The sequence below is a fragment of the Mobula hypostoma genome, chromosome 7 (assembly GCF_963921235.1).
Source record: "Mobula hypostoma chromosome 7, sMobHyp1.1, whole genome shotgun sequence".
Lineage (NCBI taxonomy): Eukaryota > Metazoa > Chordata > Chondrichthyes > Myliobatiformes > Myliobatidae > Mobula > Mobula hypostoma.
Window position 1 is genome coordinate 95,087,738 of NC_086103.1, and position 288,358 is coordinate 95,376,095.

Here is a 288,358-nt window from a genome sequence, read left to right on the forward strand (position 1 = left end):
ATGAAGCCACACTCAGGATGGAGGAACAACACCTTATATTCCGTCTGATGGCATGAATATTGACTTCTCTAACTTCCGTTAATGCCCCTCCTCCCCTTCACACCCCATCTCTTATTTATTTATTTAATATTTTTTCATATTTTTTTATTTTTCCCCTGTTTTTTCTCTCTCTTTTTTCTCCCTCTGTCCCTCTCACTATAACTTCTTGCCTGCTCTTCACCCTCTGGGCTCCCCTCCCCCCTTCTCTTTCTCCCCAGGCTCCCTGTCCCATGATCCTCTCCCTTCTCCAGCCTGGTATCCCTTTTGCCAATCAACTTTCCAGCTCTTAGATCCACCCCTCCCCTCCTGTCTTCTCCTATCATTTCTGATCTCCCCCTCCCACTTTCAAATCTCTTACTATCTATTCTTTCAGTTAGTCCTGACGAAGGGTCCTGGCCCGAAACGTCAACTGTACCTCTTCCTATAGATGCTGCCTGGCCTGCTGTGTTCACCAGCATTTTTTCTGTGTGTTGCTCTCTCCTTCTCTCTCTCAGAGACACACACTCATTCTCTCTCTCAGAAACACACACTCTCTCTCTCTCAGAGGCACACTCTCGCTCTGTCAGAGACTCTCTCTCTCTCTCCCAGAGACACCTCTGCCTCTCCACCTCTGAAACACACATAGTTTCTCTCTGACACAATCTCTCTCTCTCACTGAGACAGACACACTCTCTCTCTCAGATACACACACACTCTCTCAGATAGACTCTCTCTCTCTCAGAGACACACACTCACTCTCTCAGAGACACACACACTCTCTCTCTGTCTCTCTAAGAGATTGTGGTAAACCATATATATGTTGTAACTGGTTTAACTGTCTGGACATGCCCCTCTGCTGACTGCCTCTGTGGCTCCTCCCACAGAATCCTGTATAAAGGTATTTCGCCTTGCTCCTCCCCCTCAGTCCAGGGGCAGACACTCACCATGGAGGTCGTATTGTACAGCGAATAAAAGCCTTCCAGTATTTTACCCAACCTCAGTCTTTTGGAGTTATTTAAGGTGCTTCAGAGATATACACATTCTCTCCCTCTCAGAGTCACACACTGTCTCGCTCTCTCAGAAACATACTCTCTCTCTCAGAGACACACACTCGCTCTCTCATAGACACACTCTCTCTCTCTCTCAGAGTCACACACTCACTCTCTCTCTGAGACACTCTCTCTGAGAAAGAGAGAAGTTTGTGTCTCTGAGAGAGAGAAAGATTGTCTGTCTCAGAGAGAGAGAGACAGATTGTGTCAGAGAGACAGAATGTGTGTCTCAGAGAAAGAGAGGCAGAGAGGGTGTGTGTCTCTGAGAGAGTGAGAGAGAGGGTGTGTCTCTGAGAGAGATTGTGTGTCTCGGAGAGAGAGTGTGTGTCTCTGAGAGAGAGCGAAAGAAAGAGAGAGTGTTTCAGAGAGAGATAGTGTGTCTCTGAGAGAGCGTTTGTCTCAGAGAGAGAGTGAGAGTGCGTATCTCTGAGAGAGACAGAGAGTGTGTGTCTTTGAGAGCGAAAGAGAGTATGTATCAGAGAGTGAGTGTGTGTCAAAGAGAGAGAGAAAGTGTGTGTGTTTCTGCAAGACAGAGTGTATCTGAGAGAGAGAGAGACAGTGTGTCTCTGAGAGAGTGACTGTGTGTCTCAGAGAGAGAGAGAGAGAGAGACAGTGTGTGTTTCTGCAAGAGAGAGAGTGTGTGTCTCTGAGAGCAACAGAGAGAGTGTGTATCTGAGAGAGTGCCTGTCTCAGAGAGAGAGAGAAAAGAGAGTGTTTCAGAGAGAGAGAGAGATAGTGTGATAGAGATACTTCTTTACTCAGAGAGTGGTAGCTGTGTGGAACGAGCTTCCAGCAGAAGTGGTTGAGGCAGGTTTGATGTTGTCATTTAAAGTTAAATTGGATAGATATATGGACAGGAAAAGAATGGAGGGTAATGGGCTGAGTGCAGGTTGGTGGGACTAGGTGAGAGTAAGAGTTTGGCATCGACTAGAAAGGCCGAGATGGCCTGTTTCCGTGCTGTAATGTATGGTTATATATATATATATATATGGTTTTATGTGTGTGTCTCTGAGAGCGAGAGATAGTGTCTCTCAAAGAGAGAGAGAGAGAGAGAGAGAGAGAGTGTGTGTAACTGAGAGAGTGTGTGATGCACTATCAATTACTCCAAAAGACTGGAAGTAGAGTAAATACTGAAAGGCTTTTATTAACAGTAAAATGGATCCATGTCCACACTGTATGTCTGTCCTGGACTGTGGGAAGAGCAGTGGCACAATCGCCTTTATTCATGGTTCTGTGGGAGGAGCCACAGGAGCAGTCAGCAAAGGGGCGTGTCCAGGCATGTCCAGACAAGTAACCCAGTTACAACCTATATACATGGTTTACCACATTCACCCCTCCTTTTTTTTTTAAAAAAAGAGTCCCGCAGGGTGAAGTGACTGCCAATATTCAAAAAACAAGTGTATTTACAGGTCAAGTCAATCAGGCGGTCGGGTCCGTCGCTGTGATCTATGTAGCACCAGTGGTGATTGCACCAGCGACGGCGGTTGTGCTGGCTCCGGCCTGCACAATCACCGGCTCCACACATCTTGGTGCCGCCGACCAAGATGGCCGCCCCCATGTCTCGCACATGGTGGCGGCGTACAGGCAAGATATGGGGACCCCCATGCCTCGCACGCAGCGCTGTTCGATCCCGCTCGCGGTTTGGACTTACAGGCCTTGGCGAAGTGGCCCTTCTTTCCGCAGCTGGAGCAGGTAGCTTCTCGGGCCGGGCAGCATTTCCGGGGATGCTTCTCAAATCCGCAGAAAAACTTCATGGACTCGCGACTGGCAGCAGCCGTGGTCGATTTGCCGGTGGGTTGTGGGGTCTGCGGCGTCCACGAGGTCGTCAGGAGATCCCGTACCTGGAGAGTGTCCGAGTTGTGCAGAGCAGCCTCCAGCGTGTCGGCCAGCTCAGTCGTCGAACATAAGGTAAGATCGGCGTGTTTCAACAGCCGCTGGCGCACATACACTGACCTGGTCCCTGTGACGAAGGCGTCTCTAACCAGGAGCTCCGCATGCTGTTCAGCCGTCAGCCCCCGGGAATCACAGGCCTGCACGAGTGTCTGTAGGGCCCAGACGAACTCAACGCTCGACTCTCTGGGCCGCTGCTGCCCCGTCGCTAAGCGATGTTGCGCATAGACGGTGTTTACCGGCCGCAGGTATTGTCTTCTGAGGGCGCTCATCGCTCCGTTGTAGCTCAGCTGGTCTCTAATCATTGAGTAGTTCCGTACTGACCCTGGAGAGGAGAACTTCGCGTTTCGCGGAGGACTCGGTCACTTCAATCTCCTCCAGGTATGATTCAAAGCAGGCTAGCCAGAGTCAGTGGGCTTGTAGAAGACGTCAGTGGAGAGTCTGTCTCCAGAGATGGAGACCGAGACATCGAGAAAGTCAGTGGACAGACTATCTCCATCTCTGGAGACAGACTACCCACTGGCATCTTCTACAAGCCCACTGACTCTCATAACTACCTCGACTATACCTTTTCCCACCCCACCACATGCAAAAATGCCATTCCCTATTCCTAGTTCCTCCGTCTCTGCCGCATCTGCTCCGAGGATAAGGCTTTCCGTTCCAGGACAACCAAATGTCCTCTTTCTTTAAGGATCGTAGTTTCCCTTCTACCGTCATCCATGATGCCCTCACCCGCATCTCCTCCATTTCCCGCACTTCGGCCCTCTCCCCATCCTCCCACAACCACAACAAGGATAGAGTTCCCCTTGTCCTCACCTACCACCCCACCAGCCTCCGGATCCAGCACATTATCCTCCGCAACTTCCGCCACCTTCAACAGGACCCCACCACTAAGCACATCTTTCCCTCTCCACCCCTCTCCACTTTCCGCAGGGATCGGTCCCTCCACGACTCCCTTATCAGCACGTCCATCCCCACTGATCTCCCACCCGGCACTTATCCCTGTAAGCGTAAGTGCTACACCTGTCCCTACACCTCATCTCTTGCAACCATTCAGGACCCCAAACAGTACTGCCAGGTGAGACAAAACTTCACTTGTGAGTCTGTTGGGGTCATGTATTGCATCTGGTGCTCCTGGTGCGGCCTTCTCTACATCAGTGAAGCCCGACGCAGATTGGGGGACTGCTTTGGCGAGCACCTCCACTCTGTCCGCCACAACAGACAGGATCTCCCGGTAGCCACCCACTTCAACTCTGCTTCCCATTCCCATTCAGATATGTCCATAGATGGCCTCCTCTACTGCCATGATGAGGCTAAACTCAGGTTGGAGGAGCAACACCTCATATACTGTCTAGGTAGTCTCCAGCCCCTTGGTATGAACATAGAATTCTCCAACTTCCGGTAATTCCCTCCCCCTCCCTTCCTCTATCCCTATTTCACTCTACCCCCTCCCCCAGCTCCCTCATGGTTCTGCCTCCTTCTTCTACTACCCATTGTTTTCAGGGCTATGAGGTCAATGCTTCCCATCCCCCACCCCTTTGTCTTTCAAATTACTGGTCTTTCAACTGAAGCTACAAGCATTCTTCAAATCCCTCCTCATAAAACATGCCCTCTAGTTCAGGCAGCATCTTGGTAAATCTCCTCTGCACCCTCTCTAAAGGCTTCACATCCTTCCCATAATGAGGCATTCAGAACTGAAAGCAATACTCGAAGTGTGATCTAACCAGAGTTTTATAGAGCTATAATATTACCTTGTGGCTCTCAAACTCAATACAACTAATGAAGTCAACACACTGCAGAAGGCAGAGGGTCGTAGTGGAGGCAGTACATTCGGATTGGAAGGTTGTGACTAGTGGTGTCCCACAAGGATTGGTTCTGGGACCTCTACTTTTCGTGATTTTTATTAACGACCTGGATGTGGGGGTCGAAGGGTGGGTTGGCAAGTTTGCAGATGACACAAAGGTTGGTGGTGTTGTAGATAGTGTAGAGGATTGTCAAAGATTGCAGAGAGACATTGATAGAATGCAGAAGTGGGCTGAGAAGTGGCAGATGGAGTTCAACCCGGAGAAGTGTGAGGTGGTACACTTTGGAAGGACAAACTCCAAGGCAGAGTACAAAATAAGTGGCAAGATATTTGGTAGTGTGGAGGAGCAGAGGGATCTGGGGGTACATATCCACAGTTCCCTGCAAGTTGCCTCATAGGTAGATAGGGTAGGTAAGAAAGCTTATGGGGTGTTAGCTTTCATAAGTCGAGGGATAGAGTTTAAGAGTCGCGATGTAATGATGCAGCTCTATAAAACTCTGGTTAGGCCACACTTGGAGTACTGTGTCCAGTTCTGGTTGCCTCACGATAGGAAGGACGTGGAAGCATTGGAAAGGGTACAGAGGAGGTTTACCAGGATGCTGCCTGGTTTAGAAAGTATGCATTATGATCAGAGATTAAGGGAGCTAGGGCTTTACTCTTTGGAGAGAAGGAGGATGAGAGGAGACATGATAGAGGTGTACAAGATAATAAGAGGAATAGATAGAGTGGACAGCCAGTGCCTCTTCCCCAGGGCACCACTGCTCAATACAAGAGGACATGGCTTTATGGTAAGGGGTGGGAAGTTCAAGGGGGATATTAGAGGAAGGTTTTTTACTCAGAGAGTGGTTGGTGCGTGGAATGCACTGCCTGAGTCAGTGGTGGAGGCAGATAGACTAGTGAAATTTAAAAGACTACTAGACAGGTATATGGAGGAATTTAAGGTGGGGGGTTACATGGGAGGCAGGGTTTGAGGGTCGGCACAACATTGTGGGCTGAAGGGCCTGTACTGTGCTGTACTATTCTATGTTCTATGTTCTATGTTCTATACACTTTCTACACCACTCTGTCGGCGTGCACTGCAACTTTGAGGGTTTCTCTGGAGCCCATGCCTCTTAACTTTCTGTATGAGCATGAGAAACCTTGTCAAGTTCCCAAATAAACTCTAATACACCATGTCTAATGCTCTACCTTCATCAATTTGTTTTCTCGCTTCTGCCAAGAATTCAATTAGGCTCATGAGGCCCCTGACAAAGCCAGATTGACTTACCACAATCAGACTATGCTTCTCCAAATGCTTGTAAATCCTTTTTCCAAGAATCTTCTCCAATAGTTTGCCCACCACTAACATAAGAATCGCAGGTCTATAATTCCCTGGATTACCCATGTTATCTTTCTTGAACAAAAGAATAACATTTCCACCCCCCAATCTTCTAGTAATACTCTTTTGGACAGTGAGGAAGCAAAGATAATCACCAAAGGCACAGCAATCTCTTCCCCCACTTCCTGCCTCCCTACTGGCCCCAGGGACTTGTCTATCTTAATGCATTTCGAAAGTTCCACCACATTCTCCTCCTTCACACAACATGCTGCAGCATATTAGCTTATTCTATGCTGTCCTCATAGTCGTCAAGGTCTGTCTTACTGTGAATACAGAAACAAAGTTCTTATTAAAGACTTCATCTAATTCCTCTGACTCCCGGTACATTCCTAATTGGTCCTACCCTCACTGTTGTCATCCTCCTGCTGTTCATCTACATTGAACACATTGAAGTTTTCCTTATTTCTAACCATCAAGGCAATTTAATGCCCCCCTCCCTTACTTCCTGCCCATTACAGTGCTTTGTTTAGGGCAGCAATGAAGGTCATCCATCTCTCCCTGTCTTTAGCCATCTTCCCTATTGTTCCCAGATGTGGTTCAGGGTCTTCATTTCTGCCTCTGTGGTACGGTGCCAAGTTATATTGCTCATTGATGTCCCCCTCTAGCTCTCATGTCCCTTCCTGGCTGCCTTAATTCTCTAGAGCCCTGTCTGATTCTTGCTCCCAAAGCCATGTTTAAATGAGATCAATGAATCTCCAAGGGGGTTTGGAGAAAGAAGTAGTGCTGGGTTTCTTAATGTCCCAGTTGCCTGCATTTCGTCCATCCATCAAGGGTCCGATGAAGTACTGTCTTGATGATGGAAACAACAGGAATTCTGCAGATGCTGGAAATTCAAGCAACACACATAAAAGTTGCTGGTGAACACAGCAGGCCAGGCAGCATCTCTAGGAAGAGGTGCAGTCGACGTTTCAGGCCGAGACTCTTCATCAGGACTAACTGAAGGAAGAGTGAGTAAGGGATTTGAAAGTGGGAGGGGGAGGGGGAGATCCAAAATGATAGGAGAAGACAGGAGGGGGAGGGATGGAGCCAAGAGCTGGACAGGTGATGGGCAAAAGGGATACGAGAGGATCATGGGGCAGGAGGTCCGGGAAGAAAGACAAGGGGGGGGGAACCCAGAGGATGGGCAAGGGTTATATTCAGAGGGACAGAGGGAGAAAAAGGAGAGTGAGAGAAAGAATGTGTGTATAAAAATAAGTAACAGATGGGGTACAAGGGGGAGGTGGGGCATTAGCGGAAGTTAGAGAAGTGGATGTTCATGCCATCAGGTTGGAGGCTACCCAGACGGAATATAAGGTGTTGTTCCTCCAACCTGAGTGTGGCTTCATCTTTACAGTAGAGGAGGCCGTGGATAGACATGTCAGAATGGGAATGGGATGTGGAATTAAAATGTGTGGCCACTGGGAGATCCTGCTTTCTCTGGCGGACAGAGCATAGGTGTTCAGCAAAGTGGTCTCCCAGTCTACGTCAGGTCTCGCCAATATATAAAAGGCCACATCAGGAGCACCGGACGCAGTATATCACCCCAGCCAACTCACAGGTGAAGTGTTGCCTCACCTGGAAGGACTGTTTGGGGCCCTGAATGGTGGTAAGGGAGGCAGTGTAAGGGCATGTGTAGCACTTGTTCCGCTTACACGGATAAGAGCCAGGAGGGAGATCAGTGGGGAGGGATGGGGGGGACGAATGGACAAGGGAGTCGCGTAGGGAGTGATCCCTGCGGAATGCAGAGAGAGGCGGGGAGGGAAAGATGTGCTTAGTGGTGGGATCCCGTTGGAGGTGGCGGAAGTTATGGAGAATAATATGTTGGACCCGGAGGCTGGTGGGGTGGTAGGTGAGGACCAGGGGAACCCTATTCCTAGTGGGGTGGCAGGAGGATGGAGTGAGAGCAGATGTACGTGAAATGGGGGAGATGCGTTTAAGAGCAGAGTTGATAGTGGAGGAAGGGAAGCCCCTTTCTTTAAAAAAGGAAGACATCTCCCTCGTCCTAGAATGAAAAGCCTCATCCTGAGAGCAGATGTGGCGGAGACGGAGGAATTGCGAGAAGGGGATGGCGTTTTTGCAAGAGACAGGGTGAGAAGAGGAATAGTCCAAATAGCTGTGAGAGTCAGTAGGCTTATAGTAGACATCAGTGGATAAGCTGTCTCCAGAGACAGAGACAGAAAGATCTAGAAAGGGGAGGGAGGTGTCGGAAATGGACCAGGTAAACTTGAGGGCAGGGTGAAAGTTGGAGGCAAAGTTAATAAAGTCAACGAACTCTGCATGCGTGCAGGAAGCAGCGTCAATGCAGTCGTCGATGTAGCGAAGGAAAAGTGGGGGACAGATACCAGAATAGGCACGGAACATAGATTGTTCCACAAAGCCAACAAAAAGGCAGGCATAGCTAGGACCCAGACTCCAGTTTGGAGGAAATGGGAGGAGCCAAAGGAGAAATTATTAAGAGTAAGGACTAATTCCGCTAGACGGAGCAGAGTGGTGGTAGAGGGGAACTGATTAGGTCTGGAATCCAAAAAGCGTAGAGCTTTGAGACCTTCCTGATGGGAGATGGAAGTATATAGGGATTGGATATCCATGGTGAAAATAAAGCGGTGGGGGCCAGGGAACTTAAAATCATCGATAAGTTTAAGAGCATGAGAAGTGTCACGAACATAGGTAGGAAGGAATTGAACAAGGGGGGATAAAACCGTGTCGAGGTATGCAGAAACGAGTTCGGTGGGGCAGGAGCAAGCTGAGACAATAGGTCGGCCAGGACAGGCAGGTTTGTGGATCTTGGGTAGGAGGTAGAAACGGGAAGTGCGAGGTGTGGGAACTATAAGGTTGGTAGCAGTGGATGGGAGATCCCCTGAGCGGATAAAGTTGGTGATGGTGTGGGAGACAATGGCCTGGTGCTCCTTAGTGGGGTCACGATTGAGGGGTAAATAAGAGGAGGTATCCGCGAGTTGTCATTGTGCCGCGGCAAGGTAGAGGTCAGTACGCCAGACTACAACAGCACCCCCCTTATCGGCGGGTTTAATAATAAGGTTAGGATTAGTGCGGAGGGAGTGGAGAGCAGAGCGTTCCAAAGGAGTGAGGTTGGAATGGGGACAAGGTGCGGTGAAGTCGAGACGATTGATGTCCCATCGGCAGTTAACGATAAAGAGATCCAGAGCAGGCAGAAGACCAGAGCGGGGTGTCCATGAAGAAGAGGAGGGTTGAAGACGGGAGAAGGGGTCGTCGGTGGGGGTGGAAGAGTCCTTGCCGAAGAAGTAGGCTCAGAGACTGAGACGGCGGAAGAAAAGTTCCGCATCATGGCGAACACGGAACTCGCTGAGGTGTGGGCGAAGGGGAGCAAAGGTGAGGCCCTTACTGAGAACAGAGCGTTCTGCCTCCGACAGTTGAAGGTCGGAGGGGATGGTAAAGACCCAGCACGGATGAGAGCTGGGATCGGTGGGGGGGGGCGGGGGAGTTGATGATGGAGTTGTCCTTTCTTCTCATCACGTGCCCAATCCATCTCCAGTCTTTCCTCATGATGATTGTGGCCATGTCCTCTTGGTGACACTGAAGGAGTATGGCATGGATTGCAATTTTTCTTGGCCAGAAAATACAGAGGATCATCTGGAGGCTCATAGTGTGGCCTGACAAAAGCTTGGCGTGGTCTCTTACTGCCACACAGTGGCATTTTCACCTGTACAAATGTGTGTACAGAACATCACTCTCGTACAGCTTCACCTTGGTGTGGACGCTGTACTTGGTTGATCCCTTTATCAGGGATCCCCTTCCTTTCTAATCCTGATGAAGGGTCTCTGCCTGAAATGTCAACTGTTTACTCTTTCCCAAAGATATTGCTTGGCCTGCAGAATTCCTCCAACATTTTGTGTGTAGCAACACACATCAAAGTTGCTGGTGAACGCAGCAGGCCAGGCAGCATCTATGGGAAGAGGCGCAGTCGACGTTTCAGGCCGAGACCCTTCGTCAGGACTAACTGAAGGAAGAGCTCACTCTTCCTTCAGTTAGTCCTGACGAAGGGTCTCGGCCTGAAACGTCGACTGCGCCTCTTCCCATAGATGCTGCCTGGCCTGCTGCGTTCACCAGCAACTTTGATGTGTGTTGCTTGAATTTCCAGCATCTGCAGAATTCCTGTTGTTAACATTTTGTGTGTATTGCTTTGATTTGCAGCATCTGCAGATTTTCTTGTTTGTGAGATAACTGGGACCTTGACCAAGATTTTTGTGCCCTCTGAAACCACAGGTAATGTCCTAGAATACTGGTTGGTAGCTAATACTATTCCATTACTCAAAAAGGGAAAATGGGTTAATCCTGAAATTTACAAGCCAGAAGCTATTGGAAAGGATTCTTACGGTTAGGATTTATGTGCATTTTCAAAACCAGTCAGCATGACTTTGCGCAGGGCAAGTCATGTTTTACCATGATTGAGTTTTTGAAACAGAAAGTGAAGGTGATTGATGAATATACATCTATCAATGTTGCAAACATGGATTTTGGTAAGACATTTGACATGATCCTTCACTGTAGGCTCATCGGAGGATTAAGATGCATGGGATCCACAGTGTCTTGGCCATTTGGATTCAGAATATGTGTCCATAGAAAACAGCGGGGAGTGATCAATAGGACATTCTAGCTGGGGATCTGTGGCTTGTGGTGTTCTGCAAGGATCCATACTGATAACTTTGCTGTTTGTGATACATATGAAAATGCAACGTGTGTTATTAGGTTCACAGAAAATACAGTACAAAGATTGGTGACATTGTGGATTGATAGAAGATTGCCAAAGGATACAGTGGGATATAGAACAACAAGATTGCTAATTTTACCTGCACAGGACCAGATCCAAAATAGCACGTTCCCTTGTAGGTTCAATAACATGCTGTTCAAGAAAGCTATGAGGTATGCATTAAATGAAGTCCTCCTCAAGACTACCTCGACCAACTTGATTCACTCAATCTATGTGTAAGTTAAAGTTCGCTGTGATAACCGCTGTTCCATTCTTACATCCCTCAGATATTTCTCTGCTTATTGCCTGTGCCACTGCAATGTTATTATTCGATGGCCGATAGACAACTCCTACCAGTGATTTTTTCCCCTTTACTCTTTCTAATCTCTACCCAGATGGATTCAACATTCTGCTCCTTAGATCCTATTGCCCTGGTCTCATCTTTAACTAAGAGTGCTACCCCACCTCCCTTATCTTCCTGCCTGTCCTTCGTATTACCTGATATCCATGGATATTTAATTCCCAATCCTCTCTACCCTGCAGCCATCTTTCTGTAATGGCCACTAAATCATAATCCTTTGTAGTGATTTGTGCCACAAGTTCACTGATCTTGTTACGAGTGTAAGGACACTTTATCTTGTTCAAATAAAGTGCCCTTACATTCATTGTGCCTTTAAAATCTAGTAATTTTTGTCTGTTATGCACATGATTTTTCTGTGCTCCACCCTGTTCTCTTTTTTAACTTTTGCTTTTACTTTATCTTTATCCACACTTTTCTCTTTCACTTTATCCACATTTCTCCAATCTGTTGAACTCAACCCCCTGCTATTTAGTTTAAATCCCTATCCACAACCCTATGTATGTGATTCACCAGGATCTGGGTCCAGGTGGGGCCTGTCCCGATGGACTGGCGCCCTCCTTCCCCAGTACTGGTCCCAGTTTCTCATGAATTCAAATCACAAACAAGAGAAATCTGCAGATGCTGGAAATCTGAGCAACACACACAAAATGCTGGAAGAACTCAGCTGGTCGTGCAGCATCTATGGAAAAAAGTGCAGTCCACATTTCAGACTGATACCCTTTGGCAGGACTGGCGAAAAAAAGCTGAGGAGTAGATTTAAAAGGTGGGGGGAGGGGAGAGAGAAACACCAGCTGATAGATAAAACCTGGATGGGGAGGGATGAAGTAAAGAGCTGGGAAGTTGATTGGTGAAAGAGACAGGCCATGGAAGAAAGAAAAAGGTGGGGGAGGAGCACCAGAGGGAGGCGATGGGTAGACAAGGAGATAATGTAAGAGAGGGAAAAGGCGATGGGAAGTGGTGAATGTTATCCACCAATGTCTATTACAAACCCATGGACTCTCACAGCTACCTGGACTACACCTCGTCCCACCCTACTACTTGTAAAAATGCCATCCCCTTCTCTCAATTCTTCCGCCTCTGCAGCATCTGCTCTCAGGAAGAGGCTTTTCATTCTAGAACGAAGCAGATGTCCATCTTTTTCAAAGAAGGGGGCTTCCCTTCCACACTCCACAACCCCCCTCCACTTTCTGCTTTCCGCAGAGATCGCTCCCCACGCGACTCCCTTGTCCATTTGTCCCTCCCCATTGATCTCCCTCCTGGCACTTATCCTTGCAAGCAGAATAAGTGCTATACCTGCCCCTACACCTCCCCCCTCACTACCATTCAGGGCTACAAACAGTCAGGCAACACTTCACCTGTGAGTCAGATGGGGTCATATACTGTTTTTGGTGCTCCCAGTGTGGCCTCCTATATATTGCTGAGACCCAAATTAGATTGGGAGACTGCTTTCCGGAGCATCTACAATCCGTCCACCAGAACAAGCGGGATCTTCCAGTGGCCCTCCATTTTAATTCCACTTCACATTCCAATATGTCCATCCATGGCCTCCTCCACTGTCAGGATAAGGCCACACTTAGGTTGGAGGAACAACACCTTATATTCTGTTTGGGTAGCCTCCAACCTGATGGTATGAACATTGATTTCTCAAACTTCCGGTAATGCCCCCCAAACTCCTTCACCACCCCCCCCACAATTTTCCATCTCCTTTTCCCTCTCTCACCTTATCTCCTTGCCTACCCATCACCACCCTCTGGTGCTCCTCCCCCCTTTTCTTTCTTCCATGGCCTACTGTCTCTTTTACCAATCAACTTCCCAGCTCTTTATCTCATTCCTTCCCTCCCCTCTCCAGGTTTCATCTATCACCTGGTGTTTCTCTCTCCCCTGTCGCCACTTTATAAATCTACTCCTCAGCTTTTTATTCTCAGTCCTGCTGAAGGGTTTCAGCCCAAAACGTCAACTGTACTTTTTTTCCCATAGCTTCTGCCTGGCCTGCTGAGTTCCTCCAGCATTTTGTGTGTGTTGCTCCCATGAATTCAAACCCACTTCTTCAACACCAATCCTTGAGCCACGCATTTAACTCTCTAATCTTCTTAATCCTGTGCAAATTTGCATGCGGCTCAAGTAATAATCCAGAGATTACCACCTTTTAGGTTCTGCTTTTTAATTTAGTCCCTAGCTGTTCGTTGGTACCCACATGGACCATGACAACTGGATCTTTCTCCTCCCACTGCAAATTGCTCTGCAGATCAGATAAGATGTCCCGAAGGCTAACATTGCATTTGCCTTCCACATTCTTCAGGAATCCTGCATGATGGCTCCCAAGTCCCTTTGCACCTCTGATTTTATTCTTTTCTCCATTTAGAAAATAGTCTACACTTATATTTCTTTTACAAAAGTGCATGACCATACCCATTCTCCTAATCTGTCTAGGTCTTTCTGCAGCCTCTCTGCCTCCTCAACACCACCTGTCCTTCCACCCATCTTCATATTGTCCACAAACTTGGCCAAAAAGCCATCCATTCTGTCATCCAAGTTATTAACATATAATGTAAATAAAAGTGGTCCCAACACAGACCCCTCTGGAACATCACTAGTCACCGGTTGTCAACCAGAAAAGGCTCATTTTATTCCCACTCTTTGCCTCCTGTCATTCAGCCAATGCTCTGTCCATGTTAATATCTTTTCTGTAATGCCATGGGCTCTTAACTTGCTCAGCAGCCTTATGTGTGGCACCTTTTCAATGGCTTCTGAAGATCCAAGTACACAATATCCATCAATTCTTCTTTGTCTATCCTGTTTCATATCTCTTCAAAGAGATCTAACAGATCTGTCAGGCAAGGTTTTTCCTTAAGGAATAGGACTTCAGCCCACTTTGGCATGTACCTCCAAGTACCCAGAAACCATATCCTTAACAATCAACTCCAACACCTTCACAACCACTGAGGTCAAATTAACTGGCCTATAATTTCCCTTCCCCCACCTCCCTCCTTTCTTGAAGAGTGGAGCGATATTTGCAATTTTTCAGTCCTCCAGAGCTATGCCAGAATCTAGGGATCCTAGAAAAATCATTACTACTGTCTCCACAATCTCTTCAGCCACCTCTTTTAGAACCCTGGTGCATAGACCATCTGGTCCAGGTGATTTATCTTCAGAGCTTTCAGTTTCTCAAGCACCATCTGCCCCCTGACACCCTCAAACTTCCAGCCTACTGCTAGTGTCTTCCACAGTGAAGACCAATGCAAAATACTTACTCAGTTCACCCGCCATTTCCTTGTCCCCCATTACTACCTCCCCAGCATCATTTTCCAGCAGTCCAATATCCACTCTTGCCTCTCTTTACACTTCATGTATCTGAAGAAATTATTGGCTAGCTGACTTTTGTATTCATCTTTACTTTCTTATTTGTTGTCTTCTGTTGGTTTTTAAAAAAGCTTCCCAATCCTCTAACTTCCCACTAATAGGCTATCTCTTTAGCTTTTCTATTGGCCTTGATTTCCCTTGTCAGCCACAGTTGCATCATCCTACCTTTAGAGAACTTTTTCTTCTTTGGAACGTATCTTTCTTGTGCCTTCCAAATTGCTTCCAGAATCTACAGCCGTTGCTGCTCTGCCATCAACCCTGCTAGTGTCCCCTTCCAATCAACTTTGGCCAGCTCTTCTCTCAGGCCTTTACTTCACTGTAACAATGATACATCTGACTTTTGTTTCTCCCACTCAAATTGCAGGTTGACTTTTATCATACTATGATCACTGTTCCCTAAGGGTTCCTCTACCTTAAGCTCTCTGATCAATTCCAGTTCATTGCACAACACCCAGTCCAGAACAGTTGATTCCCCAGTAGGCTCAACCATGAGTTGCTTGAAAAAGCCATCTTGTAGGTATTCCACAAATGCCCTCTCTTGGGATCAAGTACCAACCTGATTTTCCTAATCTACCCGCATATTGACATCTCCCATGACTATCATAGGATTGCCCTTTTGACATGCATTTTCTATCTCCTTTTGCAATTTGTAGACCACATTCTTACTACAGTTTGGGGATCTGTATACAACTCCCATCACAGACTTTTCACCCTTGCAGTTCCTTACATCCATCCACAACAATTCAATACCTTCCAACCCTTTCACTTTCTAAGCATTTGATTTCATTTTTTACCAACAGATCCATACTTGCCTGTTCTTTTGATACAATGTGTATCCTTGGATGTTAAGCTTCCAGCTTTCTCTTTCAGCCAGATTCAGTGATGCCCACATTATACATTCCAATCTGTAACTGTGCTACACGTTCATTTGCCTCATTCCATATACTGTGTGAATTGAAAAATTAGAACTTCAGTCATGTATTCATCAGCTTTTTTTTATTTTGTCCCCCTTTTACATTACAACTCATCCCACTGACTGCAATTTTGCCCTATCATCAGCCTGCCCATGCTAACAGTCCCACTACACACTGCCTCTGTTTGTAAACCAACTGCCCCATCCTCACTCTGGTTACATACTATATAATCAGTATTACAGCAAAGAAACAGGCACTTCAGCCTAGCCATGCATAACAAAATGCCCATCTGATACTATATAAAAAAAAACAATTTATTGCCACATGCACAAGTACAGGTATGTTCAAAGTTCAAAATAAATTTATTATCAAAGTACATATATGCCTCCATATACAACCCTGAGAGTAATTTTCTTTTGGGCATACTCAACAAAGCTATAGAATAAAATCTATAGTTGTTGTTGTTCAGTCATTAAGTCAAGTCCGACTCTTCATGACCTCATTGATTATAGGGGACATTGCCAGGCATCGTGGCAAGATACTGCTGCCCAGGTTGGGACCCGGCCGGGTTCGAACTCAGGACTACCTGCCTTGAAGTCCAGTGCTGATGCCACTACACCACCAGCCGGCTCAAATCAATGAAAGACCACCCAACTAGGGTGTTCAACCAGAGTGCAGAAGACAACAAGCTGTGCAAATACAAAAAGAAGAAACAATAATAATAAATAAATAAGCAATAAGTGTTGAGAACATGAGATGAAGAGTCTTTGAAAGTGAGTCCATTGGTTGTGGGAACATTTCAATGACTGGGCAAGTGAAGTTGATTGAGGTTATCGCCTCTGGTTCAAGAGCCTATTAGTTGAGGGGTGGTAACTGTTCCTAAACATGGTGGTGTGCATGCTGAGGTTCTTGGGCCTTCTTCCTGATGGCGGCAGCAAGAAGAAAGCATGTACCAGGTGGTGGGGGTCTCTGATGATGTTGCTGCTTTCCTGTGACAGCATTTCATGTAGATAAGCTCAATGGTGGTCAGGGCTTCACTTGTGATGGACAGGGCAATATCCACTACTTTTTGAGAGGATCTTCCATTCAAGAGCATTGGTGTTTCCGTACCAGGCTGTGATGCAGCCTATCAGTATACTCTCCACTACACATCTATAAAAGTTTGTCAGCGTTTTAGATATCCTGCAGAATGTCCACAAACTCCTAAGGATGTAGAGGCGCTGCTGTGCTTTCTTCGTAATTACACTTGCGTGCTGGGCCCAGGGTTGATCCTCTGAAATAATAGCACCTAAAAATTTAAAATTGCTAACCTTCTGTGTCCGATCCTCCAATGAAGACTGATACATTGACCTTTGGTTTTCTTCTCCAGAAGTCCATAATCAGCTCCTTGGTCTTGCTGACATTGAGTAAGAGGTTGTTGTTATGGAACCACTCAGCAAGATTTTCAATCTCTCTCCTTTATGTGCAGGTGCAATGCAAACTTCGTTCGCAGTAACATCACAGGCACATAAACCCCTCTTATCAATTTACTTATCCAAATGTCTTTAAAAGTTGCTACTGTACTTGCTCCAATCACTTCCTCTGGTAGCCCATTCCATATGTGCACCACCCTTTGCATTAAGTGGACCGTCAGGTTCTTTTAAATCTTTCTCCTCTCACCTTTAACCTATACCCCCAAGGTTTTACTTTTGTTTCCCTGAAAGTAAGACCATACACTTTCACCCTATCTGTATCTCTCACAATTTCATATACCTCTGTAAGGTCAACTCTTAATCTCCTACTTTCCAAGGAATCTAGTCCTATCCTGACAACCTCCTTCTGTAACTGAGGCTTTCGATTTCTGGCAGCATCCTCGTAAATCACCCCTTCACTCTTCCCCATCCCCTTTTCTCTCTCTTTATCTCCTTGCTTTCCCATTGCCTCCCTCTGATGCTCCTGTCCCCTTTTCTTTCTTTCATGGCCTTCGGTCCTCTCCTATTCAATTTCCCCTTCTCTCGCCCTATGTCTCTTTAACTTCCCAGCTCTTTACTTCACCCCTCTCCTTCCTGGTTTCACCTATAACCCTGTTTCTCCCTCCACTTCCACCACCTATCTTTTAAACCTACTCCTCTTTATTTCTTCAGTCCTACTGAAGGGTCTTGGCCCAAAACATTGAGTGTACTCTTTTCCATACATGCTGCCTGGCCTGCTGAGTTCCTCCAGCACTTTGTGTGTATTGCTTGGATTTCCAGCATCTGCAGATGTTCTGTTGTTTGTCCTGGTAAATCTTCTCTGCACTCTTCCAGTTTACTTTGTATATGCTTGCTTATGTAGCCCCCTGGTACTCCTCAGGCTCGCTCAACTTGCTTTCATCTAGAGGGAGCAGCCTTCGGCCCCGCTAAACTGGGTAATCAAGTTTGTGTGGATGCTGTGTGATGTATCCCAACCCGCCAAATAACAAACCATATGCAATTAAATGATTACACTTTATAGATCTTACTGAAACTATGTAATTAATAGAGATAAAATATAAAAGGAAAATAAAAGGCGCCAAACTTATCGAAGTTCAACTACTCCATGCACACTAGTTGGAGCTCAATTAATGGAGTCCTCTTTCCACCATTTAATCCCCTCTGACCCCCTCGACCCACCGCCTGGGACCAACCACGGTGGTCGACCAGACGCTCCATGCGAGTCTGTCTTCGTCTCCTCTCTTTCTTTTCAAATCTTTTTATTGTTATACTATACAGAAAAAATAACATGTACATTGAAGTAACAACACTTACAATGTCTCAAAAAAGACATTATCTTAAAGATTGAAAAAAATCTTGTGATAACAAAAAAAACCTACTGAGCAGAAAAGTGAGAAAAAAAAAGAACCCATTCGGTGTACAACCCCGGAGTCATGTGTCATACAAAAAGCTTCTAAAAATAAACATCAAACCACTAGCAAGAAAATAAAATATACTAAAAAATTTACAATTAGATCATGGAAAAATTGTATCAATGAGCTCAAATGATAATAACAAGCAAATGAGCCCCATCTTTTCTCAAAATCAAATAAAGGTTCAAAGATTGGACTTCTAATTTTCTCCAAACTAAGACACAGCATCACTTGAGAGAAGCATTGTGACAAAGTGGGAGCTGATGTATCCTTCCACTTAACAAAATGGCCCTCCTAGCTATCAATGTAACAAAATCCAATAACATGTTGGTCAGACACAGAAATACCATGAATATTTTGAGGAATTATTCCAAAAAGCACAGTTAATTTATTAGGTTGTAGATTAATTTTAAGTGCTTTAGGAATTGTTGAAAAAACCGACTTCCAGAACTGTTCCAATATAGAACAAGACCAAAACATATGTGTCAGTGTAGCTATCTCAGTTTTACATCTATCACAATGACTATCAACATTGGAAAGTCTCTCCTTCGTCAAATGATAATGATGTACAATTTTAAATTGAGTCAATGAATGGCTAGCATAAATTGAAGAAAAATTAACCAACTTCAAAATCCACATCCAATCCTTCGTCATAAAAACCAAATTAATTTCCTTTTCCCAATCCTGTTTAATCTTAGATAAAGGACACTTATCCCATTGTAAAAATAAATCATAAATCCTTCCAATAGAACCCTTGATCGAAGGATTCTTACTCATAATACTATCCAACAGGGGTCAGCCTCCAATATGTAAGGAAAATTACTTAAATATTTTTGTAAAAAATGTCTAACTTGAAGGTATTGCTGAAAGTGTGAGTATGAAAGAGAATATTTATCAATTAATTGTTCAAAAGACATCAATCTATCTTCTTTAAATAAATCCAAAAAAGAATTAATACCTTTATTTTCCAAAGTAAAAAAATTGGATCACTCAAAGAAGGCTTAAAAAAGTAATTTCGATAAATTAAACTACAAAGTTTAAATTTTTTAAGATTAAAAAAATTGCAGAACTGGAGCCAAATTTGTAAAGAATACTTAATCACAGGATATAGGTTTAAATTAACAACTTTAACTAATTGCATAGGTAAAGCAGCTCCCAATAACGAGGTTAAATAAAACTGTTTTACAACTTTCAGTTCCAGGTCTACCCAAATTGGCCGATCACTCTTATCAACCCAGTATAACCAAAAAGACATGTATCGCACATTAACAGCCCAAATAATACATTCTTAGATTAGGCAAAAGAAGACCTCCATCCTTTTTCAATTTTTGTAAGTGACATTTACTAATTCTTGGTCTTTTATCATTCCAAATAAAAGATAAAATAATAGAATCAATCCGATCAAAAAACTTCCTAGTCAAAAAAAATAGAATATTCTGAAATAAATATAAAAATTTTGGTAAAATCATCATTTTAACTATATGAATACGACCAACAAGTGAAAATGTAAGTGGACTCCATCTACTAAATAAATACTTCATAGAGTCTACTAAAGGAACAAAATTGGCTTTATAAAGATCCTTATATTTTTTAGTAATTATAATACCTAAATATCTAAAAGAGTCTGTGACTTTAAAAGGAGTATTATCATACACAGAGACAGAATCATTTAAAGGAAACAATTCACTTTTACTAAAATTTGTTTTATATCCTGAAAAACCTTCAAATTCATTAAATAATTTTAGCAAGGCAGGAATGGATTCGTCAGGGTTAGATATATAAACCAATAAATCATCAGCATAAAGAGGGATCTTATGCATGGTCTCATTCACAAAAATCCCATGGATATTTTTAGCCTCACGAAGAGCAATAGCAAGTGGTTCTAATATAAAATTAAACAACAAAGGACTTAATGGACAGTCTTGGCTTGTCCCCAGTGAAAGCTGAAAAAAAGGAGACCTACAATTGTTAGTGACAATGGTAGCAATAGGGGCTTTATATTTCATTTTAATCCAATTATTAAAATTAGCGCCAAAGGCAAATTTCTCTAAAACATTAAATAAGTATTTCCATTCGACTCAATCGAACGCTTTTTCAGCATCCAAAGATACAACACATTGTGGAGTTTTAAAAAAGGACGAATATATAATGTTAAATAGTGTCCGAACATTTGAAAAAGAATAGCGACTCTTTATAAGGCCTGTTTGATCTTTAAAAATAATTTTACCCAAAATATTCTCCAACCGATTAGCCATTATCTTTGACAAAATCTTAGCGTCGACATTCAGTAATGAAATAGGTTTATATGAAGCACAGTCAGTGGGATCTTTATCTTTTTTAAGAATTAAAGAAATAGAAGCCTCATAAAAAGTAGAGGGCAAGTCACCTTTCACAAAAGAATCCTTAAACATTTCCAACATATACGGAGAAAGCAACTTTCTAAATTTTTTATAAAATTCTACAGGATAGCCCAGGGACTTAGCAGATTGCATTGAAAAAATAGCTTTTTGAATTTCGGCTTCAGTGATTTGAGCATCAAGAGTTTTTTGATCCTCAACCGAGATTTCAGGAAAAACAATCTTTCGTAAAAAAAGCATTCATTTCAGAGGAATCTAATGGACGTTGAGATTTATAAAGTTCAGCATAAAAATCTTGAAAAATCTTATTAATTTCCATACTCCTGAGCCAAGGTACCACCTTTCCTACGAATTTTCATGATTTGCCTTTTGGCTGCAGCCATTTTTAATCGAGATGTGAGCAGTTTATTATTTTTATCTCCAAACATAACTTAAGAAAATATCCTTCAATGGGATGAGTTAATAACAGGTAATATTCTGATTGAAGTTCCACCCTTTGTTTAAGTAAATCAGTATTGGGGGAAATTGCATAGATATTATCTAAATCTTTAATTTGTTTTGAAATTCTATCTAATTCTGCTTTAGTCTGTTTTTTAAGTTTAGCTGAATAAGAAATAATCTGACCAAGTAAAAATGCTTTAAATGTATCCCATATAATTAATTTAGACATACCCCCTATATCATTAAAAAGAAAAAATTCTTTTATCTGGGTTTCAATGAAACTGACAAAGTCAGAGTTTTGCAATAATGTCTGAGACATGTGCCAAGGTGGGCGGACAAGAATGACATCATCAAATTCAAAAGACAAACTCAGAGGCGCATGATCAGATATAACAATATAATATAATCGATCCTCGAGTATTTTTTATAAACGTGAGAAACAAGAATATTCTCTAATATAGGGATGGAGATACCTCCACAAATCAATCAACCCAAAATCAATCAAAAAGGAATTAATAAATGGCACGGATTGATTTGGAAGTCGCTGATTGGTTGAGCTCTTATCAATCATAGGATTTAAGCAGCAGTTAAAATCCCTGCCCATTATCAGCATATATTCATTTAAATCAGGTAGTAAAGCAAATACCTTTTTAAAAAAAGAAGGATCATCTAAGTTAGGACCATACAAATTAACCAAAACAACTTTTCTTTTACAGATTGTTCCTTTAACAATTAAAAATCTACCATTAGAATCTGATTCAATATCCTCTTGAATAAATACATTAGGTTTAATAAAAATAGACACGCCTTTTGTTTTACTCTGAGGAGTAGAGTGGAATTGCAACCATTCCACCATCCAAAAAATCTATTTTGATCTCCCGCCCCGATATGTGTCTCTTGAGCAAAAATTATATCAGGTTGGAATCGGTTAATAATTTTAAAAGTCTTTTTTCGTTTAATAGGATGATTCCAACCACGTACATTCCAGCTTATTATATTAATCCGTTTAAATACCATGCTATAATTTTATTCTACTTTATACATGCGCAGAGCACATACCAATACGGGATGATCAAAAATGGTGGTGATGAAGAATACAACCACATAAAAGACACGCATGCTCCGGAACCACCCAATGGAAAAAATTCCTAACTCCAAACCCACCCACCCACACCCAGAAGCCCGAAAAAGGCAAGCAATCTACGATAGAGTTCAAAGCTACTGACTGCCCTGTCTGTGTTTTCTTTCCCTCCCCCCAGTTAGTAAAAAAGTAGAGTGACCATGTAAAAACAAGAACGTCTCAGCAAAAAAAGGTATTTACATTCCATCAACTAATAAACAAGAAAGAACCAAAATAATGTTATCTCTTAGAGAGAAAAACCAGCGCCATCTTTAAGTTTAATATTAATTCCCTAAAATTCAATTATAAAATGTTATAATAGAACAGAAAAAATATATAAAAAGCCCTGTTAGTAGGAAAAAACTACCAATTAGCTGATTAAAAAAAAGAAACAAACCAAGTTTTAAATTAAAGGAACAAATCCCCTTATCTTCTTCTCTCAGTCGAATGTTCAGATGATCATTGAGACAGTCATACTTGAGCCATAAATCTTTCCAAAGGAAAACCAACAATATGCAATAATGAACAACTCTCCTTGTCTTCTTTAATCAGTCTCTCCATGAAATGTACAAATGACCTTCATAAATCTTCTTTCCAAAATGCGAATAATATAAGATAGCCAAACAGTCTTTCAGATAGTTCATTCAGCAGTGACATCACTAAGAGCAACAGGTATAGCCTGAACAAAGTCCAGTGCAACTTTTGGATCAAAAAAAGTACGAGGAGGAGAATTAGCAGAAAAACTTCAATTCTTGTCGGATACCTCAAAGAGGGAAAGAGTTTTTTATCACATGCTTGTTTCATTACCAGGGCAAATTTTCATCTTTGTTCCATTATCTCTCTTGGATAATCTTCGTAAAACCGGAGCTCAGATTCCATAAATCTAAAAACTCTCTGTTTTCTTGCCTGTCGCATGATTTGATCTTTAGTTTTAAAGTGATGAAAGCAAACCAGAACAGATCTGGTTTACTAGAATCCTTCAATTTCGAGATAAACGCCCTGTGTGCCCTTTCTATAGCAGGTGGTTTTGATAGAATGATAGGAAATAAAGTGTGGAAAAGCTTACCAAAGCAGTTAAATCTCCATCTTCAGCTCCTTCTTGCAGCCCAACAATCCGTATATTCTTTCGTCGAGACCTAGTTTCCAGGTCTATAATCTTATTTTGTTATCCTTCCAAACGAGTTGTAGCTTCAGACAACTTTTGCTTAGTTATCTTCAATTCCTCTTCATGTGTAATAACTTGAGTTTCCAGGTCTTTAAGTTTTCCCAGAAATGACTTCATTTCATTACTATTCTTTTCCAGTTGGTCTTTAATTGATCCATTCTGATCCTTAATTGAATTCAGTGTCCGAACAATGTCTTCAGCTCACGATGGCATTTTATCAGATCTTTCCTTTTGCACCTTTCCTTTCCCATTAACTTTATCACTGTGTTTAGGTAAATTCTTCCCATTTCTCGTAGACATAGACATATAGTTCCCCCTCAAGAATCAGCAAGTAAAAATTTTAAATTCAAAGTTTAAACTAGGGGGAGAGAAAGAAAACTAAGAGCAGCGCAAAAATACTGCTACTCCATTTGCAGACGGGGCAGTCCTCCTTCGTCTCCTCTCTTCGCCAAAGACCCTGGGCCTCGGACTCCTGCTCGGGGTCAGCCCCGCCACCCACGGTCACAGCATCGCGTCTCCTCTCTCTGTCCCCATCGTGCCTTCTCCCCAAAAGTCCGTGAACAATACCTTACAGACACATAAGAAAGAATAACATCTATCCCAATTGGTTAGCAAATGAATACAATTCTCTGTATAACCCAAACAAGCTGCTAGGGGGAGAACTTTCTCAGCAGTTAACATAACAAAGAAGCCATTTTATTCTAACATAACAGAAGCCATTTTGATTAGCCTCAACAGTAACATAAAAGAAGAAACCCCTTACACTTATGTTTGTATAATCACTGGCTGTAAATGCAGTAGGTTTCCTGTAGCTCTCTACTTCTGTTGTTACTTTGTAAGCCTGCGATATCATGACTGTCCTTGTTTCAGATACTGGTTTTGTCAGAGAAAACTACTACTAGTTCGTAATATAGAGGGACCAAGTTTTTTCATAACACCATTGAGTCTTTTAAAATAATGGGGTTATATTATAGACCACCCAATAGTCCGCAGGATTTAAAGAAAATTTGTGGAGATACTGTTGCAAGAAACACAGGGTGGTGATAGTAGGTGATTTTAACTTTCCACATAATGACTGGGATTCCCACACTGTAAAAGGACTGGATGGGATGCTGGCAGTCTGTCATGTCTGATGATGATGGGAAACCTGTGCAGGAGTTTTTAAAGTCATTGCCTTGGGGCAGTTCCACTCTCTTGACCTCAAAGTCCAGGTCCAATGGAACGAACAAGCGTCGCAGACTGGAATCTTCTTTGGTTGCTGTGTATGACCATGGTGTTTTCTGTGTCTTTTCATTCCCTTCACTCTCCATGGAGCATTGCAGTACCACCTTCCTGGCCATTGCATCTGATCCACCCAGTCTGCTGGGAGCTGGCTTCGCATGCTGGGCAGGTCATGTCCCTAATTCACCAGGATATGAGGCCGCCGGCTACCCTTGACTGGATTATCCCGCCTGTCGACGCAATGTCCCGGGGTGTGGCTGCTGTCACGTGCAAACAGTTACTTGGAGCCACAGGTGAGTGCTGAGTGTTCAGTGGGGACCGAAGGTGTGTGAGCTGTCCCAGAGTGGCATGACAATTCCCTTCACCAGAGGTGTTACGACTTTTTGGACACCCTATACACCCCTCTTGATGGGAGAGAGGGAGAAAGGTTGTCAAATGTGTTCACAAAAGTTTCCTTAATCAGTACATAAAATCCCAGCGAGAGAGCATACAATACTTGATCTCCTATTAGGGAATGAGACAGGGCAGGTGACAGAAGTTTGTGTAGGGAAACACTTTGCATCTAGTGATCATAATGCCATTAGTTTCAAGGTAATTAAGTAAAAGGTTAGGTCTGGTCCTTGCATTCAGATTCTAATTTGGAGAAAGGACAATTTTGATGGTATCAGAAAGGATCTAGCAAGCGTAGATTGGGACAGGTTGTTCCCTGGCAAATGTGTACTTGGTAAATGAGATAGTTTCAGAATTTGAGATTACAGTGTTTGTATATTCCTGTCTGAATAAAAGGCAAGAATAACAGTTTTAGGGAACCTTGGTTTTCAAGAGGTATTGAGGCCCTGGTTAAGAAAGAGAAGGAGGTGCATAACACGCATAGGCAGGCAGGAACAAATAGATTACTTTGAGAGTATAAGATATGCAAGAGAACACCAAAGAAATAAATCAGGAGGGCTAAAAGAAGGAATGAGGTTAGCAGATAAGGAGAAGGAGATTCCCAAGGGATTCGACAGATATTTTGAGAGCAAAAGGATTACAAGGGACAAAATTGGTCCTCTGGAAAGTTAGAATAGTAAGCAATGCCTGGAGCCAAAATTGACTGGGGAGATCTTAAATAGATTTTTGGTATCAGTATTTACTCAGGAGACTGACAGGGAGTCTATAGATGTGAGGCAAAGCAGTGGCGAGGTCATGGATCCTATACAGATTACAGAGGAGGTGGTATTTGGTGTCTAGAGGCAAATTAGGGTGGATAAATCCCCAAGGCCTGACAAGGTATTCCCTTAGACCCTGTAGGAGGCAAGTGCAGAAACTGCTGGGGGCCGAGTATTCTTAGCGACAGCTTAGGTACCAAAAGATAGCTAATGTTATTCCACTGTTTAAAAGGCTTTAAGAATAAACCATGAAATTACAGGCTGGTGAGCCTGCTATCAGTAGTGGGAAAGTTATTGAAAGGTATTAATTAAGGTATTGTAGCAATGTGCTACACACAGAGCTAGAAATAATGACACGCAGTCTGTAAGCTGCACTCGAGACTAGTTTATTCAAACTTTGCGGCACTGACTTTTACGCAGTTCCGTTCCCGCCATCTCTGGGCGGAATTGACGTCAGAGGTGCATTACAGAAGTCTCTTCCCACGCGCCGGCTTTCTCCCCTTGCTGGTGAAGAAGAAGGCCCAGTGCCATTTTGGGGTAGGCCTCTCTGTGCGCCATTTTGTGAGCCGGTTCGCCTGCGTAGAAAGTGGGTCGCCACAGTATATGTGTATTACATACACAGGGACCAATTAGGGATAGTCAGCATGGTTTTGTGCGTATTAGATCATGGTTTATCGAGCAAGTTACCAGGAAAGTTGACGAAGGCAAAGCAAGGCCTTTGACAAGGTTCTGTGTGGCAAGTTGGTCAAGAAGGTTGGCATTCAGATGAGTAGAAAATTAGATTAGACATTGGCTTTTCAGGAGAAGCCAGGATGTGGTTGTAGATGGTTGCCTCTCTGAATTGAGGTCTCTGACTAGTGGAGTGCCACGGTGACTGGTGCTGGGTCCATTGTTGTGTAATGCCCTGGCTCATATTTTTACTGCTATGCTGTATGTATTTCATTCAGCAGTTCTGTAAGAGCAGTCTGTTCTGTTTTCAGCCTGCTTGGGTTATTGTTGAAGATAAGCGATGAGGAGAAATGTGTGCCATCCAATTAGGATGGTCGAATTAAGGGGAGGTTTGTTTGGTGAGGGATACCAAGGTTGGACTTGGGGCCTTTGTTTGAAAAGAGATGAAGAGGGAAGATGCAGGAGAGAAGAAGTTATAGGATTCAATCTGGAGTGGGACCGTGATTCGACGAAGCCAGGGGCGAGATCGATTGAGGATCGGTGACTATGGAGAAACTTTGAGCTCCAACTTGTGCACATTTGACTGTTTTGTTAAAATGGGCCCTTTTTTTGTTCTTTTCTTAACTAACCCTTTAGTCAAATTAAGAACCATAAAGATAATCTTTTTATCCATAGAACCATAGAACCATAGAAACTACAGCACAGAAACAGGCCCTTTGGCCCTTCTTGGCTGTGCCGAACCATTTTCTGCCTAGTCCCACTGACCTGCACACGGACCATATCCCTCCATACACTTCCCATCCATGTATCTGTCCAATTTATTCTTAAATGTTAAAAAAGAACCCGCATTTACCACCTCGTCTGGCAGCTCATTCCATACTCCCACCACTCTCTGTGTGAAGAAGCCCCCCCTAATGTTCCGTTTAAACTTTTCCCCCCTCATCCTTAACCCATGTCCTCTGGTTTTTTTCTCTCCTTGCCTCAGTGGAAAAAGCCTGCTTGCATTCACTCTATCTATACCCATCATAATTTTATATACCTCTATCAAATCTCCCCTCATTCTTCTACGCTCCAGGGAATAAAGTTCTAATCTATTCAACCTTTCTCTGTAACTGAGTTTCTCAAGTCCCGGCAACATCCTTGTAAACCTTCTCTGCACTCTTTCAACCTTATTTATATCCTTCCTGTAATTTGGTGACCAAAACTGAACACAATACTCCAGATTCGGCCTCACCAATGCCTTATACAACCTCATCATAACATTCCAGCTCTTATACTCAATACTTTGATTAATAAAGGCCAATGTACCAAAAGCTCTCTTTACGACCTATTGTATGCGGTGTACTGTCTGTTATTTCGTGGCACTAATTTGTAACAGGGTAGCAAATTACACAACATCCACACAAACCGGGGTTATTTTGTGGCACTAATTTGTAACAGGGTAGCAAATTACACAACATCCACACAAACCAGGGTTATTCCGTGGCACTAATTTGTAACAGGGTAGCAAATTACACAACATCCACACAAACCGGGGTTATTCCGTGGCACTGATTTGTAACAGGTTAGCAAATTACACAACATCCACACAAACCGGGAGTATTCCGTGGCACTAATTTGTAACAGGATAGCAAATTACACAACATCCACACAAACCGGGGTTATTTTGTGGCACTAATTTGTAACAGGGTAGCAAATTACACAACATCCACACAAACCGGGGTTATTCCGTGGCACTGATTTGTAACAAGGTAGCAAATTACACAACATCCACACAAACCGGGGTTATTCCGTGGCACTAATTTGTAACAGGGTAGCAAATTACACAACATCCACACAAACCGGGGTTATTCCGTGGCACTAATTTGTAACAGGGTAGCAAATTACACAACATCCACACAAACCGGGGTTATTTTGTGGCACTGATTTGTAACAGGGTAGCAAATTACACAACATCCACACAAACCGGGGTTATTTTGTGGCACTGATTTGTAACAGGGTAGCAAATTACACAACATCCACACAAACCGGGATTATTTTGTGGCACTGATTTGTAACAGGGTAGCAAATTACACAACATCCACGCAAACCAGGGTTATTCCGTGGCACTGATTTGTAACAGGGTAGCAAATTACACAACATCCACGCAAACCGGGGTTATTTTGTGGCACTGATTTGTAACAGGGTAGCAAATGACACAACATCCACACAAACCGGGGTTATTTTGTGGCACTGATTTGTAACAGGGTAGCAAATGACACAACATCCACACAAACCGGGGTTATTCCGTGGCACTGATTTGTAACAGGGTAGCAAATGACACAACATCCACACAAACTGGGGTTATTCCGTGGCACTGATTTGTAACAGGGTAGCAAATGACACAACATCCACACAAACCGGGGTTATTCCGTGGCACTGATTTGTAACAGGGTAGCAAATGACACAACATCCACACAAACCGAGGTTATTTTGTGGCACTGATTTGTAACAGGGTAGCAAATGACACAACATCCACACAAACCGGGGTTATTTTGTGGCACTAATTTGTAACAGGGTAGCAAATTACACAACATCCACACAAACCGGGGTTATTTTGTGGCACTAATTTGTAACAGGGTAGCAAATTACACAACATCCACACAAACCGGGGTTATTTTGTGGCACTAATTTGTAACAGGGTAGCAAATTACACAACATCCACACAAACTGGGGTTATTCCGTGGCACTAATTTGTAACAGGGTAGCAAATTACACAACATCCACACAAACCGGGGTTATTTCGTGGCACTAATTTGTAACAGGGTAGCAAATTACACAACATCCACACAGACCGGGGTTTGGGGTGGGACAGCACCTCAATCTCACGAGTTTAGTGGGCCAGGGGTTGTCTTCCCTAGACTTACAGCCAAGTAAACTGGGGGTTTCAGTTGTTTGTCATGTACATTGATAATGTGGTTAACTGGATCAGCAAATTTGTGGATGACACCAGGATTGGGGGAGCACGAAAGACCATCAAAACTAGCAATGAATTCTAGACCGGCTGGAAAAATGGACTAAAAAGTGACAGATGGAATTTAATACAGACAAGTGTGTGGTGCTGCATTTTGGGAGGACCAACCAGAGTTCATTGAAAGTGGCATCCCAGGTAGATAAGGTTGTAAAGAAAGCTTTTGGCACATTCTTCTTCATGTGCCTTGTGCATTACATGCTTGGGCGATCATGGCTTTCCACATCGAACGATCCATGCAGCGTCAATGATATCTTGCACACTTAAATCTGTTAGTTCTTTCGCAGTGTCAATGATGTCTCACACACTTAGATCTCTTAGTTCTTTCACAGTGTCAATATATTTTCTTCTTTGCCTTCCTCTTCCACGTTTCCCAGGCATACAGCCTTGTAATGTAAGGCACTCTATTTCTCCCTTTCTGATGACATGGCTCAGGAATTTAAGTTTCCTCTCATTTAATGTTCTCATTAAAGATCTTTTTGTATGGGTACATTGGAGTACTGTCTTATTAGTTACCCTATCTCTATATGATATTTTCAGCATTCTTCTAAGAAACCACATTTCTGTTGCTTCTAAGTTTCTTTGGAGTTCTGGTGTTATAGTCGGAAGCATACAGCAAGATTGACCAGATATAACATTTTAGTAGCCTAAGCCTTGTTGTCATAGAAATGTGTCTGTTGGTAAAAATGGGTTTCATTTTTTGGAAGTTGGTTTTGGCAATGGCAATTCTTTTCATTTCTACTTTACTTCTAGCATCTTGTGATATAAAGCTACCAAGGTAATTAAAGCTGGTCTTTTGTTCAATCTCTTGGTTACTGATGTACAATTGGCAGTTGGGAGTATCCTGCTGTTTTGATATTACTATACATGTTTTTTTACAGTTGATAATTAGACCAAAATCTGCACTTGTTTGTACCAGCAGCACACATGAAAGTTGCTGGTGAACGCAGCAGGCCAGGCAGCATCTATAGGAAAAGGTACAGTCGACGTTTCGGGCTGAGACCCTGGGAACGTCGACTGTACCGTTTCCTATAGATGCTGCCTGGCCTGCTGCGTTCACCAGCAATTTTTATGTATTTTGCTTGAAATTCCAGCATCTGCAGATTTCCTCGTGTTTGCTTGTTTGTACTACTTTGTCTAGGAGGATTTGTAGGTCTTCTGCAGCACTTGCTATTAGGGTGGTATCATCTGCATATCTTATATTCCTGTTGTTAACACCTCCAATTTTTATCCCATCTAGGTCTTCTATTTCTCTGAGAATCATTTCACTATAGATATTAAACAATTCCAGTGAGGCAATGCATCCTTGTCCAACTCCCCTTTGGGAGTTTTTAGTCCAACTGCTTATAATATCATTAATTTTTACCGCTGCCATTTGATTCCATTATAAATTTTGAAGCAGTTGTTGGTCTCTTCTGTCAATGTTTAGTTTAGTGAGAATTTGAAATAATTTTTCATGTTGCACTTAGTCGAATGCGTTAGTGAAATCAATAAAACAAAAAAAGACATCATTTTGATATTCAATTGCCCTTTCTGAAAGCATTCGTAGTATGAAAACTGCGTTCCTAGTTCCTCTATCCTCAATAAACCCATATTGCAGTTTAGAAGTTTCTGGCCTTAAAACTTGTTTTTAGTCTGACTCAGAACAATACTCACCAAAATCTTTATTATGTGACTCATAAGACTGATTGTTCTATAATTTTCGTAGTCAATAGTTCCAGAAATTTTTGGAGAGTTATAAATACTGATTTCAAGAGATCGTCAGGCAATACACCAGACTCATATATGCCATTAAACAGTTCAAAAAAGAATATCTATGCCCAGATCTTCTAGGGCTTGGATCATTTCCACTGAAATTTCATCAGGTCCAGTGGCTTTACCATGTTTTATGCTTTTCATTGCTTTAGTTATTTCTTCCTTGGTAATAGGTGGGCCAGAATTAAGGTGTTTAATATCTGGGGGTTCTCCTTTATTATCCTCAAACAGCTGCTCTATATACTGAATCTACCTCTCGCATACTTTATCTGGATCTGTTAGTATGGATCCGTCTGCTGATCTTATGCATCCTGTCAAGGAGGTTTTCTTAATTCCAGTAATTTCCTTAATTTTCTTGTGCATTTCTTTGCTGTTGTTAATATGGCCTTCTACTTCATTGCATTTTTAATTCAGCCATTCTTCCTTTGCAATTTTTTTTGCAAAGTCTAGCTCTCTGTGTTACAATTCATTATTCTTCAGTAACCTTCTTTGTTCCATCAGATCTAGAATTTCTTGGGTTACCCACCCCTTGTTGGATTTCTTATACTGGGATTATCTTCTCTGCTGATTGCTGTATAGCATATTTAAATCTGTCCCAAATAGGTGTTATGTTTTTATTGAGGTGTTCTTCTACAGCTGTCTTGAATTGTTGCTTAAGTATGCTATCTTTTTTAAGTTCTCCCAACATAAACTTCTTTCTCTTTTTTCCACGTTTCAGTTTCCTTAATTTTGTTTTAATGGCACATTAGGCTCCATAAATCAATGTATTAAGTACAGGAGTTGGGTTGTTATGTTGAAGATGTACAAGATGTTGCTGAGGCCTAATTTGGAGTTTTGTGTGCAGTTTTGGTCACCTACCTACAGGAAAAATTTAAATAAATTGGAAAGAATACAGAGAAAATTTACAAGGATGTTGCTGGGACTGGAGGACCTGAGTTATAAGGAAAGATTGAATAGGTTAGATTATTAGATTAGATTAGATTATGAGGACACACAGTCCTCTTTTATTGTCATTTAGTAATGCATGCATTAAAAACTGATACAATATTCTTCCGGTGTGATATCACAAAAACACAGGACAGACCAAGACTGAAAAACGAACAAAAACCACATAATTATAACATATAGTTACAACAGTGCAACAATACCATAACTTGATGAAGCACAGGCCATGGCACAGTAAAAGAGTTCAAAGTCTCTTGAATGTCCCAAATCTCACGCAGACGGGAGAAGGAAGAAAACTCTTCCTGCCATGCCTGACCACAGTCCAACTCTGAGCCATCCGAAAACTTCGAGCTCCGATCAGTCCTCCGACACAGAGTACTGAGCACCATCTCTATCTGAACGATTCGACCTCAGCCTCGGTCGCCAGCAGCAGGCAAAGCCAAAGATTTTGGGGCCTTCCCTCCAGAAGATTCTTGATCGCCCAGTAACAGCGGCAGCGAACCGGCGTTTCAGAAATTTCTCCAGATGTTCCTCTGTGCTTTCACGTCTGTCTCCGTCAAGGACTTCATTCCTTGAAACATAGAAGATTGAGGAGGGATTTGACAGAGGTATGGAAAATTTTCAGGGGTATAGATAGGGAAAATGCAAGAAGGCTTTTTCCACTGACGTTGGGTGAGAATACAACTAGAGGTCCTGGGTTAAGGGTGAAAGGAGAGAAGTCTAAGGCAGGGGTCCCCAACCTTTCTTGCACTGCGGACCGGTTTAATATTGACAATATTCTTGTGGACCGGCCGACCCGGGGGGTGGGGGGGGGTAGGGTTGCCAACGGACAAGAGTAGCAGTCAAATATGTTGTGTTTACCCTGAGAAAGACTACAATGACCATGAAGCCTTGTGTGGGCACCAGTGCGCATGAGTGTACGTGCCAATATTTCTTTCTACAAATTGTTTTTGGCGATTCTGTTCCGGGGGTGGGTGTTAATCACGACCGGAATTATTTGATAATTAGCTAATACACTCAATTTTGTTTCTAAAAGGATTTATCTAACGAATTTAATATTAAACACACAGCGCATATTTTCCTCGCATGAATATAGTGATAAGTCAATTATCAGGGGAGCTTGAAGTAAGTGTTGAACGAACTTCCAGTAGAAGTGGTATAGGCAGGTTCGATATTATCATTTAAAGAAAAATTGGATAGGTATATGGACAGGAAAGGAATGCAGGGTTATGGGCTGAGTGCAGGTCGGTGGGACTAGGTGAGAGTAGCGTTTGGCACGGACTAGAAGGGCAGAGATGGCCTGTTTCCGTGCTGTAATTGTTATATGGTTATATAAGTAAGTCAACAGCATCATAACATTTTAAGTAACGTTTGGATATTAAACACATAGCACATATTTTCCCCGGATGAACATATAAAATCATTGCAACGCACCAATATCGCTGAATCAGTGGGAGCCCTGGGCTTGTTTTCCTGCAACAAGACGGTCCTATCGAGGGGCGTTGGGAGACAGCGATACCGAAGGAGGTTCCTTATGTCCAGTCTACTCCACAGTTTAGTTTTCGTTGCATTCATTGCAGAGATATGTTGGAAGTGGAAGTAACATTTTCAGTGCTTTCGTGGCTATCTCAGGATATTTAGCCTCGACTTTTATCCCAAATGCTGGCAGAGATGTTATGTCAGACATTTTCAGCCCGCCGTCATCTGCAAGCTCCAGGAGTTGATCTCCTTCCTGCACTGACATGGATGATGTGTGGCTCATGACCTCGCGTGCGTTCAAGCACCACAGAGGGCGTGACAGGTGTGACAAAATAACAAGTTATCAGAAGATTGAGGCCGATAAGAAAGACAATGGGGGAACATTCAGAAATGTTAACGGGAGACGAGAGAGATTAACGAAAGGAGACACAGTTCCGAGTATTGTCAGACGGGTTGCTTTGAACCCGAACTGTTTGAAGTTTGATGGACAGGCGATACCCCAGCAGGGGGATAAAAGGAACAGGTTCGCTAAGGCAACAGACATCACGACACCACGAAATAACGAGACCCTGGAAAAGCGGTGTGCCCCCACAAGTTGGTAGGAGTTTTGGAGGGTCGCGGGACCAACCATAGACGCACAGGGTGAGAAGGTACGATTGGCGGGAACCTGGTGTGTGTGTCCACCCTTGCCTGGGTGCCGGGTTCACCGCAGAAGAATGATTGTATCCGGAACGGAGGGGTCACAGTCAGTAACCTCATAAGACATTAAAAAGGGCTCACGCCGAAAGCTAACTGCGAAGAACAAAGGTCGGTCTGAATCTGATTTGCATATTCATTCTCTCTCCCCAACGGCACAACAGTGATTACTGGGAACTGAACTAAACTGAACTGAACTCTGTGTCACTTGAGACTGATCATTTTACCCCTAGACTGCGATAGAGCTTGATTGATCCTATTATCTTAGTTCTGTGTACATGTGTGTTTTACCATTGCTAACCTGTTGCATTTATATCCTTATGATTAGAGTACTGTGTTGCTTATTTCTTTAATAAAACTTTCTTAGTTCCAGTAATCCAGACTCCAACCAAGTGGTCCATTTCTGCTGGTTTGGCAACCCAGTTATGGGGTATGTAACACAGGGAATGAGGAAAGCTGCAGCTGACTCTCATATTGTTTCCTCGCAGCCCGGTAGTACATGCTTTGCAGCCCAGTCCCGGTCCGCGGCCCGGTGGTTGGGGACCGCTGGTCTAAGGGGACCATGAGGGGAAACTTCTTCACTCAGAGGGTAGTGAGAACGTGGATTGATCTGCCAGCATAAGTGGTGGGTGCGACTTCGATTTCAACTTTTAAGAGAAGTTTGGATACAGTGCCTATAAAAAGTATTTAGCTCCCTTGGCAGTTTTCATGTCTTATTGTTTTGCAACATAAAATCACAGTGGGTTTAATTTGGCATTTTTTGACACTGATCAACAGAAAGAGACTCCTTCACTTTGACAGGAAAACAGGTCTCTACAAAGTGATCCAATCACAAATATAAAACACAAAATGATTGATTGAATAAGTATTCACCCCCCTTCAATTCAGTATTTAGTAGATGCCCCCATGGCAGCAATTACCTTGAGTTTGTGTGGATAGGTCTCTATCAGCTTTGCACATCTGGACACAGCAGTTTTTCCCACATTCTTCTTTACAAGAAAATACTCAAGCTCTGTCAAATTGCACAAGGATCATGTGGGAGCAGCCCTATTCAAGCCACAAATTCTGAATTGGATTGAGGTCTGGATTCTGACTTGGCCACTCCAGAACATTAACCTTGTTGTTTTTAAGCCATTCCTTGGAGTCATTGTCTTGCTGGAAAAGAAATCTTCTCCCAAGTCACACACATCAAAGTTGCTGGTGAACGCAGCAGGCCAGTCAGCATCTCTAGGAAGAGGTACAGTCGACGTTTCAGGCCGAGACCCTTCGTCAGGACTAACTGAAGGAAGAGTTAGTAAGAGATTTGAAAGTGGGAGGGGGAGGGGGAGATCCAAAATGATAGGAGAAGACAGGAGGGGGAGGGATGGAGCCAAGAGCTGGACAGGTGATTGGCAAAGGGGATATGAGAGGATCATGGGACAGGAGGTCAGGAGAGAAAGACAAGGGGGGGGGAACCCAGAGGATGGGCGAGGGGTATAGTCAGAGGGAGAGAAAGAATGTGTGTATAAAAATAAATAACGGATGGGGTACGAGGGGGAGGTGGGGCATTAGCGCAAGTTAGAGAAGTCGATGTTCATGCTATCAGGTTGGAGGCTACCCAGACGGAATATAAGGTGTTATTCCTCCAACCTGTGTGTGACTTCATCCTTACAGCAGAGGAGGCCGTGGATAGACATGTCAGAATGGGAATAGGATGTGGAATTAAATGTGTGGCCACTGGGAGATCCTGCTTCCTCTGGCGGACAGAGCGTAGGTCTCCCAAGTCACAGTTCTTTTGCAAATTGCATCAGGTTTTCCTCCAGGATTTCCTTGTACTTTGCTGAATTCATTTTACCCTCTCCCTTCACAAGCCTCCAGGGTCTGCTGCAGTGAAACATTCTCACAGCATGATGCAGCCACCACCATGCTTCATGGTAGGGATGGTGTGTTTTTGACGATGTGTGGTGTTTGGCTTACTCCAAACATAGCGTTTAGTATAATGGCCAAAAAGCTCAATTTTGGTTTCATCAGACTGTAGAACCTTCTTCCAGCTGACTTCAGAGTCTCTCACATGCCTTCTGGTAAGCTTTAGTTGAGATCTCATGTGAGCTGTTTTCAACAGTGGCTTTCTCTTTGCCACTCTCTCATAAAGCTGCAACTGGTGAAGTCTATAGTTGTATGTGCAGTCTCTTCAATCTCAGCCACTGAAGCCTGTAACTCCTCCACAGTTGTCATGGATCTCTTGGTGGCCCCTTTTACTAATTCCCTTCTCGCACAATGGCCTGCTTTAGGCAGATTTACAGCTGTGCCATATTCTTTACATTTTTTGATGATTGACTTAACTGTACTCCAAGGTATTTGCCAGGATACTGATTCACCAGCAGTTGAACCTTCCAGGTACAGAAGTATTTTTACTACAATCAATTGAAACACCTTGACTGCACAGATGTTTACAAAATCAGATAAGACCATAAGAAAATAAAACATGGGAGCAAAATTAGGCCATTCAGCCCATCTAGTCTGCTCTGCCATTCCATCAAGGCTGATCCCAGTTCCTACTCAACCCAATACTGCCTTCTTGCCATATCCTTTGATGCCCTGACCAATCAGGAAACTATCAACTTCTGCTTTAAATATACCCACAGACCTGGCCTCCACTGCAGTCTGTGGCAGAGCATTCCACAAATTCAGTACTCTCTTGCAAAAATAATTGCTCCTTACCTCTATTCTAAAAGGTTGCCCCTCAAATCTGAGGTTATGCCCTCTAGTTCTGGATACCCCCACCATGGGAAACATACTCACCACTTACATCTTATCTAGTCCTTTCAACAGTTGGTAGGTTTCAATGTGATCCCTCCCCGTATTCTTCTAAATTCCAGTGAGTACTGGCCCAAAGCTGCTAAATGCTCCTCATATGTTAACCCCTTCATTCCAGGAATCATCCTTGTCAACCTCCTCTGGACTCTCTCCAATGACAACACATCCTTTCTGAGATATGGGGCCCAAAACTGTTGACGATACTCAAGTGCAGCCTGACTAGTGCCTTACAAAGCCTTAGTATTATCTCCTTGCTTTTATATTATATTCCCCTTGAAATAAATGCCAATTTGCATTTGCCATCTTCACCACAGACTCGACCTGCAAATTCTGGGAGTCTTGCAGCACGAGAACTCCCAAGTCCCACTTACCTCTGATGTTTGAACATTCTCCCCAATTATGTTTCTCCCCATCTATTGTTTCTTTTACCAAAATGCATTATCCTACATTTCCCAACACTGTATTCCACCTGCCACTTTTTTGTCCATTCTTCCAAATTGTCAAAGTCTTGCTGCAACCGTATTGCTTCCTCAGCACTACCGACCCCTCCACCTATCCTCGTATCATCCGCAAACCTTGCCACAAAGCCATCAATTCCATTTTCCAAATCATTGAGAAAAAATGTGAAAAGCAGTCCCAATACTGACCCAGGAAGAACACCACAAGTCACTGACATCCAACCACAAAAAGGCCCCTTCATTCCCACTCGCTGCCTCTGCCTGTCAGCCATTCCACTGTCTGTGACAGTATCTTTCCTGTAATGCCATAGGATTTTAGATCGATCCATCTTCGCAATCAGGCCAGTTGTATGGGCATCAAATCTCCTCTGCTCAGGCCCTGACTTCTCCTTTCAGGGCCCAGAGCAATCCAACCTCGCTCCCAGGCCTGCTGTATGGGCACTGAAATTCCATCTGCAATGATTCTGCAACACATCATCTCAACTCATCCCCGCAACTTGCCTCCCCATTGCTCACTCCTCCACTGTTTGCAGTGATAATTTAACACAGTTTACCTCAGAAAAGGTATTTTTAGTGATGTTCTGGGTGTCAGATGTGGGATTTCCAGGAGATTACCTGATGGCCACATCAAGATGCAGCTCCTTAGAGACAGTGTTAAGAAAATGGAGCTGCAGCTCGATAACCTTCAGCTTGTTAGGGAAGGTGAAGAGGTGGTACATTGGAGCTACAGGGAGGTAGTCACCCCAAGCTGTCATCCCCCTCAACAATAAATACTCCATTTTAAGTACTTTTGGGGTGGGGGGGAGGAGCGTAGAAAAATGACATACTTGGGGGAAAGCAACAGCGGCCGTGCTTCTAGCACTGTGTCTGAACATAGAACACAGAATAGTACCCCACATTGTTGTGCCGACCCTCAAACCCTGCCTCCCATGTAACCCCCCAGCTTAAGTTCCTCCATATACCTGTCTAGTCGTCTCTTAAATTTCACTAGTGTACCTGTCTCCACCACTGACTCAGGCAGTGGATTCTATGCACCAACCACTCTCTGAGTAAAATAACTTCCTCTAATATCCCCCTTGAACTCCCCTCTCCTTATCTTAAAGCCATATCCCCTTGTACTGAGCAGTGGTGCCCTGGGGAAGAGGCACTGGCTGTCCACTCCATCTATTCCTCTTAATATCTTGTATACCTCTATCACGTCTCCTCTCATCCTCATTCTCTCCAAAGAGTAAAGCCCTAGCTCCCTTAATCTCTGCATACTTTCTAAACCAGGCAGCATCCTGGTAAACCTCCTCTGTACCCTTTCCAATGCTTCTACATTCTTTCTATAGTGAGGCGACCAGAAATGGACACAGACACGAGGAATTCTGCAGATGCTAGAAATTCAAGCAGCAGACATCAAAGTTGCTGGTGAATGCAGCAGGCCAGGCAGCATCTCTAAGAAGAGGTACAGTTGACATTTCGGGCCGAGACCCTTCGTCTGGGTAGCCTCCAACCTGATGGCACGAACATTGACTTCTCTAACTTCCGCTAATACTGCACCTCCCCCTTGTACCCTATCCGTTATTTATTTATATACACACATTCCTTCTCTCTCCTTTTTCTCCCTCTGTCCCTCTGACTATACCCCTTGCCCATCCTCTGGGTTCCCCCCCCCGCCTTTCCTTCTCCCTGGGCCTCCTGTCCCATGATCCTCTCGTATCCCAGCTCTTGGCTCCATCCCTCCCCCTCCTGTCTTCTCCTATCATTTTGGATCTCCATCTCCCCCTCCCACTTTCAAATCTCTTACTAGCTCTTCTTTCAGTTAGTCCTGATGAAAGGTCTCGGCCCGAAACATCGACTGTACCTCTTCCTAGAGAACTGGACACAGTACAGGTACTCCAAGTGTGGCTTAACCAGAGTTTAATATTGCTGCATCATTACCTCGCAACACTTAAACTCTATCCTTTAACTTATGAAAGCTAACACCCTATAAACTTCCTTAACTACCTATCTACCTGTGAGGCAACTTTCAGGGATCTGTGGATATGTACCCCCAGATCCTTCTGCTCCTCCACACTACCAAGTATCCTGCCATTTACTTTGTAATCTGCCTTGGAGTTTGTTCTTCCAAAATGTACCACCTCACACTTCTCCAGGTTGAACTCCATCTGCCACTTCTCAGCCCACTTCTGCAACCTATCATTGTCTCTCTGCAATCTTCGACAATCCTCTACACTATCTACAACACCACCAACCTTTGTGTCATCTGCAAACTTGCCAACCCACCCTTCTACCCCCACATCCAGGTCGTTAATTAAAATCACAAAAAGTAGAGGTCCCAGAACAGATCCTTGTGGGACACCACTAGTCACAACCCTCCATTTCGAATGTACTCCCTCCACCATGACCCTCTGCCTTCTGCAGGCAAGCCAATTCTGAATCCACCTGGCCAAACTTCCCTGGATCCCATGCCTTCTGACTTTCTGAATAAGCCTACCATGTGGAACCTTGTCAAATGCCTTACTAAAATCCATATAAATCACATCCACTGCACTACCCTCATCTATATGCCTGGTCACCTCCTCAAAGAACTCTATCAGGCTTGTTAGACACGATCTGCCCTTCACAAAGCCATGCTGACTGTCCATGATCAGACCATGATTCTCTAAATGCCCATAGATCCTATCTCTAGGAATCTTTTCCAACAGCTTTCCCACCACAGACATAAGGCTCACCGGTCTATAATTACCCGGTCTATCCCTAGTACCTTTTTTGAACAAGGGGACAATATTCGCCTCCCTCCAATCCTCTGGTACCATTCCTGTAGACAACGGGGACATAAAGATCCTAGCCAGAGGCTCAGCAATCTCTTCCCTCGCCTCATGGAGCAGCCTGGGGAATATTCCGTAAGGCCTCGGGGACTTATCCGTCCTAATGTATTTTAATAACTCCAACACCTCCTCTCCATTAATATCAACATGCTTCAGAACATCAGCCTCACTCATATTGTCCTCACCGTCATCAAGTTCCCTCTCATTGGTGAATACCGAAGCAAAGTATTTATTGAGGACCTCGCTCACTTCCACAGCCTCCAGGTACATCTTCCCACCTTTATCTCTAATCGGTCCTACCTTCACTCCTGTCATCCTTTTGTTCTTCACATAATTGAAGAATGCCTTGGGGTTTTCCTTTACCCTACTCACCAAGGCCTTTTCATGCCCCCTTCTTACTCTCCTCAGCCCCTTCTTAAGCTCCTTTTTTGCTTCCCTATATTCCTCAATAGACCCATCTGATCCCTGCTTCCTAAACCTCATGTATGCTGCCTTCTTCCACCAGACTAGAATCTCCACCTCACTTGTCACCCATGGTTCCTTCACCCTACCATTCTTTATCTTCCTCACCGGGACAAATTTATCCCTAATATCCTGCAAGAGATCCCTAAACATCGACCACATGTCCATAGTATATTTTCCCTGCAAAAACATCATCCCAATTCACACCTGCAAGTTCTAGCCTTATAGCCTCATAATTTGCCCTTCCCCAATTAAAAATTTTCTGGTCCTCTCTGATTCTATCCTTTTCCATGATAATGCTGAAGGCCAGGGAGCGGTGGTCACTGTCCCCCAGGTACTCACCCACAGAGAGATCTGTGACCTGACCCGGTTCGTTACCTAATACTAGATCTAGTATGGCATTCCCCCTAGTCGGCCTGTCAACATACAGGAATCTGTCCTGGACACACTTAACAAACTCTGCCCCATCCAAACCATTGGAACTAATCAGGTGCCAATCAATATTAGGGAAGTTAAAGACACCTACAATAACAGCCCTGTTATTTTTGCACGTTTCCAAAATCTGCCTCCCAATCTGCTGCTACCAGTGGGCCTATAGAATACTCCCAATAGAGCAACTGCTCCCTTCCTGTTCCTGACTTCCACCCATACTGACTCAAAAGAGGATCCTGCTACATTACCCACCCTTTCTGTAGCTGTAATAGTATCCTTCACCAGTAATGCCACCTCTCCTCCCCTCCCCCCCCATTTCTTTTAAAGCACTGAAATCCAGGAATATTGAGAATCCATTCCTGCCCTGGTGTCAGTCAAGTCTCTGTAATAGCTACTACATCATAATTCCATGTATGTATCCAAGCTCTCAGTTCATCACCTTTGTTCTTGATGCTTCTTGCATTGAAGTACACGCACTTTAGCCCTCCTACCTTCCTACCTTTACACCCTTTATTCTGCTTCTCTTTCCTCAAAGCCTCTCTGCATGTTAGATCTGGCTTTACTCCATGCACTTCTTTCACTGCTCTATTGCTCTGGATCCCATCCCCCTTGAAAATGAGTTTAAACCCTCTGCAACCATGCTAGCAAACCTACCTGCAAGGATTTTGCTCCCCCTCGAGTTCAGGTGCAACCCATCTAATCTGTACAGGTCCCACCTTCCCCAGAGGAGATTCCAATGATCCAAAAATCCTATGGCTCAGAAGGAGAGGGAACTCGAGAGCAGCAACAGAGAACTTAATAGTTAGAGTGACAGATAGGCGATCTGTGGATGCAAAAAAAGATACTGATCGTAGTTTGCCTCCCAGGTGCCAGGGTCCGAGTTGTTTCTGAACACATCCACAATATCCTGAAAAGGAAGGGTGAGAGCCAGAAGTTGTGGTACATATTGGCACCAACAACATAGAAAGAAAAGTGAGGAGGTCCTGAAACAGAATACAGGGAGTTAGATAGGAAGCTAAGAAGCAGGACCTCAAGGGTAGTAATCTCGGGATTACTGCTTGTGCCATGTGATAGTGAGGATAGGAATAGAATGAGGTGGCAGATAAATGTGCGGCTGAAAAATTGGAGCAGGGTCCAGGGATTCGGATTTCTGGATAATTGGAACCTCTTCTTGGCAGGTGTGACCTGTACAAAAAGGGATGGGTTGCACTTGAATCTGAGGGGGGACCAATATTCTTGCAGGCAGGTTTGCTAGAGCTGTTGGGAGTGGTTTAAACTAATAAGGCAGGGGGATGGGAACCAGTATGACAGAGCTGAGGATGAGCCAGCAGGTTTACAAGTAGATGATGGGTGTAACATGAATGTAAGGAAGGATAAGCCAATGATTGGGTACAAAAGCAGCCAGAGCAAAGAGTTAAATTGTACCACAGAGGCAAAATTCAAAATAACATATAATACAGGATTGAAGGTGCTGTATTTAAATGTTGACTAATTCATGGTGCAATTAGAGATTTGTCAGTATTACGTGGGCACCTCTGAGTGCTGGCTGAAAGGAGGCCATAGTTGGAAGCATAACACCAAAGCATATACTTTGTATCTAAAGGACAGGCAGGAAGGCATAGGCAGTGGTGTAGCCCTGATGGTAAAAGATGGAATTACATCTTTATAAAGAGGTGACATAGTGTCAGAGAATGTTGACTCTTTGTGGGTGGAGTTAAGAAAGTGCAGGGTTAAAAAACCATCACAGGAATCATACAGAGGCCTCCAAATAGTAGCCAAGACGTGAGGTTGAAATTGCAATGGGAGCTGAAAAAATGCATAAAATAAGGGTAATGTCATAATTGTAATGGGGCTCTTCAATATGTAAGGGAATTGGGGAAATCAGGTGGATATCAGATCGCAAGGGAGAGAATTTTATGAGCCTACTAGATAGCTTTTTAGATTATCTTGTGCTTGAGCCTACCAGGGGAAAGGCTATTGTAGATTGGGTGTTGTGTAATATCCCAGTTCTTATTGGGGAGCTTAACATAAAGGAACCCTTAGGAGGCAGTGATGATAATATGACTGAATTCATACTGCAATTTGAGAAGGAGAAGCATAAGGCACATGTATCAGTATCACAATGGAATAATGGGCATTACAGAAGCATGAGAGAAGAGTTTGCCCAGGTGGATTGAAGCAGTATACTGGTGAAGATGACGGCAGAGTAGAGGTGGCTGAAGTTTCTGGGAACAGTTCACAAGGCACAGGACAGATATGTTCCATAGAAGAAGTTTTTCTCACATAGCAGCTGTAGGATCCATGAGCCAAGGAAAGGGCATATAAGTTGGCAAAAGTGAGTGAGAAGTTGGATGATTGGGAAGCTTTTAAAATCCAAAAAAAAGGCAACTAAAAAAGCTAGAAAAAGGGAAAAGCTGACATATGAGGGCAAACTTGCTGATAATATAAAGCAGGATACTGCAAGTTTTTTTTCAGTTATATAAAGAATAAAAGGGAGGTGAGAGTTAATATTGGACCACTGGAAAATGATGGGGACAAAGAAATGGCAGATGAGCTTAATGAGTACTTTGCATCAGTCTTCACTGTGGAAGACACTAGCAGTGTGCCAGAGGCCCAGGAGTGAGTGTCATTGCTATTACAAAGGAAAAACTCAAAGGGCTTAAGGTGGATAAATCACAACATCCAGATGGACTACATCCCAGAGTCCTGAGAGAGGTTGTTGTAGAGATAACAGATGCAATGGTCATGATCTTTCAAGAATCACTTGATTCTAGCATGGCCCCAGAGGACAGAAAAATTGCAGGTGTCACTCCACTCTTTAAGAAGGGAGGAAGGCAGAAGAAAGGAAATTATAGGCTACTTGGCCTAACCTCAGTGGCTGGGGAAGTGTTGGAGTCTATCATTAAGGATGAGGTGTCGAGGTACTTGGATACTAATGACAAGTCAAAGTCAGCACGGTTTCTGTGAAGGGAAGTCTTGCCTGACGAATCTGTTAAGAGTTCTACATGGAAGTAGAACTTCACATCTGCGCCAGGTGCACCAAGATGCAGCTCCTCAGAGACTGTGTTAGGGATCTGGAGCTGCAGCTTGATGACCTACTGCTTATCAGGGAAAGTGAAGAGGTGATGGACAGGAGCTACAGGGAGGTAGTCATCCCTAGGCTACAGGGGTCAGAAAACTGGGTCACTGTCAAGAGAGGGAAGGGAAATGCCCGGATAGTGGAGAGCACACCTGTGGCTGTCCCCCTCAGCAACAAATATCTTGTTTTGGATGCTGTTGAGGGGGATGACCTGACGGGGGATGACCTGACAGGGGATGCCCACGGTGACCAGGTCTCTGGTACTGAGCCTGGCGCTATTGTGCAGGAGAGAAAGAGGGAGAAGAGGAATGCGGTAGTCATAAGGGATTCCATAGTCAGGGGAACGGACAGGAGATTCTGTGAGCCTGATAGTGATACCAGCATGGTGTGTTGCCTCCCAGGTGCCAGGGTACGGGATGTCTCGGATCGGGTCCTGAATATTCTGAAGGGGGAGGGTGAGCAGCCAGTTGTTTTGGTACATGTTGGTACCAATGACGTAGATAGGACAAAGGAGGAGAGATTTCTGGGAGTTAGGAAGGAAGCTGAGAAGCAGGACCTCCAGGGTAGTAATCTTGGGATTGCTACCTGTGCCACGTGCTAGCAAGGGCAAGAATAGTAGGATCAGGCAGATGAATGCGTGGCTGAGAGACTGGTGCAGGGGACAGGGCTTCAGATTCTTGGATAATTGGGATCTCTTCTGGGGGAAGTATGACCTGTTCAAAAAGGACTGGTTACACCTGAACCCGAAGGGGACCAATATCCTGGCGGGAAAGTTTAATAGAGCTGTTAGAGAGGGTTTAAACTAATTTGGCAGGGGGATGGGAACCGGAATGACAGAGCGGAGGAAGGGGAAAACAGAAATAAATCTACGATAGTGAGCAGTAAAGATGTCAGGAAAGACAGGCAGGTGATGGGGCAAATTTGTAGCCATTGGGATGAGTTGCAGTGCAATAAAGTTGCAGTGAAATCAAAGCAAAAGGTACTAAATAATGGTCTTAAGATGTTATACTTAAATGCATAAGAGATAAGGTAGATGATCTTGTCGTACAGCTACAGATTGGCAGGTATGATATTGTGGCCATCACTGAGACATGGCTAAAGGAGGCATGTCTCTGGTAGCTGAACGTCCAAGGATACACGGTGTATTGGAAAGATAGGAAGGTAGGCAGAGGGGGAGGCGTGGCTTCATTGGTAAGAAATGATATTAAATCATTAGAAAGAGGTGATATAGGATCGGAAGGTGCAGAATCTTTATGGGTTGAGCTAAGAAATCGCAGGGGTAAAAGGACCCTGATGGCAGTTATTTATAGGCCTCCAAACAGCTGCAGTGATGTGGACTACAAATTACAACAAGAAATAGAAAAGGCTTGTCAGAAGGGCGGTGTTATGATAATTGTGGAGGATTTTAACATGCGAGTGGATTGGGAAAATCAGGTTGGCACTGGATCTCAAGAGAGAGAATTTGTAGAATGTCTGCGAGATGGCTTTTTAGAACAGCTTGTTGTTGAGCCTACTAGGGGATCGGCTGTACTGGACTGGGTATTGTGTAATGAACCGGAGGTGATTAGAGTGATTGAGGTAAAGGAACCCTTTGGAGGCAGTGATCATAACATGATTGAGTTCACTGTGAAATTTGAAAAAGAGAAGCTGAAATCTGATGTGTTGGTATTTCAGTGGAGTAAAGGAAATTACAGTGGCATGAGAGAGGAACTGGCCAAAGTTGACTGGAAAGGGACACTGGCGAGAAAGGCGGCAGAACAGCAGTGGCTGGAGTTTATGCCAGAAGTGAGGAAGGTGCAAGACATATATATTCCAAAAAATAAATTTTCGAATGGAAAAAGGATGCAACCATGGTTGACAAGAGAAGTCAAAGCCAAAGTTAAAGCAAAGGAGAGGGCATACAAGGAAGCAAAAATTAGTGGGAAGACAGAGGATTGGGAAGTTTTTAAAACCTTACAAAAGGAAACTAAGAAGGTCATTAAGAGGGAAAAGATTAACTATGAAAGGAAGCTAGCAAATAATATCAAAGAGGATACTAAGAACTTTTTCAAGTATATAAAGAGTAAAAGACAGGTGAGAGTAGATATAGGACCAATAGAAAATGATGTTGGAGAAATTGTAATGGGAGATGAGGAGATGGCAGAGGAACTGAACTAGTATTTTGCATCAGTCTTCACTGAGGAAGACATGAGCAGTATACCGGACACTCAAGAGTGTCAGGGAAGAGAAGTGTGCGCAGTCACAATTACGACAGAGAAAGTACTCAGGAGGCTTAATAGTCTAAAGGTAGATAAATCTCCCGGACCAGATGGAATGCACCCACGTGTTCTGAAGGAAGTAGCTGTGGAGATTGTGGAGACATTAGCGATGATCTTTCAAAAGTCGATAGATTCTGGCATGATTCTGGAGGACTGGAAGATTGCAAATGTCACTCTACTATTTAAGAAGGGGGCAAGGAAGCAGAAAGGAAATTATAGACCTGTTAGCTTGACATCGGTGGTTGGGAAGTTGTTGGAGTCGATTGTCAAGGATGAGGTTACAGAGTACCTGGAGGCATACGACAAGATAGGCAGAACTCAGCATGGATTCCTTAAAGGAAAATCCTGCCAGACAAACCTATTACAATTTTTGGAGGAAATTACCAGTAGGCTAGACAAGGGAAATGCAGTAGATGTTGTATATTTGGATTTTCAGAAGGCCTTTGACAAGGTGCCACACGTGAGGCTACTTAACAAGATAAGAGCCCATGGAATTACGGGAAAGTTACATACGTGGATAGAGCATTGGCTGATTGGCAGGAAACAGAGTGGGAATAAAGGGATCCTATTCTGGTTGGCTGCCAGTTACCAGTGGTGTTCCACAGGGATCAGTGTTGGGGCCGCTTCTTTTTACATTGTACATCAACGATTTGGATTATGGAATAGATGGCTTTGTGGCTAAGTTTGCTGACGGTACGAAGATAGGTGGAGCGACCGGTAGTGCAGAGGAAACAGAGAGTCTGCAGAGAGGTGTGGATAGATTGGGAGAATGGGCAAAGAAGTGGCAAATGAAATACAATGTTGGAAAGTGTATGGTTATGCACTTTGGCAGAAGAAATAAACAGGCAGACTATTATTTAAATGGGGAAAGAATTCAAAGTTCTGAGATGCAACGGGACTTGGGAGTCCTCGCACAGGATACTCTTAAGGTTAACCTCCAGGTTGAGTTGGTAGTGAAGAAGGCGAATGCAATGTTGGCATTCATTTCTAGAGGAATAGAGTATAGGAGCAGGAATGTGATGTGCTCTATAAGGCACTGGTGAGACCTCACTTGGGCAGTTTTGGTCTCCTTATTTAAGAAAGGATGTGCTGACGTTGCAGAGGGTACAGAGAAGATTCATAAGACTAAGGAGCAGAAGTAGGCCATTCAGCCCATCGAGTCTTCTCCGCCATTTTATAATGAGCTGATCCATTCTCCTATTTAGTCCCACTCTCCCACCTTCTCACCATAACCTTTGATGCCCTGGCTACACAGATACCTGTCAATCTCTGCCTTAAATACACCCAATGACTTGGCCTCCACTGCTGCCCATGACAACAAATTCCATAGATTCACTACCCTCTGACTAAAAAAATTTCTTCACATTTCTGTTCTGAATGGGCGCCCTTCAATCCTTTAGTCATGCCCTCTCGTACTGGACTCCCCAATCATGGGAAACAACTTTGCCACATCCACTCTGTCCATGCCTTTCAAAAATCGAAATGTTTCTATGAGGTCTCCCCTCATTCTTCTAAACTCCAAGGAATACAGTCCAAGAGCGGACAAACGTTCCTCATATGTTAACCCCCTCATTCCCGGAATCATTCTAGTGAATCTTCTCTGTACCCTCTCCAATGTCAGAACATCCTTTCTTAAATAAGGAGACCACAACTGCCCACAGTACTCCAAGTGAGGTCTCACCATCGCCTTATAGAGCCTCAACATCACATCCCTGCTCCTATACTCTATTCCTCTAGAAATGAATGCCAACATTGCATTCGCCTTCTTCACTACTGACTCAACCTGGAGGTCAACTCTAAGGGTATCCTGTACGAGGACTCCCAAGTCCCATTGCATCTCAGAACTTGAATTCTTTCCCCATTTAAATAATAGTCTGCCCGTTTATTTTTTCTGCCAAAGTGCAGAACCATACACTTTCCAACATTGTACTTCATTTGCCACTTCTCTGCCCATTCTTCCAATCTATCTAAGTCTCTCTGCAGACTCTCTGTTTCCTCAGCACTACCGACTCCTCCACCTATCTTCGTATCGTCAGCAAACTTAGCCACAAAGCCATGTATTCCATAATCCAAATCGTTGATGTACAATGTAAAAAGAAGCGGCCCCAACACGGACCCCTGTGGAACACCACTGGTAACTGGCAGCCAACCAGAATAGGATCCCTTTATTCCCACTCTCTGTTTCCTGCCAATCAGCCAATGCTCTATCCACGTATGTAACTTTACCGTAATTCCATGGGCTCTTATCTTGTAAAGTAGCCTCATGTGTGGCACCTTGTCAAAGGCCTTCTGAAAATCCAAATATACAACATCCACTGCATCTCCCTTGTCTAGCCTACTGGTAATTTCCTCAAAATTTCACTAGAATGATTCTGGGAATGAGAGGGTAACATATGAGGAACGTTCATCCGCTCTTGGGGTGTATTCCTTGGAGTTTAGAAGAATGAGGGGAGACCTCGTAGAAACATTTCGAATGTTGAAAGGCATGGACAGAGTGGATGTGGCAAAGTTGTTTCCCATGATGGGGGAGTCTAATACGAGAGGGCATAACTTAAGGATTGAAGGGCGCCCATCAGAACAGAAATGCGAAGAAATTTTTTTAGTCAGAGGGTGGTGAATCTATGGAATTTGTTGCCACGGGCAGCAGTGGAGGCCAAATCATTGGGTGTATTTAAGACAGGGACTGATAGGAATCTGAGTAGCCAGGGCATCAAAGGTTATGGTGAGAAGGCGGGGGAGTGGGACTAAATGGGAGAATGGATCAGCTCATGATAAAATGGCGGAGCAGACTCCTTGGGCCGAATGGCCGACTTCTGCTTCTTTGTCTTGTGGTCTAAGTAACAAGCAGAATGGACATAGGAGAGGCAATAGATGTCATTTACTTGGATTTTCAGAAGTCATTTGATAAAGTGAGGCTGCTTAACAAAATATGGCCTTACAAGAAAGTTACTAGCATGGATCAAGGAATGGATGATAGGCAGGAGGCAGCAAGTGGGAATATAGGGAGCCTTTTTTGGTTGGCTTCATGACTAGAGGTGTTCCTTAGGGGGTCAGTATTGGGACCGCTATTTTTCACATTGTCAATGATTTAGATAATGGAATTGATGGCTTTATGGCAAAGTTTATGGATGATATAAAGACAGGTGGAGGGGTAGCTGGTGCTGAGGATGCAATGTGATTGCAGCAGGACTTAAGACAAATTGGAAGAATGGGCAAAAAAGTGGCAGATGGAATACAGTGTTGGGAAATGTATGATAATACATTTTCGTAATACATTTTGGACTATTATCAAAATGGAGAGAAAGTAAAAACATCAGAGGTGTAGAAGGACTTAGGAGTCTTCATGCATGACTCCCAGAAGATTCATTTACAGGTTAAGTCTGTGGTAAGAGCAGCAAATGCAACATTGGCATTTATTTCAAGGGGAATAGAATATAAAAGCAAGGAGACAATGCTGAGCCTTTATAAGACACTTGTCAGCCCACACTTGGAATATTGTCAACAGTTTTGGACCCAATATCTCAGAAAGGATGTGTCATCATTGCAGAGGTTCTGACGATGATTCCAGGAATGAAGGTGCTAACATATGAGGAGCATGTGGCAGCTTTGGGCCTGTACTTACTAGAATTTAGAAGCGTGGGGATCTCATTGAAACCTACTGAATGTCCAAAGGACTAGATAAGGTGTATGTGGATAGGATGTTTCCTATGGCGTTGGTATCCTGAACTTGTGGGTACAGCCTCAAAATTGAAGGGTGACCTTTTTGGAACAGGGGTAGGAGGATTTTTTTCAGCCAGAAAGCAGTGAATCTATGGAATTCTCTGCCATAGACTATGGTGGAGGCCAAGTCCATGGGTATTTTTAAAGTGGAAGTTAATAAATTCCTGATTGGTGAGGGCATCAAAGGATATGGCAAGAAGGCAGGTGTATGGGATTGAGTGAGATCCAGGATTAGCTATGATGGGATGATGGAGCAGACTCGATGGGCTTAATGGTCTAATTCTGCTCCCATGTCTTGTGCTCATACCACCTTGAACCAAGATAATTTTGCATCCAGTTAGTTGGGTCAGCCTGCTTCCGACATGATCTCTGTGCCAGCCAACTATGTTGGACTTCGTAAGAGGCCTTGCCAAAGCTTGTGATGATATTCATCACCCTGCCATTGACAATCCTCTTTATCATCTCTTCAAAAAAACTTAAAACAAATTCATTAGACATGATAGCTCATGCTCAAAACTATGCTATCCCCAATCAGTCCTGGCAGTGACTCCCATCCTGATATTAGGCTCACCTGTATGGTTCCCTGGATTGTCCTTGCAGTTCTTAAATAAAGGCACAACATTAGCCATCCTTATCTTCTGGTATGTCACCAATAGCTAATAGAACAGCACAGGAACCAACCCATCAGTCAACAATGACAATACAAAAGTCTCTGCCGGAATGCAGCAATTTCTTTCTTAGTTTCTGCAATATCCCAAGATAAACATGGTCAGGCCCAAGAGATTTACCCATCTTTATGTTCTTTAATACTTCCAGCACCCCCTCTGTTATAAAATGGATATTTCAAGACTACACTAATCTTTTTTCCAAATTCCTTAGCTTCCATGGTTTTCTGTACAGTAAATACTGCTCTTAATAGACTGTCATATGTCCTTCCCAATTTTCCTCTTAAGTACATCCCTCAAACTCCTGAAGGGATTGCTTGATCCCTAGCTGACATATTCCACATCAGAACTTCAAAGGTCCCCAAGAACATGAGTTCTGTGATCTTGCTAGACTTGTGCTTTGCTAACAGGAACATGCATGCCCTGAAATCTTCCCATCTCACTTTTAAAATTCACCCACTTACCATGTCCCTTTACTTGCAAAACCCCTCTCCCAATTCACTTTCACGTTGTGGTGGTTACATGCACCTACTGGCCCAGTCCTTCTTGATGAAACAAACTGTGGACTATAGACAAATAACTACATTTTGTTCTGTAGTTGTTTGATGGCACACCTTCAGCTACTGTCTCTGGTGGTAGGGACATCAATAATTCTAAGTGTTAATATTGCGCCAAGAGTATTGCTTTGATCTGTATAGTGTTGTGCTATTGTACATCATACATCCAGCAAGTCATAAGGTATTCTGGCATGTTTATGGCCTATAGAAAACACTTGGAGTGTCAGAAGACAAGACCTGTTCTTGGAGCAACAATTATGAGCTGATCATGTTCAGCATTTGGTCACTGCTGACCACGAGGATGTCAAAGGCATAGGGCTTGATGATAATAGCATTTAATGTCAACATCAAGTGGGTTATTAAACACTCACCTTGCTGTTAAAGGTCATTGCCTGGCACTTCAGCAGAACAAATATTACTAACCCAATCTTGAATGTTGTCTCAGTCTTGCTGTATACTATAATGGCTGTTGCATTTGAGTTGTGAAGGGAATTGAACATCATGTTACACTGGTGAACATTCCCATCCTGTCCTCCTGATGGAAGGATGACCACTGATGAACCAGCTAGACTATGCACTGAATAATTCCCATAATGTCATATGGCTAGGATATTTGATCTTTGATAATCATAATCATCTTCATTCTTACTAGGATCCCTGGTACCACACTTGTTCAAATACAGCCTTGATACTGCACATCAGCCAGGTGATACCATCTATGGTGGAGGTAGCATCATGCTTACAGGGATGCTTTTCCTGTAGGGAAAGCAGGGACTGCAAATCTGGTTAGGATTGATGGGAAGATCAATGCTGCTAAATACAGATATCCTGGAGAAAAACGCTCCAGCCTCTACCAGAAAGAAACTCAAGAGCAAGTTCATCTTTCAGCAGGCAACTACCCAAAGCACACTGCCACTGCAAACATGGAGTGACTTCAATTGAAGAAAATTGATGTGCTTGAGTGGCTCAGTCAGAGTCCTGACCTTAACCCAACTGAACAACTCTGGCAAGGCCTCAAGATTGCAGTCCACCACCACACCCGAACTAACCTGGCACAGCTTAAGCAACTTTACAAGGAGGAATGGGCAAATCCTTCTCCATCACATCGTGCAAAACTAATAGAGACACACACACAAGATTACTGGCTGTAATAGCTGCAAGAGATGGTTCAACTAAGTACTGAGCAAAGGGAGATAAATACTTTTGAACTGACATTTCTGTTTTTGATTTTTTAGTTTTTCATGCTTTAACATTTTGCTCGTTTTTCTGGGCTCTACTGTGAAAAAAAAAGGAGTATGTCATTCACAAATAAAAATTCTCAGTTAACTTGATCAAAATCCCTGGTTGTAATACTTATTTATGTGAACCAAGGGTTGAGGGCTGAATACTTTAACAAGGCATGGTTTACCAAGATGCTACTTGATTTAGAGAGCATGTCTTTTGAGGGTGGGGTGATCAAGCTCAGTCTTTTAAGAGTGTTGAGAGAGATAACTTGATAGAACTGTGCAAGACAATAAAAGGCATTGATAGAGTAGACAGCTAGAGACTTCTACCCCCAGGGCAGAAATGGCTAATACAAAGGGACATAATTTTAGAGTAATTGGAGGAAAGTTTAAAAGGGATGTCAGAGGTTTCTTTACACAGAGATACTGGGGCATATGGTAGCATAGGCAGATATGGACAGTTAGGAAACTCTTAAACATGGATGAAAGAAAATAAAGGGCTACGTGGGAAAGAAGGGTTACATTGAACTCAGAATAGGTTAAAAGGTCAGAACATTGTGGGCTTGTTCCCAAAGATTTTTAATTTTGCCTATAGGAACATTTTTCATCCATAAATATTGGATATTGAACCATCATAAAAAGGTTTCAGATTAAAAATTACATCTAATAAGTCCCTTATTGGAACTTAAATAAAAGTATATAATTGAGAACATAGAAAGACTTCCATCTCTGAGGAAACTTGGAATGAAATTTTTAAATTGGTGAACACTTCATCGTTATGTGTCCGTCATTCCCTCTTACAATTTAAAATGGTTCATAGGGCTCACATGTCTAAAGATTAGCTATCTCATTTTTATTCGGATATATCTCCTTTCTGTGATATATGTAATAATGGAGAAACTTCATTAATTCACATGTCTTAACATGTCCGAGCCTTGAAAGATATTGGAAGTATTCCAAACTTTCTCAGTGCTTTTCAAGGTAAATTTTAAAGCCTAACCCTTTGACTGCATTATTTGGTATTGTTGGAGGAAAAGACTTTATTTTGGAGATACCTGATATGCATATTTTGACTTTTATTTCTCTTATAGCTGGGAGGGCGCTCTTGCTTAAATGGAAGGATGCTGCTCTGCCCACTCATGCTCAATGGTTACTTGATGTTATGTCATGCTTAAATTTAGAGAAGATCCGTTGTTCAGTTTTTGAATCTAGCCAAGACTTTTATACATTGTGGGGACCATTTTTGAGTTATTTTCAAAACTTTTGATTTGTTGTAAAAGTACAGATGGTGGCTAATATACATTGTACTATGTGGTAAGGTTCCCCCCCTCCTTTTTTTTCTTGCTTTTCCTAACAGCTCTGACTTTGGTAGTGGGTTTAGATTTTTTTTTTCTGTATAACAAAATAATATTTCAATATTACAATTTAATCTATTTTTTATGAATACAGTTTTGTGATTGTAACTGTATGTTTAATATATTTGGTACTATTTTATTTTTTTCTTTTGTCTTATTATATCTTCTTGGACTCTGTATTCCTTTATGCAGTAACTAATAAAAATATCGAAAGAGAACATCGTGGGCTGAAGTGTCTGTAACGGGCTCAACTGGTCTACTCAGGGCCAGTCCGGTTTATAGAAATTTGCCTTGCAGAATTAACAAATCATAACACAAAGATCTGTGATACAGAAAGTTTATTTTTGTGGGATTTGTGACTCACTGCCTCCTGCCTGTCAGCCATTCCTTGATGCATGCCAATATCTTTCCTGTAACACCAGAGGATTTTACGTTAAGCAGCCTCACGTGTGGCATCTTATCAAATGCCTTTTGAAAATCCAAGCAAATAACATCCACTGCCTCTCCGTTGTTCACTCTGCTTGTAAATTCGTTGAAGAACTCTTAACAGATTTGCCAGGCAAGTTTTCCCTTTATAGAGACTTATTTTATCATTAGTCTCCAAGTACCGTGAAACCTCACCCTTAGTAATAGACTCCAACACTTTCCCAACCACTGAAGTTAGGCTAACTGGCTTATAATTTCGTTTCTTTTCCCTTCCTCCCTTCTTAAAGACTGAAGTGACATTTGCAATCTTCCAGTCCTCCGGGCCCATGCCAGAATCAAGTGATTCTTGAAAGATCATGACCCATCTAATCCATTATCTCTTTAGCAACCTCTCTCAGGTCTCTGGAATATAGTCCATCTGGCTCAGATGACTTAACCACCTTAAGACCTTTGGAGTTTGCCTAGCATTTTTTCTCCTTTCTAATAGCAATGGCACTCACTCCTGCTCCTTGACACTCGTGGACCTCTAGTACACTGCTAGTGTCTTGCACAATGAAGACTGATACAAAGTACCCATTAAGTTCATCTCCCATTTCTTTGTCCCCCATTACTAACTCACCAGCAACATTTTCCAGTGGTCCAATATCAGCTCTCAACTCCCTTTTACCCTTTGTATAACTGAAAAAGCTTTTGGTATCCTGCTTTATTGGCTAGTTTGCCTTTATATTTCATCTTTTCCCTTCTTATAGCTATTTTAGTTGCTTTTTGTTGGATTTTAAAAGCTTCCCAATCATCCAAGTTCCCACTCACGTTTGTTACATTATATGCCCTTTCCTTGGTTTTTATGCAGTCCTTAATTTACCCTGCCATATGAGAACAATTTATTCTGTGGAACATATCTACCTTGTGCCTTGTGCTCAAATATTGTGCCTCTGGTCAACAACAAAATGCATCATTATTGTTAATTATCCATTTGAAATATAACTGATGTTACCCTTTTCAATGCCCAAAAAAATTGTTGGAGTAAACTGGAGTGAAGGGACTCAGCACAGGACAGATGGTGAAAAGGCAAAGACAGTGTGCAGTCAGACAGTCAGGAAAGGCAGGCAGATGATAGGACATAATTGCAGCCAACAGTGCAAGTATCAGTACATTACAGATGCAGAATCAAAGGGGTAGCAAATACAGTACTGAGAATGTTATATCTCAATGCATGGAGTGTAAGAAATAAGGTGGATGATCTTGCTGCAATATTACAGATTGCCCGGTATGATGTAGTGACCATCACTGAACCATGGCTGAAGGATAGTTGTAGTTGGGAGCAGAATATCCAAGGTTACATGTTGTATCGGAGGGATAGGAAGGTAGGCAGAGGGGATGGCACGGCAGGGGGTAGGAAGATGTGACATAGTTTTGGAAAATGTTGAATCCTTGTGGGTTGAGTTAAAAAACTGCAAGGATAAAAGGACACCGATGGCAATTATATGTAGGACTCTCAACAGTAGCTGGGATTGGACGACAGACTACAAAAGGAAATAGAAAAGGTGTGCCAGAAGGGCAACGTGATGATAGTCATGGGAGATTTCAACATGCAGTTTGATTGGGAAAATCAGGCTGGTAACGAATCTTAAGAAACTGAGTTCGTTGAATGCCTACGAGGTGGCTTCTTAAAGCAGTTTTTTTGTTGCGTCTACTAGGGGATCCGCTATACTGGACTGGATGTTATGTAATGGAATGGAGGTGAAAAGGAACTCTTAGGAGCCAGTCATCACCATATGATTGAGTTCAACTTGAAATTAAATAGGAAGACATAGTGTGACGAAAGACCAAGTTATCAGAAGATTGAAGCTGATGAGAGAGATAAGAAAGACAAAAGGGAAAAAAACATTCAAAATGTTAATGAGAGAGCAGAGAGATTAATGAAAAGCGACACAGTTCCGAGTATTGACAGACCGGTTGCTTTGAACCTGAACTGTTTGAAGTTTGATGGACAGGCAATACCCCAGCAGGGGGATAAAAGGAACAGGTTCGCTAAGGCAAGACAGACACCACGAGATCACGAGATAACGAGACCCTGGAAGAGCGGTGTGCCCCCACAAGTTGGTGGGAGTTTTGGAGGTCTGGTCACGGGACTGACCATAGACGCACAGGGTGAAAAGGTACGATCGGCAGGAACCTGGTGTGCGTGTTCGCCCTTGCCTGGGTGCCGGGTTCACCGCGGAAGAACGATCGTATCCGGAACAGAGGGGTCACAGTCGGTGACCTCAGAAGACATTAAAAGGGCTCACGCCGAAAGCTAACTGCGAGGAACATCAAAGGTCTGTGAATCCAAATTTGCATTCGCTCTCTCTCTCTCCGACGGCACAACAGCGATTACTGCAAACTGTACTCAGCTGAACTGAACTCTGCGTCACTTGAGACTGATCATTTTACCCCTGGACTGCGATAGAGCTTGATTGATTCCTATTATCCTAGTTCTGTGTACATGCATGTTTTATCATTGCTAACCTGTTGCATTTATAACCTTATGATTAGAGTACTGTGTTACTTATTTCTTTAATAAAACTTCCTTAGTTCCAGTAATCCAGACTCCAACTAAGTGGTCCATTTCTGCTGGTTTGGCAACCCAGTTACGGGGTACGTAACAATAGTTTAAAATAGCAGTATTTCAGTGGAGTAAAGGAAATTACAGTGGTATGAGAGAGAAGTTGGCTAAAGTAAAATGGAAGGAAATGCTGGCAAGGATGACAGCAGAGCACCAATGGCATGAGTTTCTGGGAAAATAAGGAAGCTGCAGGATAGATGTATTCCAAAAATGAAGAAACACTCAAATAGCAAAATAGTACAACCATGGCTGACAAGAAAAGTCAAAGCAAAAGGGAGGGCATACAATACAGCAAAAATTAGTGGGAATTTGAGGATTAGGAAGCTTTTAAAAACCTACAGAGAGTAACTAATAGAATCATTAGGAGGGAAGAGACAAAGTATGAAAGCAACCTAGCAAAAAAGATCAAAGTGGAGAGTGAATATAGGACCGCTAGAAAATGAGGCTGGGTAATTAATAATGGAGGACAAGGAGAGATGGCAGATGAACTAAATGAATATTTTGCATCAGTCTTCACTGTGGAAGACACTAGCAGTGCGCCATGTTTTGAAGAGTGTGAGGGAAGAGAAGTGAGTGCAGTTACTGTTACAAGGAAGGTGGTGCTCAAAAAGCTGAAAGACCCAAGGGTACATAAAGTAACGTGGACCAGATGAACTGCACCCTGGTGTTCTGAAAGAGGTAGCAGTAGAGATTATGGAGGCATTAGTAGTGATCTTTCAAAAATCATTAGACTCTGAAAATTGCAGATGTGACTCCATTCTTTAAAAACGTGGGAAGGCAGCAGAAAGGAAATTATAAACGAATTAGTCTGACAATGGTTAGGAAGATGTTGGAGTCAACGGTTAAGGATGAGGTTATGAAGTAGCTGGTGACACAGGACAAGATAGGAAAAAGTCAGCATGGTTTCCTCAAGTGAAAATCTCGCCTGACAAACCTGTTGCAACTCTTTGAGGAGATACAGGTACAATAGATAAAGGGGATGCAGTGGATGTTGTTTATTTAGACTTTCAGAAGGCCTTTGACAATGTTCCACACACGAGGCTTCTTACCAAGTTAAGAGTCCATAGTATTACAGGAAAGTTACTGGCATGTTTAGAGGATTAGCTGATTGGTAGAAGGCAGTGAGTGGGAATAAAAGTATCCTTGTCTGCCAGTGACTAGTGGTGCTCTGCAGGGGTTGGTGTTGGGCCGTTTCTTTTTATGTTGTATATCAATGATGTAGATGATGGAATGGATGGCTTTGCGGCCAACTTTGCAGATGATACGAAGATTGGTGAGGGGCAGGTAGTGTTGAGGGAACAGGTAGGATGCAGAAGGACTTAGATTAGGAGAATGGGCAAGAGAATGGCAAATGAAACACAATGTTCGAAAATGCATGGTCATGCACTTTGGCAGAGAAATAAATGTGAAGACTATTTTCTAAACAGGGAGAAAATCCAAAAATCTGAGATGCAAAGGGACTTGTGAGTCTTTGTGCCAAACACACTAAAGATTAACTTGCAGGTTGAGTCAGCGGTGAGGAAGGCAAATGCAATGTTAGCATTCATTTCAAGAAGTCTAGAATACAAGAACAGGGATGTGATGCTCAGGCTTTATGAGGCACTGGTGAGGCCTCACCTTGAGTAATTGTGAACAGTTTTGGGCTCCTCATGTGAGAAAAGATGTAGCGACATGGGAAGGATTCAGGGGAGGTTCACAAGAATGATTCTGGGAATGACAGGATTATCATATGAGGAACATTTGATGGCTCTGGGTCTGTACTCACTGGGATTTAGAAGAATAGTGGGGGGGGGGGAATCTCATTGATGCCTTTCCAATGTTGAAAGGCCAAGACAGAATGGATGTGGAAAGGGTGTTTCCCATGGGGGGGAGGGAGTCTAGGACAAGAGGGCACAGGCTCAGGATAAAGGGGTACCCATTTAAAACAGAGAAGCTGAGAAATTTCTTTAGACAGAGAGTGGCGAATTTTGTGGAATTTGTTACTACAGGCAGCTGTGGAGGCCAGGTCGTTGGGTGTATTTAAGACAGAGATTGAGAGGTTCTTGATTGGACATGGTATGGTTATGGGGTAGAAGGCCAGGGAGTGGGGCTGAGGAGGGGAGAAAAGGATCAGACATGATTGAATGGCGAAGTAGACTTGACGGGCCAAATGGCTTAATTCTGCTCTTATGTCTTAAGTGCATTAGCCTTGCTTAATCCTGCGTCCTTCTCTATCCTAATTACAAAGGCAATTTATTCTTGCTAGATTGTATGTATGTTGTGAATGCTGTTTACTATTTTGTTCTTGAGTCTTCCAGGGATAGGAAAACACACTCAATAGAACTGCAAATTAAAAATGTTACTGATATGTGATGTAAACAATTCAATAAAAGCAAATTTCCTTATATCCTTTAACATTGCTGCAAAATACACCACATAGCCAGAGTTGCTAAATACCATGAGTAATTTTAGCACTTAATATTTGTTCTCAAATATCGCTGATAAACAAATCAATGAATTAAAAAAATCCAGCTGGGAAATTATTCTGCAGCAAACAAAAAGTGAATGAATATTTTATTATATCTCCACATCCCAAAGATGACAGTTCAGTCTGCATAGCTTACGTGACAAAAAAGGGCTTGAATTTTTCTCTTAGAAACAAGAGAAAACCTGCAGATGTTGGAAATCCGAGCAACACACACAAAACACTCAGCAGGCCATGCAGCATCTATGGAAAAAAGTACAGTCGACGTTTTAGAGCGAAACCCTTCGGCAGGACTGGAGAAAAAAGATGAGAAGTAGATTCAAAAGATGGGGGGGGGGAGATAGAAACACCAGGTGATAGGTGAAACTTGGAGGGGGAGGAATTAAGTAAGGAGCTGGGAAGTTGATTGGTTAAAGAAACAGAAGGCCATGTAAGAAAGAAAAAGGGGGAGGAGCAACAGAGGGAGGTGAAGGGCAGGCAAGGAGATAACATGAGAAAGGGACAAGCGGATGGGAAATGATGGGGGTGGGGGTTATTACCAGAAGTTTAAGAAATCTATGTTCATACCATCAGGTTAGAGGCTACCCAAACGGAATATACGGTGTTGTTCCTCCAACCTAACTGTGGCCTCATCATGACAGTGGAGGAGGTCATGGATGGATGTATCCAAATGTCAATGGGAAGTGGAATTAATATGGGTGGCCACTGGGAATTCCCACTTGTTCTGGCAGACAAGGTGTAGATGCTCGGCAAAGTGGTCTTCCAATCTATGTCGGGTCTCACCAGTATACAGGAGGCCACACCGGGAGCCACAGACACAACTGACTCCAACAGACTCATAGGAGCACAAACATGAGGAAATCTGCAGATGCTGGAAATTCAAGCAACACACATTAAAGTTGCTGGTGAACGCAGCAGGCCAGGCAGCATTTCTAGGAAGAGGTACAGTCAACATTTCGGGCCGAGACCCTTTGTCAGGACTAACTGAAAGAAGAGCTAGTAAGAGATTTGAAAGTGGGAGGGGGAGGGGAAGATCCAAAATGACAGGAGAAGACAGGAGGGGGAGGGATGGAGCCAAGAGCTGGACAGATGATTGGCAAAAGGGATATGAGAGGATCATGGGACGGGAGGCCCAGGGAGAAAGAAAAGGGGGAGGAGGGGAACTCAGAGGATGGGCAAGGGGTATAGTGACAGGACAGAGGAAGAAAAAGAATGTGTGTATATAAATAAATACCGGATGGGTACCCCACCAGCAACTTTGATGTGTGAGACTCATAGGAGAAGTGTCACCTCACCTGGAAAGACTGTTCAGGGCCCTGAATAATAGTGAGGGAGGAGGTGTAGGGGCAGATGTAGCACTTGTCCTGGTTTGCAAGGATATTTGCATACCTCAACTCCGTTTTATCCCCACTAGCTCAGTCCCTTCCTATCTACATCCATGACACCTCACACACTCTTGATCTTTTCAAGGATTTCAAGTTCCCTGGCCCCCATTATCTAATTTTCACTATGGATGTCCAGTCCTTATACACCTCCATCCCCCTCGAAGCTCTCCATTTTTTCTGGACACCACACCTAACCAGTTCCCCTCTACCATCACTCTCCTCTGTCTAGTGGAACTTGTCCTTACTCTAAATAATTTATCCTTTGGCTCCTCCCACTTCCTTCAAACAGAAGGGGTAGCTATGGGCACTCACATGGGTCCCAGGTATGCCTGCCTGTTTGTCAGTTACTTGGAACAGTCTATGTTCAAAGCCTACACTGGTGACCGCACCACACTTTTCATATGCTACATCGATGACTGCTTTGGTGCTGCTTCCTGCACCCATGCTGAATGCATCGACTTCATCCACTTTGCCTCCAATTTCCACTCTGCCCTCAAGTTCACCTGGTCCATTTCCAACACCACCCTCCCTTTTCTCAATCTGTCTCTATCTCTGGAGACAGTTTATCTACTCTTATCTATATAAGCACACTGAGTCTCACAGCTACCTGAACTATATCTCGTCCCACTCTTCTACTTATCCCCTTTTCTCAATTCCTCCGTCTCCACCACATCTACTCTCAGGATGAAGCTTTTCATTCTAGAACGAAGGAGGTGTACTCCTTCTTCAAAGCAAGGGGCTTCCCTTCTTCAACCATCAACTGCATCTCTTACATTTCACATATATCTGCTTTTAACCCACCTTCCTGCCACCCTATCAGGGATAGGGTTCCTCTTGTCTTCACCAACCACCCCACCAGCCTCCATGTCCAGCACTTAATTCTCCGAAATGTCCACCACCTCCAAATGGATCCCAGCAACAAGCTCCTCACATGACTCCCTTGTCCATTTGTTCCTCCCCAATGACGTTCCTCCTGGCACTTACACTTGCAAGCTGAACAAGTGCTTCACCTGCCCCTACACCTCCTCCCTCACTACCAGTCAGGGCCCTAAAGAGTCGTTCCAGGTGAGCTGACACTTCACCTGTAGTCTGTTGGGTCATTTACTGTGTTTGGTGCTTCCAATGTGGCCTCCTGTATATCGGTGAGATCCAATGTAGAATGGGAGGTCACTTCACTGAGTATCTACTCTCCGTCTGCCAGAACAAGTGGGATCTCCTGGTGGCTACTGATTCCGATAGGTCCATCCATGGACTCCTCCACTGTTGTGATGAGGCCACACTCAGGTTGGAGGAACAACACGTTATATTCTGTTTGGGTAGCCTCCAACCTGATGGCATGAACATTGATTTCTCAAACTTCCAGTAATGACCCCACTCACCACCATTTCCCATCCCCTTTTCCCTCTCTCATGTTATTTCCTTGCCTGCCCATTGCCTCCCTCTGGTGATCCTCTCCCCCCTTTTTTCCCCTACTCTGGCCTTCTGTCTTTTTCATCAATCAAGTTCCCAGCTCTTTACTTCATCCCTCCCCTTACAGGTTTCACCAATCACCTGGTGTTTCTCTCTTCCCTCCACCTTCCTTTTTAATCTACAGTTCGGGCCGAGGGTCAAAGAGTCGGAGGGCCTCAGAGATCACAGAGGGAGAGCAATGAGAGGGTTTCACTGAACTCCTGTTGAAGGGAAGATTTAAACTTCTTCAGGGTAGGCATCCCTGGAAGAGATTTCACAGTGTAGTAATCAAATCACAAGAGAAAATCTGCAGATGCTGGAAATCAAAGCAAAACACACAAAATGTGAGGAACTCATCAGGCCAGGCAGCATCTACGGGAAGAGTACAGTCGACATTTTGGGCCGAGCATTTCTTTATCCATTTAAAAATAAGAATGGATAAAATAAATAGCACATTACAGAAATCTGTGGCTTCATACAGTAAGAAAACCCCACCTTTTGAATAGCATTTTTAAAATTTTGCAGTATTGCAACTGGTAACTGAAGTTAAAATGAGCCAATCTGTTTCTTCCAACAAAATGTATATTTAACAAACAGCACATCAAGTCAACATTGTATTAACTTTATAAAACAGATAAGGTACAAAAAGTACTGTACAGTAAATCTCTTTAGTATTTATATACATCAACATAATGATCAGAACATTTTTGCCCAGTTGAAGCTGTACACCATAGACACAGCCCATTTCACAAACTGGTTTGTTTCTGTTCACATGCAGATGAAAAAAGTAACTCCACAAACATGCCTGCATCTTTAAACAAGTGATGATCAGCAATTCAGAACCCAAGTATGTTCCAGAGAAAAGGGAAAAGTTCAAGACTGTACATTGAAGCTTTTTCAATCACAAAATTCACCTTTAATTTTCAAGGGATATAGTTTACTTAAAATTTATTTTTGGCTATTGTGGCTTAAGTGAACTACAGTGTCATTACTCAAACTTTAATATATATATTGTTAGAAGAAACAAAATTATTTCAAGATCTGAAAAACCTGTAAAGACAACTAAAGCACAATGTTGGAGATTGGGGAACCTACGAACATTTGAACAGATTATATAAAATCAGTAGTCTCCAATGTACAGTCAAGAAAACAAAAAGCACTTCCTGGAAAAAATGTAACGTGGTTAAAAAAAAGAGGATGGGACACTGTAAACATTTAAGACTTAAAGTGAAAAATCTGATCAAAAGTGATACTTCTACAGTCACCTTTACATCATTGAAGCAGCTTCTTTTTCAACCAACTTCATTTAGGCAAAATTTATTATGTTTTTTTATATATACAAACTAATCAACACCAGTCTTATTTGGGATTACCGGTATCTCATTTGGATGGAGTAGTGAAATCAGTAGTCAACAGAAAGGCAGTAACTGCTTCGTCACTTCGAAAGCCTCAACTCAAATTAAATGAACTGTAAACAGTTACAATATCTTAACAGCACAGTACTAAGTGGTCAAAACGTTTAAATATTTTCTGTTCATATTTCCAACCCAAGCCACACCACAGAACTGTGCAGTTAAAAGATTTTACCTTACTCTGGGTGCAAATTTAGTTCAAAATCATATTTCATTTTCATGACAAAAATCTTATTTTGTTCTTCCTTTAGGAAAACAGGAATCCTATCAAAATATTGTGGAAAAATACACACACAAGAAATGACAATCTAGAATACCTAACTGAATTGAAGACCCTCTTCTACTCCAATATCCATCACTACTAGACATACCATTCCCGGCGAGAAATTATCGAACCATCCAAATGTGAGACAAGGTCATCTTCATTTTCATCATAGTAATCACACTGAGATGCATTGCAAATTTTTTGGTCTTCGTAGTAGTCAATGGGTATTTCCACACCTTCAGAATACCTGCTTTTTATACTATCCTCATTTTGCCATTCACTTTTCTGTATTGCAACGGGATAATTTTGGAACACATTGTTTGGTTTGAGATTCCGTTCAATTTTATCATAATCCGTGTATGGCTCAATTTGACATGATGGTAAGACACTCATCTGTGAATCCTTCTGAACATCTGCAGTTCCAGCATACTGCTTTGTGTAATAGTCCCCTCGAAATGTACGCCGGCGTCTCAAGCAGATCATTACAATGATAACGACAACCAACATGAGAAGCAGTGTACCACCAACCACACCTCCAATCGTTGTTCCTAAGTTATCGATCTTCAGAGATGCCAGGGTTGATGGCGGAATCTGAATCTTTGGTGTAAAACCATCCAAAGCCGTTACGCTTGCCAATGAATAAATAAGTGGTGCAGTTGTACACAATGGAGTAGTAGTAGGTGGATCTAATTATAAATAGGAAAGGGATAGGTGGAGATGGAAAAGCAATAAAAACATGTAGAGCAACATGTTATAGTTTCTCATCTTCAATCAAGTAAACGCTTACATTAGTACAGTTGAAAGCTACAAAACACTTTGTAAAATTAATTCTGTTTACTTAACAGTTTAAATTACATATACACTTTTCAGGAACAGCACTTAATGTAATGAATTGCAGGAATACCTCTTTCATATTGGTAAGTTAAAGAGCAGCTGCAGTGGACTGTTCGTATTTCATCAGTAACAATTCTTGAAAAGGCAAAGAACATTATTCATTGCAAACTTCATAAAAACACTGGAGAATTGAGTGAATGTATGGTTTGTTCCCAAAACACCTTTCAATATTTTTCCAATTAATTCTCAAAACGTTGAACACAACATACAGTAGCAAGCAAAAGTTTGGACACCCTGGTCAAAATTTCTGTTACTGTGAATAGCTAAACGAGTAAAAGATGAACTGATTTCAAAAAGGCATAAAGTTAAAGATGACACATTTCTTTAATATTTTAGGCAAGGAAACTTTTTTATTTCCATCTTTTACAGTTTCAAAATAACAAAAAAGGAAAAGGGCCGGAAGCAAAAGTTTGGGCACCCTGCATGGCAGTTCTATTTTAACTTCATCAGTCCACAGGACTTGTTTCCAAAATGCATCAGGCTTGTTTAGAACTTTTTGAATAGAACCTTTTGGCCGCAATGAGCAAAGGTGTGTTTGGAGAAAAAAGGGTGCAGAATTTCATGAAAAGAACACCTCTCCAACTATTAAGCACGGGGGTGGATTGATCATGCTTTGGGCTTGTGTTGCAGCCAGTGGCACAGGGAACACTTACTGGTAGAGGGAAGAATGAATTCAATTAAATACCAGCAAATTCAGAAGCAAACATCACACCGTCTGTAAAAAAAAGCCGAAGATGAAAAGAGGATGGCTTCTACAACAGGATAATAATTCTAAGCACACCTCAAAATCAATGATGGACTACCTCGAGGGACAAGGTGAAGGTTTTGCCATGGCCCTCACAGCCCCCCGACCTAAACATCATTGAGAATCTGTGGATAGACCCCAAAAGAGCAGTGCATGCAAGACGGCCCAAGAATCTCAAAAAACTAGAAGCCTTTTGCAAGGAAGAATGGGCGAAAATCCCCCAAACAAGAATTAAAAGACTCTTAGCTGGCTACAAAAGCACTTACAAGCTGTGATACTTGCCAAGGGGGGTGTTACTAAGTACAGCCATGCAGGGTGCCCGAACTTTTGCTTCGGGCCCTTTTCCTTTTTTATTATTTTGAATCTGTAAAAGACGGAAATAAAAAAGTTTTCTTGCTTAAAATATTAAAGAAATGTGTCATCTTTAACTTTATGCCTTTTGGAAATCAGTTCATCTTTTATTCGCTTAGCTATTCAAGGTAACAAAAATTTTGACTGGGGTGCCCAAACTTTTGCATGCCTCTGTAGATGCTCAGTGCTGAGAATAATAAGATGTGCAAAAAAGACTACTGATATAATTTAGTGCCAATTGTGGCAAATCGAATAGTTGAATTTTAATGAAAGGTTCCATGCACAAATCCATCAAGACCACCAAAGTAGCAAAGTGATGAAGCAAACTAAGAACATTTCAACCAATTGCTATAGCAAATATGAAAACCAAAATATTGAAAAGGCAGTGTCTGTTTTTCCTAGATTTAAGAAACAAATCAATAGATGCTGAAATTTGAAACAAAATACACCCAAGAAAGTAAGTCAACAATAAGGAGGCAGAAGCAGAGTTAACATTTACAGTGGACAACCTTTCATCAGAACTCAGAAAAGTTCTCAACCCCACTCTCCTGCCTTCTTCCCGTAACCTTTGACACCCTGTGTAATCATGAACCCCTTAACCTCAGTTTTAAAATACTTAATGACTTGGACTTCACAGCTGCTGGAGGCAAAAAATTCCACAGATACAGTACCTTATGGCTAAGGAAATTTCTCTTCAAAGTTATTCTAAATGGATGTGCCCTTTCTTCAGAGGCTGTGAATAACCAGTTCATAGATCTGGACTTTTTAAGTTTGAAGAATTTTGCCCTTGGTTTGATTATACTCGTACTTTGTTTTGGAGTATGGATGTTTACTATGCTTTTATGTTAAAGTTCCTTTTTTCCCCCTTTATTATTTTATTATTTTCAATTGTTCGTTTTTGAAAATAATTAAGAATCTGATTTGGTGATCGATTGTTTTTTTTCCTGAAATATCAATAAAATTGTATTCTTTCACTTTCCAAGATCTCACCTTTCAAAATATTTTGCAAATGGCTGTTTTTTTAACATCTGTTTGGTGTTTTTTATGGCATTCTTTTCTCAATGTTTTGACTGTGGGTTGTATTTTGCATTCTTTTCAATTTTGGAGATTTGCCTTAAGAAAGATGGCGTTAGGAGAGTTTCTAGATAGGCTGTCTATTGGCCAGTTTTTGGGTTTTTGTGGGTGGTGGGTGGTGGGGCTATTTTTAGTTTAGTTTTCTTTCATCTGGGCTGATCAGAAACTACAAATATGTCTGAATTGTCGTAACTTCCGGTTCCCCTTTAAACCTTTTTCCCTCTTCCTGATTCATGAGTATCCTATGCAGCAAAGTTAACCCTTTACATTCCGTATGGCTTATTCAAGTAAAATGGATAATATTATTAACTTTGTTTCATGGAATACGAAGGGTTTGAATCATCCCATTAAATGGAAGAAGATATTTAAAGTTTTTCATAGATTGAATGCTCAGATTATCTTTGCCCAGGAAACTCATGTGAGGAAGGAGGATAATCAGCGTTTTATTTTAGGTTTTGGAAAGATCAACAATTTCACTCCAACTTACAGGCTAAGGTGAAAGGACTCTCTACTTTTATAGACTCCTCGATTTCATTTGTTCACTATGAAACAATCTCAGACCCATATGGTAGATTTCTGTTAATTACTGGTTTACTTTATAACCAAAAAGTCATTATGGTTAATATCTATGCACCAAATACCAACTATCGTGAATTCTTTAAGCATTTATTTGCATCTCTTCCTAATTTAAATGAATATACGTTGATAATGGGCGAAAATTTTAACTGTTGCCTGAATCCCTCGATGGTCAGGTCTGTGCCCAATCAGGTACTTCCAAACAACTCTGCTATTTTTATTAATTCCTTTTTAGTTGACTCTGGAATTTTAGAAGTTTGGACGTTTTTACATCCTAACGATAAAGAATTCTCATTCTTTTCTCATGTATATCATAATTACTGTAGAATTGATCACTTTTTTATTGACTCTTGATTAGTTTCATCTGTTACTGCCTGTGAGTACGTTGCAATCGCTGTCTCTGACCATGCACCCTTGAAACTACCAATCAAATTAACTGATGTAACTTTCAGTGCTAGACAATGGCGGTTCAATTCTACTCTGTTTCGGGACGTGAACTTTGTTAACTTTATTAAAGAACAGATTGCCTTTTCAACTAACTTTACAGAAGAAATTTCCAGTGGGATTTTATGGGATACTTTTAAAGTATATATCCGTGGGCAAATTATTTCATATTCTGCTGGATTGAAAAAATGAATTAATAATGAAATAGGTACATTGGTTGATAAGATTAAAGAAATTGATAAAAATATTCTGCTGCTCTTCATCTGGAGCTTTATAAAAAGAGAGTTGAACTTCAGATGCAACACAGTTTGTTATTAACATCCCTGACTGAAATTCAATCACTTAAAACTAAAAGTCAATTTTATAAACATGGTGATAAATCGGGTAAATTACTGCCCAACCAATTGAAAGCTGCTTTGGTTAAATGTCAGATTATTAAAGTCCTATACGGGATGGTATTTTGACAGCTGACCATGACGAAATTAATAAATCTTTTCAAGAATTCTATACCTCTTTATACCAATCAGAATTTCCTGACGATTCTACCATAATGCATGAATTTTTAAGGAAATTGAATATTCCGAAATTACCACTTAATGAACGTTTAGCACTAGATGTACCCATTATGGAAGGAGAAATAAAGAAAGCAATTTCTTCAATGAATTCTGGTCAAGCACCCCGTCTGGATGGGTATACAGTAGAATTTTAAAATTCTTTTTCAAATCTACTTTCTCCTTAGTTATGTAGAATCTTTAAGGATGCCTTATTTGTAGGTAAATTACCACAATCTTTTTATGAAGCATCCATTTCTTTAATTCCTAAAAAAGATAAAGACCCCACTGAATGTACATCATATAGACCTATATCATTGTTGAATGTGGACTCCAAAATCTTTTCCAAAATATTAGCAATTAGATTGGAAAACGTATTAATAAGAGTGAGCTTTTCCCATTAAATATGCAAGTTACAATCTATAGACAACCATCATTTAGACCGGTTTCTGTCCAAGTTGCATGCCATCTTGGACAATGTCTCCCATCCAATACATAATGTTGGGCACAGGAGTACATTCAGCCAGAGACTCATTCCACCGAAATGCAACACAGAGCGTCATAGGAAGTCATTCCTGCCTGTGGCCATCAAACTTTACAACTCCTCCCTTGGAGGCTCAGACACCCTGAGCCAATAGGCTGGTCCTGGACTTATTTCCTGGCATAATTTACATATTACTATTTAACTATTTATGGTTTTATTACTACTTAATTACTTATGGTGCAACTGTAACGAAAAGCAATTTCCCCCGGGATCAATAAAGTATGACTATTTCACTTATTTGGGTGTTAAAATTACTAAGAAGCATAAGGATCTATTTAAAGTTAACTTTTTACCCTTAATTGATCATGTTAAACGACTGCTTACTAAATGGTCCCCACTGTCCTTATCATTGATTGACTGAATTAATGCTATTAAGATGATTATTTTACCTAAATTTCTATATCTATTTCAGGCAGTACCAATCTTCATCTCTAAATCCTTTTTTGATCTTAATGATTCTAAAATTTCTTCATATATATGGCAGAATAAAAATCCTAGGTTAAGTAAAAAAAAATTTACAGAAATCAAAAAAAGGATAGAGGTTTGGCATTGCCGAACTTTAGATTCTATTATTGGGCAATTAATATTCGATATCTAACATTCTGGACACAAGATTTGGATGAAATTCAATGTCCACGATGGGTGAACCTCGACTGCGAGTCTGTACAAGGGTTCTCATTGGCTTCTATTTTAGGGGCTTCACTTCACTCTGTACTTACTAAACTGAATAAACAAATGATTAATCCAATAACTAAACATACAATACAAATATGGTTTCAATTTCGTAAATTTTTTGGATTGAATAAATTTATCCTACCAAGTCCTATTATATCCAACTTTTTCTTCCAACCATCCAGAACTGATCAAGCTTTTCTTTTATGGAAAACGAAGGGAATAACATGTTTTCGTGATTTATTCATGGATAATTGTCTCATGTCTTTTGAACAGTTGTCTAACAAATATAATTTGCCTAGATCACATTTTTTCAGATACTTACAGATTAGAAACTTTTTGAATGTTATTTTACCTACCACATCAAACTGACGTTACAGAAAAAATTATAGGTTTAAATCCCTATCAGAAGAGTTTAATAGCAATTATTTATGATTTAATTACGAAAATACGTCTAGGTACATCTGATAAAATTCAGAATGAATGGGAAAGAGAACTTCAGGTATCTTTACCTATAGAGAAATGGGAGAAAATTCTCCAACTAGTTAACACTTCTTCAATGTGTGCTAGACACGCTTTGATACAATTTAAGGTGGTTCATAGGGCCCATATGTCCAAGGATAAGTTAGCTCGTTTTTATTGCCATATAAATCCTGTCTGTGACAGATATAATTTTGAGGTAGCCTCCTTGACACATACGTTCTGGTCCTGCCCTCTTTTGGAAAAATATTGGAAAGACATTTTTGATATTATTTCAGTAGTTTTGCATATTGATTTACAACCTCATCCTATTACTGCAAGTTTTGGATTACCAGTGATGGACTCAATTATTTATCCCCTTCAGCTTGCTGTTTGATTGCATTTGTTACATTAATAGCCAGAAGATCCATTTTATTTGAATGGAAAGATTCTAAACCCCTACTACATTTCAATAGTTTCTCCAAACTACAACATGTATAAACTTGGAAAGAATTAGGAGTGGTACTATCAATCCTTCAGTTAAATTTGAAGGAACTTGGAGACCATTTATTCAACATTTTCATATGATGTCAGATGACCTTTTCAGAATCCTTTTCAATAACTTTTTGTTTGTGTATCGAGAAGTGGAGTTAATGACAAATAATGATTTTAACTGATGAAACATGCCAGCCCAGCCTTTGTTTTGTTTTGTTTTTTTTAAGTGTAGGGGGACTTTTTCTTTGTATAATATTTTTTTGAATCTTTTTCATGTTCAGTTATTAAGAGATTGGGAGGCTTAAATTACATACATTAGTCCGAGTCTGTGTCTGTATATGTTAACCGTTATTAATGTAATCTTGATCTCTTTGTATCATTATTATTATGTTTATCAATTCAAAACTTAATAAAAAAAGATTTGAGAAAAAAAATTAGGAGGCAGAAACAGAGTTAACATTTACAGTGGACAACCTTTCATCAGAACTCCGAAAAGTTCTCAACCCCACTCTCCTGCCTTCTTCCCATAACCTTTGAGACCCTGTGTAATCATGAACCTATCAACGGGGGAACGTCGACTCAGACCTTGAGGCCTGCGTCGGGCATTTTCATGCCTTACAAGGCGCAGATTGGAAGCCTGTGTGGGGCGCCACTCCTCCCACAGACACTAGAGCAATGTGTGGTTAGGTGCCTTGCTCAAGGACACAAACACGCTGCCACAGCTGAGGCTCGAACTAGTGACCTTGAGATCACTAGACGAACGCCTTAACCACTTGGCCACGTGCCCACAACCGATCAACCTCAGTTTTAAAATACTTAATGACTTGGACTTCACAGCCGCTGGTGGCAAAAAATTCCACTGATTCACTACCCTATGGCTAAGGAAATTTCTCTTCAAGCCTATTCTAAATGGATGTGCCCTTTGTTCCGAGGCTGTGCCATCTGGACCTAGACTCACTCACTATAGGAAACATTCTCTCCACATCTACTGTGTCTCAGCCTTTCACTATTGCATAGGTGTCAATGTGTTCCCTCCTCATTCTAAACTCCAGCGAGTACAGGTCCAGATCATCCTCATGCATTAACCTTTCATTTCCAGAATCATTCTGGTGAAACTCCTCTGGACCCTCTCCAATACACATCTTTTCTTAGATAAGGCACCCAAGACTGCTCACAATACTCAAAGAGCAGTCTGACCACTGCCTTATAAAGCTTCAGCATTACATCCTTGCTATATATTCTACTCCTTTCCAAATGAATGCTAACATTGCATTTGCCTTCCTTACCACCGACTTGACTTGCAAGTTTACCTGAAGGGAATCCTGAACACGGACTCCCAAGTCCCTTTGCACCTCTCAGTTTTGAATTTTCACCATTTAGAAAATCATCTATGTCTTTATTCCTTCTACCAAAGTGCATGACCATTCACTTCCTTACACTACATCCCATCTGCCCTTCTTTGTCCATTCTCCCAATTTGTCCAAGCCAATTTAGCCACAAATCCATCAATCCTGCCATCCAAATCATTCACGTATAACGTGAAAAGAAGCTGTGCCAAAGCCATCCCCTGTGAAACACCACAAGTTATCAATAGCCAACCACAAAAGGCCCCCTTTATTCTCACCATTTGCCTCCTGCCAGTCAGCCAATTTTCTATCCATGCTAGAATCTTTCCTGTAATACCATGGGCTCCTGTCTTGTTAAGGAGCCTTACATGTAGCATCTTGTCAATGGCCTTCCGAAAGTCATATAAACGTCCACCAACTCTCCCTTGTCTATCTTGCTCATTACTTCTTAAGTAGTTCCAACAGATTTGTCAGGCAAGATTTCTCCTTAAGGAAATGATGCTAATTTTGGCGTATTTTATCATGTGTCTCCAAGCACTCAAAACCTCAGCCTTAATTAATGGATTCCAACAGCTTTCCAATCACTGAAGTCAGGCTAATGTGTGAGTGAGTGAAAAAGAGGAGCAAAGTGTGATAAGAAATCTGAAACAAAACAGAAAGCCAGAAATACTCAGAAGGCATTCTGTTTTTTCAGATTTTAAATTTCATAGGTACAACCTTGCTGGTTCTTTCTCTGAACCATTGGCTCCCAACCCCTCGGTTCATGGCAGGGGGCTAAGGCGTACAAAATGTTGGGAACCCCTGCTATGATCAGAGGTGTTCATCAGTAGAGGAGAAAACTGAATTATTGTTAGAGATTGATGATCTTGCATGACAACTCCAGGCTCTCTGATTTCCAGAAAATCATGAACATCTGAGGAGAAATCCCTCTTCAATTATATCTTAAACAGCGCAACCCTTATCTCTGAACTGAAGTTGAATTGTTCACTCCAACCTACCATTGGTGCAGATAAAGTTTTTACTTGCTGACCAATCAAAATTATAATCAGAAACAAAGCTTATACAAAAATGCAGCTTAACTGCATCTCAACTGCATCTGAGATTGTGAGGTACCGAAGGATTGGAGGATAGTAAATATTGTTCCCTTGTGGTGCATGTGAGCTCAAATTCAACGTTTAAGGTAAGTATGAATAGGTACATGGATGCTAGGGGCATGGAGGGCTATGGTTCGGCTGCAGCTCAATGGGATGAGGCAGTTTTATTGGTTTGCCACAGATTAGATTGGCCTTTTTCTGTCCTTTTTAGGACTCTATAATATTGCACCCGTCTCAAATGCAAGCAGCTCACTCATATATTCACCTCCCACTGTGTGAAAAATTTTACCCTTTAGGCCCCTTTTATTTACCTTCCCTCCCTAAGTCTGTGTCACCTCATTCTGGACTCCCTTGTCCTGGGAAAATTTCCATCTTAATTATGCCTTCTGTTATTTTAAAAACTTCTATATTACCACTCATTCTATATTCCAAGAAATAATGACCTAGCCTCACCAACCTCTCCCTATAACTTAAGCCTCCTAGACCTGGCAATACCCTCTGCATGCATTCCACTTTAATTGCATCTTTCCTATAGCAGAGTGACCAAAACTGCGCATAGTATTCCCAGGGTGGTTTCACCAACTCTCATACCAATGCCCTGACTCTAGATCATTCTATTCTATTACACTTCCTAGTGTTCTACCAGACCGAACAGGCTGAATAGTCTAATTCTGCTCCTATGTCTTATGTCTTTCCAAAATACAAACCCCATTTCCAGAAAAGTTGGTATATTTTCCAAAATGCAACAAAAACAAAAATCTGTAATATGTTAATTCAGGGGTCCCCAACCTTTTTTGCACTGCAGACCAGTTTCATATTGACAATATTCTTGCGGACCGGCCGACCCGGGGGGGGGGGGGTGGGTAGGGTTGCCAATGGACAAGAGTAGAGCCAAATACGTTGTTTACACAGAGAGACTACAATGACCATGAAGCCTTGTGCGGGCACCAGTGCGCATGCGTGCTTTGCGCATGTGTGTACGTGCCGACTTTTTCTACAAATCATTTTTGGTGATTCTGTGGGGGGGAGGGGGTGTTAATCACAACTGGAATATAGGTGATATTCTCAATTTCGTTTCTAAAAGGGTTTATCTAACAAATTTAATATTAAGCACACAGCGCATATTTTCCTCGCATGAATATAGCGATAAGTCAATTATCAGGGAAGGACAGGGGAGCTTGAAGTAAGTGTTGAACGAACTTCCAGTAGAAGTGGTAGAGGCAGGTTCGATATTATCATTTAAAGAAAATTGGATAGGTATATGGACAGGAAAGGAATGGAGGGTTATGGGCTGAGTGTAGGTCGGTGGGACTAGGTGAGAGTAGAGTTCGGCACAGACTAGGAGGGCAGAGATGGCCTGTTTCTGCGCTGTAATTGTTATATGGTTATATAAGTAAGTCAATAGCATCATAACATTTTAAGTAACCTTTGGATATTAAACACGCAGCACATATTTTCCCCGTATGAACATATAAAATCATTGCAACGCACCAATATCACTGTATCAGTGGGAGCCCTGGGCTGAATGCTTGTTTCCCTGCAACCAGATGGTCCTATCGAGGGGTGATGGGAGACAGTGATACTCCCACGGGTTTCCTTATGTCCAGTCCATTACGCAATTCGGTTTTCGTTGCATTCATTGCAGAGATATGTTGGAAATGGAAGCAACGTTTTCAGTGCTTTCGTGGCTATCTCAGGATATTTAGCCTTGACTTTGATCCAGAATGCTGGCAGAGATGTTATGTCAAACATACTTTTCAGCCCGCCGTCATTTGCAAGCTCGAGGAGTTGATCTTCTTCTCGCGCTGACATGGATGACGCGCGGGTAATGACCTTGCATGCGTAATGGCTCAACAGTGGGCATGACAAGGAATGAGGAAAGGTGCAGCTGACTCCTATCGCCAAATCATATTGTTTCCTCGCATGCTTTGCGGCCCGGTACCGGTCCGTGGCCCAGTGGTTGGGGACCGCTGTGTTAATTCATGTGAACCTTTATTTAACTGACAAAAGTACAAAGAAAAGATTTTCAATAGTTTTACAGACCAACTTAATTGTATTTTGTAAATATACACAAATTTAGAACTTGATGGCTGCAACATACTCAACAAAAGTTGGGACAGAGTTAAAATAAGATTGAAAAGTGCTCAGAATATTCAAGTAACACCGGTTTGGAAGACTCCACATTAAGCAGGCTAATTGGTAGCAGGTGAGGTATCATGACTAGGTACAAAAGTAGCGTCCATCAAAGGTTCAGTCTTTGCAAGCAAGGATGGGTTGTGGCTCACCCTTTTGTGCCAAAATTCATGAGAGAATTGTTAGTCAGTTCAAAAGGAACATTTCTCAACGCAAGATTGCAGTGAATTTAGGTCTTTCAACATCTATAGTACAAAATATTGTGAAAAGATTCAGAGGATTCAGAGACATCTCAGTGCGTAAAGGGCAAGGTTGGAAACCACTGTTGAATGCGCGTGATCTTCGAGCTCTCAGGTAGCACTGCCTAAGAAATCGTCATGCTACTCTGACAATTATAGCCACATGGGCTCGGGAGTACTTCGGAAAACCATTGTCACTCAACACAGTCCGTCGCTGCATCCAGAAACTGTATTACGCAAGGAGTAAGCTATACATCAACTCTATGCAGAAATGCCGGCAAGTTCTCTGGGTCCGAGCTCATCTCAGATGGACCAAAAGACCGTGGAACCGTGTGCTGTGGTCAGATGAGTCCACATTTCAGCTAGTTTTCAGAAAAAACGGGCCTCGAGTTCTCCGTGCCAAAGATGAAAACGACCATCCAGATTGTTATCAGCGAAAGGTGCAAAAGCCAGCACCTGTGATGGTATGGGGGTGCATCAGTGCCCACGGCATGGGTGAGTTGCATGTATGTGAAGGTACCATTGACTCTGAGGTGTATATTAGGATTTTAGAGAGACATATGTTGCCATCAAGGCGACGTCTCTTCCCGGGACGTCCATGCTTATTTCAGCAGGACAATGTTAGACCACATTCTGCATGGGCTACAACAGCGTGGCTTTGTAGACACACAGTGCGTGTGCTTGACTGGCCTGCTGCCAGTCCAGATCTATCTCCTATTGAAAATGTATGGCGCATCATGAAGAGGAGAATCAGACAACGAAGACCACAGACTGTTAAGCAGCTGAAGTGTTATACCAAGCAAGAATGGACAAAATTTCCAATTGCAAATCTACTACAATTAGTATCCTCAGTTCCAAAACGATTAAAAAGTGTTATTAAAAGGAAAAGTGATGTAACACAATGGTAAACATGCCTCTGTCCCAACTTTTGTTGAGTGTGTTGCAGCCATCAAATTCTAGATTTGTGTATGTTTACAAAATACAATTAAGTTGGTCAGTAAAACTATTGAAAATCTTTTCTTTGTACTTTTGTCAGTTAAATAAGGGTTCACGTGAATTAACATATCACAGATTTTTGTTTTTATTGCATTTTGGAAAATATCTCAACTTTTCTGGAAATGGGGTTTGTACATCATCTTACATTTATATGTTTTAAACTCCACTTTCCACTTAATGGCCCACTTCCCTAACTGTTCAAGATACCAGTAATACAGGTTTCCCCCGCCATCCGAAGGTACAGCGTTCCTATGAAACGGTTTGTAAGCCGGAATGTCATAAAGCGAAGAAGCAATTACCATTAATTTATATGGGAAAATTTTGTGAGTGTTCACAGACCCAAAAATAACCTACCAAATCATGCCAAATAACACATAAAACCTAAAATAACAGTAACATATAGTAAAAGCAGGAATGATATGATAAATACACAGCTTATATAAAGTAGAAATACTTTTCCACAATCATTGCCTGAACTGTTCTCCGTAGTGAAAATCTCACACAAGCGCCGTCGGCAAAAACACGGCGCAAGCGCTCTCCAGTAACCTTTAAGCTATGAAGCTGCCAAATCATACCAAATAACACGTAAAAATACACAGCCGACGTACAGTGTAGTATCACTTACCGGAATTGGGAAAGCACGGAGCTCTTCGGAGTTTGGGTGGTGCAGTGGCCCCCACCCTCTAGGCAGCGAAACAATACCGATCCGCGAAGCATGCAGTGGTAGCCGGGAGGCACACAGCACACCTTTAAGAAAAAAGCCAAAATAAACATGCTAATTAATTAGGTGCTGCCCAGCACGTAATTGTCGGGCGGCACCTAATTAATTAGCATGCTTACTTCGGCTTTTTTCTTAAAGATGTGTTGTGTGTCTCATGGCTACTGCTGCATTCTCCGCGAATCGGTATCTGTCCGCGGCCTGGGTGTTGGGGTGGTGGGACACTGGGGTGTCATCTCGTCGTTTATTTCCATTAGAGCAGGCAGCTCATCTTCTCCTATGGCTGCCCGCCTTGATGTCGAAGGTCGAGATTTGTCGTCTGCTGTGGAAGGCTTGCTTGACTGCTGAGCCTCACACAGTTTTCTATCACACAGTTCTTTGTAAGCACTCAAACCATCCTGTAAATATCCCCTAAACCAACGTACCTTTTCAAAATTAAAGTTGTACTTTATCATTACTCATTCGGTTTTGATTGTTATTCTTTCCTCTTCCAATTGCATCAGCTCTTCATCTATCAGTTCTTGGTCATGGGATGCCAAAACTTCTTCAACATCATCTTCGTCAACTTCCACAAGCCAAACTCACTTTGTCCTTACTTCATTCACCACGATCAAAACACTTAATTATGTCTAGTTTTACACTAAATGTCACACCCTTACGAGCTCTTTCGGGCTTTTCCGATACCATAGAACTTATCTTGCAAACGGCTGCTCACAGGCACGTGTTTAAGCAATGGTGCATAGAATGCAGTTCCGTATCCGGGGGAGAGCGGCTGCTTGGGGCGCGCGCTATCTTTTATCGTGCGCTGCTTTTTTTTGTAACAGTGAAAACACCTTCTGTTAGCGAAAACAGGGTACTAATGTAGGTCTTTCGTAACAGTGAGGTTTTGTAAAGCGAACGCTTGAAAATCGGGGGACACCTGTATACGATAATCATAATCAAAACCACCTCATAATTTCCTGTAATCTGCAACCTTCCCGATCAGGCATAGCACATCACATCCAAACTATTAACATAAATAATGAATAACAAGGTTCCCAACACCTACCTTTATAGCACATCAACACTCACTACAAGCTGAAGGAACTCAGCAGGTCGGGCCACATCCATGGAAACGATCAGTCAATGTTTTGGGCCGGAACCCTTCATCAGCATTCGTTTCCACGGATGCTGCACGACCTGCTGAATTCCTCCAGCTTGTAGTGAGTGTTGCTTTGACCCCAGCATCTGCAGATAATTTTGTGTTTACTTACGGCACATCACTAGTTATTGGTCTCCATTCTAAGATATAATCTTCAGCCACCATCCAGCCTCTGTTTCCTACCCTGGGACAATTCTAAATCCACCCATCTAGCTCTCTATGGATTCCATGGGAGTGATTCTTCTAGCCTAACATTGGAACCTTGAAGTCAATACAGTGTAGGGAAGTGTCTGGTCATGCACATTGGTAGAAGGAATAAAGATGTAGGCTATTTTCTAAATGGGGTACAAATTCAGAAATCAGAGTTGCAAAGAGACTTGGAAGCTCTCATGCAGGTTAACTTGCAGGTTGAGTCGGTGGAAAGGAAGTCAAGTGCAATGTTAGCATTCATTTCGAAAGGACTAGAATATAAATTCTGCTATTGGGTGCTGGCCTATAAGGAGCTTATAATATAATCCCATTAACATGGTCATCCCTTGCTTCAGTTCCAGCCATATAGCCTTTCAGAACTTTCCAGTCTGAGCACTGCAGTGATATTTTCACCGAGTAGGCATGCCAGCAATCCCCCATTAATTCCTCCTGCCCTATCGTGTCTAAGACAATAGAGTTACTGAAATTGAGCCGTCAGTCCTGGCCCTCCTGTAACCAAGTCTCACTGATGGCCACAATTATTCCATGTGCTGATCCATGATCTAAGCTCAGCAACATAGGAACATAGAAAAATAGAAAACCTACAGCACAATACAGGCCCTTTGGCCCACAAACTTGTGCCGAACATGTCCCTATCTTAGAAATTACTAGGCTTACCTATAGCCCTCTATTTTTCTAAGCTCCATATACCTATCCAAAAGTCTCTTAAAAGGCCCTATCATATCCGCCTCCACCACCATTGCTGGCAGCCCATTCCACGCACTCACCACTCTGAGTAAAAAACTTACCCCTGACATCTCCTCTGTACCTACTCCCCAGCACCTTAAACCTGTGTCCTCTTGTGGCAACCATTTCAGCCCTGGGAAAAAGCCTCGGACTATCCACACCATCAATGCCTCTCACCATTTTATACACCTCTATCAGGTCACCTCTCATCCTCCGTCGCTCCAAGGAGAAAAGGCCGAGTTCACTCAACCTATTCTCATAAGGCATGCTCCCCAATCCAGGCAACATCCTTGTAATTCTCCTCTGTGATGCGACCTTGCATTGCATCAAAATATTATCTCACTATGCTCTAAGTTTCAATTCCTGTCTTTGTACATACTTACATAATATACAAAGTACATATATAAATGTACTTTGAACTTCGAAATACTTCAATATGCACTTAAATCGCCTAAGCATACTAGGTTATGGGGCAAGTGCTGGAAGGTGGGATTAATACAGCAGGTTCACAATCGTGACACGGAGGTTGTAGATTGTAATGCATGTTTTCACACGGTATGACTCTGCAACTGTAACTCCATATTCCTGCATTATCCTCAATGTTTGATTTTCTTCATGCTAGAAATTTATCAGTGTTTTGAATGAACACAGTGACAAGAGCTTCCACAGTGAAAAAAATTCTCCTTATTGCAATCTTAAATGTCCTATCCCTTATTGACCCTTACAGTGTCTATAAAAAGTATTAACCTCCCCCCACCATAAGTTTTCATATTTTATTGTTTTACAACATTGAATCACAGTGGATTTTACTTCTCTTTTTTGACACTAATCAACAGAAAAAGACTCTTGCTTGTCAATGTGAAAACAGATCTCTACGAAGTGATCTAAATTAATTATAAATATAAAACACTAAATAATTGATTGCATAAGAATTTACTGCCATTCAGTATGATCATGGCTGATCATCCAACTCAGAACCCTGCACCAGCCTTCCCTCCATACCCCCTGATCCCTTTAGCCACAAGGGCCATACCTAACTCCCTCTTAAATATAGCCAATGAACTGGCCTCAACTGTTTCCTGTGGCAGAGAATTCCACAGATTCACCACCCTCTGTGTGAAGAAGTTTTTCCTAATCTCGGTCCTAAAAGGCTTCCCCTTTATCCTCGAACTATGACCCCTCGTTCTGGACTTCCCCAACATCGGGAACAATCTTCCTGCATCCAGCCTGTCCAATCCCTTTAGGATTTTATACGTTTCAATCAGATCCCCCTTCAATCTTCTAAATTCCAACAAATATAAGCCTAGTTCATCCAGATTTTCATCATATGAAAGTCCTGCCATCCCAGGAATCAATCTGGTGAACCTTCTTTGTACTCCCTCTATGGCAAGGATGTCTTTCCTCAGATTAGGGGACCAAAACTACACACAATACTCCAGGTGTGGTCTCACCAAGGCCTTGTACAACGGCAGTAGTACCTCCCTGCTGCTGTACTCGAATCCTCTTGCTATAAATGCCAGCATGCCATTCGCCTTTTTCAACGTCTGCTGTACCTGCATGCCCACTTTCAATGACTGGTGTATAATGACACCCAGGTCTCGTTGCACCTCCCCTTTTCCTAATCGGCCACCATTCAGATAATAATGTTTTCCTGTTTTTGCCACCAAAGTGGATAACTTCACATTTATCCACATTAAATTGCATCTGCCATGAATTTGCCCACTCACCTAACCTATCCAAGTCACCCTGCATCCTCTTAGCATCCTCCTCACAGCTAACACTGCCGCCCAGCTTCGTGTCATCCGCAAACTTGGAGATGCTGCATTTAATTCCCTCATCCAAGTCATAATATATATTGTAAACAACTGGGGTCCCAGCACTGAGCCTTGCGGTACGCCACTAGTCACCGCCTGCCATTCTGAAAAGGTCCCGTTTATTCCCACTCTTTGCTTCCTGTCTGCTAACCAATTCTCTATCCACATCAATACCTTACCCCCAATACCGTGTGCTTTAAGTTTGCACACTAATCTCCTGTGTGGGACCTTGTCAAAAGCCTTTTGAAAATCCAAATATACCACATCCACTGGTTCTCCCCTATCCACTCTACTAGTTACATCCTCAAAAAATTCTATGAGATTCGTCAGACATGATTTTCCTTTCACAAATCCATGCTGACTTTGTCCGATGATTTCACCGCTTTCCAAATGTACTGTTATCACATCTTTGATAACTGACTCTGGCAGTTTCCCCACCACTGATGTTAGGCTAACCAGTCTATAATTCCCTAGTTTCTCTCTCCCTCCTTTTTTAAAAAGTGGGGTTACATTAGCCACCCTCCAATCCTCAGGAACTAGTCCAAAATCTAAAGAGTTTTGAAAAATTATCACTAATGCATCCACTATTTCTTGGGCTACTTCCTTAAGCACTCTGGGATGCAGACCATCTGGCCCTGGGAATTTATCCGCCTTTAATCCCTTCAATTTACCTAACACCACTTCCCTACTAACATGTATTTCCCTCAGTTCCTCCATCTCACTGGACCCTCTGTCTCCTACTATTTCTGGAAGATTATTTATGTCCTCCTTAGTGAAGACAGAACCAAAGTAATTATTCAATTGGTCTGCCATGTCCTTGCTCCCCATAATCAATTCACCTGTTTCTGTCTGTAGGGGACCTACATTTGTCTTAACCAATCTTTTTCTTTTCACATATCTATAAAAGCTTTTATAGTCAGTTTTTATGTTCCCTGCCAGTTTTTTCTCATAATCTTTTTCCCCCTTCCTAATTAAGCCCTTTGTCCTCCTCTGCTGAACTCTGAATTTCTCCCAGTCCTCAGGTGAGCCACTTTTTCTGGCTAATTTGTATGCTTCTTCTTTGGAATTGATACTATCCCTAATTTCCCTTGTCAGCCACGGGTGCACTACCTTATAATGTTAAATAACGTTAGCTATGCTAATGAACAAATGACACCTGTTAAACTCACCTCAACATGTCTTTTCCAGTCTTAACTCACCATGGGCAATAGAAAAGTCACTGTTGCAACAGTGCAGCATAGTGAGCAACACTGTCATTATTTTTGACCCCTATTAGGCAGGGGTACACTTTAGGGTAGTCTGGGGTGACATACGTTTTATATTTTCTTTTTTTGGAACACTGCCATGGCGTTCATTCTCTCTCTCTCTCTCGCTTGCTTTCTCTTGCTCGGTCTCAAAAAAAATTGATTTCCGTGATATTGTATATAATTTGCGGGCATCAGGGAGCCACTATTAATATGCGGGAGACTCCCAGAACTTCCGGGAAAGGTGGGATGTCTGGGGACTAGTAAGGTAGGTCACCAAGAGACCTAGAAACAGTTCTGGAGGAGTTACACACTTTAGTGGCTAAGATGGGAGAGAATGCACATACAATTGTTGCCCAGGCGCTTTACCAGTTGCAGCTTTATGGGAGAGTGGCAGAGAGAAAGCCATTGTTGGAAGCAACTCACATGAAATCTCAGAGGTTGCTAGAAGGCATGTGGGAGACTCTGAAGACAGCTGGAAGAAGGTGCTATGCTCTGATGAAACCCAAATTGAGCTTTTTGACCATCAGACTCAATGCTACTTTTGGCATAAGCTAAACACCACACATCATCAAGAACATACCATCTCTACTGTGAAGCATGGTAGTGGCTGCATCATGCTGTGGGGATCCTTCACTACAGCAGGTTCTGGAAGGCTTGTGAAAGTAGAGGGTTAAATGAATGCAGCAAAATACAGGTCAACAAGTACTGGCTTTAAAATAAAACAAAAGACCAAATTTAGCTAAATTATAGGCTGAGTAATTTCAATGCCATAGTTCAGAAAGTATAGCCTGCCCTATTAATCACTCCAGTCTTTGCATATTGATTTGATTCTGTGAAATGATGACTGTACTTTCATGTACTGTACATATCAAGTGGAACTTTTAAAAATAAATGTCTATTGTGATGTACAACTAACAAATGGGTCAAGGTGTATATATAAATAAAAAATAAAATATACCTTTTATCTGGACAAGTTTTTGATTTTTTCTATGTCCATGGATGTTCACAACCTCACAAATGTAAATACCAGAATCGTTGTGGTTAAGTGGTCTATTGAAAGTTAGAGTATCATTTTCAATTTGCAAATCCTCTGGTAGCTGTTCTTCGAATCTAGACAATTCAAAGAACATTAATTAGAATTGCAATAATCTTTATAACCATTAAAATTGCAGATCTTGCATCAACATGCTTCATAAAAAGGCAATATTGTATTGATTACCATTACCAACAAAAGGATGGAAAAATACATTAAACACCAGCTTTGATCCCCTCCCTTACACAGTATGTTAAATATCCCTTCAACTTCCCAGATTAAACCTGAATTATCTGCTTTAGAACATAGAACACTGCAGCAGAATACAGTCCATAATGTTTTACTAATCTTTCAACCTACTGTAAACCAATCTAACCTTTTCCTCCAACAAAGCCCTCCATTTTCCTATCATCTTTGTGCCTATCTAAGAGTTTCTTAAAATCCTCTATTGTATCTGCCTCGACCACCAACCCTGGCAGTGTGTTCCACACACTCACCGCTCTCTGTAAAATAAAACTTGCCTCTGACATCCTCCCTCCATACTTTCATCCAATGACCTGAAAAATTTGCCCTATGTATTAGCCATTCCCACCTTTCTTTAATTCTTTCTTATCTTGTCTATATAATGACCTTGGGGCATGATGTTACTTGATTCTGTTCCAAGCAAATTGGTGAACCTTGGCAAGTCAAACAGCATCCGTGGAGAGGAATAAATTGTTAACATTACAAGCCAAGACACTGAGTTCCTCCAGTGTTTTATGTGTGTGTTCCTCAGCATCTGCAGAAAATAGAAACAACATCTCCGGATGCTGGAAATCTGAGCAACACACACAAAATGCTGGAGGACCTCAGCAGGCCAGGCAGTATCTATGAAAAAGTGTAAACAGTCAATGTTTCAGGCTGTGACCCTTTAATCAGGACTGGGAAAAAATATGAGGTCAGAAAAAGAAGTTGGGGAGAAGAGAGGAAGTAGTACAAGGTGGCAAGTGATAATTGAAACCAGGAGAGGAGGAGGGGTGAAGTAATGAGTTGGGAGGTTGATTGGTGAAATAAATAAAAGGTTAGAGAAGGGGGAATATTAAAGGAGAGAGTCATAACAGACTTTATTAGAACAATTGTGGATGAGTGTATCCCCACAAAATCATTCAGGGTTTACCCAATCAGAAGCTCTGGATGAACAATGAAATCCAGGCTTTGCTGAGAGCCAGATCAGTAGCATTTAAGTCTGGAGATCAAGAATGCTACAAGAGATGTAGGTATGATTCCTGAAAAGCCATCTCACAGGTGAAGTGGAGATTCCGGACTAAACTGGAATCTACGAGAGATGCTCAACAGCTGCGGCAGGGTCTGAAAGCTGTAACCTCCAAAAAAGTTAAATCTTAAACAGAGGGGACAGCAGAGCTTCGCTTCCAGATGAACTCAATGCCTTCTATGCTCACTTTGACAATCAGAACAGAGAAGAACCATCGTACACCTCCAAGTCTCCCAATAATCCTTTGGTCCAGGAATCCGAAGATGATTGTGGGCTGCCTTCAAGACAGTGAATTCAAGAGAGTGCATCTGGTCTGATGGAACACCTGGCTGAGTACTGAAGACCTGTTTAGAATGGTGATTAAGAAGAGCATGGTAACCTATTTCAATGATTATCGCTCAGTGGCACCATAATGATGAAGAGTTTTGAGAGGCTGGTGTTGAAGCATATCAGCTGCCGTCCAAGTGGCAACTTGGATCTGCTCCAATTCACCTACCAAAGCAACAGGTCTACAGTAGATGCCATCTCACTGGCTTTTCACACAAACCTGGAACATTTTGGACAGCAAAGGTGTATCCATCAGGAGGCTCTTTATAGATTACAGCTCAGCATTTAATACCATCATCCCCTCAAAACTAATCAGTAAACTCAAGACCTGGGCCTCAATACCCCCTTGTGCAACTGGATCTTGGAATTCCTCACTTGTCAGTTCGGATTGACAGAAGCATCTTCTGCACAATCTCCATCATCACAGGAGATCACAGAGAGCAGATGCAGCAAAGACGGAGGAACTGAGAGAAGAGGATGGCATTTTTACAAGTGACAGGGTGGGAAGAGGTATAGTCTAGGTAGCTATGAGAGTCAGTGTGCTTATATATCAGTGGATAAACTGTCTTCAGAGGAAGGTATCGGAAATAGACTAAGTAAATTTGAGGGCAGGGTGGAAGTCGGAGGCAAAGTTAATGAATTCGACCAGCTCAGCATAGGAACAGGAAGCAGCAACAATGCAGTCGTCGATGTAGCGTAGGGAAAGTTGGGAAGTAATAACAGTGTAGGCTTGGAACACAGACTGTTTCACGTAGTTGACAAAAAGGGAGGCCTAGCTGGGACCGATGCGATTGCCCATGGGTACACCTTTGGTTTGAAGGAAGTGGGAGGAGCCGAAGGAGAAATTATTAGGAGTGTGGGCCAAAGGAGAAATTAAGAGTGAGAGCTGAAAGAAAACCCATGATCCCATCTTACAAATGACTGCCCTGTCTTTAACCTTTCCTTTCCAAAGTCCTTGTACATACTGCTATCTTCCAGATCCAGATACTAGTCATAGAATCAGGGAGATATCGCATTCAGTCCAGAATCTGCACCACCCATTTGACAGTAACGTTATGTTAATCACATTCTTTTTCAATCTTCCTATCATTCTCATCAGCTCTCTCCAGATTCTATCACTCACCTAGAGACGTGGGGCAATTTATAGTGGTCAACTGATGCAGCAATCTGCACATCTTTAAAATATGGGTTGGGAGGGGGGAAGAGAAGGAAAAATGTTTGAAATATCTCAAAGAAATTCCTGTGGTCACAGGAAGCACCAGCAAACTCCATTCAGACTTCAAAGAATGAACCATGGTCTTTAGCACTGTGAGGCAGTGGTGGAATTATTAGCTGTGCAACTATACCACTTTCTCTCCTGTAATTCCCTGCATGATTGCTTACAACAGGTGTTGCCATTTGTTAAGAATCTTTATCAGAGCTGCAATTTACAAGCGGCTGTGACCTTGGTGAACTACCCCTCCTAATCTAATCTACCACATCCAATAGATCCACCTTCCACCAAAATATTTCCTATCCTTCGTGTGGATAGTCAGAGGCTTTTCCCAGGGCTGAAATGGCTAGCACGAGAGGGCACAGTTTTAAGGTGCTTGGAAGTAGGTACAGAGGAGATATCAGGGGTAAATTGTTTTTTTTATATATACGCAGAGAGTGGTGAGTGCGTGGAATGGGCTGCTGGCGACAGTGGTGGAGGTGGATATTATAGGGTCTTTTAAAATCTCCTGGATAGGTAAGACGATAAGACCATAAGACAAAGGAGCAGAAGTCGGCCATTCTGCCCATCTAGTCTGCTCTGACATTTTATCATGAGCTGATCCATTCTCCTATTTAGTCCCACTCCCCCGCCTTCTCACCATAACCTTTGATGCCCTGGCTACTCAGATACCTATCAATCTCTGCCTTAAATACACCCAATGACTTGGCCTCCACTGCTGCCCATGGCAACAAATTCCATAGATTCACCACCCTCTGACTAAAAAAGTTTCTTCCCATTTCTGTTCTGAATGGGCGCCCTTCAATCCTTAAGTCATGCCCTCTCGTATTAGACTCCCCCATCATGGGAAACAACTTTGCCACATCCACTCTGTCCATGCCTTTCAACATTCGAAATGTCTCTGTAAGGTCTCCCCTCATTCTTCTAAACTCCAAGGAATACAGTCCAAGAGCGGACAAACGTTCCTCATATGTTAACCCTCTCATTCCTGGAATCATTCTAGTGAATCTTCTCTGTACCCCGTCCAATGTCAGCACATCCTTCCTTAAATAAGGAGACCAAAACTGCCCACAGTACTCCAAGTGAGGTCTCACCAGTGCCTTATAGAGCCTCAATATCACATCCCTGCTCCTATACTCTATTCCTCTAGAAATGAATGTCAACATTGCATTCCCCTTCTTCACCACCGACTCAACCTGGAGGTTAACCTTAAGGGTATCCTGTACGAGGACTCCCAAGTCCCGTTGCATCCCAGAACTTTGAATTCTTTCCCCATTTAAATAATAGTCTGCCCGTTTATTTCTTCTGCCAAAGTGCATAACCATACATTTTCCAACATTGTATTTCATTTGCCACTTCTTCGCCCATTCTTCCAAGTCTCTCTGCAGACTCTTCGGTTCTTCAGCACTACCGGCCCCTCCACCTATCTTCGTATCATCAGCAAACTTAGCCACAAAGCCATCTATTCCATAATCCAAATCGTTGATGTACAATGTAAAAAGAAGCGGCCCCAACACTGATCCCTGTGGAACACCACTGGTAACCGGCAGCCAATCAGAATAGGATCCCTTTATTCCCACTCTCTGTTTCCTGCCAATCAGCCAACGCCCTATCCACGCACATATCCAGGTACTTGGAGCTTAGAAAAATATGGGTAACCCTAGGTAATTTCTAAGGTAAGGACACGTTCAGCACAGCTTTGTGGGTCGAAGGGCCCGTATTGTGCTGTAGGTTTTCTATGTTTCTTGTTTCAACTGGACAGGACAAGCCTTGGTTGGTCTGATTCTTCTATTTCCGTATTTCCCAAAACATTAAAGAGCATTCAGCTTATCAAGCAACACACGCAAAAAATGCCGGTGAACGCAGCAGGCCAGGCAGCGTCTATAGGAAGAGGTACAGTTGATGTTTCGGGCAGAGACCCTATATCAGCACTAACTGAAAGAAGAGATAGTAAGATATTTGAAAGTGGGAGGGGGAGGGGGAGATCTGAAATGATAGGAGAAGACAGGAGGGGGAGGGATGGAGCTAAGAGCTGGAAAGTTGATTGGCAAAAGGGATATGAGGCTGGAGAAGGGAGCAGATCATGGGACGGGAGGCCTAGGGAGAAAGAAGGTTGCGGGGGGAGAAAGCCCAGAGGTTGGGCAAGGAGTTATAGTGAGAGGGACAGAGGGAGAAAAAAGAGAAGGAAAAAAGGGAAAAGGAAAGAAATAAATAAATAAGGGATAGGGTACGAATGGGAGGTGGGGCATTAACAGAAGTTAGAGAAGTCAATGTTCATGCCATCAGGTTGGAGGCTACCCAGACGGAATATAATGTGTTGTTCCAGATTTCCAGCATCTGCAGATTTCCTTGTGTCAGCTTATCAAGTACTAGTTCACAGAGCAATCTTTTCCCCGCTGACTTTCCCTGAAATCTATTCTCCCCACATTGTCATCAAACCCTCTGTATTGTAACACCCTACTATACCAGGGGCAATTTCCTTCAACCTGATTTGTCACATTACTCGTCTGATATTCAATACTAGGTCAGTGGAAATTCCTCCACCTAGGTAATAGGAAGAACATTCACAGTTCTAGTTTTCTATATGACAGATGTGCCCCGAACTACAAAACCACTCATCACCGAGATTAACTAGTTGCACTGCTTTACACTGCCCAAGCACATCTGCTGCTAGATCCTTTATCCTGCTTCTTTGTTATCCCAATGGTCTCCCATTTAGCCTCTTATTTTCTTCTTTACACAAACTTGAACTCAACAAAATTCTGTTGTTCACATACTAATTTGCACAAAAGCTAATCCCATCCACTATTTCTGAGTCTGGTAATTTAAGACCATAAAACAGTCCCATACAGGAACAGGCCTTTCGGTCCATAGTGACTGTGCTGATCATCATGCTGATTTATAAAACCTTTTGCTGCACAAATGCACATTTTAGATTTTTTTCTTAAATTTATGTAAACCTTCACCAGAATGTATTTTGAAATTCTTGAACTACTCGAATGAGCCTGGACTTTAATTGCACTATCACTGGAGTCAGGTCATCAGCTGTCAGGTCCAAAGCTCAAATGTTTCATCCCTTAGCCTCTGTCTTATTACCTCTATCACCAATGAAGCCATCAAAAAGCAAGGATTGACCATATGGAATGATAGTTACTTGTTTTCCCATCAACCAATAAAACTTTGCTGAAAGCAGAATCTTGCACTGGAATATTAATTTTTACTGTTGCGTAAATACAATATTTAAAATTTTTCACAGCAGGTGGAAAAATATCCTCATCTCCTCCTGTAACAACTGTGCACAATCTGGGGTAGCTTAACACATTCATGTAAAATAACTGAGAAAAAGCTGATATAAACATATTGGTTTTCAGAGCTTTAACAATGTGGTAATGTAACATCCTCTTCTAACGTGGCAAAGCAAAAGAGAAATGTTCTTGTGAATATGCCAAATCCTTCAGATTTGTGAAAGCACACAATTAAATAAATAGTGGAGTTAACTTCAAGCCCCTCTGAGACTTGCTATGTATGATATCTTGATGTACCTAAAATGTATATATGTTGTTAAATGCACTTACTTTATTACATTACTTACATCACAGTTAAGTAGTATCAAAAGCAACAACTGAAAACATGCAGTTTATCAAGGGGAGTTGCTGGATAGATATAACAACAGTATTTTTATTGCATGAGGAAGTTTAGACCCTTTGAGGTTTATAGAGGATATTGGACAAAACCCAAGTAGGATCAAGGAAGATCCTATCTTTATGAGTTACTAAGGAAAATGGGTGATCTTTGCATGGAGGCTGAGGAAATAAGTGGGATACTAAATAAATACATAATCGTATTCACGACGGAGAAGGAAATAAGAGGCTGTCCTCTATTTTAAAACAGTAGTATAAATAAGACTGGAAATACAGGCCAGTGAGCCTCTACATCAGTGGGAGAAGATGGACAGGATTTATGTTTGCTTGGAAAGGTAGAGAAAGATTAGGAGTCAGTCATCTGGGGATAATCTAATTTGAAAGTTTCTGGGTCCATAGCTGACTTGGACAGAGTCCAGAGGACTTTCACAAGAATTATCCCAGGAATGAAAGGATTAACATACAGGGAGTTAGATATGGCCCTCGTGGCTAAAGGGATCAGGGGGTATGGAAGGAAGGCTGGTACAGGGTTCTGAGTTGGATGATCAGCTATGATCATACTGAATGGCGGTGCAGGCTCGAAGGGCCAAATGGCCTACTCCTGCACCTATTTTCTATGTTTCTATGTCTATGTTTCCATGAATATTTGATGTCTCTGGGTTTAGAAGAATGAGGACAGGATTTCACTGAAAGATATCAAATATTGAAAGGCCTAGAGAGAGTGGATGTGGAGATGACGTTTCCTATACTAGGGGAGTCTAGGACCAAAGAGTGCAGCTTCAGAATTGAAAGATGTCCCTTTGGAACACAAATGACGAGGAATTTCTTTAGCCAGAGGGTGGTAAATCTGTGGAATTCATTGCCAAAGACAGCTGTCGAGGCCAGGTCTTTGGGTATATTGAAGCGGAGATTGATAGGATCTTGATTAATCAGGTGGTCAAAGCTTAAGCTTAAAGGAAGAAGGCAGGAGAATGGGGTTGAAAGGGATAATATTTCAGGCAGATAGAATAGCAAAGCAGACCTGATGTGCAAAATGGCCTAATTCTGCTCCTATGTCTTATGGTCTTGGAGATGGGAGACAGTGGGCAGCAGTCGATGAAAGATTTTCAGACAGGAAGTCTGTACCAAGTGCTATACTGCAGTGATCAGTACCCTAGGGCCAGGTACGGCATCATCTGGTTTGAAGCTTTTTATGGCAAATTTGAAGAATTTTATATTTCTAGAATTTCATATAAAAATTCCAAACTAAATTATTATAGACAGACAATGAGAAAGAAGAAAGCCAATTATATTTTGTCATATACTTGAGAATGATAGGAAAGAAACATACTTCCAATATCCTCCCTATCCATACTTAATGAAGTAAGAAAGATTCATAAGTTCAGCACAGTGGTATAAACTCATAGTACCTACTAGCCTCAAGTCTCCAGCAACCATAGAACCATAGAACATCACAGCACAGAAACAGGCTTTTCGGCCCTTTTTGGCAGAGCCGAGTCAGTTTTCTGCCTAGTCCCACTAACCTGCACCTGGACCATATCCCTCCATACACCTCTCATCCATGTACCTGTCCAAGTTTTTCTTAAATGTTAAAACCAGGTTCAATTCTGGACACTGGTGCTCTGTATGGAGTTAGTTTGTATGCTCTCCCTGTGATTCTGTGGATTTGCCCTAGTACTTCAGTTTCCTTCTAGTTTGCTAACACATGCTGGTTGCTAGGTTAACAGGCTATTGTAACTTATCTACAGTGTAGACAAATGTTAGAATTAGGATGGCAGAGTAAACTAATTGGTATTGCACCCAGTTGAACTACTCCAAGAGCCAGTATTGATGAAGCAAATTGCAAGGAACAGGAAAGGTACCTGGAAGAACTTGCTATCATCCCATTTCAGCACAAATTGCCATTATAATAATATTTTAAACCAGAGAAGTTACATGTGAACTGATTCGTTAACTGTCTGGAAGATTCAGAGGCTGTGTTAGTTTATGATTTCAGCAGAATCCAAAGTACTCATTCCCAAATTTATGCAATTTAAAAAAAAATTGTTAGTACAGAAGTGTCTAATGTTGTCACAGCAAAGGCATCTTGGCTGGCAGTTTTCCTATACCGTCAGTAACTGTACTTCATTAGCTTTAAAGTTCTACACACATCATCTTTGATTATTACTACATATTTATTCAGATCTGGCCTTTTTTAATTTATCAGTAAACTTCATATCCTAACTATAGAAATGTGTGTTTTTGTTTCTAATTCATAAATCCAATTTGTTGCCGTTACGAAGCTACAAGCTATCAGGATGTTAACATGGTGACAGAAAGAAAGCATGCTCTTTCATCACAGTGAGGAAAACATTAAAAATGCTAAGGCATGAATTCTAACTCACTGATCAAGGTCACCCATAAGTTACAGGCATCTATTAGACATAAATCTCTAGTTACTATTCAGTTACATTTGCACCCAATGTTTCATATCATTTGAAAATTAGTCACATATACCTGCTCCATATGTATGCAGAAGGTGATGGGTTTGCATCAGCTTTACATTTAAGTTGCACATTTTTCCTTCCAACAAACCAGTTTCCATCGTACCCCATCATAGTTACTTCAGGAGCATCTGGAACAAATCATAGTATGTTGACTGTTGCAATTAACACGCCTGCATTATTTACTCAACAGTTAAAATTAATGGGCCTTATCTGGATTCATAATTACAATTTCACTCAAATTATAGCAGGAGTTGGCATTTCACTGTTTCAGAGAACATTGCCATTAAATGTACAGGCAGACACAAGGAATTCTACAGATGCTGGAAATTCAAGCAACACACAAAGTTGCTGGTGAATGCAGCAGGCCAGGCAGCATCTCTAGGAAGAGGTACAGTCATCGTTTTGGGCCGAGACCCTTCGTCAGGACTCAGGACCCTCCTGACGAAGGGTCTTGGCCCGAAACGTTGACTGTACCTCTTCCTAGAGATGCTGCCTGGCCTGCTGCATTCACCAGCAACTTTGATGTGTGTTGCTTAAATGTACAGGCAGTCCCAGTTTACACGGTGGTTCCACTCCTGAGAACAGTTCACTAGCCAATTGCCCCGCAAGTCAAAAACATCTGTTTTTCAATAGCTACCCTCAATGTAATCACTCTATATACAATAATAAAATACTTATTTTATCAAATATTCACTTCAATTTGTTTTCCACCAATTACTTCAAATCAATTTCTGCAGATTTTTAAAACATCTGTTAAAAAAAAAAGACATTTACTCTATCTGGACCCCAAACAATTCTACACACCTTAAATAAATTTCTTGTCAGTCTACTCTATCGTAAAGAAAACTCCAGTTTATATCACCTTTCCTGCTAATATTTACCAAAACTGATGAAGTCCTCATAAATCTCTGAATCTTTACATCTATCTTCAAGGGTAATGCCCAGAATTGTATTCAGCACTCAACAGTGATCCTTGTGTAATTATTTATACTTTTAATTTAACCTTCTCACACCTCTCATATTCTAAGCCGCAGTAAATAAAGAACATTAGATTAACCTGTCCCACAATACTAAAGGATCTTTAAACACATATTCCAAGGTCCTTCTGCCACACACCAGCTGATATCCTCTCATTGCTGTGCAATTCCTTTGCTTTGTTACACTTCCCTCAAACCAATACCTCAACTTCTCAATTTAATTATATTGCTACTTTGCTGTCCAAACTATGAGATCAATACCATTTTGCTATCTAAAGTTTTATTCCTCAGTCAACCATATTGTCATATCTGCAAATTCCTTTTCTGTCATCGTTAATACATATTCCAAAAGCAAGAAACCCAAATTCTGGAGGATAGCGTATGCTGTCTCTTTATTTTACTTATCATGCCTTAGTTACATGAGGATGCTGCCAAAACCTAGGAGCTTGAGTTATAAGGAGACGCTAAATAGGTTAAGACTGTTTTCCTTGATGGATAACCTTAGAGTTTTTTTTAAAAATTATGGAAGGCATAGCTAAGATAGGTGGTCATATTCTTTTCTCAGCATAGAGAACTCTAAAACTAGAGGACATAAGTTAATCGAAGGGTCTTAGCCCGACACATCGACTGTACCTCTTCCTAGAGATGCTGCCTGGCCTGCTGCGTTCACCAGCAACTTTGATGGGCATAATTTAAGATGGGATGAGGCAGTTTTAAACAGACTATTGGAGGCAAATTTTTCCGCACAGAGGGCAAAGGGTAATATGGAACAAGCTGCCAGAAGATGGATATAATTACAATATTTCAAGTTCATTGATTACAAGAATTTACAGTCATGTGGTGCAAATGCAGGCAAATTGAAATATCACAGGAAGGCACCTTGCCTGGCAGGGAAGGGCCCGTTTCCACATTGTACAACTCCATGACCATATTTAAGAAGGGCTCTAAGAACAAGCCATTAACATCTGTAGTTTGACAAGTCACTGAAGCGAATTCTGAGAGAGAGGATTTCATGGAATAGTCATAGGGATAGTCATGGAAAATCATGACTCACAAATTTGATTTAGTATTTTTCAAGAAGTGACCGACAAGGGCAGGGTAGTAGACATTGTCACATGAACTTTAGCAAGACCTTTGACAAAATCCACAGGACATGCTGATCCAGAAGGTGAGAACACATGGAATCCAGTGTGAACTTGGTAACTGGCTACAAAATTGACTTAGGGTTAGAAGCAAAGAACAATAGTGCATGGTTGCTTTTCATTTTGGAGGTCCATGACCAAGAGCATGCTTTAGGGATTGGTGTCCTGTTGTTTGTCACATATGTATGCTTTATATCAGAATATAGGCAGTGTAATTATCAACTTTGCAGATTATAACTTTGACATGGACAAAGAAGAAGATTGGTTAAGCTTATAACATAATATTTAACCATTGGGAAAGTGTGTAAAGGAATGGCAGATGGAATTTAACTCAAACATTAGGACAGGTACATGGACAAAAAAAAGATATGAGCAACTGCAGTCAAACGGGTTTAAAGTAAATTTTATTATCAAAGTACATAAACATCACCATATACAACCCTGAGATTCATTTTCTTGTAGGCATACTCAATAAACCTATAGAATAATAACAATATCAGAATTAATGGAAGACTGTCCAACTTAGGGCATTCAACCAGACGACTTGCAAATGCAAAAAAAGAAATAAAAAATTATTTATATTTGTACAAGATGATGAGGGGCACTGATTGTGTGGCTAGCCAGAGGCTTTTTCCTAGGGCTGAAATGGCTAACACAAGGGGATTTAGTTTTAAGGTGCTTGGAAATAGGTACAAAGAGGATGTCAGAGGTAAGTTTTTCCACACAGAGTGGTGGGTGTGTGGAATGCACTGCCGGCAGCGGTGGTGGAAGTGGATACAACAGGGTCTTTTAAGAGCCTCTTAGATAGGTACCTGGAGATTAGAAAAATTCAAGATTCAAATTCAAGATTCAAAAAACTTTATTGTCAATCTAACCAGACATCAGCTCTGCAGGGCAGAATGAAACAGCGTTTCTCAGGGGCAGTGCAATCATAACATAACAAACACAACACTAAATAATAAACATAACAATAAGTAGTAAAACACAACAGCCACATGTCAGTTAAAATCAGTTATAAGTGTCCAGTGCAAGTTAAAAGTGTCCAAAGCAGAGTCAGGTGGAGCAGCTAGTTAGCAGTCTGACTGCCTGTAGGAGGAAGCTGTTTAGTAGCCTTGTGGTTTCAGTTTTGATGCTCCTGTAACGTTTGCCTGATGGCAGAAGAACAAACAGTTCATGGAGAGGGTGTGAGGGGTCTTTAATGATGTACCGTGTCTTCTGGAGGCATCGACTCTGAAAGAGGTCCTGGACAGAAGGTAGGGAGACCCCAATAACCTTCTCTGCTCCCCTAACCACCCTCTGCAAGGCTTTTTTGTCGACAGCACTGCAGCTGGAGTACCAGGTTGTGATGCAAAAGGTCAACACACTCTCAACCACGCCTCTGTAGAATGTAGTTAAGATGTTAGTGGGGAGGGATGCTTGTTTAAGCTTCCTCAGAAAGTGCAGTCTCTGCTGGGCCCGTTTCACAATCCCGGTGGTGTTCCTGGACCGGGTGAGATTGTCCGAGATCTGCACCCCAAGGAACTTGATGTTTTCCACTCTCTCCACTGTGGAGCTGCTGATGCTGAGGGGTGTGTGCTCAGGCTGAGACCGTCTGAAATCGACGATCATCTCCTTGGTTTTGGTGACATTAAGCATCAAGTTGTTATCCCTGCACCAGCTCTCTAGGTGTTTGACCTCCTCCCTGTACATAGTTTCATCATTTTTTCTGATGATCCCCACCACTGTGGTATCATCTGCAAATTTAATGATCAGGTTCTCCTTGAATCTAGCTGCACAGTCATGTGTTAGTAATATAAACAGCAATGGGCTAAGCACACAGCCTTGTGGGGATCCAGTGCTCAGTGTGATGGAGTCAGAGATGTTCCTGCCAACACGGACTGACTGTGGTCTCTCAGTCAAGAAATCCAGAATCCAGCAACACATGGCAGTGCTAAGGCCAAGCAGCGACAGTTTCACCACTAGTCTCTGCGGGATGATGGAGGGCTATGTGCTGGGGAAATTCTAGGCAGTCTCTAGAATAGGCTACATGATCGGCACAACATTTTGGGCCAAAGGGCCTGTAGATTTCTATGTTCTATAAATAACAAATATAATAGTACAATAACATAAATACAGTTTTCATGTAGATGTGCTCAATGGTTGGGAGGATTTACCCATGATGGACTGGGCCGTATCCACTTTTGTAGAATTTTCCACAAAATTTAGAAATTATAAGAGGTCCAGTTCCAGGTAACACTAATGCTCAACAAATGTGCCAGCGCTTGATACCAATACTTCTTATATAAATCAAACAATATGGGAGACAGCAGGACTTGTTGCAATGTTGGCATTTATTTCAAGGGGAATAGAATATAAAAGCAAGGAGATAATGCTGAGACACTAATAATAAGACACTTGTCAGGCCACACTTGGAGTATTGTCAACAGTTTTAGGCCCCATATCTCAGGAAGGATGTGTTGTCATTGGAGAGAGTCCAGAGGAGGTTCACAAGGATGATTCGGGGAATGAAGGGGTTAACATATGAGAAGCGTTTCGCAGCTTTGGGCCAGTACTCTCTGAAATTAGAAGAATGTGGAGAGATATCATTGAAACCTACTGAATGTTGAAAGGATTAGATAAAGTGGATGTCTCCTATGGTGGGGGTATCCAGAATTAGAGGGCATAGCCTCAAATTTGTGGGACAACCTTTTAGAACAGAGGTAAGGAGGAATTCAGAGGGTGAATCTGTGGAATGCTCTGCCACAGAATGCAGTGGAGGCAAAGTCCGTGGGTGTGTTTAAGGCAGAAGTTGATAGCTTCCTGATCGGTCAGGGCATCAAGGGATATGGTGACAAGGCAGATGGATGGGGTTGAGTGGGATCCGGGATCAGTCATGATGGAATGGTGGAGCAGACTCAATGGGCTGAATATGTCTTATGGTCTTAAGGACTTTGCTTCCAGATGGCCCTTCTATGTACACTTTGACCGTCAAAACATGGAGGAACCATCACAGAGTCCCACATCCTCGAAGAACCTATGATTTCAGTCTCTGAAGCTGAAGTACAAGCTACCTTTAGGAGGGTGAACCCACGAAAAACATCTGGCCTGGACAAGGTACCCAGCCAACTACTAAAGACCTGTGCTGATCAACAAGCTAGTGTGTTCACTGAGATCTTTAACCTCTCGCTTCAGCATGTGTGGCACCCACCTACTTCAAGTAGGTTTCAATTATACTAGTGCCCATGAAGAACGTGGTGATCTGCCTCAGGTGCTTTGAGAGGTTGGTAATGAAACATATAAACTCCTCCCTGAGAAGCAACCGGGGTGTTGTTATGACACCACTCAGACAGGCTGTTAATCTCCCTCCTAAATGCTAATTTATCACCACCTTTTGATTTGGTGTATCACAGTAGTGTCATCAGCAAACTTGAATATGGCATTGGAGCTATGGATGGTCACACAGTGATAAGTGTAAAGCCAGTAGAGCAGGGGATTAACCTTGTGGTTCACCTGTGCTGATGGAGATCATGGAGGAGATGCTGCCAATCTGAACGGATCAGCACAAGTCTTAGGTACTTGGCCAAAGTTCCTTCTAGGTGTGCACACACAACATCTTTTGCTACTAGTGCACAAAGGAATTTAAATTGCACACAAAAGGTTGTCACCCTCCAACTCATTGGCATGTCAAGTATATTTCATGATTGTACACAATCACATTTCCTTTTCCGGTTTCTGATGTCAACGGTGCCGACAACGCTGAATTTGTGATGATTTGTCTGCAGATTTTAAAACTGGCTTATTTATACTATCTCAAATTCCAAAGCAGCAAATAGCATGAAGCGCAAAAGAACCGTTAGTTTATTTAAACCGGATGGCTAAATGAAACGTAGAAACAGCTACACCGAAAGCTCACAAGGTCAGGAACGTGCAGCCATAAGAAATGTTAATGTACAATACAGAAAATTGTGTTACTGTGTGTATTGTCGCGATGCAAAAGTTGCTGGAGAATTTGCAAGTAGGAAGAAGTGAAGTGATACTTGGAAACTTGACTTTTTAAAGTGTCATTTAGCAAGCAAATCACATATAGACGGTGTGCAAAAGCTGCAATGAGAAAATCCTTCATTACGCGCTACAGACCTGCTACGTACATGTTCTGTGAGAGTGCAGATGAATGAGAGCGAAACGATCAAACCCAGAGGAGATTAAAGTTCTTATTGACAGTGTTTTGTTAGCTGTTCAAATTAATAACTACATATAAAATTCAGTCTGCACATGTTGTCACCGGGCAAAAAAAACACACAGCACAAGAATTTTGCATACACTGGTCATTACAAATTAGAGGGAACATTATTGGCTAGGTACCCCACCTGGGCTGGATGCTTTCCATGGGTTCACCCTCATGAAGGCTCACCACCAGCGGAGACTGAAATCATAGAGTCATCAGGTCTGTGGAAGTTGTGATGATTCCTCCATGTTTTGAAGATTCCTCCATGTTTTGAAGGTCAAAGTGAGCATAGAAGGTATGCTTCCAGCTTATCTGGAAGCCAAGCCCTGCTGTCTCCCATGTTGCTTGGTTTAACTTGATAAGAGGTGGTAGTATTCAAGCCCTACCACAAATGTCAAGCATCCTTTAGTTTAGATAGGCATGGATGAGTTGAGCTGAAGAGTTTATGTCTGTGGTCTTCCCGTAATTTAGAAGAAAACTAGAGACTATGAAACAATGTAGAACAAAAGGCTTCGATTGGCTGAAAAGCTTAAAGAAATTAGCATTGGTATAAAAGTAGAGACGTTAATGGGGCCAAAAATCTACACTAACCCCAGAGAAACCAAGTTAATATTTCATGTTTGAGACCCTTCATCAGAACTGAGAAACGTTTTACATTGTGCAGAGGATGAGAACGTGATGGACAGGAAACAGGGATCTCTGATGGGCTGAGTTGATAAATTATCAATGATGCCACCTTGTTTAAGAAAATTAAAAGAAGGTATAAAATGCAGAAGTGCAGGAAATAGCCATGCTAGTGAAGAGAGAAAAATGATCAATATTATAGATGGATGACTTGCAGTAAAACTGCTTTGCTCTGGTTCAGAGAAGGAGGTTCACCTGAAACTGTCCATTATTAAAGGACCTCCAACCCTTTTCTCACTGTTACCATCAGGTAGGGGGTATAGAAGCCTGAAGCCACACACTCAGTGATTAAGGAACAGCTTCTTCCCCTCTGCCATCCGATTCCTAAATGGACATTGAACCCTCGGACTCTACCTCAATTTTTAAAATATATATTATTTGTTTTTTGCACGATTTTTAATCTATTCAATATATGTATACTGTAATTGATTTATTTATTATATTTTTTCTTCTATATTATGTATTGCAACTTTCTGCTACTGCTAAGTTAACAAATTTCATGACACATGCCGGTGATAACAAACTTGATTCTGATCCTGAACTGTTAAATTTGCTATCTATTCCAGAATGCTGCAAATATACCCAAGAGGCAGAGGAGGTGTTATTTCCCATATTAAGAGTGTAGAAGACCACAAAAAAATAGCTCAGATTGGGAACAGAAAACAATTAACTGATGTCTTCCATAAAACAGTTGCCCAATGCGTCCAATGTAGAAGAGTACATATTTTGAGGACCACATTTATAGCATCATGCTAGGTTAGAAGTGTAAGTGAATTGTTACTTCACCTAGAAGGAATGTTTGGGTCTCTAGATAATGGGCAGTGAACAGGTGAAAGGACAACCATTGCAAGCCCTGCATGTGAAATGCATTTCAACATTTTAAATGGGCGCCATTTCATTTAAGATGATGCCAAACACAGCATATCATTGTTTTATAAGGCATTCCTGTAAATTGGAAGGCAGCAAGTAGAAGTCCAATATGGCAAAACAAAGGAGAATGAAATATGGTAACTCTATCATAGTTAGCCCAAATTTAATAGCAGATAAAAAAAAATGGTGCAATGTATTAAGAGGTACTTAGAAGGGTATTTAGATAACAATTGCAGGATTAGGCAGATTTAACATGGTTCTATGAAAGTAAAATAATGTTTGATAGATCTGTTAAATGTTATTTTGAGACTGTAACTAGAAAAATTAGTGAGGGCCAAACAATGGATTCAGTATAGTTGGACCTTCAGTAAGGCCCTTCAATAGGACGTCACATAGTAAGTCACACAACATATGGGTTTGAAGATAATTAGGAGTAGACTGCTTATTGGAAAACTAAAATTGTGAAGGCTGTGACTTGAGATACCTCAAGGAACACAGCCATCTGTTAACAACCAGTATGAATGATTTGGATGAGATGATGAGGTGTAATATATCTAAGTTTAAAAACAAGTGGAAGAGAGTTGGGGGAGGATGCAGAAGCACCCAAGATATGGACAAAAACAAGACAGGTAGAATATAATGAAGAAAATATGAAAGGTGAATTTGGCCTGAAATGCCAGAAGGGTACATCATCTCTTTTCAATCTCTCATCATTACAAAATACAGTTTATTTTGTACCAAGAAAGCATATATTTATAATTCGAAAAGAGCCCAGCAAATTTCGAAACATAAGACATTTTGCAGATGCTGGAAGTTTGCAATGGCTGCATCTAGAGTACTGTGTGCAGTTCTGATCTTACTTGAGGAAGGATAAACTAGCTTTGAAGGTGGCACAGGGGAGATTCACCAGGTTGATTCCAGAGATGAGGGGGGTTAGGCTATGAGGAAAAATTGAGTTGCCTGGGACTGTACTCACTCGAATTCAGAAGAATGAAAAGAGATCTTATAGAAACATATAAAATTATGAAAGGAAATTATGAATATTTAAGAAAATTACGTAAGATAAAGGCAGGAAAGTTGTTTCCACTGGTAAGAACTAGGTGAGACTAGAACTAGGGGACATAGCATCAAGATTCAGGGGAGTAAATTTAAGACAGATGAGGAGCAACTGCTTTTCCCAAAGAGTGGTGAATCTGTGGAATTCTCTGCCCAATGAAGCAGTGAAAGCGACCTTAGTAAATATATTTAGGACAAGGTTGAATAGATATTTGAATAGGAGAGGATCAAGGATTATGCGGAAAAGCCAGGACAAGTCCATGATCAGATCAGACATGATCATACTGATGGCTGTAGGTATTTCATTTAGCAGCTCTGTTCTGCTTTCAGCCTGTTTGGGTTATCGTTGAAGATAAGGGGTGATGTGGAATGTGTACCATTCAATTAGCGGGAGGTTTTCTTGGTGAGGGACAATAAGGTTGGTCTTGGGCTTTTGTTTGGCAGGAGATGGAGAGAGAAGATGCTGGGGAGAACCGGTTGTAGCATACAATCCGGTGGGAGACCCTTTTGTTTGAGATGGATTGAGAGCAATGTTTGGAAGGTGGTGTGGGCGTTCACGCTGACTGAGGGCCCAGCAGGTGAGTGACAGAGAAGTTCAAGATGAGCTCCAACTTGTGCACATTTGACTGTTTAATTAGAATGGGCCTATTTCTTTTTGTTATCCTTTACTAACCCTTTAGTTAAGATTTATAAATATAATTCCTTTAATCGTATGCAGTGTACTGTCTGTTATTTCGTGGCACTGATTTGTAGCAGGGTGGCAACTTACACAACATCCACACAAACCGGGATTTGGGGTGGGATGAGCCGTCTCAATCTCATGAGTTTGGCGGGACGTGAGAGTGTCTTCCATAGACTTACGCAACCAAGGAAACAAGGGTGTTTCATTATGAATTATAAAATCTCATAATCATGCCTTTCGGAACCCATAAGGTATATATTAAGAATATATTAAGAACAATCACAAGTCTAAACTATAGACACATTGAATATATTACACATGATATGCTCTTTACAAAGATAAAGGCATTTGTTGAAACAAATTAACAGAAATGGGCAAGAAAACGGGAGATTAAGGAAATGCATCACATTAATAGAATGAAGCCCACTTTCATATTAATGCTGACAATATTTTACTAACTGACCAGCTTGCAAGCAACATATACAAAGCTGGAGGAATTCAGTAAGCTAGACAGCATCTATGGAGAGAAATAGATAGTTAGCATTTAACTGGACTAAAATCAGGTACAAAAAAATGCAAATTAGGTTTTGTTTCCAATTCATGTCTATTTCCTCCATTCAAAATCTTCCGATCCTATGTCACATCTTTCTAATGACTTGATGCCATTCTTTACCAGCACAGCCATCTCACCCCACCCCCCGCTACCTTCCAATATAACGTGTAACCTTGGATATTTGGCTCCCAACTACAACCACCTTCAGATATGATTCAGTGATAGCCACAACATCATACCAAACAATCTGTAATAGAGCAACAAGATCATCCACTTTGTTTCTTGTACTCCATGCATTTAGATATAGCACTTTGAGTCCCTACTCGCTACCCTTTCTAATTCTACATCCCCTAATGCACTGATATTCACCCTGTTGGCTGCAATTAAGTCCTATCATCTGCCTGCCTTTCCTGACAGTCTGACTGCATGGTATCTTTGCTTTTTTCCATCCGTCCTATCATGAGTCCCTTCACTCTGGTTCCCATCTTCGTCAAATTAGTTCAAACCCACCCCAACAGCTCTAACAAACCTACTCATGAGAATATGGGTTCCCCTCGGGTTCAGGTGCAACCCGTCACTTTTCAGCAGGTCATACCTCCCCCAGGAGAGATCTTAATGATCCAAGAACCTGAAACCCTGCCCCCTGCACCAGCTTCTCAGCCACGTATTAATTTGCCAAATCATCCTGTTTCTACTCTCACTTGCACGTGGCATAGTCAGCAATCCAGAAATTACTACCCAGGAGGTTCTGCTTCTCAGCTTTCTACCTAGCTCTCTGAATTCTCTTTTCAGGTCCTCTTTGCTTTTCCTTCCTATGTCATTGTATCAATATGTACCAAGATATCTGGCAGCTCTCTCTCTCTTTCCAAAATGTTGTGGACATGATCCAAGGTGTCCCTGACCCTTGCACCTGGGAGGAAACATAACATCCGGGTGTCCCACTCACGTCCACAGAATCTCCTGTCTGTTCCCCTTACTGTTGAGTCCCTTATCACTATCGCTCCCCTCTTCTCCCTCTTTCCCTTCTGCACCATGGACCTATGCTCAATGCCAGTAACCTGGTCTCCACGGCATTCCCCTGGGAGGTCATCCCCCACAGCAGTTTCCAAAGCAGTATAACTATTTTTGAGGGGAATGGCCACAGGGGTGTTCTGTGCTAACTGTGACAAACTCAATCTGCCTAAAAACACCCAAACAATTGTACTACTTCTTGTCAATATTGAGCACACCATTTAAACAATCACAGTCTAGGTTCAAAAAAGTATGTGAATCTCTGGTGTACTGCCTTCTAGAAAAGCCACTTGGAGTCAGGTGTCTCAATCAATGAGATGAGATTGGAGGTGTGGGTTGTAGAGGTGTCCTGCCCTATAAAAAGGACACACAAAGTCTTACTGACAGAGCCTGCTCTTCTCAAAAAAAGTCTGTTCATGTGCACCATGCCTAGATCAAAACAACTTTCAGAGTACCTTAGAAGAATTGTAGAGAGTTGCAAACAACTGCCAGGTCCTGGGAGATGAGGGTCGATGTGGGAAGGAGGTTGCAGTTCCCGGATGTGGTGCACACAACCCTGCGCCCAAACATTGTACTGTGGTCAACCGAAGACAAGAAAATAATTCTAGTTGAGCCGACTGTGCCGTGGGAAGAGGGATGGGAAGAGGCCCACGAGAGAAAGGCCTTGAAGTACCAGCCCTTAGTGCAGGAGTGTAAAGACAAGGGATGTCAGGCATGGTTGTTCCCTGTAGAGACTGGCTGCAGAGGTTTCCCAGCCAAATTAGCATGGCGGTTGTTGTCAGATCTGGGCCTGGACGAAAGAAGCTAAACAACAAGCAGCTCATAGGATGAGGGAAGAGGCAGAACGAGCCTCTTGTTGGATTTGGAGTAGGCGAGAGGAGGGGAGCTGGAAGCCAGGAGCAGATGGGCAGTGATTTGGCCACCACTGCCAGCCCACCAACTGGAGAGTGTCATGGTTAAGGGTCGAACACTCTGTGAAGGTTGGGAACCACCTGATGACATCTGCTCCTGGATGAAGGCTATGGTTACCCTATAAGGTAACTGGAGAAAGCACCCTAACAGGTCTATGTAACAAGTAACTAAAGACCTGAGTGTTCATCAGTCTACAGTGAGAGAAATTGTCTACAAATGGAGGAAACTCAGTACTGTTGCTACTCTCCCTATGAATGGGCATCCGGCAAAGGTCACACCAAGAGCATAATGTGCAAGGCTGAAGGAAGTGAAAAAGAAACCAAAGGTAACAGCAACAAACACATAGAAACCTCTGGAACTTGCTAAAGTCTCTTTTCATGTGTCCACTATCAGAAAAATACTGAAGAATGGTGTTCATGGTAGGGCACCATGGAGGAAACCACTGCTCTCCAAGAAAAAGACAACTTTGCTGCATGTCTCAAGTTTGCAAAAGACCATGTGGATGTTCCACAATGCTTCTGGGACAATGTTCTGTGGACAGATGAGATAAATGTTGAACATTTTGGCAGAAATCTATATTACTGTGTTTGGAGAAAAAAGGGCACTGCACATCAACACCAAAACTCATCCCAACTGTGAAGCATGGTGGAAGGAACATCATGCTTTGGGGCAGCTTTGCTGCCTCAGTGCCTGGACAGCTTGCAATGGATGAGGGAACAATGAATTCAAGACATTTTACAGGAGAATGTCAAGGCAGCAGTCCCTCACCTGAAGCTTAATAGAAGTTGGATGATGCAACAAGGTAATGATCCGAAACACAAGAGAAAATCAACAACAGAATGGTTCATAAAAAAAGAAAATTTGCATTTTGGAATGGCCAAGTAATAGTCCAGAGCTTAACCCAATTGAGGTGCTGTGGCATGACCTGAAAAGGGCTGTTAATACAAGGTATCCTAGAAATATTGATGAACTGAAACAATTTTGTATGGAGGAGGGGTCTAAAATTCCTCCTCACCATTGTGCAAGTCAGATCAGCAGCTACAGGAAACATCTGGTGGAGATTATTGCTGCTAAAAGGGGTTCTACCAGTTATTAAATACAAGGAGTCACATACCTTTTCTCGCCTGGACTGTGAATGATTAAACAACGTGTTTAATAAAGACATAAAAAGTACAATTGTTATGTGTGTTATTAGTTCAGACCAACTGTGTTTGTCAATTATTGCGACTTTGATGAAGATACTTTATACTTTATTGTCACCAAACAATTGGTACTAGAATGTATAATCATCACAGCGATATTTGATTCTGCGCTTCACACTCCCTGGATTACAAATATTAAATATTAAAAATAGTTAAAATTAGTAAATATTAAAAAATTTAAATTATACATCATAAATAGAAAATAGAAAAATGGGAAGTAAGGTCGTGCAAAAAAAACCGAGAGGCAGGTCTGGATATTTGCAGGGTACGGCCCAGATCCGGGTCAGGATCCGTTCACCAGTCTTATCACAGTTGGAAAGAAGCTCTTCCCAAATCTGGCCGTACAAGTCTTCAAGCTCCTGAACCTTCTCCCGGAGGGAATAGGGATGAAAAGTCTGTTGGCTGGGTGGGTTGTGTCCTTGATTATCCTGGCAGCGCTGCTCCAATAGCGTGTGGTGTAAAGTGAGTCCATGGACGGAAGACTGGCTTGTGTGATGTGCTGCGCCGTGTTCACGATCTTCTGCAGCTTCTTTCGGTCTTGGACAGGACAACTTCCATACCAGGTTGTGATGCACCCTAGAAGAATGCTTTCTACGGTGCATCTATAAAAATTAGTGAGGGTTTTAGGGGACAGGCCAAATTTCTTTAGTTTTCTCACGAAGAAAAGGCGCTGGTGGGCCTTCTTGGCAGTGAACTCTGCTTGGTTGGACCAGGTCAGGTCATTTGTGATATTGACCCCGAGGAACTTAAAGCTTTTGACCTGTTCCACTTGCACACCACCGATGTAAATTGGGTCGTGCGGTCCGCTACCCCTGCTGAAGACAACAACCAATTCCTTCGTCTTGCTGATGTTGAGGGATAGGTTATTGTCTTCACACCACACCACCAGGTTCTTAATTTCCTCTCTGTACTCAAACTCATCATTACCCGAGATACGGCCTACAATTGTTGTGTCATCAGCAAACTTATATATTGAGTTTGATGGAAACTTGGCTGCACAATCATGATCACCCATTTATGAATAACTATTGCAGAAAACCAGGTAATTGCAAACGGTTCACAAACTTTTTCTTGCAACTGTATGTAAATACACATTGCTGAACAGTGTAAACTTTACTCTGACTAGCTGTGTTGTACTAAAGCAGCTTACAAATTTATCTGACTTTCATGTTGATGGAAAGATTGTTCTACGGACCTCACCCTGAGCCGATAGGCTGGTCCTGGACTTATTTCATAATTTACTGGCATAATTTACATATTACTATTTTCTATTACTATTCTATTACTATTTATTATTTGAATGACAATTACTATTTACTATTTACTAATAGTAATATTACTATTTATTATTTATGGTGCAACTGTAACGAAAACCAATTTCCTCCGGAATCAATAAAGTATGACTATGACTATGACATTCAAAACTGTCCTTTCCATGATCCACCGTTTGCATATGGACCAGATAATTGCATCAAGGCAATAACAAAACTGGACATACTCAACATGTCAAGGCAGACAGGGAAACAGTTAATATTTCAGGCAGATGACCTTTGAAAGTTAGAGAACATGAATGCTTTAGGTTGTAGAAAAGAAAGTAATGTAGAAAGCAAAAGGGAAAGCCTATGGGAGGGTAGAAAACCAAGAGAAACAGAATGCCACAGAAGGTGCTGGCACTGGCTGTGACACAGTGGTGAAGGTTGTTAAATGCAGTTGACTTGTTGAAAGAGATGTAAATAAAGGAGGACAAAGGGAGAGATGCAGAAGATAGCATTTGTGGAAACTGGAATAAAAGAGTAAGTTTGAGGCTCAATTAATTCAAAATTTTTGGTCTATAATTCATAATCCTGCCATGTTACCAAGATGACCTCATTCAAATGCACTGGGAAGAGTACAGCAGACAGCCTTTTTGTTCTGTAACATTCTATGATATATGTGTGTGTGTACACTTACTTGCCTTGCAACATGGTCCATATCTAAAAATTGTAATTGATCTTGCCTCCACTGTGCCATTGCCTTCGAGGATTCTACTGCCAGATGATTCAGCTTGGTAACAAGATTATTCTCTAACCATGCTTCTCTTCAACTTTATTTGCTATTTCTTTTCTGCTTATTGTTAGCCCTACCCATTTTTCTTTGCTGCTGAAAAAAGCAAGCTGGAAAATATCAGTCCCTCAAAAACCAATATAAAATTCTACTATTTAAGTTTAATACATTTTACCATACATTTAAAATAAACCTACTTACAGCAATCACGAGGAAATCTGCAGATGCCGGAATTTCGAGCAACGCACATAAAAGTTGCTGGTGAACGCAGCAGGCCAGGCAGCATCTCTAGGAAGAGGTACTGTCGACATTTCGTCAGGACTAACTGAAAGAAGAGCTAGTAAGAGATCTTACTAGCTCTTCTTTCAGTTAGTCCTGACAAAGGGTCTCGGCCCGAAACGTCGACTGTACCTCTTCCTAGAGATGCTGCCTGGCCTGCTGCGTTCACCAGCAACTTTTATGTGTGCTACTTACAGCAATCATGTGTAAACAGTAATGTTATTTCTTAAATCAAATTTACAGTTTAGATTCATAGAGTTTTAAATATACAATTTAGATATCCAAGTACTTACACTGTACATCCAAGGCATATGGCACCCGAACAGTGGTATTCAATGGCGGATGGCTCACTATGCAGGTAATTGGTCTCTTCCTCACAAATCGGGATGGAATGATCTTGAACTGATTGATAACAGTGACAGTTTCATTTGGAGCAGAAATTTTTGTCAGCTCCTGTTCTCCAATAAGATCACTTTCCCAGGAAACAATTGCTTCAGGTTTTCCATTAGCTGCTGTGCATACTGCTGCAACTGTCGCATTGGCGCCATCTATAAGTGGTTCAGGGCCAGCCCCCACAGTTATTGTGGGTTCCACTACAAAATTAATAAATCAGTCTGTAGAATAGGGCAATTTGTTACAACATTGTTCTACCTACATTTACAGATACATTGCACAATTACGCAAATTGATAGCAGTTATACCTATTGAGTAGACATTTTAACCATCGAGTCTTACTTCAGTGGTAGACAAATTTTTGAAGATCTTAGTGAAAGGATTTACGAGCATTTGGAGAGCATAGTCTGATTAGGGCCATTCCCCTCAATAATAAATATACCATTTCTGAGACTGTTGGGATGGGGTGGGTGGGGGGAGAGAAATAACGTATCAGCAGAAAGCAACTCCAAGCAGATCTCTGGCATCCAGTCTGTCTCTGTGGCTCAGAAGAAAAGGGGGGAGAAAAGGAGTGCCGAAGTGATAGAGGATTCCAAAAACAGAGGCGCAGAAAGCAGAGTCTGTAGTTGTAAAAGAGACACCCGGATGGTATATTGCTTCCCACGTGCCAGGATCAGGGATGCCTCAGATTGGGTCCACTGCATTGGGAGGGTTAACAGCTGGAAGTCGAGGAACATATTGGTACTAATAGCAAAGCTAGGAAAAGGGAGGAGGTCCTGAAGAAAGAGTATAAGGAATTAGGCAGAAAGTTCAAAAGCAGGACCTCCAGGGTAGCAATGTCTGTGTCATGTGGCAATGAGGGTAAGAATAGGATGATTTGGCAGATGAATGTGTGACTGAGGAATTGACGCAGGGGGCAGCATTTCAGATTTCTGGATCATTGGGATTTCTTCTGGGGAAGTTATAACCTGTACAAAAAGGACATATTACCTCTGAATCAGAAGGGGGCCAATCTTCTTGTGGACAGATCTGCTAGAGCTGTTGGGGAGGATCCAAACTAATTTGACAGGAGCATAGGAACAAGATTGAAAGGACTGAGGATGGGGCAGTTGGTGTACAACTATAATACAGTATGCAGTGAGACTGTGAGGAACAACAGGCAGATGATGGGGCAAAATTGCAGCCAATGGGATGAGATAAAAGTGTCACAGGAGGGCAACTTCAAAAAGGGTAATGAATACAGGACTGAAGGTGTTAAATTTGAATGCATGCAGTAAACAGAATAAGGGAGATGACCTTACAGCGCAGTTAGAAATCGGCAGGTATGTTGTTGTGGGCATCTCTAAGTTGTGGCTGAAAGAAGTTCATAGTTGAAAACTTAACATCCAAGGATATCGGATGGACAGGCAGGTAGGCAGAGAGAGTGAGTGGCTCTGTTGGTAAAAAATGCAATCAAATTTTTAGAAAGAGGTGACTTAAGATCTGAAGATGTAGAATCCTTGTGGGTAGAGTTAAGAAACTGCAACGGTAAAAAGACCTTGATGAGAGTTATATGCAGGCCTCCAAACATTAGTCAGGATGTGGACTGCAAATTACAATGGAAATAGAAAAGGCCTGTAAAAAGGGAAATGTTGTGATAATCATGGAGATTCCAGTATGCAGATAAATTAGGAAAATCAGGTTGATGCTGGACAACAAGAAAGGGAAACTGTAGAATGCCCATGAGACGGCTTTTTAGAGTAGTTTGTACTTGCGCCCACTAGGGGAATGGCAATTCTAGATTGGTGTTATGTAATGATCCAGATTTGATTAGGGAGCTAAAGGTAAAGGAACCCTTGGGAAGAGGTGATCCTAATTTACCCCACAGTTTGAGAAGGAGAAGCTAATAATCCAATGTATCAGCGTTAACAGTGGAGTAAAGAGAATTACAGAGGCATGAGTGAGGAGCTGGCTTAAGTTGATTGGAAGGGGACTCAATGGCAAAACAGCAATAGCTGGAATTTCTGGGGAAATTCTGGAGGTGCAGGAAAGATACATCCCAAAAGATGAAGTAGTATCCTAAAGGCAACCTTGGCTGACAAGGGAAGTCAAAGACAGCATAAAAGCTAAAAAGAGGAGATATAAATTCACAAAAATTAGTGGGAAGGTAGAGGATTGGGAAGCTTCTAAAAATAACAGAAGGCAACTAAAAATATAGATACTTCATTGATCCCAAAGGAAATTACAGTGTCACAGTAGCATTACAAGTGCACAGACATACACGTTAGAAAAGAAGTAGAGAGAATAAAAAATAAGTTACCACAAACAGTCGAACAGGAGGGAAGTCATCACTTCCCTGGTTATAGGTTGACTCATTATAGAGCCTAAAGGCTGCCTTCAAGAATGACCTCATATAGCACTTTTTACAGCAGCGCAGTTGTCTTAGGTTATTTCTAAAAGTGCTCCTCTGTTCAGCCAAGGTGGCATGCAGAGCATGAGAAACATTGTCTAGAATTGTCAGGATTTTCCGTAGGGTCCTTTGTTCTACCACAGCCTCCAGTGTGTCCAGTTTGACTCCTATAACAGAGCCAGCCTTTCTAATCAGTTTATTGAGCCTGTTGGCATCATCCGTGTTAATGCCATTACATCAGCACACCACCGCATAGAAGACTGTAACGGTGACAACAGACTGGTAGAACATGTGAAGATGAGGCCTGCATATGCCAAAGGATCTCAGACTCCCCAAGAAGTAGATGCAACTCTAGCCCTTCTTGTACACAGCCTCTGTATTGGTTCTCCACTCAAATCTGTCATCCAGGTGCACCCACAAGTACTTGCAGGTCATCACCACATCCACATCCTCACCATCAATAGTAGCAGGGAGCAATGCAGGTTTAGTCTTCCTAAAATCTATCACCATCTCCTTTGTCTTACTGATGTTCAGCTGCAAATGACACAGCTTGAACCATTTGACAAAGTCTTCCACCAGGTCCCTGTATTCATCCTCCTGCCCTCCCTTCATGCACCCAACTATCGCTGAGTCATCAGAGAATTTCTGCAGATGAAACGACTCAGTGTTGTATCTAAAGTCCGAGGTACACAGGGTAAACGAGAAGGGAACCAACACAGTCCTCTCTGGGGCCATAAAGATAAAAAAATGAAATATAAAAGGTATGCTAGCCAAAAATATAAAAGATACAAAAAGAATTTTCAGACATACTGGGGAGGCTTTAAACTAGATTTGCAGGGGGATGGGAACCAGACTGCTAGAGCTGACAGTGTGGCTGGGGTGAAAATAAATGATGTCAAAAGTTCAAGCAAAGCCACAAATAGAAAGGTTGTGGGTGGTGGTAAAAATCTTCTGAAGTGTATATATTTCAATGCTAGGAGTATTGTGGGGAAGGCGGCCGAGTTGAGGGCGTGGACTGACACGTGGAATTATGACGTTATAGCAAGTAGTGAAACTTGGTTACAGGAGGGGCAGGACTGGCAGCTCAATATTCCAGGGTTCCGATGTTTCAGATGTGATCGAGGCAGAGGAATGAAAGGTGGGGGAGTAGCATTGCTTGTTAGGGAAAATATTACAGCAGTGCTCAGGCAGGACAGATTAGAGGGCTTGTCTACTGAGTCCTTATGGGTGGAGCTGAGAAACAGGAAAGGTATGGCCACATTAGTGGGATTGTATTACAGACCACCCAATAGTCAATGAGACTTGGAAGAGCAAATCTGCAGAGAGATAGCAGACAACTGCAGGAAACATAAAGTTGTGGTGGTAGGGGATTTTAATTTTCCATACATTGATTGGGACTCCCATACTGTTAGGGGTCTAGATGGTTTAGAGTTTGTAAAATGTGTTCAGGAAAGTTTTCTAAATCAGTATATAGAGGGACCAACTAGAGGGGATGCAATATTGGATCTCCTGTTAGGAAACGAGTTAGGACAAGTGACGGAAGTGTGTGTAGGGGAGCACTTTGGTTCCAGTGATCATAACACCATTAGTTTCTTCAACTTGATCATGGACAAGGATAGATCTGGTCCTAGGGTTGAGGTTCTGAACTGGAAGAAGGCAGAATTTGAAGAAATGAGAAAGGATCTAAAAAGCGTGGATTGGGATAGGTTGTTCTCTGGCAAGGATGTGATCAGTAAGTGGGAAGCCTTCAAAGGAGAAATTTTGAGAGTGCAGAGCTTGTATGTTCCTGTCAGGATTAAAGGCAAAGTGATTAGGAATAAGGAAACTTGGTTCTCAAGGGATATTGCAACTCTGATAAAGAAGAAGAGAGAGTTGTATGACATGTATAGAAAATAGGGAGCAAATAAGGTGCTTGAGGAGTATAAAAAGTGCAAGAAAATACTTAAGGAAGAAATCAGGCGGGCTAAAATAAGATATGAGGTTGCCTTGGCAGTCAAAGTGAAGGATAATCCAAAGAGCTTTTACAGATATATTAAGAGTTAAAGGATTGTAGGGGATAAAATTGGTCCTCTTGAAAATCAGAGTGGTTGGCTATGTGCAGAACCAAAAGAAACGGGGGAGATCTTAAATAGGTTTTTTGCATCTGTATTTACTAAGGAAACTGGCATGAAGTCTATGGAATTAAGGGAAACAAGTAGCGAGTTCATGGAAACTGTACAGACTGAAAAGGAGGAGGTGCTTGCCATCTTGAGGCAAATTAAAGTGGATAAATCCCCAGGACCTGACAGGGTATTCCCTCAGACTTTGAAGGAGACTAGTGTTGAAATTGCAGGGGCCCTGGCAGATATATTTAAAATGTTGGTGTCTACGGGTGAGGTGCCGGAGGATTGGAGAGTGGCTCATGTTGTTCCATTGTTTAGAAAAAGGATCGAAAAATAATCCGGGAAATTATAGGCCAGTAAATTTGACGTCAGCAGTGGGTAACTTATTGGAGGGAGTACTAAGAGACAGAATCTACAAGCATTTGGATAGACAGGGACTTATTAGGGAGAGTCAACATGGCTTTGTGTGTGGTAGGTCATGTTTGACCAATCTATTGGAGTTTTTCGAGGAGGTTACCAGGAAAGTGGATGAAGGGAAGGCAGTAGATGTTGTCTACATGGACTTCAGTAAGGCCTTTGACAAGGTCCCGCATGGGAGGTTAGTTAGGAAAATTCAGTCGCTAGGTATACATGGAGATATCAATGATCTGGATGATAATGTGGTAAATTGGATCAACAAATTTGCTGATGATACAAAGATTGGAGGTGTAATTCCCTAAAAGTGGCGTCACAGGTAGATAGGGTTGTAAAGAGAGCTTTTGGTACTTTGGCCTTTATTAATCAAAGTATTGAGTACAAGAGCTGGAATGTTATGATGAGGTTGTATAAGGCATTGGTGAGGCCGAATCTGGAGTATTGTGTTCAGTTTTGGTCACCAAATTACAGGAAGGATATTAATAAGGTTGAAAGAGTGCAGAGAAGGTTTACAAGGATGTTGCCGGGACTTGAGAAATTCAGTTACAGAGGAAGTTTGAATAGGTTAGGACTTTATTGCCTGGAGCGTAGAAGAATGAGGGGAGATTTGGTAGAGGTATATAAAATTATGATGGGTATAGATAGAGTGAATGCAAGCAGGCTTTTTCCACTGAGGCAAGGGAAGAAAAAAACCAGAGGACATGGGTTAAGGGTGAGGGGGGAAAAGTTTAAAGGGAACATTGGGAGGGGGGGGGCTTCTTCACACAGAGAGTGGTGGGAGTATGGAATGAGCTGCCAGACGAGGTGGTAAATGTGGGTTCTTTTTTAACATTTAAGAATAAATTGGACAGATACATGGATGGGAAGTGTATGGAGGGATATGGTCCGTGTGCTGGTCAGTGGGACTAGGCAGAAAATAGTTCGGCATAGCCAAGAAGGGCCAAAAGGCCTGTTTCTGTGCTGTAGTTTTTTCTATGGTTTCTATACTGTATAAAGAGGAAAAGAGAGATGAGTGTGGATATCAGACTGCTGGCAAAATGATGCTGGATAGGTAGCAATAGAGGACAAAGAAATGGTAAATGAGCTGAACAAGCATTTTGCTTCAGTCTTCACTGTGGAAGACACGAACACAATACCAGAAATTCGAGGATGTCAGGTGGCAGAAGTAAGTGCTGTTGCTATTACTAAGGAGAAGGTGTTTGGGAACCTAAAAAGTCTAAAGGCAGGCAAATCACCTGGACCAGATGGACTAAACCCCCTAGAGTTCTGAAAGAGTAGCTGAAGAGACTGCAGTGGTATAAGCAATGATCTTAAAAGAATTACTAAGATTCTGGAATGGTTCCTGAGGACTGGAATATTGCAAATAGCACTCCATTCTTTAAAAAGCGAACAAGGCAGAAGAAAGGAAATAATAGGCCAGTCAGCCTGGCTTCAGTGGCTGGAAAGATGTTGGATTCTATTATTAAAGATGAAGTTTCAAACTAATTGGAGAAGCATGATAAAATAGGCCAAAGTCGGCATGGTTTTCTGAAGGAGAAATTTTGTCTGCCAGATCTGTTGGAATTCTTTTAGGGAAATAACAAGTAAGATAGACAAAGTGGAGTCAGTGGATGTACCTTATTTGGATTTTCAGAATGCCTTTGACAAGGTGCTGCACATGAGGCTGCTTAACCAGATAACATCCCATTTTATTACAGGAAAGGTACAATGGCTTGGATAGAAGATCGGCTGACTGGCAGGAGGCAAAGAGTAGGTATCTAGGGGTCTTTACTGATCAGCTGCTGATGACCAGTGGTGTGCCATGGCGATGGCTTTATGGCAAAGTTTGTAGACGATACAAAGTTAGGTGGAGGGGCAGGTAGTGTTAAGGAAGCAAAGTGCCTGCAGGACATGGATTGGGGGAATGAGGAAAGAGGTGGCAGATATAATATGGTGTAGTTAAGTACAAGATCATGCACTTTGGAAGAAGGAATAAAGATGTGGACTATTTTCTAAATGAGGAGAAAATTCAAAAATCGGAGTGCAAAGGAATTTGAGAGTCCACGTGCAGGATTTACTAAATGTTAACTTGCAGGTTGAGTCAGTGGTAAGGAAGGCAAATACAATGTTAGCATTCATTTCAAGAGGATTAGAATTAAAACTAAACTGGACAACTAAATATTCCTGGATTTTGTTGCTTCAGGTGTAATAAAATCGGAGGGGCAAGAGGGGAAGCTGTTGCATTGCTTGTCAAAGAAAATATAACAGCAGTGCTTTGGCAGGATAGATTAGAGGACTCGTCTAGGGAGGCTATTTGGGTGGAATTGAGGAATGGAAAAGGTGTAGTGACGCTTACAGGGGTGTATTATAGACCACCTAATGGGGAGCGAGAACTGGAGGAGCAAATTTGTAAGGAGATAGCAGATATTTGTAGTAAGCACAAGGTTGTGATTGTGGGAGATTTTAGTTTTCCACACATAGACTGGGAAGCCCATTCTGTAAAACGGCTGGATGGTTTGGAGTTTGTCAAATATGTGTAAGATAGTTTTCTGCAGCAGTACATAGAGGTACCAACTAGAGAAGGGGCAGTGTTGGATCTTCTGTTAGGGAATGCAATAGGGCAGGTGACGGAGGTATGTGTTGGGGAGCACTCCAGGTCCAGTGATCACAATACCATTAGTTTCAATATAATTATGGAGAAGGATAGGACTGGACCCGGAGTTGAGATTTTTGATTGGAGAAAGGCTAACTTTGAGGAGATGCGAAAGGATTTAGGAGGAGTGGATTGGGACAATGTGTTTTATGGGAAGGATGTAGCAGAGAAATGGAGGTCATTTAAAGGTGAAATTTTGAGGGTACAGGATCTTTATGTTCCTGTTAGGTTGAAAGGAAAGGTTAAAAGATTGAGAGAGCCATGGTTTTCAAGGGATATTGGAAACTTGGTTTGGAAAAAGAGAGGGGTCTACAATAAATAGAGGCAGCTTGGAGTAAATGAGGTGCTCGAGGAAAATAAAGAATGTAAAAAGAATCTTAAGAAACAAATTAGAAAAGCTAAGATATGAGGCTGCTTTGACAAGTAAGGTGAAAATAAATCCAAAGGGTTTCTACAGTTATATTAATAGCAAAAGGATAGTGAGGGATAAAATTGGTCCCTTAGAGAATCACAGTGGATGGCTATGTGCGGAGCCAAAAGAGATGGGGGAGATTTTGAACAATTTCTTTTCTTCGGTATTCACTAAGGAGAAGGATATTGAATTGTGTAAGGTAAGGGAAACAAGAAGGGTAGTTATAGAAAGTATGATGATTAAAGAAGAGAAGTACTGGCACTTTTAAGGAATATAAAAGTGGATAAGTCTCCGGATCCGGACAGGATATCCCCTAGGACATTGAGGGAAGTTAGTGTGAAAATAGCAGGGGCTCTGGCAGAAATATTTCAAATGTTATTAGAAATGGGGATGGTGCCAGAGGATTGGCGTATTGCTCATGTTGTTCCATAGTTTAAAAAGGGTTCTTAGAGTAAACCTAGCAATTACTGGCCTGTGAGTTTGACGTCAGTGGTGGGTGAATTGATGGAAAGTATTCTTAGAGATGGCATATATAACTATCTGGATAGACAGGGCCTGATTAGGAACAGTCAACATGGATTTGTGCGTGGAAGGTCATGTTTGACAAATCTTATTTAATTTTTTGATGAGGTTACTAGGAAAGTTGATGAGGGTAAAGTGGTGGATGTTATCCATACGGACTTCAGTAAGGCCTTTGACAAGATTCTACACGGAAGGTTGGTTAGGAAGGTTCAATCATTAGGTATTAATATCTAAGTAGTGAAATGGATTCAGTAGTGGCTGGATGGGAGGCTCCAGAGAGTAGTGGTGGATAACTGTGTGTCAGATTGCAGGACGGCGTCTAGTGGTATGCCTCAGGGATCTGTACTGGGTCCAATGTTGCTTGTCACATATATTAATGATCTGGATGATGGAGTGGTAAATTGGATTAGTAAGTATGCAGATGATACTAAGATAGGTGGAGTTGTGGATAATGAAGTAGGTTTTCAAAGCTTGCAGAGAGATTTAGACCACTTAGAAGAATGGGCTGAAAGATGGCAGATGGAATTTAATGCTGAAAAATGTGAGCTGCTACATTTTGGTAGGACTAATCAAAATAGGACATACATGGTAAATGGTAGGACATTGAAGAATGCAGTAGAACAGAGGGATCTAGGAATAATGGTGCATTGTTCCCTGAAGGTGGAATCTCATGTGAATAGGGTGGTGAAGAAAGCTTTTGGTACACTGGCCTTTATTAATTAGAGCGGTGAGCATAGGAGTTGGGATGTAATGTTAAAATTGTACAAGGCCTTGGTAAGGCCAAATTTGGAGTATTGTGTACAGTTCTGGTCACCGAATTATATGAAAGATGTTAACAAAATGGAGAGAGAACAGAAGAGATTTACTAGAATGTTGTCTGGGTTTCATCTCCTAAGTTACAGAAAAAGGTTGAACAAGTTGGGTCTTTATTCTTTGGAGCATAGAAGGTTGAGGGGGGACTTGATAGAGGTATTTAAAATTATGAGGGGGATAGATAGAGTTGACATGGATAGGCTTTTTCCATTGAGAGTGGGGGAGATTCAAACAAGAGGACATGAGTTGAGAGTTAAAGGGCAAAAGTTTAGGGGTAACATGAGGGGGAACTTCTTTACTCAGAGGGTGGTAGCTGTGTGGAACGAGCTTGCAGCAGAAGTGGCCGAGGCAGGTTCGATGTTGTCCTTTAAAGTTAAATTGGATAGATATATGGACAGGAAAGGAATGGAAGGTTATGGGCTGAGTGCAGGTCGGTGGGACTAGGTGAGAGTAAGAGTTCGGCACGGACTAGAAGGGCCGAGATGGCCTGTTTCTGTGCTGTAATTGTTATATGGTTATATAATACAAAAGTAAGTATGTAATGCTGAGGCTTTATAAGGCATTGGTCAGAGCAGATCTGAGTGCGTTATCTAAGAAAAGATGTGCTGACATTGGTGAGGGTCCAAAGGAGGTTCATGAGAGAATGAACCCAGAAATGAAGGGGTTAACAAATGAGGAGCACTTAATAGCTCTTGGGTCTGTAGTCACTGGATTTTAGAAGAATGACAGGGGAACTCATTGAAACCTATGAAATAATTTATTAATTAGGGCAAGGAATCAGCACTCCCCAGCACTAAACTTAAGACCAACTTATCTACTACACGTTCCATGGACGGGAAATAAATAATCAATGTTTCAGGCAGAAACCCTTCATCAGGACTGGGTAACCATTCTGCAGAATGGAAAAAGAGAAGGAGGGAGCGTGAAGAAATGACCATAAGTTGATAAATCAATGTTCATGCCATCAGGTTGGAGGCTACCCAGGTGAAATGAGGTGCTGCATCTGCAACAGTAGAGAAGGCTATGGCCAGATATGTTAGAATGGGAATGGGAAACTTAATTGAAGTAGGTAGCCACTAGGAAACAGCCATTCTGCTCTATAGATTCTCCCTGACTTCCTGGATTTCCTCCAGCATTTTGCGTGTACTGCTCAGCATCTGCAGAATATCTTGCTTTTATCTACATGTCATTACTATGTAGCTTTGTTACTACAGACCCAAATAAAGCATCTTAGAGAAGAGCCACCTTGGTGTTCAACACTTTTCGTGGTCAAGCTGAAAAAGAAGATTTTGACCTGTTAATCAAGAGATGTACTTCAGAAGTGCACACAAGCCAATGTTATGCTTTATGGCATTTTCAAAACACATTGAGAGAATTTTAAACAGTATGCCGCAAATGCTAACAAGAGAGGGATCAGTTTAAAAAATACAACAAATCTGGAAAGGCTGGCAAAGTACACAGAAGTAGACAAGAATCCATGATTGTTTTGAAGGATGGGTTCAAGGAAGGAAGGGCTGAAGACCATAAGCCCATAGACTATAAGACAGAGCAGAATGTGCCATGTGGATTTGAGGGTAAGAATAGGGCCTAATCCTGCTCCCAAGTTTCTATGTTTATAGAGTCATTCAAAGCAGAAACAGGTCACCAATTCATCGTCTGCCAACCATCAAATACCTTTTGATACTGATACAATTTACCAGCAGATAGCACATAGTCAACTCTGCCTTGGTGATTCAAATGCTTATCCAATGCTTCTTAAATATTGCAAGAGTGTTCTACTGTCCTCTCAGTTAATACTTCCGAAAGTATAACCACCAGCTGGGAGAAAATTCTTCAGATCTCCTCGAAGCCACTTCCTTCTCACCTTTGATCTTTGCCCTCTGGTCTTAAACACTACTATGGAGAAATTTATTTTTACCAATTACCCAACAAATGTCTTTTATAATTGTGTATCTCTCTATCTTCCCTCAATTCTCTGCTTCAAGGAATGCAAACCTAGCCATATCATTCTCTCATCACAGAAACATTCCACCCCAGGCAACTTCCTGGTAAGTTCCCTCTTTTCCATATATGCTGCCTGACTACTAGTTCCTCCTGCGTTTTGTGTGTGTTGCGTGGATTTGTTGGTTGTTAGTGCGAGTCCTTGTTATGGTTTGGCAACTAGAATTGCAAGACAATATTCCATTTGTTGCTGAACTAAAATTTTATAATGTTCTACTCTAGGCCCAGCCAAGAGAAACATCCTACATGTGGTCTTCACTAAATTGACTGGCCCTGTTATCTATATACTACTAAAACTCTCATGCTCTGTTTGTGACCTCCAATTAGCACAAACAGTGCATTACAGCGGCACTATTTTTGGCTAAATCGACTTAAAATGCACTAACTTACAGAATGCAGGCAAAATTCTGGGTTATATATTCGATTAAAATTGCTCACTTGCGAAAATCAACAGCCCTGCTTTCACCTGAGAGCCGATGTCAGCCATGATGGAAACCATGACACCACATGACGCATGCGCACGGCCAGCCTCAGAAGTGACTCACGGTGCTCACAGCAGTGACACCAACCGGAGCAAAAGGGCAGGGCAGCTCTCTTTCAAGCGGTCACTTTCTGCTAATCACCATCAGCATGTGCAGGATTGGGACAGATCAAACTGAGACCCATCAATAAGAGATAATTAACTCTTATTGTAATGACGTACTTCAAGACACCTATCAAACCCTTTGCTGCAGTCAAAGGACAGCGGTGACTATATCACGTCCATTTAGGAGAGCGCCAACCACATCATCAAGAATAATCAGCATCCTGGAGGCTGCGATCTTACTATCCCAGCATTAGGGTAAAGAAAATATGGTCAGCCTAATTATGCCACGTGGAAAGAGAAGGGGGATATTATGACGCCAAACATCGTCAGGAAGCGGCAAGGAGAGGAAGAAAACAAGAGTTGGATGAGGCCAGGGCCGCAAGACCCTATGATCAAAGAGTCAGGACAAAAAAGGTGAGAGAAGAAGAGACAGAGGAGAAGAGGCAGGCATGTCTCAAAAATGACATCATCTGGCATATAAGGAGGAGAGAGGAAGAGACAAAGGAGCTGAGAAATGCATGTCTCCAGGACCAGAGACAAAGAACAAACAGCAGAAGAGATGAAGAGATGGCGGATGAAAGGACTGCACATCTCCAGAATGACAATGACAGGCACAAGGGTGGCAGATCAACCGGAAATGATGCCATCAAAAGTGTCCTTCGTTAAGGAGCTATATTTGCCTTGCTACTCATCATTCTTCTTCAAAAACTGAGGTTTTCTTCTTCAATTTCCAAAGCAAAGCGATACCAATAGCATTCAGGAAAATTTAATGTTCATTCTGGTCACATCAGACTGCACTACCCTTCTCTCAAAGGGTGCCCCAACGGGCCTAGTTACTCCTTATTTCTCACAGGTCTGTTGGTATACATTGGACAATTATTAGAAGCCTTCACACCTTAAATGAATTACACTTATGAGGATTAAATTTCATCTGCCATTGTTCTGCTCAACTTAACTGCGAATCAATATTGTTCTATAATACAAGACTACATTCACTATCCACGTACTAATTTTTGTTTTATTTGTATGCCTACCAATCATACAATTCGCAAATTCACATGCCTACATTTACATCCAAATCGCTAATGCATACAAGTACTAAACTTTGTGGGACATCCCAGTGCAGTCTACCAGTTACAAATGCAACCCTCACTGTCACACCCTGTCGACAGTTTTGGATCCAATTTTCAATATTTGCTATAGCAAATATTATATAGGGTTTTGGAACGGACTTCCATGTGGGACCCTATCAAAGGTCTCACTGAAACCCATGTAAACTTCTCTGCCCTCGTCAATATAATTAACTGACTCTTCATAAAGCATAACATTCATTAGACAGATCTTCAACCAACAAATCCAAGCAACACACACAAAATGCTGGAGGAACTCAGCAGCCAGGCAGCAGATATGGAAAAGAAGATAGTTTGATGCTTTGGGCCCAAGATCCTTCATCAGGACTGGAGAAAAAAATGATGAAGAGTTAGAGTAAAAGGGTGGGGGAGGGGAAGAAGAAACACAAGGTGATATGTGAAACCGAGAAGGGAAGAGGGGTGGAGTAAAGGGCTGGGAAGTTCACTGGTGAAAGAGGTACATGACTGGAGAAGGGGGCTTCAGGGAGGAGAGGACAGAAGATCACTGAAGAAAGAAAAAGGGAGAGGAGCACTGTGGAAGATGTTGGAGTTAATTGTTAAGAATGTGTTTTAGGGGTACTTGGAGGCACATGATGAAATAGGCCATAATCAGCATGGTTTCCTCAAGGGAAAATTTGCCTGACAAACCTGTTGGAATTCTTTGAACAAATAACAAGTACGATAGACAAACGAGAATCCGTTGATATTGTGTACTTGGATTTTCAGAAGGCCTTTAACAAGGTGCCACATGCCCAGGCTGTTTAACATGTTGTATCAAAGGGATAGGAAGGCAGGCAAAGGGGGTGGTGTGGCTGTGCTGGTAAAGAATGGCATCAAATCAGTACAAAGATGTGACATAGGATCAGAAGACGTTGAATCCTTGTGGGTTCAGTTAAGAACTTGCAAGGGTAAAAGGGCCGTGATGGCCATTATATAGAGGCCTCCCAACAGTAGCTGGGATGTGGACCACAGATTACAACAGGAAATAGAAAAGGTGGGTCAAAAGGGTAACGTTATGATAGTCATGGGAGATTTTAACAAGTAGGTCAATTGGCAAAATCAGGTTGGTAATGGATCTCAAGAGAGTGAGGTCATTGAATGCCTATGAGATAGAAGTATTTCAGTGGAGTAAAGGAAATTACAGTGGTATGAGAGAGGAGTTGGCTGAAGTAAATTGGAAGGAGTTGCTGGCAGGGATGACAGCAGAGTAGCAATGGTATGTGTTTCTGGGAAAAATGAGAAAGATGCAGGACAGAGATATTCCAAAAACAAAGAAATACTCAACTGGCAAAATAGTATAACTATGGCTGACAAGGAAAGCCAAAGCTAACGTTAAAAACCAAAGAGAGGGCATACAATAAAGCAAAAATTAGTGGGAAGATAGAGTATTGGGAAGCTCTTAAAAACCTACATAGAGCAACTAAAATAATCATCAGAAGGGAAAAGATGAAATATGAAAGCAAGCTAGCAAGCAATATCGAAGTGGATAGTAAAAGCTTTTTCAAGTATGTTTAATACAGACAAGTGTGAGGTATTGCATGTTGGAAGGACAATCCAAGGTAGAACATACAGGGTTAACGGTAAGGCACTGAGGAGTGCAGTAGAACAGAGGGATCTGGGAATACAGATACAAAATTCCCTAAAAGTGGCGTCACAGGTAGATAGGGTCGTAAAGAGAGCTTTTGATACATTGGCCTTTATTAATCAAAGTATTGAGTACAAGAGCTGGAATGTTATGATGAGGTTGTATAAGGCATTAGTGAGGCCGAATCTGGAGTATTGTGTTCAGTTTTGGTCACCAAATTACAGGAAGGATATAAATAAGGTTGAAAGAGTGCAGAGAAGGTTTACAAGGATGTTGCCGGGACTTGAGAAATTCAGTTACAGAGAAAGGTTGAATAGGTTAGGTTTATTCCCTGGAGCGTAGAAGAATGAGGGGAGATTTGATTGAGGTATATAAAATTATGATGGGTATAGATAGAGTGAATGCAAGCAGGCTTTTTCCACTGAGGCAAGGGGAGAAAAAAACCAGAGGACATGGGTTAAGGGTGAGGGGGGAAAAGTTTGAAGGGAACATTAGGGGGGGGCTTCTTCATACAGAGAGTGGTGGGAGTATGGAATGAGCTGCCAGACGAGGTGGTAAATGCGGGTTCTTTTTTAACATTTAAGAATAAGTTGGACAGATACATGGCTGGGAGGTGTATGGAGGGATATGGCCCGTGTGCAGGTCAGTGGGACTAGGCAGAAATGGTTCCGCACAGCCAAGAAGGGCCAAAAGGCCTGTTTCTGTGCTGTAGTTTTTCTACGGTTTTCTATGTAAAAAAATAAGAAAGATGAGAGTTGGTGTAGGACCGCTAGAAAATGAGGCTGGAGAAATAATAACGGGGGACAAGGAGATGGCAGATGGGCTAAATGAGTATTTTGCATCAGCTTTCACTGTGGAAGACACTAGCAGTATGCCAGTTGTTGAAGGGAGTGAGGGAAGAGAAGTGACTGCAGTGACTATGACAAGGGAGAAGGTGGTCAAAAAGCTGAAAGAACTAAGGGTGCATAAGTTACCTGGACCAGATGAACTCTACCTTAGAGTTTTGAAAGAGGTAGCAATAGAGACTGTGGAGGCATCGTTCAGAACACAATGGACTGGCATGCTGCCAGAAGACAGCATGGAATGGGGTTGAGGAGAGGAAAAAAGGATCAGCCATGATTGAATGGCAGAGCAGACCTGATGGGCCAAACAGCCTAATACTGCTCCTATGTCTTATGGTCCCAAGCTACAAGCCCATAGTATTAGAGGAAAGATTCTACAATGGATAAAGCAGTGGCTGATTATCAGGAGGCTGCCAGAAGACGGGAAAATTATAAATGCCACTCCACTCTTTAAGAAAGAAGGAAGGCAACAGAAATGAAATTATAGACCAGTTAACCTGACCTCAGTGGGAAGATGTTGGAGTCAATTGTTAAGGATGAGGTTATGGCGTACTTGGTGCCACAGGATAAGATAGGGCAAAGTCAGCATGGTTTCCTTAAGGGAAAATCTTGCCTGCCAAACCTGTTGGAATTCTTTGAAGAAATAACAAGTAGGAGTCCATGGTATTACAGGAAAGTTACTAACATGGTTTGAGCATTGGCTGATTGGTTGGAGGCAGCAAGTGGGAATAAAAGGATCCCGGTAGTGACTAGCGGTGTTCCGCATTGGTCAGTGTTGAGACCACTTCTTTTTATACTGTATATTAATTATTTAGATGACGGAATAGGTAGTGTTGTTGCCAACTTTGCAGACTATTTTCTAAAAGGGGAGAAAATCCAAAATTCTTGGGGTGCAAAGGAACTTGAGGGTCCTTGTGCAGAACACCCTAAAGGGTAACTTGCAGGTTGAGTCGGTGGTGACGACGGCAAATGCAATGTTCGCATCCATTTCAAGAGGTTTTGATTACAAGAGCAGGGATGTGATGCTGAGGCTTTATAAGGCATTGGTGAGGCCGCACCTTGAGTATTGTGAACAGTTTTGGGCTCCTCATCTACGAAAAGACGTGCTGGCATTGGAGAGGGTCCAGAGGCAGTTCACAAGGATGATTACAGAATTGAAAGGGTTATCATACGAGGAACGTTTGATGGCTCTGGGTCTGTACTCGCTGGAATTCAGAAGGATGAGGGGGAAATCTCATTGAAACCTTTTAAATGTTGGAAGGCCTGGACAGATGTGGAAAGGATCGTTCCCAAGGACAAGAGGGCACAATCTCAGGATAGAGGAGCACCCATTTAAAACAGAGATGCAAAGAAATTCCTTTAGCCAGAGGGTGGTGAATTTGTGGGATTTGTTACCACATGCAGCTGTGGAGGCCAAGTCGTTGGGTGTATTTAAGGCAGAGACTGATCGGTTCCCGATTAAACATGGCATCAAAGGGTATGAGGAGAAGAACGTGGAATGGGGTTGAGGAGAGGAAAAAAGGATCAGCCATGATTGAATGGCAGAGCAGACCTGATGGGCCAAACAGCCTAATACTGCTCCTATGTCTTATGGTCCCAAGCTACAAGCCCATAGTATTAGAGGAAAGATTCTACAATGGATAAAGCAGTGGCTGATTATCAGGAGGCAAAGAGTGGGAATAAAGGGAGCCTTTTCTAGTTCGCTGCTAGTGACTAGTGGCATTTCACAAGGGTCTGTATTGTGACCAATTCTTTTTACGTTATATGTCAATGATTTGGATGATAGAATTGATGGCTTTGTTGCAAAGTTTGCAGACAATACGAAGATGGAAGGACAGGTAGCTTTGAGGAAGTAGAGGCTACAGAATGAGTTAGACAAATTAGGAGAATGGGCAAAGAAGCGGCAGATGGGAAGTGTCGGAAAGTGTATGGTTATGCACTTAGGTAGAAGAAACGAAAGGGTTGACTATTTTCTAGATGGAGAGAAAACACAAAAGTGAGGCACAAAGGGAGCTGGGAGTCCTTGTGCAAGATTCCCTAAGGTTACTTTGCAGGTTGAGTTTGTGGTGAGGAAGGCAAATGCAATGTTAGTATTTATTTCAAGAGCGCTGGAATATAGAAGCAAGGATGTAATGTTGCGGCTTTATAAAGCACTGGCGAGGCCTCGCTTGGAATACTGTGAGCTGTTTTTGGCTCCTTATCTTAGAAAGGATGTGCTGAAACTGGAAAAGGTTCAAAGAAGGTTTACGAAAATGATTCCAGGATTGAACGGGTAATCTAATTGAAACCTATCAAATGGTGAAAGACTTCGACAGAGTGGATATGGAGAGGATGTTTCCTATGGTGGGAGAGTCTCAGTCCAGAGCAGACAACCTCAGAATAGAGGGGCATCCTTTTAGAACAGAGACGAGGAGTCAGAGAGTGGTGAATCTATGGAATTTAATGCCACAAGCAGCTGTGAAGGCCAAGTCTTTATGTATATTTAAGGCAGTTTGATAGATTCTTGATTGGTCAAGGCATGAAGGTATACAGGGTGGGGTGGGGGGAACACAGGAGATTGGGGCTGAGAGGAAAATTGATCAGCCATGATGAAATGGAGGAGCAAAATGATAGGCCATAATCTGCTCCTATTTCTTATGATCTTATTATCCAATAAACTGACTGAGGAGGCTGGAAAATGTGGGATTAAGGGTGAATGAACCAAATGGATACAAAATTGACTTGGTAAGAGGTAGAGGTGGTAGTGAAATGTTGGTTTTTCAGTTGGAGGCCTGTGACCATAGATGTTCCACAGGGACCCTAATTGTTCGCCATATATACTGATGATTTGCAGAACAATGTAGGTAGTGTAATCAATTTGCATTACTGAAGGTAACAACAGGATCTAAAATCTAAGGTTACCACAAAATACTGATCAAGACAGAGCACTAATCAACAGGGAAAGTGGGTGGAGAAATAACAGATGGAATTTAACTCAAACATTTAAACCAAGCCAGGAAGTTCACTGTGAATGGCAAGGCCTTGGGGAGTGTTGTTGAACAGAGAGATTTATGGGTACAAGCACACGATTTGCTAAAACTGATGACACAGGTAGACAGGGTAGTGACGGCAGTGTTAGGCACATTTACCTTCAGCATTTGTGGTACTGAGTGTAAGAATTGAAATGACATGCTACAGTTATACAGTGTGTTGTTTAGGACATATTTAGAATATTGTGTGCAGTTTTGTTCACCACACTAAAGGCAGATGTGATTAAGTTAAAGAATACAGAAAAGATTCATAGGGATGCTGTCCAGAGGACACAGTTTTAAGGCTGAGAGAGGGAAAAAGCTTAAAAGGGATCTGATCTGAGGGACAAAATATGGAACAAATAGCTAAGGGAAGTAGACTAAATGACTGATCCCTACTGTCTCCCCTCTGGAATAAAGGTGCACCATTTGTTGCCATCTAGTCATCTGGCACTTCAATTAAAAGCAATGGAGGAAACAGCAAATAAGCAGTTATTTTTTAAGAATTCTCTTTGGTCACAGGCATGCCACAGGAGGAGTATCTGATGCAGTATCATTATTGAAGAAAGGGAAAATGGGAATAAATAACTCTGGATCAGTCAATTTCACACCAGATTTTGCAAAATTGACTGGCTTCAAACATCAAACCTAGTAGCCCTGCCTTTTATTCTAATAGGAACATGGTATAGGAGTACCAGTCAATATATGGATAGTTTAAAAAATAAATAAATAAATCATCTATTATCACAACCTTATGTTTCTTGCAACTGTCTGTTATCTCCTTGCAAATTGCTCCCCTAAACACCGCTGATCATTGGGTGGACTATAACACAATCCCATTACATATTCATAGTCAGTCATACTTTATTAATCACGGGGGAAATTGGTTTTCGTTACAGTTGCTCCATAAATAATAAATAGTAATAGAACCATAAATAGTAATATGTAAATTATGCCAGGAAATAAGTCCAGGACCAGCCTATTGGCTCAGGTGTCTGACCCTCCAAGGGAGGAGTTGTAAAGTTTGATAGCCACAGGCAGGAATGACTTCCTATGACGCTCAGTGCTGCATCTCGGTGGAATGCGTCTCTGGCTGAATGTATTCCTGTGCCCACCCAGTACATTATGTAGTGAATGGGAGACATTGACCAAGATGGCATGCAACTTAGACAGCATCCTCTTTTCAGACACCACTGTAAGAGAGTCCAGTTCCATCCCCACAACATCACTGGCCTTAACGAATGAGTTTGTTGATTCTGTTGGTGTCTGCCACCCTCAGCCTCTGCCCCAGCACACAACAGCAAACGTGATAGCACTGGCCACCACAGACTCATAGAACATCCTCAGCATTGTCCGGCAGATGTTAAAGGACCTCAGTCTCCTCAGGAAATAGAGACAACACTGACCCTTCTTGTAGACAGCCTCAGTGTTCTTTGACCAGTCAATTCGTATCCCCAGGTATTTGTAATCCTCCACCATGTCCACACTGACCCCCTGGATGGAAACAGGGGTCACCAGTACCTTAGCTCTCCTCAGGTCTACCACCAGCTCCTTAGTCTTTTTCACATTAAGCTGCAGATAATTCTGCTCACACCATGTGACAAAGTTTCCTACCGTAGCCCTGTACTCAGCCTCATCTCCCTTGCTGATGCATCCAACTATGGCAGAGTCATCCGAAAACTTCTGAAGATGACAAGACTCTGTGCAGTAGTTGAAGTCCGAGGTGTAAATGGTGAAGAGAAAGGGACTGTGGTCTGCCAGTCAGGTAATCAAGAATCCATGATACCAGGGAAGCATCCACATGCATCGCTGTCAGCTCCTCCCCCAGCAGAGCAGGGCAGATGGTGTTGAATGCACTGGAGAAGTCAAAAAACATGACCCTCACAGTGCTCGCTGGCTTGTCCCGGTGGGCGTAGACATGGTTCAGCAGGCATCCTCAACTCTTAGTCGGGGCTGGTAGGCAAACTGGAGGGGATCCAAGTATGGCCTGACCATAGGCCGGAGCAGCTCCAGAACAAGTCTCTCCAGGGTCTTCATGATGTGGGAGGTCAATGCCACCGGCCTGTAGTCATTGAGGCCGCTGGGGTGCGGCGTCTTCGGCACAGGGACGAGGCAGGATGTCTTCCACAATACAGGATCCCTCTGGAGCCTCAGGCTCAGGCTGAATACATGGTGAAGTACTCCACATAGCTGAGGGGCACAGGCTTTGAGCACCCTGGTACTGACACCATCCGGTCCTGCAGCCTTGCTTGAGTTGAGATGTTTCAGCTGTCTTCTCACCTGTAGAGCTGTGAAGTCCACTGTGGTGGTTTCGTGTGGGGAAGGGATATAGTCATGACAGCAGGGTGGGGGACTGTGAGGAGGGGTAGGAAGGGAGAGTGGAATATGTGTTGGTTGGGCGCCGACAACAGATGGCTCATGTGAGGGATGGGCAGGGGCCACACTGTCAAATCTGTTAAAGAACAGGTTAAGTTCATTGGTCCTGGCCACACTGCCCTTCCGCTCCTCTGCTACTAGTTTGCCGGAACCCAGTGATGGTCCTCATCCCCCTCCAGACCTCTCTCATGTTGCCTCTGCTGGAGTTTCCACTCAAGCTTCCTCCTGTACCTGTCTTTAGCCTCCCTGATCCTGGTTTTCAGGTCACTCTGTATTGCCCTCAGCTCCTCCCTATTTCCAACTCTAAACACCCTCTTTTTAGCATTCAGGATGTCCTTAATGTCCTTTGTCACCCATGGCTTGTTATTTGAATAACAAAGGACAGTTCTTGTCAGAACATTGCAGTCCACACAGAAGTTGATGTAATCAGTGATGCACTCTGTGAGCCCATCAATATCCTCTCCATGTGGCCCACAGAGTGCCTGCCAGTCTGTCACCTCAAAACAACCCTGGAGCAGCTCATGGTTATCCCTTTGTTATTCCTCAGTTTCCCCCCCATCACCCCCAATCAGCTCCAGTCTGAGCACTGCCCTGACATATTCCCCGACTAGTAAAGCCAACCCTCTCCCTTTAACACACACAAAATGCTGGAGGAACTCAGCAGGCAAGGCAGCATCTATGGAAAATACACCCAATGACTTGGCCTCCACAGACACTGGTTGCAACAAATTCCACAGATTTATACCATCCTCTGACTAAGTAATTTCTCTGTATTTCTGTTCTAACTGGATGTCCTTCAATCCTGAACTTGTGCCCTCTTGTCCTAGACTCCCCTACCATGGGAAATAACTTTGCCATATCTAATCTGTTCCGGCTTTTTAACATTCGGAATATTTCTATGAGATTCCCACAACCACTCCTCTATATGCCCTGGCATCTGGTTCTTATCCCCCTACAACTCTAGTTTGGGGGATAAATCACCAGAAGCAGCACTATCAAACCTTCCTGCAAGGATATTAGTCCCTCTCCAGTTCAGGTACAAAGCGGCCCATCTGTACAGGTCCCACCTTTCCTGGAAGAGAGGCCAATGATCTAAAAATCTGAATTCCTTTCCCCCCTGCACTATTTTCTAGTACCCAGTCAATTTTGCAAAATCTGGTGTGAAACTGACTGGTCCAGAGTTATTTATTCCCATTTTCCCTTTCTTTAAAAGGATGTAGAATACAATACTGGGTCCGATGTTGTTTGTTATGTACATTAATGATCTGGATGATGGGGTGGTAAATTGGATTAGTAAGTACGCAGGTGATACCAAGATAGGTGGCGTTGTGGATAATGAAGTAAGGTTTCAAAGCTTGCAGAGAGATTTAGGCCAGTTAGAAGACTGGGCTGAAAGATGGCAGATGGAGTTTAATGCTGATAAATGCGAGGTGCTACATTTTGGTAGGACTAATCAACATACATGGTAAATGGTAGGGCATTGAAGAATGCAGTAGAACAGAGGGATCTAGGAATAATGGTGCATAGTTCCCTGAAGGTGGAATCTCATGTGGATAGGGTGGTGAAGAAAGCTTTTGGTATGCTGGCCTTTATAAATCAGAGCATTGAGTATAGGAGTTGGGATGTAATGTTAAAATTGTACAAGGCACTGGTAAGGCCAAATTTGGAGTATTGTGTACAGTTCTGTCACCGAATTATAGAAAAGATGTTAACAAAATAGAGAGAGTACAGAGGAGATTTACTAGAATGTTACCTGGGTTTCAGCACTTAAGTTGCAGAGAAAGGTTGAACAAGTTACGTCTTCACTCTTTGGAGCATAGAAGGTTGAGGGGGGACCTAATAGAGGTATTTAAAATGATGAGGGGGATAGATAGAGTTGACGTGGATAGGCTTTTTCCATTGAGAGTGGGGGAGATTCAAACAAGAGGACATGAGGTGAGAGTTAGGGGGCAAAAGTTTAGGGGTAACATGAGGGGGAACTTCTTTACTCAGAGAGTGGTAGCTGTGTGGAACGAGCTTCCAGCAGAAGTGGTAGGCGCAGGTTCGATACAGGTTTCCCCGCCATACGAAGGTAGAGCGTTCCTATGAAATGGTTCATAAGCCGGAATGTCTTAAAGCGAAGAAGCAATTACATTTATATGGGAAAAATCTGTGAGCGTTCGCAGACCCAAAAATATTACCTACCAAATCATGCCAAATAACACAAAACCTAAAATAACAGTAACATATAGTAAAAGCAGGAATGACATGATAAATATACAGCCTATATAAAGTAGAAATACTTCTCTACAATCATTGCCTGCACTGTTCTCCGTAGCGAAAATCTCACGCAAGCGCTCTCGACAGAATCACGATGCAAGCACTCTCGGTAAAAACAATCTCCTGGCCACCAACCGATACCGATCATCGATACCGATGCATGCAAGGGTACAGCGGTGGCCGGGACGCACCCAGCACATCTTTAAGAAAAAAGCTGAAATAAACAAGCTAATTAATTAGGTGCCACCCGGCACGTAAATGTCAGCCCAGATCAGAAGCGACGCAATCAGCAATCGAGTACAGGAGCAGGGAGGTACTACTGCAGTTGTACAAGGCCTTGGTGAGACCACACCTGGAGTATTGTGTGCAGTTTTGGTCCCCTAATCTGAGGAAAGACATCCTTGCCATAGAGGGAGTACAAAGAAGGTTCACCAGATTGATTCCTGGGATGGCAGGACTTCCATATGATGAAAGACTGGATCAACGAGGCTTATACTCATTGGAATTCAGAAGATTGAGGGGGAATCTTATTGAAACATATAAAATCCTAAAGGGATTGGACAGGCTAGATGCAGGAAGATTGTTCCCAATGTTGGGGAAGTCCAGAACGAGGGGTCACAGTTTGAGGATAAAGGGGAAGCCTTTTAGGACCAAGATTAGGAAAACCTTCTCCACACAGAGAGTGGTGAATCTGTGGAATTCTCTGCCACAGGAATCAGTTGAGGCCAGTTCATTGGCTATATTTAAGAGGGAGTTAGATATGGCCCTTGTGGCTAAAGGGATCGGAGGTATGGGGGGGAAGGCTGGTACAGGGTTCTGAGTTGGATGATCAGCCATGATCATACTGAATGGCGGTGCAGGCTCAAAGGGGCGAATGGCCTACTCCTGCTCCTATTTTCTATTTTTCTATGATGGCTTTGTGGCCAAGTCTGCAGATGATACAAAGAGAGGTAGGGGGGGCAGGCAATGTCGAGGAAGCTGACAGTCTGCAAAAGGACCCTGATAGATTGAGAGAATGGGCAAACAAACGGCAGATGGAATATAGTATAGGGAAGTATATAGTTATGCACTTTGGTAGAAGGAACAAAGGCATAGACTATTTTCAAAACGGAGTGAAAATTCAAAAAGAAAGGTAGAAAGGGAACTGCAAGTCCTTGTGCAGGATTCCCTAAAGGTTACCTTGCAGGTTGAGTTGGTGGTAATTGTTGTTTTTCTCCGCACCTTGTGACGCATTGGGTGGCAATCTTGTGTTACGAGGCAGAATTGCTAGTTGACACTTAACTGAGCATTGATAGAAAGCTTGCCAAGGAGTCAACCAGATTCAAACCCGAAACCAATCGACTCGAAGTCCGATGCGAATGCCACTATACCACCGTTTTTCAGCCCCTTATCTAAGAAAGAAGTGCTAGCATCAGAGGGTCCAGAGGAGGTTCACAAAAATGATTCTAGGAATGAAAGGGTTACCAAATGGGAAGCTTCTCAGCACGTACTTAATGGACTTTTAAAAATTGGGGGGGGGGGCGGAATTTCATTGAAACTTTTTGAATACTGAAAGGCCTAGATAGAGTGGATGAAGCAGTAAATTGGATTCAACATTGGCTTTGTGGTAGAAGCAAGAGTATGGTTGTAGATGATTTTCCCTATGGAGGCCAGTGACTAGTGGTGTGCCACAGGGATGTGTGTGTTCCATGTCAAAAATCTGAATAATAATGCGGTAAACTGGATCAGCAGTTTTGCAGATGACACCAAGATTATCAGGAATATCACCAGGAAGGCTATCGAAGCTTGCAGTTGGCAAAAATGGGCTGAATAATGGCAGATGCAATTTAATGCAGTCAAGTGGAGGTTGGACCAACCAGAGTCAAACCTACGCAGTGAAAGGTAGGGCACTGTGAAGTGTGATAGAACAGAAGGAATACAGATCCACAATTCCTTGATAGCGGTCTCAGAAGCAGATCTAGTAAAGAGTGCTTTAGGCACATGGCCTTCATAAATCAGAATTTTGAGTTCACAAATTGGAATGTTATGCTGAAGTTGTAGAAGATGTTGGACTATTGTGTATAGTTCTGGTTGCCTACCGAGAGGAAAGGTATCAAAATTTAGAAGAATGTAACTTAAATTTAAAGATATTTACAATATTAATGGGAATAATTACATGGATATTGCCAGGACCTGAGAACCTCAGTTTAAGGAAAGGTTGATTAGGTTAGGACTCTATTCCCTGGAGCACAGGAGAATGAGGTGAGATCTTAGGAGAAGTACAGGCGTCCCTCGCTTTTCGAACGTTCGCTTTACGAAACCTCACTGTTATGAAAGACCTACATTAGTTACCTGTTTTCGCTAACAGAAGGTGTTTCACTATTACGAAAAAAGGCAGCCAAGCTCCTCTGCCGGAACTGCATTTTAGCCGGTATTGCTTAAACACGTGCTTGTGAGCAGCCGTTAGCAAGATGAGTTCTAAGGTATTGGAAGAGCCTAAAAGAGCTCGTAAGGGTGTTACACTTAGCGTAAAACTAGACATAATTATGCGTTTCGATCGTGGTGAACTGCATGAGATTTTCGCTGCAATGATCGCAGAAAAGTACAACTTTAATTTTGAAAGGGTACATAGGTTTAGGGCATATTTGCAGGATGATTTGAGTGCTTACAAAGAACTGTATGATAGAAAAATGCGCGAGGCTAAGCAGTGAAGCATACTGCCGTTTTTTAAGCATTCCACATCAGCCACAGCAGATGACGAACCTCGATCTTCGACATTGAGGCAGGCAGACATAGAAGAAGATGACCTGCCTGCCCTGATGGAAACAGACGACGATGAGATGACACCCCAGTATCCCACCACCCCAACCCCCAGGCCGTGGACCGATACATGCCGCGAAGAATGCAGTGGTGCAGCGATTGCCAATTGCGTCGCCTCGGATCTGGGCCAACATTTACGTGCCAGGCGGTACCTAATTAATTAGCTTGTTTATTTCAGCTTTTTTCTTAAAGATGTGCTAGGTGCGTCCCGGCTACTGCTGCATTCTCTGCAGATCTGTATTGGTTCGCTGCCCGGGGGTTGGGGACCACTGCACCACCCCAACCTCCGACAACTCAGCCTAACACACCATCATCAGTGTGCTCGGTACTGTCTTCTCGATTCCGGTAAGTGATACTATACTGTACATACATTATTTCTACTTTATATAGGCTGTGTATTTTTGTGTTATTTGGTATGATTTGGCAGCTTCATAGCTTAAAGGTTACTGGAGAGAGTATTTCTGTCAAAAGCGCTTGCGTGAGATTTTTGCTACGGAGAACAGTGCAGCAATGATTGTAGAAAAGTATTTCTACCTTATATAGGCTGTGTATTTATCATATCATTCCTGCTTTTACCATATGTTACTGTTATTTTAGGTTTTATGTGTTATTTGGCATGATTTGGTAGGTTATTTTTGGGGTCTGCGAATGCTCACAAACTTTTCCCATATAAATAAATGGCAATTGCTTCTTCACTCTATGACATTCCGGCTTACGAACCATTTCATAGGAACGCTCTACCTTCGGATGGCAGGGGAAACCTGTATATAAAATTATGAGTGGTATGAATGGAGTTACAGCAAGCAGATTTGTCTTCACTGAAGTTGGTAAGACTAGAAATAGAGGTTAAAGGTGAAAGGTGAAATACTTGAGGAACCTGAGGAGAAACTTCTGCACTCAGAGGGTGGTGCGAGATTATGCAGTCGAGGCAGATTAGAAACAGAAAACCTGGAGGACAATACAGGCCCTACGGCCGACAAAGCTGAGCCGAACATGTACTTACTTAGAATTTAGCCATAGCCCTCTATTTTTCTAAGCTCCATGTACCTATCCAGGAGTCTCTAAAAAGACCCTATTGTATCTGCCTCCGCCACTGTCACCAGCAGCCCATTCCATACACTCACACCTGTCTGCGTAAAAAAACTACCTCAACATCTCCTCTGTACCTACTTCTAAGCACCTTAAAACAGAGCCATTCGTGCTAGCCATTTTAGCCCTGGGTAAAAGCCTCTGACTATCCACATGATCAATGACTCTCATCGTTTTATACACCTCTATCAGGTCACCTCTCATCCTCTGCCACTCCAAGGAGAAAAGGCTGAGTTTACTCAACCTATTCTCATAAGGCATGCTCTTCAATCTAGGCAACATTCTTGTAAATCTCCTCTGCACCCCTTCTATAGTTTCCACATCCTTCCTGTAGTGAGGTGACCAGAATTGAGCACAGTACTCCATGTGGGACCTGACTAGGGTCCTATGTAGCTGTAACATTACCTCTGAGCTCTTAAACTCAATCCAACGGCTGATGAAGGACAATGCACCGTATGCCTTCTTAACCACAGAGTCAACCTGCACAGATGCTTTGAGTGTCCTACGGACTTGGACCCCAAGGTCCCTCTGATCCTTCACACTGCCAAGTGCCTTGCCATTAATACTATATTCTGCCATCATATTTCACCTACCAAAATGAACCACCTCACACTTATCTGGGTTGAACTCCATCTGCCACTTCTCAGCTCAGTTTTGCATCCTATTTATGTCATGCTGCAACCTCTGACAGCTCTCTACACTATCTACAACACCCCTAACCTTTGTGTCATCAGTAACTTTACTAACCTTTCCTTCCACTTCCTCATCGAGGTCATTTATAAAAAAACCACAAAGAGAGGGAGTTCCAGAACAGATCCCTTAGGCACACCACTGGTCACCGACCTCCATGCAGAATATGACCTGTCTACAACCACTCTTTGCCTTCTGTGGGCAAGCCATTTCTGGATCCACAAAGCAATGTCCCCTTGGATCACATGCTTCGTCTTTCTTTTTTTTATGTTAAATTTAAAATGGCTTCTTTGTTATGCTATACTGGGGAATGCTTCTTTGTTATGTTAAATGCTGAGAAAGTCTCCAGCTAGACAGTTGCTTGGGTTAACACAGATAGCAGGGTGGTCATGTATCGTTTTGTTTTCGGATGATAATGCTGTATCATATGACTGGGGACGGGGTTTTGGCGGGGAGTCGGAGGAGAGACGGGGAGGATGGCGGACGTGCGGAAAGGTTCCGGTCGATCACTTCGGGTGGTCCCGAGCCGTGAGTCGACAGGTTTCGGGTGGTCGTCAGGAATCGATTGAGCTCCAACGGTTGCGCCCGAAGAACTTGGACTTTGATAAGTCTTGGCGCCTTTTTTTTTCATTACTTCCTTTTCTGTATTGAATTTATATTAATGTCATAGAATTAGTAATATCTATAAAGTGTACTTGGTAAAACGTACTGGGTGTGCTGGCTGATGATTAATGTTTGGGATTGATTCGGACGGCAACCGACTCCATGGGAAGCGTTGAGGCAGGTGCTGGGTGGGATTTCCCCTAGACATATACGAGCCAATATAACAGCGTTGCATTGGTTAAGGCAGTCAGTTCAATAGTCAGCAATTTAAGAGGGAGAAGCACAAGTCAGATGTGTCAGTATTGCAATGGAATAAAGGGAATTACAGAGGCAGGAGAAAGGAGCTGGCCCAGGTGGATTGGAGTGGGATACTGGCAGGGCTGACGGCAGAGCAGAGGTGGTTGAAGTCTTTGGGAATAGATCACAAGGATAGCATAGATATGCCCCACAGTAGTTCCCAAATGGCAGGGGTAGGCAAATATGACTGACAAGGGCAGTTAAGGACTGCACAAAAGACAAGGAAAAGGGCATATAAGATTGCAAAACTGATTGCGAAGTTGGATGATTGGGAAGCTTTTAAAATCCAACAAAAGACAACTAAAAAATTGTAAGGCAAAAGATGAAATATGAGGGCAAACTAACAAATAATATAAAGCAGGATAGTAAGTTTTTTTCAATTTTATAAAGAGTAAAAGGGAGGTGAGAGTTGATATTGGACCACTGGAAAGTGATGCTGGTGAGGTAGTAATGGGGGACAGAGAAATGGCAGATGAACTTAATGAGTACTTTGCATCAGTCTTCACTGTGGAAGACACCGTGTGCCAGAGGTCTGACAATGTCAGGGAACAGGAGTGCCATTGTTATTTCAAAGGAAAAATGCAAACTCAAAGGTCACCTGGACTAGATGGACTACATCCCAGAGTCCTGAGAGAGGTTGCTGAAGAGATAATGGATGCATTGGACATGATCATTCAAAAAAAAATCACTTGATTCTGGAGGAGTGGAAGATTGTAATTGTCACTCCACTCTTTAAAAAGGGAGGAGGGCAAAAGAAAGGAAATTATAGGTTAGCTAGCCCAACCTCAGTGTTAGAAAGTGTTGGAGTCCATTATTAAAGATGAGGTTTCGAGGTACTTGGAGACTAATGATAAAATAATCGAAGTCAGCATGGTTTCCGAAAAGGGAAATCTTGCCTGACAAACCTGTTGAGTTCTTCGAGGAAGTAACAAGCAGGGTGGACAAAGGAGAGGCAGTGGATATCATTTACTTGGATTTTCAGAAGGCATTTGATAAAGTGATGTACATGAGGCGATTTAACAAGATAAAATCCCATGGCATTACAGGAAAGATACTGGGATGGATAAAGGAATGGCTGACAAGCGGGAGGCAGCCTTGGCTGCCACTGACTAGTGGTGTTCCTCAGGGTCAGTATTGGGACTGCTACTTTTCACATTGTTTGTCAATGATTTAGATAATGGAACTGATGGCTTTGTGGCAAAGTCTGCAGATGATACAAAGATATGAGACGGGTAAGCTAGTGCTGAGGAAGCAATACAATTGCAGAAGGACTTAAGATTTATTGGAAGAATGGGCAAAAAAGTGCCAGATGGAATACAGTGTTGGTAAATGTATGATCATGCATTTTGGTAAAAGGAACAATAGTGCAGACTATTATCTAAATGGAGCGAAAATTCAAAACAGCAGAAGTGCAAAGGGACTTAGGAAACCTCGTGCAAGACTCCCAGAGGTTAATTTACAGGTTGAGTGTGATAAAGAAGGCAAATGTAATGTTGCCATTTATTTCAAGGGGAATAGAATATAAAAAGGTATAATGCTGAGGCTTTATAAGGCTGTAGTCAGGTCACACTTGGAGTACTGTCAACAGTTTTGGGCCCCATATCTCAGAAAGGATGTGTTGTCATTGGAAAGAGTCCAGAGAAGATTCACAGGGATGGTTCCAGGAATGAAGGGGTTAACATATGAGGAGCATTTAGCAGCTTTGAGCCTGTACTCACTGGAATTTAGAAGAATGCTGGGGGATCTATTTGAAACCTACCGTATGTTGAAAGGACTAGACAAGTTGGATTTGGAAAGGATGTTTCCTATGGTGGGGGTGTCCAGAACTAGAGGGGTGACCTTTTAAAACAGATAGAGAGAAATATTTTTTAAAAGCCAGAGAGTAGTGAATCTGTGGAATGCTCTGCCACAGACAGCTGTGGAGGCCAGGACCATGGGTATATTTAAAGCAAAATTTAATAGTTTACCAAATAGTCAGGGCATCAAAGGTTATAGCGAGAAGGCAGGTGTAATGGGTTGACTGGGTTCCATGATGAAATGGCAGAGCAGACTCGGGCTGAATGGCCTAATTTTGTTCCTATTCCTAATGGTCTAAGTTATGTTACAGCCTAATAAAACTCTGGTTGGATTACATTTAGAGAAATGCAATCAATTCTTGATATGTTATTACAAGAATGATATGGAGGCTGTGAGAAAGGTGGTTTACCAGGATGCTGCCTCTTTCGGAGAATATGCTTGAGGAAAGGTTAGAAAAGCTGGGGAGGCTTCTTTAGAATAATGAAGGGCAAAGGAAGACGATAGAAATTTACAAAATAATGTGAATATAGATGGAATAGACAGCAAGTAATCTTTTTTCCAGGACTGAGATGTCTAGTATTAGAATACAGGTGACCCCCGCTTTTTGAACATTCGCTTTACGAAACCTCGCTGTTACAAAAAGACCTACATTAGTTACCTGTTTTCGCTAATAGAAGGTGTTTTCACTGTTAAAAAAAAAGAAGCGCGTGAAATAAGCAGCGCACGAGAAAAGGCAGCGTGCGCCCTGAACAGCTAAGCTCCTCCCCCAGAACTGTATTCCAGCCGGCATTGCTTAAACACGTGCCTGTGAGCATCCGTTTGCAAGATGAGTTCTAAGGTATCAGAAAAGCCTAAAAGAGCTCGTAAGGGTGTTACACTTAGCATAAAACTAGACATAATTAAGCGTTTCAATCATGGTGAACGAAGCAAGGACAAAGTGAATTTGGCTTGTGGAAGCTGACGAAGATGATATTGAAGAGGTTTTGGCATCCCATGACCAAGAAGGGATAGATGAAGAGCTGATGCAATTGGAAGAGGAAAGGATAACAATCGAAACCGAATGCAGTAGCGAATGGACTGAAAGTGAAGTCGTCCAGGACCTACCAGGGTACGTAGGTTTAGGGTATATTTGCAAGATGGTTTGAGTGCTCACAAAGAACTGTATGACTGAAAAACCTGCGAGGCTAATCAGTCAAGCATACTGTCGTTTTTCAAGCCTTCCACATCAGCCACAGCAGACGACGAACCTCGACCTTCGACATCGAGGCAGGCAGACATAGAAGAAGATGACCTGCCTGCCCTGATGGAAACAGACAATGATGAGATGACACCCCAGTGTCCCATCACCCCAACCCCTGGGCCGCAGACCGATACATTGCCGCGGAAAATGCAGCGATAGCGGGGACGTACCCAACACATCTTTAAGAAAAAAAAGCCGAAATAAACAAGCTAATTAATTAGGTGCCACCCGTCACGTAAATGTCAGCTCAGATCAGAGGCGACGCAATTGGCAATTTACGTGCTGGGCGACACCTAATTAATTAGCTTGTTTATCTCGGCTTTTTTCTAAATGATATGCTGGGTGCGTCCCAGCTACCACTGTACTCATGCATGCTTCGCGGATTGGTATCAGTCGGCAGCCTGGAGGTTGGGACCACTGTACCACCCCAACCTCCGACGACTCAGCCTAACACACCATCATCAGTGTGCTCGGCGCTGTCTTCCTAATTCCGGTAAGTGATACTACACTGTACATACGTTATTTCTACTTTATACAGGCTGTGTTTTTATGCGTTATTTGGTATGATTTGGCAGCTTCATAGCTTAAAGGTTACTGGAGAGAGTGTTTCTGCCGAGAGCGCTTGTGTGAGATTTTTGCTACAGTGAACAGTGCAGCAATGATTGTGGAAAAGTATTTCTACTTTATATAGGCTGTGTATTTATCATACCATTCCTGCTTTTACTATATGTTACTATTATTTTAAGTTTTATGTGTTATTTGGCATGATTTGGTAGGTTATTTTTGGGTCTGCGAATGCTCACAAATTTTCCCCATTTAAATAAATGGTAATTGCTTCTTCGCTTTACGACATTTCGGCTTACGAACCATTTCACAGGAACGCACTACCTTCAGTTGGCAGGGGAAACCTGTATATGCACTTCATACAAAAGGGGGAAGTACAAAGGAGGTATGCAAGGCAAGTTATTTTTAAAGCAGAGTGTGGGGACCTGGAATGCACAATCATGAGTGGCGGTAGAAGCAATTAGCAGAGGAGCTTTAAGTGACTCTTAGATAGGCACATTAGTACGCAGAACAGGGAGAGATATGTTTGAATCATTAGCTTAATAAGTTCAGCACAACATCATGGGCTGAAGTACCAGCAATGTTGTCCTGTAATGTACGGTCCTAAACTCTATGTATTGCACTTTGAGACAAATTTCAAGATCTGAGGGGTAAATTTCTGAGGGATAATCATCATCTGAGGACGGTGATCATCTCCAGTGGCTGCCATAGGAAGTGATAGGAGCAGATAAAAATACAATGCTTAAAAGGAGTTTGGATAGGTACTTGGATAGTTGTGGAGTGATAATGGGTCTAATGTGGGCAAATAGAATTCATTGCCATAGACAGCTGTGGAAGCTAAGTCTATGGCTATATCTAAAGCAGAGATTGATAGGTTCTTGAATAGTAACAGCATTAAAAATAATGGGGAAAAGGCAGAAGGATTGGGTTAAGAGGGAAAATAAATCAATCATGATTGAAAGGTAGAGCAGACTTGATGGGCTAAATGGCCTAATTCTTATAGTCTTATTCCCAGTCAGACAACTTTGCTCTGGGCCTTCGACATTGTTCAATGAATACTAATGCAAGCTCAAAAGAAGAGTATTCATCATATCGCCCTCAGAACTTCGATGATGTAAACCATTTCAGATCATTAGCCTTCCAATACAATCAGAACTGTCCAGTTAAAGAAAGGACATCTGGAGATGTTACCTGGCCTACTGAATATTCCTAGCAAGATTTTCATTTCAGATTTCCAGTATTGTTAATGATTTGCTTCTCTTCAATGTATTGTACAATTTCAGTGTTTGCCTCTTCAATATACATCATTCCATTTCAGTACTTTTTTTTTTAAGATAAGTTCCATTCCCTTCATCTACTTCTCCCCAAAACCCCTTCAAGAATATTTGTGATTAGCAAGCTCTCACCACCCTCTCTCAACTCGTTCCATCTCCCCTCTTGGCTCTCTTGCTATCACACATACTCCCTTAATCCCTTCGTTCTCTCCATCCTTTGCAATAATTAAAACAAAATTTCCAGCATCTAGTTTGTTTTTAAACTTTTGGTTTAAGAGTAGGTTGACAAAGCTAGAGGAATGTAATCTTGGAAGATATGTCTATCTGCAGGGCACTTTCTCGGGAAGTTTGTGCTGAGATGTACAAAATTATAGAAGCAAATGCGATATAAAAATAAAGGGCACATTTCCCTTAGGCGGTAGAAAAATGATGGTGGGGTGGGGAAAGATGTTGCAAATAATCAAGAATGCTAAAAGATATGCTGGCTCTAAGCTTTGTAATTATAGCCATACTGCAAAAGAAATTGTGCTAAACTTTATAAAGCCAAACATTGGAAAAAGAAAATCATGGTCTTGAATGGGCTGCAGAGGAGAACATAGTGGAAGGTGTTTAATGGTAGTTTAGCTGCAAGGAGAATCACAAACAGGAGAAAATCTGCAGATGCTGGAAATCAAGGTAATGCACACAAAATGCTGGAGAAACTCAGCAGGCCACAGCTACATGAGTTTATTTTGTGTAAAGATATCTGAGAATTTTGCTCAACATTATACATGGAATAGCTCCGATGAATGGTTTAAGGTAAATCCAAAGAAATAAAGGCCAAATTTCGTATTGACAACTTCTCCATTTTCAGAAATTAGTTATTTAAATATCATTGACTACTCTATTTGTACCACAAATTAGAAATGCAGGTTACTGCTTTCCCAACACCACACCCCAAATAACAGATCAGATGTCTGTTTCTTTGAATTCCTTTAGTGGCAAATTGATCAGCAGGAAATTTGCCCAATTTAACCAAATTAATCCTTAATTCTCCTTGCACAGTATAGCAAAATGTTAAATATACATACCAATCACAGTCACCGTGCTTGTTTCTTGATAATTTCCCAATGGAAAAGTAACCACTTTGCAGATGTAGTTTCCAGAGTCTGAAAATCTGACTTTGGTAATAACAATGGTTGCATCTTTTGAAGATGGATTTGTGAACTCAGCTCTTCCTGAATAATCTCCTTGGATTGAAATTCCATATTTAGGATGAAACACTGCAACAGTGTCTGTAGTTCCACGTTCTTGCTTCTCCCAGGAGATCTGAGTTACATTTTCCTTCACAGTTACAAAACACTTTAAGGTGACATTTTTCCCCAAGATTGCAGATATTTTCTGATCGACTGCAACAGGACTAGCCAAAGCCCCTGTTAAGATATAAAAATAATAATTCAATAGCAAAAGTTCACTTTTCCACACACTATAAAGAAAAATACTGTAAGCTCTCCTTTCAGCATATAGTAGAAGTGTATTGTAGTCCTGATGAAAAATCTCAGTCCGAAATGTCAACTGGTTACTTTTTTCCATAGATACTGCCTGGCCTGCAGAGTTCCTCCAGCATCTTGTGTGTGTTGCTCAGATTTCCAGCATCTGCAGATTTTCTCTTCGTTGTTTGTTATTATGCTTCAAAGTTGAAATTCAAGTTCTGATCTTTACTCAGGAATGTGATCTCCACCAGGACAGTGATGAGGATTGTATTACTAAAAGCTAAATGATGGTGTGAAAGAAAGAAAATCAAGCAGGTCCTCCTTCCTGAGGCAAGAACTGAATACATTGAAAATGTACATATGCAAATTAACTCCAGCCATACATGATTTCAAATCACACAAAAATATGGATTTGCTTTCAACTATCTCATACTGTGAAAGTAATAAGAGTAACAAAAGGAACATAGCCTGCAATACTTTTGCAATAAAGCATAAAACATAAGGTGGTGCACTAAGCTTTGGAAAAAAAAGTTTTGACAAAAGACAGTAAAATCTACAGGAAACATCATTCGAGTTTACCATTGTAAATATGTAATTCTGCAAAGTTAATATTTTGAATATAGACAGGCAAAGTTGATGATTATAACCACTGAAACATTAATCATTTTGTCTTTGTGTTTAAAAAGTGTAACACCCTGAGGAGAGAACTCAATTCTCTGCAAAAGATCTGCTGTTTTGAATAAAACTTCTACATCTTCCAGTTACATCTTATGTATGGCTCAGTTTATTCAATCACAACATTCAAAGTAGATAGCCACACATTTTCCCATATTATATTCCATCTGTTACGTACCCCGTAACTGGGTTGCCAAACCAGCAGAAATGGACCACTTAGTTGGAGTCTGAATTACTGGAACTAAGAAAGTTTTATTAAAGAAATAAGTAACACAGTACTCTAATCGTAAGGATATGAATGCAACAGATTAGCAATGATAAAACACACACGTACACAGAACTAGGGTAATAGGATCAACCAAGCTCTATCGCAGTCTAGGGGTAAAATGATCAGTCTCAAGTGACGCAGAGTTCAGTGCAGTTTAGGACAGTTCGCAGTAATCGCTGTTGGGAGGAGGGAGAGGGGAGAGGGAGAGGGAGAGGGAGAGGGAGAGGGAGAGGGAGAGGGAGAGGGAGAGGGAGAGGGAGAGGGAGAGGGAGAGGGAGAGGGAGAGGGAGAGGGAGAGGGAGAGGGAGAGGGAGAGGGAGAGGGAGAGGGAGAGGGAGAGGGAGAGGGAGAGGGAGAGGGAGAGGGAGAGGGAGAGGGAGAGGGAGAGGGAGAGGGAGAGGGAGAGGGAGAGGGAGAGGGAGAGGGAGAGGGAGAGGGAGAGGGAGAGGGAGAGGGAGAGGGAGAGGGAGAGGGGAGAGGGAGAGGGAGAGGGAGAGGGAGAGGGAGAGGGAGAGGGAGAGGGAGAGGGAGAGGGAGAGGGAGAGGGAGAGGGAGAGGGAGAGGGAGAGGGAGAGGGAGAGGGAGAGGGAGAGGGAGAGGGAGAGGGAGAGGGAGAGGGAGAGGGAGAGGGAGAGGGAGAGGGAGAGGGAGAGGGAGAGGGAGAGGGAGAGGGAGAGGGAGAGGGAGAGGGAGAGGGAGAGGGAGAGGGAGAGGGAGAGGGAGAGGGAGAGGGAGAGGGAGAGGGAGAGGGAGAGGGAGAGGGAGAGGGAGAGGGAGAGGGAGAGGGAGAGGGAGAGGGAGAGGGAGAGGGAGAGGGAGAGGGAGAGGGAGAGGGAGAGGGAGAGGGAGAGAGAGAATGAATGCAAATCTCGGGCGAACCCTTTTATGTCTTCTGTGGTTACCGACTGTGACCCCTCCGTTCCGGATATGACCGTTCTTCCGCGGTGAACCCGGCACCCAGGCAAGGGCGGACACACACACCACGTTCCCGCCGATCGTACCTCTTCACTCTGTGCGTCTATGGTCGGTTCCCACGACCAGATCTCCAAACTCCTACCAACTTGTGGGGGCACACCGCTTTTCCAGGGTCTCGGTATCTCGTGATCTCGTGTCTTAGCAAACCTGTTCTTTTTATCCCTCTGCTGGGGTATCGCCTGTCCACCAAACTTCAAACAGTTCAGGTTCAAAGCAACCGGTCTGTCAATACTCGGAACTGTGTCTCTTTTCGTTATCTCTCTCCTCTCTCATTAACATTTTGAACATTTCTCCATTTGTCTCTCTTACCTCTCTCATCAGCATCAATCTTCTGATAACCTGGTTTTTCGTCACCGTGTTCCCACTCACTCACCCAACTTTGTCCAGAACCCAGAAGCAAGTTGCCGTTCTCCTCTGTATTCACAATCCCACCAGGTTTAGCATCATGAAATTTGGTAAATGACATTTGGTCCCATACACAGATTGCAATGAACAAGGACCCAAGCATAGATCCCTTTTGCACTCCACTAATCACAGGCGAACAATCTGAAAAAGTGTTTCTTTCCAGTCTTTCCTTTTTTACCATTATCTAATTCCCAATCCCTATCAAAATATTCTTGAATTCATATTTTCCAACCTAACTAACTTTATCAAAATCCTTATTAAAACCCATATAGATCAGCTTTGCTGGATCACCTTTATATAGTCTATTAATTAAATTCTTAAAGAACTCCAAGAGTTCGAAAGTTATTTACTTTCCATAAATCTACATTGACAGTCCTCAATGCTATATCCCCCAAAAGATGATCCATTATTCCATATTTCTTTATGAATTTCACATTTTCACTTCCATACAACTTGGTAATTCTCTTCCTTCCTGCACCACCCCCTTCAGCTTTTCATAATGGATTAGGTCTGCTACCTTTCAACCGACATGAATAATTCCATAATCTGCAGAATTCTGGAAGATAACAAGATGGTGATACAGTATCTGTCATCTCCAAAAACAACGCTCTTTAAAGCAACACTCACAACATGCTGGAGGAACTCAGGTCCTCAGGAACTGTAGAAACTATGAGTCGACATTTCGGGCCGGAACCCTTCATCAGGTCCTCCAGCGTGTTGTGATGTTGCTTTGACCCCAGCATCTGCAGATTATTTTGTGACAATATTCTTTAAAATTCTGGAATGTAGAGCACTGAGTCAGAGTACTGCAGCAGAGAAACAAGCTCTTGGCCTACCTAGTCCATATTAACCTGATCACCCACCTTGATCCATCTACTTGCACTCAGACAATATCCCTGATCCATGCAGCTATCCAAATTTCTCTTAAGATTTTGCAATTGAAAATTCATTACCACTTCTACTTGCATCACCCACTGAGTAAAACTGTTCTCCCTCAGGTTCCCCTTAAATATTTAATCATTTGCCTATAATCTATGACCTGTTGTCTCACACAGTCTACGGGGAAATAGCCTGCTTGTAGTTACCCAATCAATACCCTCAATTTTGTAAACCCCCAAGAACTCCCCTCAAGTTCTCCTACGCTCCAGGGAATAACGTCCCAACCTATTGCAATGGTTCTTTTAACTCAGATCCACAAGTCCCTGCACCATCCCTGTAAATCTTCTCTACACTTCTTCAAGCTTTTGATATTGTTCCTATAGGTAGCTGATCAAAATTGCATACAATGCTCCAAATTTGGCCTCACCAACATTTACAACACAAATCCTAACTTCTATACAGGCGTCCCCTGCTTTTCGAACGTTCGCTTTACGAAACCTCACTGTTACAAAAGACCTACATTAGTTACCTGTTTTCGCTAACAGAAGGTGTTTTCACTGTTACAAAAAAAGACAGCACGCGTGGAAAATCAGCGCGGTGAAAAAAAATCAGCGCATGGAAAATAAAATCAGCGCGTGCCCTGAGCAGCCGCTTTTCCCGGATTTGAAACGGTATTCTCGCTGGCATTGCTTAAACACGTGCCTGTGAGCAGCCATTAGCAAGATGAGTTCTAAGGTATTGGAAAAGCCTAAAAGAGCTCGTAAGGGTGTTACACTTAGCATAAAACTAGACATAATTAAGCGTTTCGATCGTGGTGAACGAAGTAAGGACCACACATAAAAGTTGCTGGTGAACGCAGCAGGCCAGGCAGCATCTCGAGGAAGAGGTGCAGTCGACGTTTCAGGCCGAGACCCTTCGTCAGGACTAACTGAAGGAAGAGTGAGTAAGGGATTTGAAAGTTGGAGGGGGAGGGGGAGGGGGAGATCCAAAATGATAGGAGAAGACAGGAGGGGGAGGGATAGAGCCAAGAGCTGGACAGGTGATAGGCAAAAGGGATACCAGAGGATCATGGGACAGGAGGTCCGGGAAGAAAGACGGGGGGCGGGATCCCAGAGGATGGGCAAGGGGTATATTCAGAGGGACAGAGGAAGAAAAAGGAGAGCGAGAGAAAGAATGTGTGTATAAAAATAAGTAACAGATGGGGTACGAGGGGGAGGTGGGGCATTAGCGGAAGTTAACCCCATCTATTACTTATTTTTATACACACATTCTTTCTCTCGCTCTCCTTTTTCTCCCTCTGTCCCTCTGAATATACCCCTTGCCCATCCTCTGGGATCCCGCCCCCCCCCCCGTCTTTCTTCCCGGACCTCCTGTCCCATGATGCTCTCGTATCCCATGACCAAGAACTGATAGGTGAAGAGCTGATGCAATTGCAAGAAGAAAGGATAACAATTGAAACCGAATACAGTAGCAAACGGACCGTAGGTGAAGTCGTCCAGGAACAGAACGTGAGGCAACTACGTGAGATTTTCGCTGCAATGATAAAGTACGACTTTAATTTTGAAAGGGTACATCGGTTTAGGGCATATTTGCAGGATGGTTTGAGGCTTACAAAGAACTGTATGATAGAAAAATGTGCGAGAGTAAGCAGTCAAGCAAGCCTTCCACATCAGCCACAGCAGACAATGAACCTCAACCTTCAACATCGAGGCGGGCAGTCATAGGAGAAGATGAGCTGCCTGCCCTAATGGAAACAGACGACGATGAGATGACACCCCAGTCTCCCACCACCCCAATCCCCAGGCCCCAGACAGATACCGATTCGCGGAGAATGCAGCAGTAGCCGGGACGCACACAACACATCTTTAAGAAAAAGCCGAAATAAACATGCTAATTAATTAGGTGCCGCCCGGCATGTAATAGTCAGCCCAGATCAGAGGTGATTGCCGACTGCATCACCTCTGATCTGGGCTGACATTTACGTGCCAGGCAGCACCTAACTAATTAGCATGTTTATTTCGGCTTTTTTCTTAAAGATGTGCTGTGTGCCTCCCGGCTACCGCTGTACCCCTGCATGCTTCATGGATCGGTATCGGGTTGTTGCCCGGAGGGTGGGGGCCACTGCACCACCCAAACTCCGACCACTCAGCCTAACACACCACCATCAGTGTGCTTGCTGTCTTCCCGATTCCAGTAAGTGGTACTACACTGTACATACATTATTTCTACTTTATATCGGCTGTGTATTTTTACGTGTTATTTGGTATGATTTGGCAGCTTCATAGCCTAAAAGTTACTGGAGAGAGTGTTTTGCCAAGAGCGCTTGCGTGAGATTTTAGCTACAGAGAACAGTGCAGGCATTCGTTGTAGAGAAGTATTTCTAATTTATATAGGTATATTTATTTATTAATTTATATAGGTATAATTTATATGATATTTATCATATCATTCCTGCTTTTACTATATGTTATTGCTATTTTAGGTTTTATGTGTTATTCGGCATGATTTGGTAGGTTATTTTTGGGTCTGCGAACGCTCACAAATTTTTCCCATATAAATAAATGGTAATTGCTTCTTCACTTTACAACATTCTGGCTTACGAACCGTTTCATGGGAACGTTCTACCTTCAGATGGCGGGGGAAATCTGTACTCAATACTTACTCTGATTTATGAAGGTCAATGTGCCAAAAGTTCTCGTTACGACTATCTACCTGTCATGCCACTTTCAAGGAGTTATGGATATATATTCCCAGGTCACTTTTCTACTGCATGCATCAGTGCCCTGTTGTGCAAGTCTACCCTGATTGAAGTGTCTGCTGTTGCCATTCTCTGCCTCATAAGCATAAAGGCCAGGAATCACTGTCAGGTAGACCACAATGTCTGTGTGGGTTTGAAGTCTTGAACTTGAAAACATTTTCTCTGACAGCCAGTGCAGGCTCACTCACGACATCAATGAACTTCATCACTGATGTCTCAGTTCAGCACGACCAATATATGGGAAATGATCTGATTCTTCCTCTGTCTCATAAGGCTCTTACTGGCAGAGATTATGCAGTGGTGGCGATTAGAAACATAGAAAACAGGTTCTTTGGCCAACAATGCTGTGCCGAACATGTACTTATTTAGAATTTACCTAAGGTTACCTATAGCCCTCCACTTTCCCAAGCTCCATGTACCTAACCCGGAGTCTCTTAAAAGACCCTATTGTATCCATCTCCACCACCATTGCCGGAAGCACATTCCACGCACTCATCACTCCCCATGTAAAAAACGTACCCCTGACATCTCCTCTATACCTACTTCCAAGCACCTTAAAACTGTGCCCTCTTGTGCTAGCCATTTCAGCCCTGGGAAAAAGCCTCTGACTATCCACATGACCATTGACTCTCATCATTTTATACATCTTTATCAAGTCACCTCTCATCTGCCCCAGCTCCAAGGAGAAAAGACAGAGTTCACTCAAACTATTCTCATTAATCATGCTCCCCAATCCAGGCAACATCTTTGTAAATATCCTCTGCACCCTTTCTATAGCTTCCACATCCTTCCTGTATTGAGGAGACCAGAATTGAGCACAGCACTCCACGTGGGGTCTGACCAGGGTCCTATATGGCTGCAACATGACCTCTCAGCTCTTAAACTCAATCCCACAGTTCATGAACGCCAATGCACTGTATGCCTTCTTAACCACAGAGTCAACCTGTACAGCAGCTTTGAGTGTCCCATGGACTTGGCCACCATGATCCCTCTGATCCTCCACACTGCCAAGAGTCTTACCAATAATACTATAATCTGCCATCATATTTGACCTACCAAAATGAACCACCTCACACTTAAAAGCACAAACACGAGGAATTCTGCAGATGCTGGAAATTGAAGCAACATACATAAAAGTTGCTGGTGCAGGCAGCATCTCTAGGAAGAGGTACAGTCGACGTTTCGGGCCGAGACCCTTCGTCAGGACTAACTGAAAGAACAGCTAGTAAGAGATTTGAAAGTGGGAGGGGGAGGGATGGAGCCAAAAGCTGGACAGGTGATTGGCAAAAGGGATATGAGAGGATCATGGGACAGGAGGCCCAGGGATCAGGAAAAGTGGGCGAGGGAACCCAGAGGATGGGCAAGGGGTATAGTCAGAGGGGCAGAGGGAGAATAAGGAGAGAGAAAGAATGTGTGTATATAAATAAATAACGGATGGGGTACGAGGGGGAGGTGGGGCATTAGCGGAAGTTAGAGAAGTCAATGTTCGTGCCACCAGGTTGGAGGCTACCCAGACGGAATACAAGGTGTTGTTCCTCCAACCTGAGTGTGGCTTCATCTTGACAGTAGAGGAGGCCATGGATAGACATATCAGAATGGGAATGGGATGTGGAATTAAAATGTATGGCCACTGGGAGATCCTGCTTTCTCTGGCGGACAGAGCGTAGGTGTTCAGCAAAACGATCTCCCAGTCTGCGTTGGGTCTCGCCAATATATAGAAGGCCACATGGGGAGCACTGGAGGAAGTGTAAGGGCATATGTAGCACTTGTTCCACTTGCAAGGATAAGTGCCAGGAGGGAGATCAGTGGGGAGGGCTGGGGGGGGGTACGAATGGACATGGGAGTCACGTAGGGAGCCATCCCTGCGTAAGGCGGGGCAGGGGGGAGGGAAGATGTGCTTAGTGGTGGAATCCCGTTGGAGGTGGCGGAAGTTATGGAGAATAATATGTTGGATCCGGAGGCTGGTAGGGTGGTAGGTGAGGACCAGGGGAACTCGATTCCCAGTGGGGTGGCAGGAGGATGGAGTGAGAGCAGATGGGCGTGAAATGGGGGAGATGCGTTTGAGAGCAGAGTTGATGGTGGAGGAAGGGAAGCCCCTTTCTTTAAAAAAGGAGGACATCTCTCTCGTCTTGGAACAAAAAGCCTCATCCTGAGAGCAGTTGCGGCGGAGATGGGGGAATTGCGAGAAGGAGATGGCATTTTTGCAAGAGACAGGGTGAGAAGAGGAATAGTCCAGATAGCTGTGAAAGTCAGTAGGCTTATAGTAGACATCAGTAGATAAGCTGTCTCCAGAGATAGAGACAGAAAGATCTAGAAAGGGGAGAGAGGTGTCGGAAATGGACCAGGTAAACTTGAGGGCAGGGTGAAAGTCGGAGGCAAAGTTAATAGAAACATAGAAAACATAGAAAATAGGTGCAGGAGTAGGCCATTCAACCCTTCGAGCCTGCACCGCCATGGCTGATCATCCAACTCAGAACCCTGCACCAGCCTTCCCTCCATACCCTCTGATCCCCCTAGCCACAAGGGCCATATCTAACTCCCTCTTAAATATAGCCAATGAACTGGCCTCAACTGTTTCCTGTGGCAGAGAATTCCACAGATTCACCACTCTCGGTGTGAAGAAGTTTTTCCTAATCTCAGTCCTAAAAGGCTTCGCCTTTATCCTCAAACCGTGACCCCTCGTTCTGGACTTCCCCAACATCGGGAACAATCTTCCTGCATCTAGCCTGTCCAATCCCTTTAGGATTTTATACGTTTCAATCAGATCCCCCCTCAATCTTCTAAATTCCAACGAGTACAAGACTAGTTCATCCAGTCTTTCTTCATATGAAAGTCCTGCCATCCCAGGAATCAATCTTGTGAACCTTCTTTGTACTCCCTCTATGGCAAGGATGTCTTTCCTCAGATTAGGGGACCAAAACTGCACACAATACTCCAGGTGTGGTCTCACCAAGGCCTTGTACAACTGCAGTAGTACCTCCCTGCTCCTGTACTCGAATCCTCTTGCTATAAATGCCAGCATACCATTCCCCTTTTTCACCGCCTGCTGTACCTGCATGCCCACTTTCAATGACTGGTGTATAATGACACCACCCAGGTCTCGTTGCACCTCCCCTTTTCCTAATCGGCCACCATTCAGATAATAATCTGTTTTCCTATTTTTGCTACCAAAGTGGATAACTTCATATTTCTCCACATTAAATTGCATCTACCATAAATTTGCCCACTCACCTAACCTATCCAAATCACCCTGCATCCTCTTAGCATCCTCCTCACAGCTAACACTGCCGCCCAGCTTCGTGTCATCCGCAAACTTGGAGATGCTGCATTTAATTCCCTCATCCAAGTCATTAATATATATTGTAAACAGCTGGGGTCCCAGCACTGAGCCTTGCGGTACCCCACTAATCACTGCCTGTCATTCTGAAAAGGTCCCGTTTATTCCCACTCTTTGCTTCCTGTCTGCTAACCAATTCTCTATCCACATCAATACCTTACCCCCAATACCGTGTGCTTTAAGTTTGCACACTAATCTCCTGTGTGGGACCTTGTCAAAAGCCTTTTGAAAATCCAAATATACCACATCCACTGGTTCTCCCCTATCCACTCTTCTAGTTACATCCTCAAAAAAATTCTATGAGATTCATCAGACATGATTTTCCTTTCACAAATCCATGCTGACTTTGTCCGATGATTTCACCGCTTTCCAAATGTGCTGTTATCACATCTTTGATAACTGACTCCAGCAGTTTTCCCACCACCGACGTTAGGCTAACTGGTCTATAATTCCCCGGTTTCTCTCTCCCTCCTTTTTTAAAAAGAGGGGTTACATTAGCCACCCTCCAATCCTCAGGAACTAGTCCAGAATCTAATGAGTTTTGAAAAATTATCACGAGTGCATCACTATTTCTTGGGCTACTTCCTTAAGCACTCTGGGATGCAGACCATCTGGCCCTGGGGATTTATCTGCCTTTAAACCCTGCAATTTACCTAACACCACTTCCCTACTAACATGCATTTCGCTCGGTTCCTCCATCTCACTGGACCCTCTGTCCCCTACTATTTCTGGAAGATTATTTATGTCCTCCTTAGTGAAGACAGAACCAAAGTAATTATTCAATTGGTCTGCCATGTCCTTGCTCCCCATAATCAATTCACCTGTTTCTGTCTGTAGGGGACCTACATTTATCTTTACCAGTCTTTTCCTTTTCACATATCTATAAAAGCTTTTACAGTCAGTTTTTATGTTCCCTGCCAGTTTTCTCTCATAATCTTTTTTCCCCTTCCTAATTAAGCCCTTTGTCCTCCTCTGCTGAACTCTGAATTTCTCCCAGTCCTCAGGTGAGCCACTTTTTCTAGCTAATTTGTATGCTTCTTCTTTGGAATTGATACTATCCCTAGTGTCAGCCACGGGTGCACTACCTTCCTTGATTTATTCTTTTGCCAAACTGGGATGAACAATTGTTGTAGTTCATCCATGCAATCTTTGAATGCTTGCCATTGCATATCCACCGTCAATCCTTTAAGTGTCATTTGCCAGTCTATCTTAGCTAATTCACGACTCATACCTTCAAAGTTACCCCTCTTTAAGTTCAGAACCTTTGTTTCTTAATTAACTATGTCACTCTCCATCTTAATGAAGAATTCCACCATATTATGGTTACTCTTACCCAAGGGGCCTCTCACGACAAGATTGCTAATTAACCCTTCCTCATTGCTCAAAACCCAGTCCAGAATAGCCTGCTCTCTAGTTGGTTCCTCGACATGTTGGTTCAAAAAACCATCCCGCATACATTCCAAGAAATCCTCTTCCTCAGCACCTTTACCAATTTGGTTCACCCAATCTACATGTAGATTGAAGTCACCCATTATAACTGCTGTTCCTTTATTGCACACATTTCTAATTTCCCGTTTAATACCATCTCCGACCTCACTACTACTGTTAGGTGGCCTGTACACAACTCCCACCAGCGTTTTCTGCCCCTTAGTGTTATGCAGCTCTACCCATATCGATTCCACATCTTCCCGGCTTATGTCCTTCCTTCTATCTCCTCTTTAACCAGCAACGCCACCCCACCTCCTTTTCTTTCATGCCAATCCCTCCTGAATATTGAATATCCCTGAACGTTGAGCTCCCATCCCTTGGTCACCCTGGAGCCATGTCTCTGTGATCCCAACTATATCATAATCATTAATAGCAATCTGCACTTTCAATTCATCCACCTTGTTACGAATGCTCCTGGCATTGACACACAAAGCCATCAGGCGCTCTTTTACAACTCTCTTAGCCCTTATACAATTATGTTGAAAAGTGGCCCTTTTTGATGCTTGCCCTGGATTTGTCGGCCTGCCACTTTTACTTTTCTCCTTACTACTTTTTGCTTCTACCCTCACTTTACACCCCTCTGTCTCTCTGCACTGGTTCCCATCCCTCTGTTGTGAACTAACCTCCTCTCGCCTAGCCTCTTTAATTTGATTCCCACCCTGCAACCATTCTAGTTTAAAGTCACCTCAGTAGCCCTCGCTAATCTCCCTGCCAGGATATTGGTCCCCCTAGGATTCAAGCGTAACCCGTCCTTTTTGTACAGGTCACGCCTGCGCCAAAAGAGGTCCCAATGATCCAAAAACTTGAATCCCTGCCTCCTGCTCCAATCCCTCAGCCACGCATTTATCCTCAAACTCATCGCATTCCTACTCTCACTGTCACGTGAAGTCAACAAGCTCAGCATGCATGCAGAAGCAGCACCAATGCAGTCGTCGATGCAGCGAAGGAAAAGTAGGGGACAGATACCAGAATAGGTTTGGAACATAGATTGTTCCACAAAGCCAACAAAAAGGCAGGCATAGCTAGGACCCATACGGGTGCCCATAGCTACACCTTTAGTTTGGAGGAAGTGGGAGGAGCCAAAGGAGAAATTATTAAGAGTAAGGGCTAATTCCGCTAGACGGAGCAGAGTGGTGGTAGAGGGGAACTGATTAGGTCTGGAATCTAAAAAGAAGCGGAGAGCTTTGAGACCTTCCTGATGGGGGATGGAAGTATATAGGGACTGGACATCCATGGTGAAAATAAAGCGCTGGGGGCAAGTGAACTTAAAATCATCGAAAAGTTTAAGAGCGTGAGAAGTGTCACGAACATATAAACCTATTCTGGTATCTGTCCGCCACTTTTCCTTCGCTACATCGCCGACTGCATTGGTGATGCTTCCTGCACGCATGCTCAGCTCGTTGACTTCATTAACTTTGCCTCCAACTTTCACCCTGCACTCAAGTTTACCTGGTCCATTTCCGACACCTCCCTCCCCTTTCTGGATCTTTCTGTCTCTATCTCTGGAGACAGCTTATCTACTGATGTCTACTATAAGCCTACCAACTCTCACAGCTATCTGGACTATTCCTCTTCTCACTGTGTCTCTTGCAAAAATGCCATCCCCTTCTCGCAATTCCCCCGTCTCCACCGCATCTGCTCTCAGGATGAGGCTTTTCATTCCAGGACGAGGGAGATGTCCTCCTTTTTTAAAGAAAGGGGCTTCCTTTCCTCCACCATCAACTCTGCTCTCAAACGCATCTCCCCCATTTCACGCCCATCTGCTCTCACTCCATCCTCCTGCCACCCCACTAGGAATAGAGTTCCCCTGGTCCTCACCTACCACCCCACCAGCCTCCTGGTCCAACATATTATTCTCCGTAACTTCCGCTACCTCCAACGGGATCCCACCACTAGGCACATCTTCCCCCCCCGCCCGCTTTCCACAGGGATCGCGCCCTACGTGACTCCCTTGTCCATTCGTTCCCCCCGCCATCCCTCCCCACTGATCTCTCTCCTGGCACTTATCCTTGTAAGCAGAACAAGTGCTACACACGCCCTTACACTTCCTCCCTTACCACCATTTAGGGCCCCAGACAGTTCTTCCAGGTGAGGCGACACTTCACCTGTGAGTCGGCTGGGGTGATATACCGCGTCCAGTGCTCCCGCTGTGGCCTTCTATATATTGGCGAGACCCGACGCAGACTGGCAGATCGTTTTGCTGAACACCTATGCTCTGTCCGCCAGAGAAAGCAGGATCTCCCAGTGGCCACACATTTTAATTCCACATCCTATTCCCAGTCTGATATGTCTATCCATGGCCTCCTCTACTGTAAAGATGAAGCCACACTCAGGTTGGAGGAACAACACCTTATATTCCGTCTGAGTAGCCTCCAACCTGATGGCATGAACATTGACTTCTCTAAATTCCGCTAATGCCCCACCTTCCTCTCGTACCTCATCCGTTATTTATTCAGATACACACATTCTTTCTCTCCCTTTCCTTTTTCTCCCTCTGACTGTACCCCTTGCCCATCCTCTGTGTTTCTCCCCCCTCTCTCTTTTCCTTCTCCCTGGGCCTCCTGTCCCATGATCCTTTCATATCCCTTTTGCCAATCACCTGTCCAGCTCTTGGCTCCATCCCTCCCCCTCCTGTCTTCTCCTATCATTTTGGATCTCCCCCTCCCCCTCTCAAATCTCTTACTGGTTCTTCTTTCAGTTAGTTCTGATGAAGGGTCTCGGCCTGAAACGTCGACTGTACCTCTTCCTAGAGATGCTGCCTGGTCTGCTGCATTCACCAGCAACTTTGATGTGTGTCACCTCACACTTATCTGGGTTGAACTCCATCTGCCACTTCTCAGCCCAGTATTGCATCCTATTGATGTCCCGCTGTTACCTCTGACAGGTTTCCACACTACTCTTTGTACATACGGAATGGGGGACAGAATAATGAGTGTAATCCCCTCTGTCGGGGAAAAGATCCCTCCATATATCAATTGGACCAACATCCTCAAAAAGAGTGTTAACTTTCTTATGTAAGGACTTTGTTTCATAAGTTTTTCTATTGGAAGAGTCTAACTTTGGTTGTAATTGTAAATTTAAGTCTCCACCACCTTCTGTTTCCATTACCATAACATTAGTAATTTTCTGGAAGAAACTAATATCACTTCCTGGGGGTGCGTATATATTCAATAAAGTAACTGGATTTCCATCTATATTCCCCCTACACCAGAATACATCTGCCCTCCTTATCTCCCATTTCGAATACGTTTTCAAAATTTAGCTTGCTTGAGATGAGAATAGCAACCCCTCTTCTATGTCCTCATTTGTAGGAGGAGAAAAATAAACTAGTGAAGCCCATTCTCTTTAATTTTCCATGCTCATTATCACTTAAGTGAGTTTCCTGTAAATATACCACATGGGCTTGTTCTTTTCTCATTTTTGATAGAATTTTACTGCGCTTGACTGGATTCAACAGCCCATTAACATTAAAAGAAATGAATTTTACTTTGTCCTTAGCTATGCTGTGTATTCATCTGTTAGTGTATCACTCAAATTTGCAGAATATAACTTAATTGATCCACTCCCTGAACAAATAAGAGCCAAGAAACGTGAATAATTTAAAAAAAGGTAACGAAGGTGTGATTCCAAGGCTGGGGTCTCTAGATGACCCTGGGTTGAGCTGGAAGAAACGTCTAGCCGTGGGGGATAGCCCCTCCTACCTGTGAGATGAGGGCCCCCGCTGCAGTACCTATAAAAGCAAGTAAAAAAATCTATATGCATTACACAGAAATGATTTCACTGTGTATTCCTCCCATGTATATATTCTCATTTAGATGGGGAAAAAGGAATGAATGAATGAATTTTTAAAAATTGAGTAATATAAAATCCACATTATAATACGTATTTATCGAGACAGATATATTACCATCTAATTTTGCTTCTGTTTAGTTTATCAGCACTTTTAAGGTTAGCCAAACCTTATAGCTCTTCTAGAGGAGGTGAGGGCTGTCCTCGGAGAACTGACAGCCTCTTCCTAATATCCTCTCTTGTCCTGCTCCCATCCCCTACTTTCTCGGTTCTCTTACTATTTCCCAAGCAGACCGGGATAACTGCTCAACCAGACTTCCTCTTGGTTTGACCACACGAATGGGCAGTCCTCTGTTGTCATGTCTGTAGTTGCCCCTTCCACCGTCTGGTATAGCTGTATCCCCTCTTGGTAAAAACATAACATAGAAACATAGAATACTACAGCACATTACGGGCCCTTCGGCCCACAATGTTGTGCCGACCCTCAAACCCTGCCTCCCATATAACCCCCCACCTTAAATTCCTCCATATACCTGTCTAGTAGTCTCTTAAACTTCACTAGTGTATCTGCCTCCTCCACTGACTCAGACAGTGCATTCTACGCACCAACCACTCCCTTGAGTAAAACACTTTCCTCTAATATCCCCCTTGAACTTCCCACCCCTTACCTTAAAGCCATGTCCTCTTGTATTGAGCAGTGGTGCCCTGGGGAAGAGGTGCTGGCTATCCACTCTATCTATTCCTCTTATTATCTTGTATACCTCTATCATGTCTCCTCTCGTCCTCCTTCTCTCCAAACAGTAAAGCGCTAGCTCCTTTAATCTCTGATCATAATGCATACTCTCTAAACCAGGCAGCATCCTGGTAAATCTCCTTTGTATCCTATCCAATGCTTCCACATCCTTCCTATAGTGAGGCGACCAGAAATGGACAGAGTACTCCAAGTGTGGCATAACCAGAGTTTTATAGATCTGCATCGTTACATCGCGACTCTTAAACTCTATCCCTTGACTTATGAAAGCTAACACCCCATAAGCTTTCTTAACTATCCTATCTACCTGGCAGGCAACTTTCAGGGATCTTTAGTGATAACTTTTCAAAACTCTTTAGATTCTGGACTAGTTCCTGAGGATTGGAGAGTGGCTAATGTAACCCCACTTTTTAAAAAAGGAGGGAGGGAGAAACCAGGGAATTATGGACCGGTTAGCCTGACATCGGTGGTGGGAAAAATGCTAGAGTCAGTTATCAAAGATGTGATAACAGCACATTTGGAAAGCGGTGAAATCATCGGACAAAGTCAGCATGGATTTGTGAAAGGAAAATCATGTCTGATGAATCTCAGAATTTTTTGAGGATGTAACTAGTAGAGTGGATAGGGGAGAACCAGTGGATGTGGTATATTTGGATTTTCAAAAGGCTTTTGACAAACTCACACACAGGAGATTAGCATGCAAACTTAAAGCATACAGTATTGGGGGTACGGTATTGATGTGGATAGAGAATTGGTTGGCAGGCATGAAGCAAAGGGTGGGAATAAATGGGACCTTTTCAGAATGGTAGGCAGTGACTAGTGGGATACCGCAAGGCTCAGTGCTGGGACCCCAGTTGTTTACAATATATATTAATGACTTGGATGAGGGAATTAAATGCAGCATCTCCAAGTTTGCGGATGACACGAAGCTGGGTGGCAGTGTTAGCTGTGAGGACGATGCTAAGAGGATGCAGGGTGACTTGGATAGGTTAGGTTAGTGGGCAAATTCATGGCAGATGCAATTTAATGTGGATAAATGTGAGGTTATCCACTTTGGTGGCAAAAACAGGAAAACAGATTATTATCTGAATGGTGGCCGATTAGGAAAAGGAGAGGTGCAACAAGACCTGGGTGTCATCACACGCCAGTCATTGAAAGTGGGCATGCAGGTACAGCAGGCGATGAAAAAGGCAAATGGTATGCTGGCATTCATAGCAAGAGGATTCAAGTACAGGAGCAGGGAGGTACCACTGCAGTTGTACAAGGTCTTGGTGAGACCACACCTGGAGTATTGTGTGCAGTTTTGGTCCCCTAATCTGAGGAAAGACATTCTTGCCATAGAGGGAGTACAAAGAAGGTTCACCAGATTGATTCCTGGGATGGCAGGACTTTCATATGATGAAAGTCTAGATCGACTAGGCTTATACTCATTGGAATTTAGAAGATTGAGGGAGAATCTTATTGAAACGTATAAAATCCTAAAGGGATTGGACAGGCTAGATGCAGGAAGGTTGTTCCCAATGTTGGGGAAGTCCAGAACGAGGGGTCACAGTTTAAGGATAAAGGGAAGCCTTTGAGGACCAAGATTAGGAAAAACTTCTTCACACAGAGAGTGGTGAATCTGTGGAATTCTCTGCCACAGGAATCAGTTGAGGCCAGTTCATTGGCTATATTTAAGAGGGAGTTAGATATGGCCCTTGTGGCTAAAGGAATCGGGGGTATGGAGAGAAGGCTGGTACAGGGTTCTGAGTTGGATGATCAGCCATGATCATACTGAATGGCGGTGCAGGCTCGAAGGGCCGAATGGCCTACTCCTGCACCTATTTTCTATGTTTCTATGATCCCTCTGCTCCTCCACACTAGCAAGTATCTTGCCATTTACTTTGTACTCTGCCTTGGAGTTTGTCCTTCCAAACTGTACCACCTCACACTCTCTGGGTTGAACTCCATCTGCCACTTCTCAGTCCATTTCTGCATTCTATCAATGTCTCTCTGCAATCTTCGACAATCCTCTACACCATCTACAACACCACCAACCTTTGTGTCATCTGCAAACTTGTCAACCCAACCCTCTACCCCCACATCCAGGTTGTTAATAAAAATCATGAAAAGTAGAGGCCCCAGAACAGATCCTTGTGGGACACCACTAGTCACAATCCTCCAGTCTGAATGTATTCCCTCCACCATGACCCTCTGCCTTCTGCAGGCAAGCCAATTCTGAATCCATCTGGCCAAACTTCCCTGGATCCCATCCACTGCACTACCCTCATCTATATGCCTGGTCACCTCCTCAAAGAACTCTATCAGGCTTGTTAGACACGATCTTCCCTTCACAAACCCATGCTGACTGTCCCTGATCAGACCATGATTCTCTAAATGCCCATAGATCCTATCTCTAAGAATTTTTTCCAACAGTTTTCCCACCAGAGACGTACGGATCACAGGTCTATAATTACCCGGACTATCCCTCAGTTCAGCAGGGTACGGAGTTTGGAATTTAATCTTTTCTTGCTTTAATATTCATTTTGCTTCGGAATATTGCTTCTGTTTCTGTAGGACCACCAGGGGGTAATCATGATCAAAGTATATTAACATCTCGTTTCAAAACGCCCTCTTCTTACCCCAGGCCCTTGGTAGAATCTCCGCCTTGCTCTTGAATCGAAGGAATTTAAGTACTAATTGAGCGCGGTTTACTTTTTCTGTCTCCGGGAGACCATGCGACGAGCGAACGATACGCCCTCTCAATTTCAATCTCCATAGACTGGGGAAATCTCCAGCGCTTCCCGCAGCAGCTTTTCTACAAAGTCCATCATCGATAATCCCTCCGTTCTTTCAGGAACATTATAAATCCTGATATTTTTCCATCATGATCTTCCCTCCTGGTCAAGCAATTTACTTTCCTGTTGATTTAATATTTTTATCATCTTACTTAGTATCGGTTCCATGTTTTGCACATGATCTTCAACCTTCTCAATTCGAGTCTCTGCCACCACTACTTTCTGATTGACATTGCTGAGCTCTGACTTTATATCATTGAGTTGCTATTTTATATCTTTTTGGGCTTCCCTCATCTCTTCCAAAATCCTTATCATGTTAGCTGCTTTGCCTGAACGAAGCCCCGCGTCAGCCTCGCCACCACGCGCACATGTAGGAGAGCCGTGCGCCACACCTCTCTCTTCCATAGGCTCCGCAGTGATGCTTTCTTTATCTCCATTCTTTTTCCCCATTCTTGCCCCCTTTCTCAATTCAGATATTTTTGAAACATCTTATATTTGATGGATTAGTGGGGCAAAATATGCGTTTTTCCAGAGGAGCTGTTGATTTAAGCTGCCATTCTGAACGATGACATCACCGGAACCCATGAGTCACAACTTTAAAGGCATCCCTTCATGACCCCTGACACCACTATACTGCTAGTGTCTTTCACAGTGAAGAGTGATGCAAAATACTTACTCAGTTCATCCATCATTTCTTTACCTCTCATCCAGCATTATTTTCCAGTGGTCCGATACTCATCTCTCATGTTTTACACTTTATATATCTGAAGAAACGTTTGGTATCCTCTTTAATATTATTGGCCAGCTTACCTTCATATATTCCACCTTTACCTACTACTACTACTACCACCACCACCACTACTACCTTCTTAATACTTTTTAGTTGCCTTCTGTTGGTTTTTAAAAGCTTCCCAATCGTCTAGATTTCCACTAATTTTTGCTCTATTATATACCCTCTCTTTGGCTTTTATTTTGACTTCTCATTATCCATAGTTGTGCCATCTGGCTTTTAGAATACTTCTGCCTTTTTGGGATATATATACAGTGGCATTCATTTCTAGAGGAATAGAGTATAGGAGCAGGGATGTGATGTTGAGGCTCTATAAGGCGCTGGTAAGACCTCACTTGGAGTACTGTGGGCAGTTTTGGTCTCCCTATTTAAGAAGGGAGGTGCTGACATTGGAGAGGGTACAGAGAAGATTTACTAGAATAATTCCGGGAATGAGAGGGTTAACATATGAGGAACGTTTGTCCGCTCTTGGACTGTATTCCTTGGAGCTTAGAAGAATGAGGGGGGACCTCATAGAAACATTTCGATGTTGAAAGGCATGGACAGAGTGGATGTGGCAAAGTTGTTTCCCATGGTAGGGCAGTCTAGTACAAGAGGGCATGACTTAAGGATTGAAGGGCACCCATTCAGATCAGAGATGCAAAGAAATTTTTTTTTAGCCAGAGGGTGGTGAATCTATGGAACTTGTTGCCACAGGTGGCAGTGGAGGCAAGTCATTGGGTATATTTAAGGCAGAGATTGATAGGTATCTCAGTAGCCAGGGCATCAAAGGTTAAGGTGAGAAGGCGGGGGAGTGGGATCAGCTCATGATAAAATGGTGGAGTGGACTCGATGGGCCGAATAGCCAACTTCTGTTCCTTTGTCTTGTGTCTTTGTCTTATAGTTTAACAAACGGCGTTAGGGAACTGGAGCAGGAGCTGGATGACCTCCAGATCATTTGGGAGAATGAGGAGTTTATAGATAGTAGCTTCAGGGAGGTAGTTATGCCAAAGGAGCAGTGCACAGGTAATTGGGTTACCTTCAGGCGAGGGAAAGGGCAGGCTTGCCCTGTGGCCATTCCCTTCAACAAGTATATCGATTTGGATACTGTTGGGGGGGATGACTTGTCCGGGACAAGCTGCGGCAGCCAGATCTCCGGCACCGAGTCTGGTTCTGCAGTGCAGAAGGGAGGGTGGAAGAAGAGGAGAGCTGTAGTGATAATGGGCTCGCTAGTTAGAGGTACAGAAAGGAGGTTCTGTGGTCGTGACAGAGACTCCTGGATGGTTTATTGCTTCCTGGGTGCCAGGGTCAGGGATGACTCTGATCGCGTGCACAGCATTCTGAAGTGGGATGGTGATCAGCCAGATGTCATGGTACACATCGGTACCAATGACATAGGAAGAAGGAGTGAGGAAGTCCTGAAGAGTGAGTATAGAGAGCTTGGTAGGAAGTTAGAAAGCGGGACCTCGAGGGTGGTAATCTCAGGATTGCTACCTGTGCCATGTGCCAGAGAGGGTGTAGGGGGCAGGGTTTCAGATTTCAGGTTCATTGGGACCTCTTCTGGGGCAGGTGGGACCTGTACAACAGAGACAGGTTACACCTGAACTACAAGGGGACCAATATCCTTGCAGGGAGGTTTGTTAGTGCTATTGGGGAGGGTTTAAACTAGATTTGCAGGGGGATGGGAACCAGGACTCACAACATGCTGCAGGAACTCAGCAGGTCGGGCAGCATCCATGAAAAAGATCGGTCGACGTTTTGGGCCGGAACCCTTCGTCAGGACTGTAGGGGGAAGGGGCAGAGGCCCTATAAAGAAGGTGGGGGGAGGGTGGGAAGGAGGTGGTGAAAAACCAGTAAGGGGAAAAATAAAGGGGTGGGGGAGGGGAAGCAGGGAGGTGATGGGCAGGAAAGGTGAAGGAAGAATAGGGGAAACACAATAGGAAACACAACAGGAGGTGGAACCATGAGGGAGGTGATAGGCAGCTGGGGGAGGGGGAAGAGTGACATAGGGATAGGGGAAGGGAGGGTGAGAGAATTACCAGAAGTTGGAGAATTCTATGTTCATACCAAGGGGCTGGAGACTACCTAGACGGTATATGAGGTGTTGCTCCTCCAACCTGAGCTTAGCCTCATCATGGCAGTACAAGAGGCCATGTATGGATATATCTGAATGGGAATGGGAAGCAGAGTTGAAGTGGGTGGCTACTGGGAGATCCTGTCTGTTTTGGCGGACGGAGCGGAGGTGCTCAATGAAGCGGTCCGCCAATCTGCGTCGGGTTTCATTGATGTAGAGTAGGCCGCACCGGGAGCATTGGATGCAATAGATGACCCCAACAGACTCACAAGTGAAGTGTTGCCTCACTTGGAAGTACTGTTTGGGGCCCTGAATGGTGGCAAGAGAGGAGGTGTAGGGACAGGTGTAGCACTTGCGCTTACAGGGATAAGTGCAGGTGGGAGATCTGTGGGGAGGGACATGTGGACCAGGGAGTCGCGGAGGGACCGATCCCTGCGAAAGGCGGGAAAAGATGTGCTTAGTGGTGGGGTCCTGCTGAAGGTGGCAGAAGTTGCGGAGGATAATGGGTTGGATCCGGAGGCTAGTGGGGTGGTAGGTGAAGACAAGGGGAACTCTGTCCCTGTTGTGGTGGCCGGAGGATGGGGTGAGAGCCGAAGTGCGGGAAATGGAGGAGATGCGGGTGAGGGCATCATTGATGACAGCAGAAGGGAACCTACGATCCTTAAAGAAAGAGGACATTTGAGATGTCCTGAAACGGAAAACCTCATCCTCGGAGCAGATGCGGCGGAGACGGAGGAACTGGGAATAGGGAATGGCATTTTTGCATGTGGCGGGCTGGGAAGAGGTATAGTTGAGGTAGTTCTCTTGGATGAGAACCAGAGTACAGAGCAGATAGTGGAGCAGGGAAGAAAATAAATGGTGTTAAAAGTTCATGCACAATCACAAGTAGCAGTGTTGTGTGTGGTGGTAATAATCTTCTGAGGTGTCTCTATTTCAATGCAAGGTGTATTGTGGGGAAGACAGAAGACAGCTGAGAGCGTGGACTGACACATGGAATTATGACATTATAGCCATTAGTGAAACTTGGCTACAAGGGCAGGACTGGCAGCTTAATGTCCCAGGGTTCTCATGTTTCAGACGTGATAGAGGCAGAGGAATGAAGGGTGGGGGGGTGGCATTGCTAGTCAGGGAAAATGTTACAGCAGTCTCAGGCAGGACAGATTAGAGGGCTTATCTACCGAGGTCATATGGGTGGAGCTGAGAAACAGGAAAGGTATGACCACATTAGTGGGGTTGTATTCCAGACCACCCAATAGGCAGCGAGAATTGGAAGAGCAAATCTTTAGAGATAGCAGACAACTGCAGGAAACATAAAGTTGTGATACCAGGGGATGTTAATTTTCCACATATTGATTGGGACTCCCATACTGTTAAAGGTCTAGACAAGTTAGAGTTTGTAAAATGTGTTCAGGAAAGTTTTCTAAATCAATATATATAGGTACCAACTGGAGAGGACGCAATATTAGATTCTCTATCAGGAAATGAGTTAGGACAGGTGACGGAAGTGTGTGTAGGGGAATACTTTGGTTCCAGTGATCATAACAGCATTAGTTTCAACTTGATCATGGATAGACAGATCTGGTCCTCGGGTTGAGGTTCTAAACTAGAAAAAGGCCAAATTTGAAGAAAGGAGAAAGGATCTAAAAAGCGTGGATTGGGACAGGTTGTTCTCTGGCAAGGATGTGATTGGTAACTGGGAGGCCATCAAAGTAGAAATTTTGTGAGTGCAGTTTGTATGTTCCTGTCAGAATTAAAGGCAAAGTGAATAAGAATAAGGAACCTTGGTTCTCAAGGGATATTGGAACTCTGATAAAGAAGAAGAGAGAGATGTATGACATGTATAGGAAACAGGGAGCAAATAAGGTGCTTGAGGAGTATAAAAAGTGCAAATAAAAACTTAAGAAAGAAATCAGGAGGGCTAAAAGAAGACATGAGGTTGCTTTGGCAGTCAAGGTGAAGGATAATCCAAAGAGCTTCTACAGCTATATTAAGAGCAAAAGGTGCATAAGAGATAAAGTTGGTCCTCTTGAAGATCAGAGTGGTTGGCTATGTGTGGAACCAAAAGAAATAGGGGAGATCTTAAATGGGTTTTTTGCATCTGTATTTACTAAGGAAAATGGCATGGAGTCAATGGAAATAAGGCAAACAAGTATTGAGGTCATGGAACCTATACAGATTGGTGGTGCTTGTTATTTTGAGGCAAACCAGAGTAGATAAATCCCCAGGACCTGACAGGGCAATCCCTCGGACCTTGAAGGAGACTGGTATTGAAATTGCAGGGGCCCTGGCAGACATATCTAAAATGTCCGTATCTACAGGTGAGGTGCTGGAAGATTGGAGGATAGCTCATGTTGTTCCGTTGTTTAAAAAAGGCTTTAAAAGTAAACAACAGGAATTCTGCAGATGCTGGAAATTCAAGCAACACACATAAAAGTTGCTGGTGAACGCAGCAGGCCAGGCAGCATCTATAGGAAGAGGCGCAGTCGACGTTTCAGGCCGAGACCCTTCGTCAGGACTAACTGAAGGAAGAGTGAGTAAGGGATTTGAAAGCTGGAGGGGGAGGGGGAGATGCAAAATGATAGGAGAAGACAGGAGGGGGAGGGATAGAGCCGAGAGCTGGACAGGTGATAGGCAAAAGGGGATACGAGAGGATCATGGGACAGGAGGTCCGGGAAGAAAGACGGGGGGGGGGGTGACCCAGAGGATGGGCAAGACGTATATTCAGAGGGACAGAGGGAGAAAAAGGAGAGTGAGAGAAAGAATGTGTGCATAAAAATGAGTAACAGCTGGGGTATGAGGGGGAGGTGGGGCCTAGCGGAAGTTAGAGAAGTCAATGTTCATGCCATCAGGTTGGAGGCTACCCAGACAGAATATAAGGTGTTGTTCCTCCAACCTGAGTGTGGCTTCATCTTTACAGTAGAGGAGGCCGTGGATAGACATGTCAGAATGGGAATGGGATGTGGAATTAAAATGTGTGGCCACTGGGAGATCCTGCTTTCTCTGGCGGACAGAGCGTAGATGTTCAGCAAAGCGGTCTCCCAGTCTGCGTCGGGTCTCACCAATATATAAAAGACCACATTGGGAGCACCGGACGCAGTATATCACCCCAGTCGACTCACAGGTGAAGTGATGCCTCACCTGGAAGGACTGTTTGGGGCCCTGAATGGTGGTAAGGGAGGAAGTGTAAGGGCATGTGTAGCACTTGTTCCGCTTACACGGATAAGTGCCAGGAGGGAGATCAGTGGGGAGGGATGGGGGGGACGAATGGACAAGGGAGTTGTGTAGGGAGCGATCCCTGCGGAATGCAGAGAGAGGTTACTTTAAAAGTAATCCAGGAAACTATAGGCCGGTAAGTTTGATGTCAGTAGTAAGTAAGTTATTGGAAGGAGTACTAAGAGATAGGACCTACAAGTATTTGGATAGACAGGGACTTATTGGGGAGAGTCAACATGGCTTTGTGCGTGGTAGGTCCATGTTTAACCAACCTTTAGAGTTTTTCAAGGAGGTTACCAGCAAAGTGGATGAAGGGAAGGCAGTGTATGTTGTCTACATGGACTTCAGTAAGGCCTTTGACAAGGTCCCGCTTGGGAGGTTAGTTAGGAAGAATCAGTTGCTAGGTATACATGGAGAGGTAGTAAATTGGATTAGACATTGGCTCAATAGAAGAAGCCAGAGAGTGGTAGTGGAGGATTGCTTCTCTGAGTGGGGGCCTGTGACTGGTGGTGTGCCATAGGGATCAGTGCTGGGTCCATTGTTATTTGTCATCTATATCAATGATCTGCATGATAATGTGGTAAATTGGATCAACAAATTTGCTGATGATACAAAGATTGGAGGTGTAGTGGACAGTGAGGAAGGTTTTCAAAGCTTGCAGAGGGATTTGGACCAGCTGGAAAAATGGGCTGAAAAATGGCAGATGGAGTTTAATACAGACAAGTGTGAAGTATTGCACTTTGGAAGGACAAACCAAGGTAGAACATACAAGGTAAATGGTCAGGCACTGAGGAGTGCAGTATAACAGAGGGATCTGGGAATACAGATACAGAATTCCCTAAAAGTGGCGTCACAGGTAGATAGGGTCGTAAAGAGAGCTTCTGGTACATTGGCCTTTATAAATCAAAGTACTGAGTACAAGAGTTGGAATGTTATGGTGAGGTTGTACAAGACATTGGTGAGGCCGAATTTAGAGTATAGTGTACAGTTTTGGTCACCAAATTACAGGAAGGATATTAATAAGGTTGAAAGAGTGCAGAGAAGGTTTACAAGGATGTTGCCAGGACTTGAGAAACTGAGTTACAGAGAAAGGTTGAATAGGTTAGGACTTTATTCCCCGGAGTGTAGAAGAATTGGGGGGGCGGGGGGGGACGTCGACTCAGACCATGAACGGCCTGCGTCGGGCATTTTCATGCCTTACAAGGCGCAGATTGGAAGTCTGTGTGGGGCGCCACTTCTCGCACAGACGAGAGCAATGTGTGATTAAGTGCCTTGCTCAAGGGCACAAATATGCTGCCAAAGCTGAGGCTCGAACTAGTGACCTTGAGGTAACTAGATGAATGCCTTAACCACTTGGCCAGGTATATAAAATTATGATGGGTATGGATAGAGTGAATGCAAGCAGGCTTTTTCCACTGAGGCTAGGGGAGAAAAAAAACCAGAGGACATGGGTTAAGGGTGAAGGGGGAAAAGTTGCAAGGGAACACTGGGGGGAGGGGGGCTCCTTCACACAGACAGTGGTGGGAGTGTGGAATGAGCTGCCAAATAAAGTGGTAAATGCGGACTCACTGTTAACATTTAAGAAAAACTTGGACATGTTGATGAGGTGTATGGAGGGATATGGTCCAGGTGCAGGACAGTGGGACTAGGCAGAAAAATGGTTTGGCACAGCCAAGGGCTAAAAGGCCTGTTTTCTGTGCTATAATGTTCTATGGTAGAGGGAAGAATGAATTCAATTAAATACCAGCAAATTCTGGAAGCAAGCATCACACTGTCTGTAAAAAAGCTGAAGATGAAAAGGGGATGACTTCTACAACAGGATAATGATCCTAAACACACCTCAAAATCTACAATGGACTACCTCAAGAGGCGCAAGCTGAAGATTTTGCCATGGTCCTCACAGTCCCCCAACCTAAACATCATCGAAAATCTGTGGATAGACCTCAAAAGAGCAGTGCATGCAAGACGGCCCAAGAATCTCACAGAACTAGAAGCCTTTTGCAAGGAAGAACGGGCAAAAATCCCCCAGACAAGAATTGAAAGACTCTTAGCTGGCTACAGGAAGTGTTTACAAGCTGTGATACCTGCCAAAGGGGATGTTACTAAGTACTGACTATGCAGGGTGCCCAGATAGAAATAAAAAAGTAATCTTGCTTAAAATATTAAAGAAATGTGTCATCTTTAACTTTATGCCTTTTGGAAATCAGGTCAACTTTTAATAGTTTAGCTATTCACAGTAACAGAAATTTTGACCAGGGTGCCCAAACGTTTGCATGACACTGTATATCCTGTGCCTTCCAAGTCGCTTCTAGAAATTCCAGCCATTGCTGCTCTGCAATCATCCCTGCCGGTGTTCTTTTCCAATCAATTCTGTCCAACTTTTCTCTCATGACTTTGTAATTCCTTTTACTCCGGGGGGGGGGGACTTCCGGGTCATCAAGGGAATGGCGGCGTAAGGAAAAGGTCTCTCGACAAAAAAGAAGGTAAACTGCCCCAAAATCGAATTTAGACAAATACTTAATATTGCATAACTATATTAATAAAAGGGGCAAGGATGATGTCTAAGAACAAGAATAAAAAGTCCGCTTCGAAGGCTGATAAACATAAAGAGACGCAGCAAGGCGACGGGCCTAGCTCCCCCACGGCAAGCCAGGACGGAGATAATGAGGGGGAATCGGTGACTCTGTCTTTGATTCTCGGAAAGATTCGCGAGTTCCGACAAGATAACAGCAAACAGCTGGAAGATATTAAAGGAGAAATAGTAAAAACTAACTCGCGGATAGATGAAGCCGAAGCGAGGATTGTTGGAATTGAAGAGAAGCTACAAAACGCCGAGGAAGTGATAGCAGAAATGCTGAAGCTACAAGACCAGCTCCAGTGGAAACTAATAGATCAAGAAGGCCGCTCGAGAAGGGAAAATGTGAGGATCTACGGAGTTCCCGAAGGAACCGAAGGTAAACCCGGATTGATGATTCCCTTCGTGGAGAAGCTGCTTAGAGAGAACCTTGATATACCGGCCGCAAAAGACCTACAGATAGAAAGGGCTCACCGCGCGTTGGCACCACAGCCTCCGGCAGGCGCCCAGCCCAGATCGATTCTGATCAGATTTCTCAGTTACAGAACGAAGGAAGAGGTGCTTAAAAGAGCATGGCAAAAGAAAGGTTTCATGTGGAACAACTGCAAAATCAGTTTAGACCACGACTACGCACTGGGGATTCTTGCCAGACGGAAGGAATATACAGAAACACGGAGAGCCCTGAAGGAAAACAACATCAGATTCCAGACCCTGTATCCAGCTCGGCTGAGAGTCTTTTACGACGAAGGGACAAAAACTTACGCTACGGTGGGGAGGCAACGTTGGACCTGGCGGACCGGGGACTACCTATTAAAGTTATCACCCAACCGGAGTCGCTACTGGAGAGGATTCGGCAGAAGTCGTGGCAGTTAGTGGGGCGAGGACGCTCCACTCGAACCAGAGTGTCAAACTACAAGGAAAAGCTGCAAATATTCAGATGCGAATGTACAGAGAATACAGATTAATTAAGAGAAATGACTGAAAAGAGTAAATCGGACTTAAAAGTAAAATGAAAACTGGTAACTGAAAATAAACTAGGCGGAATAACTTGAATGATAGCAATATGGTCGAGACATAAATAGGAGAAAATTCTCTATGATTATTCAAACTGCTGAGGGCCCTCTAACACAGGGTGAAGATAGAGGTTATCCCTCTGAACTGAGGCGGGTCGGTGCTCAGGCCTCACTGTGGGAAGTCGGGAAAAATTTTCAAATGTTACATGTTCAGAAATGTCTAGGGTGTGGTTATATGTCTTGGTTTACTGTTGAGAAGGGATTGCTTACTGTTTGGTTAGAAAAGGAGAGTGCTTTTTTTCTACTAGAGAAAAATGCAAACTGAATTGGTAAAAATAATTTCCTATAATGTTAATGGGGTTTTGAATCCAATTAAAAGAAATAAGATTATGTCTAAATTGAAAAAAGAGAGGGTACAAATAGCTTTTCTCCAGGAAACACATATGAGCCAATCTGAACATGGAAAATTAAAAAGAATGGGCTTTAAGCATGTATTTTATTCATCATATAAATTGAGTCACAAAAGAGGGGTAGCTACTTTAATATCAAGTACTCTTAATTATGAACATATTTCAGAGACTAGAGACAAAGAAGGACGGTTTGTAAAAATCACAGGAAGAATAGAAGGTACAGAAATAACATTGCTGAATGTTTATGCTCCTCCAGGTAGTGAATGGTCATTTTATAGACACATTTTTGACCTAATGGTCAGTTCTCGAGGGGTAGTAATTTGTGGAGGGGATTTTAATATTAGATTAAATCCTATATTAGATTCTTCAAGAATAGTTACTCAGAATAAACCTCTGACTTGGAAAGTGAATTCATTGATGGAGGAGTTGGGAATTATAGATGTCTGGAGGGAATTACACCCTACTAGTAAAGATTATACATATTACTCTTTCCCTCATTCAGCCTATTCAAGGATAGACTATTTCTTTATCTTTGATACAGATAGACTCAGGATAAAAAACTGTAATATTGCAACAATTGATCTGTCGGATCATAGCCCAGTCTCTATGTCTCTAATCCTGGAAAGGAAAATGAGGAAAACACTATGGAGGCTAAACTCACATATACTCAATAACCCGAAAGTAATGGAGAGATTAAGGGGAGAAATCAAAGAATATCTAGACCTTAACGACACGGGAGAAACATCACCAGTGATTTTATGGGATACATTGAAAGCTGTACTGAGAGGGAAAATTATTTCCATTACTACTCACATGAAAAAAATCAATGCACAAAAATTAGCAGACCTTTAAGGAAAATTAAAACAACTTCAAGTTGTAGATAGCAACAAAAGTAATTCAAATCGAAAACAGGAAATTAGGAAATTGCAAAGTGAAATTGATGATATTTATATGTTGGAAACTCAAAGAAATTTTCTTTACCTGAGACAAAAGAATTATGAAGTAGGAGGTAAATCAGCTAGATTATTAGCATATAAATTACGAAAACAACAAGCAGACAATACAATTCATAAAGAATCCAAAGACAAAGCTTGTGGAGAGTACAATAGGGAAAATTCAAGAGAGTTTTGAAACATATTATCGAGAGCTGTACTCCCAACCCCGGGCCCCCAATGAGCCCTATATAGACAGTGTATTGAATTTTTTAGATCTACCTAAACTTACAGATTTACAAAATGAAAGTTTATTAGAACCAGTAACTGTCAAAGAACTGAACGTGGCCATCTCTAGGTTAAAGGCTGGAAAGTCCCCGGGTTCTGATGGGTTTACCAGTCCCTGAAGACACAGTTAGCCCCATTACTACTTAACACCTTTAATTGGATCTTGCAGAGAGGAGAAACTCCACCTTCTTGGAGAGAAGCGATTATTTCAGTTATTCCTAAAGAGGGTAAAGATAAACTCGAATGTGGCAATTATCGGCCAATTAGTGTTCTTAATTTAGATTACAAACTATTTACATCTATATTAGCGCGCAGATTGGAAAAGCCTTTATCTGGCCTAATCCATTTAGACCAGACTGGATTTATTCAACAAAGACAAACACAGGACAACATAAGGAGAACTCTGCACATATTAGAACAGGTTAATAAGAACGAGACAGAGACAATGGTAGTAGGATTGGACGCTGAGAAAGCTTTTGATTCGGTTAGTTAGGCATTCCTATACAGAGTGTTAGGAAGATTCGTTTTTCAAGAAAGGTTTATTAAAGTAATTCAGACTCTATATGACAGCCCTACGGTTATTATATCTTTTCCGTACTTTACCAGTGGAGGTGGATGATAATCAATTCAGGGAATGGGACAAATGGATTTCCCGCTTCATTTGGCAAGGAAGGAAACCTAGAATTCGATATAACACCTTACAGTTAGGGAAGGAAGGAGGAGGTATGGTTCTTCCTTGCCTGAGAAATTATTTTTATGCCTCACAGATAACCCCTCTGTTATATTGGTGTAATAGGGAATATAAGGCTAGATGGAAGGAAATAGAATTTGGATTAGTTGACAGTTTTCCTCTTCAGGCCTCAATAGCTGACAAAGGATCGATGGCCCAGTTGGAAAAATTTAATAATGCTTGGATAAATCTTACATTAAAGTATAGCAGAAGGTGGTTAATTCATGTGGAATTAATAACATGTTAAAACTCTTTAGATGGTGTGCATATGATACCGAATTCCTTCCCAACAGAGGAGATAAAAGATTTGAGCTATGGATAAGGTCTTACAACCTACCTCTCATTTATAGATAAAAGAGTATTACAAAGTTTCCAAATCCTGCAGGACAAACATGGCCTAGAACATAATGACTTTTTTAGGTACTTTCAAATACGAAACTATGTTAACCAGAGTTGTAGATATACAGACCTATCAACAGTAGAATTAGAATTTTTCAAGATTCTGAATTCGGCTTGCAGTTCAATACCTAGTAAATCAGTTTCTCGCCTATATAATGCACTCTCCCATGCTAAAAAATGTAAATACACTGTATATTAAAGAGAAGTGGGAGAAAGAAGCGGGGTTGGTACTTTCAGAGGAGGCTTGGGGGAAAATCTGCAGCTTTCAATGGTCCTCGACTAATTCTTTGACTTAGAGAGAACATTGTTGGAAAAACATTATAAGATTACAAGACCCCATATCAGGAAAAATATAAAGATACAAATGTGATGTGTTGGAGAAGGTGCGGCTCCAAGGAGGCAAATCATTTTCATATTTTCTGGGATTGCCCTAAATTAAGTCTATTTTGGGAAGGTATTCATAGAACATTAGTTGGTCCCAGATACCTCTGAACTTTGAGACGCTCTATTTGGGGCATGTATTGTTCCTTGAACAGAAGGAAGATATAAAGTTGCAGCAGGCCCTCGTAGCGGCAAGTAAGAAATCAATCACTAGAAAATGGCTAAATCCAATACCACCTACATTAGAAGATTGGTACGAAATTATCTTGGAAATATTTAAAATGGAAAAGTTAACTTACTCCCTGAGAACTCAAAAAGAAACATTTTATCAAATCTGGAATAAATGGATTGAATATATAACCCCAATGCGAGCAGACTTTAGATGACTCTCCTGATGATTTATATTGCTCTTCTCATCAACACAGTAATATTGCTAACGTAAACACCCCTAGTCTAAATGTTTGTTTTTTTTTGGAAAATAGAGAACTAACACAAGTAAAGGGAAAGATTTGGGAAAGGGATAAAAAAAATGAAAAAATTAAGTAAATAAGTACATAGGGATTGGATAATTATGTCTGCGAGCAGGAACAAGCATGAACAAATTGGGATATAAACACCTACAATGGTTGGTATATAGGCTTGTATGCAACATTTTGGACCAGTGGAAATGGTCCAGAAGGGTTGTATGGAAACTATTATTACCATTTTTCTTAACAACTAATTTCATTACTTAGCCTAATAGGTTAGATTTACCACAGTACATAATTATCTATTTAAATGTTTATTTTCCTTTTATATCATCTCAATGTGTACTTAAGAATGTATAAATAATTGTAGTTTTATACATATAAAAAAATGGAAAAGGTTATATGTGTGAAAAAAGTACATGATAATTGTGAATTCCTTATCCAAATAAAAATAAAATTAAAAAAAAAGTAATTCCTTTTACTCCACTGTAATGCTGATACATCTGACTTCAGCTTCTCCTTCTCAAATTTCAGGGTGAATTCAATCATCATATTATGATCACTTGCCCTGAAGGGTTTTTTTTACCTTAAGGTCTCTAATCAATTCTGGTTCATTCCACAACATCCAATTCAGAGTAGCTGATCCCATTGTGGGCTCAACCACAAGCTACTCTAAAAAGCCATCTTGTAGGCGTTCTGGAACTTCTCCTCCTGGAATCCAGCACCAACCTGATTTTCCCTCTCCACCCCTCTCTGCTTCCCGCAGGGATCGGTCCCTCCCCGACTCCCTGATCCACAGTCCCTCTCCACGGATCTCCCACCCAGCACTTATCCCTGTAAGCGTAAGTGCTACACCTGTCCCTACACCTCCCCTCTTGCCACCATTCAGGGCCCCAAACAGTCCTTCCAGGTAAGACAACACTTCACTTGTGAGTCTGTTGGGGTCATCTATTGCATCCGGTGCGGTCTCCTCTGCATCAGTGAAACCCGACGCAGATTGGGGGGCCGCTTCGTCGAGCACCTCCACTCCATCCGCCACAACAGACAGGATCTCCCGGTAGCCACCCACTTCAACTCTGCTTCCCATTCCCATTCAGATATGTCCATACATGGCCTCCTCTACTGCAATGATGAGGCTAAACTCAGGTTGGAGGAGCAACACCTCATACCATCTAGGTAGTCTCGAGCCCCTTGGTATGAACATAGAATTCTCCAACTTCCGGTAATTCCCTCCCCCTCCCTTCCCCTATCCCTATGTCACTCTGCCCCCTCCCCCAGCTGCCTATCACCTCCCTCATAGTTCCACCTCCTTCTACTACCCATTGTTTTTTCCCCTATTCCTTCTTCACCATTCCTGCCCATCACCTCCCGGCTTCCCCTCCCCCTCCCCCACCCCTTTACCTTTCCCCTTACTGGTTTTTCACCTGGAGCCTACCAGCCTTCTCCTTCCCACCCTCCCCCCACCTTCTTTATAGGGCCTCTGCCCCTTCCCTCTTCAATCCTGACGAAGGGTTCCGGCCCGAAACGTTGACTAATCATTTCCATAGATGCTGCCCGACCTGCTGAGTTCCTCCAGCGTGTTGTAAGTGTTGCTTTGACCCCAGCATCTGCAGATTATTTTGTGTTTATGATTTTCCCAATTTACCTGCTGACTGAAATCACCCATGACTATTGTAACATTCCTTTTGGCATGCATTTTCTATCTCCTGTTGTAACTTGTAGACCACATCCTTACTACCATTGGGGGTCTGTATATAACTCCCATCAGGATCTTTTTTCAAAATAAACACAAAATAAACACCTGGTTGTTACTCACCAAAATCTGCCTTAACAAATGACAACTGAGCAGCAGGAAGTTGTAAAATGGATGAGCCTATGTTACTTAGAATGTGGAGACATGAAGTATTGAAATTCAACAGATCCACAAGACAATGATTCAACACCTTCCAACCCTATGTCACCTCCTTCTCATGACTTAATTTCATTTTTTTTAAACCAACAGAACCACACCACCCCCTCTGTTTTCTTGCCTGGCTTTTCAATACAATGTGTATCCTTGGACATTAAGCTCCCAGCTGTAATCTTCTTTCTGCCATGATTCAGTAGTGATGCCTACATAATCATACTTCCTAATCTGTAATTGTGCTAGAAGTTCATCGACTTTATTCCAGGTACAGCGTGTTCAAATATAACACCTTCAGTCTTACATTCACTCTTTTCGATTTTGTCTGTCTTTTACAGTGCAACTCATCCTGTTGACTGCAATTTTGCCTCATCATCAGCCTCTCCTTGCTAGGAGTGTCACTGCACATCAGAAACATAGAAAATAGGTGCAGGAGTAGGTCATTCGGCCCTTTGAGCCTGCACCGCCATTTATTATGATCATGGCTGATCATCCAACTCAGAACCCTGCACCAGCCTTCCCTCCATACCCTCTGATTCCCCTAGCCACAAGGGCCATATCTAACTCCCTCTTAAATATAGCCAATGAACTGGCCTCAACCTTTTCCTGTGGCAGAGAATTCCACAGATTCACCACTCTCTGTGTGAAGAAGTTTTTCCTAATCTTGATCCTAAAACGCTTCCCCTTTATCCTCAAACTGTGACCCCTCGTTCTGGACTTCCCCAACATCGGGAACAATCTTCCTGCATCTAGCCTGTCCAATCCCTTTAGGATTTTATACGTTTCAATCAGATCCCCCTCAATCTTCTAAATTCCAATGAGTACAAGCCCAGTTCATCCAGTCTTTCTTCATATGAAAGCCCTGCCATCCCAGGAATCAATCTGGTGAACCTTCTTTGTACTCCCTCTATGGCAAGGATGTCTTTCCTCAGATTAGGGGACCAAAACTGCACACAATACTCCAGGTGTGGTCTCACCAAGGCCTCGTACAACTGCAGTAGTACCTCCCTGTTCCTGTACTCGAATCCTCTCGCTATAAATGCCAGCATACCATTTGCCTTTTTCACCGCCTGCTGTACCTGCATGCCCACTTTCAATGACTGGTGTATAATGACACCCAGGTCTCGTTGCACCTCCCCTTTTCCTAATCGGCCACCATTCAGATAATAATCTGTTTTCCTATTTTTGCCACCAAAGTGGATAACTTCACATTTATCCACATTAAATTGCATCTGCCATGAATTTGCCCACTCACCCAATCTATCCAAGTCACCCTGCATCCTCTTAGCATCCTCCTCACAGCTAACACTGCCGCCCAGCTTCGTGTCATCTGCAAACTTGGAGATGCTGCATTTAATTCCCTCATCCAAGTCACTAATATATATTGTAAACAACTGGGGTCCCAGCACTGAGCCTTGCGGTACCCCACTCGTCACTGCCTGCCATTCTGAAAAGGTCCCGTTTATTCCCACTCTTTGCTTCCGGTCTGCTAACCAATTCTCTATCCGCATCAATACTTTACCCCCAATACCGTGTGCTTTAAGTTTGCACACTAATCTCCTGTGTGGGACCTTGTCAAAAGCCTTTTGAAAATCCAAATATACCACATCCACTGGTTCTCCCCTATCCACTCTACTAGTTACATCCTCAAGAAATTCTACGAGATTCGTCAGACATGATTTTCCTTTCACAAATCCATGCTGACTTTGTCCGATGATTTCACCGCTTTCCAAATGTGCTGTTATCACATCTTTGATAACCCACTCCAGCAGTTTCCCCACCACCGACGTTAGTCTAACTATAATTCCCTAGCTTCTCTCTCCCTCCTTTTTTAAAAAGTGGGGTTACATTAGCCACCCTCCAACCCTCAGGAACCAGTCCAGAATCTAACGAGTCTTGAAAAATTATCACTAATGCATCCACTATTTCTTGGGCTACTTCCTTAAGCACTCTGGGATGCAGACCATCTGGCCCTGGGGATTTATCTGCCTTTAATCCCTTCAATTTACCTAACACCACTTCCCTACTAACATTGCCTCTGTTTGTAAACCAACTACCTAATCTTCAGCACTATCACTCCGGTTCCCATCCCTCTGCCAAATTAGTTTAAACTCACCTGAACAACTCCAGCCAACATGCCCGCAAGGACATTGGACCCCCTCAGGTCCAGGTGTAACCTGACCCTTTTGTGCAGGTCATACCTTCAACAGAAGTGATCCCAATGATTCTATTCCTACCCTCAATGGCATGTGGCAGAGACAATCCATAGATAACTACCCTGGAAGTCCTACTTTCTCAGCTTTCTACCTAGCTCCCTAAAATCTCTCTTCAGGACCCCTGTCTACCTACATGTAAGGAGTTTCTTCTTTTATGTTACTGCGTATGTTAATCAAAATGGCTTCTATGTTATGTTAATCTTTTATGTTACTGCGTATGTTAATTAAATGGCTTCCTTGCTATGTTAAACGCTGATAAAGTCTTGAGCTGGCACTTAGCTTGGGTTATAACATAGATAACAGAGTAAATGAACCAATGGGTGTCCACGTTATTCTTTCTTGGGGTGATATGCTGTCTCATATGGCTGGGAACGAGGGGGTTTTGGTGGGGAGTTGGAGGAGAGACTGTGAGGACGACGTACGTACAGGGAGTGCTCTGGTTGATCACTCCGAGTGGTCCTGAGCTGCGAGTCGATGGGGTCCGAGTGGATCGCAGAGGGAAGGAAGGAGGTCCCCAGCTCCAATGTGTGCACGAAGAAATTGAACTTTGATAAGTCTGGCGCCTTTTCCATTCCTTTTTGTATTGTATTTCTATTAATCTCATAGACTTAGTAATATCTATAAAGTGTAACTGGTAAAACATACATTATGTGCTGGCTGATGATTGATGTTTGAAGCCCAATCAGGTGGCATTTGTACAGCAACTGACGTAACCGGGAGACCAGGTGGGCGGCGGACGGGGTTTCCCCGAGATAAATACGAGCCAATATAGCTGAGCGTTACATACGGCATTGGTGCCAATATGTACCAAGACTTCTGGCTGCTCATCTTCACCCTTAATAATGCCATGGACCCGATCCAAGACATTCCTGATCCCAGCACCAGGGAGGTAATATACCATCTATATACCACAGAACCTCATCTCTGTTCCCCTGACTATGGAAGCTTCTATCAACACTGCAGTCCTCTTCACCTCTCTGCTCTTCTGAGCTACAGCACCAGCCTCAGTGCCAGGGACTGTGGCTCCTCCCAGTAGATCACCCCCTCAATAGTATCTAAAATGTATACTTATTGAGGGGAATGGCTACAGATGTACTTCCTGCTTCTTCTGACAGTCACCCAGCTACTTGTCTCCTGTAACCTTGTGGTAACTACCTCCTGTCGCTCCTATCTATCACTTCCTCATTCTCCCGTATGACTCGAAGGTCATTTAGTTGCAGCTCCAGTTTCTTAATATGTTCTCTCAAGAGCTGCAACTCAGTGCAGATGTGTTTATCTGGTAGATTAGAGGTCTCCCAAACTTCCCACATCCCACACAGAGTACAAAACACATTCCCTAGAGCCATTCACACTAAATTACTATACCCTAACAGATGAGGAATGAACAAATAAAAACAGAGAGAGACTAATCTGCAAGACAATTTACCCCACCCAAGCCTGATGTGCCAAAGCCACTCCAAACACTGGAACCCATGAATTATTCTTATTGGCCCTTTCTAATGAATCCCTCTTGCATATTGGTCACTCAATTCAGAGAAACTGCTCTGCCTTTAAAATCTTGATTGCCACCCTGATTAAAAAAATAGCTCTTCTTTATGCACCCCTAATGTGGATTGCCCACACAATACAAAGAATTAAGATATCGACAATCACATTGACGGCTACAATGAAAATGAAGATTTGGCGGATGCAGTCATCAAAAGCATTGTATGAAGGCAGTCCATTATCTGCTGTGCTGGTGTCTGCACTGATTTTGTTCATTTACAGTCAATCAAAAGAACAAAGCAGAGTACACTGGGTGAACTCCTTCATCAGTAGCTATTAGGAACTAATAGTTTCATAGTACTGTTATAGTAATGGTACTGTTAAATTTTATTCTGTATTTAATTTGTTAGTTACTCAATTGAATGGTAGTTTGCATTTTGTATGCAGTTTTAACTATTTCCATGAAACTTCGGCTTATTGCAGCAGCTATATATTTGGGACAAAATGTACAATGTGTCCCAATTAACCAGAATTACACATAATAATCATTTAAGACCATGGGACATGGGAGCAGCTTTGGGTCATTTAGCCCATCGGGTCTGCTCTGCCGTTCCATCATGGCTGATCACGAATCCCACTCAGCCCCATACACCTGCCTTCTTTCCATATCCTTTGATGCCCTGACCAATCAAAAAAAAATACATAGGCATCCGTTATTCTCGTGAGACCAGGCGCAGGCCTGGGCAAGGTTGTATGGAAGACCAGCAGTTACCCACGCTGCAAGTCTCCCCTCTCCACGCCACTGATGTTGTCCAAGGGAAGGGCATTAGGACCCATACAGCTTGGCACCAGTGTCGTCGCAGAGCAACGTGTGGTTAAGTGCCTTGCTCAAGGACACAACACGCTGCCTCAGCCAAGGCTCGAACTAGCGACCTTCAGATCACTAGACGAATGCCCTAACCACCTGGCCACGCACCAACACTTTGTTAGAGAATACCAAACAAAATTTCTGAGATAGAGACGTCCTCAGCTGAACATTACCTTGATTAACTTCACTGCCAGCTAAATTTCCAATAGTTTCATAGACAATATGTATAATATCTGATTTCTTATTTTAAGTAAATGGTTTGGAAAGTATCCTATTCATGTTGCAAGCCAAAACTTGAATTTTCCCTAAAATTTGCAATTGACGAAAGTTGGCTAAACAACTGAATTGAAAATAAATTGATCAAATTGCAAGTGCTATTTTGCTTTTGTCTAGCTATGCCTGGAAAGGGTAGATACTAATTTAGTGGAACAAATTATACATCTGCCTTTTTAAAATATTTTTTAAGCTTGTTGAATAATAAAAGCTGACTATATTTATGACCAGAGTTTTCAGAAATGTGTCATAAATGTATGTAATATGGGATAACTTAGTGAAATAACCTACCAGACTTGAACCTGGAGCATTAATAGATCGAACAACAGCTTTTCATTACAGCTTTTGATCAAGAGATAGTGATAGATACAGAGGCATGAGAAAGGAGCTGGCCAAAGTTGATTCAAAAGGAACACTAACAGCAATAGTTCTACTTTCTGGGAGCAATTTGGAAGGCTTAGGATAGAGACATTCTAAAGAAGAACTATTCTAAAGCTAGGATGAGACAACCGAGGCTGACAAGGAAAGTCAAAGAAAACGTAAAAGCCAAAGATATAGCGTATAATAGACCAAAAATTAGTGGGAAGTTAGAGGATTGGGAAACCAACAGAAGGCAACTAAGAGCCATGAGGGGAAACAACAAAATATGAAGAAAGCTAGCTAATAAAATCAAACAGAATACCAAAACCTTTTTCAGATACATGAAGAGTAAAAGAGAGGCAAGTGTAGATATCTGTTCACCAGAAAATGACACTGGAGAGATAGGAATGAGGGACAAGGAACTGGTGGATGAACTCAATAACTATTTTGCATCAGTCTTCACTGTGGAAGACATTAGCCTTACACCAGAAATTCGAAAGCATCGGGGCAGAGGTGAGTGCAGTTGCTATTACTTAGGGAGAAGATGTTTGGGAACCTGAAAGGTCTGAAGGTGGATAAGACACTTCGACCAGATGGCCTACACCCTGGGGTTCTGAAAGAAGTAGCTGATGAGATTCTGGAGGCAGAATAAAGGGTGTAAAGGTAGTAAGGTAGAAGGGCTAAAGTGCATGTACTTCAATGCAAGAAGCATCAGGAACAAAGGTGATGCACTGAGAGCTTGGATACATACATGGAATTATGATGTAGTGGCCATTACAGAGACTTGGCTGGCACCAGGGCAGGAATGGATTCTCCATATTCCTGGATTTCAGTGCTTTAAAAGGGATAGAGAGGGGGGAAAGGGGAGGAAGGGTGGCATTACTAGTCAGGGATATTATTACAGCTAGAGAAAAGGTGGGTAATGTAGCAGGATCCTCTTTTGAGTCAGTATGGGCAGAAGTCAGGAACAGGAAGGGACCAGTTACTCTATCAGGAGTATTCTATAGGCCTCCTGGTAGCAGCAGAGATACCGAGGAGCAGATTGGGAGGCAAATTTTGGAAAGGTGCAAAAATAACAGGGTTATCATAGGTGTCTTTAACTTCCCTAATATTGATTGGCACCTGATTAGTTCCAATGGTTTAGACGGGGCAGAGTTTGTTAGGTGTGTCCAGGATGGATTCATAGAAAGAAGAGATAGTAAGAGATTTTAAAGTGGGAGGGGGAGATCTGAAATGATAGGAGAAGACAGGAGGGGGAGGGATAGAGTTAAGAGCTGGCAAGTTGATTGGCAATAGGGATACAAGGCTGGAGAAGGGAGAGGATCATGGGACGGGAGGCCTAGGGAGAAAGAAAGGGGGAGGGGAGTGCCAACGGAAGACGGAGAGCAGGCAAGGAGTTATTGTGAGAGGGACAGAGGGAGAAAGAGAGAAAAAAACAGGAAAAAATAAAATAATGAATAACATCTACGCTCTGTCTGCCAGAGAAAGCAGGATCTCCCAGTGGCCACACATTTTAATTCCACATCCCATTCCCATTCTGATATGTCTATCCACGGCCTCCTCTACTGTCAAGATGAAGCCACGCTCAGATTGGAGGAACAACACCTTATACTCCGTCTGGGTAGCCTCCAACCTGATGGCATGAACACTGACTTCTCTAACTTTCGTTAATGCACCCCCCTCCCCTTCTTACCCCATCCCTTATTTATTTATTTGTTATTTTTTATTTTTTCCTTTTTTCCCCCCTCTCTCTGTCCCTCTCACAATAACTCCTTGTCTGCTCTCCATCTTCCTCTGGGCTCCCCTCCCCCTTTCTTTCTCCCTAGGCCTCCCGTCCTATGATCCTCTCCCTTCTCCAGCCTCCTATCCCTTTTGCCAATCAACGTTCCAGTTCTTAACTCTATCCCTCCCACTCCTGTCTTCTCCTATCATTTCGGATCTCCCCCTTCCCCTTTCAAATCTCTTACTATTTCTTCTTTCAGTTAAACAGTCTTGGCCCGAAACGTCGACTGTGCTTCTTCCTATGGATGCTGTCTGGCCTGCTGTATTCTACCAGCATTTTGTGTGTGTTGAAAGAAAGGATCTTACCTTGGCTTCCACCTCTTCCCAGCAAGCCCTCCCATTCAGTAACATCTTTTCTGCACTCTTTCCAACGTCAGGACATAAGATCATAAGATATAGGAGCAGAAGTAGACCACTCGGCCAATCGAGTCTGCTCTGCTATTCAATCATGGGCTGATCCAATTCTTCCAGTCATCCCCACTCCCCTGCTTTCTCCCCATACCCTTTGATGCCCTGGCTAAAGAAGAACCCATCTATCTCTGCCTTAAATACACCCCATGACTTGGCCTCCACAGCCGCTCATGGCAACAATTTCCACAGATACCATCCTCTGACTAAAGTAATTTCTCCGCATCGCTGAACCCTCTCCAATGTCAGTATATCCTTTCTAAAATAAGGAGCCCAAAACTGCACACAATACTCCAAATGTGGTCTCACAAGTGCCTTATACAGCCTCAACATCACATCCCTGCTTTTATATTCTATACCTCTGGAAATGAATGCCAACATTGCATTCGCCTTCTTCACCACCAACTGAACCTGGGAGTTAACCTTTAGGGTATCCTGCACAAGGACTCCCAAGTCTCTTTGCATCTCTGCATTTTGAATTCTCTCCCCATCTAAATAATACTCTGCCTGTTTATTTCTTCCACCAAAGTACATGACCATACACTCTCCAACATTGTATTTCATTTGCCACTTCTTTGCCCATTCCCCTAAACTATCTAAGCCTCTCTGCAGGCTCTGTTTCCTCAACACTACCCGCTCCTCAACACTACCCTCTCCTCCACTTACCTTTATATCATCGGCAAATTTAGCCACAAATCCATTAATCCCGTAGTCCAAATCATTGACATATTTCGTAAAAAGCAGCGGTCCCAACCCTGACACCTGTGGAACTCCACTGGTAACTGGCAGCCAGCCAGAATAGGATCCCTTTATTCCCACTCTGTTTCCTGCCAATCAACCAATGCTCTACCCATGCTAGTAACTTCCCTGTAATTCTATGGACTCTTATCTTGCCTCATGTGTGGCACCTTGTCAAAGGCGTTCTCAGAATCCAAGTACACCATATCCACTGCATCTCCTTTGTCTACACTGCTTGTACATCTTTCCTATTGCTAGGCAATGAGAACAACACACAATACTCCAAGTGTGTTCTCACCAAGATATTGTACAGTTGTAAAAAAATGTGACATCCAAACTCTACACAATACAACACAAAGCACTGGTGGAACCCAGCAGGTAAAGCAGTATCTATGCAAGGAAGTGGACAGTTGACATTTCTGGTCAAAACCCTTCATCTGGACAAGATAAAGGTTCTTAACCCAAAAGACTGGCAGTTCACTTCCCTCTACAGTTGCTGCCTAATCTGCCTACAGAAGTTTTATTGCTCTAGAATCCAACACATGCTGTCTCCTGCATCTCCACCTTGTACTCAATGCCCTGAACAAAGGCGGCAAACATGGCAAATAAGTCTTCATCACCCTGGCCAGTTTCAGAGAACTATGTGCCAGTTAATATTCTTATGTTATAGAGTTATAGAAAATTACAGTACAGTATCAGACCACTCAGCCATCTAGTCCACGCCAAGCCTGCCTAGTACCACCAACAAGGACCAGATCCCTCCACACCCCTCCTATCCACATAACTATCCAAATTTATCTTCGATGTTGAAATTGACCTCACATCAACCATTGCACTAGCAACTTGTTCTACACTCTCAGGTCCTTCTGAGTGAAGTTCCCCCTTATGTTCGCCTTAAACATTTAATCTTTCACCCTTAAACCATGGCCTCTAGTTCTAATCTCATCCAACCTCCGTGGAAAAAGCCTGCTTGCATTTACCCTATCTATACCCCTCATTAGCATTTGATAAAGTGAAGCACAATAAGTTATTTGAAATATTACAGAAAACTCTAGATCTAGATTCGAAAGACCTCCACCGAATCAGAAATCTGTACTGGGAACAAACTGCCTCTGTAAGAATAGATGGAGAAGTGAGTCAGTTTACGAAAATACAGGAGAGGCGTTAAACAAGGGTGTGTTTTCTCCCCTGACTTATTTAATGTGTACAGTGAAATAATATTACAAAAAATAACAGTCATCTTGGCAATCAAAGTTGGCAGTGAAAACATCAATAATTTCAGATCTGCAGATGACAGTGTTAATTGCAAGTACGGAGGAAGAACTACAAAACTTAATTGATATAATTGTTGAAGAAAGTGCAAAAATGGGTCTATCAATCAATTGCAAAAAGACAGAATGTATGGTGATATCCAAAAAGAAAGAGAATCCTATCTGCAGGCTGAGAATAAACAGGGAAGACATAAAACAAGTACAGAACTTTTCCTACTTAGGAAACTGGTGACATCAGATGGCAGGTGCGACATGAACACCTTTACGAGAATGAAGAGTATACTGACCAATACTAAACTAGGCATGACAACCCGCCTCAGAGTACTGAAATGTTACGTTTATCCAGTTATGTTATATGGCTCAGAATGTTGGACAGTATCTAGTAATGTGAGGAAGCCAATTGTAGCAGCAGAGATGTGGTTTTTGAGGAGGATGCAAAGAATATCACGAACAAAACAAATATCTAACGAGGATATCATGAACAGAGCAAACACAAAAGGAGAAATATATGAGATCATGAAAAGGCAACATAACTTCATTGGACATATGATTAGGAAAGAGGAGTTAGGATTCATGGTAATTATGGGCAGGATTGAAGGGAAGAAAGCAAGAGGAAGACAAAGACAAATGATGATGGAGTCAGCAGCCAGAGAACTGGAACTGAATACCAATGAATTGATCCACTTGACCCGAAACAGGAGTGTGTGGGCCATGGCAGTCAAAGCTCAAACTGGGCATGGCACCTGATGATGACGATGATGATACCCCTCGTAATACCGTTTACCTCTATCAAACTTCTCAATATTCTATATTCTAACCTATTCAACCCTTCCCTGTAACATAGACTCTCAAGTCCCAGCAATACCCTTGTAAGTTTTCTCTGCACTTTCAATCTTTCATACATCTTTCCTGTAGGTAGGTGACCAAAACGTCACAATATTCCCATTTTAAGATTTAAATGGCAGTTTAAATAGCACTACTGAAGATGTGTGACAGCCTACTGGTAAACCAGAGGCAAGAGATTTGAAAAAATGCATTACTTATAACACCTCTCTGAAGCAAATTGTGGTGAACTATCACCGCAGTGAGGAGGACAGACTGGTTCAGGGAGTGAGTCGTGCTGGGACATTGAGAGGGCAACGTGTTCAAGCCGAGGTAACAAATGGAGTCTGTATCACTGCTGGAGATGGCGTGAGCAATTTGGAGATAAGTCGATGTGGAAGAGTTGGGTTGTTCCAAGCACAGAGCCCATTTGCTGAGATTGAGAATGGCTTTGGGCTGGTGGCCCAAGTATATTGGGGTGCCGGGATTAAGGTCCTCGAATATGGCACCATGCGGTGCTTGGACAATTTAAACATCGCCCCAGATAGACTGGAACCCCAACTGTCGGGTACAGTGGCAAGGGTCGGGTTGATTTCGCTCACGTTCCCATGAATGCTTATTCCTTTCTCCGCAGGACTGAAGCTGTGAACTGATCTAGCTGCTGTGTGTTTCTGCCCCACTGGTGTGAGGCTTGGCTCTACTCTGGCAGCAGATATGGGACTCATTCTGGTTTGGGATGCTGTTGGCTTGCATGATGTGTGTTTTTATCTCCTCCCTCTTTCGCTGTGCAGTGTTTTTTAGTCTTTTTAAAAATTGGGTTATTCAGGTTTCTTGCTTTGTGGCTGCCTATACGCAGACAAATTTCAAGATGTATAATTCATACATTCTTTGATAATAATTGTGCTCTGAATCTTTAAGTAGGCCTCACAAACATCTTATACAATTTCAACATACCATCCCAATTCTTGTACTCAAGAAATACATTTATGAAAGCCAATGTACCAAAAGCCTTCCTTCTGACTCCATCTACCAGTGATGCCACTTTTAAGGAATTAAGGTCACTGTTCTACAACACTCTCCAGGGCCCTGCCATTTACTGTGTGAATCCTGTCCTAATTTAACTTCCCAAACTTTGAAGGTACAAGATTTACAAAGAAATGTTTTAAACCAAGAGTGAAAGGTGCCCTGAATATGTTATTAGTCAAAATGGTGGAAGCACTTACAAATAGCAACTTTTGAGAGGCTTTTAGGCGGACAATTGAACAGGAAGGGAATGGATGAATATAAACCACATGCAGGCTGATAGGGGTGGTTTAAAATGACATGTTAGGAATAACACTGTGGGCCAAAAGGAAAGTTTCTGTGCTGTACTGTTCTATGTGTAGGCTGGTTGGCTGAACACATTCTACAATCCTTCCATTTGTAAAACATAGAAATGGTAGCTTAATCTAATCTTAAAGGCTTCTTAACTGCCACATCACATCATTTGACATTATCCCAGAGTTGCTGCCTTTTGGTTCACCCACTCTCCTCTGCCTGTACTAGTCTCTATCCCCTGATACTGAGATGAGGGGTCCAAGGTACAAAATGCTACATGATTCACTTTCCACCAATGTGGCCTGACCCGAGTGCCTCCAGAAATTGTTTTTTTTAGATTTCTTTACACAAAAGATTATTAAAACAGATAAGAACATGGGAAAAGAAAAGTAACTTACCAAATATGCTCGTTAAAGTTCTTGAAATTCATTAGTGAACCATGCAAAGTTACCTTCTAGCAATCAGGAAAAAAGCAGAACATTTCTGGATCACTTCACTGCTGCTAATTACTCCCACCCTGCTGTTTTTGTCTGAAATTAGAGGTTTCTTTTCATTAACAATACTTGAAGTCCAATAGACCATGTGTGAATTGGGACAGTGCCCAGGTGTAGCAAATCAAACACTTAGCTTTGTGGTCTTTTATAGTTGGCTACCATTGTCTGCATTTTTCCAATGGTGCTAAGAAGAAAATATACTGATGCACTAAACATCTGTAATAGCTGCTTCGTAGGACAAAATCTTGCAATTGTTTCAGAGAAACTGACAAAGAATTAATTTTCCCCCAAATGCATTACAACAAACACTTAATTTGTGCATTCTTTAGCAGTGCTGGGGAAATGGCAACCATTTCACATATAGCAAGATTATACACACAACTACACATAAAAAATAATCTAACTGTGCTGTACTAAAATAAATATTGCAAGGGTAGTCAGAAACTCCATTCTAATCACAACAGATCAAATCTTCCACTAAAATTCACATTGGATTGTGCATAATTAGGCGCTTGGCAAGGACCAATAAAAATAAGCTAGGTTGAAGCAGAACCGACACTGTGAGAGTGGGCCAGTGATGGAATTGCAGGGCGATGGGAACCAAAGCACGAGAACAGATAGTGGAGTGGTTGTGGAGAAAGATGTGGTTCTGCCTACATACAAAGTCAGGAATCAAAAGGTCGAGCCATTAGTGAGACTTGGTTGCAGGAGAGGCAGAATTGGCAGCTCAGTGTTCCGGGTTTCCATTGTTTTAGACGTGACAGAGCAGGAGGAATGGAAGGGGTAGGTGTGGCATAAAAAGGGGTAGGGGCAAGGTAATGTCACGGTAGTGTTCAGTCAGGATAGACTGGAGTGAGGCACCTAGTGAGGCTTTATGGGTAGAAATGAGGAATAAGAAAGATATGACAACCTTATCAATCACCCAACATTCTGCAGGATTTAGGGAAGCAAAATTGTTGAGAAATCACAGACTGTTGCAAGAAACGTAAGGTTGTGATAGTAGGTGATTCTAACTTTCAATATATTGACTAGGACTCCCATAATGTAAAAGGGCTGGATGAGAAAGAATTTGTCAAATGTGTTCAAAAAGTTTCCATAATCAGTACATACAGGTCCCAGCTAGAGACAGTGTGACACTAGATCTCCTATTCAGGAATAAGATAGGGCAGGTGACAAAAACTTTGTGACAGGGAACACTTTGCATCTAATCATCAAAATGCCACTAGTTTCAAGGTAATCATGGAAAAGGATAGGACTGGTCTTAAGGTTGAGATTCTAAATTGGAGAAAGACCGATTTAGATGGTACCAGAAAGAATCTGTCAAGTATGGATTAGGCCAGGCTGTTTTTAGACACAGGTGTACTTGGTGAGTGGGAGACCTTCAAAAGTGAAAGTTTGAGTGTAGAGAGTTTGTATGTTCCTGTCAGAATAAAAACAAGGATTACAAGTTTAGAGATATTGAGGCCCTGGTTATGAAAAAGGAGGTACAGACAGAAACAAATCAGGTAGAGTTGTACAAGAAATGCAAGAGAACACTTGAGGAAATCATGAGCGCTAAAAGAGGCATGAGGTTGCTCTAGCTGACAAGGTGAAGGAGAATCTTAAAGGCTTCTACAGATATATTGAGAGCCAAATTGGTTCTCTGGAGATCAGAGAGGTAATCAATGCATGGAGCTGAAAGAGATGGGAGAGATAACACTTCATGCAATTGGATCCTGGATTTCCTCACTTATTGACAGCAGTCAATTCGGATTTGCAACAACTTCTGCTCCACAAACTCCATCAGCACAGCTGCACCACAAAGCTGTATCATTAGTCCCTTGCTTTACTCACTTTACACTTATGACTGTGTGGCTAAGCACAGTTCCAATGCCATATTCAAGTTTGCTGACTGCCAGAGGGTGATGAATCAGCATATAGGATGGAGACTGAAAATCTGGCTGAGTGGTGTCATAACAACAAAGGAGCGGATTAAGAGAAGGAAACCAGTGGTCCATGAGCCAGTCCTCAGAGGATCAGAAGTGAAAAGGGTTAAATTCCTAGGCATTATTATTTCAAAGGACTTTTCCTGGGCCCAGCATGCAAGTACAATTACAAAGAAAGCTTGGCAGCAACTCTACGTCCTTAGGAGTTTGTGGAGATTCAGTATGACATCTGAAACTTTAACAAACTTCTGTGGATGTGTAGCAGAGAGTATATTGACTGGCTGCAGCAAAGCCTAGTATGGAAACACCAGTGTCCTTGAATGAAAAATCCTACAGAAATAGCTGATACAGCCCAGTCCATCATGGATAAAACCCTCCCCACCACTGCAGGCATGAAACACTATCGCAGGAAAGCAGCATTATCATCAGGGACCCCCACCACCCAGGCCATGGTCTCTTCTCACCCCTGCCATCAAGAGGAGCTTGAGAACTCACCCCAACAGGTTCAGGAACAGTTATTACCCCTCAACCATCAGGCTCTATTCTAACTTAACAGAAACTGCCTGCAACACCACAACAGTCAACTAATTCATCCCACTGTCTCCCAAACCCTTCTTTGCATGAATGAGTTTAATGTCGAGTATTTTGCAACCTCTGGAGGACCTCTATTCCATACACAAAAATAAATCACAAGATTTAAGGCTTTAAGTCTATGGATTTTGGGAAGAAAGGGAAAAAATGACGTAAATTACTTAAATGACCTAAATACTATGTTTTACCATTATCTAAAATAATTGGAATAGTTGGATCTCTCTTTGAGCAATTTATTACTCCACATGATTTATGGACAATCCAAACAGTCAAGACCAAAATTAAAATTTGTAGAACATGGAACAGTACAGCATAGTAACAGGGTGCTTGACCCACATGTTGTGCCGAACTAATCTGATCTTATATTTCTGCCTTTCAATCAATAGCATGGAATAGGTCCCTCTGACCCTTCCAGCCCTGCAGCCCAGCCATCTCCAAATTTAATCCCAGCCTAATGACAATTTACAATGACCAACCAGTACATCTTTAGACTGTGGAAGGAAACCAGAACACTTGGAGGAAACCCACATGGTCCTATACTCTGTGCAGTTGGTCTTTAAATAGCCTCCACAGGTCAGATGGGGACTTGTCCAAAAACAGCTGTTCTTAATTAACTCCCTAGTTCCTGCCTAATACTGTTGTAATTTGCACTACCCACAAGGTTTATACTTATCCTAATACGAGGCCCTCCATCGATCTGCCCACGTGATAAGCAAGCCAGTAGGCAAGACAGGTTAATACAATATGGAGTGCGAGCAATTGCCAATGCAGCAGGCTCCCATCTCCATGCAGCTGCTGAATCTAAAGGAACTGCAGAGACGTATACAGTTTGGCACCAGTGGCATTGCAGAAGTTGCCAGTCAGGGTTGAACTCAAAAGTGGGACTGCCTTAGGAACTCCAGATCCAGATTTTCCTCAGGGTTTACTCCTGAAGCCTTCCCTGTGAGTGGGTATAAACACAAGGCAGAGGAGGTTTGACATGAGTTCTTCTTCTCCTAAATGAGCTGCCAATGACAGCTGACGAGCCCCATCCGCCCGAAGCTACTAGTTTTTAGGTTCCAGTAAACCGCCTTTACCCTTCTCCTGGTTTGGTTCCTAAGGTTGTCATAACCGTTGGTGGGGGGGGGGTGGAGGGGAGGAGTAGGGATAAGCTCCTACTACCTATTAAATGCTCCCAATGGTGAGAGTCTCGAATAGCCTCTGACAACCAAGTCCAACTGCTGGTCTTCGTGTGTGGCTTAGTTAACTAAGCCCAGCAGAACCAATTCTACAAACTTCACTTAATCTTATATCCATAACTATCTTTTTTCCAGTGTTATGGAAATATATATATTGCAGCAGTCTACCATCATTGAAATAAAATGCTAACATAACTCAGTACTCCCTAAGATTACATATGTATCTTGTGGTCGAGGTGGTTTATCTGCATATTTGGTAATGAGACAAGAGGCACTTATGCAACAACTCCCTTGAATGCTCAATAGCAGCACAAGATTAAAATAACACCTTGAATTCACAAGCACTAGCACTTTGAACTCAATCTATATACTACTAAAACTCTCGTGCTCTGTCTGTCTGTCACCTCCAATTAACGCAAACGCTGCATTACAGCGGCACTTTTTTTGCCTAAATCAAATTAAAATGCGCTAACTTACAGAATGCAGCCAAAGTTCAGGGTTATATATTTGTATACAATTGCTCATTCGCCAAAAATCAACAGGCTGCCTTTCACCCAAGACCTGATCGGCCGTCCTGGAAATTGGGACGCCACAGCCCGACGCATGCGCACAGCCAGCCTCAGTGGCACCTCAAGATGCTCACAGAGCCGCTTCCACCTTCCATGGAGACCGCGACGCCACAGCCCGACACATGCGCACGGCCAGCCTCAGCAGCGCCTCACGATGCTCACAGCAGCCACACCAACCGCAGCAAAAGGGCAGGACTATCACGTCCGTTTAGGAGAGCACCAACCACATCATCACGAATAATCAGCATCCTTTGGTGCTACTGCTTCCTATCTTCTATCCAGCATTAGGGTAAAAAAAAAATGGTCAGCCTGATTATGCCGCATGGAAATGGAAGGGGGATATTATAGTCAACAGATGACGCCAAATGTCGTCGGGAAGTGGCCAGGAGAGGGAGAGAACAAGAACAAGAATCAGATGAGGCCAGGACCACAAGACTCCACGATCAAAGAGTCAGGATAAAGAAAAGATGAGAGAAGAGGAGACAGAAGAGGAGGGGCATGCACGTCTCCAGGATCAGTGACAAACAACAAACAGCAGAAGAGATTAAGGGGCGGGAGATGAAAGGGCTGAATGTCTCCAGAATGACAACGAGAGGCACAGGGGTGGCAGAGCAACACTCACAACACTCTAGAGGAACTCAGTAGGTCGGGCAGCATCCGTGGAAATGATCAGTCAACGTTTCGGGCTGGAACCCTTCATCAGGACTGAAGAGGGAGGAGGCAGAGGCCCTATAAAGAAGGTGGGGGAGGTTGGGAAGGTGCCAGGTGAAAAACCAGTAAGGGGAAAGACAAAGGGGTGGGGAAGCGGAAGCAGGGAGGTGATAGGCAGGAAAGGTGAAGGAGGAATAGAGGAAACCACAATGGGTAGTAGAAGGAGGTGGAACCATGAGGGAGGTGATAGGCAGCTGAGGGAGGGGGCAGAGTGACATAGGGATAGGGGAAGGGAATTACCGGAAGTTGGAGAATTCCATGTTCATGCCCAGGGGCTGGAGACTACCCAAACGATATACAAAATGTTGCTCTTCCAACCTGAGTTTAGCCTCATCATGGCAGTAGAGGAGGCCATGTATGGACATATCTGAATGGGAATGGGAAGCGGAGTTGAAGAGGGTGGCAACCGGGAAATCCTGTCTGTTGTGGCAGACAGAGCGGAGGTGCTCGACAAAGCAGTCCCCCAAACTGCGTCGGGTTTCACCGATGTAGAGGAGGCCGCACCGGGAGCTCCTCTCAGTGCTAGCGAGGGCAAGAATAGTAGGATCAGGCAGATGAATGCGTGGCTGAGAGACTCGTGCAGGGGGCAGGGTTTCAGATTCTTGGATCATTGGGATCTCTTCTGGGGGAAGTATGACCTGCTCAAAATGGACAGGTTACACCTGAACCCGAAGGGGACCAATATCCTGGCGGGAAGGTTTAATAGAGCTGTTAGGGAGGGTTTAAACTAATTTGGCAGGGGGATGGGAACCGGAATGATAGAGCGGAGGAAGGGGAAAACAGAAATAAATCTAAGATAGTGAGCAGTAAAGATGTCAGGAAAGACAGGCAGGAGATAGGGCAAATTTGTAGCCATTGGGATGAGTTGCAATACAATAAAGTTGCAGTGAAATCAAAGCGAAAAGTACCAAATACTGGTCTTAAGGTGTAATACTTAAATGCACGCAGCATAAGGAATAAGGTGGATGATCTTGTCGTACAGCAACAGATTGGCAGGTATGATATTGTGGCCATCACGAAGACGTGGCTAAAGGATGCACGTCTCTGGGAGCTGAACGTCCAAGGATACTGTGTATCAGAAGGATACGAAGGTAGGCAGAGGGGGAGGCGTGGCTTTATTAGTAAGAAATGATACTAAATCATTGGAAAGAGGTGATATAGGATTGGAAGGTGCAGAATCTTTAAGGGTTGAGCTAAGAAATCGCAGGGGTAAAAGGACCCTGATGGCAGTTAGTTATAGGCCTCCGAACAGCTGCCGTGATGTGGACTACAAATTACAACAGGAAATAGAAAAGGCTTGTCAGAAGGACAGTGTTATGATAATTGTGGGGGATTTTAACATGCGAGCGGATTGGGAAAATCAGGTCGGCACTGGATCTCAAGAGACAGAATTTGTAGAATGTCTGCGAGATGGCTTTTTAGAACAGCTTGTAGTTGAGCCCACTCTAGGGGATCAGCTGTACTGGATTGTAATGAACCGGAGGTGATTAGATTGAGGTGAAGGAACCCTTAGGAGGCAATGATCATAACATGATTGAGTTCACTGTGAAATTTGAAAAACAGAAGCCGAAATCTGATGTGTCGGTATTTCAGTGGAGTAAAGGAAATTAAAGTGGCATGAGAGAGGAACTGGCCAAAGTTGACTGGAAAGGGACCCTGGCGGGAAGGACGGCAGAGATGTGATTGGTAGGTGGGAAGCCTTCAAAGGGGAAATTTTGAGAGTGCAGAGTTTGTATGTTCCTGTCAGGATTAAAGGCAAAGTGAATAGGAATAAGGAACCTTGGTTCTCAAGGGGTATTGCAACTCTGATAAAGAAGAAGAGGGAGTTGTATGAAATATATAGGAAACAGGGGGTAAATCAGTTGCTTGAGGAGTATAAGAAGTGCAAGAAAATACTTAAGAAAGAAATCAGGAGGGCTAAAAGAAGACATGAGGTTGCCTTGGCAGTCAAAGTGAAGGATAATCCAAAGAGCTTTTACAAGTATATTAGGAGCAAAAGGATTGTAAGGGATAAAATTGGTCCTCTTGATGATCAGAGTGGTCGGCTTTGTGCGGAACCAAAGGAAATGGGGGAGATCTTAAATAGGTTTTTTGCGTCTGTATTTACTAAGGAAGCTGGCATGAAATCTATGGAATTGAGGGAATCAAGTAGTGAGACCATGGAAACTGTACAGATTGAAAAGGAGGAGGTGCTTGCTGTCTTGAGGAAAATTAAAGTGGATAAATCCCCGGGACCTGGCAGAGTGTTCCCTCGGACCTTGAAGGAGACTAGTGTTGAAATTGCGGGGACCCTGGCAGAAATATTTAAAATGTCGCTGTCTACGGGTGAAGTGCCGAAGGATTAGAGAGTGGCTCATGTTGTTCCGTTGTTTAAAAAAGGATCGAAAAGTAATTATAAGTCGGTGAGTTTAACGTCAGTAGTAGTTAAGTTATTGGAGGGAGTACGAAGAGACAGAATCTACAAGCATTTGGATAGACAGGGGCTTATTAGGGAGAGTCAACATGGCTTTGTGAGTGGTAGGTCATGTTTGACCAATCTATTGGAGTTTTTCGAGGAGGTTACCAGGAAAGTGGATGAAGGGAAGGCAGTGGATATTGTCTACACGGACTTCAGTAAGGCCTTTGACAAGGTACCACATGGGAGGTTAGTTAGGAAAATTCAGTCGCTAGGTATACATGGAGAGGTGGTAAATTGGATTAGACATTGGCTCGATGGAAGAAGCCAGAGAGTGGTGGCAGAGAATTGCTTCTCTGAGTGGAGGCCTGTGACTAGTGGTGTGCCACAGGGATCAGTGCTGGGTCCATTGTTATTTGTCATCTATATCAATGATCTGGATGATAATGTGGTAAATTGGATCAGCAAGTTTGCTGATGATACAAAGAATGGAGGTGTAGTAGACAGTGAGGAAGGTTTTCAGAGCCTGCAGAGGGGCTTGGGCCATCTGGAAAAATGGGCTGAAAAATGGCAGATGGAGTTTAATACTGACAAGTGTGAGGTATTGCACGTTGGAAGGACAAACCAACGTAGAACATACAGGGTTAATGGTAAGGCACTGAGGAGTGCAGTGGAACAGAGGGATCTGGGAATACAGATACAAAATTCCCTAAAAGTGTCATCACAGGTAGATAGGGTCATAAAGAGAGCTTTTGGTACATTGGCCTTTATTAATCAAAGTATTGAGTATAAGAGCTGGAATGTTATGATGAGGTTGTATAAGGCATTGGTGAGGCCGAATCTGGAGTATTGTGTTCAGTTTTGGTCACCAAATTACAAGGAGGATATAATTGAGGTTGAAAGAGTGCAGAGAAGGTTTACAAGGATGTTGCCGGGACTTGAGAAACTCAGTTACAGAGAAAGGTTGAATAGGTTAGGACTTTATTCCCTGGAGCGTAGAAGAATGAGGGGAGATTTGATAGAGGTATATAAAATTATGATGGGTATAGATAGAGTGAATGCAAGCAGGCTTTTTCCACTGAGGCAAGGGGAGAAAAAAACCAGAGGACATGGGTTAAGGGTGAGGGGGGAAAAGTTTAAAGGGAACATTAGGGGGGACTTCTTCACACAGAGAGTGGTGGGAGTATAGAATGAGCTGCCAGACGAGGTGGTAAATGCGGGTTCTTTTTTAACATTTAAGGATAAATTGGACAGATACATGGATGGGAGGTGTATGGAGGAATATGGTCCATGTGCAGGTCAGTGGGACTAGGCAGAAAATGGTTCGGCACAGCCAAGAAGGGCCAAAGGGCCTGTTTCTCTGCTGTAGTTTCTATGGTTCTATGGTTCAGAGCAGCAGTGACTGGAGTTTATGCAACAAGTGAGGAAGGTGCAAGACAGGTATATTCCAAAAAAAGAAGAAATTTTCGAATGGAAGAAGGATGCAACAGTGGCTGACAAGAGGAGTCAAAGCCAAAGTTAAAGCAAAGGAGAGGGCATACAAGGAAGCAAAAATTAGTAGGAAGACAGAGAATTGGGAAGTGTTTAAAAGCTTACAAAAGGAAACTAAGAAAGCATTAAGAGGGAAAAGATGAACTATGAAAGGAAGCTAGCAAATAATATCAAAGAAGATACTAAAAGCTTTTTAAAGAGTAAAAGACAGGTGAGAGTAGATATAGGACCAATAGAAAATGATGCTGGAGAAATTGTAATGGGAGATAAGGAGATGGCGGAGGAACTGAACGAGTATTTTGCATCAGTCTTCAGAGGAAGACATGAGCAGTATACCGGACACTCAAGGGTGGCAGGGAAGAGAGGTGTGTGCAGTCACAATTACAACAGAGAAAGTACTCAGGAAGCTGAATAGTCTAAAGGTAGATAAATCTCCCAGACCAGATGGAATGCACCCTCATGTTCTGAAGGAAGTAGCTGTGGAGACTGCGGAGGCATTAGCGATGATCTTTCAAAAGTCAATAGATTCTGGCATGGTTCCGGAGGACTGAAAGATTGCAAAGGTTACTCTGTTATTTAAGAAGGGGGCAAGGAAGCAAAAAGAAAATTATAGACCTGTTAGCTTGACATCGGTGGTTGGGAAGTTGTTGGAGTCGATTGTCGAGGATGAGGTTACAGAGTACCTGGAGGCATATGACAAGATAGGCAGAACTCAGCATGGTTTCCTTAAATGAAAATCCTGCCTGACAAACCTATTACAATTTTTTGAGGAAATTACAAGTAGGCTAGACAAGGGAGATGCAGTGGATATTGTATATTTGGATTTTCAGAAGATCTTTGACAAGGTGCCACACATGAGGCTGCTTAACAAGATAAGAGTCCGTGGAATTACGGGAAAGTTACATACGTGGATAGAGTGTTGGCTGATTGGCAGGAAACAGAGAGTGGGAATAAAGGGATCCTATTCTGGTTGGCTGCCGGTTACCAGTGGTGTTCCACAGGGGTCAGTGTTGGGGCCGCTTCTTTTTACATTGTACATCAACGATTTGGATTATGGAATAGATGTCTTTGTGGCTGACTTTGCTGACGATACCAAGGGGCTGGTAGTGCTGAGGAAACAGAGAGTCTGCAAAGAGACTTGGATAGATTGGAAGAATGGGCAAAGAAGTGGCAAATGAAATACAATGTTGGAAAGTGTATGGTTATGCACTTTGGCAGAAGAAATAATCGGGCAGACTATTAAATGGGGAGAGAATTCAAAGTTCTGAGATGCAACGGGACTTGGGAGTCCTCGTACAGGATACCCTTAAGGTTAACCTCCAGGTTGAGTCAGTGGTGAAGAAGGGGAGTGCAATGTTGGCATTCATTTCTGGAGGAATAGAGTATAGGAACTGGGATGTGATGTTAAGGTGCTGGTGAGATCCCACTTGAAGTACTGTGGGCAGTTTTGGTCTCCTTGTTTACGAAAGGATGTGCTGACGTTGGAGAGGGTACAGAGAAGATTCACTAGAATGATTCCAGGAATGAGAGGGTTAACATATGAGGAACGTTTGCCCGCTCTTGGACTGTATTTCTTGGAGTTTAGAAGAATGAGGGGAGACCTCAAAAACCTTTTGAATGTTGAAAGGCATGGACAGAGTGGATGTGGCAAAGTTGTCTCCCATGATGGTGGAGTCTAGTACAAGAGGGCATGACTTAAGGACTGAAGGGCGCCCATTCAGAACAGAAATGCGAAGGAATTTTTTTAGCCAGAGGGTGGTGAATCTATGGAATTTGTTGCCATGGGCAGCAGTGGAGGCCAAGTCATTGGTTGTATTTAAGGCAGAGACTGATAGGTATCTGAGTAGCCAGGGCAGCAAAGGTTATGGTGACAAGGCAGGGGAGTGGGACTACATGGGAGAATGGATCAGCTCATGATAAAATGGATCAGCTCATGATAAAATGGATCAGCTCATGATAAAATGGCGAAGCAGACTCGATGGGCCGAATGGCCAACTTCTGCTCCTTTGTCTTATTGTCAATAGATGACCCCAACAGACTCACAAGTGAAATGTTGCCTCACCTGGAAGGACTGATTAGGGCCCTGAATGGTGGCAAGAGAGGAGGTGTAGGGACAGGTGTAGCACTTACGCTTACAGGGATAAGTGCCGGGTGGGAGATCCGTGGGGAGGGAGATGTGGACCAGGGAGTCGCGTAGGGAACGATCCCTGCGGAAAGCGGTGAGGGGTGGAGAAGGAAAGATGTGCTTAGTGGTGGGGTCCTTTTGAAGGTGGCGCAAGTTGCGGAGGATAACGTGTTGGATCCGGAGGCTGGTGGGGTGGTAGGTGAGGACAAGAGGAACCCTGTCCCTGTTGTGGTGACAGGAGGATGGGGTGAGGGCCGAAGTGCGGTAAATGGAGATGATGCATGTGAGGGCATCATTGATGACGGCAGAAGGGAAACCATGATCCTTAAAGAAAGAAGACATTTGAGATGTCCTGGATGGCAGATAAGCCAGAAATGATGCCATCAAAAGTGCCCTTTGTTAAACGAGGAGGAGCTATATTTGCTTTGCTACGCATCGTTCTTCTTTAACAAACTGAGGTTTACTACTTCAGTTTCCAAAGCAAAGCGATACCAATAGCATTCAGGAAAATTTAGTGTTCGTTCTGGTCACATCAGACTGCACTACCCTTCTCTCAAAGGGTGCCCCAACGGGTCACCCCATTGCCTAGTCATTACTTAAAATTATGATAATGAACAGAGTATAAAGAAAGGGGGAGGGGAGCCAGAGGAAGATGGAGAGCAGGCAAGGAGTGATTGTGAGAGGGACAGAGAGAGAAGAAAAAAAGGAGGGGGGGATATAAAAATAAGGGATGGGGTAAGAAAGGGAGGAGAGGCATTAATGGAAGAGAAATGCCCTACCTCCCCTTCTTATCCCATCCCTTGTTTATTTTTATTCCCCCTTTTTTTTTCTTCTCTCTCTGTCCCTCTCACAATCACTCCTTGCCTGCTCTCCATCTTCCTCTGGGCTCCCCTCCCCCTTTCTTTCTCCCTAGGCCTCCCATCCCATGATCCTTCCCCCTTCTCCAACTCTGTATCCCTTTTGCCAATCAACTTTCCAGCTCTCAGCTTCTTCCCTCCCCCTCCTATCTTCTCCTATCATTTTGGATCTCCCCCTCCCAAATCTCTTACTATCTCTTCTTTCAGTTAGTCCTGACTAAGGGTCTTGGCCCAAAACGTCCGTACTTCTTCCTATAGATGCTGCCTGGCCGGCAGGAGGGGGGAGGGGTGTGTGTGTGTGTGTGTGTGTGTGTGTGTGTGTGTGATGTTCCATCTCCTCAGTGCTGCTGAGTACCATGTGGTAACATGGCTTTTCAATTAAATCTCAGGCCAGATGTACACAACCAGGATTTGGGGAGGCAAGTACAGTGGATTTCAGTTAATTGGGCCATTGGTAAATCAGAGCAGCCAGCTATTTGGAACAACTCTTAAAGAACAAAAATTAATGAAGAAAATAGCCAGGATTCCCTTCATTTATTTAGGACACAATGCCACTGAATTGGGGCAGGAGGCTGTTGCCAAACGATTTCTAAATAGCATCAGACATGTGAACTTGTGTGGTTGTCAGACACACCGTGCTTCGAGGGAAGTTTTTAAATAGCATCAGTTGCAAGTACTTCAAAATGCAGTCATTGTTATCACTGATGGTTGGTAGAAAATAAGCAGTAAGACAATTCAGAATTGTTTTCCTCAATACAAGTGATTGTTCAGGTTCTTGATTAGCCAGGGCATCAAAGGGTATGGGGAGAAGTCAGGGGAGTGGGGATGACTGGAAGAATTGGATCAGCCCATAATTGAATGGTGGAGCAGACTCGATGGGCCGAATGGCCTACTTCTGCTCCTATATCTTATGGTCTTAATACACAAATGCTGGAGGAACTCAGCAGGCCAGGGACCATCTATAAAAAAAAAGAGTAAACAGTCGATGTTTTGGGCCAAGATCCTGATGGAGTCATAAGAAAGTACAGCACAAAAACAGGCCTTTTGGCCCATCTAGGTCATGCTGAAACATTTAAACTGTCTAGTCCCATTGACCTGCACCCAGACCTTAGCCTTCCATAGCTCTCCCATCCAAGTACCTATCCAGACTTCTCTTAAACATTGAAATCAAAATTGCAAGCACGACTTACGCTGACAGCTTGTTCCACACTCTCACGACCCGAGTGAAGTGTGCCCTCATGTTCTCCTTAAACAATTCACCATTCACCCTTAATCCATGAGCTCTACTTGTAGTCCCACCCAAACTCAATGGAAAAAGCCTGCTTGCATTTATCCTATCTATACTCCTCATAGTTTTGTATATTTCTATCAAATCTCTCCTCAATCTTCAATGTTTTAAAGGATACAGTCCTAATCTATTCAATCTTTCCTTATAATTCAAGTCCTCCAGTCCCGACAACATCCTTGTAATTTTTCTTCTGTACTGTTTCAACCTTATTTACATCTTTCCTGTAGGTAGGTGACCAAAACTGCACACAATACTCCAAATTAAGCCTCAACTTCAACATAACAGCCCATCTCCTGCACTCAATTCATTAATTTATGAAGGCCAATGTGCCAACTGCTTTCTTTACAACCCTATCTGCCAGTGACACCACTTTCAATGAATTATGAACCTGTATTTCAGATCCCTTTGTTCTACTATATTTCAGTGCCCTATCAATCACTGTGAGAGACCTACCCTACTTATCTGCATTAAATTCCATTGCCAGTTTTCAGCCCATTTGCTGATCCAGTTACCACATTACCATCCAGATCATTGATACAGCTGACAAACAATGGACACAGCACCAATTGCTGCAGCACCCCACTATTCACATGCCTCCAGTCAGAGAGGCAACAATCTATTACGACTCTCTGGCTTCTCCCTCAAAGCTAATGTCTAATCCAATTTACTACCTCATCTTGAATGCCAAGTGACTGAACACTTGTGACCAACCTCCCACGTGGAACCTTGTCAAATGTCCTGAAGTCCACATGAACAATATCCACTACCTTGCCAACATCAACTTTCCAGGTAACTTCCTTGAAAAACTGCACAAGATTGGTTAGACACAACCTACCACACACAGAGTCATGCTGACTGTTCTCAATTAGACCATGCTCATCCAAATACTCATATCTGGTGTCTTAGAATACCTTCCAATCACTTTCCATAAAACCATAAGACAAAGGAGCAGAAGTAGGCCTTTCGGCCCATCGAGTCTGCTCCGCCATTTTATCATGAGCTGATCCATTCTCCTATTTAGTCCCACTCCCCTGCCTTCTCACCATAACCTTTGATGCCCTGGCTACTCAGATACCTATCAATCTCTGCCTTAAATACACCCAATGACTTGGCCTCCACTGCTGCCCGTGGCAACATATTCCATAGATTCACCACCTACTACTGATGTCAGCCTATAACTTCCTCGTATATCTTTAGAGCCTTTCTTAAATAGCAGAACAACATTAACTACCCTCCAGTCCTCCTGTACCTCACCCGTCCAAAGTATGATTTAAATATCTCTACTAGGGCCTCTGCAACTTTTGCACTTGCCTTTCAAAGGATTGGAGAGAACACTTTGTCAGGCCCTAGCGATTTATCCACCCAAATTCACATCAAGACAGCAAACACCTCCTCCTCTGTAATCTGCATAGGGTCCTTGACCTCGCTGTTGCTTTGCCTCACCTCTACAGACTCTGCCCATAAATACAGGGGTAACAAGTCCATTTAAAATCTCTCCACATCTCTTTTGGCTCCACACATAGATTACCATTCTGATCTTCCAGAGGACCACTTTTATCTCTTGTAATACCTTTGCTCTTAACATATCTGTAGAAACCCTTAGGATTTTCATTCGCCTTCTCTGCTAGGGCAACTGTATGCCTTCTTTTAGCCCTCCTGACTTCTTTCTTAGGTGTTCTCTTGCATTTCTTAAACTCCACAAGTACCTAATTTGTTCCTACCTGCCTATACCTGCTATGCACCTTTTTTTTAAACCAGGGCCTCAATATCTCTCGAAAACCAAGGTGTACCTTTTATCCTGAGAGGCACAAACAAGCTTTGCACTTTAAAATTTCACTTTTGAAATTGGTAAGTGGGAGCACCTACTTGCCAGATCCTTTCTAATGCCATCAAAATTGGTCTTTCTCCAATTTAGAATCCCAACCCGTGAACCAGACCCATCTTTTTCCATAATTATCTTGAAACTAATGGCATTATGATCACTGGATACAAAGTGTTCCTCTACAGAAACTTCTGTCACCTGTCCTGTCTCATTCCCTGATAACAGATCAAGTATCACACACACTCTCTTGTTGGGGCTTCTATGTACTGATTACGTAAATTTTCCTGAACACATTTGACAAACCATCTCATCTATTCCTTTTATCTTACTGGAGTCCCAGTCAATATGTGGAAAGTTAAAATCACTTTAATATAGCAACATTATGTTTCTTGCAAGAGTTTGTAATCTCCCTTTAAAGTTGTAAATCTTTAAACCTCTAAACCTCACTACTGGGTGACTAGAGGACAGCAAATATGCAGTTTTCATTCAAAAATAGCAGCAGAGATAATCACAGGCCAAAAAGCCTAATGTCAGTGATAGGGAAATTATTGGAGAAAAAAATTGAGGGATAGGATTAATCTGTACCTGAAAGGGAAAGGGCTGATTAAAGTTAATCAGCATGCCTTTGTTGGTGGGAGATCATTTTCTAACTAATTTGGTTGAATAAAAGTAATGATTAGGGTTGTGCAGTTGATATACTCCACATGGAATTGACAAGGATCAACATGAAAGGCTGGCCCAACATTTAGACTCATGGGTTCAACGCTTTTTTTAAAAACAGCTGCATGGACCAACCATTGCTCTCAGCAGGAATTTTTATAGGACTGAACACTTCACAGCACTTAAATGTATTTTTTTTGTAATTAGCACGCCAAATACAAATCACAACTCACAAGTAAACAATATCCAGCAGTCAAAACAACTGACAGGCAAAAAGGCAAAAGTAAATATTTTGACTAGACATTTTTGACAATTAGTGGGCTGGCAGTCTATTAACAATGAGTTACTAACGTCCATTCTGTGTTTATTGTTACAATTTGTAAGTGTTGTAGCTTGAAACACTGTTGTAGCTTGAAACACTGACAATGTAAATATGATGAGGCTCTAAAATGTTTCAAAGTTAAGATTGTGGTACATTTATTATTTAGAAGATGCATGGATTACATTAATACAATTACAGAGCATTTCACAATTATATTAGCACAGATTTCAAAATTATATTAGCATTATATAAAAGAAAACTCCAGCTATGTGGCAACAATGGATGTATGTGAGAGCATTTCAGTTACTGCATGGCTATACAGTTTAGCAGGAACAGTGCACGGTATACCAAGCAAAGTTGGATCTAAAGCTGGCATGTTAATTGGAGACAGAAATAATGGTATAGAGCTGCTTTTGTGATCACCAGTTAAAAAACATCTTCAGTGTTTTTAAAACTGTATGTACAGCTTCCCCCTCCCACTTTCAAATCTCTTACTAGCTCTTCCTTCAGTTAGTCCTGACGAAGGGTCTCGGCCCGAAACGTCAACTGTACCTCTTCCTAGAGATGCTGCCTGGCCTGCTGCGTTCACTATACAAACAAAAGTTAGGTTTGTTTGCAAATGACACGAAAGTGATGGTATTGACATTGAGCAGGATAATCTTAGGTTGCATGTTGGTCCTGTAGCCCCCCCGGCCAGCCTCAGGGTCGCTCGGCTCGCTGTCGTCTCGGGAAACAGCCTTCGGCCTCGCCAAACTGGGTAATAAGTTTGTGTGGATGCTGTGTGATGTACCCCACCCCGCCCAAATAACAGACAATACACCAGATACGATTAAATGACTTACAGTTTATAGATATTACTGGAACTATATAATTAACAGAAAATATAAAAGGAAAATAAAAGGCGCCACACTTATCAAAGTTCAATCTCTTCGTGCACAAACAGTTGGAGCTCAGGACCCTTCTTCTTCACCCTGCGACCACTCAGACCACCTCGACCGGCCGCCTGGGACCAACAACAGTGGTTGACCAGTCGCTCCACACGAGTCCGTCTCCGTCTCCTCACCAAACGCCCCGCTCGGGGTCCGACCCCGTTAGCGGACTCACAGCACCTGGTCCATCCTCTGTCTCTCTCTCTCTCCCCCGCCTTCTGCCCCCAAACCCCATGCGTACAATATCTTACAGATACACCAAAAACATAACAACTATCGCAATTGGTTCATAACATCTTCTTATCAGTAACGTGATTCAAACAAACTGCTAGCGGGAAGGACCTTCTCAGCAGTTAACATATCAAAGAAGCCCTTTCAATTATAACATAACAAAGAAGCCATTTTAATTAGACTACGCAGTGACATATACAAAAGAAACTCCTTACAGTCCTAACTAGCTTTTAAGTCGAGTGCTACAACATCAGGTGTAATTTAGTCCAGATAACTGGTGATAAAGTTGAAGGGAATCGGGGATTCTCAGATTCCTGTAAACAATGGATTAAGTACTATGTCTGTGACTGCAATGTCTCACAGCTGCTTACTTTGGAGCAAGATAAGGGTTAAAGTTTGCCCAGATCCACATAAGATGTCTCTGGGCTTTTCACACCTTTTGATTTTGACAAAAGGCAGTACCTGATGGAAATTAGGCAGAACATTCCTTTCTTAATTAAAGCATATATTTGATGTATGTTCTTATCATTATAATTAAGTTGTGGCTCCAGCAAACCAGGTAAGACATTCCTTTTTTAAAATTAAGGTGGCTGGAGTGTCTAACAAATTGATTGTACTTTTGTATCAATAGTCCATTGACTTGGCCGGAATGGTTATCAAACTGATTGTTCCTTTGTATCGGTGGCCTTATAACTTCTGACAATTCTGACATCAGGCAGTGAACTTGCTGAATCACCGGGGAGATGAGAACGATTTTCTCCCTAATGTCGGGTCCAAATTCACTCACTGGGTGAGCTCGAAGCAATAAACGGGTGGAAAGATAAGTAACGATCTTTTTGTACTGTCGTTATTTGATCCAGCATATTTACGTTTACACTGGTAATGCAGTTTCATAGGTTTATTAAGAATTGACATGTATTATGCATGGTAGGACTTTAGGAAGTATTGACGAACAGTAGGAATATGGTGTATAAATCTATGGGTCTCTAAAGAGACAGCAGAAATAAATAAGGTGATGAAGAAAGCAAATGAGATGTTGGCCTTCATCAGCCAGGGAAAAGAAAACAAATACAACTTTATAAAATTTTGGTTAGATCACAGCTAGAGCACTGTGTGAAATTTTGGCCATTATGCTATAGGAAGGTTGTAATATCACTGGAGAGGGTGACAATGAGAGTTACAATGCTATTGCTTGGAACAGAATGCTCCAGTCACAAGGAGAGATGGGGTAGGTGGGTTTGCTTCCCTTGGTTGTCGCAGCAGTGTCTGAGGTGTGGGTGGGACATAATAGAGACTTATAAAGTTATGAGCAGCATTAAAAGGTGGACATTGAGAAACTTTACCTTAAATTCATGCTCTTTATAGAGAAAAGGTAATAAGAGATGTAGAGGGTTCACCCCACACCCACCATCACCAAAAGACAAATGCAAGCTGAAACATATTGCTCAAGAACTCGGGAAGGTGTGTAACAACTTTTAAGTATCTTAATAAGCACTTAAACCTCCAAGGGCATGGTGGATCAAAGGGACCTTTCCTTTACTCTAGGTCTATATTAATATCACAAAACTCCGCTTGTTTGAATAAAAATAATTTCTACTATAGAAATATTACAAATGAGAAACTAGAACAAGGGACAGCACACCACAGGTACAGGCCCTTTGGTCTGTGATGCTGTGCCAAACTAATCAAGCTAATGATGTCTAACTGAACTAATCCATTCTGCCATACAACATTCAAAGTTTATTATCAAAGTACATACATGTCATTATAAATTACCCAGAGGTCCATTTTCTTTCAGGAATTCAAAACAAATACAAAGATACAATAGAACAAATGCAAAACCGACACAGCAAGGACAACACACATAAAAGTTGCTGGTGAACACAGCAGGCCAGGCAGCATCTCTAGGAAGAGGTACAATCGACGTTTCAGGCCGAGACCCTTCGTCAGGACTAACTGAAAGAAGAGCTAGTAAGAGATTTGAAAGTGGGAGGGGGAGATCCGAAATTATAGGAGAAGACAGGAGGGGGAGGGATGGAGCCAAGAGCTGGACAGCTGATTGGCAAAAGGGATATGAGAGGATCATGGGACAGGAGGCCTAGGGAGAAAGAAAGGGGGAGGGGGGGAACCAGAGGATGGGCAAGGGGTATAGTGAGGGGGACAGAGGGAGAAAAAGGAGAGAGAGAAGAAGAATATGTGTATATAAATAAATAGCGGATGGGGTACGAGGGGGAGGTGGGGCATTAGCGGAAGTTTGAGAAGTCAATGTTCATGCCATCAGGTTGGAGGCTACCCAGACAGAATATAAGGTGTTGTTCCTCCAACCTGAGTGTGGCTTCATCTTTACAGCAGAGGAGGCCATGGTTAGACATAGCAGAATGGGAATGGGACGTGGAATTAAAATGTGTGGCCACTGGGAGATCCTGCTTTCTCTGGCGGACAGAGTGTAGGTGTTCAGCGAAATGATCTCCCAGTCTGCGTCCGGTCTCGCCAATATATAGAAGGCCACATCGTCCATTGACTTCTCAAACTTCCGCTAATGCCCCTTCTCCCCTTCACACCCCATCCTTTATTTATTTAATATATTTTCCCTCTTTTTTCCCCTCACGCAGCTCTCTGGTGAAATGATATCGTATTTGTAAGTAGGATGCCGTGCACAATTCTGATTTGATGGAGACAGACGTGAGAAGCACAGAGGAACATCTGGAGAAACTTCTAAAAATGCCCGGTTCGCTGCCACTGCTACTGTGCGATCGAGAATCTCCGGAGGGAAGGCCCCAAAATCCCTGGCTTTGCCTGCTGCTGGCGACCGAGGCAGAGGTGGTGCTCGGTACTCAGTGTTGGAGGACTGGTCGGAGGCTCAAAGTTTTCGGACAACTCAGAGTCAGACTGTGGTTGGGCATGGCAGGGAGAGTTTTCTTCCTTCTCCCGTCTGCGTGAGATGTGGGACTTTTGAGAGACTTTGAACTTTTTTTTTTACTGTGCCCATGGCCTGTTCTTCATCAAGTTATGGTATTGATGCACTGTTGTAACTATATGTTATAATTATGTGGTTTTGTTAGTTTTTCAGTCTTGGTCTGTCGTGTGTTTCTGTGATATCAAACCAGAGAAATATTGTATCATTTCTTAACGCATGCATTACTAAATGACAATATAAGAGGACTGCATGTCCTCATAATCTAATCTAATCTCTCTCTTCTTTCTCCCTCTGACCCTCTCACTATAACTCTTTGCCTGCTCTCCACCCTCCGGGCTCCCCTCCCGCCTGCTCTCCACCCTCCGGGCTCCCCTCCCGCCTGCTCTCCACCCTCCGGGCTCCCCTCCCGCCTGCTCTCCAACCTCCGGGCTCCCCTCCCCCCTTCTCTCTCCCTCCCCAGGCTCCCCGTCCCATGATCCTCTCCCTTCTCCAGCCTGGTATCCCTTTTGCCAATCAAATTCTAGCTCTTAGATCCACCCCTCCCCTCCTGTCTTCTCCTATCATTTCAGATCTCCCCCTCCCCCTCTCAAATCTCTTACTATCTCCTCTTTCAGTTAATCCTGATGAAGGGTCCCAGCCCGAAACGTCAACTGTACCTCTTCCTATAGATGCTGCCCAGCCTGCTGTGTTCTACCAGCAATTTTTTTTTGCGTGTGTTGCTCTCTCCAGCAGCTTGTTTGGGTTATATTACTGATAACGAGAATTGTATTCATTTTCTAACCAATTGGGATAAATGTCATTCTTTCTTGTGTGTCTGTAAGCTATTGTTTTCACGGGCTTTGGGGGAAGAAGGTGCGATGGGGACAGAGAGGAGACGCGATGCTGTAAGCTGGGGGATGGAACGGATCACGAGCGGGAGTCCAAGACCCAGGGTCTTTGGCGAGGCAAGGAGACGAGGACAGACTTGCGCGGTTGGTCTCAGGTGGCGGTTCAAGGAGGTCGGAGGGGATCAAGTGGTGGAAAGACGACTCCATTAATTGAGCAACAGTTGTGCACGAAGTGGTTGAACTTTGATAAGTTTAGCACCTTTTACTTTCCTTTTATATTGTAACTCTGTTAATTACATAGTTCCAGTAAAATATATAAAGTGTAATCATTTAATCGCATATGGTGTATTGTCTGTTATTTAGTGTGGTGGTGTACATCACAAAGCATCTACACAAACTTGATTACCCAGTTTGGCGGGGCCAAAGGCTGCTCCTCCTGGATGGAAGCAAGTTGAGCGAGCCTGAGGCTTACCAGGGGGCTACAATAGTTCAAAGATGCACTAAGGCAGGGTCTGCGGATTTAGCCACCTAAATGTCAAAGTCAAGTTTACTGACATATGTATAGATAGATGTATACACAAGCGCAAGAAAAACATCACAGAATTTCAGGGACAAAGCATTCACGAGGAAAAACAAATTGATCACAGTTATTCCCAACTTTCACAAGAAATGATACAACTAGAACAAAAAAGTATTTTTCTTGTGCATAGTGTTGCTGAGCAGCAGTGATTAGGCCACTGCCTGCTGGTTCTACAATTAAATGGTAAAAGGGAAGTAACTGTTCTTGAACCTGGTGGTGTGAGCGTTTAGACTTCCGTACTGCCTACCTACTGGTAACTCTAAAGAATGGCATGGCCTGGATGTTGGGGATCTTTGATAATGGATGGTGCCTTCTTGCAGCAGCACCCTGTAGATTATAATGATGGTGGGAAGATACAGTATGAGCCCATGATGTGTTAGACAAAGTACACTACTTTCTGTAGCTTCAGAGGTTCCTGTGCATTTGAATTGCCATACCAATTCATAATGCAACAAATCAGGTACATCTGTTGAAGTTTCTTAGAATATTCGGTGACTAGCCAAGCTGCCCAAGTAAAAACTTTGGCACACTTTCCCCATGATTGCAACTAAGTGCTGGGCCCTGGAATTTAAACTTGCTGACTCTCTCCACAGTTCACCCCCAATGCAGACTGGCACACTTGTACTGTGACGTTTAAGCTGAGTGGCCATTAGACTGGAGAAACTGAAGCTTTGGCTCACATCTGTTGACGATCTGCTGAGGCAGTAGTCAAAGTGGAATGTATCCTGATCATCTCGGAGGCAAGAGTTGATTCACAACATAACCAACCTCTCAAAGTACTTCATTATGTGTGATATACAGTTGCAATTATCTCTTTCCCAGTAGTATGAATGCTCTCCAAAACATCTCCACTTGTTTCCCTCATCTCTTATTAACCATGACTCCCCACCCCCCCCCCCCAGGAACTGCATTCTAGCCGGCATTGCTTAAACACGTGCTTTATCTTGATTTATTTTGTGCATCCATTAGCAAGATGAGTTCTAAGGTATCGGAAAAGCCTAAAAGAGCTCGTAAGGGTGTTACAGTTAGCGTAAAACTAGACATAATTAAGTGTTTCAATCGTGGTGAACGAAGTAAGGACATGGTCCGAGTGTTGAACTTGCTTGCGTCCACCATTCGCACTATTTATATGCAGAGAGAAAGAACTTTGAAAGCTGCCGATGTTACTGTTGGTTCTGCTCGTAGCAAAGTGGTCTCTCTTAGTCGGCATCCAATAATGGATAAAATAGAAAGTCTATTGCTTGAGTGGACTGATGGGTGTACAAAGCGTGGTGTTCTGTTAAGTTTTCTTATACTTAAGAAGAAATCAGTCAGTCTTTTTAATAAGCTGAAACAGAAAGCACTGGACGATGGTGATGAAAGTGTTGCAAAAGAGGAATTTAAAGGTAGTCATGGGTGGTTTGATCGCTTTCTGAGGCGAGGGCAGCTTCATAGTTTAAGTAGTGGTCCCCAACCTCCGGGCTGCGGACCAATACATTGCCGCGAAGAATGCAGCGGTGCAGCGGTAGTCGGAACGCATCCAGGACATCTTTAAGAAAAGAGCCGAAATAAACAAGCTAATTAATTAGGTAACATACATCAAAGTTGCTGGTGAACGCAGCAGGCCAAGCAGCATCTATAGGAAGAGGCGCAGTCGACGTTTCAGGCCGAGACCCTTCGTCAGGACTCAGTTAGTCCTGACGAAGGGTCTCGGCCTGAAACGTCGACTGCACCTCTTCCTATAGATGCTGCCTGGCCTGCTGCGTTCACCAGCAACTTTGATGTGTGTTGCTTGAATTTCCAGCATCTGCAGAATTCCTGTTGTTTGCGTGTAATTAATTAGGTGCCACCCGGCACATAAACGTCGGCCCAGATCAGAGGCGATTGCCGATTGCGTCAGGTGGTTATTCGTATAAGCAAGTGTTTAACTGTGACGAAACTGCAATTTACTGGAGTCTTCCTGATTCCGGTAAGTGATACTACGCTGTACATATATTATTTCTACTTTATATAGGCTGTGTATTTTTATGTGTTATTTGGTATGATTTGGCAGCTTCATAGCTTAAAGGTTACACTCACAACACACTGGAGGAACTCAGCAGGTCAGGCAGCATCTGTGGAAAAGATCAGTCAATGTTTCGGGCCAGAACCCTTCGTCAGGACTGAAGAGGGAAGGGGCAGAGGCCCTATAAAGAAGGTGGGGGGAGGGTGGGAAGGACAAGGCTGGTAGGTTCCAGGTGAAAAACCAGTAAGGGGCAAGATAAAGGGGTGGGGGAGGGGAAGCAGGGAGGTGATAGGCAGGAAAGGTGAAGGAAGAATAGGGGAAACACAATGGGTAGTAGGAGGAGGCAGAACTATGAGGGAGGTGATAGGCAGCTGGGGGAGAGGACAGAGTGAAATAGGGATAGGGGAAGGGAGGGGGAGAGAATTACCAGAAGTTGGAGAAATCTATGTTCATACCAAGGGGCTGGAGACTACCCATATGAGGTGTTGCTCCTCCAACCTGAGTTTAGCCTCATCACGGCAATAGAGGAGGCCATGTATGGACATATCCGAATGGTAATGGGAAGCAGAGTTGAAGTGGGTGGCCACCGGGAGATCCTGCCTGTTGTGGCGGACAGAACAGAGGCGCTCGACGAAGCAGTTCCCCCAATCTGCATCTGGTTTCACCAATGTAGCGGAGGCCACACCGGGAGCACCGGATGCAATAGATGACCCCAACAGACTCACAAGTGAAGTGTTGCCTCACCTGGAAGGACTGTTTGGGGCCCTGAATGGTGGCAAGAGAGGAGGTGTAGCACTTGCGCTTACAGGGATAAGTTCTGGGTGGGAGATCAGTGGGGAGGGACGTGTGCATCAAGGAGTCACGGAGGGACCGATCCCTGCAGAAAGCGGAGAGGGGTGGAGAGGGAAAGATGTGCTTAGTGATGGGGCCCTGTTGAAGGTGGCGGAAGTTGCGGAGGATAATGTGCTGGATCCGGAGGCTGGTGGGGTGGTAGGTGAGGACAAAGGGAACTCTGTCCCTGTTGTGGTGGCGGGAGGATGGGGTGAGGGGCGAAATGCAGGAGATGGAGGAGATGCGGGTGAGGGCATCATTGATGACGGCAGAAGGGAAACCACGATCCTTAAAGGAGGAGGACATTTGATATGACCTGGAATGGAAAGCCTCATCCTGGGAGCAGGTGCAGCGGAGACGGAGGAACTGGGAATAGCATTTTTGCATGTGGCAGGGTGGGAAGAGGTATAGTCCAGGTAGTTAAGAAAGTCAGTGGGCTTGTAGAAGATGTCAGTGGACAGTGTCTCCAGAGATGGAGACCCCGAGATCAAGAAAGGGGAGAGAAGGTTATTGGAGAGAGTGTTTCTGCCGAGAGTGCTTCCGTGAGATTTTCACTGCGGTAGACAGTGCTGCAGAAAAGTATTTCTACTTTACATAGGCTGTGTATTTATATCATATCATTACCGCTTTTACTATATGTTACTGTTATTTTAGGTTTTATGTGTTATTTGGCATGATTTTGTAGGTTATTTTTTGGGTCTGGGAGCACTCAAAAAATTTTCCCATATTAATAAATGGTAATTGCTTATTCACTTTACGACATTCCGGCTTACGTTCCATAGGAATGCTCTACCTTCGGATAGCGGGGGAAATCTGTATTACACGCTTAAAAGCCTCCAACTTCCCATTCAAACCTTTCCTTTAAAAGAGGCTCTGCTAAATTTTACCCAACACCCCCAAAATTAGCCCTGCTCTAGTTTAGGTCCCTAATCTGTTGGCCTCCCCTGTCTATTTACCTCACTGTCTTAAAACTATCCCTAGAGCCAAAGAACTCTCTAACTGCCACTTCAGACACGTGCCCTGCTTCATTCCCCAAGAAGTCCAGTATTGTACTTCCAGTATTATAGGACTCATGATTCAGGAAACTTACCAGGATACATTTCACCCTGCCCAGTCCTGAAGACGTTGTGTAGCTTAGGCAATACCAGGGAAATTAAAATCTCCCACTAAAACACACATTATTCTCGCAACACTGAATACTAACAGCTGATGTATAATACAGCCCCACTAGAATGATCCTCTTGTTTCTAAGTTGACACATGACCTCACTGATCCTGTAAAAGAAAATAATCAAATACGCCTCCCAGCCACAACATTCTGTCTTCTAGCTCATTATATACTGCAGAAAGATACCTTAACACACTTACCACCAGGCCTCTATCCCATTGATATGTGACTACTAAATGGTACCTAAACATAAGATGGACTCCTGACCTCAATGGCTTTGCACCTTATTGTCGGCCCGAACTGTTCTTTCTCGGTAACTGTTACACTCCATTCTGCATTTTGTTATCATTTTCCCTTCTACCACTATATGACGATAATTAAACAATTTACTAATTCAGTGGACAATCCTCAAAGAATGTTGTCACTAAGTATAACATACTAGACATGCTAGAAAGTTTGTGAACCCTTTAGAATTTTCTCTATTTCGACATAAACATGGCCTTAAATGTGATCAGACCACCCAAGTCCTAAAACTGGATAAAGAGAACCTAATTAAATAAATAACACAAAAACATGATACTAGTTCATTTATTTATTGAGAAAATGGTCCAATATTACACGTATTTGTTGGAAAAAGTATGTGAACCTCTGGCGTAATGGCTTCTACAAAAGCTATTTGGAGTCAGGTGTTCCAATCAAAGAGATGAGATTGGAGGTGTGGGTCAGAGATGCCCTAATCTATAAAAAAAAGGCACAAAGTCAGGTTACTGACAGAGCCTGATACTCTCAAGACCGACCTATTTATGTGCACCGTGCCTCAATCAAAACAACTTTCAGAGGACCTTAGAAGAACTGTAGAACTGCATGAAGCTGGAAAAGGCTACAAGAGCACTGCTTGGCCTGAGTTCATCAGTCCACAGTAACAGAAATTGCCTTCAAATGGAGGAAATTCAGTATTGCTAGTACCCTCCCTAGGAGTGGGCATCCTGCAAAGATCACACCAAGCGCACAAAATGCAAGGCCGAAGGAGGTGAAAAAGAACCCAAGGGTAACAGCAACATGTAGAAATCTCTAGAACTTGCCAAAGTCTCTTTTCATGTGTCCACTATCAGAAAAACACTTTACAAGAATAGTGTTCATGGAAGGACACCACTGCTCTCAAAAACAAAACATTGCTGCATGTCTCAAGTTTGCATAAGACTGCCTTGATGTTCTACAACGCTTCTGAGACCACGTTCTGCGGACAGATGAGACAAAAGTTGAACTTTTTGGCAGAAATTCACACTACGTTTAAGGAAAAGGGCACTGCACACCAACACCAAGATCTCATCCCAGCTGTGAAGCATGGTGGAAGGCACATCATGGTTTGGGGCTGCTTTGTTGCCTCAGGGCCTGGGCAGCTTGCAATCATTGAGGGAACAATGAATTCAAAACTGTATCAAGACATTTTACAGGAGAATGTCAGGGTAGCAGTCTATCACCTGAAGTTTATTAGAAATTGGATGATGCAACAAGACAATGATCTGAAAGACAAGAGTAAATCAACACAGAATGGTTCAAAAAGAAGAAAATGTGTGTTTTGGAATGGCTGAGTCAAGGTCCTGACCTTAATCCTGTAGAAATGTTATGGAAGCAGTTCATGCAAGGAAGCCACCAACAACCCAGAGTTGAAGCAGTTTTGTAAGGAGAAATGGCCTAAAGTTCCTCCAAGCTGATGTGCAGGACTGACCAACAGTTACCAGAAATGTTTGGTTGAAGTTATTGCCATACAAAGGGGTCACACCAGTTACTGAAAACAAAGATTCACATACTTTTTCCAATACATGTAATATTGGACAATTTATCTCAACAAATAAATGAAGAATAATATTTTTGTGCTATTTATTTAATTGGATTCTCTTTATCTAGTTTTAGGACTTGGGTGAAGATCTGATCACATTTAGGTCATATTTACGCAGAAATAGAGAAAATTCTACAGGGTTCACAAACCTTCTAGCACCACTATAGCATCTGTACCCGACTTACCAGTCCTGCCTTTCTCACAACCATGTTTCTGTTACAAATACAAATCTGAATCCCCAGAGCCACTCCACGTCCAGAACTTGTCTACCTTACCTGTTGAACATTGTGCATTCAGATAAACGCAGTTCAACTGAGTATTCTTTTCCCTCCCAACTATCCTGATTACTAACTTGCTCTCACAGGCTAATTCTTTAATCCCATGACTTACTCCTGCTAAGAGTCCCAAACCCTGCAGACCGAAGTAAGTTACAGAAAGTTGTAAAATGAGTCAGCTCTATCATGGGCTGCCTTACAGCCTCTTCAAGGAGTGTGCCTCAGGAAGGCAGCATCCATCAAGGGCTCTCACCACCCAGGACAGTCCCTCTTAGATTAGACTATGAAGACACGTAGTCCTCTCTTATTGTCATTTAGTAATCCTCTTCTCATTGTTACCATCAGGAAGGAGATACAGAATCCTGAAGGCACACACTTATTAATTCAGGAACAGTTTCTTTCCCTCTGCCATCTGATTTCTAAATGGACATTGAACCCATGAACACTACCTCACTACTTTTTTGAAATTTATTTCTGGTTTTGCACTACTTATTTTAACTTAACTATTTAACATACATATACTTGCTGTAATTCAGATTTTTTTAATATAATGATCACATATTGCATTGTACTGCTGCTGCAAAGTTAACAAATGTCACTACATGTGCCGGTGATATTAAACCAGATTCTGATTGTAGTTTAAAATCCCCCATGTAGCATTAGCAAATTTTCCTACAAGGTAATTGGTCCCTCTCCAGCTCAAGTGCAAGCCATCCTCGTACAGGTCACCTCTACCCCCAGAGATCCCAATAATCCAGAACCTAAATACCTGTACCCTAAACCAGCTCTTCAGCCACATATTCATCTAGCCTATCTTTCAATTTCTGATATCACGAGCACATGACACCAGAAGTAATCAAATATTGCTACCCTTGAGGCTTGATAAGGCCAGGCGACAACTCTCAAGACACCTCCTTTTACTTACCTCTTGAACAGGACCCTGCTAAGGAGCACCAAGCCATTGTCACCCGCATCTTATGAACTCTGGGGATCTTCCATCTGCCACCAACCTCCTCAGGGTTAAAAGTTCCCTTACCCCACACCGTGTGTTTCTACTCCCCTCCCAAGATCTATAAACCTACCTGTCCACATAGACCCATTGTTTCTGCTCCACCGAACTTCTATATGGATACCTCTACTTTGTTTTATCTCCCCTGATTTTGCCCCTTCCCACCTACATCCGTGAAATGCTTTTGATCTTTTCAATGACTTCAAGTTCCCTGGCCCTGGTCATCTCATTTTCACCATGGATTTCCAGACTCTATACACTTCCATACCCCATCAGAAAGGCCTCAAAGCCCTCCTTACTCCCAGAACTATGTAAACTCTGATGGTTCACAGCTCTATCTTAATGATGATATTCTATGGATAAGCCATCACAGCTAAGCATCTTGCTCCTGCCTTCCAAAGTATTTCCACTATCTCCATAGCAGAACTTGTTCTCCACTGGACAAATAAACTCAAATCAAGCAGCTCTATAAAACAAAGCAACCTACTTTATTGCCACATGATCCATCCGGTCACATCAATAAAATGCTTCTCAGCAACTCACCAAGATTTGTTTGCTATCCCTCCAGCAAGCTCTACTATTTAAAGCTAGCATAAGGTAACAGCACTGACTGAGTTCCAATCGCACATACATCATCTCTACTTGAACTGCTTTGCTGTTCTTTTGTAATTACTCAGCTAAAACCATGGAACTTTAAAAAAAATGCCAGCATAAAAACTGCAGCAATTAAAGCTTCTCATAAGAAAATAAGGAAATTAAATTTTGACCTTGTCAGCACTGCCTTGATCATGAGAAAAAACAACATTTAAACTGCGAACTTGAAATATTATAACTAGATCAATAAAATGCTCAGTTGAAGCATCACAATAGGATAGCATGCATAGCTCAAATATTTTAAGTCTTCTGCATGCAAGCAATCCTTACAGCTGTTCATTCAGAACAACTGTCCAAACAATCTGTCAGTAACAATCAATCCAAAAATCAACAGGCGTATGAAAAAAATCACCCCCAACCTGTCGAACGGACTACAGTAACGTGGCAGAACAGCAACATTCACAACTACACACTATACAAAAAAAATTATGTACCGTTATATCCAGTGCCGTGAAAAACTATTCAGCCCCCAGCCCTTTGTTCACGTCAATGAGTATTACAACCTGTGATTTTTGATCAATTTAACTAAGACTTTCTATTTATGAATTACATGCTCATTCCCCCAACAGCAGAGCCCTCAAAAAGGAAAATTGTAAAGGATGAAAATCTAAAAATTCAGAAACTGAAATGTCAGTATTTCAGAAGTATTCATCCCTTTTTGCTCAGTACTTAGTTGAATGACTTCTTGCAGCTATTACAGTATTTTTGGATAAGTCTCTATTAGCTTTGCACAACATGAAGGAGCACGATTCATCCATTCCTCCTTGCAGCAAATTAAAAACTACAAACAATTTGAAGGTACTAACAATGGTCTTCAATGTTACAATGACGATGTGGTGGGTGCAAATGTGAAAAGCATTGTATTGGTAGTGGAGTCCCATTAGAGCCTGCAGAAGTTATGGGGAAAAGCAGTCCATCAGCTGCGCTAGGTGTCTGCACTGATTTTGTTATCTACAGTCAATTAAAAGCACACGGCAGCACATACTGAATGAATTCCTTTGTCATTAGGAATTTATACAGTTTTATAGTACTGTTGGTAGTATTTTAATTTAGTCTATCTTTCAGTAAAATACATAATTTGTTACTCATTTGAACAGTAGTTTGTTCCTTTTATACTTTTAACTTATTTCCATAAAACTTCAGAATAATTGGGGCAGCCATTTAATTAGGCCAAAATGTACTGGTCCTGAAGTGTCCCAATTAACCGGAATCCAATGTATAAAATATGACAAATCATGTCTAAGTTTTTATTTAACCCTCTGTTCATGGATGGTCAGCTGAATAAAAGTCACCAACAGTGCTTTTCATCCTCATATACAAGATATGGTGTTTCTTTATTAAAAATCAGCCACCACATTTCCAAACAGATTTAGAAAGGATATGAATACTTTCATGCACTAATTACATATTAAACACAAATAGGGTACAAGGAGAAATACAAGTGCCTTTTCAAATGTCCAGCAACTGATAACTGAAAAATATAGTAAAGCCTATTCCACAAGATCTAGTAAAAATAAACTTACACCAATCCAGTTCATGTTGTAATACAGGCAGTTGCTCACTTGTGCACTTTAATCAAATAAAAAAGATCAAACAGGACTATATACAGAGTAAACAAGTAAATTTGATTTCAACATATACCCATTGTCCTAATACTGAATCTTATCTTTATTTTTGCTCATTAAAAGGAAGTCTCCATCCTGAACTTTGTACAAATCTGTTCATTGTCACATTGCATAGCTCATAAAATTGAAACTTCACATACAATGTAATGAAAAACTTTCTTGCTAATGGCAAAGAAACTCAAATTACTTCAGATGTTACATTTATATATTTGTGCTAAAAGAATATTCTGCTAAATAGTTAGATATTCAGCTATACATACATACCTACTCATTTTTATGGTCAGTGTTGTCAGACACTCAACTCTACTGCGATAAGGTAGATTTAATTTATGCTAAAATTTTATATTATATATAAAGGGATTGTTTGCGAGAGTTTCCAGGGGCGTGCTTCATTCCAGAATTAGTTGCCTAGTAATTGACAAGCGGTTACCTTTCTTTAACATGGAAAAGTGGTCACATGACACTGGGCAGGGCCGGGTTCAGTTACCTGTTTCCCCCAACCCCCACGGACACAACAACCCCTAAAATAGATAAAACACCAACGTCTCAAAACCCCTCAAGTCTTTCTTCACGCATATCTTTAAAAGTTAGTTGTTTGAAATTCAACAACTACAACTGGCATTCCTGTGTGAACAGCTTTCAATTAACTGTGAACCAAATTGCGTCGGAGGTAAAAGTTGAAGGATTTATTTTACTTGATTCTGGAAACACAGACTTTCAACGCTTGGGAGAAATCTCCGACAAACTTCTACTTACGAGTTCGACAGACAGAGAATACAAGCGAACAAAGCAATCGATAAATAAAACAAGGAAGCGTACAAATAATTATTTTTAAAGCATAGCAACCCCAATGTGTCCTTACCCGACACTAAGACTAGCATCCACAGCAATAACGGTGCCGGAGCCTCACTCCCCGCCATCTTTGACCAGTGAGCTCGCCTCGCCGAGCAACGAGGCAGCGCGAGAGCAGGAGCAGGAGCCGGAGCCGGAGTCGGGACTCGGACTGGACTTCACTAGACCGGGATCCGGCGCCACTGCCTCCGAGCTTGCGGCAACAGGGCGTCGAGGGGAGGTGCTAGCAACAACACGGACAGACGGACACACCCACCCACGCCGCAGTCTTAGGAACGCCGGGTTCATTCTCTCCAGGTCATCCTCAGTACATGTTGTTAATTCGTGTGCATCTGATGTTCTTTTTGTAGATGTGTGTAAAGTTGCGATAAAGATACAAATTGTTCCTCCCATATCCGCTCCCCTTACGCGTTGATTAAAGGAACAGTTCTGCGAGGTCATCAACAAAAGATGCCCTTATTCGGAATGAGAAAATTAAAATCAACCTTAAAAGTACACCATTTTAAAAGGATTGGTGATTTTTTTCAGCAATCGCATTCACGCTTTTCAATGCATATCGCGTATGTCAAAGTAACATCTTGTGAATATCTTATATACCGTTTACTTTTACTTCACTTAGAAAAATATTAGCAACCTTAACAGGGACGTCGCACAGGTGTCGCGATCAACAACTGCAAACAGGAAGCAGAATGTCCGTCAAAATCGTGTATTGTTCAAATCTGTAATTATGGTCAAAACTTAGAGATAAGTTATAAAGACTTGTAATAGTTCTTATAATTGCAAATGGTTTATATCAACATTATCTCAATTCCGCTATTCAAAAATTCACCATTTACATAAGTTATTGTGATTTATGAAAGTTGGTTACACATTTCAAATCTACTTTAAGTATTAGAAGGTTTAAAGATTTTCTGCATGTAATACATTTTAAAAACTGTAAATATTTAACATAATTACAATTCAATTTGAGTTGCTGCAGGCTCTGACCATCCACTGTTGTTACACTGGACACAGCAGGAAGCCCTGAAATCCATGCTTGCAGATAGTGGGCTACCTAATGGAAATCCAAACTTCCAGCACCCACAGACTCTTCCCAAGAAAGGGCTTGGGGTAATCTTAACCCCATTGTTTTGGAAAAAATGAAAACCGATTTTTATTTAAAAAGGAAGCTGGTTCTATAAAAAGTAAACCAGGGAAATTGATAATGTGAAACAAAGGAGGTCAACTATTTGGTAGCTTTCTTTACTGTAGAGGATACAAATGACTTTCCAGAAATAATTATAGTTAGGGAATTAGGGAATATTCAGGAAAATAATAAAACCAAGGAAATAGGACTGAGTGAATTTGTGGAGCAGTGGACTGACAAATATCCAAGTTTTGCTGAACTTCACCGCGAGTACTTAAGATAATTGGTTACCAGATTGTAGATATATAGCTGTTAATTTTCCAAAATCACCAAGTTTCAGGGAAAGAACCACAATATTGGAAAATAACATGGTTTTTGAATAACTGTTTAATAGAATCCAATATCTCTCTCTGGCTATCCATCCCATAGGATGATGATGCTTCCTTTCAGTCAGTTAGTGGGATGGTACCCCACTCCTCAGAAAGGAACAGCGTGTGCTTGAATGGATTTTAGGTGAGTAAGGGGTTGCACAGGTCCAGACCCACCCTCTCAACATCCCCTCCCGGATCCAGTGGCATGGTGGGGTCCAAGACGGCTGGGGGAAGTTCTGTTGCAGTGAATGGCCAGACCAAGCTTCGATGCAAGGGATGCCCTTTCCATGCTTCAAGGCACATGTTTTCTAGATGGCAGTTGACCCTACAAGAGGGTTCATCTGCCCTTTGGCAGGTCTTGTTTTTCGTCCTGCAGGTGTCTAGCCACCCTCCTCACCAGGCAAGCCCGGTGGGGGAGCCGGTTCAGTTGCCGACCACCTGACCACGCGACAGGTAGTACTGGGTTACATGGTACCAGTAGCACTCAGACGAGTGACCTGACCGTAGAAACCAATAGAGAGACAGAAAGCTAGAATCTACAGACTATCTGGCTTAACATAAATCAGGAAAAGTGCTAAAAATATTTTTAAAGCTGTTATAGAAGAATATTTAGAAGTATCCGTGGCAGTTGGGCAAGATCAGTGTGCCATTGTGAAAGAAAAATTATGGTAGACCAATTCATAGAACATCAAAAAAAACGCGGGAACAGGCTGTTTGGCCTCAAATGCTTGGGCCAGCCAAACTAAACTAAAGAAAGGATACATGGCTGTGATAGCGAGAAACTAAACTAAATCTGTTTGTTTGCCTGCAAATGATCCATATCACTCCATTCCCTACCTATTCAGGTGCTTACCTATACCTCTTAAGTGCCACTATTATAGCTGTTTCCACCAATTCTACTGGTAGCACACTCCAGGCAGCTTCCACCCTCAATACTCCAAATGGTCCCTAATCTTGTATCTCAGTTCCTGATGAGGGTTTTTGTCATAAATCCTGCCTGACTTGCTGAGATCCTCCAGCATTTTGTGCTTGTTACTCAAGGTATCCAGCATTTGTAGAATTTCTTGTACCTCCTCATTCTTAATATCAAGATGCACAGAAATATTAGCATAGCCCACACTGATCTCCAAAACCCTCTCCTTGGTGAATACCAGTACAAAGTACTCATTTAGTTCCATGCAGCTTCCACTGTGTCCAGGCATCAATGTCTTCCTTTGCCTTTGAGCAGTCCTAACCTCTCCCTAGCTACTGCCTTCTTTTTAAATTGTGTATAAAATACCTTGAGATTTTCCTTAATCTCACTTGCTGAAGATATTTTTTGGCCGTTTTTTATCCTCCTGTTACTCTGTTTGTTATTAGGTTGTTACAGCCGGTGGTGGATATGGGGACAAGCTTCACTACCTATTAAATGCTCCGAATAGCATACACCTCAAGTAGCCTCTGACAACCAAGTCCAGCTCCTGGCCTTCATGTGTGGCTTAGCTACTAAGCCCAGTGGAAATGTTTCTACTGACAGGAGAAGGGGCAAAGGTGGGTTACTGCTGCCTTAAAACCAGTCACTTTGGGCAGATGGGGTTCGTCAGCCATGGTTGGCACCTCATCCAGGAGAAGGAAAATTCTGATCTCAAACCTCCGCTGCCTTGCGGCTAGCACCACTCATGGGGAAGGCTTCGGGAGTAAACCCCGAGGGAAAAATCCAGAGCTGGAGTCCCTAAGGCAGTCCTACGTTGAGTTCAATGCTGCTGGTACCAAACTGTATCGGTCTCTGCTGTTCCTTTGGATTCATCAGTTGCATGGAGATGGGGAGCCGCTACATGGGCATCAGCTTGCCCTCCATATCGTACTGCCTAGGCTTGCATATCTAGACAGCTAGGACACAATATCTATGGTCAACTCTGACCAATGGAAGCCCTCACTCTGAGTTCTTTCCTGCTTTCTTCATATTCCCAAAGGGTCTTGTCTGATTTCAAATCCCTAAACCTTACACATGCTTCCTTCCCCTTTCAATTTACAACATCTTTCCACGTCTCAGCTTCCCAACCTTGTCTATTTTTCTTACTGGAAGATGCCAGCCCTGCATTTTGATCAGGGAGACATAACAGACTGCAAATGCTGGAATCAGGAGCGACACCCAAAATGCTGGAGGAACAGAGCAGGTCAGACAGCATCGATGGAGAGGAGTGGACATATTTCATCTGTACTTTCCCCTGAGGCCCATGGTTACTGTTATCCATAACGCTCTTAAGAATTATGGAGTTGTGATCACTATTTTTCAAAAGACTCTGTCATTGAAACAATTAGTCACAATCTTACCGATTGGCAGAGCAGGCCAGAATTATTGAGTGGCTTACCACTGATCTTAGCTCTTATGCTCAGGACTATATACTCCCAAGGTGATTTATTTTCTACCACTTCTATCAAGTATTTCAAACCTATAGACCAGGTTATTTCATTTTTTATTCTATTCACTTAACTTAGGGCCTTCATAATTAGCAGAGAATAGAAGTAAAACCTAGAAAAGCATAGCACAATGGTTTGGAGAAAGAAAAGCATAATAATAATTTTGTCAAAGCATTTTACTAGAATTCACCCAATTGAAATGTCACATTTTCTCAGTTAATAGCATTGTTTGTTAATGACATGAAGATACTGGCAAAATGAGGTGTTTCTGAGTGTGAGGAAACTTTAATGATTATGGAAGTGTGTGTGTGTTTGTGCTTGTATGTATGTGTTTGTGGGGGGGGAGTGGGGAGTGGAGGGTGGTTATCTTAATTGGTATTTAATTACCATTGTTGTAACTGATACTGAAAAAGTGTCTTTGTTTTCCTGTTCCTTATGAACACAATGAATTACACAACCCAACATACAACTCTCCTCCTCCTTTGATTAAATTTCCCTTAACAATGGTATCAAGGTATTAATGCTCATCACAACTGCCATGATGCCTGGATTAGAGGACTTGAACTGTAAACTTGGGTTTTTGATTATTGAATACAGGAGGAGGAAACCGGAAGTCAATGGGCCATTTCTCATCGGGTTTGGAGATGGGGAGAGACAGCAACTTTAAATTACTTGGTATTATCATTTCAGAGGATCTGTCCTGTGTCCAGCATGTAAATACCATTACAAAGAAGGCACAGTAGCGTCTCTACTTTCTCAGAAATTTGTGCAGATTCAACATGTCATCTATAACTTTGACAGGGGAGACAATACTGGCTGGTTCCTTCATGTCCTGGTATGGGAATGCCAGTGTGCTTGAGAAGAGAAAAATTTTTCTAGAAGTAGTGGACACAGCCCATTGCATCACAGGTAAAACCCACCCACCACTGAGCACATTTACAAGGAGTGCTGTCTCAGGAAAGCTGCATCCATCATCAAGGACCTCCACCACCCAGGCAATGCTCGCTTCTCACTGTTGCCATCAGGAGGGAGATACAGGACCCTCAATTCCCACACCACCAGGTTCAGGAGAAAACTTCACTCACTCCAACACTGAACTCATTCCACAATCAATGGACTCACTTTTAAGGACTTTACAACTCGTGGTTTCAATATTTATTGTTTATTTGTTATTATTTTTATTTTTGTATTTGCCTATATACCCTGACCTTACCCTGGGATTCATTTTCTGACGGGCATTCACAGTAAATAGAAACAAACACAATAGAATCAATGAAAAACCTCGCCTGATAGAGAAGGACAAACAAATGTGCAAAATATATACAAGGGGATGGAGACTGGTGAAAGGGCCGGGGGTGGGGGGGGGGGGGCGCGGGGTGCATTACCAGAAGTTTGAGAAATCGATGTTCATGCCATCAGCTTAGAGGCTACCCAGACAGAATACAAGGTCTTGTTCCTCCAACCCGAGTGTGGTTTCATCACAACAGTGGAGGAGGCCATGAATAGATATATCGGAATAGTAATGAGAAGTGGAATTAAAATGGGCGGCCACTGGGAAATCCCGCTTGTCCTGGTAGACGGAGTGTAGGTGTTCAGCAAAGTATTTTCCCAATCTATATCTGGTTTCACCGATATACAGGAGGCCATACCAAGACCACTGGACACAGTATGTGACCCCAACAGACTCACAGGTGAAGTGTCACCTCACTTGGAAGGACTGTTTAGGGCACTGAATGGTAGTGAGGGAGGAGGTGTAGGGGCAGGTGTAGCACTTGTTCCACTTGCGAGGATAAGTGCCAGATGGGAGATCATTGGAGAGGGACAAATAGATAAGGGAGTCGCATAGGGAGTGATCCCTGTAGAAAGCAGAAAGTGGGGAGGAGGGAAAGATATACTTGGTGGTGGGATCCCATTGGAGATGGCAGAAGTTGCGGAGAATTATGTGCTGAATGTGGAGACTGGTGGGTGGTGGGTGAGGACAAGAGGGATCCTATTCCTGATAGGGTGGAAGGAGGATGGGGTAGGAGCAGACATGCACATGTATGAAATAGAAAAAATGCGATTGAGGATGGCATTGGTGGTGGAAGAAGGAAAGCCCCTTTCTTTGAAGAAGGAGGATATCTCCTTCTTTCTAGAATGAAAAGCCTCATCCTGAGAACGGATGCAGTGGAGATGGAGGAATTAAGAGAAGGGGATGCCGTTTTTACAAGTAACAGGGTGAGAAGAGGTATAGTCCAGGTAGATGTGAGAGCCAGTAGGTTTATAAGACATCAGTAGATAAACTGTCTACAAAGATAAAGACAGAAAGATCGAGAAAGGGGACAAAGGTGTCAGAAATGGACCAGGTAAATTTGAGGGCAGGGTGGAAGATGGAGGCAAAGTGGATGAAGTTGACAAGTTCAGCACGGGTGTAGGAAGCAGCACCAATGCAGTCATCAATGTAGCATAGGAAAAGTGCGGTACGGCCACCAGTATAGGCTTGGAAAATGGGCAGTTCCACATAGCTGACAAACAAGCAGGCATAGCTGGGACCCATGCAGGTGCCCATGGCTACACCTTTTGTTTGAAAGAAGTGGGAGGAGCCAAAGGAGAAATTATTAAGAGTGAGGACAAGTTCCACTAGGCAGAGGAAAATGGTGGTGGAGGGGAACTGGTTGTGTTTGGTGTCCGGAAAGAAATAGAGAGCTTTGAGGCCTTTCTGGTGGATTCCTGATGGGAAAGGAGATAGGAACTAAAATGAAAAACCACCTGGAAATTCTGCTTTTGTGGATGGAGCAGAGGTGCTTGTTAAAGTTATCCCCCAATTTTAAGGAAGAGGTCAAATTTGTATACAACAATCTGGGAATGATTATCTAACACAAGCTTTCTTGGTGATACATCATATGCAAAGGGGTGTTTCAGAGAATTCAAGTTCCAATCAGTAGTGGTCATTTGTATAGGAGGAATTGTCAGAGATTTTGAGTGGATATCAGTCATAACCACAAAATGCCTTCCATAATAATCATATGTAATCCATATGATTCCACTTCCATACGAAATGGGAAAAAGGGAGCCTTTTCTGGTTTTCTGCCAGTGACTAGTGGTGTTGAAACTTCTTATTTTATGTTATATATCAATGATTTGATGTCGGATTTGATGGTTTTGTGCCTAAGTTGGCAGACGATACGAAGATAGGTGGAGGGGCAGGTAGTATTGAGGAAGCAGGGAGGCTGCAGAAGGACTTGGCAGATTAGGAGAATGGGTGAAGTAGCAGTGAATACGAATTGGGAAACATTTAGCCATATATTTCAGTAGAAGAAATAATAGCACAGACTGTTGGCTAAATGAAGAGAAAATTCAAAAATCCAAGGTGCAAAGGGACTTGGGATTCCTCATGTAGGATTCACTAAAGGTTAATTTGCAGGTTAAGTCTGTGGTGGGGAAGGCAAATGCAATGTTAGCATTCATTTTGAGAAGACTAAGGCCTCTATTGGTGGATTGTGAGCAATTTTGACCCCTTATCAAAGAAAGGATATACAGACATTTGAGAAGGTTCAAAAGAGGTTCATGAGAATGATTCCGGGAATGAAAGGGTTACCAAGTGAGGACCAATTGTTAGCTCTGAGCTTGTACTCACTGGAATTCAGAAGAATCATTGGGGGGGGGGGGTGAGGAACCTATCAAATGTTGAAAGGACTTGATGGAGTAGATGTGGAGAGATGTGTCCTATGGTGAGGGAGTCTAAGACCAGAGGGAACAGCCTCAGAATAGAGGGATGTCCATTAAGGACAGAGTTGATGAGGAATTTCTTTAGCCAGAGATTGGTAAATCTGTGGAATTCATTGCCAGAGGTGGCTGTGGAGGCCAAGACATTGAGTATATTTAAGGCAGAGGCTGATAGATTTTTGATTAGCCAGGGCATAAGGGATTACGGGGAGGAGGCAGGAGTTTGGGACTGAGAGGGAAATGGATCAGCCATAGTCAAATGGCAGAGCAGACTCAATGGGCCAAATGGCCTAATTCTATTCCTCTGTCCTATGGTCTTAAGTCCAAAGGTACAGAGCAGATTGGCTTTGAACTCACATTGACTTTCAAAGTTCTGTATGTCTCATCCAGTTCTGGCAATTGTAGTTAATCCCACATGACAGCCAATGTGTGAAAGATGTCAAGGTGACTCTTATGTAGATCTGCTGGTAATTATATCCAGAAACCTTGCCATAATTATGACTCTGGAATCTCATAGAATTCAATCATTTGATGAGTTATTGTATGTGTTGTGTTTGTTGATTCATACCTAGTTCCTTTTATCAAAAGGAGGGACATTGTTTGTGTCTCTCAGGAAGCTGGACCAATATAATAAGCTTAAATACAAGACTTTTGAAAAGGCTGCATCCCATATTTTTTCCTGTAACAATAGCTCTTGTAGACAATAAACTAGAAGATCATAAAACATAGGAGCAGATTTAGGCCATTTGGTCCATTGAATCCGCTTTGCCATTCTATCATGGTCAAAAATATTGAAACATTGATGCAATCTTGGCATGCCATTCCAGCTGTTAGAATTCACTGTTAAGAAGTCACACTGTTCTGCCTCCAGAGGCGCTGTTTGTTTTGAATGCAGCCTGTTTTTCACAAACATTACTTCCTGTTCGTAAGCCTTTTTTTTAACATAATTTCCTACGCGTATTAAGAAGGAATTCAGAACTGAAGCACAGAGGTAAGTAGGAAGGCATTTCTATGTTGCTGATGGTCTCAAATCATTTTCTAGCGCAGAAGCAGTCAGTGTGTTGAAAGCAACGCAAGACATGTTGGCACAGTCTATTTTCAGACTGCATAAAATCATATCCAACAGCACTGAGATCATGCAAAGTTTCCCACCTAAATATCTGGCGAAAGGCCTGCAGAATCTTGATTTTGGACAAGACCTCCCTCCTATGCAGCACAATCTGGGCCTTGGATGGGATCACGTTACCGACACCTGGATAGCTGATACTGAAAGACCCTTTATGTCTTATGATGTGCTATTGACTGTCAGCCTATTTGGCTCTTTTGGATTTGCTGCTCTCGTCGTATCCAGAGTGCTTCATTTTGAGAGTTGATCTCAGACACTTGCGGATGGGATGTCCCCACTCCCTAAAGAGAAGCATGAGCAGTGGCAGCAGTGGTGTTCATCCCTTCAGGATCTTAAAGGTTTAAAGATTCCAAGAACCTACTCCACAATTCCACTGTCTACAGCTTAAAAGAAAGAAGTCTGCATCTTCTGTAATGGATCAACTAAACTATTGCTGTTGTCGTGTACCTGAAAGCCACAGACACTACTGGATACAGTAAAGTTGGATGCATCCAGGACAAGGCAAAGCTCACTCCCAAACCTGATCTCACCATTGCAAGGCTAGGACTCAGTGCTGCTGCTTTAGCCATTGAGATGGCAGAGATGAAACTGAAGAGCTGTACAAAGAGCAGGATGATACGAAGTTTTTTTTACCAACAGCCACGTGGTGCTCGGTTACATATTCAAAGAAACAAGGAGATTCTAAGTTTATATACATAATACGGTCCAAAGCATCAGGTGATCAACCCAGAGGAGCCTGTGGAACTATGTCCTCACCCGGCCGATCATAACAAGAGGGGTCCAAGCTAATCAGGTCACCCTCTCCTCATGGTTAACTGGTCCTGTATTCCTGGCTGATCCCCAAGAAGAATGTACTCAGCAAGAAACTTTCAACTTAGCCCAGAAGCAGATATAGATATATGTCCTCAAGTCTTGACTAACATCATTCACTTACCACCACTCCAAGTTGGCAGTGTTCTTTAAGCTGGAATTTGCTTACCAGACCAATTGCCTGGCTTTCACATATCACTCATTCCTTTATGGGAGTAGCCAAAGTCAGCCTTCGTAGTAGCCGGCATATTTGTGAGCAACCTCTCAGTGCAAAGCAACAGAATCGGGCAAAAGTTCGAATCCTTCTTGTTGTTCAAACACAGGAGCATGCAGAGGATTTGCAGTGCATCATGAAACAGGAAACTCTCCAATGATCTCTATCCCTTTTTTGACTCTTAAGAGGTTACAGCAAGTTAGAGAACATGTTAAGAGGGCACAACCCACTTCACAGGTACCTCACCCAATTGTCATTCTAGGTGAGCACTGTGTCACTGGTCAACTCATCAGGCATTCCCACGAGCAAGTATGTCATCAAGACTAACATTTTCAAAGCAAGAACAGTTAAAGCCTGCATAGCAAAACTGCTTCAAGACTAATCTCTGAGACTGTCCTTCCTTTTGCCAAAGATGCAATGCAGTGGTCATTTATCTCTTAGTTTCAGTTAGTTAAGATTGACATCATGGTTGTCAGAAAGACCGTAAGACCCTAAGATATAGGAGCAGAAGTAGGCCATTTGGCCCATCGAGTCTGCTCTGCCATTCAATCATGGGCTGATCCAATTCTTCCAGTCATCCACACTCCCCTGTCTTCTCCCTATACCCTTTGAAGCCCTGGCTAATCAAGAATCTATCTATCTCTGCCTTAAATACACACAATGACTTGGCCTCCACAGCAGCTCGTGGCAACAAATTCCACAGATTTACCACCGTCTGACTAAAGTAATTTCTCTGTTCTAAATGAACGTCCTTCAATCCTGAAGTCGTGCCCTCTTGTCTTAGACTCCCCTACCATGAGAAATAACTTTGCCATATCTAATCTGTTCAGGGATTTTAACATTCAAAATGTTTCAATGAGATCCCCCCTCATTCTCTTGTACTCCAAGGAATACAGCTGCCAGACGTTCCTCATATGGTAACCCTTTCATTCCTGGAATCATTCTCATGAATCTTCTCTGAACCCTCTGCAATGTCAGTATATCCTTTCTAAAGACCCCAGAACTGCACACAATACTCCAAGTGGGGTCTCACGAGTGCTTTATAGAGCCTCAACACCACATCCTTACTTTTATATTCTATACTTCTAGATATGAATGCCAACATTGCATCCACCTTCTTGACTACCGACTCCACCTGGAGGTTAACCTTTAGGGTATCCTGCACAAGGATTCCCAAGTCCCTTTGCATCTCTGCATTTTGAATTCTCTCCCCATCTAAATAATAGTCTGCCCATTTATTTCTTCCACCAAAATGCATGACCATGCACTTTCCAACATTGTATTTCATTTGCCACTTCTTTGCCCATTCCCCTAAACTATCTAAGTCTCTCTGCAGGCTCTCTGTTTCCTCAACACTACCCGCTCCTCCACCTATCTTTGTATCACTGGCAAATTCAGCCACAAATCCATTAATCCCATAGTCCAAATATTGACATACACCGTAAAAAGCAGCGGTCTCAACACTGACGCCTGTGGAACTCCACTGGTAACCAGCAGCCAGCCAGAATAGGATTCTTTTATTCTCACTCTCTGTTTTCTGCCAATCAGCCAATGCTCCACCCATGCTGGTAACTCCCTTATAATTCCATGGGCTCTTATCTTGCGAAGCAACCTCTTTAGATTAGATTCAACTTTATTGTCATTGTGCCGAGTACAGATACTAAGCCAATGAAATGTAGTTAGCGTCTAACCAGAAATGCAAAGAATAGTGTCATTTACAAAATAACTGCGAATAAAAAGTAAGTGCTACAGCACACAGATATAAAAGTACTGAGAGAGTACAATATGGGTGCAATACTGCTTAGCTCTGTGATGTGAGATTCAGCAGGGTCACAGCCTCAGGGAAGAAGCTCTTTCTGTGCCTGCTGGTACGGGAGCGGAGGCTCCTGTAGCACCTAACGGATGGGAGGAGAGTAAAAAGTCCATGGTTAGGGTGAGATGCATCCTTGATAATGCTTTTTGCCCTGCCCAGGCAGCGCTTATGGTAGATGTTCTCAGTGGTGGGCAGTTGGGTGCCGATGATCCGCTGGGCAGTTTTCACCACACGCTGGAGTGCTTTGCAGTCTGATATGGGACAATTGCCATACTACACTGAGATGCAGTTGGTGAGTATGCTCTCAATGGTACAGTGGTAAAAGTCTGTCAGTATCCTGGGACAGAGGTGAGCTTTCTTGATGCTCCGCAGGAAATAAAGGCACCGTTGCACCTTTTTGACCAGGATGGAGGAGTTCAGGGACCAGGTAAGATCCTCGGAAATGTAGACACCAAGGAATTTGAAGCTTGATACATGCTCTACTACAGCTCCGTTGATGTAGATGGGGACGTGAGTGTGGCTCCTAGCATGCCTAAAGTCCACAATGATCTCCTTAGTCTTCTGGGTGTTGAGGGCCAGGTTGTTGTCGGCACACCACATGGCCAGGTGCTGGACCTCATCCCTGTAGGCCGTCTCATCATCCCCTCTGATCAGGCCAACCACCATGGTGTTGTCTACGAACTTGATTATGGAGTTAGAACCATGTACAGGAACGCAGTCATAGGTGAAAAGGGAGTACAGAAGAGGGCTCAGCACACAGCCTTGAGGCACGCCGGTATTCAGGGTGAGAGTGGAGGAGGAGAGGTTGTCTAACTTAATTGATTGGGGTCTGTTAGTCAGAAAGCCTAAGGTCCAATTGCAGAGGGATGAGCTGATACCAAGCTGGCGAAGTTTGGCGATCAGCTTGGAGGGGGATCACAGAATTGAATGCCGAACTAAAATCAATGAACAGCATTCTGACATAAGAGTTGGGGCTGTCCAAGTGGGTCAGGGCAGGTGAAGTGCAGTGCAAATGGCATCCTCTGTTGACCTGTTGGTGCGATAGGCAAATTGATGGGGGTCCAGGGTAGTGGGCAGACAGGATTTCAGATGTGATAGAACCAGTCTCTCAAAGCACTTTACAATGATGGGGGTGAGTGCAACTGGACGGAAGTCATTCAGGTCCGTGGCAGTGGAATGCTTCGGTACTGGCACAATGGTGGCAATCATGAAACTTGTGGAGACAACTGCCTGGGCCAGGAAAAAATCAAAAATGTCCGTAAAGACCCCGGCCAACTGCCCTGCACAGACTCTGAGCACACGGCCAGGTATTCCATCCGGACCAGCTGCCTTCCGTACATTCACCCTGCTCAGGGTGGCGCAAACATCGGAGGTGGAAAGTGAGAGAGGCAGTTCACCAGGTGGGAGATCCGCTTTGAGGGTGACCTCCTTGTTCTCTCGGTCAAAGCGAGCGTAGAAGTAATTGAGCTCATCAGGGAGGGAAGCAGAGCTGGAATGGGGCACAGTACTAGGTGGTTTGAAGTTTGTAATGACCTGTATGCCATGCCACATGTGCCGGGGGGCCAAGGAGCTGAAATGCTCCTCGATTCTCTGTTTGTATATGTGTTTAGCCTGAGAGATTCCCCTCCTCAGGTTGGCCCCGGCAGAGCTGTAAGCCTCCCGGTATCCAGACCTGAAGGCTGAATCTCTGGCTTTGAGCAGGAGGCGAACTTCTCTGTTCATCCATGGTTTCTGATTGGGATGGTTTTTGTGATGTCACTCTGTCTACACACTTGTTGATGTGCTCAAGGGCAGAGTTGGTACATAAATCAATGTTAATCTGAGAGTCTGTGGTGGCATGGGCAGCAAACGCGCTCCAGTCTGTGTGCTGGAATTGGTGCTGAAGAGCAGAGTCAGCACCCTCCAGCCAGATCTTAATAGTCTTGGTTGTGGGTTTCACACGTTTAGTGACCGGGCTATACTTGGGAAATAGAAACAATGAAAGATGGTCGGACTGTCCCAGGTGGGGGAGGGTAGTGGCTTCGTAAGCATCAGCCACATTTGTGTAGACATGATCTAAGGTTTTATTACCCCTTGTGGTGCATTTTTGGTAAAATCTTGGAAGCACAGTATGTAGGTTACAATGATTAAAGTCCCCAGCGACAATAAAGGCTCCGTCTGGATGCAATGTCTGCAGCTTGCTAATAGTGGCACTGAGGTCTTTCATGGCTACTTTAGCATCAGCATCCGGTGGAACATAAACTGCAACAGCAATGATGCATGTAAACTCTCGTGGTTGATAAACGGGTCTGCACTTAATAATCAGGTATTCCGGATCAGCAGAGCAATAAGTGTTAGCAATGGTAGAGTTAGTGCAAATGATCGATTCACGTAGATGCATAAACACCTCCTCTACTTTTACCTGTCACTGTTGCAGCTCTGTCAGCCCTGTAGACCGTGCACCCTTCCAGTTCCACCACGTTGTTCGGAACATCACTGTTTAGCCACATCTCCGTGAAAATCATGACGTTGCAATCCATAAGCCTTCTTTGTGTGAGGGTCCAAGTCCTTAGTTCGTCCAGCTTGTTCGTCAGAGACCGAACATTGGCGAGGAAGATGCTAGGTAGCGCAGGCCAGTGTGGATTTAGCCTTAGCCTAGCACGCAAACCTCCACGCTTCTCCCGTCTTTGTTTACAGTCTTGACGCCGGCACCAGGCCCTTCCGGTCGGAGCAAATTGAATGCAGGTCCGTGGTGTCCTTACTAACTCCGGAGGTAGTTGGTCGAAGTTGAATGTGTTGGTGCATCGATAGTTAATGTCCAAAAGTGACTGTTTGCTGTAAGTGTAGTTCGCATAGCCGAATCGAGCAAACATGCTGGAAACAAGCTGGTAAATTAACACTATTAACTCAATAACTCATGTGTGGCACCTTGTCAAATGCATTCTGAAAATCCAAGTACACCACATCTACTGCATCTCCTTTGTCTACCCTGCTTGTAATTTCTTCAAAAAATAGCGGTAGGTTAGTCAGACAGGATTTTCCTTTCAGGAAACCATGCTGGCTTTGGACTATCTTGTCATGTGAACCAGGTACTCTGTAATCTGATCCCTAACAATCGATTCCAACAACTTCCCAACCACTGATGTCAGGCTAACAGGTCTATAATTTCCTTTCTGCTGCCTCCCATCCTTCTTAAATAGTGGAGTAACATTTGCAGTTTTCCAGTCATCCAGTACAATGCCTGAATCAATTGATTCTTGAAAGATCATTGTTAGTACCTCCACAGTCTCGCTAGCTACTTCCTTCAGAACCCAAGACTGCATTCCATCAGGTCCAGGAGATTTATCCACCCTCAGACTATTAAGCTTTCTGAGCATCTTCTCAGTCGTAATTTTCACTGCACAAACTTCACTTCCCTCACACTCTTGAATATCTGGTATACTGCAGATGTCTTCCACTGTGAAGACTGATGCAAAATACACATTCAGTTCCTCTGCCATCTCTGCATGTCTCATTACAATATCTCCAGCGTCATTTTCTATTGGTCCTATATCTACCCTCCACTCTCTTTTACCCTTTATATATTTAAAAAACCTTTTAGTATCTTCTTGATATTCGTCGTCAGCTTCCTTTCATAATTCATCTTTTCCTTCTTAGTTCCCTTCTGAGTTTTTAAAAGCTTCCCAATCCTTTATCTTCCATTTGATAAGGTACCCCATGCAAGGCTTATTGAGAAAGTAAGGAGACATGGGATCCAAGGGAACTTTGCTTTGTATATCCAGAACTGGTTTGCCCACAGAAGGCAAAGAGTGGTTGTAAACGGGTCATATTCTGCATGGAGGTCGGTGATCAGTGGTGTGCCTCAGGGATCTGTTCTGGGACCCTTACTCTTCATGATTTTTATAAATGACCTGGATGAGGAAGTGGAGGGATGGGTTAGTAAATTTGCTGATGACACAAAGGTTGGGGGTGTTGTGGATAGTGTGGAGGGCTGTCAGAAGTTGTAGTGGGACATTGATAGGATGCAAAACTGGGCTGAGAAGCGGCAGATGGAGTTCAACCCAGGTAAATGTGAGGTGGTTCATTTTGGTAGGTCAAATATGATGGCAGAATATAGCACTAAATGCAAAACTCTTGGCAGTGTGGAGGATCAGAGGGATCTTGGGGTCTGAGTCCATAGGACACTCAAAGCTGCTACACAGGTTGACTCCGTGGTTAAGAAGGCATACAGTGCATTGGCCTTCATCAACCATGGGATTGAGTTTAAGAGCCGAGAGGTAACGTTGCAGCTATATAGGACCCTGGTCAGACCCCACTTGGAGTACTGTGCTCAATTCTGGTCGCCTCACTACAGGAAGGATGTGGAAAGCATAGAAAGGGTGCAGAGGAGATTTACAAAAATGTTGCCTGGATTGGGGAGCATACCTTATGAGAATAGGTTGAGTGAACTCGGCCTTTTCTCCTTGGAGCAACGGAGGATGAGAGATGCCCTGATAGAGGTGTACATGATAATGAGAGGCATTGATTGTGTGGATAGACAATAGACAATAGATAATAGGTGCAGAAGTAGACCATTCAGCCCTTCGAGCCTGCACCGCCATTCTGAGATCATGGCTGATCATCTACTATCAATACCTGGTTCCTGCCTTGTCCCCATAACCCTTGATTCCCCTATCCATAAGATACCTATCTAGCTCCTTCTTGAAAGCATCCAGAGAAATGGCCTCCACTGCCTTCTGAGGCAGTGCGTTCCACAACTCCACAACTCTCTGGGAGAAGAAGTTCCTCCTCAACTCTGTCCTAAATGACCTACCCCTTATTCTTAAACCATGCCCTCTGGTACTGGACTGCCCCAGCATCTGGAACATATTTCCTGCCTCTATCTTGTCCAATCCCTTAATAATCTTATATGCCTCAATCTCCTTAATTCCAGTGTGTACAAGCCCAGTCTCTCTAACCTCTCTGCGTAAGACAGTCCGGACATCCCAGGAATTAACCTAGTGAACCTACGCTGCACCTCCTCCACAGCCAGGATGTCCTTCCTTAACCTTGGAGACCAAAACTGCACACAATACTCCAGGTGTGGTCTCACCAGGGCCCTGTACAAATGCAAAAGGATTTCCTCGCTCTTGTACTCAATTCCCTTTGTAATAAAGGCCAACATTTCATTAGCCTTCTTCACTGCCTGCTGCACTTGCTCGTTCACCTTCAGAGACTGATGAACAAGTACTCCTAGATCTTTTTGTATTTCTCCCTTACCTAACTCCACACCGTTCAGATAATAATCTGCCTTCCTGTTCTTGCTCCCAAAGTGCTCACACTTATTCACATTAAACGCCATCTGCCAAGTTTCTGCCCACTCACCTAGCCTATCCAAGTCACCTTGAATTCTCCTAACATCTTCATCACATGTCACACTGCCACCCAGCTTAGTATCATCAGCAAACTTGCTGATGTTATTCACAATGCCTTCCTCTAAATCATTGACGTAAATCGTAAACAGCTGTGGTCCCAATACCGAGCCCTGTGGCACCCCACTAGTCACCACCTGCCATTCCGAGAAACACCCATTCACTGCCACTCTTTACTTTATATCTGCCAACCAGTTTTCTATCCATGTCAATATCCTCCCTCCAATGCCATGAGATCTGATTTTACCCGCCAATCTCCTATGTGGTACCTTATCAAATGCCTTCTGAAAGTCAAGGTACACCACATCTACTGGATCTCCCGCGTCTATCTTCCTGGTTACATCCCGAAAAACTCCAATAGATTAGTCAAGCATGATTTGCCCTTGGTAAGTCTATGCTGGCTCGGCCCAATCTTATCACTGCTATCAAGATATGCCGCTATTTCATCTTTAATAATGGACTCTAGCATCTTCCCCACTACTGACGTTATGCTAACAGGGCGATAGTTCTCTGTTTTCTCCCTCCCTCCTTTCTTAAAAAGTGGGATAACATTAGCCATTCGCCAATCCTCAGATACTGATTCTGAATCTAAGGAACATTGGAAAATGATCACCAATGCATCCGCAATTTCCAGAGCCACCTCCTTTAGTACCCTGGGATGCAGACCATCTGGACCTGGGGATTTGTTAGCCTTCAGTCCCATCAGTCTACTCATCACCGTTTCCTTCCTAATGTCAATCTGTTTCAGTTCCTCTGTTACCCTATGTCCTTGGCCCATCCATACATCTGGGAGATTGCTTGTGTCTTCCCTAGTGAAGACAAATCCAAAGTACTTATTAAATTCGTCTGCCATTTCTCTGTTTCCCATAACAATTTCTCCCAATTCATTCTTCAAGGGCCCAACATTGTTCTTAACTACCTGCCTTCTCTTCACATACCTAAAAAAACTTTTGCTATCCTCCTTTATATTCCTAGCTAGCTTGTGTTCATACCTCATTTTTTTCTCCCCGTATTGCCTTTTTAGTTAAGTTCTGTTGCTCCTTAAAAATTTCCCAATCATCCGTCTTCCCACTCACCTTAGCTCTGTTATACTTCTTTTTTAATGCTATGCTATCTCTGACTTCCTTTGTCAACCACTGTGGCCGCTTTCCCCCCTTTGAATCCTTCCTTCTCCGGGGGATGAACTGATTTTGCACCTTGTGCATTATTCCCAAGAATATCTGCCATTGCTGTTCCACTGGCTTTTCTGCTAGGATATCTGACCAGTCAATTTTGGCCAGCTCCTCCCTCATGGCTCCGTAGTCTCCTTTGTTCAACTTCAATACTGACACTTCTGATCTGCCCTTATCCCTCTCAACTTGCAGATAAAAACTTATCATATTATGATCACTACCTCCTAATGGCTCCTTTACTTCAAGATCACTTATCAAATCCTGTTCATTGCACAACACTAAATCCAGAATAGCCTTATCCCTGGTTGGCTCTCGTACAAGCTGCTCCAAAAATGCATCCTGTAGGCACTCTACAAACTCCCTATCCTGGGGTCCAGTACCAACCTGATTTTCCCAGTTCACCTGCATGTTGAAATCCCCCATAACTACTGCGACATTTCCTTTGCCACATGCCATTGTTAACTCCCTATTCAACTTGCACCCAATATCCATGCTACTGTTTGGGGGCCTGTAGATAACACCTATTAGGGTCTTTTTGCCCTTACTGTTCCTCAGTTCTATCCACACTGACTCTACTTCTCCTGATTCTATGTCCCCCCTTGCAAGGGATTGAATCTCATTCCTCACCAACAGGGCCACCACAACCCCTCTGCCCACCTTTCTGTCCCTTCGATAGCATGTATACCCTTGTACATTCAATTCTCAGGTCTGATCCCCCTGCAGCCATGTCTCCGTTATCCCAACAACATCAGATAGTCAGGGGCTTTTTCCCAGGGCTGAAATGGCAACCACGAGAGGGCATAGTTTTAAAGTGTTTGGAAGTAGGTACAGAGGAGAGGTCAGGGGTAACTTTTTTTTACGCAGCGAGTGGTGAGTGCGTGGAATGGGCTGCCGGCGACAGTGGTGGAGGTGGATACGATAGGATCTTTTAAGAGATTCCTGGATAGGTACATGGAGCTTAGAAAAATAGAGGGCTATGGGTAACCTTATGTAGTTCTAAGGACAAGTTCAGCACAACTTTGTGGGCCGAAGGGCCTGTATTGTGCTGTAGGTTTTCTATGTTTCCCTCTAACTTTGGTTTCCTTGTATGCCCTGTCTTTTGCTTTTACTTTGGTTCTGACTTCATGTGTCAGCCACTGTAGTGTCCTTCTTCCATTCGAAAATTTCTTCTTATTTGGAATATATCTGTCTTGCACTTCCCTCATTTTTCGCAGAAACTCCAGCCATTGCTACTCTGCTGTCCTTCCTGCTAGTGTCCCTTTCCAGTCAACCTTGGCCAGTTCCTCTCTCATGCCATTGCAATTTCCTTTATTCCACTGAAGTACCGACACATTGGAATTTAGTTTCTTCTTCTCAAATTTCAAAGTGAACTCGATCGAAGGGGAGTGTTTACATCAAGAAGTGCTGTTCATTTTTCATAAACATCACTTCCTGTTCATAAGCCTCTTTTTACATTATTTCCTACCCTTGAAGTACATCCTAGAAGGACATCCAACTCCATCCACTGTTTTGCCTTTAAAACCGCAATATCTGTGACTGTTAAGCTTTGTTAATATTGGTAAACATACAGTAGATGTACTTTGAAGGAAGTATTATGTTTATCAATCATTGTTATTAAGCTATCGTTGTGCCACAAGTTCACTTCAGTCCATGGGTTAGCTACAGAATGTTGCGTGTGATTTATCTTGTTTAACACTGATCCTGAGAATAATTGGTAATATTTGCATATTCAGGTGTGTGACAACTCTGTATTGAATCTAACATAACTTTCTGCAGTTTCACAAAGTTTTCTCATTAAAAACCCTGCTGAAAACTTCCAGCTTGTGTGATTTTTGAGGAAGTGTTTAACGCTCTGCTTAGCTTTGTACGCAATGCACTGCAAGGCAGTAGACATACTCTTGATTAGGACAATACATATAATTTCAATTTTGGAAAAAAATCATCAAGACCATAATATCACCAAATATTGGTACAGAATTAGGCCATTCGAGCCATCAAGTCTGCTCTGCCTTTCCATCATGGCTGATTTATTCTCCCTCTTTACCCCATTCTCTTGCCTTCTCCCCGTAACTTTTGACTTTCTTATTAATCAAGAACCTATCAACCTTTGCTTTAAACATAGCCAATGACTTGGCCTCCATAGCAACCTGTGGCAATGAATTCCACAGACTCACCATGTTCTGGCTAAAGCTATTCCTTCTCATCTCTGTTCTAAATTGATGTCCCTCTATTCTGAGACTGTGCTCTCTGGTCCTAGACACACCCACTATAGGAAACATCCTCTCCACATCCACTCTATCTAGGTCCTTCAATATTCAATATGTTTCAATGAGATCCCCCCCTTATTCATTTAAATTTCAGTCAGTACAGGCCCAGAGCAGTCTGACCAATGGCTAAGTTTGCTGATGATACGAAGATAGTTGGAGGGGCCGGTAGTGCTGAGGAAACGGAGAGTCTGCAGAGAGACTTGGATAGATTGGAAGAATGGGCAAAGAAGTGGCAAATGAAGTACAATGTTGGAAAGTGTGTGGTTATGCACTTTGGCAGAAGTAATAAACGGGCAGACTATTATTTAAATGGGGAAAGAATTCAAAGTTCTGAGATGCAACGGGACTTGGGAGTCCTCGTACAGGATACCCTTAAGGTTAACCTCCAGGTTGAGTCGGTAGTGAAGAAGACGAATGCAATGTTGGCATTCATTTCTAGAGGAATAGAGTATAGGAGCAGGGATGCGATGTTGAGGCTCTATAAGGCACTGGTGAGACCTCACTTGGAGTACTGTGGGCAGTTTTGGTCTCTTTATTTAAGAAAGGATGTGCTGACATTGGAGAGGGTACAGAGAAGATTCACTAGAATGATTCCAGGAATGAGAGGGTTAACATATGAGGAACGTTTGTCCGCTCTTGGACTGTATTCCTTGGAGTTCAGAAGAATGAGGGGAGACCTCATAGAAACATTTCGAATGTTGAAAGGCATGGACAGAGTGGATGTGGCAAAGTTGTTTCCCATGATGGGGGAGTCTAGTACGAGAGGGCATGACTTAAGGACTGAAGGGCGCCCATTCAGAACAGAAATGCGAAGAAACTTTTTTAGTCAGAAGGTGGTGAATCAATGGAATTTGTTGCCATGGGCAGCAGTGGAGGCTAAGTCATTGGGTGTATTTAAGGCAGGGATTGATAAGTATCTGAGTAGCCAGGGCATCAAAGGTTATGGTGAGAAGGCGGGGGAGTGGGACTAAATGGGAGAATGGATCAGCTCATGATAAAATGGCGGAGCAGACTCGATGGGCCGAGTGGCTGACTTCTGCTCCTTTGCCATATAGTCTTATGGTCTTATACAGCTTCAGCATTCCATCCTTACTTTTATATTTTAGTCCTCTTGAAATGAATGCTAACATTGCATTTGCCTTCCTTCCCACCGACTCAACCTACAAGTTAACCTTCTGAAATCTTACACGAGGACTCCTAAGTCCATTTGTATCTCTAATTTCTGAATTTTTCCCCATTGAGAAAATATTCTATGCCTTTATTCCTTCTACCAAAGTGCATTCACTGTTCTCATTCTCCCAATCTGTCTGGCTCCTTCTGCAGGTTCCGGCCCGAAACGTTGATCGATCTTTTCCACTGATGCTGCCCGACCTGCTGAGTTCCTCCAGCATGTTGTGAGTGTTGCTTTGACCCCAGCATCCGCAGATTATTTTGTGTTTTCTGTCTTCACTGTGGAAGACATTAGTAGTAAACAAAAAATTTGACTTTGTTAGGGGGCAGAAATTGCTATTACTAAGGAGAAAGTGATTGGGAAGCTGAAAGGTCCGAAGGTGGGTAAGTCACCTGAACTAGATGGACTACACCCCAGGGTTTTGAAAGAGGTACGTAGCTGAGGAGATTGTGGAGGCACTAGTAAAGATCTTTCAAGTAACACTAGATTCTGGAATGGTTCCAGAGGACTGGAAAATTGCAAATGTCACTTCACTCTTTAAGAAGGGAGGGAGGCAGAAGAAAGGAAATTATAGGCCTGTTAGCATGACTTCAGAGATTGAGCAGATGTTGGGGTTCATTATTAAAGATGATATTATGGGGCACTTGGAGGTACATGATAAAATAAGCCATAGTCAGCAGGGTTTTCTTAAGAGAAAATTTGTCTGAAAAATCTGTTGGAATTCTTTGAGAAAATAATAGATAACATAGACAAAGGAGAGCCAAAGGATGTTTTTTACTTGGATTTTCTGAAGGCCTTTGATAAGGCTGCTTAACAAAATAAGAGCCCGTGGTATTACAAGGAAGATACTAGCATGGATAGAAGATTGATTTATGGAGGCCAATATATCAAAAAGCAATTATTGAGTACAGAAAATAGGATGTTATGTTGTTATGAAGTTGTATAAGATGTTGGTGAGGCCTAATCTGGATTATTATGTGAAGTACTGGTCACCTACCTACAGGAAAGATGTCAAGGTTGAAAGAGCACAGGGAAAATTTAAAATGACATTGCTGTATCTGAGAACCTGAGTTATAAGGAAAGATTTAACAGGTTAGGACTGTATTCTTTAGAACATAGAAGATCAAGGAGAGATTTGACAGAGGTATACAAAATTATGAGGGGTATAGATAGGGTAAATACTACTGAGTAAATTTCTACTGAGATTGGGTGGGACTACAACCAGAGTTCATGGGTTAAGGGTGAAAGGTGAGAAGTTTAAGGAGAACATGAGGGAAGCTTCTTCACACAGAGGGTTGTGAGAGTGTGGAATGAACTGCCAGCACAAGTAGTGCACGTGAGCTTGATTTCAACTTTTAGAAGTTTGGATAGGTACATGGATAGTAGAGATATGGAGTGCCAGTTCATGTCAATGGGAGGAGGCAGTTTAAATGGTTTTGGTATGAAGTAGATGGGTCAAGGGGTCTGTTTCTGTGCTGTACTTCTCTTTGACTCTAAGTATGTAGTCTCACTTTTAGTTTTCTTCAGCACCTTATTTTATTTATAATTATATTATTCATTTCCCTCTTTCACCTTATCTCCTTACCAGGCCATCACCTCCCTCTGGTGCTCCTCCCCCTTCCCATGATCTTCTACTCTCTCCTATCAGATTCCTTCTCCAGCCCTTTATCTCTTTTACCTATCAGTTTCTCAGCTCTTTACTTCACCCCTCTTCCTTTCCTGGTTTCACCTATCACTTACCACCTTGTATTTCTTCTTCCACTCCCGCCCCCCGCACCTTCTTGCTCTAACTTTTCATCTTTTTTTTCCAGTCCTATGAAGGGTTTCGGCCTGAAATATCAAATGTTTAATCTTTTCCATAGATGCTGCCTGGCCTGCTGAGTTCCTCCAGTACTTTGTGTGTCTTCCTTATTTTTGACTGTACATTTATTTGGACAACCCTTAAGGAAGAAAAACCATTCAAGAAAGCAATTGTTTATTTGGGACACCATGCTGCTCAATTGTGCTTCTCTACAACTCTATGACTGGTAGGAGGCAAAGAATGGGAATAAAGGTGGGCTTTTCTAGTTGGCTGCCAGTGACTAACAGTGTTCTGTAGGGGTTGGTGTTGAAACAGCTTCTTTTCACATTATATGTCAATGATTTGGTTGACGGAGTTGATGGTTTTGTGGCTGTTTGCGGATGACACGAAGGTAGGTGGAGAGGCAGGTAGTGTTGAGGAAGCAGGTAGTCTGCAGAAAGATTAGGATAATGGGCAAAATGGCACATGGAATTCAGTGCAGGAAATGTATTGTCATACACTTTGTTAGAAGGAATAAAGATTTAGACTATTTCCTGAATGGGCAATAATTTAGAAAATTGGTAGCCCTTAAAAGATAAATTACATGTTGAGTTGGTGCTAACGAAGGCAAATTCAACCTTATCATTCATTTTAAGAGGACTAGAATAATCCTAGGATGCAATGTTGAGGCTTTAGAAGCTTTTGGTCAGACTGCACTTGGGTATTGTGAGCAGTTTTGGGCCCCTTATTTAAGAAGTGATGTGCTGGCATTGAAGAGGGTCCGGGTGAGTATCATGAGAATGATTCCACAAATGAAAAGGTTAACCTAAAGGTTAATGCAAATGAAAGGAGCGTTTGATGGCTTTGGGCCCGTACTCGATGGAGTTTAGGAGAATGAGGAATGAGTCTAGGACCTGAGGATACAGTCTCAGAATTGAAGGTCATCCATTTAGAACAGAGATGAGGCGGAATTTCATTAGTCAGAGATAGTGAATCTGTGGAATTCATTACCACGAATAGTTGTGGAGGCCAAATCATTGAGTATAGTTAAAGCAGAGCTTAATAGGTTCTTAATTAATCAGAATGTCAAAGGTTATGGGGGTTAGGCAGGAGAATGGAATTGAGAGGGATAATAAATCAGACTTAACTGAATGGTGGAGCAGACTTAATGGGCCAAATGGCCTAATTCTGCTACCATGTCTTATACTCCTATGGAAGCCATGCTGATTTTGGCCTATATTATCATAAGTCTCCAAGTACCCCAAAACTTGATCCTTAGTAATAGAATCTAATATCTTTCAAACAACTGACATCATGCCAAACTGGCCTATACAGTAGTTTACGTATTAGTTTTCTCCTTCCTCCTTTCTCAAAAAGTGGAGTGACATTTACAATTTTCCAGCTCTCTGAGCCATTCCAGAATCTAGTGATTCTTGGAAGTTCATTCCTAAGGCCTCTATAATCTCTTCAGCTACCTCTTTCAGAACCCTGGGGTGTGGTTCATCTGGTCCAAGTAACTTATCCAACTTCAAACTTTTCAGCTACTCCTTAGTAATAGCAACTACATTCACTTCTGTCCCTTGGCACTCTTGAATTTCTGGCATACTGATAGTGTCTTCAATAGTGAAGACTGACGTAAAATACTTAGCGATTCTGTCCAGCATTTTTGGCCCCATTACTACCTCTCCAACATCACTTTGCAGTGGTCTAATATCCACTTTTGTCTCTCTTTTACTCTTTATGTATCTGAAAAAATACTTTTGTTATCTTCTTTTACAGTATATGACTGGTTGGCTTATAAAAGCAGATGAGCTTTCCTCCAATTTTCACTAACTTGGCTGTGGCTAAAAAGATTACAAGAATCTTACCCAGGGCACTAGCAATCACCTCCCACAACTATCCAGGTTACACTTAGTCATGTGGGTGTTTACCCACAGTTAACATGTTTCAAAATCTCCAGATGGTTAATGTGCACCAAGATATCGCTTTTTATTCTGCAAGACCATTAAACCACAAGACAAAGGAGTAGAATTCGGTCATTAGGCCCATTGAGTGTTCTCTGCTATTCAATCATGGCATAATTATTTTTCCTCTCAACCCCATTCTCCTGCCTACTGCCCATAACCCTTGCAGAAATATGTCATTCAGCCCATCAAGTTTGTTCCACCATTCCATCATGGCCAAATTATTATCCCTCTCAACCCCATTCTCCTGCCTTCTTCCTGTAGCCTTCAATACCCTTACTAATCAAGAACCTATCAACCTCTGCTTTAAATGACTTGGCCTCCACAGCCATCTGACTTGGCCTGACTTGGCCAATGACTTGGTCTCCACAGCCATCTGTAGCAATGAATTCCACAGATTCGCCACCTTCTGGCTAAAGAAATTCCTCCTCATCTTTTCTAATTAGATGTTCCTCTACTCTGAGGCTAGACTGCTAACAATGGAAATATCTTTTTCACATCCACTCTATCTAGCCCTTTTATTATTCAACAGGTTTCAATGAGATCCTCCCTCATTCTTCTAAACTCCAGTGAGTACAGCCCCAAATGCTTCTTATATAATAACCTTTTCATTCCTGGGATCATTCTGGTAAGCTTCTTCTGGAACCTTTCCATTGGCAGCGCAACCTTTCTTAGATAAGGGGCCCAAAACTGCTCACGGTACTCTAAATATGGTCTGATCAATGCTTTATAAAGCCTCAGCATGATATCCTTACTTTCATATTTTAGTCCTCTCAAAATGAATGCTAGCATTGCATTTGCCTTCCTCACTACTGACTCAACCTGCATGTTAACATTTAGGGAATCCTGCAGGAAGACTCCAATGTCTGATATCTGATTTGCTTCCTGTTTAGAAAATACACTATGCCTGTATTCCTTTCCGAAGTGCATGACCACACTTCCCCAGGCTGCGTGACATTTGCCACTCCTTTTCCTTGTCTCCTAATCCGTGAAGTCCTTCTGAAGACTCCCTACTTCCTCAGAACTATGTGACCTTCCACCTATCTTAGTATTATGCGCAAATTTTGCCACAAGGCCATCAACTTGTTATTTAGATCATTAACATCTAACACGAAAAATAGCCGACCCAATATCAACCCCTGCGGAACACTATTATTCATTAGCAGCCAACCAGAAAAGACCCCCTTTATTTCCATTCTTTGCCTCCTGGCAGTCACCCTATCTTCTGTCTGTGCTTGTATCTTTCCTATAATACCATGGGCTCTTATCTTGTTTAGGAGTCTAATGTGTGGCAGCTTGTCACAGGACTTCTGAAAATCCAAGTAAACTACATTTCCTGACTCTCCTTGGTCTATCCGGCCTGTTATTTCCTCAAAGAATTCCAACAGATTTGGCTGGCAAGATTTCCTATTAAGAAAACCATGCTGACTTTGGCCTATTTTACCATGTGGCTCCAGCTACCCAAACCTCTCTAGCCTATAAATTCCTGTCTTTTTTAAATTTTCCTTTCCACCAGAACTATTCCAGGATCTTGATACTTGAATGATCTGTACTACTGCATCCACAATCTCTTCAGCTACCTCTTGGTGTAGTCTATCTGGTCTTGGTTGCTTGTCTACTTTCAGCTTCCCAAGAACCTTCTCCTTATTAGCTGCAACTGCACACTCTTCTGCTCCGACACTCTCAAACTTATAGTTTCTACATTGGTGTGATGCAAAATACATTTTCAGTTTGTCTGCCATTTTTTGTTCCCCAATACTACCTCTCCAACATCATTTTCCAATGATTCAATATCCATTCTTGCCTCTCTCTTTCTCTTTATATTTCTTCAAAAACTTCTGATATCATCTTACATTATTGCCTATCTTACTTTCATATTTCATCTTTTCTCTCCTTATTGCTTTTTCTAGTTGCCTTCTGTTGTTTTTCTTCTTTTAAATGCTTCTCAATCCTCTAGCTTTCCACTAACTTGTGCTACATTGTATGACCCCTCTTTTCCTTTTATCCTGTTTTTGACTTCCTTTGTCATCTACGGTTGCCACATACTCATTTGGAATGCTCCTTTTTTTGGGATGAACCAATACTGCGTCTTGCAAGTTACTCACAGAAGCACCTGCCATTACTACTCTACCATCATCTGTGGTAGTGCCCCTTCCAATCAACTGTGGGAAGCCCCTCTCTCATGCCTCTGTTGTTCTCTTGAACTTTATTGTCCACATCCTCTCAGAGTACTCATTTATGAACTTGCTCATTTTCATGGTCCCACTTGGACAAACAAATTGATCTTTACGGAGACCCAATTTCTCCCTGGCTACCCTCTTAGACAACAGTACAGCTGAGGAAACGACCTTTTGGCCCATGATGTCTATGCCAACTACGCTGTCAAATTAAACTATCTATCTCTACCTATGTACGAGGTGTAGTCCTCCACTAGAAACCAGTGCTCCTGATGCGGCCTCCTCTACATTGGTGAGACCCATAATAAACTGGGAGACCGCTTTGTCAAGCAACTCCGCACCATCCACAACAAGCGGGACTTCACGGTGGCCAAACATTTTAATTCCAATTCCCTTGTGCCAAGATAAGGCCTCCCTCAGGGTGGAGGAACAACACTTTATATTCTGTCTGGGTAGCCTTCAACCTGATGGCATGAATATTGATTTCTCTTTCTGGTAAACAGATTTCCCCCTCACCTCCTCCTCCTCGTCTGCCTATTATTTCCCCATGGATCGCTTCGCTCCTTCCTTTTCTCCTATGGTCCACTCTCCTTTCCTACCCTTAACTTTTCTCCAGCCTTTAACTTTTCCCACACAACTGGCTTCACCTATCAGCCAGCTGGCCAACTTCCCCTCCCCCAACGTTTTTATACAGGCACCTTCCCTCTTCCTTCTGATTCCTAAAGAAGGGTCCCAGCCCAAAATGTCATCTATCTATTTGTTTCCACAGACGTTGCCTAACCTGCTGAGTTCCTCCAAGATTTTGTGTCTGTTGCTTTGGATTTCCAGCATCTGCACTTTCTTGTGTTTACTATTTGACACACCTCTGTTGCCTGCATGTTGATGTGTCTGTGTGAAAGCCTCTTGAATACCAGTATCATTTCACGAGAAACCTGACAGCATGTTCCAGACACCAACCTTAGTGTAAAAACAAACGAATCCAGCACACCCCTTTAAACTTTCCCCACTCACTTACCCCTATGCATTCTAGTATGTAACACCCCTTTAAACTTTCCCCACTCACTTACCCCTATGCATTCCAGTATGTAACACCCCTTTAAACTCTCCCCACCCACTTACCCCTATGCATTCCAGTATGTAACACCCCTTTAAATTCTCCCCACTCACTTACCCCTATGCATTCCAGTATGTAACACCCCTTTAAACTCTCCTCACTCACTTACCCCTATGCATTCTAGTATGTAACACCCCTTTAAACTTTCCCCACTCACTTACCCCTATGCATTCCAGTATGTAACACCCCTTTAAACTCTCCCCACCCACTTACCCCTATGCATTCCAGTATGTAACACCCCTTTAAACTCTCCCCACTCACTTACCCCTATGCATTCCAGTATGTAACACCCCTTTAAACTCTCCTCACACACTTACCCCTATGCATTCCAGTATGTAACACCCCTTTAAACTCTCCCCACTCACTTACCCCTATGCATTCCAGTATGTAACACCCCTTTAAACTTTCCCCACTCACTTACCCCTATGCATTCTAGTATGTAACACCCCTTTAAACTTTCCCCACTCACTTACCCCTATGCATTCCAGTAACACCCCTTTAAACTTTCCCCACTCACTTACCCCTATGCATTCCAGTATGTAACACCCCTTTAAACTTTCCCCACTCACTTACCCCTATGCATTCCAGTATGTAACACCCCTTTAAACTTTCCCCACTCACTTATCCCTATGCATTCCAGTATGTAACACCCCTTTAAACTCTCCCCACTCACTTACCCCTATGCATTCCAGTATGTAACACCCCTTTAAACTTTCCCCACTCACTTACCCCTATGCATTCCAGTATGTAACACCCCTCTAAACTTTCCCCACTCACTTACCCCTATGCATTCTAGTATGTAACACCCATTTAAACTTTCCCCACTCACTTACCCCAATGTATTCTAGTACGTAACACCCCTTTAACTTTCCCCACTCACTGACCCCTGTGCATTCTAGTATGCAACATTTCAGCCCTTGGAAAATGAATCTGGCTGACTCCCTCATTTTATAAACTAAGGTCATGTCTCCCCCTCAGGTTCATGCTCCAGAGAAAACAATCTGTGTTTAGGACTTTTCTTTATCTGCCTGAGATATATGTGGCCCCTATTTACCCTCCTAATTTCCTTCTTAAGTGTACCCTACATCCATTGTATACTTTAAGAGATTCATTTGATCTCTGCTGCTTATACCCGATTTAAATTTCTCCTTTCCTGACCAGACATGAAACATAGAACATAGAAATCTACAGAACATTACAGGCCCTTTGGCCCACAATATCACACCGACTATGTAACCTACTCTAGAAAAAGCCTTGAATTTCCCTACCACTTAGCCCTCTATTTTTCTAAGTTCCATGTACCTATCTAAGAGTCTCTTAAAAGACTCTATTGTATCCACCTCCACCACTGTCACCGGTTGTGCATTCCATGCACCCATCTTTCAGTGTGAGTGAAAAACCTACCTCTGACATCCCTTCCAAGCAACTTAAAACTATTCCCCCTTGTGTTAGCTTTTTCAGCCTTGGGAAGAAAGCCTCTGCTATTCACACAAACCTCAATATCCTTTGTTAACCAAAATTCCCTCACCCCCTCACTCCAAGAAGAATTGATTGCTCCAGCCTCATTCTATTTCACTTTTAAAAGCTTCCCAATTGCCAGATACCCCTTTACCTACAAACAGCCTCTCTCAATCAAATTTTGATAGTTCCTGTCTGGTGTCATTGAAATTACCTTCCTACAATTCAGCACTAACTTGAGGACCAAAACTATCTTTTTCATGATTATCTTGAAACTAATAAAAATATGATCACCAGTCCCAAAGTGCTTCTGCACTGATACATCACTCATGCCCAGCTCCTCCTCCACTCAGGCCATTTATCTGATTGGATTGATTGCTGAGGGAAGAGTGAAAGAGGGGAATGCAATCAATTTGGTTTGCATGGATTTCCAGAAGGGTTTTGATCAGGTGCAATTCAGTGTCCTACTCAGAAAACCTGAAGCACGTGCCATAGAATGGGAATTGATGGCATGAATATGAAGTTGGTGAAGTTAAACAAAAATCAGGGTTGTGGTGAAGATTGTTTTTCAGATGAGTGGCAAGTGGCATTTCCCAGCAGTTGGCAACTGGTCTAATGAGTTTTGTGATCCATATTAATTATGGAGAGTTTAGGATATATGGAATTTTAATGCAGAAGTATATGATGTGATGAAAGGAGGAATAAGGGATAAAACACTATCGATAGAAACATTTAGAGTATTTGTAAATGTAGAGATGTATGTTGAAGTTTTGTTAAACACTGATTTGGTCACATTTTAGAAATCAGGTAAGGTTATTTGAAAATGCCCATAAAAGATTTACGAGAACAGACGTGCAATAAACTATTACAGGAATAGATTAAAGAGTTTAGAATACTTCTTTGGTGGGCACCATGGTAGCACAGTAGTTAGTGTGACTATTACAGCTCAGGCATTACAGTGTTCAATTGCAGCGCAGTTCTGTGAGGAGTCTCTGTATGTCTTCCCCGTGGAATGCATGAGTTTTCTCTGGTACTCCCACAGTCCAAAGACATACCGGCCAAGTAATTGGTCATTGGAAATTGCCCCATGATTAGCTTTGGGTTAATTGAGGTTGTGGGGTTGCTGAGGCAGTGTGGCTCAAAAGGCGTGGCTGTATTGCTAAATAGGTGACTGAGGATATTTGAGGGCGTCAGCGGGGGGGGGGTGGGCAGAAATGAGTGGTTTTACTAAGGAGACAATGCTTGGGAAGCTGAAAACTCGGAAGGTAGATAAGCCATCTGGCCCAGATGAAGTATGTCAGGGTTCTGAAAGAGGCAGTTGAAGAAGTTTGTTGAGACTTTAGTAGTAATCTTTCCAGGAGTCACTAGATTCTAGGATGGTTCTGAAAGACTAGAAAATTGCAAATGTCACTCTACTTTCTAAGAAGGGAGGGCGGCAAAAGACAGGAAACTTTAGGCCAGTTAGCCTGACTTCAATGTTTGGGAAGATGTTGAAGTCCATTATTGAGGATGAGGATTTGGGGTACTTGGAGGCATATGATAAAATAGGCCAAGTTCACCATGGTTTCCTTCACGCAAAATCTTGCATGCAGTTCTTTGTGGAAATAACAGACAGGATAGACAAGGAGAGTCAGTAGATGTTGTTTATTTGGATTTTCAGAAGGTCCTTGACAAGGTGCTGCTAAACAAACAATGAGTCCATGGTATTAGAGGCAAAATACTAGCATGGATAGAATACACTGTCTAACAATAGACAAAGAGTGGAAATAAAGGGGAACTTTTAGTTTGCTTCTGGTGACAAATGCACTTCTGCAAGGGTCAGTGTAGGGACTGCTGCTTTTCACGTTCAAAGTCAATGATTTGGATGACTGAATTGACAGCTTTGTGGCCAAGTCTGCAGATGATACAAAGACAGGTAAAGGGATAGGTAGTGTTGAGGAAGCAGGAAGTCTCCAGAAGGACAGATAGTTTAGGAGAATGGGCAAAATGGAAGATGGAATACTATATAGGGATGTCTATGGTCATGCACTTTGGTAGAAAGACTATTTTCTAAGTGGAGAGCAAATTCAGAATTCAGAGGTGCAAATGGACTTGAGAATCCTCGTGCAGATTTCTCTAAATGTGAAATTGGAGACTGAGTTGGTGGTAGGATAGATAGGTACTTAATTAGAAACATAGAAACATAGAAAACCTACAGCACAATACGGGCCCTTTGGCCCACAATGCTGTGCCAGACATGTACTTACTTAGAAATTACCTAAGGTCACCCATGGTCCTCTATTTTTCTATGCTTCATGTAGCTATCCAAGAGTCTCTTAAAATACCCTAACATATCCGCCTCCACCACCATTGCCGGTAGCCCATTCCACGCACTCTGCATAAAAAACTTACCCCTGACATCTCCTCTGTACCTGCTTCCAAGCACCTTAAAACTGTGCCCTCTCGTGTTAGCCATTATTCCTTTGGGATACTTATTGATCCCAAAGGAAAATACAGTGTCACAGTAGTATTACAAGTGAACAGATACACAAATAAGAAAGAATAAAAAATAAGTTAATTCAAACAGTCTAACAGGAGGGGTCATCACTTCCCTAGCTATAGGTTGACTCATTATAGAGCCTAATGGCCGAGGGTAAGAATGACTTCATATTGCGCTCTTTGGAGCAACGCAGTTCAGTTGTCTTAGCCTATTATTAAAAGTACTCCTCTGTTCAGCCAAGTGGCATGCAGAGGGTGAGAACCATTGTCCAGAATTGCCAGGATTTTCTGTTGGGTCCTTTGTTCTACCACAGCCTCTCGTGTGTCCAGTATGATTCCTGTAACAGAGTGAAGGCAATTACAACGATAGTATTCATTTTGAGAGGTCTAAGATATGAAAACAAAGATGTAACGCTGAGCCTCTATATTGCATTGGTCAGACCACAGTATTGAGAGCAGTTTCGGGCCCCTTATCTAAGAAAACTGCTGGCATTGGAGAGGGTCCCAAGAAGGTTCATGAGAATGATTCTGAGAATGAAAGGGTTAACGTATGACAAACAACAGGAATTCTGCAGATGCTGGAAATTCAAGCAACACACATCAAAGTTGCTGGTGAACGCAGCAGGCCAGGCGGCATCCTGGTTAACGTATGAAGTGTGTTTGATGGCTCTGGGTCGGTGCTTGGAGTTTAAAAGAATGAGGGGGATGTTGTTGAAACATATCAGATATTCAGAGGCCAAGACAGAATGAACTTGAAAGAATGGGTGGTGTAGGACCAGAGGGCATAGCATCAAGATTGAAGGACACCCATCTCGAACAGAGATGAGGAGGAATTTCTTTACCCAGAGAGTGGTGAATCTGTGGAATTCTTTGCCACAGACAGCTGTGAAAGCCAAGTCATTGGATATGTTTAAAGTGGGGCTTGAAAGGTTCTTGATTAGTAAGGGCATTGAAAGTTACAGGGAGAAGGTAGGAGAATGGGATTGAGAGGGATAATAGATTGGCCATTTAATTGGAATGGTGGAACAGACTCGATGGGCTGAATGGCATATTTCTGCTCCTATGTTTTATGGTCTTAAATGATAGTGAGCAGCGTGGATAATTAAATGCTGTTCCCTCTGATGGAAGAGTTGAGGATTAGAGGTCACTGGTATAAAATAAAGACAGTTAAGTATGCTACAAGGAAAAACTTTTCTACACAGTGTGCAGTTTGAATTGGAAATACATTTCTTGTAAATATGGGGAAGGCAGGTTCCATTGTGGACTTTAAAGAGTGAACATGGAGAAAAATGTGTGAGAAGAGAAATGGGTTTGGGTTGGAGTTTTAAATCATCCTGATAGAGAGCCAATGCACACAATGACTCACTTGTAACCATTTTATGAATCTAAGTTAATTAGAATACATTTAATAGATGAAGCCTGAGAACAGATCACCTGTCATTCAAATAAATGTTGTAGGACACGGAAGCATTTCAATGATGATTCAAAAGAATAAATCAAGGAAGGTAGTGCACCCGTGGCTGACAAGAGAAATTAGGGATAGTATCAATTCCAAAGAAGAAGCATACAAATTAGCCAGAGAAAGTGGCTCACCTGAGGACTGGGAGAAATTCAGAGATCAGCAGAGGAGGACAAAGGGCTTAATTAGGAAGGGGAGAAAAGATTATGAGAGAAAACTGGCAGGGAACATAAAAACGGACTGTAAAAGCTTTTATAGATATGTAAAAAGGAAAAGACTGGTAAAGACAAATGTAGGTCCCCTGCAGACAGAAACAGGTGAATTGATTATGGGGAGCAAGGACATGACAGACCAATTGAATAATTACTTTGGTTCTGTCTTCACTAAGGAGAACATAAATAATCTTCCAGAAATAGTAAGGGACAGAGGGACCAGTGGGATGGAGGAACTGAGCGAAATACATGTTAGTAGGGAAGTGGTGTTAGGTAAATTGAAGGGATTGAAGGCAGATAAATCCCCAGGGCCAGATGGTCTGCATCCTAGAGTGCTTAAAGAAGTAGCCCAAGAAATAGTGGATGCATTAGTGATAATTTTTCAAAACTCGTTAGATTCTGGACTAGTTCCTGAGGATTGGAGGGTGGCTAATGTAACCCCACTTTTTAAAAAAGGGGGAGAGAGAAACCGGGGAATTATAGACCGGTTAGCCTAACGTCGGTGGTGGGGAAACTGCTGGAGTCAGTTATCAAGGATGTGATAACAGCACATTTGGAAAGAGGAGAAATGATCGGACAAAGTCAGCATGGATTTGTGAAAGGAAAATCATGTCTGACGAATCTTATAGAATTTTTTGAGGATGTAACTAGTAGAGTGGATAGGGGAGAACCAGTGGATGTGGTATATTTGGATTTTCAAAAGGCTTTTGACAAGGTCCCACACAGGAGATTAGTGTGCAAACTTAAAGCACACGGTATTAGGGGTAAGGTATTGGTGTGGGTGGAGAATTGGTTAGCAGACAGGAAGCAAAGAGTGGGAATAAACGGGACCTTTTCAGAATGGCAGGCGGTGACTAGTGGGGTACCGCAAGGCTCAGTGCTGGGACCCCAGTTGTTTACAATATATATTAATGACTTGGATGAGGGAATTAAATGCAGCATCTCCAAGTTTGCGGATGACACGAAGCTGGGTGGCAGTATTAGCAGTGAGGAGGATGCTGAGAGGATGCAAGGTGACTTGGATAGGTTGGGTGAGTGGGCAAATTCATGGCAGATGCAATTTAATGTGGATAAATGTGAAGTTATCCACTTTGGTGGCAAAAATAGGAAAACAGATTATTATCTGAATGGTGGCCGATTCGGAAAAGGGGAGGTGCAACGAGACCTGGGTGTCATTTTTCACCAGTCATTGAAAGTGGGCATGCAGGTACAGCAGGCAGTGAAAAAGGCGAATGGTATGCTGGCATTTATAGCGAGAGGATTCGAGTACAGGAGCAGGGACGTACTACTGCAGTTGTACAAGGCCTTGGTGAGACCACACCTGGAGTATTGTGTGCAGTTTTGGTCCCCTAATCTGAGGAAAGACATCTTTGCCATAGAGGGAGTACAAAGAAGGTTCACCAGATTGATTCCTGGGATGGCGGGACTTTCATATGAAGAAAGACTGGATGAATTGGGCTTGTACTCGTTGGAATTTAGAAGATTGAGGGGGGATCTGATTGAAACGTATAAGATCCTAAAGGGATTGGACAGGCTAGATGCAGGAAGATTGTTCCCGATGTTGGGGAAGTCCAGAACGAGGGGTCACAGTTTGAATATAGAGGGGAAGCCTTTTAGGACCGAGATTAGGAAAAACTTCTTCACACAGAGAGTGGTGAATCTGTGGAATTCTCTACCACAGGAAACTGTTGAGGCCAGTTCATTGGCTATATTTAAGAGGGAGTTAGATATGGCCCTTGTGGCTACGGGGGTCAGGGGGTATAGGGGGAAGGCTGGGGCAGGGTTCTGAGTTGGATGATCAGCCATGATCATAATAAATGGCGATGCAGGCTCGAAGGGCCGAATGGCCTACTTCTGCACCTATTTTCTATGTTTCTGTGTTTCTAAAAGGAACAAAGAAACAAATCTATATTTCCACAAAGGTTGTGAATTTACTAATTTAAAATCAAATTTCAAAAGTAATATTTTTTAAAATTAGATTTTGATTTATTATAGTAAGCATGTTTTGAATAATTTTTTGGCCATGGTGCAAAAAGAAGACAAATTGTTCTTTGCTTGTAACTTTAGTGACAGAATTGAATGGCACATGAATCTGTAGGAAGGCATGATCAGCAAATGCGTAGTTTCAGGTACAAGGTCATAAATATATTGAAAGTTAGATTGTGGATTATTCTACACAGCGCCATGACCAGGGTTCAATTCCTACTGCTGACTGGAAGGAGTTTGACCTTGTGGGTTTCCTCTGGGTGCTCCAGTTTCCTCCCACATTCCAAAGATGTACAGATGGGTTGGTAGGTTAATTGGTTATCATCACCATCATGTGCCATGTTGTATGGCATAGATGATCATGGCCTTCTATCTCACTTTAATCTGATTGTTGCCACTGGGGAAGACACCCTTCACACCATTGTTCTTGTTATTTTCTCTATCCATCACCATGATTGTTCTTGGCAAATTTTTCTCCATAAGTGGTTTGCCATTACCTTCTTCTGGGCAGTGTCTTTACAAGACAGGTGACCCCAGCCACTATTAATACTCTCCAGAGATTGTCTGCCTGGCATCAGTGCTCACATAACCAGGACGTGATATGCACCAGCTGCTCGTACGACCATCCACCACCTGGTCCCATGGTTTCACATGACCCTGATCGGTGGGGGTGGGGGAGCTAAGCAGGTGGTACACCTTGCCCAAGGGTGACCTGCAGGCTAGTGGAGGGAAAGAGCACCTTATACCTCATTTGGTAGAGATGTATCTCCACCCTGCCACCGGTCACATGGGTGTAATTGGGCAGCGCAGGCTCATTGGGCTAGAAGGGCCGTAAATCTAAAAAGTGAATACAGTTCTGAATTGATTTATTCATTGCATGTAAATATTCATTGTATAATACAACAGTAATAGTTAACAATTTGTAGTCATGGAGGAATTAATAAAATAGAATAGAATAGAATAGAGACTAGAAACTAAAGGTGCTGCAATCTGGAACAAAACAGCTGGAGAATCAGAATCAGATTTATTATCACCGGCATATGACATGAAATTTGTTAACAAGTAAATCAATTATGTGTATTGAATAGATTTTTTAAAAATGCAAAAAATAGAAATATTGTGTATTAAAAAAAGTGAGGTAGTGTCCAAAGCTTCAATGTCCATTTAGGAATCAGAGGGCAGAGGGGAAGAAGCTGTTCCTGAATCGCTGAGTATGTGCCTTCAGGCTTCTGTATCTCCTACCTGATGGTAACAGTGAGAAAAGGGCATGCCCTGGGTGCTGGAGGTCCTTAATAATGGCCGCTGCCCTTCTGAGACACCACTCCCTGAAGATGCCCTGAGTACTTTGTAGGCTAGTGCCCAAGATGGAGCTGACTAGATTTACAACCTTCTGCAGCTTCTTTCAGTCCTGTGCAGTAGCCCCTCCATACCAAACAGTGATGCAGCTGTTAGAATGCTCTCCACAGTACAACTATAGAAGTTTTTGAGTGTATTTGTTGACATGCCAAATCCTTTCAAACACCTAATAAAATATAGCTGCTGTCTTGCCTTCATTATGACTACATCTAAATGTTGGGACCAGGTTAGATCCTCAGAGATCTTGACACCCAGGAACTTGAAGCTGCTCATTCTCTCCACTTCTGATCCCCCTATGAGGATTGGTATGTGTTCCTTCGTCTTACCCTTCCAGCAAATTTAGAGATGGTATTTGAGCTATGCCGAGCCACACAGTCATGTGTACATAGAGAGTAGAGTGGTGGGCTAAGCACACACCCCTGAGGTGCACCAGTGTTGATCGTCAGTGAGGAAGAGATATTATCACCAATCCACCAGATTGTGGTCTTCTGGTTAGGAAGTTGAGGATCCAATTGCAGAGGGAGGTACAGAGGCCCAGGTTCTGCAACTTCCCAATCAGGATTGTGGGAATGATGGTATTAAATGCTGAGCTATAGTTGATGAAAGGCATCCTGATGTTTGTGTTGTCTAGGCGGTCTAAAACCGTGTGGAGAGCCATTGAGATGGCGTCTGCCATTGACATATTATGGCGATGGGCAAATTGCAATGGGTCCAGGTCCTTGCTGAGGCAGGAGTTCAGTCCAGTTATGACCAACCTCTCAAAGCAGTTCATCACTGTCGATGTGAGTCCTATCACAACGGGACAAGCAGCAGCGGTGGAATCAAAGGGATGACCAATGTTCTGAGTTGAAACCTTGTATCAGGATTGAGTGTAGAAGGGAGTTAGCTAGTACAAAGAGGTGAGAGGGAGAGGTGAACAAGGTTTGATAGATGACTAGCCGAACCAGGTGAGGAAGGAAATGATGAGCCAGGTGGGGAAAAAAGGATGGAGTTGGGAGACAATGGCTGGAGGGTGATGAGTAAAGGCAGATAAAAAAAAGAGGGCAATAGATCTAAGTAGGAGGGGGAGGTGAAGGAGAGACCGAAGCTCAAAAGTGATAAGTGGAAACACAAAAGACTGCAGGGGCTACAATCTGATGGGAAAGGAAGTTGACAAGTGGAGCTAGATAAGTGAGGGATAAGTCAGTTAGAACCAAAAGGGGAACAAGTAGGAGGATTAGTGTGGGTGATTGGCAAATGGAACCAGGTGGAGAAGGAGAACAAGACTGAGTGCTGATTGGCAACGTGTTATAAGTGTTCATGATAGTGAGGGGTAGAAGGAAAGATAAGTGCTAGGAGTGTGAGTTATCTGAAATTGGAAATTTTTGAAGCTCATTGTAGACTACCTAGGCAGAATAGAGATCTACTCTTGTTTGTGTTTGGTCACACTCTAGAGTGGTGGAGCCCACAGAATGATAAGTCAGTGTGTGAATGGGAATGGAAGTTGAAATGGCATGCTACTGGGAGGCAAGGACATTGTGGACAGTGTAGAGTTGTTTAAAATGCTGTTTTTGTCTATGTTTAGTCTTGCAAAATAGAGAAGGACACACCAAGAGTAATAGAAGAAGAATCAGAGCAATACAACATAGATACTGGTCCTTTGGCACAATCGGTCCATGATGACCCCAATGCTTACCCAGCCACTTCTAGGTATACGCCCCTCGAAGCATATACCTGTCCAATGTACCTGTCCGAGTGTTTCCTAAATGATATTATTAAATCTGCCTCCTAAATGATATTATTAAACCTGCCTCCACCATTTCCTCTGGCAGTTCATTTCATATTGTTACGAGAATACACATAAAATTAAGATGTTTGCTGGCCTGGGCTAGCATCAGTGGCATCAGCAGTTGGTCTGCCACCTGCCCTCAGGGGAAGGAGAGATAAGGAACAATGGAGCAGCGTCTGGAGATGTGTAATGAAGGGATGTGGGAGGGAGAGCTGTCTGGAGCGGCTCCCCCCTTTGAACCCTGAACTGTTTGAAGTGATGGACAGGCGATACCCCAGCAGGGGGATAAAAAGGGACAGGTTCGCTAAGACAGAGACACACGCCACCCGAGGTAACGAGACCCTGGAAGCGGTGCGCCTCTCACGAGTGGTGAGAAGTATCGGACAACGCACAGGGTGGAAAGGTACGATCAGCGGGAACCCGGTGTGTGTCCGCCCTTGCCTGGGTGCCGGGTTCACTGCAGAGGATCGACCGCATCTGGAGGAGGGGTCATAGTCGGTGACCTCAGGTGACATCACCTCAGGACCCGCCCAAATGCTGTTTGTGAGCCATCCCGCTGGTCTGTGAGTGAAGCAGTGTTCTGAATGATCAGTTGTTCCTATTCTGTCTCTCTTCCCCCGCCTTGTCCATCGCCATGGCAACGATTACTGCGAACTGAACTACAAACTGGACTGAACTTTGAGTCATTTTGAAATTGGTCATTTAACCCCTAGACAACGATAGAGCTTGATTGATGCTGTTATCTTAATTCTGTGCACATGTGTGGTTATCATTGTTGAATTGTTGCATTTATTATCCTTTCGATTACCGTGTTGCTTGTTTCTTTAATAAAACTTTCTTAGTTCTAGTACTCCAGACTCCAACTGAGTGATCCATTTCTGCTGGTTTGGCAACCCAGTTACGGGGTACGTAACATAAGTGGGGTTCTCGTCCGCGATTTTGAACGCTAAATTTGGGACGGAGTAAATTGATTGGGTTAAAATTCCCGAAAGAAAGAAAAGACAAACAGCAGAAATGGAGGTTGAGGAATTTATAAAGGCGCCGACCTTGGAGGCATTAGAGGATGCCAGGAAATCGGAATTGATAGCTGTGGCCAAACGGGTGAATCTTGCTAAGGTGAAGTCGACAATGAGGAGAGAGGAGATACACAGAGCTATTGTAGAGCACTATGTATCTAAAGGTGTGTTTCCCCAAGGTGAGCTGGGGGTGGTGTCTATTGAAAAACCTGCTGGAGACGCGGTACAGGTACAGCTTGAAAAACTAAGACTCGAGCACGAGTTCCGGGTACGGCAGTTAGAACACGAAGAGAAGCAGTTAGAAAGGCGGGAGAAAGAGAGAGAGTTAGAAAGGCGGGAGAAAGAGAGAGAGTTAGAAAGGCAGGAGAAAGAGAGAGAGTTAGAAAGGCAGGAGAAAGAGAGAGAGTTAGAAAGGCGGGAGAGAGAAAAAGAGTTAGAAAGGCGAGAGAGAGAAAGACAGTTGGAGAGAGAGGAGAAACAGAGGGAAAGGGAATTTGAGCTGGAGAAGTTAAAGATAAGGGCCGAGCAGGGGCTCGTGCCGAACCAAGGTGGAGGGTTCCGGGCGACCCAGGAGGTTAGGCTGGTTCCCCCTTTTGACGATACCGATGTGGATCGGTACTTTCTCCACTTCGAAAAAGTAGCTATAAGTCAGGACTGGCCGAGGGATAAGTGGGTTGTTTTACTTCAGAGTGTACTGAAAGGGAAAGCCCAACAAGCTTACTCCGCTTTATCCCCGGAAGATGCCCAGAAGTATGAGGTGGTGAAGGAGGCCATCCTCAGGATTTATGAGTTGGTCCCGGAGGCATACCGGCAGAGGTTCCGGAATGCGAGGAAGCGGTGGGACCGCACGTATTTGGAGTTTGCTCGCGAGATGCAAACATATTGTGAGCGTTGGTGCGCCTCGAAAGGGGTAGAGGGGGATTATGACAGACTGCTGCAGCTGATTCTGATTGAGCAGTTTAAAGGTTGTGTCCCTGAGGGTATGAGACCCTACCTCGATGAGAAAGAGGCAGCCACGTTAGCCGCAACTGCTAAGTTAGCGGATGAGTATGCGTTGACGCATAAAATGAAGTTTGCCCCGAGTAAAGGCTACCAGAAGGGTAGTCAGGACGGCGGGGAGAGTCCGCCGGAAAAGTCAGAAAGTAAGCCGGGGACTAGTGAAAAGGATAAGGTAGACCGGGAGCAGCCTGGTAGGAAGTCTCCTGGGGTCGTCTGTTATAATTGTGGGAAAGTCGGACACTTTGCGTCCAGGTGCTTTGCCCCAAGGAAGGAGACGGGGAAAGGAAAAGCGGAAATTTTGAATGGCTGTATTGAGCTGTTAAGCGAACCGCTAGGGAAGGACAGGTCTGAAAAAGTCCAGGAAGGGCGCGAGAGGTTTATCTCGGCCGGACTGGTGTCAGTGAAGGAGAGGTTAAAACCAGTTCCAGTGCGGATCTGGAGAGACACGGGAGCGTGTCAGTCACTAATACTGAAGAGTGTATTAGAGTTTAGCTCAGAGACCCAGACTGGGGAGGTAGAGGTCAAAGGTGTTGGGGAAGGGACAGAGTCAGTCCCTTTGCACCAGATACATTTACAGAGCAGCCTGGTCTCTGGACTAGTCACGATCGGGGTGAGGTCCGAATTACCGATGAAAGACGTGGAAGTCTTGCTCGGTAATGACATCGCCGGAGGAATCGTGTTCCCAGTTGTGAGATTGACGGGTCAGCCTGCCAGCATGGAGGCCCCGCCCGCGATGGTGAATTTGGCTGAAACATTTCTGCCAACCTTGTATGAGACAGGGTGTAGTGTGATAAGAGGTAGTGAGGGAGCTGGGACGGACGTAGCAGTAGCCAGGAAAGAATTTGTGCAGACGCAGGAGCGAGACGAGGGGCTGATGGTTTTTGCCGAGACAGCTCTCTCTGACACAGCCTTGACAAGGGAACTAGTAGGCTATTGTGCGGATGAGGAAGTGCTAAGGAAGAAAGGGAAATCAAGTACAGCATCCGCAGATGAGGAGTGGGGGGTGGTGCAAAAGAGTTATGGGGATGAGGTTTTTAACATGGCCCACGAGGTACCCCCCGGTGGACATTTTGCGGTGCTGGAGGAAACAGTTGGTGGAATCATGAAAGAGAGTTACCGGCTGCCCAGGGGGAAGAATGTTATTGATCATGACCGACGCGAACTGAGACGGTCACCGGCTTTTGATATGCTAACAAACCTAGTCGGTGTTAGCGTGGAAATCAATGAAGCTAGGGGCCCCCTGTTAAGAGAAAAGAACCATTTTGAAAAGATTAGGATGGGATCGGTCAGATGGGAGAAGGCTATTGTTTTGGCCAGGTCTACTGATAAGGTCTCTCCCTTAATCCCCGAAGGAGTAATTAAACGACTCGCACCCATGTGTTTGATTGTCCCGAGGAAATGCAAAGAACTGGGACGTTGGGCGATTGTGGTTACAATAGGGCAGCCAAGTAAACAACACCCATATTTTTCGAGTAATTCAGTGACTAAAGGGCTGATGAACACAGAGGTGTGTATTGGCAATTTAATACGGCTGTCTGCAGCCAGCTTGATAGTGAACCTTGAAAAAAATGAATTCGGCCACACGAAGGTCACTTACCTGGGAATTGTGGTGACACAGGGGCAGCTGGCAGTGATGCAAGCTACAGTGCAGGCTATCGCTGACCTCACAACCCCGACAGACAAGAGGGCCCTCAGAAGGCTCTTGGAGATGGTGGGGTACTGCAGGAAGTTTTGCAATAACTCTGCGGTCAATACCCGTCCCCCTCCTACTAAGCCCTTGCGAGAGAAAATTGAGTCGGAAAGGGACGACCCTTGTTGTTGTGGTCCGGGACAAAACCAAATGAGAGGTTACATTGGTCGCAATTCATCCGTGTTTTTGGCCACTATGAAGTTTGCTGAGTTGGAGCCTGGTCTAAGGGATTATTAATAACACGTGTAAAAGGAACAGAAAATGTGATGACTGTCTGTCAAGGTGTTGACAGCTTCAAATTCTCTGTATTAGCTAAATAACTGTTAACGATGTATATTGTGTATGTATCAGATAATGTAGTCATGTTTGTAATTTTTACCTCCCGGTAAAAATCCTTAAAGGGGGGAAGTGTTACGAGAATACACATAAAATTAAGATGTTTGCTGGCCTGGGCTAGCATCAGTGGCATCAGCAGTTGGTCTGCCACCTGCCCTCAGGGGAAGGAGAGATAAGGAACAATGGAGCAGCGTCTGGAGATGTGTAATGAAGGGATGTGGGAGGGAGAGCTGTCTGGAGCGGCTCCCCCCTTTGAACCCTGAACTGTTTGAAGTGATGGACAGGCGATACCCCAGCAGGGGGATAAAAAGGGACAGGTTCGCTAAGACAGAGACACACGCCACCCGAGGTAACGAGACCCTGGAAGCGGTGCGCCTCTCACGAGTGGTGAGAAGTATCGGACAACGCACAGGGTGGAAAGGTACGATCAGCGGGAACCCGGTGTGTGTCCGCCCTTGCCTGGGTGCCGGGTTCACTGCAGAGGATCGACCGCATCTGGAGGAGGGGTCATAGTCGGTGACCTCAGGTGACATCACCAAGGACCCGCCCAAATGCTGTTTGTGAGCCATCCCGCTGGTCTGTGAGTGAAGCAGTGTTCTGAATGATCAGTTGTTCCTATTCTGTCTCTCTTCCCCCACCTTGTCCATCGCCATGGCAACGATTACTGCGAACTGAACTACAAACTGGACTGAACTTTGAGTCATTTTGAAATTGGTCATTTAACCCCTAGACAACGATAGAGCTTGATTGATGCTGTTATCTTAATTCTGTGCACATGTGTGGTTATCATTGTTGAATTGTTGCATTTATTATCCTTTCGATTACCGTGTTGCTTGTTTCTTTAATAAAACTTTCTTAGTTCTAGTACTCCAGACTCCAACTGAGTGATCCATTTCTGCTGGTTTGGCAACCCAGTTACGGGGTACGTAACACATATACTCACTGCCCTTTGCATGAAAACGTTACCCCTCAAGTCCTTTTTAAATCTTTTCCTTCTCTAAGCCTATGCCCCCTAGTTTTGGACTCATTACCCCAGGGAAAAGACTATTACTGTCACTGTGTTGATGCTGTCATAATTTTAAACACCTCTAGGAGGTCAGCCCACATTCTTCTGCATTCCAATGAATAAAGACCCAAGCTGGACAAGCTCTGCCAATTACTCAGGCACTCTAGTTCTCAACATTCTTGTAAGTCCTCACTGTTTTTTCCAATTGAATCATATCTTACCTGTAACAGGGTGACCAAAACTGCATGTAGTACTCACCAAATACAAGAACAACATCATGTCTCAACTCCTCTACTCAATGGCCTGAGTGATGAAGGCCAACACGCTACACATTTTGCTACCCTGTCTGTAGCAAACCTTTCAATGAACCATGCACTGAACTCCCAAGTCCCTCTGTTCTATTACATTTCTGAGTACCCGACCTTAGAGTGAAATTCCTACATTGGTTTGACTTTCCAAAATCCATCACCTCACACTTATCTATGTTGAAATCATTTGGCAATCCTCAGGCCACTTCGCTAAATGATCAAGATCAGGATCTGACAGCCCAGTCAGCAGCAGAAGCAGGCCACAGCGATGAGGTTTATCGGAAATTGGTAACACTTGTTTCAAAGTAAAGGAGCAACATGCGGGGTGGTCATTGTTGGGAGTTGCCTGGTGGTAAGAGTCAGAGGGTCAGGCTTTGGCTCAAAGGAGAATTTAGCCTGGAAGAGGCATTGGCTCTGGGTAATCCTCTGTTAGGTTTCCCTTTTTGTTTTCTCTTACCCTACCAAGAGTAGTAAATGGCTGTTGTGTGTTCTTCATGGCGGATATTAGAGTCTTGGGAGACCCAGAGTCTTCGAGGGAACTATATCAGTATGAAGTGCACTCAGCTGCAACTCACTGAAGACTGTGTTAGGGATCTGGAGCAGCAGCTGGATGACCTTTGGTTTGTACGGAAGAGCGAGGAGAAAAGAGATCAGAGTTACAGGGAAGTAGTCACCAGAAAGTTGCAAGAGGCAAGTAGCTGGGTGACTGTTACAAGAAATAGAAATGTGAATAGGCTGTTAGCACAGGGCACCCCTGTGGCCATTCCCCTCAATAATAAATATATAGTTTTGGAAATTATTGTAGGGGATGACATCCCAGGGGAATGTCACAGAGAAAGGTTATTGGCACTGAGCATAGGTTAGTGGTACAGAAAGGCAAGAGGGAGATGAGGGGAGCAGTAGTGATAGGGGACTTAATAATCAAGGAACAGACAGGAGTTTCTCTGGACATGAACGGGACACCCAGATGGTATGTTGCTTCCCAGGTGCCAGAGTCAGGGATGTCTCAGATCATGTCCACATTTTGGAGAGGGAGGGAGAGCAGCCAGATGACTTGATACATATTGATACCAATGACATAGGAAGGAAAAGCAAAGAGGTCCTGGAAAGAGAAAATAGAGAGCTAGGTAGAAAGCTGAGAAGCAGGACTTCCCGATTGGCAATTTCTGGATCACTGCCTATTTCATGTGCTAGTGAGGGTAGAAAAAGGATGATTTGGCGGATTAATGCGTGGCTGAGAAGCTGGTGCAGGGGGCAGGGCTTCAGGTTCTACTCTGGGGGTGATATCACCTGTTCAAAAGTGACTGGTTGCACCTGAACCTGAGGGGAACCAGTATTCTCATGGGCAGGTTTGTTAGAGCTGTTGGGGTTTAAGCTAATTTAACAGGGGGTGGGAACTGGAGTGCAGGAACTCAGGATAGGACTGATGGTATAAAAGCAAAGATAGCATGTAGTCAGACTGTCAGGAAGGGCAGGTAGATGGTGGGACAAAATTGCAGCCAGCAGGGTGAGTATTAGTGCACCAGGGGTGCAGAATCAAAAAGGGTATCAAGTACAGTACTCAAAGTGTTATACCTTAATGCACGGAGTATAGGAAATGTGATGGATGATCTTGTTGCACTTTTACAATTTGTCAGGTTACACGTTCTATCAGAGGGATAGGAAGGTAGGCAGACGGGGTGGTGTGGCTCTGCTGGAAAATAATAGCATCAAATCAGTGGAAAGAGTTGAATCCTCGTGGGTTGAGTTAAGAAACTGCAGGGGTAAAAGGACCCTGTTGGTATTGTATATGACCTCCCAGTAGCAGCTGGGATGTGGACCACAGATTACAACAGGAAATAGAACAGGCATGTCAGAAGGGCAATGTTATGGTAGTCATGGCTTGGGCTCCATGGGCTTAGGCAGTAACGAGGCGAGGTAGGTTTACCTGTGTTAATTGCGGAATGGAAGTATGTGTGTGAGGCCGGTTTTCTGTGCTTGGTGTCAGATGTGAGAGGTCCTGTAGTCTCCCAGCTTCTCGGACAGCCATATCTGCACCTGGTGTGTCGAGCTGCAGCTCCTAAGGGGCCGTGTTAGGGAACTGGAGATGCAGCTCGATGACCTTCATCTGGTCAGGGAGAGCGAGGAGATGATAGAAGGGAGTTACAGGCAGGTGGTCATCCAGGGCCACAGGAGACACACAAGTGGGTAACAGTCAGGTGAGGGAAGGGGAAGAGTCAGGTACTAGAAAGTACCCCTGTGGCGGTCCTCCTTGACAATAGGTACTCCTGTTTGAGTACTGTTGGCGGGGACAGCCTACCTGGGGGAAGCAACAGTAGCCGTGCCTCTGGCACAGAGTCTGGCCCTGTGGCTCAGAAGGGTAGGGAAAGGAAGAGGAAGGCAGTAGTGATAGGGGGCTCTATAGTTAGGGGGTCAGACAGGTGATTCTGTGGATGCAGGAAAGAAACTCGGATGGTAGTTTGCCTCCCAGGTGCCAGGGTCTGGGATATTTCAGACCGTGCCTACGATATCCTGCAGTGGGAGGGAGAACAGCCGGAGATCATGGTACATATTGGTACCAATAACATAGGTGGGAAAAGGGAAGATGTCTTTAAAACAGACTACAGGGAGTTAGGAAGGAAGTTGAGAAGCAGGACCACAAAGGTAGTAATGTCGGGATTACTGCCTGTGCCACGTGACAGTGAGTATAGGAATAGAATGAGGTGGAGGATAAATGCGCGGCTGAGGGATTGGAGCAGGGGGCAGGGATTCAAATTTCTGGATCATTAGGACCTCTTTTGGGGAAGGAGTGACCTGTACAAAAAGGACGGGTTGCATTTGAATCCCAGGGGGACCAATATCCTGGCGGGGAGGTTTGCAAAGGTTACTGGGGAGAGTTTAAACTAGAATTGCTGGGGAGTGAGAACTGAACTGAAGAGACTGGGGAAGAGGCGGTTGGCTCACAAATAGAGAAAGCTTGGAGACAGTGTGTGAGGGAGGATAGGCAGGTGATAGAGAAGGGACACGCTCAGACCAACGGTTTTTAATGCAAGGAGTATTATGAACAAAGCAGATGAGCTTAGAGCGTGGATCAGTACTTGGAGCTATGATGTAGTGGCCATTACAGAGACTTGGATGGCTCAGGGACAGGAATGGTTATTTTAAGTGCTGGGTTTTAGATGTTTCAGAAAGGACAGAGAGGAAAGCAAAAGAGGTGGGGGCTTGGCACTGTTGATCAGAGATAGTGTTACAGCTACAGAAAAGGTGGACGTCATGGAAGGGTTGTCTACGTAATCTCTGTGGGTGGAGGTTAGGAACAGGAAGGGGTCAATAACTTTACTGGGTGTTTTTTATAGGCTGCCCAATAGTAACAGGGATATCGAGGAGCAGACAGGGAAACAGATCCTGGAAAGGCATAATAATAACAGAGTTGTTGTGATGGGAGATTTTAATTTCCCAAATATCAATTGGCATCTCCTGAGAGCAAGGGGTTTAGATGGGGTGGAGTTTGTTAGGTATGTTCAGGAAGGTTTTTTGACACAATATGTAGATAAGCCTTCAAGAGGAGAGACTGTACGTGCTTTGGTATTGGGAAATGAACCTGGTCAGGTGTCAGATCTCCCAGTGGGAGAACATTTTGGAGATAGTGATCATAATTCTATCTCCTTTACAATAGCACTGGAGAGAGATAGGAACAGACAAGTGAGAAAAGCATTTAATTGGAGTAAGGGGAATTATGAGGCTATCAGGCGGGAAATTGGAAGCTTAAATTGGGAACAGATGTTCTCAGGGAAAAGTACGGAAGAAATGTGGCAAATGTTCAGGGGATATCTGTGTGGAGTTCTGCATAGGTACGTTCCAATGAGACAGGGAAGTTATGGTAGGGTACAGGAACTGGGGTGTACAAAGGCTGTATTAAATCTAGTCAAGAAGAAAAGAAAAGCTTACAAAAGGTTCAGAGAGCTAGGTAATGTTAGAGATCTAGAAGATTATAAGGCCAACAGGAAGGAGCTTAAGAAGGAAGTTAGGAGAGCCAGAAGAAGCCATGAGAAGGCCTTGGTGGGCAGGATTAAGGAAAACCCCAAGGCATTCTACAAGTATATGAAGAGCAAGAGGATAAGACGTGAAAGAATAGGACCCATCAAGTGTGGCAGTGGGAAAGTGTGTATGGGACAAGAGGAAATAGCAGAGGTACTTAATGAATACTTTACTTCAGTATTCACTATTGAAAAGGATCTTGGTGAGTGTCGTGATCACTTGAAGAGGACTGAAAAGCTTGAGCATGTAGATATTAAGAAAGAGGATGTGCTGGAGCTTTTGGAAAGCATCAAGTTGGATAAGTCACCGGGACTGGATGAGATGTACGCTACTGTGGGAGGCAAGGGAGGAGATTGCTGGGCCTCTGGCAATGATCCTTACATCATCAATGGGGATGGGGAGGTTCTGGAGGATTGGAGGGTTGTGGAAGTTCCTTTATTTAAGAAAGGGAGTAGAGATAGCCCAGGAAATTATAGATCAGTGAGTATTTCTTCAGCGGTTGGTAAGTTGATAGAGAAGATCCTGAGAGGCAGGATTTATGAACATTTGGAGAGGTATAATATGATTAGGAATAGTCAGTATGGCTTCGTCAAGGGCAATTCGTGCCTTACGAGCCTGATTGAATTTTTTGAGGATGTGACTAAACACATTGATGAAGGAAGAGCAGTAGATGTAGTGTATATGGATTTCAGCAAGGCATTTGATAAGGTACCCCATGCAAGTAAGGAGGCACGGGATCCAAGGGGACATTGCTTTGTGGATCCAAAACTGGCTTGCCCACAGAAGGCAAAGAGTGGTTCTAGACGGGTCATATTCTGCATGGAGGTTCGGTGACCAGTGGTGTGCCTTTTCTGGGACCCTTACTCCTCATAATTTTTATAAATGACCTGGCTGAGGAAGTGGAGGGATGGGTTAGTAAGTTTGCTGATGACACAAAGCTTGGGGGTTTTGTGGATAGTGTGGAGGGCTGTCAGAGGTTCTAGCGGGACATTGATAGGATGCAAAACTGGGCTGAGAAGTGGCAGATGGAGTTCAACCCATATAAGTGTGAAGTGGTTCATTTTGGTAGGTCAAGTATGATTCAGAATATAGTATTTATGGTCAGACTCTTGGCAGTGTGGAGGATCAGAGGGATCTTGGGGTCTGAGTCCATAGGACGGTCAAAGCAGCTGTGCAGGTTGACTCTGTGGTTAAGAAGGCATACGGTGTATTGGCCTTCATCAATAGTGGAATTGAATTTAGAAGCCAAGAGATAATGTTGCAGCTATATAGGACCCTGGTCAGACCGCACTTGGAGTACTGTGCTCAGTTCTGTTCACCTCACTACAGGAAGGATGTGGTGCAGAGGAGATTTACAAGGGTGTTGCCTGGATTGGGGAACGTGCCTTATGAAGACAGTTTGAGTGAACTCGGCCTTTTCTCCTTGGAGCGACGGAGGATGAGAGGTGACCTGAAAGAAGTGTATAAGATGATGAGAGACATTGATTATGTGGATAGTCAGAAGCTTTTTCCCAGGGCTGAAATGGTTGCCACAAGAGGACGCAGGTTTAAGGTGCTGGAAAGTAGGTACAGAGGAGATGTCAGGCGTAAGTTTTTTTATGCAGAGAGTGGTGAGTGCGTGGAATGGGCTGCCGGTGACGGTGGTGGAGGTGGATATGACAGGTCTTTTAAAAGACTTTTGGATAGGTACATGGAGCTTAGAAAAATGGAGGGCTATGGGTAAGCCTAGTAATTTCTAAGGTAGGGACATGTTCGGCACAACTTTATGGGCCGAAGAGCCTGTATTGTGCTGTAGGTTTTTCTATGTTTCTAATCTGATTACTTACACAGGCACAGTCAAGTGGCAAACATCATTTATCAAAATCTTGCTTTAAAATCGAAACTCAAAAAAGCAATCATACCTTTCTATAAATACAAGCCTGGTTAAGTTTTTGAGTCAGAATACCACAAATTATATAATGATCAGTTATCAGAGATAGGGCAATCTATAATAAGCATCCCAATATAATAATACAGAATAAATAAGCAAGAACAACTCATTTAATTTATATAGCCATTCTGAACACACATAACATACAGAGAAAGTGAAAAACACTTGAAGTATGCTGAATTAAGAGAGGAAATAGAAATACTATAGAACATGAACAGGGTATACATTGTCCCAACAGTAATATCGACAACAGGTATCATCCCAAAGTCACGATACAATAGCATTAAAAGATTAGACAGCAATATTTATGTAAATGTTCAGAAAGCCACAATAATAAACACCGCTAGAATAGTCTGAAAGTTCCTAGCATTTGAGGAATGAGTGTGCTTGGCTATGCCTGTAGCTCATGTTTTACCAGCTTGAACTGAGAGAGAAAAAAATAATAAGAGCAGCCACCGGAACCAGCAGCGGCCATTTAGCAGCAGCACCTCGGACAGGAAGAGATGACAGCACCGGCCTCTGGCAACAGGAGGCAGAGTTTGGCGAACTCGTCGCACGGTGTGCCGCTCAGCCGCATACACTTGGAGGACAGGTGAGGAGCCGGGGCTCGCTTTCAAGATCTGCATGAATGTTTGCGATTCTGGGACATAAGGTGCGGGAAACAGAGAGATGACTACGGAATCGAGTGATACGGCCGCTGTCTGGGAATTGCCAGTTCATGCCTGAAGCTATTGCTGGACGTGACAGTAAGCTAACCGCAGGTGGTGCACTGCTGAATAGGCAGATGGGTACCGGGAAATCATAAAAAGATACCGCCAGCGCTCAAAGTAGCCCACCGACACCACAGGCTGTGACTGAAGCGTGTTTCTCAGGGGAGCGGTCCATTTCCAACTGAAACCACACAAGCAGTTTAGAGAAGAAAGACACGCATGAAATGGTCATTAGGGGTAAACACATTCATAATGCATGTATATAATCCAGTAAGGGAACTTGAGGCTGATATGACAGGATACAGGGACAAACTTCATCAATAGTTTATAGCGTAATATCCCTCCATGCAGGTAAATACACAATGAATAGATCAATGTAGGGTGATAATAAAAAATATCTTAATCCCTATAGACACGTTAAACCAAATAAAACATGAAGTTGCACAAGAGCTGGAAAGAAACCAACCTAAAGACCACAACGATACTAAGTAAGAAAATAATGAAGGTGCCACCCACCGAAGCACTGATGAAAATATAATTATTTCAACTGCCTCACAATCAGACGTTCACAGCAACAACACAGATGTCGAGCCTCTGCAGAATGCTGATGATGAAGCTGAGCTTGCAGACAAAATTATCCTAATATTTAACACCACACCAACAGAATATATGGGCATTGATGCCCCCCCCCGCAAAATCCAACATACCAGAACAAAATACGTCATCAAAATTTTCAAAAATTATTAATACACTCTATAATTACCGCATCATTTAGGAAATCTTGAAACATTTGAAGAACTACACACAATAACAAGACTGTGCAGCATTAATGGCAGTCAGTGTGATGGCTCCAAAATAGAGGCACTCATTAATAGAAACTCCAAAATGAGTCATGAAAGCAGAACACCAAAATGACAGAAGAAATTAAAACACAATATTGAAACCTTAAGAGCAGAAATAGCCCACCTAATGGAGTATAAAATGGATAACCTGAGCAAGAAAGTTAAGAGAAAAGCTAAGGAAATATCAGGCCATACAAGACACAATCAACCTAGCAAAAGCATTGTAGAGATTATAGATACACTAAAACAACAGCTTGGTGTATACAAAATCAGACTACGTAGATACATGAAATGCACCAGGCAAAGGAAATGGAATTATAAGTTTAGGACTAATGAAAAATGTTTATACAGGATATTAAAACTAAATTTGATGCACCAAAAGGTCACCAGCCCTTGCACAGAATTACTAGCAAACACAGAGATAATGAACTTCTGGTCTAATATCTGGTCAAGCAGGGTGATGCACAATCAAGAAGCAAGCTGGATCAGGGAGGAAAAAGAATGCACACACACAACTGAGGAAAAGCAAATACCTGAAGTTACAATTGTCCTGTGGGGTGTGCCTTATTCTGATTGTTGAAAGTCGCTTCCGTTGTGATTGGTTAGTTTAGAAGCTTTTCCCATAGGGTAACTGCCTGGTGTTCAGTTTCTAATATCCTGTGTATATAAAATAGCTCATGGAAGGGGCTTGCTGTCTTCTTCCTTTGTTTAAGACATGACCATTGGGAAGTTATGCTCTGTGCTCACCTTTAACTAAGTATCTATGTTGAATGTATATACATTTGATGAGTATTTAGCTTTGTGGTGTCTGTAACTTGGGGGAACATGAATGTTTGGTTGAAATTTTACTGTTTGTAAATAAATGATTAATATACCTATTCGCAGAGAGTGTTCTCTGTATCACCTGTCAGACCAATGAACCTGACTGAATATTACAACAATGGATATTCTGAAAGAGGTTATAACAATACCCAAAACTGGAAAAGTACTGGCAGTGATAAAATTTACATTTATAGGTATGAAAAATTTACTCTCCTCCATCTGTACCTATTAATGCATATCAACAATTTTCTTAAAAATCCAGAAAAAGTGCCTAAATTTTTTACAGAAAGTAAAACATATCTTTTACCTAAAGGGGAAATCACAAAAGATCCATCAAAAATATCATCCTGTTCTTCTTCTCACGCCTTGCACAGTAATAAGACAGACTGTGTCGTGCCCCCACCATACAGTCTCTCTGGGCTTCCAAATCTGATGCTAAGTGGTACACAGGAGAGTAACAGACTTAGTGGATAAGGAAGCTGCCCCACAGTGACAACTAACTAGTCTAGTGATGCCGTCCATTGACCAGCACTCTGGTTCCTCCACATGCCACCAAGGTGGTTGTACCATTGACCCTTTTGGATTCATCTGCCACAGACACCATCAGACGCAAACACAAAATAATCTGCAGGTGCTGGGGTCAAAGCAACACTCACAACATGCTGGAGGAACTCAGCAGGTCGGGCAGCATCTGTGGAAACGATAAGTCGACGTTTCCACGGATGCTGCCCGACCTGCTGAGTTCCTCCAGCATGTTGTGAGTGTCACCATCAGACGCCCTGCTGCCAGCGTCTTCGTTGGGTACAGCCTTTGCCTGAAGAGGCATAACCTACAAAGTAGCAAAGGCATGCTTACCTCCTTGATTTAGCTAGCCGTGATCCTACTACTAGATCTAGTCTCGTAGTATACTGATGAAACATCTCCTTCACGGCTCGGTTAGACCTGCCAGAGAACGAATCTCCGCTGTACTTTGCTGATGTTTGGCCAGTGTCACTCCTATGCCACGGTGAGGTGCCAAAGTAGGATTTTGTAGGAGATTTGTAACGTCCTGTTACTTGTTTATCAGTTATATATAAAATTGTAACGTATCTTGGATTTATCTAATCACCACTCAGTTAGGTAACAGCGATATACTGAAAGGATGCCGTAAGGGCATGGAAGGATGTAAACAACAACCGATAATAGATTCCGTAATTCTAAATCAAGCCCCGCGGAAAAGAACAAATCTTTCATGTTGCTCTATTGATTACCAAACGGCATTTGACTCTGTCCCACACTCATGGGTAAGAGAAGTTCTTAATATATATATATATATATATACTACACCCAATACTTGTGAAATTCCTGCAACATCTGATGAAGCATTGGCGTACTATAATCGCCCTATCTATTAACAACCAGAGAAGTACATCACCATTATCAAAATAAACCAAGGCATTTTCCAAAGTGACTCAATAAGTCCACTACAGTTCTGTCTAGCTTTAAACCCACTCTCTAATTTACTGAATCAGATGAAAATTGTGTATCAAATCAGAAACACCGAAATGAGCTATACTTTAACAGACCTTCTATACATGCTCCTTTATCAATTAAACTAAAGCAATTAATTTGAATTGTAGAACTATTTTCGAAAGATATAAACATGAACTTTGAACTGGATAAATGCAGGACATTAAAGAGAAAGAAAGCTGCAATAGAGCTAATAGAATACAAAATAGCATCATGATACAATACGACCGATAGATGAATATGAAACACAAGTATCTGGGATTTCAACAAGGAAAGAAAATAGATCATAGTGTGATAAAGGAAAAACTTTTGACAGAATTTACTTCAAGGCTGAAGAAATTTGTCATACAAAGCCCAACAGTAAAATATAACAAAGGCCATAAACACTTTTGCTGTATCCGTATTAGTGTATTCTTGTGACATAATATCTTGGTTCAAAACCAATCTGGAAATTTTACTAAGAAAAATAAGAACTGAAATGACAAATTTCAGAAAACATTATGTACACTCAAATGTGCTTAGATTCATACTACCGAGGACGGAAGGAGGAAGAGGAATAACAGATATTAAAAATCTACACAACAGTCAGATAAAACTTCTAAGCATATATTTCCATCAACAAAAACAGGATTCAGCACTCCATGTGAGCATATGCAATTCTGCTAAGAAAGCTTATGGGGTGTTAGCTTTCATAAGTCGAGGGACAGAGTTTAAGAGTCGCGATGTAATGATGCAGCTCTATGAGACTCTGGTTAGGCTACACTTGGAGTACTGTGTCCATTTCTGGTCACCTCACTATAGGAAGGATGTGGAAGCATTGGAAAGGGTACAGAGGAGTGTGACGAGAATACACATAAAATTAAGATGTTTGCTGGCCTGGGCTAGCATCAGTGGCATCAGCAGTTGGTCTGCCACCTGCCCTCAGGGGAAGGAGAGATAAGGAACAATGGAGCAGCGTCTGGAGATGTGTAATGAAGGGACGTGGGAGAGAGAGAGCTGTCTGGAGCGGCTCCACCCTTTGAACCTTGAACTGTTTGAAGTATGGACAGGCGATACCCCAGCAGGGGGATAAAAAGGGACAGGTTCGCCAAGGCGACACACACGCCACCCGAGGTAACGAGACCCTAGAAGCGGTGCGCCTCTCACGAGTGGGTGAGAAGTATCAGACAACGACCAGGGTGGAAAGGTACGATCAGCGGGAACCCGGTGTGTGTCCACCCTTGCCTGGGTGCCGGCTTCACTGCAGAGGATCGACCGCATCTGGAGGAGGGGTCACAGTCGGTGACCTCAGGTGACATCACCAAGGACCCGCCCAAAAGTTGCTTGTGAGCAATCTCGCCAGACAGTGAGTGAAGCCGTTCTGAATGATCAGTTGTACCTGTTCTATCTCTCTCTTCCCCCACGTTGCCCATCGCCATGGCAACGATTACTGCGAACTGAACTACTAACTGGACTGAACTTTGAGTCACTTTGAAATTTGATCATTTGCCCCTAGACAACTATAGAGCTTGATTGATGCTGTTATCTTAATTCTGTGCACATGTGTGGTTATCATTGCTGAACTGTTGCATTTATTATCCTTTCGATTACTGTGTTGCTTGTTTCTTTAATAAAACTTTCTTAGTTCTAGTACTCCAGACTCCAACTGAGTGATCCATTTCTGCTGGTTTGGCAACCCAGTTACGGGGTACGTATACCAGGATGCTGCCTGGTTTAGAAAGTATGCTTTATGATCAGAGATTAAGGGAGCTAGGGCTTTACTCTTTGGAGAGCAGGAGGATGAGAGGAGTCATGATAGAGGTGTACAAGATAATAAGAGGAATAAATAGAGTGGCTAGCCAGCGCCTCTTCCCCAGGGCACCACTGCTCAATACAAGAGGACATGGCTTTAAGGTAAGGGGTGGGAAGTTCAAGGGGGATATTAGAGGAAGGTTTTTTACTCAGAGAGTGGTTGGTGCGTGAAATGCACTGCCTGAGTCAGTGGTGGAGGCAGATACACTAGTGAAGTTTAAGAGACTACTAGACAGGTATATGGAGGAATTTAAGGTGGGGTCTTATATGGGAGGCAGGGTTTGTGGGTCGGCACAACATTGTGGGCCGAAGGGCCTGTACTGTGCTGTACTATTCTATATTCTATGTTCTATGATATGTTGAATCTCTGCAGACTCCTGAGGAAGTTGAGGCGCTGTTGTGTTTTCTTTACAATTATATTTATATGATGGGTCCAGAACAGGTCCTCTGAGATAGTGACCCTCTCCACCCCTGATCTTCTGATGATTACTGGCTCATGGACCTCAGTTTTCGCTCTCAGGATGTCCACAGTCAGTTTCTTAGTCTTGCTGACATTGAGTGAGAGATTGTTGTTATGACACCACTCAGCCAGATTTTCAATCTCCCTCCTGTATGCTGATTCATTACCATCTTTGATATGGCCCACAACTGTGGTGTCATCAGCAAACTTGAATATAGTGTTGGAGCTGTACTTAGCCACACAGTCATAGCTATAAAGCGAGTAGAGCAGGGGGCTAAGCACGCATCCCCGCAGTGCTCCTGTGCTGATGGAGATCGTGGAGGAAAGGTTTTTGCCAATCTGAACTGACTGGGATCTGCAAGTGAGGAATCCAGGATCCAATTGCACAAGGGGTTATTGAGACCCAGTACTTAGAGTTTAGTGATTAGTTTTGAGGGGTTGATGGTATTAAATGCTTATCTGTAATCGATAAAGAACACACTGATGTATACATCTTTGCTACCCAAATGCTCCAGGGTTATATGAAGAGCCAGAGATAGCATCTGCTGTAGATCTGTTGCTTCAGTACACAAATTATTCTTATGAAGAAAGGTAAAGTTGATCAAGTACAGTATAGTCAGCATGGCTTTCTGATGACAGAACCTGTCTGATTAATTTCATTGTTTTTCAAAGATGTACTGAAGTATATAGATGAGGGTAGTATGATTGATGAACTCTACATGGACCTCAGTAAGATATTTGACAAGACACTACATGGTCTACAAGGTGAGAGTCCATAGGATCAAAGGCATATTTGCAATTTGACTCCAAAATGGTGAAAGGAGACTGAAGGTAACAGTGGAGGATTGCTTTTGTGATTGGAAACCTGTGACCAGAAATACATGATGTTCACTCTGTTATGTATACATTAATAACTTCGATGTTAATGTAGGTGATATGATTAGTAAGTGTTCAGATGGCATCAAAGTAGTTAATGTTGGAGATAGTGTAAGGGTACTGAAAAATACTGATCAGCTTGTAACTTTGACAAAACAATGGCAGATGGAACTTAATCCTATTAAGTTCAAAGTGATGAATTTTGGAAATTCTAATAAGGATGGCATATACACAATACAAGTTCAGAGTCAAATCAAGAACTAAAAGGCCTCGGCTTAAGGTGAGAGGGGGAAAGATCTAATAGAAATCTAAAGGGTAATATTTTTACAGAGTGGATGGTATGTGCATGGAATGGGCAGTCAAAGGAAGTGGTTGAGACAGGTACAATAACAACTTTTAAAGTTGTTAGAGCTCAGAATCAGAATCAGGTTTATTATCACTGGCATGTGAAGTGAAATTTGTTAACTTAGCAGCAGCAGTTCAATGCAATACATAATCTAGCAGAGAGAGAGAAAAAAAAATAATAAACAAACAAGTAAATCAATTACATATATTGAATAGATCTAAAAAATGTGCAAAAACAGAAATACTGTGTATTAAAAAAAGTGAGGTAGTGTCCAAAGCTCAATGTCCATTTAGGAATCGGATGGCAGAGGGGAAGAAGCTGTTCCTGAATCGCTGAGTGTGTTCCTTCAGGCTTCTGTATCTCCTACCTGATGGTAACAGTGAGAAAAGGGCATGCCCTAGGTGCTGGAGGTCCTTAATAATGGACACTGCCGTTCTGAGACACCGTTCCCTAAAGATGTCCTGGGTACTTTGTAGGCTAGTGCTCAAGATGGAGCTGACTAGATTTACAACCTTCTGCAGCTACTTTCGGTCCTGTACAGTAGCCCCTCCATACCAGACAGTGATGCAGCTGTTAGAATGCTCTCCACGGTACAACTGTTAAAGTTTTTGAGTCTATTTGTTGACATGCCAAATCTCTTCAAACACTAATAAAGTATAGCTGCTGTCTTGCCTTCTTTATGACTACATCGATATGTTGGGACCAGGTTAGATCCTCGGAGATCATGACACCAAGGAACTTGAAGCTGCTCACTCTCTCCACTTCTGATCCCTCTATGAGGATTGGTATGTGTTCCTTCGTCTTACCCTTCCTGAAGTCCACAATCAGCTCTTTCGTCTTACTGACGTTGAGTGCCAGGTTGTTGCTGTGGCACCATTCCACTAGTTGGCATATCTCACTCCTGTACACCCTCTTGTCACCACCTGAGATTCTACCAACAATGTTGGTCAGCAAATTTATAGATGATATTTGAGCTATGCCTAGCCACACAGTCATGTGTATACAGAGAGTAGAGCAGTGGGCTAAGCACACATCCCTGAGGTGCACCAGTGTTGATCATCAGCAAAGAGGATATGTTATCACCAATCTGCACAGACTGTGGTCTTCCAGTTAGGAAGTTGAGGATCCAGTTGTAGAGGGAGGTACAGAGGCTCAGGTCCTGCAACTTCTCAATCAGGATTGTAGGAATGATGGTAATAAATGCTGAGCTATAGTCGATGAACAGCATCCTGACATAGGTTTTTGTGCTGTCTAGGTGGTCTAAAGCCATGTGGAGAGCTTTTGAGATTGCGTCTGCCGTTGACCTATTGTGGCGATAGGGAAACTGCAATGCTCTCAAATATTTCAGTTCCATTTCCCATGTGTTTTCTTTCCAACCTTCTTCCTTTCCGTTTTTTTATACAGCCATATGAGATGCCATAACTGCACTTATAACCTTTTCCTTCCAAAACACAAATGTAAAACACACGTTTGAGGTGATTTATTTTAACTTCCTCAGATCTGGTATACTGAACTTGGTTTTCCATGCATGGCCCTCTTACATTGATGATACCAAATAGAGATTAGAAATCATTTTGCAGACAGCTCTCTGAAAGGGAAGACAGTTTATTTTAAAGGGTTAAAATAAGGCACCAAATCACTTAAAAATTGTGTTTTGATCTGTGTTTTGTCCCTGAATTATAGCTAATATTTGTTTGACAACAACTTGAGTACTTTGTATAATTCTGGCTCTCTCATTACTGTAAAGGTATAATTGTATTGGAGAAGATGCAAAGGATGTTGCCAAGGCTGCAAAACTGTAGTTACGAGGAATTATGGCATGTTTTGTGATGTACTTGTACTATATAGTGCAATTCAATATTGCTGGTTTTCCTTTCAACAGATTGGAATAAAGGGTGTTTGATGCATCCAGTGTCTTCATCTGAAGTTTGCTTTTCACATACAATGAAATGCATTTTTTTTTAGCCAAAGAGGATCAATTCCTTTGTGAAATCAGATGGTTTTCTTCCATGTTTTTCAAGGTGCTTGCTGAATAAGGAAGACCTTGAGTAGGTCTTTCATTAGAAATTGCTCTCCATGCTCATCAGAAAAATAATTCATCCACGGTGTTGTTGTCAGGTATAAGGTACTTCACCTTCTGAAACAAATGAGAGAAGGTAATGCTGAGGCTGTTCAATTATCTCCCCGCTTACACTTTAAATAATTCTGGTAGTTAAAATGACCTTCATGAGTTTCTGCCCAGTTGTGAACTATGTTACCAAATTAAAGGAGCTAATGTACTAGTCATACTACATTGTGTGATAAAAAACATTTTCACTTTTATGTTACCAACCATTTCTTTATACTATTGGCTGCATTGTGCATTACTTACAGCACAGATGCCATTGAAAACCCAGCAATACTCATTAGGTGGCTGTTGCTATGGTTACTCTCATCCTTCACCTATGATAAGAAGCGAACTACTTGAAATTTTTCTCAGCTACCATTTACTCGTAGATAAGTAGTACCAAATAAATTGCTTCATAAGGGGGTCAGATTGCTTCCTCATCACACATAAATTAGCTAAGAACTAATTATCAGATTATATGTTTTATTAAAATAAAGCATTATCAGTGTATGGTCATAACATTCAACTTTTGGAATGAGGGCAAATTGCTTACATTGAAACTAAACAACACAATTATCACATTCTGATGCACACAGAAAACATCCACAAAGCAAGTTAGACCATAAGACATAGAAGTAGAATTAGGCCACTCAGTCCTTCGAGTCGGCTTCACCATTTCATCATAGCTGCCACCTCACTTCATGCCCCAACCAATCAGGAATCAGTCAACTTTCGCTTTGAATATACTCAGACTTGGCCTCCACCGCAGTCTGTGGCAGAGCATTCCACATATTCACCCCTTTTTGGTGAAAAAAAATCCTCCTTACTTCTGTTCTAAAAGGTTGCCCCTCAATTTTGAGGTTGTGCCCTGTAGGTCTGGTCTCAGATTCAAGTGCAACCCGTCCATTTTGTGCAACCCGTCCATTTTGCACAGGTCACACCTGCCCCAGAAAAGGTCCCAATTATCTAGAAATCTGAATCCCTGCCCCCCGCTCCAATCCCTCAGCCACGCATTTATCCTCCACCTCATTCTATTCCTATACTTATTGTCACGTGGCACAGGCAGTAATCCCGAGATTACTCCCTTTGAAGTCCTGCTTCTCAACTTCCTTCCTAACTCCCTGTAGTCTGTTTTCAGGACCTCCTCCCTTTTCCTACCAATGTCACTGGTACCAATATGTACCATGATCTCTGGCTGTTCTCCTTCCCACTTCAAAATATCATGGACACGATCAGAAACATCTCAGACCCTGGTACCTGGGAGTAAAACTACCATCCGTGCTTCTTTCCTGCATCCACAGATGTGCCAGAGGCGTGACTACTAATGCTTCTCCCAGATAGGCTGTCTCCCCCAACAGTACTCAAACAGGAGTACTTATTAAGGGGGACAGCCACTGGGGTACTCTCTAGCACCTGCTTCTGGCCCTTCCCTCTCCTGACTGTTATCCACTTATCTGTCTCCTGAGGCTAGTCTCTCTTCCCCTAACACGGTCCCTAAGGAGCTGCAGCTTGACGTACCTGGCACAGATGTGGCCATCCGGGAGGCTGGGAGTTTTCCCAGACCTCCCACATCTGACACCAAGCACAGAAAACTGACCTCACACACATTCTGTCATACAGGAGGTGCTGGTGGCAGACCCATATGCAAGACACAGACACTGAAGTACTAGGAACAGGACTAGGTGTGTCAAGCAAGCAAGGGAAGTGGGGAAGAGATGACGCTGGACAAGACACAGGCCCTGGACGAGGCTAGGATACAGGGCCTGGGCTAGGACTAGACTAGGAAAGCAGGACCTGGACGAGAAACAAGGACTCCAAGCCAGAGACCGGACAGGGGCCCGGAACCTGGGTCCTGACTCAGGCTCAGAATCCGGATCCAGGCGAGGACAAGACATGGCTACGAGACTGGACGTGAGACTCCTGGACAGGACGAGGGAACACCAGCACTGGGCTGGGTGAGGTACTCTTGAGCTGGGCGAGGCACATGGACAGGACGAGAACACGAAGCCTTGACTTAGTCGAGGGAGACAGGAATGCAGAGCCTTGGTCGAGGGAGACAGGAACGCAGAGCCAGGACCCCTCCTTGGGAACAGGAGATAGGGCTGGGACTCATACACAGAATGCTGAACAGGATGAGACGGTTCCCAACACCAGGTAGCGGCAAACAGCCGGACCTACCTAGCGAAGGCATGGATACAGAGACAGTTCCAAACAAAAAAAGACAGATCCTTATCCAGACACAGCAAGGCTCCAGTCTTGCTCCCGCAGTAGAACTTGACGGCAAGAATAGGCAAGGACGCAGGCAAAGTTTCAGGCAAAGGCTACAGAAGAAAGGGAACAGTCCAGCAACTGAAGCTGCTGCTTCTTCTTCTTCTTCTTTTTTGTTTTATGGCGGTTGGCAACCAGTTTTCAGTGCATTACCGCCACCTGCTCGACTTCTTGTGTTCCAACCAAATATGTCCTGGAGTTCTCTACTTTAGACAATCTAATTCAGCCTGCAATTCTCTATTAGCATCACTCTGTAGTTGCAATTCCTCGTGAGTGCTTAATGTGCTCATTAGATAATGCCACAAACCGCAATTCTTCCCTAATTTTGTCACATGTTTTTGTGTAGTTGCATTACCTCAATTATATTGATTTCATCTACATCACTTGTAAGATTAAAATCATCTTGTTAAAGAATAGTAATTATTGCATGTTATTGGTATGGTGGTGATGTGGATAGAGAATTGGTTGCAGACAGGAAGCAAAGGGTGGGAATAAACGGGACCTTTTCACAATGGCAGGCAGTGACTAGTGGGGTACCGCAAGGCTCAGTGCTGGGACCCCAGTTGTTTACAATATATATTAATGACTTGGATGAGGGAATTAAATGCAGCATCTCCAAGTTTGCGGATGACACGAAGCTGGGTGGCAGTGTTAGCTGTGAGGAGGATGCCAAGAGGATGCAGGGTGACTTGAATAGGTTGGGTGAGTGGGCAAATTCATGGCAGATGCAATTTAATGTGGATAAATGTGAAGTTATCCACTTTGGTGGCAAAAATAGGAAAACAGATTATTATCTGAATGGTGGCCAATTAGGAAAAGGGGAGGTGCAACGAGACCTGGGTGTCATTATACACCAGTCATTGAAAGTGGGCATGCAGGTACAGCAGGCGGTGAAAAAGGCGAATGGTATGCTGGCATTTATAGCGAGAGGATTCGAGTACAGGAGCAGGGAGGTACTACTGCAGTTGTACAAGGCCTTGGTGAGACCACACCTGGAGTACTGTGTGCAGTTTTGGTCCCCTAATCTGAGGAGAGACATTCTTGCCAGAGAGGGAGTACAAACAAGGTTCACCAGATTGATTCCTGGTATGGCAGGACTTTCATATGATGAAAGATTGGATCGACTAGGCTTATACTCATTGGAATTTAGAAGATTGAGGGGGGGGGGATCTTATTGAAACGTATAAAATCCTAAAGGGATTGGACAGGCTAGATGCAGGAAGATTGTTCCTGATGTTGGGGAAGTCCAAAACGAGGGGTCACAGTTTGAGGATAAAGGGGAAGCCTTTTAGGACCGAGATTAGGAAAAACTTCTTCACACAGAGTGGTGAATCTGTGGAATTCTCTGCCACAGGAAACAGTTGAGGCCAGTTCATTGGCTATATTTAAGAGAGTGTTAGATATAGCCCTTGTGGCTAAAGGGATCAGGGGGTATGGAGAGAAGGCAGGTACAGGGTTCTGAGTTAGATGATCAGCCATGATCATACTGAATGGCGGTGCAGGCTCGAAGGGGCAAATGGCCTACTCCTGCACCTATTTTCTATGTCTCTATGTTGTACTTTTAAAATTGTTGTTTTTCCAAGTCTATCTGCTTTTTCAGGTTTTCCTTTTCTTGGATCGTACCCTGCAGTTGTTTACTGAGACCTCGGAGTTCTTCTTCATCTGTTTCCATGTTTTCATTTTATAATCTGAATGTAGATAATTCACTTTGCAACAAATTCCTTTTCCTTTTGTATCCTTGTAATAATTTCCTCCATTTTCCAATCTCTTTCCAACTCACCATTGTTCTTGTCGGGTACTTCTATTTGTTGATGGAGTTCTGCACATTTACCCTGGGCTTCAACCATAAAATCTGAGGATTTTCCTTAAGTTCTGAAACATTTCTTATATTCTTGACCACTTGCGATAAATATACTGCCATTAAGATTCCATCTCCCCTGCCTGTGAACTGTTGGATCCTCCATTCAGCGTTTCTTTGACTTCTTTCCATCTAATCCCTTTAATACCAAGATACTTTTCTGCAGACTTGAAAATAATTTTAATTTTCTCAGTTCTTTTGCTTGTTTGCGCTGAACAATTAATTGCATCCACCATAAAAAGCACAAAATCCTTTCTACTCATTAATAGTGTATCCTTATTTTTCATATTACAGCTCTCACAATTCACCAGTTTATTATTCCCTGTATTTGTTTGCTTGACAGCCTTTTTTTCATCAACTTCTTTCACTGCCTCTGCATAACTGATTCCTTGAATTACTTTTAAATATTGTATCTCAGCCGCCTTCTTGCTATAAATGCACCCTCGATAAGCTGCGCTGTGTTCCTCGCCACAATTGCAACATTTCAGCCTAGCTCCCGCTTCACATTTCCCATATTCATGTTCTCCAGCGCATCTCCCACATCTTTGTTTTCCTCTGCAGACCGCCGCAATGTGCCCGAACTTCTGGCATTTATAGTATCTTAAAGGCAGTGGTATATATATTCTAACCACATAACACATATACCCTAAGTAAACATTAGTTGGCAATCTCTCATCATCAAAGTTAATCATTACTGATAAACTATCACACTTTTTCCCGTTTCTTGTAACTTTCAAACGTTTGGCCTCAATAATTTTTGCTCCTTTTATGTTCTGTTTAATCTCATCCACAGTAACTTCTGTTGGTATCCCCAAAATAACTCCTCTAGTCCACTTTCTATTGTTGGGTATTGAGCATTGTACTTCTTTGCCATCTACTTTACATAATCTTATCACTTTACCTTGCTGAGTACTATCCCAACAAATCACTAATAGCAATCCATTTCTTAAAATCTTTGCTTCTTTAATCTCACCTATAATTTTGTTGAGCATCTTCATCAAACGAATCGGGTTCCAATCACCAAAAGTCTAAGTCTTTACTTGGTTTTATAATTGCTTTAATCTCATCTTCTTTCCATTGTTTTGCTGTCCTGTTTTGATCATCTGCTGACTCCTCAGAATTTGATATCCCATACCTCTGCTTTCTTTTCTTCCTCTTTCCCACCAACCTCCATCTTTAGTTCACTTCCACTCTCACCAAAAACTTCCTTCAACTGCTTGGCTCTTTCCTTGATGTTCTCTCTCCACCATTTATCCAGTCACAACTCAACTCCTCATTCAGCCCAGCCAGAAAAGCTAGCAACTGAACCCAGGAGCTATTTATGTAGCCAGCCCAAAATGAGAATCACTTGCTTCAATTTAGACACCCAATAGAACAAAGGAAAACCAGAAAACCTGGAATAAGGATCAATGGACCGGACCGTGAACCGGAATGCAGACTTCACGGACCAGATCATGACATATTCTTTCTGCCTGTATTCTAAACAGATAACCTACCTCAACTTACTGCACTTATAACACTTTCCTTCCAAAACACAAATGTAAAACATAACTTTTTGGTGATTTGGTGATTTATTTTAACTTCCTCATGGCCCTTCTCACTGATGATACTAAATAGAGATTAGAAGCCATTTTGCAGACTACTCCCTGAAAGGGAAGACAGTTTATTTTAAAGGGTAGTGTTCATGGGTTCAATGTCTATTTAGGAATCGGATGGCACAGAGAAATAAGCTGTTCCTGGATCACTGAGTGTGTGCTGTCAGTATCTCCCACCTGATGGTAACAGTGAGAAAAGGGCATGCCCTGGCTGTTGCAGGTCCTCAATAATGGATGCTACCTTCCTGAGATACCGGTCCTTGAAGATGTCCTGGGTACTTTGTAGGCTAGTACCCAAGATGGAGCTGACTAAATTTATAACCCTCTGCTGCTTCTTTCAGTCCTGTGCAGTGGCCCCCCTCCCACACCAAACAGTGATGCAGCCTGTCAGAATGCTCTCCACGGTACATCTATAGAAGTTTTTGAGTGTGGATCCTCAGAGATCTTGACTCCCAGGAACTGAAACTGCTCACTCTCTCCACTTCTGATCCCTCTATGAGGACTGGTATGTGTTCATTCATCTTACCCTTCTGGAAGCCCAAAATCAGCTCTTTTGTCTCACTGAAGTTGAGAGCCAGGTTGTTGCTGCGGCACCATTCCACTAGTTGGCATATCTCACTCCTTTATGCCTTCTCATCACCACCTGAGATTCTACCAACAATGGTTGTATCCTCAACAAATTTATAGATGGTATTTGAGCTATGCCTAGCCACACAGTCATGTGTATACAGAGAGTAGAGCAGTGGGCTAAGCAGACACCCCTGAGGTATCTGAGTGTTGATTGTCTGCAAGGAAGAGATAGATTGCATAGATTGGGGTCTTCCAGTTAGGAAGCTGAGGATCCATTTGCAGAGGAAAGTACAGAGACCCAAGCTCTGCAACTTCTCAATCAGGATTGTGGGAATGATGGTATTAAATGCTGAGCTGTGTTTGATGAACAGCATCCTGACATAGGTGTTTGTGTTATCCAGGTCATCTAAGGCCGTGTGAAGAGCCATTGATGCTGTATTTCACCATCTCCCATTGACCTATCTGTCCCCCTAACTACAGAGTCCCCTATTAGTGCTGCCGTTCTCTTCAGTTTCCTGTCCTTCTGAGTCACTGGGCCAGACTCAGTGCCAGAGGCATGGCTGCTGTTGCTTCCCCCAGGTAGGCCCCACCCACCAACTGTAATCAAAATGGAGTATTTATTGTTGAGGGGACGACCACAGGGGTGCTCTCCGCTATCTGACGTTCTCCCTTCCCTCTCCTGAGAGTCACCCATTTATCTGTCTCCTGTAGCCTTGGGGTGACTACCTCCTTGTAGTTCCTGTCTATCACCACTTAACTTTCCCATACAAGCCAAAGGTCATCGAGCTGCAACCTCAGAATAGAGGGACATCCTTTTAAAATGGAGATGAGGAGGAATTTCTTCAGCCAGAGAGTGGTGAATCTGTGGAATTTGATACCACAGGTAGCTTTGGAGGCCAAGTGATTGGGTATATTTAAGGCAGAGTTGAAAGATTCTTGATTGGTCAGGGCATGAAGAGATATGGGGAGAATGCAGGAGACTGGGTGAGAGAGGAAGAATGAATCAGCCATGATGAAATGATGGAGCAGGCATGATGGGCCAAATGACCTAATTCTGATCCAATACCGTATGGTCTTATGGTAAATCTTCAAAGTTGCTGGGGAACGCAGCAGGCCAGGCAGCACCTCTAGGAAGAGGTACGAAGGGTCTCGGCCTGAAAATGTCGACTGTACCTCTTCCTAGAGATGCTGCCTGGCCTGCTGCGTTCACCAGCAACCTTGATGCATGTTGCTTGAAATTCCAGCACCTGCAGAATTCCTTGTGTTTATGGTAAACCTTGTTGCTTCATAAGCATTTTATTAAGAACTAATAGAACAAAGAGAATTGGAAAGGACAGTAGTAGGAGTCTGAGAACAAAGAGGAAAGGATAGAAAAAGAATAAAGATGGCAAGCCTACGTAGTTTGCTCTTCATTTACCCCAGATAAACATATATTCCATTCAAATCTGTACAGAAGGGTTCACCACTCAAATAGTCCTTATTCAAATAAAGGGGACACATTGAACAATTGCATATACATACTGTGATCACTCGTAAATATACT

At 43.0% G+C, this 288,358-nt stretch overlaps 1 protein-coding gene across 2 annotated transcripts; it reads right to left on the minus strand.

Moving 5' to 3' along the window:
* Window positions 1-62,594: 62,594 nt before the first annotated feature.
* nectin3b (nectin cell adhesion molecule 3b) lies at window positions 62,595-220,722 on the minus strand. 2 transcript variants are annotated; one of them, XM_063053722.1, is made up of 6 exons: window positions 220,453-220,719; window positions 143,096-143,437; window positions 108,502-108,801; window positions 92,604-92,721; window positions 83,600-83,751; window positions 62,595-64,858 (listed from the first exon to the last, which is right to left on the minus strand). In XM_063053722.1, the coding sequence occupies exons 1-6, from the start codon at window positions 220,508-220,510 to the stop codon at window positions 64,269-64,271; spliced, it is 1,560 nt and encodes a 519-aa protein (XP_062909792.1). In that variant the 5' UTR covers window positions 220,511-220,719; the 3' UTR covers window positions 62,595-64,268. The 2 variants fall into 2 exon arrangements, with proteins under 2 accessions (XP_062909792.1, XP_062909793.1); XM_063053723.1 differs by lacking the exon at window positions 108,502-108,801 and having other exon boundaries at window positions 220,453-220,722.
* Window positions 220,723-288,358: the final 67,636 nt, after the last annotated feature.

Bases quoted from the DNA above. Each gene is read 5' to 3' on its own strand.
- nectin3b (XM_063053722.1), bottom strand. From the start codon at position 220,510: ATGGCGGGGAGTGAGGCTCCGGCACCGTTATTGCTGTGGATGCTAGTC. The intron at 108,802-143,095 runs GTATGTATATTT...TTAATTTTGTAG, and splicing joins AAGCACGGTGACTGTGATTG to TGGAACCCACAATAACTGTG. The intron at 83,752-92,603 runs GTATATGTGACT...TGAATTGTCTAG, and splicing joins TCTGCATACATATGGAGCAG to ATTCGAAGAACAGCTACCAG.